Source organism: Hyperolius riggenbachi, chromosome 5 (assembly GCF_040937935.1).
Source record: "Hyperolius riggenbachi isolate aHypRig1 chromosome 5, aHypRig1.pri, whole genome shotgun sequence".
Taxonomy (NCBI): domain Eukaryota; kingdom Metazoa; phylum Chordata; class Amphibia; order Anura; family Hyperoliidae; genus Hyperolius; species Hyperolius riggenbachi.
The window spans coordinates 207919069-208207426 of record NC_090650.1 but is presented as its reverse complement, the minus strand read 5'-3'; the positions used below and the strand labels follow the sequence as shown (position 1 = coordinate 208207426).

The following is a 288358-nucleotide window of genomic DNA, read 5'->3' as shown; positions in this document are numbered from 1 at the left end:
CGTACAATAATGTACCAATCACTTAGGTCCGGTTAACACTTGTGTTGGAGTGGCAAACAGATCTGTGAAAGCGGATCTGATCACCGCTGCTTACATTCTGTTACCACACATATGTCCCAGACCCCCATCCCCAAAGTGCATTTTTCTATTTAGAACAGTCCGTTTCTTCACTAGTGTGAAGAAATGTTCCTTTTCCTCATTGCCCCCAATGCAGTGCTTCAGCTTCCGTTTCTGTTCCGCTGGGCTCAGTAGTCCAGAACAATTGATGCTGCAGGAAACTTGCTGTTCATTCAGCGGATCGTGCGGAATGGATCCGTTTGAACGGATGGATGTGAAAGGATCCATAGGGTAACATTGGATCAATTTGCATCCTTTAGGATCTGTTCCATTATGATCCAGGAACGGAATGTTTTTTAACGCCTGTGTGAACCGGGCCTTAAGATAGTCAGATATTCATAAGTTCAGTAAAACAGCCTTAACCTCCCGGGCGTTCAGTTTCCCCAGGATTTCTGTGCAAAATGCGATCCAATTAATTTTCATAATTGTTTTTTTTCCTGTAACTTGCCAAAATGTGTCAAGCAAAGGTCTAGTATACAGTGCAGGAGAGTATTGACGTGTATGCAAGTCAATACTGTTCACAGCATATTTTGTATTGATGTGTAACTGGCATTGCACTAGTTAACATTCACCACACCTAGCAAATAATATCTGCCTGATATCTATTGCAGATGATATTTACAAAGTTCAATTGTTGGGTTTAACTTCACTTTACAAAAATATCACAAATATCAGCAGCAGAAAGGACATACCACAGTGAAGGGTTAATGTTAGCGAAATTCTCTTGTCAGCAGTGGAATGTATTTTGTGATTATTTGCTCAGATTTTATTGCAGTTTCATACAGGTCTGTACCTTGCCCTGCGGGTGTGACAGGCAATCAAGAGGGACTGAGCCTAATGGCCCATACAAGCTGGCTACAACTGTCGCCGCAGACACGTGGCACGCGCACGTTGCGGCGACAGTTGCCCCGTGTGTATGAGGCGCGCACCCCAAACTGTCGCCGGAGACAGCAGTTGCCGTGCAATTGGAAAGTTTAATCGCACGGGAACTTCTGTCGCCGCAACTGTCGCTAGTCCGCCATGTGTATGCGGACTAGCGTCAGCTACCCACTCACTGCAGACGGAGTTTCTGGTGGGGGGCCGGACCTTCGGCGACAGCTTCCGCCGCGTCTCTGCCTTTGGGCAGAGACGTGTAGACAGCTGTCGCACAGGTGGAGCTGTCACCGAGCTGTCGCGCACACGTCCCCTGTGTGCTAGCGGCAGCTACAACGGTCCCCCGTGTGTACCCAGCATAACCCTAATTAGTTGTTTGCTCCAGCACAAAGGAGTGCTGTGAGCCTGAACTAAGTGTATTAAATGGTTTACAGCAAAATCTCCCTTTGTGAGCTTTACTTTGTTCTGTAATTTCTACGGCAGATTCTATCACTTTGCTTGACTGCCAGTCTGCCAGTGATCTATTGACATCAACATATACAGTAGACTTGCAATTGATATTAGAGTTTGTTGATTAAAAGGGTGATTGAAGACAGTGGTCATTTTTTGTTGTGTGATCAGGGGATTGGTAGTGAATGATAGCACTATAGTGCATTAAAGAGGAACTGAAGGGTAAATAACATAATTAATAAAACTGCTTATTTCTTTTACAGTATTCATTTATATGTAATTAGTGTTTTTCTCACCCCGATTTACATTCTGAAATGTATCATAGGTGGCAACATCTTTAGTCCTGTCAGTTGATCTCTGCAGAAAGTTAATTTAATGAGAGCGCTAAAGCCAGTAGAAAATAAACATGGTCTCACAGAATGATGGGGGGGGGGGGGCGCAAGGAAGAATTCAACATAGCTAAACAGCCTAGGCTAAGCATTACTGAAAGGGTTAAGTACCCATACATCAACATATAGATATAGGAAGTGTTTCTAATGTTGAAACCAGGAAAATTACCATAAAAGTGGGTACCCTGATTAATATTCTGCATTCTACTATATGTCACTACAGTGCCTCTTTAAAGGTAATTTTAACTAACCTAAAAAAATAGTTTCACTTATCTGGGGCTCCTACCAGCCTCCTGCAGCTGCACTGTGCCCACACCGTCCAGAAATGATCTTCTGGTGCCCCGCAATGGCTGAGTTTCGATCTATAACGTTATTACTACTTATCACAATGAAACCATCTAGATCTTTTTTTTTCCGCCACCAATTAGGCTTTCTTTGGGTGGTACATTTTGCTAAGAATTATTTTATTCTAAATGCATTTTTAACGGGAAAAATAAGAAAAATAATGTAAAAACTTCATTATTTCTCAGTTTTTCAACCATTATATTTTTAAACTAATACATGCTAATTATAAAATCACACATTTTATTTGCCCATTTATCCCACTTATTAAAACGTTTAAAATATTTCCCTAGTACAATGTATGGCGCCAATATTTTTTGAGAAATAAAGGTGCATTTTTTAAATTTTGCATCCATCACTAATTACAAGCCCATAATTTCATAAATGACAATAATATGCCCTTTTGACATATATATTAAAAAAGTTCAGTCCCTAAGGTAACTATTTATGTATTTTTTTTATATGCATGTTATTTATTTATATAACTGTGGGAGAGGGTGGGAGGTAAGGGGTTAATTTTAAATGTAATGGTGTGTCTTTTTATTAAAAAAAAAAAAATGAATGTAGGTGTAATTTTACTATTTGGCCACAAGATGTCCTCGCACATTATTTCCTATTAGTGTACTATAATTACGCTAACCAGGAAGTAATGTGTTCACATGTTACTCCGGAAGATACAATAACACAGGCATCTCATTCATTGATGCCGGCGACCATTCACACAGGGACTTAGACTAATGAATCTGAACTGTAACGGCCTTCGGCGAGTACCCGCGTGGGTACGTGCATGGGAGCGAGTGGCGGCAGTCCGAATGTCTACGCCCTTGTGCTGAAACTGAAGTCCTGCGGAGCGTAGATATACCTTCCTCGGTGCGCAAAGTGGTGAAGCAGTGCAGCACTACTGGGGTGGGAGCAATAGACTCCTGATCAATTTTTCTTAAAATCGTCTCATGCACTCAGATCTGAGTGGGCAGCAGCTGTTTGCTACACATGGCACAACGCATTTCACTGGAGAGTAACTGCACTGCATGTCAACTGCTGGCAGGCGGGTGGTTACAAATGCTTCCATTCAGTTGCATTATATTGTACCTGGAAGGTGCTCACTCTCACCAACTGGGGGGCTAATTGTTAAAAGCGTTGTTTTGTTGTCCCTCTGAAAGAGGCCTAAGTATATTGATTTCTAAGGCTCTCGTGTGCTGGTCTTGATCCAATGTCACATCTGTTTCCTGTGTAAGCTGAAGAAGTGATCACAGCAAATCAGAGTCTTACAAATCAATCACCTGATCAAAATGTTTAAACACTCTTCCATGAGTTCTGCTACATAAGCAACACTTTTTTTTTGCACTTTATAAATACATAGTAGGAGTTAAAGCGTACCTGAACTAGGAACTTTCTCTCTGCTCTAAAATAGAAGCAATGGTGTAATAACCTTTAAGGAAAATATATTTCTTTGTTACAGCCGATACAAATCCTGCAATAAATCTGCAGTGTGTCTACTTCCTGCTTTAATGGAAGCAGCCACAGGGTTAACATCCTGTGTTTACCAGTTAGCTGCTGTGATAAGGCAGCAAGCTGGCACAGCTGAGAGATCAAATTACACTCATGATTAGTCACAGATGAGGGAGAATTAGACAGGTTAAACTCTCTAAATACATACAGGGTAGTTTTCCTTCTGTCCTGTGCAAAAGCTCAGGTCCACTTTAAAGTTAACTTGGCTACTTAAAGCGTACCAAAGGCAAATAAACAAATGTAGATCTTTACCAAAGAAGAGGGAAGCCTCTGGATCATTGAGATGCTTTCCATATCCTCTTGGCCCGCACCGTTGCCATGTTCGGATCCCCGAAACATATTTGATGAGGGCTTGTCAGATATGTTCTCGCAGCTGCTTTCTACGCCGTGTACAAGTGCGGCTGTTCTGCTTCTGCAAGAGCAGGTCTGTGCTACTGTGCAGGCATAGCCATACTTTCACAGGCGCAGCATGGGCGCAGCATGGGCGTGCTCGTGTATGAAGAGGAGCGCAGTCGGGATCATAAAGGCAGCAGCAGTGGTGTCCAGGAGGATGTGGGAAACTTCTGGAGGATCCGTGCACCTCTGTGTAATAAACTACACCTCATGTGTGCCTGCATGTTGCTATGTGCACACATATACATTGAGCAGGGGAGATGAAAGGCATCATTGCTCAGGTGTGCCAATGGCTGGGATCTGCATCAAAATTTTGTTATGGGGCTCCTTGATTTGTAACTGAAACACTATACTGGCAGTCCCCTACTTACAATATAGGTTCTGTGAGATTGTTTGTAAGTTGAATGTGTTTGTAAGTGGAGCCTTATGTTATGCATAGTGAAACATGAATATATGATTTACAATCGGACAACTTTAAGTTTGGACATATAGTATAAATCCTGTTTTTTTGTTGTTTTCATTGTGCCTTTAAGTGTTTTAAAAGTATTATAACAGTTTACACAATATTATAAGATTTAACGAAATAATAATAAACAGTACTGTCTGCAGACAACTTTGTTTGTATCTCTGAAAAGTTGTAACACGAGTCGTTTCTAAGTAGGGGACTAAATGAACCACCTATGCGGCGTTTACAGTTGCGGTACAACGGAGTGCAGCATGGTAACATGGTTACAGTAATTGACTGTACGCTTCACTGTCCATGTCGTAATGCACTGGTAATGTGCAGTGCCATTTTCACAACGCAACGGTCACTGTGGAAGTGGCCTTAGAATTTAATGAGCAAGTATATTTTGAAGTATATTTTTTTCTGTATAATTAACTTCATCTTGTAGTTCATGTGTAACAACAATGTTCAACAAGTTCCTTTCAATGTTGCCAATCTGCAATAAGATATTTGGGGGTTAAAGAGAAACTCCAACCTAGAATTTAACTTTATCCCAATCAGTAGCTGATACCCCCTTTTACATGAGAAATATAATGCTTTTCACAAACAGACCATCAGGGGGCGCTGTATGACTGATTTTGTGCTGAAACCCCTCCCACAAGAAGCTCTGGGACCGCAGTACTCTGGGCAAACTGCCACAATGTAACAATGTTCACAGACAGGAAATAGCTGCTTACAGCTGTCTCTAACAGCCAAAACAGCTAGGAGCAGCTACATAACCTGCCCACAGTAAAAATGTCACCATGTAATAAATGTCAGAATGTAAATCAGGGAGAGGAAAGATTTTACAATGAGCAAACACTGACTAAATCATTTATACATAATTATGGTAAAAAATGAAGCACTTTTTTACTACATTATTTTCACTGGAGTTCCTCTTCAACATCTTCTCAACTGTCGAACAGTTATATATACATAATTATAAATATATTTTAGCAGATTTGTAGAAAGTCACTTCAGGAAAGGGGTAGGGTTGCTATCTTAAAAATGTTGGTGTTGCCCAAAATGTTGTTTTTGTTGTGGTGCATGCTGTTGACCCTTCCCAGTACGTTGTTCTCTGACTGTAATTGAATGTTTCAAAATTGTATCTAGGCAAGAACTAGAAAGAGAATTGCCTTTAATATTATCTCTGGGAGTAAAACACTGGGTGGTTTAGCGGCTCCAGGTATATTGAGATGCTATAAAAGGTGTGGGAGGGAAAAACAGTAGGGAAAGAGGCTTCAGCCAATCAGGCTGCATTAGGTGAGTCTGAAAGGAAGTAAAAAAGTAAAAAGAGGACAACCCAGCATGCACTGCAACTTCCTTTTTGTCATTTGTCAACAAGAAAAGTTATAGTGATTTTAACTTTTGGATTGCCTGGTTAGTATCTTTATTACTTGTTCACCAGATAAAAATAAAGAATTGATTTTTTTATTTTATGCCCAACAGTTACACTTTAAACTCCTAGTAGTACCTTTGAGGGGGTAATGACTTTTTTTTTTCTCTTTTTTCTCTTTGTTTTTTTTTGCTGTTTGTTATATAGTATTAGAATTGATAAATAAAGAAAGATATAATTAATGATTCGGTAAACCAACAGTGATGCAAAATACAATGGATAGCAATGATTTAAAAGCGCTCACACATACTGTATAGGGAACTGAATGTTAATAAATTGCTAATGCAAAGTCCCTGCAAATCCACATGCAGAACTCCCTCGCATATTCAGTCAACCTGCAAATGCAAAGGGGGCTCTCATCAATCTGTGGAGCACTCTCAGTCCTAATCACTATTCAGGATGCAACAAAAAATTTTAAAGAGTAGCGTTCAAATCTGGTTATCGATTCCACAGGCAGTATGATGTCATACACTTTTGGAAAGACAGCAGCCAACCACCTCTGGAATGCACAACACACTGTGCTCTCCCCTACGGGTAACGACTCACCAGATGCTGAGACCTCCACGGTCTAATTCTTGTCCAAAAATCTGGTCTAAATCAATATTGCGATGTCATCTAAATTCAAACAGATCCAACAATGATGCAAAATAACAACCTAACCTAAGAGGGTACCGGTGAAGCTTGTATCAGATGGTTGGGTACATATTACAAGAGCTGAGTTGGAAAAAAATAAAAACAAAAAAAAGTTATAAATACAAGTTATAAGTATTTATACAGCCTGCAACACTGAAAGCAGACTGTGAAATGATGCAAATATAATGTACTGTCATATATTCAGCAATGAACAGTATTTGGTGCCATCTGCTGGTGGAAAAGGTTCTCACCAGGCACTGGAAGTGTCATAATACCACAAAGATTCAGGATTTGGTAACTTCAGCAGTATAAATCTATTGAGCCCCAGAGGTTTATACCCCCCTAGTAGAGATGGCCCGAACCTCCGATTTTAGGTTCGCAAACCCGGTTCGCGAACCTCCGCAAACGTTTGCGAACTTGTGAACGTTCGCGAACCGCCATAGACTTCAATGGGGAGGCGAACTTTGAAAACTAGAAAAAATTATGCTGGCCACAAAAGTGATGGAAAAGATGTTTCAAGGGGTCTAATACCTGGAGGGGGGCATGGATGAGTGGGATAGACGCCTAAAGTCCCGGGGAAAAATCTGGATTTGACGCAAAGCAGCGTTTTAAGGGCAGAAATCACATTGAATGCTAAATTGCAGGCCTAAAGTGCTTTCAAACATCTTGCATGTGTATACATCAATCAGGGAGTGTAATTAGGGTACTGCTTCACACTGACACACCAAGCTCACTGTGTAACGCACCGCAAACAGCTGTTTGCGTAGTGACGGCCATGCTGGACTGGTGCGCACCATGGCGAGAGTGCAGGCCGTGGCGGTGTTCAAGCCCATATGGTCGCCGGGCTGTGGTAGCTCAATGATAGAACAACAGTGACTGTCCAGCTGATCAAATTTGGTCTGTCCACAATGAAGCAATGACCTTATTATCTTTGGTGTGCCACCCCCCAGAGACACTCATATAGCTGGCGGCCATTGCTTCATTTTGATACGCAAGCCCCTTCACCGCGGCAAGGTAACGATCACGAAGAGGTATGGGCACATGTATATGCCTTTTGTTTTGTTGTTGCAGCCGCAGTGCAGCCAGAAAAATTAGGCAGGCATGTACACGCACCAGAAAAATGAGCATAGCTGCCGCTGCTAGCAGCGGCCTTAAAAATTCAGGAATCCGCCTGGAGTCCTGGACCCTGTTGGTGGTGGCGGAGAAGGCAAGCGGCCTGCAGGCAGAGATGCTGTGTGTGGGGACTGACTTAGTCTTCAGGCGGGCAGTAGCCCTCCGGGATCCATGCCTCAATCATTTTGATAAAGGTGAGGTACTGCGCTGAAGGTCCTTTCTGACAGGACGCTTGAGGCAGGGCACGACAGACGTTGGATGGCAAATTGGGACAGCTCTGGCCACAGGTCAAGCCTGCGCACCCAGTAGTTCAAGGGTTCATCGCTGCTCACAGTGTCTACATCCACACTTATGGCCAGGTAGTCGGCTACCTGCCAGTCCAGGCGTTGGTGGAGGGTGGATCCGGAAGCGCTAAGACGAGGCGTTGGACTAAAGAATGTCCGCATGTCCGACATCACCATGAGATCGCTGGAGCGTCCTGTCCTTGGCTGCGTGGACACGGGAGATGGATTACTGGCAGTGGCACCTTTATGGCGTTGTGCTGTGACATCACCCTTATACGCATTGTAAAGCATACTTCCCAGCTTGTTCTGCATGTGCTGCATCCTTTCTGCCTTCAGGCGAGTTGGTAACATGTCTGCCACTTTGTGCCTATACCGAGGGTCTAGTAGCGTGGCCACCCAGTACAGCTCATTCCCCTTGAGTTTTTTTTATACGGGGGTCTCTCAACAGGCTGGACAGCATTAAATATGCCATCTGCACAAAGTTGGATCCAGACGTACTCTCCATCTCCTCTTGCTCTTCCTCAGTAACGTCAGGTAAGTCCTCTTCCTCCTCCCCCCAGCCACAAACAATGCCACAGGGACGTTGAACAGCACAAGCCCCCTGCGACGCCTGTGCAGTTGTTCTTCTCCCGCTGCCTCCTCCTCCTCCACAGAAACACATTCCTCATCATCCGAGTCTGACTCCTCTTCCCCACACGACTCTTAGTCCTCCTCCCCATTCTGGTTCTTATGCAAATTGTTTCCACAACTGTTCCTGCCGTAACTGTTCCTCTTCACGCTCCTCCACAGCTTGATCCACCACTCTATGCACGACACGCTCCAGGAAGTAATCGTAGGGGATCAAGTCGCTGATGGTGCCTTCACCAGGTTGGTCACCTCCTCAAACGGCTGCATGAGCCTGCATGCATTTCACATCAGTGTCCAGTTTGGGGGCCAGAACATCCCCATCTCCCCAGATTGTGTGCTTCTACTGTAATTGTACAGGTACTGGGTGACTGCTTTCTCCTGTTCTAGCAGGCGAGAAAACATCAACAGGGTCGAATTCCAGCGAGTCGGGCTATCACATATTAAGCATCTCACCGGCAAGTTGATTCTCCGCTGAATGTCCGCAAAGCGTGCCATGGCCGTGTAAGACCGCCTAAAATGCCCACACAACTTCCTGGCCTGCTTCAGGGCATCCTCTAAGCCTGGGTACTTTAACACAAATCTTTGAATGACTAGATTGAGCAGATGTGCCATGCAGGGTACATGTGTCAGCTTTCCCAAATTCAAAGCGGAAAGGAGATTGCTGCCGTTGTCACACACCATGTTGCCAATCTCCAGCTGGTGCGGGGTCAGCCACTGATCCACCTGTTTGTTAAGAGCAGCCAGGAGAGCTGCTCCAGTGTGACTCTCCGCTTTGAGGCAAGACATGTCTAAGATGGCGTGACACCATCGTACCTGGCATGCAGCATAGGCCCTGGGGAGATGAGGCTGTGTAGCTGAAGAGGAGACCGCGGCACTAGCCGAGGAGATGGATGACGACAGCGAAGAGGATGTAGCAGGCAGAGAGGAGGTGGCAGGAGGCCTGCCTGCAAGCCGTGGAGGTGTCACAAATTGGTCCGCTGCACAGCCGCGTACTCCCTGCTTGCCATCGTTCACCAGGTTGACCCAATGGGCTGTGTAAGTAATGTAGCGGCCCTGACCATGCTTGGCAGACCAGGCATCCGTGGTCAGGTGGACCCTTGACCCAAGGCTGTGTGCCAGAGATGACACCACTTGCCTCTCCACTTCACGGTGCAGTTTGGGTATCGCCTTTTTAGAGAAATAATTGCGGCCTGGCATCTTCCACTTCGGTGTCCCAATGGCCACAAATTTACGGAAGGCCTCAGAGTCCACCCGCTTGTATGGTAACAGCTGATGAGCTAACAGTTCCACCACACCAGCTGTCAGATGCAGGGCAAGGGGGTGACTGTCAGAAATTGGCTTCTTCCTCTCAAAAATTTCCTTCACGGACACCTGGCTGCTGTGGGCAGAGGAGCAGGAACCGCTCAAGGTCAGAGGCGGAGTGGAGGAGGGTGGCTGTGAAGGTGAAAGGGAGAAAGCGGCTGAAGATGCTGCACCTGAAGGAGGAAGAGGAGAAGGAGGGTGGCTTTTCTTTTGTGTGCTGCTTTTCCTCAGGTGCTCTTCCCATTGCAGTTTGTGCCTTTTCTCCAGGTGCCTTCGTAAGGCACTTGTCCCTACATGGGTGTTGGCCTTTCCACGGCTCAATTTTTGCTGGCAGAGAGTACACATGGCTTTGTACTGATCTGAGGCACACACACTAAAAAATTTCCAAAACCGCTGAGCCCCCCTGGGGTGATGGCACTATGGTGGCCTCAGCATCTGACGTTGAAGGGCATGTTGGCTGGCTGTCCATAGGTGGTGATACATGGCGCCGGACGCTGCCACCAGCTGTTTCTGATTTAGAGCTCCCCCTGCTTCTTTCAGCAACTCGTCTCCTCCTACTCCTCTCTGACTCCCCCTCTGAACTGTCCCCCTGTTCATCTCCTCTATTGGGAACATACGTGGGATCCGTAACATCGTCATCATCATAATCATCCTGCCCAGCTTCGCTTGCCTCAGACACCTCCAAAACTGCACCAACAACAGGTACTTCATAATACTCATCCTCACACGTTACGTCCATAGTGTCACCTAACTCACACTTATGAGGTGGTGTAACTTGCTTAGCGCCTTCATCTTGTTGTTGCAGTAGTGGCTGGGAATCAGTGATTTTACCACCAAATAACTCCTGCGAAGTGTCAAATGCAGCGGGTGTGGTGCTTGTAGTAGTGCTGGTGGCTGCGGGAGATGAGGTGTTCTGTGTTAAATAGTGAACCACGTCCTGACAATCTTGGGAATTGATGGCACGTGCCTTCTTCTGAGCACTGTACTTTGGGCCAGGGACGCACAAAATCGCATCAACACGACCTCCCACAGACCTGCCGGTGCCAGGTGGCCTTCCTCTGGGTCTGCTTCTACCTCTTCCTCTACCTGGTTTGTCCAATTTGTCCATCTCGGGGGGGGGGGGGGGGATGCTAGGTATATGCTGTGATAAGGTGGGTTCACTGAACACAACAGCTAGGTATATGCTGTGATGAGGTGAGTTCACTGAACACAACAGCTAGGTATATGCTGTGATGAGGTGGGTTCACTGAACACAACTGCTAGGTATATGCTGTGAGGTGGGTTCACTCAACACAAAAGGTAGGTATATGCAGTGAGGTGGATTCACTGAACACAACAGCTAGGTATATGCTGTGATGAGGTGGGTTCACTCAACACAAAAGGTAGGTACATGCAGTGAGGTGGGTTCACTGAACACAACAGCTAGGTATATGCTGTGATGAGGTGGGTTCACTGAACACAAAAGGTAGGTATATGCAGTGAGGTGGGTTCACTGAACACAAAAGGTAGGTATATGCAGTGAGGTGGGTTCACTGAACACAAAAGGTAGGTATATGCAGTGAGGTGGATTTACTCAACACAAAAGGTAGGTATATGCAGTGATGAGGTGGGTTCACTGAACACAAAAGGTAGGTATATGCAGTGAGGTGGGTTCACTGAACACAAAAGGTAGGTATATGCAGTGAGGCAGGTTCACTCAACACAATAGCTAGGTATATGCAGTGAGGGGGGGTTCATTCAGCACAAAAGGTATATGCAGTGAGGTGCGTTCACTCAATACAAAAGGTAGGTATATGCAGTGAGGTGGGTTCACTCAACACAAAAGGTGGGTGTATGCAGTGAGGTGGGTTCACTCAACACAAAAGGTAGGTATATGCAGTGATGAGGTGGGTTCACTCAAAACAAAAGGTAGGTATATGCAGTGAGGTGGGTTCACTCAACACAAAAGGTAGGTACTGTATATGCAGTGATGAGGTGGGTTCACTCAACACAAAAGGTAGGTATATGCAGTGATGAGGTGGGTTCACTCAACACAAAAGGTAGGTGTATGCAGTGAGGAGGGTTCACTGAACACAACAGCTAGGTATATGCAGTGAGGTGGGTTCACTCAACACAAAAGGTAGGTATATGCAGTGAGGTGGGTTCACTCAACACAAAAGGTAGGTATATGCAGTGATGAGGTGGGTTCACTCAACACAAAAGGTAGGTGTATGCAGTGAGGAGGGTTCACTGAACACAACAGCTAGGTATATGCAGTGAGGTGGGTTCACTCAATACAAAAGGTAGGTGTATGCAGTGAGGAGGGTTCACTGAACACAACAGCTAGGTATATGCAGTGAGGTGGGTTCACTCAATACAAAAGGTAGGTATATGCAGTGAGGTGGGTTCACTGAACACAAAAGGTAGGTATATGCAGTGAGGTGGATTTACTCAACACAAAAGGTAGGTATATGCAGTGATGAGGTGGGTTCACTCAACACAAAAGGTAGGTATATGCAGTGATGAGGTGGGTTCACTGAACACAAAAGGTAGGTACATGCAGTGATGAGGTGGGTTCACTCAACACAAAAGGTAGGTATATGCAGTGAGGTGGGTTCACTCAACACAAAAGGTAGGTATATGCAGTGATGAGGTGGGTTCACTGAACACAACAGCTAGGTATATGCTGTGATGAGGTGGGTTCACTCAACACAAAAGGTAGGTATATGCAGTGAGGTGGGTTCACTGAACACAAAAGGTAGGTATATGCAGTGAGGTGGGTTCACTGAACACAACAGCTAGGTATATGCAGTGAGATGGGTTCACTCAACACAAAAGGTAGGTATATGCAGTGAGGTGGGTTCACTGAACACAAAAGGTAGGTATATGCAGTGAGGCAGGTTCACTCAACACAATAGCTAGGTATATGCAGTGAGGGGGGTTCATTCAGCACAAAATGTATATGCAGTGAGGTGGGTTCGCTCAATACAAAAGGTAGGTATATGCAGTGAGGTGGGTTCACTGAACACAACAGCTAGGTATATTCTGTGATGAGGTGGGTTCACTCAACACAAAAGGTAGGTATATGCAGTGAGGTGGGTTCACTGAACACAAAAGGTAGGTATATGCAGTGAGGGTTCACTGAACACAACAGCTAGGTATATGCAGTGAGGTGGGTTCAGTCAACACAAAAGGTAGGTATATGCAGTGAGGTGGGTTCACTCAACACAAAAGGTAGGTATATGCAGTGAGGTGGGTTCACTCAACACAAAAGGTAGGTACTGTATATGCAGTGATGAGGTGGGTTCACTCAACACAAAAGGTAGGTATATGCAGTGATGAGGTGGGTTCACTCAACACAAAAGGGAGGTATATGCAGTAAGGTGGGTTCACTCAACACAAAAGGTAGGTATATGCAGTGATGAGGTGGGTTCACTGAACACAACAGCTAGGTATATGCTGTGATGAGGTGGGTTCACTGAACACAAAAGGTAGGTATATGCAGTGAGGTGGGTTCACTCAACACAAAAGGTAGGTATATGCAGTGAGGTGGGTTCACTGAACACAACAGCTAGGTATATACAGTGAGGTGGGTTCACTCAACACAAAAGGTAGGTATATGCAGTGAGGTGGGTTCACTCAACACAAAAGGTAGGTATATGCAGTGATGAGATGGGTTCACTCAACACAAAAGGTAGGTATATGCAGTGAGGTGGGTTCACTCAACACAAAAGGTAGGTACTGTATATGCAGTGATTAGGTGGGTTCACTCAACACAAAAGATAGGTATATGCAGTGATGAGGTGGGTTCACTCAACACAAAAGGTAGGTATATGCAGTGATGAGGTGGGTTCACTCAACACAAAAGGTAGGTACTGTATATGCAGTGATGAGGTGGGTTAACTCAACACAAAAGGTAGGTATATGCAGTGAGGTGGGTTCACTGAACACAACAGCTAGGTATATGCAGTGAGGTGGGTTCACTCAAGACAAAAGGTAGGTATATGCAGTGAGGTGGGTTCACTCAACACAAAAGGTAGGTATATGCAGTGATGAGGTGGGTTCACTAAACAAGTACTAGGTATATGCAGTACTGGGTATTACAATGTGCACCTGTCACACAGGTAGTCACTGAATGTGCTGGGCCTGGCTGGCAGTGGCACACACACAGTATGAATTAGCAAGGCTGTCTATGCAACACAAGTGTCAGTGGGACACACAGAAAAAAATAGATCACAAGAACAAGATTAGCTCTCAAAAAAACTGTTGTGGGGTGCTATTTTAGCAATAAGAATCAGCCAGGAGCAAGCTAACAAGCTTACAAGAGCCTAATTAATCTTTCCCTATGAGAGTCTGCTAGCAGATTTCCCTAATTACTGTCTGCAAGGACACGAGTGACTGTAATGGCTGGCGCTGCCTGCCTTATATAAGGGGGGAGTGGCTCCAGGAGATAGTGTAGCCTGATTGGCTACAATGGGCCTGCTGACTGTGATGTAGAAGGTCTAAGTTGACCCTAATGGTGCACTATAGGGGTGACTCAAACTTCCACAAAAGTTCGCCTTCGCTTGCGAACACGAACCACCGGAAGTTCGCCTGGAATCATTTGCCGGCGAACCGTTCGAGCCATCTCTACCCCCTAGTGACCAGGCGTTTTTTTTTACAATTCAGCACTTCACAGCTTTAACGGTTTATTGCTCAGTAGGGTCAGGTCAGGTAGGTATATGCAGTGATGAGGTGGGTTCACTCACTCACTCACAGGTGGGTTCACTCAACACAAAAGGTAGGTACTGTATATGCAGTGATGAGGTGGGTTCACTCAACACAAAAGGTAGGTATATGCAGTGATGAGGTGGGTTCACTGAACACAAAAGGTAGGTACATGCAGTGATGAGGTGGGTTCACTCAACACAAAAGGTAGGTATATGCAGTGAGGTGGGTTCACTCAACACAAAAGGTAGGTATATGCAGTGATGAGGTGGGTTCACTGAACACAACAGCTAGGTATATGCTGTGATGAGGTGGGTTCACTCAACACAAAAGGTAGGTATATGCAGTGAGGTGGGTTCACTGAACACAAAAGGTAGGTATATGCAGTGAGGTGGGTTCACTGAACACAACAGCTAGGTATATGCAGTGAGATGGGTTCACTCAACACAAAAGGTAGGTATATGCAGTGATGAGGTAGGTTCACTCAACACAAAAGGTAGGTATATGCAGTGAGGTGGGTTCACTCAACACAAAAGGTAGGTACTGTATATGCAGTGATGAGGTGGGTTCACTCAACACAAAAGGTAGGTATATGCAGTGATGAGGTGGGTTCACTCAACACAAAAGGTAGGTATATGCAGTGAGGTGGGTTCACTGAACAGAACAGCTAGGTATATGCAGTGAGGTGGGTTCACTCAACACAAAAGGTAGGTATATGCAGTGAGGTGGGTTCACTCAACACAAAAGGTAGGTATGTGCAGTGATGAGGTGGGTTCACTCAACACAAAAGGTAGGTATATGCAGTGATGAGGTGGGTTCACTGAACACAACAGCTAGGTATATGCTGTGATGAGGTGGGTTCACTGAACACAAAAGGTAGGTATATGCAGTGAGGTGGGTTCACTGAACACAAAAGGTAGGTATATGCAGTGAGGCAGGTTCACTCAACACAATAGCTAGGTATATGCAGTGAGGGGGGTTCATTCAGCACAAAATGTATATGCAGTGAGGTGGGTTCGCTCAATACAAAAGGTAGGTATATGCAGTGAGGTGGGTTCACTGAACACAAAAGGTAGGTATATGCAGTGAGGTGGGTTCACTGAACACAACAGCTAGGTATATGCAGTGAGGTGGGTTCACTCAACACAAAAGGTAGGTATATGCAGTGAGGTGGGTTCACTCAACACAAAAGGTAGGTATATGCAGTGAGGTGGGTTCACTCAACACAAAAGGTAGGTACTGTATATGCAGTGATGAGGTGGGTTCACTCAACACAAAAGGTAGGTATATGCAGTGATGAGGTGGGTTCACTCAACACAAAAGGGAGGTATATGCAGTAAGGTGGGTTCACTCAACACAAAAGGTAGGTATATGCAGTGATGAGGTGGGTTCACTGAACACAACAGCTAGGTATATGCTGTGATGAGGTGGGTTCACTGAACACAAAAGGTAGGTATATGCAGTGAGGTGGATTCACTGAACACAAAAGGTAGGTATATGCAGTGATGAGGTGGGTTCACTCAACACAAAAGGTAGGTATATGCAGTGAGGTGGGTTCACTGAACACAACAGCTAGGTATATGCAGTGAGGTGGGTTCACTCAACACAAAAGATAGGTATATGCAGTGAGGTGGGTTCACTCAACACAAAAGGTAGGTATATGCAGTGAGGTGGGTTCACTGAACACAACAGCTAGGTATATACAGTGAGGTGGGTTCACTCAACACAAAAGGTAGGTATATGCAGTGAGGTGGGTTCACTCAACACAAAAGGTAGGTATATGCAGTGATGAGGTGGGTTCACTCAACACAAAAGGTAGGTATATGCAGTGAGGTGGGTTCACTCAACACAAAAGGTAGGTACTGTATATGCAGTGATGAGGTGGGTTCACTCAACACAAAAGGTAGGTATATGCAGTGATGAGGTGGGTTCACTCAACACAAAAGGTAGGTATATGCAGTGAGGTGGGTTCACTGAACACAACAGCTAGGTATATGCAGTGAGGTGGGTTCACTCAAGACAAAAGGTAGGTGTATGCAGTGAGGTGGGTTCACTCAACACAAAAGGTAGGTATATGCAGTGATGAGATGGGTTCACTCAACACAAAAGGTAGGTATATGCAGTGAGGTGGGTTCACTCAACACAAAAGGTAGGTACTGTATATGCAGTGATGAGGTGGGTTCACTCAACACAAAAGATAGGTATATGCAGTGATGAGGTGGGTTCACTCAACACAAAAGGTAGGTATATGCAGTGATGAGGTGGGTTCACTCAACACAAAAGGTAGGTACTGTATATGCAGTGATGAGGTGGGTTAACTCAACACAAAAGGTAGGTATATGCAGTGAGGTGGGTTCACTGAACACAACAGCTAGGTATATGCAGTGAGGTGGGTTCACTCAAGACAAAAGGTAGGTATATGCAGTGAGGTGGGTTCACTCAACACAAAAGGTAGGTATATGCAGTGATGAGGTGGGTTCACTAAACAAGTACTAGGTATATGCAGTACTGGGTATTACAATGTGCACCTGTCACACAGGTAGTCACTGAATGTGCTGGGCCTGGCTGGCAGTGGCACACACACAGTATGAATTAGCAAGGCTGTCTATGCAACACAAGTGTCAGTGGGACACACAGAAAAAAATAGATCACAAGAACAAGATTAGCTCTCAAAAAAACTGTTGTGGGGTGCTATTTTAGCAATAAGAATCAGCCAGGAGCAAGCTAACAAGCTTACAAGAGCCTAATTAATCTTTCCCTATGAGAGTCTGCTAGCAGATTTCCCTAATTACTGTCTGCAAGGACACGAGTGACTGTAATGGCTGGCGCTGCCTGCCTTATATAAGGGGGGAGTGGCTCCAGGAGATAGTGTAGCCTGATTGGCTACAATGGGCCTGCTGACTGTGATGTAGAAGGTCTAAGTTGACCCTAATGGTGCACTATAGGGGTGACTCAAACTTCCACAAAAGTTCGCCTTCGCTTGCGAACACGAACCACCGGAAGTTCGCCTGGAATCATTTGCCGGCGAACCGTTCGAGCCATCTCTACCCCCTAGTGACCAGGCGTTTTTTTTACAATTCAGCACTTCACAGCTTTAACGGTTTATTGCTCAGTAGGGTCAGGTCAGGTAGGTATATGCAGTGATGAGGTGGGTTCACTCACTCACTCACAGGTGGGTTCACTCAACACAAAAGGTAGGTACTGTATATGCAGTGATGAGGTGGGTTCACTCAACACAAAAGGTAGGTATATGCAGTGATGAGGTGGGTTCACTCAACACAAAAGGTAGGTACATGCAGTGATGAGGTGGGTTCACTCAACACAAAAGGTAGGTATATGCAGTGAGGTGGGTTCACTCAACACAAAAGGTAGGTATATGCAGTGATGAGGTGGGTTCACTGAACACAACAGCTAGGTATATGCTGTGATGAGGTGGGTTCACTCAACACAAAAGGTAGGTATATGCAGTGAGGTGGGTTCACTGAACACAAAAGGTAGGTATATGCAGTGAGGTGGGTTCACTGAACACAACAGCTAGGTATATGCAGTGAGATGGGTTCACTCAACACAAAAGGTAGGTATATGCAGTGAGGTGGGTTCACTCAACACAAAAGGTAGGTATATGCAGTGATGAGGTAGGTTCACTCAACACAAAAGGTAGGTATATGCAGTGAGGTGGGTTCACTCAACACAAAAGGTAGGTACTGTATATGCAGTGATGAGGTGGGTTCACTCAACACAAAAGGTAGGTATATGCAGTGATGAGGTGGGTTCACTCAACACAAAAGGTAGGTATATGCAGTGAGGTGGGTTCACTGAACAGAACAGCTAGGTATATGCAGTGAGGTGGGTTCACTCAACACAAAAGGTAGGTATATGCAGTGAGGTGGGTTCACTCAACACAAAAGGTAGGTATGTGCAGTGATGAGGTGGGTTCACTCAACACAAAAGGTAGGTATATGCAGTGATGAGGTGGGTTCACTGAACACAACAGCTAGATATATGCTGTGATGAGGTGGGTTCACTGAACACAAAAGGTAGGTATATGCAGTGAGGTGGGTTCACTGAACACAAAAGGTAGGTATATGCAGTGAGGCAGGTTCACTCAACACAATAGCTAGGTATATGCAGTGAGGGGGGTTCATTCAGCACAAAATGTATATGCAGTGAGGTGGGTTCGCTCAATACAAAAGGTAGGTATATGCAGTGAGGTGTGTTCACTGAACACAACAGCTAGGTATATTCTGTGATGAGGTGGGTTCACTCAACACAAAAGGTAGGTATATGCAGTGAGGTGGGTTCACTGAACACAAAAGGTAGGTATATGCAGTGAGGTGGGTTCACTGAACACAACAGCTAGGTATATGCAGTGAGGTGGGTTCACTCAACACAAAAGGTAGGTATATGCAGTGAGGTGGGTTCACTCAACACAAAAGGTCGGTATATGCAGTGAGGTGGGTTCACTCAACACAAAAGGTAGGTACTGTATATGCAGTGATGAGGTGGGTTCACTCAACACAAAAGGTAGGTATATGCAGTGATGAGGTGGGTTCACTCAACACAAAAGGGAGGTATATGCAGTAAGGTGGGTTCACTCAACACAAAAGGTAGGTATATGCAGTGATGAGGTGGGTTCACTGAACACAACAGCTAGGTATATGCTGTGATGAGGTGGGTTCACTGAACACAAAAGGTAGGTATATGCATTGAGGTGGGTTCACTGAACACAAAAGGTAGGTATATGCAGTGATGAGGTGGGTTCACTCAACACAAAAGGTAGGTATATGCAGTGAGGTGGGTTCACTGAACACAACAGCTAGGTATATGCAGTGAGGTGGGTTCACTCAACACAAAAGATAGGTATATGCAGTGAGGTGGGTTCACTCAACACAAAAGGTAGGTATATGCAGTGATGAGGTGGGTTCACTCAACACAAAAGGTAGGTATATGCAGTGAGGTGGGTTCACTCAACACAAAAGGTAGGTACTGTATATGCAGTGATGAGGTGGGTTCACTCAACACAAAAGGTAGGTATATGCAGTGATGAGGTGGGTTCACTCAACACAAAAGGTAGGTATATGCAGTGAGGTGGGTTCACTGAACACAAAAGGTAGGTATATGCAGTGATGAGGTGGGTTCACTAAACAAGTACTAGGTATATGCAGTACTGGGTATTACAATGTGCACCTGTCACACAGGTAGTCACTGAATGTGCTGGGCCTGGCTGGCAGTGGCACACACACAGTATGAATTAGCAAGGCTGTCTATGCAACACAAGTGTCAGTGGGACACACAGAAAAAAAATAGATCACAAGAACAAGATTAGCTCTCAAAAAAACTTGTGTAAAACTAAAGGTGGCGCTGCAGTGATAGATATAAGAAAGGAACAGTTTAAAACAGGGTTTTGGTGTTCGCCCAAAAGTATTACCCTCTAAAGTAATCAGTTTCACTCTTCCCGCTGCTTCCTTAGTACTTAGGTGGGGGTACCCAACCCTGCACCTCAAAAGAAGTTTCCAAATAAAGTTTACAAAAAGGAGCGCTGGACATAAAAAATTTCAACTTCTATTACTGATATCAATTTTATTCTCAAAGCACCAATAGCACTAAAATACAAGAGTAATAAGCAACCCACTCACTCACTCTCACCTTTCATACTTATACAGGGACCACCTGATGCCAATAAAAAGTAAATTGCATAAAAACTAATAAAGGATAAAAAATCAAAAAAGCTGAGTCACTCTGTGAGGATTCCCTTGTAAAAATCGGGTTGATGATCCGTACGGGACCTACTAGTCAATCCAGTAACCACGCTGCCCACCAGAATAATTAACTCTCCACACAGCCGCACCGGCTCCTGCCGGCGCCGAGAGGGTTGTTCCGTGTCACAACTATATGTAGATTACCTCAATGGACATAGTCCCAGGATGTCACCAGTCACGGTATTCCTCTCCTCTCCACACAAACAGCGCCTCCGCGCTAGTTACCTCAGCCGAAAGTTCCACAGCCCGACAGTACCCGGATTTCCGAATGACGTCACTTCCTCCCTCTAGCCTCCTGCGCTCCAGTGACTGGAGCGGTGGTACTTCCCTGCGTTCCACCGCAGGATGGATAGGGTCGATACGGGGGATAAGCTTTGCCACTGGCTTCCAACTGTGGGGACCGTCACTGTACTTCCACTAGGGTCTTCTGGAGCGCCCCTCCTAGCTTTAAATCAACATGTTTCGACGATCCCTCGGTCGTCTTCATCAGGATCAGTGAAATGGTCCACGTTGGTAGCCATATTTATATCTCCTCTTATCCCCCTCCTCTATTTTCTTAAAGTGACCCAACACTCAGGCTTCTCCATTGCCAAGATTAATCACCGCTAGTTAAACGCTCAAGTTAAACGGGTACATCATCTGTTTTGATTCAATCTCAGGACAATAAATAAAAGAGATAGTCTATCCCTAAAAAAGATTCCAGGTAGGATTCTAGTAAAAAATATATATATATATATATATATATATATATATAAAATATATCAATATTGGTATCGTAAAAAACATATATATACATATATATAAACATATACCTGGACTCCGCATGAGTCTACTTTGCATCTCATATTTCGGTACATTTTACATATCACCCCCATATCATGTTGAATAATGGTGTATAAGGAGGTTACGTCTAGAGTCCCCAAGATCCACCCCTCCTCCCATACCAACCCCTCCAAGAGGTTGAGTACACTTCTGGAGTCCTCCAGGTAGGCCGGCGTTCCCTTGACATATCCTTGCAATAATATTAGAAAGGGATGGGAGGAGCACCCCCTTTCTAAACACTTCAAAAGATTCCATAATTGTGAGGTTTATAATGTAGTGTTTTTTGGAATAGAGGTTATCAATAGGGACCAACGGGGAGGGGACTTCATTGCAAAAATGTCCAGGGCCGAGAGCCGTTGGATATTTGATTTGAATACCATTTCCCCGAAAGGTTTAAATGAAGTAATGGAAATTTTTGGGTTTATGAAATAGGTACTATGGTGTGGTGTTATTGTTTATATCCTTCATTGTATGCTGTGGAGATGAGGACCACCTGATGCATATAGGGAGCTACCTGATGCCAGGTCATTTTATGTAAAATGTACCGAAATATGAGATGCAAAGTAGACTCATGCGGAGTACAGGTATATGTTTATATATATGTATATATATGTTTTTTACGATACCAATATTGATATATTTTATATATATATATATATTTTTTACTAGAATCCTACCTGGAATCTTTTTTAGGGATAGACTATCTCTTTTATTTATTGTCCTGAGATTGAATCAAAACAGATGATGTACCCGTTTAACTTGAGCGTTTAACTAGCGGTGATTAATCTTGGCAATGGAGAAGCCTGAGTGTTGGTTCACTTTAAGAAAATAGAGGAGGGGGATAAGAGGAGATATAAATATGGCTACCAACGTGGACCATTTCACTGATCCTGATGAAGACGACCGAGGGATCGTCGAAACATGTTGATTTAAAGCTAGGAGGGGTGCCCCAGAAGACCCTAGTGGAAGTACAGTGACGGTCCCCACAGTTGGAAGCCAGTGGCAAAGCTTATCCCCCGTATCGACCCTATCCATCCTGCGGTGGAACGCAGGGAAGTACCACCGCTCCAGTCACTGGAGCGCAGGAGGCTAGAGGGAGGAAGTGACGTCATTCGGAAATCCGGGTACTGTCGGGCTGTGGAACTTTCGGCTGAGGTAACTAGCGCGGAGGCGCTGTTTGTGTGGAGAGGAGAGGAATACCGTGACTGGTGACATCCTGGGACTATGTCCATTGAGGTAATCTACATATAGTTGTGACACGGAACAACCCTCTCGGCGCCGGCAGGAGCCGGTGCGGCTGTGTGGAGAGTTAATTATTCTGGTGGGCAGCGTGGTTACTGGATTGACTAGTAGGTCCCGTACGGATCATCAACCCGATTTTTACAAGGGAATCCTCACAGAGTGACTCAACTTTTTAGATTTTTTATCCTTTATTAGTTTTTATGCAATTTACTTTTTATTGGCATCAGGTGGTCCCTGTATAAGTATGAAAGGTGAGAGTGAGTGAGTGGGTTGCTTATTACTCTTGTATTTTAGTGCTATTGGTGCTTTGAGAATAAAATTGATATCAGCAATAGAAGTTGAAATTTTTTATGTCCAGCGCTCCTTTTTGTAAACTTTATTTGGAATCTTCTTTTGAGGTGTAGGGTTGGGTACCCCCACCTAAGTACTAAGGAAGCAGCGGGAAGAGTGAAACTGATTACTTTAGAGGGTAATACTTTTGGGCGAACACCAAAACCCTGTTTTAAACTGTTCCTTTCTTATATCTATCACTGCAGCGCCACCTTTAGTTTTACACGCTTTTTGTACAAGTACCCAATTAGGATGGCTGCAGCAGGCAATATATGGGAATATAGAAGTAAACAACAGAATCGTATTAATACATTTTTTAATTACCAGGAACATAATGAGTGTGAGGGGGTATACTGGGAAGATGTGGTATATAACCTGAGGAATTTGGAAAAACTTCTGATTAAGGAAACTAAGAACCAATGGGAGGTGGCCACACTAGACCAGTACCTGCTGTGGGAGGTGTCTCCAGTGGGGTTAACCATTACTAAACAGTTGGCGGCTGACCTGGTGACACCTGAGGTGCAGGAGGAATGGGATAAAATGTTTCATGACTTTTCATTACAGGTCATGACCTTTATCCGTGATATAAGGAGGAGCCAGTGTTTCCTACTGAATAATGAAATTACAAAAATGAAAAAAGAAATGGAACCCTTTAAAAAGGTGCCAGAATATCAAAATTTAGAGAAAAGCATACATAATAGATTAATCACCCTGGAAGATGAAATCATAAAGAAGAAACTGAGGAAATTTACTAGAGATTCTATTCCGGTACAAACATTGGCTCCTCTGGGAGATAACTCTGAGTCCCCTGATTGTGAGTGGAGTGTTCATGAAGACTCGCTGCAAACAGTGGATGTAACGGGGTTAGCTGAAGGTGTTCAGGAAACTGACCTTGAGGAAGAAAGCGAGGGAGATTGGGGGGAGATCGGGAGGGTAGCGAGAGGCCAGAATGCAACACTGGACCCAGGTGAGGAGAGCTCGTCTGAGGATGGCACCACAGACACAGTGGAAAGACCTAGCACCTCTACTGGGGGGAATGTATGGGGGTCCCCTTGGAGACCGTCCGGCACGAGTAAATCCCTCGCAAAAAAGAGGAATATGAATGGAAAAAAGAAAAAGAAAAAGAAAAAAACCCATCAAGTAGAAGTAGAGAGTGGCGGTAGGCAACATTCACCTAACCCTACAGGTGTAGGGGGTGTATATCCAACAAGGGGTAGTGGGGGGTTGGGAGGTTATTCTGTGGCACGTGAAAAAACTATAGAGAGTAACCACCGTATTGATGTGCCTGTTAGTAACAGGTATACTACTCTATCTACCCTCGAGGGGGATCCTGAGGAAAAGTACTCATGGTCTGGGGTACCCCGGATTATTCACAATAGGAGAACGATAAGCCCAAGGGAAATAGATCAGAGACACCCTCCCTCCAGAAATAATAGTAAATTGAAAGGGAAAAAGCGGAGGGGTGGTCCAAATGGGAGCACTAATTCCATCAGTAAATATTTTTTAGCCATGGACAGAGATTCAGGAAAAGGGGGGGGGGAAGAGGAAAAGGGGCACTAGGGGGGGTAGAAACACGCTCAGGAAAACGGTATTAGAACCAAATCCAAAGACAGATAGGGAAAGGGGTATCTTCAACCTTAGTGATGTTGTACTTAATGAAGCTGAGAAACAATTGCTAGAGAAAGGGTTAAAGTTTGCCCCGACTAGTAAACTAAATAAATTTGAAACCTATATAGATATAAAAAAGTACACCCGTAAGTTGTGTCTTAAGAAATATTTTCAAAAAAAACCCATTTCCCGGAAAGATACAGCGAGTCTTTACCAACATACCTCTCTTAGGAACCCATCCAAGTTCCACCCAATTTATGAGGTGAGTAAGGAAATGGAACTCTTTGAAAGAGGAGTAGAGAAGGATCTGAGAAAGATTAGACCACAACCCCTGTCATTGGGTAATCTAAACGCGAAAGAAACCCGGGCTCTACGTGATTTGCAACATAATAGATCTGTTGTTATACGTCCGGCAGATAAGGGGGGGGGGGGGGGATTGTGATACAAAATTCTGAGGATTACCAACGTGAGGCCAACAGATTACTTGGTGATAAGGACACATATACACATTTGAGGGGTGACCCCAGTATCCAGTTCGGAAAAGAACTGGATGAGTTTTTAAGGGCTGCCAAGCAGGAAGGGATTCTTTCAACTAAGGAATATGAGTTCATAAATATAGCCCATCCTAGGTTAGCAGTCTTTTACCATCTACCAAAGATCCATAAGGATCTGGTGAGTCCTCCAGGTAGGCCGATCATCTCAGGCATAGGTTCAATCACCTCAAATTTATCAAAGTATGTAGACACCTTTTTGCAAGGATATGTCAAGGGAACGCCGGCCTACCTGGAGGACTCCAGAAGTGTACTCAACCTCTTGGAGGGGTTGGTATGGGAGGAGGGGTGGATCTTGGGGACTTTAGACGTAACCTCCTTATACACCATTATTCAACATGATATGGGGGTGAAGGCTGTGAAACATTTTCTGGATTCTGACCTGAATCTGAGGGATGAACAAAAAGAGTTCATTTTGGTGGCAATAAGGTACATATTAACTCACAACTTTTTTGTATATGAGGGAAAGTATTACCTCCAGACGAGTGGGACGGCTATGGGGACCAGGTTCGCCCCGGGGTATGCTAATCTCTTCATGGCCCGTTGGGAGGAGTCTCATGTACACGGGCGTGGGGGCCCCGGGGCGGACCTGGTCCTGTGGAGGAGGTTCATTGATGACGTCCTATTCGTCTGGAGGGGCTCTGAGTTGGCATTGCAGGGGTTCCTGGATAAGATTAATTTGAATGATAGAGGTCTAAGGTTCACCTCAGAGGTGAGTCGTCAGAGGGTGAATTTCCTGGACCTTACCATCTATATAGAGGGGAACAAGCTTAAGACCTGTACATATAGTAAACCTACGGATGTCAATGGCTATATATTGGCCACCAGCTGCCATCTACCCTCCTGGTTGAACAATGTACCGAAGGGACAGTTCATAAGACTGAATAGAAACTGCACAGAGGATAGTGTATATAAAATGGAAAGAGAAACCTTAAGTAAGAAGTTTCTTGAGAAAGGATATGAGATGGATCTTATTGATAGGGCAAGAGATGAGGTGGATTGTCTTGATAGGAAAGATCTTTTGAATAAAAGGGTTCGGGATGACCTGATAGATCATTCCTTAAAAATTAATTTAAAATATAGTGCACAGGCAAATGCGGTAAAACATATTATACACAAGCATTGGTCTGTTTTGAGGGAAGATAAAATCCTCAACGAAATTTTACCCAACAAACCAACCTTTTTGTTTAGAAAACCAGGGAACGTGGGATTGAGGGTGGCGATGGCAGCTGGTGACTACTGTGGCATCCGTAGATCAGAAAAAGAAGGTGGGTTTGTTAGATGTGGGAGGTGTAAAAACTGTAGGAATACTAGGGGGTATGGGAAGGTTAGAACGGTTGCAGGACCACATGGGGTCCATGGAATTCACCAACTGATTACGTGCGATATGAGAGGAGTGATATACTGTATTGTTTGCCCTTGTGGCAAAAAATATATTGGCCGCACTAAGAGGGAGTTGCATAAGAGGATTGGTGAACATTTGAACAATATTAGAAAGGGATGGGAGGAGCACCCCCTTACTAAACACTTCAAAAGATTCCATAATTGTGAGGTTTATAATGTAGTGTTTTTTGGAATAGAGGTTATCAATAGGGACCAACGGGGAGGGGACTTCATTGCAAAAATGTCCAGGGCCGAGAGCCGTTGGATATTTGATTTGAATACCATTTCCCCGAAAGGTTTAAATGAAGGAATGGAAATTTTTGGGTTTATGAAATAGGTACTATGGTATGGTGTTATTGTTTATATCCTTCATTGTATGCTGTGGAGATGAGGACCACCTGATGCATATAGGGAGCTACCTGATGCCAGGTCATTTTATGTAAAATGTACCGAAATATGAGATGCAAAGTAGACTCATGCGGAGTACAGGTATATGTTTATATATATGTATATATATGTTTTTTACGATACCAATATTGATATATTTTATATATATATATATTTTTTTTACTAGAATCCTACCTGGAATCTTTTTTAGGGATAGACTATCTCTTTTATTTATTGTCCTGAGATTGAATCAAAACAGATGATGTACCCGTTTAACTTGAGCGTTTAACTAGCGGTGATTAATCTTGGCAATGGAGAAGCCTGAGTGTTGGGTCACTTTAAGAAAATAGAGGAGGGGGATAAGAGGAGATATAAATATGGCTACCAACGTGGACCATTTCACTGATCCTGATGAAGACGACCGAGGGATCGTCGAAACATGTTGATTTAAAGCTAGGAGGGGCGCCCCAGAAGACCCTAGTGGAAGTACAGTGACGGTCCCCACAGTTGGAAGCCAGTGGCAAAGCTTATCCCCCGTATCGACCCTATCCATCCTGCGGTGGAACGCAGGGAAGTACCACCGCTCCAGTCACTGGAGCGCAGGAGGCTAGAGGGAGGAAGTGACGTCATTCGGAAATCCGGGTTACTGTCGGGCTGTGGAACTTTCGGCTGAGGTAACTAGCGCGGAGGCGCTGTTTGTGTGGAGAGGAGAGGAATACCGTGACTGGTGACATCCTGGGACTATGTCCATTGAGGTAATCTACATATAGTTGTGACACGGAACAACCCTCTCGGCGCCGGCAGGAGCCGGTGCGGCTGTGTGGAGAGTTAATTATTCTGGTGGGCAGCGTGGTTACTGGATTGACTAGTAGGTCCCGTACGGATCATCAACCCGATTTTTACAAGGGAATCCTCACAGAGTGACTCAGCTTTTTTGATTTTTTATCCTTTATTAGTTTTTATGCAATTTACTTTTTATTGGCATCAGGTGGTCCCTGTATAAGTATGAAAGGTGAGAGTGAGTGAGTGGGTTGCTTATTACTCTTGTATTTTAGTGCTATTGGTGCTTTGAGAATAAAATTGATATCAGCAATAGAAGTTGAAATTTTTTATGTCCAGCGCTCCTTTTTGTAAACTTTATCTCAAAAAAACTGTTGTGGGGTGCTATTTTAGCAATAAGAATCAGCCAGGAGCAAGCTAACAAGCTTACAAGAGCCTAATTAATCTTTCCCTATGAGAGTCTGCTAGCAGATTTCCCTAATTACTGTCTGCAAGGACACGAGTGACTGTAATGGCTGGCGCTGCCTGCCTTATATAAGGGGGGAGTGGCTCCAGGAGATAGTGTAGCCTGATTGGCTACAATGGGCCTGCTGACTGTGATGTAGAAGGTCTAAGTTGACCCTAATGGTGCACTATAGGGGTGACTCAAACTTCCACAAAAGTTCGCCTTCGCTTGCGAACACGAACCACCGGAAGTTCGCCTGGAATCATTTGCCGGCGAACCGTTCGAGCCATCTCTACCCCCTAGTGACCAGGCGTTTTTTTTTTACAATTCAGCACTTCACAGCTTTAACGGTTTATTGCTCAGTAGGGTCAGGTCAGGTAGGTATATGCAGTGATGAGGTGGGTTCACTCACTCACTCACAGGTGGGTTCACTCAACACAAAAGGTAGGTACTGTATATGCAGTGATGAGGTGGGTTCACTCAACACAAAAGGTAGGTATATGCAGTGATGAGGTGGGTTCACTGAACACAAAAGGTAGGTACATGCAGTGATGAGGTGGGTTCACTCAACACAAAAGGTAGGTATATGCAGTGAGGTGGGTTCACTCAACACAAAAGGTAGGTATATGCAGTGATGAGGTGGGTTCACTGAACACAACAGCTAGGTATATGCTGTGATGAGGTGGGTTCACTCAACACAAAAGGTAGGTATATGCAGTGAGGTGGGTTCACTGAACACAAAAGGTAGGTATATGCAGTGAGGTGGGTTCACTGAACACAACAGCTAGGTATATGCAGTGAGATGGGTTCACTCAACACAAAAGGTAGGTATATGCAGTGAGGTGGGTTCACTCAACACAAAAGGTAGGTATATGCAGTGATGAGGTAGGTTCACTCAACACAAAAGGTAGGTATATGCAGTGAGGTGGGTTCACTCAACACAAAAGGTAGGTACTGTATATGCAGTGATGAGGTGGGTTCACTCAACACAAAAGGTAGGTATATGCAGTGATGAGGTGGGTTCACTCAACACAAAAGGTAGGTATATGCAGTGAGGTGGGTTCACTGAACAGAACAGCTAGGTATATGCAGTGAGGTGGGTTCACTCAACACAAAAGGTAGGTATATGCAGTGAGGTGGGTTCACTCAACACAAAAGGTAGGTATGTGCAGTGATGAGGTGGGTTCACTCAACACAAAAGGTAGGTATATGCAGTGATGAGGTGGGTTCACTGAACACAACAGCTAGGTATATGCTGTGATGAGGTGGGTTCACTGAACACAAAAGGTAGGTATATGCAGTGAGGTGGGTTCACTGAACACAAAAGGTAGGTATATGCAGTGAGGCAGGTTCACTCAACACAATAGCTAGGTATATGCAGTGAGGGGGGTTCATTCAGCACAAAATGTATATGCAGTGAGGTGGGTTCGCTCAATACAAAAGGTAGGTATATGCAGTGAGGTGGGTTCACTGAACACAACAGCTAGGTATATTCTGTGATGAGGTGGGTTCACTCAACACAAAAGGTAGGTATATGCAGTGAGGTGGGTTCACTGAACACAAAAGGTAGGTATATGCAGTGAGGTGGGTTCACTGAACACAACAGCTAGGTATATGCAGTGAGGTGGGTTCACTCAACACAAAAGGTAGGTATATGCAGTGAGGTGGGTTCACTCAACACAAAAGGTAGGTATATGCAGTGAGGTGGGTTCACTCAACACAAAAGGTAGGTACTGTATATGCAGTGATGAGGTGGGTTCACTCAACACAAAAGGTAGGTATATGCAGTGATGAGGTGGGTTCACTCAACACAAAAGGGAGGTATATGCAGTAAGGTGGGTTCACTCAACACAAAAGGTAGGTATATGCAGTGATGAGGTGGGTTCACTGAACACAACAGCTAGGTATATGCTGTGATGAGGTGGGTTCACTGAACACAAAAGGTAGGTATATGCAGTGAGGTGGGTTCACTGAACACAAAAGGTAGGTATATGCAGTGATGAGGTGGGTTCACTCAACACAAAAGGTAGGTATATGCAGTGAGGTGGGTTCACTCAACACAAAAGATAGGTATATGCAGTGAGGTGGGTTCACTCAACACAAAAGGTAGGTATATGCAGTGATGAGGTGGGTTCACTCAACACAAAAGGTAGGTATATGCAGTGAGGTGGGTTCACTCAACACAAAAGGTAGGTACTGTATATGCAGTGATGAGGTGGGTTCACTCAACACAAAAGGTAGGTATATGCAGTGATGAGGTGGGTTCACTCAACACAAAAGGTAGGTATATGCAGTGAGGTGGGTTCACTGAACACAAAAGGTAGGTATATGCAGTGATGAGGTGGGTTCACTAAACAAGTACTAGGTATATGCAGTACTGGGTATTACAATGTGCACCTGTCACACAGGTAGTCACTGAATGTGCTGGGCCTGGCTGGCAGTGGCACACACACAGTATGAATTAGCAAGGCTGTCTATGCAACACAAGTGTCAGTGGGACACACAGAAAAAAAATAGATCACAAGAACAAGATTAGCTCTCAAAAAAACTTGTGTAAAACTAAAGGTGGCGCTGCAGTGATAGATATAAGAAAGGAACAGTTTAAAACAGGGTTTTGGTGTTCGCCCAAAAGTATTACCCTCTAAAGTAATCAGTTTCACTCTTCCCGCTGCTTCCTTAGTACTTAGGTGGGGGTACCCAACCCTACACCTCAAAAGAAGATTCCAAATAAAGTTTACAAAAAGGAGCGCTGGACATAAAAAATTTCAACTTCTATTACTGATATCAATTTTATTCTCAAAGCACCAATAGCACTAAAATACAAGAGTAATAAGCAACCCACTCACTCACTCTCACCTTTCATACTTATACAGGGACCACCTGATGCCAATAAAAAGTAAATTGCATAAAAACTAATAAAGGATAAAAAATCAAAAAAGCTAAGTCACTCTGTGAGGATTCCCTTGTAAAAATCGGGTTGATGATCCGTACGGGACCTACTAGTCAATCCAGTAACCACGCTGCCCACCAGAATAATTAACTCTCCACACAGCCGCACCGGCTCCTGCCGGCGCCGAGAGGGTTGTTCCGTGTCACAACTATATGTAGATTACCTCAATGGACATAGTCCCAGGATGTCACCAGTCACGGTATTCCTCTCCTCTCCACACAAACAGCGCCTCCGCGCTAGTTACCTCAGCCGAAAGTTCCACAGCCCGACAGTACCCGGATTTCCGAATGACGTCACTTCCTCCCTCTAGCCTCCTGCGCTCCAGTGACTGGAGCGGTGGTACTTCCCTGCGTTCCACCGCAGGATGGATAGGGTCGATACGGGGGATAAGCTTTGCCACTGGCTTCCAACTGTGGGGACCGTCACTGTACTTCCACTAGGGTCTTCTGGGGCGCCCCTCCTAGCTTTAAATCAACATGTTTCGACGATCCCTCGGTCGTCTTCATCAGGATCAGTGAAATGGTCCACGTTGGTAGCCATATTTATATCTCCTCTTATCCCCCTCCTCTATTTTCTTAAAGTGACCCAACACTCAGGCTTCTCCATTGCCAAGATTAATCACCGCTAGTTAAACGCTCAAGTTAAACGGGTACATCATCTGTTTTGATTCAATCTCAGGACAATAAATAAAAGAGATAGTCTATCCCTAAAAAAGATTCCAGGTAGGATTCTAGTAAAAAATATATATATATATATAAAATATATCAATATTGGTATCGTAAAAAACATATATATACATATATATAAACATATACCTGTACTCCGCATGAGTCTACTTTGCATCTCATATTTCGGTACATTTTACATAAAATGACCTGGCATCAGGTAGCTCCCTATATGCATCAGGTGGTCCTCATCTCCACAGCATACAATGAAGGATATAAACAATAACACCACACCATAGTACCTATTTCATAAACCCAAAAATTTCCGTTCCTTCATTTAAACCTTTCGGGGAAATGGTATTCAAATCAAATATCCAACGGCTCTCGGCCCTGGACATTTTTGCAATGAAGTCCCCTCCCCGTTGGTCCCTATTGATAACCTCTATTCCAAAAAACACTACATTATAAACCTCACAATTATGGAATCTTTTGAAGTGTTTAGAAAGGGGGTGCTCCTCCCATCCCTTTCTAATATTGTTCAAATGTTCACCAATCCTCTTATGCAACTCCCTCTTAGTGCGGCCAATATATTTTTTGCCACAAGGGCAAACAATACAGTATATCACTCCTCTCATATCGCACGTAATCAGTTGGTGAATTCCATGGACCCCATGTGGTCCTGCAACCGTTCTAACCTTCCCATACCCCCTAGTATTCCTACAGTTTTTACACCTCCCACATCTAACAAACCCACCTTCTTTTTCTGATCTACGGATGCCACAGTAGTCACCAGCTGCCATCGCCACCCTCAATCCCACGTTCCCTGGTTTTCTAAACAAAAAGGTTGGTTTGTTGGGTAAAATTTCGTTGAGGATTTTATCTTCCCTCAAAACAGACCAATGCTTGTGTATAATATGTTTTACCGCATTTGCCTGTGCACTATATTTTAAATTAATTTTTAAGGAATGATCTATCAGGTCATCCCGAACCCTTTTATTCAAAAGATCTTTCCTATCAAGACAATCCACCTCATCTCTTGCCCTATCAATAAGATCCATCTCATATCCTTTCTCAAGAAACTTCTTACTTAAGGTTTCTCTTTCCATTTTATATACACTATCCTCTGTGCAGTTTCTATTCAGTCTTATGAACTGTCCCTTCGGTACATTGTTCAACCAGGAGGGTAGATGGCAGCTGGTGGCCAATATATAGCCATTGACATCCGTAGGTTTACTATATGTACAGGTCTTAAGCTTGTTCCCCTCTATATAGATGGTAAGGTCCAGGAAATTCACCCTCTGACGACTCACCTCTGAGGTGAACCTTAGACCTCTATCATTCAAATTAATCTTATCCAGGAACCCCTGCAATGCCAACTCAGAGCCCCTCCAGACGAATAGGACGTCATCAATGAACCTCCTCCACAGGACCAGGTCCGCCCCGGGGCCCCCACGCCCGTGTACATGAGACTCCTCCCAACGGGCCATGAAGAGATTAGCATACCCCGGGGCGAACCTGGTCCCCATAGCCGTCCCACTCGTCTGGAGGTAATACTTTCCCTCATATACAAAAAAGTTGTGAGTTAATATGTACCTTATTGCCACCAAAATGAACTCTTTTTGTTCATCCCTCAGATTCAGGTCAGAATCCAGAAAATGTTTCACAGCCTTCACCCCCATATCATGTTGAATAATGGTGTATAAGGAGGTTACGTCTAGAGTCCCCAAGATCCACCCCTCCTCCCATACCAACCCCTCCAAGAGGTTGAGTACACTTCTGGAGTCCTCCAGGTAGGCCGGCGTTCCCTTGACATATCCTTGCAAAAAGGTGTCTACATACTTTGATAAATTTGAGGTGATTGAACCTATGCCTGAGATGATCGGCCTACCTGGAGGACTCACCAGATCCTTATGGATCTTTGGTAGATGGTAAAAGACTGCTAACCTAGGATGGGCTATATTTATGAACTCATATTCCTTAGTTGAAAGAATCCCTTCCTGCTTGGCAGCCCTTAAAAACTCATCCAGTTCTTTTCCGAACTGGATACTGGGGTCACCCCTCAAATGTGTATATGTGTCCTTATCACCAAGTAATCTGTTGGCCTCACGTTGGTAATCCTCAGAATTTTGTATCACAATCCCCCCCCCCCCTTATCTGCCGGACGTATAACAACAGATCTATTATGTTGCAAATCACGTAGAGCCCGGGTTTCTTTCGCGTTTAGATTACCCAATGACAGGGGTTGTGGTCTAATCTTTCTCAGATCCTTCTCTACTCCTCTTTCAAAGAGTTCCATTTCCTTACTCACCTCATAAATTGGGTGGAACTTGGATGGGTTCCTAAGAGAGGTATGTTGGTAAAGACTCGCTGTATCTTTCCGGGAAATGGTTTTTTTTTGAAAATATTTCTTAAGACACAACTTACGGGTGTACTTTTTTATATCTATATAGGTTTCAAATTTATTTAGTTTACTAGTCGGGGCAAACTTTAACCCTTTCTCTAGCAATTGTTTCTCAGCTTCATTAAGTACAACATCACTAAGGTTGAAGATACCCCTTTCCCTATCTGTCTTTGGATTTGGTTCTAATACCGTTTTCCTGAGCGTGTTTCTACCCCCCCTAGTGCCCCTTTTCCTCTTCCCCCCCCTTTTCCTGAATCTCTGTCCATGGCTAAAAAATATTTACTGATGGAATTAGTGCTCCCATTTGGACCACCCCTCCGCTTTTTCCCTTTCAATTTACTATTATTTCTGGAGGGAGGGTGTCTCTGATCTATTTCCCTTGGGCTTATCGTTCTCCTATTGTGAATAATCCGGGGTACCCCAGACCATGAGTACTTTTCCTCAGGATCCCCCTCGAGGGTAGATAGAGTAGTATACCTGTTACTAACAGGCACATCAATACGGTGGTTACTCTCTATAGTTTTTTCACGTGCCACAGAATAACCTCCCAACCCCCCACTACCCCTTGTTGGATATACACCCCCTACACCTGTAGGGTTAGGTGAATGTTGCCTACCGCCACTCTCTACTTCTACTTGATGGGTTTTTTTCTTTTTCTTTTTATTTTTTCCATTCATATTCCTCTTTTTTGTGAGGGATTTACTCGTGCCGGACGGTCTCCAAGGTGACCCCCATACATTCCCCCCAGTAGAGGTGCTAGGTCTTTCCACTGTGTCTGTGGTGCCATCCTCAGACGAGCTCTCCTCACCTGGGTCCAGTGTTGCATTCTGGCCTCTCGCTACCCTCCCGATCTCCCCCCAATCTCCCTCGCTTTCTTCCTCAAGGTCAGTTTCCTGAACACCTTCAGCTAACCCCGTTACATCCACTGTTTGCAGCGAGTCTTCATGAACACTCCACTCACAATCAGGGGACTCAGAGTTATCTCCCAGAGGAGCCAATGTTTGTACCGGAATAGAATCTCTAGTAAATTTCCTCAGTTTCTTCTTTATGATTTCATCTTCCAGAGTGATTAATCTATTATGTATGCTTTTCTCTAAATTTTGATATTCTGGCACCTTTTTAAAGGGTTCCATTTCTTTTTTCATTTTTGTAATTTCATTATTCAGTAGGAAACACTGGCTCCTCCTTATATCACGGATAAAGGTCATGACCTGTAATGAAAAGTCATGAAACATTTTATCCCATTCCTCCTGCACCTCAGGTGTCACCAGGTCAGCCGCCAACTGTTTAGTAATGGTTAACCCCACTGGAGACACCTCCCACAGCAGGTACTGGTCTAGTGTGGCCACCTCCCATTGGTTCTTAGTTTCCTTAATCAGAAGTTTTTCCAAATTCCTCAGGTTATATACCACATCTTCCCAGTATACCCCCTCACACTCATTATGTTCCTGGTAATTAAAAAATGTATTAATACGATTCTGTTGTTTACTTCTATATTCCCATATATTGCCTGCTGCAGCCATCCTAATTGGGTACTTGTACAAAAAGCGTGTAAAACTAAAGGTGGCGCTGCAGTGATAGATATAAGAAAGGAACAGTTTAAAACAGGGTTTTGGTGTTCGCCCAAAAGTATTACCCTCTAAAGTAATCAGTTTCACTCTTCCCGCTGCTTCCTTAGTACTTAGGTGGGGGTACCCAACCCTACACCTCAAAAGAAGATTCCAAATAAAGTTTACAAAAAGGAGCGCTGGACATAAAAAATTTCAACTTCTATTGCTGATATCAATTTTATTCTCAAAGCACCAATAGCACTAAAATACAAGAGTAATAAGCAACCCACTCACTCACTCTCACCTTTCATACTTATACAGGGACCACCTGATGCCAATAAAAAGTAAATTGCATAAAAACTAATAAAGGATAAAAAATCAAAAAAGCTGAGTCACTCTGTGAGGATTCCCTTGTAAAAATCGGGTTGATGATCCGTACGGGACCTACTAGTCAATCCAGTAACCACGCTGCCCACCAGAATAATTAACTCTCCACACAGCCGCACCGGCTCCTGCCGGCGCCGAGAGGGTTGTTCCGTGTCACAACTATATGTAGATTACCTCAATGGACATAGTCCCAGGATGTCACCAGTCACGGTATTCCTCTCCTCTCCACACAAACAGCGCCTCCGCGCTAGTTACCTCAGCCGAAAGTTCCACAGCCCGACAGTACCCGGATTTCCGAATGACGTCACTTCCTCCCTCTAGCCTCCTGCGCTCCAGTGACTGGAGCGGTGGTACTTCCCTGCGTTCCACCGCAGGATGGATAGGGTCGATACGGGGGATAAGCTTTGCCACTGGCTTCCAACTGTGGGGACCGTCACTGTACTTCCACTAAGGTCTTCTGGGGCGCCCCTCCTAGCTTTAAATCAACATGTTTCGACGATCCCTCGGTCGTCTTCATCAGGATCAGTGAAATGGTCCACGTTGGTAGCCATATTTATATCTCCTCTTATCCCCCTCCTCTATTTTCTTAAAGTGAACCAACACTCAGGCTTCTCCATTGCCAAGATTAATCACCGCTAGTTAAACGCTCAAGTTAAACGGGTACATCATCTGTTTTGATTCAATCTCAGGACAATAAATAAAAGAGATAGTCTATCCCTAAAAAAGATTCCAGGTAGGATTCTAGTAAAAAAAAAATATATATATATATATATAAAATATATCAATATTGGTATCGTAAAAAACATATATATACATATATATAAACATATACCTGGACTCCGCATGAGTCTACTTTGCATCTCATATTTCGGTACATTTTACATATCACCCCCATATCATGTTGAATAATGGTGTATAAGGAGGTTACGTCTAGAGTCCCCAAGATCCACCCCTCCTCCCATACCAACCCCTCCAAGAGGTTGAGTACACTTCTGGAGTCCTCCAGGTAGGCCGGCGTTCCCTTGACATATCCTTGCAATAATATTAGGTGGGCAGCGTGGTTACTGGATTGACTAGTAGGTCCCGTACGGATCATCAACCCGATTTTTACAAGGGAATCCTCACAGAGTGACTCAGCTTTTTTGATTTTTTATCCTTTATTAGTTTTTATGCAATTTACTTTTTATTGGCATCAGGTGGTCCCTGTATAAGTATGAAAGGTGAGAGTGAGTGAGTGGGTTGCTTATTACTCTTGTATTTTAGTGCTATTGGTGCTTTGAGAATAAAATTGATATCAGCAATAGAAGTTGAAATTTTTTATGTCCAGCGCTCCTTTTTGTAAACTTTATCTCAAAAAAACTGTTGTGGGGTGCTATTTTAGCAATAAGAATCAGCCAGGAGCAAGCTAACAAGCTTACAAGAGCCTAATTAATCTTTCCCTATGAGAGTCTGCTAGCAGATTTCCCTAATTACTGTCTGCAAGGACACGAGTGACTGTAATGGCTGGCGCTGCCTGCCTTATATAAGGGGGGAGTGGCTCCAGGAGATAGTGTAGCCTGATTGGCTACAATGGGCCTGCTGACTGTGATGTAGAAGGTCTAAGTTGACCCTAATGGTGCACTATAGGGGTGACTCAAACTTCCACAAAAGTTCGCCTTCGCTTGCGAACACGAACCACCGGAAGTTCGCCTGGAATCATTTGCCGGCGAACCGTTCGAGCCATCTCTACCCCCTAGTGACCAGGCGTTTTTTTTACAATTCAGCACTTCACAGCTTTAACGGTTTATTGCTCAGTCATACAACGTAGCAAGCAAATTAATTTTACCTCCTTTTCTTATTCTTTACTAATAGAGCATCCTTTTGGTGGGCCTTGATTGCTGATGCGATTTAAAAATTCTTTTTATTAATTCAAAAGATCTTTTTTTTAAATAAAAAACCCTATTTTTTTATTCCCCCCTTCCCCCGCTAAATTAGCCTTAGAAAAGATCTCGTTTTATGTACTACACTACACATACAGTGCATAGGCATGAGCCTATGATAGGGATTAGATTGTGAGCCCTTCTGTGGGACAGTTAAGTGACAAGGATATCCTCTGTACAGCGCTGCATTAGATCGCAGCGCTATATACATATATATTATCTTTTTTTTTTTTTTTTGTTAAAATCAGCCTGCCAGTTCCGATCGCTGGCTGCCAGGCTGATCGCAGTGGCCCCCTTTGTTCAATGCAGGGAATTCTAGTTATCTGCAAATTTCGCCTCTTGTGAGATTATGCCAGTTGGCGTGATTGAGGAACTAGGAAGCCACTCTGCGGCCATTGATAAACAGAAGATGAAACATTATCTCCTAGGGGAAAACTTAAAGTGTACCAGAGCTGACTAATAATAAAAGTTTTATACATACCTGGGGCTTCCTCCAGCCCCATCCACACGGACCGATCCCACACTGCCATCCTCAGCCTTCTCCTGCTCCGGTACAGGGTCCCGTAACTTCAGCCTGTTGCAGCCAGCCTGCGCCAGTGAAGGGGACTGCTGGAGAGATAAGTAAAGAGCGCACTTCTCTTGCGTACCGGAGCAGATGGCTGAGGACAGCGGCGTGGGAGCGATCCATGCGCATCGGGCTGGAGGAAGCCTTAGGTATGTATAAAACTTTTATTATTAGTCAGCTCTGGTACACTTTAAGAGAAGAAGTGAATTGGATCAGTTTCATTGTTTGATATTAGGAGGCAAAAGTTTGCTACCTTTACCCGAGTCATACGAGATCAACGTCCTTCATCAAAATCCTTTTGGTTGTCTAAAATGAAATCATATGAGACCTCCCAGTTTTAGCATGTGATGGAATCAGACAAGGTCGTGTGGTGTTACCATTATTATCAGTTTTATGCCAAAGAATTATCCCTGATACATGCTAAATTGTGCAATCATGTGACTGTAGTCATGAAAATCAGTGAAGAATTTGGAATATGCTCAGACTTAAAAGTTAAATATATGTAAATCAGGGGCAATTATTTATCGTGCCACTGAAGCAAACTACTCCCATTTTGAAAGAATCCTTCCATCTAAGCTGGAGAGATGGTTATATTAACTGTTTAGGAATCAGTTTGTTCAGTACACTGACCTAAACTTATTGGGACCTATTAATAAAACAAAAATAATATATATATATATATATATATATATATATATATATATATATATATATACTGTATATATATAGTGTTATTTATGCTAAAATTGTGCCATTTTTTACATTTGTTCATATTCAAAAAAACAAAAAAAAACAAAAGCGGTGATTAGATGATTGTCACTTTTATAAAGAATCACCACTTATTTGAAAAACAATGATCTTTTCAATGATCATTACCAGATAATATTGATGATCACTACACTGAGGGAGCATAAGCAAGTTTCTACTTTATAGACCACTGCAAAACACACTCCATTTTGAAAGTTGAGAATAACATACTGTCTGGCAATGGTATCATCCTGATTCAAAACTTCTTCCAGACAACAATGGTGTTTGTTTAATTCATCCTATTCTCTAGTTTTGCACTAATCACCAGTGGCAGTCCATAGTTATCTGTTGCCATCTGCTATTTGGAATGATCCTTGGCCTCTGCAGCCTTGCTAGGATCTTGCATAGTTTTGATGCCTAATTTGTGGTTCACACCATGCAATTTTCCATCAGATCCACAGGTCAAATCGATCATTTCCATCATGTCCAATCTGCTCCTGATCGAGAGCGGGATCGATTTTGTGCAGTAATAATCTGAAAATCTATTCCGTTCTTGACGAGGAGAAGATCAGACAAGACAGAAAATATGGATTTGACCTTTTCCATCTGACGGGAAATTGCATGGTGTGTACCACTGCAGACATAAAATTAATACAGTACATGGAAAAACATGGAATATTTCACTTTCAAAATTATAGCAATTGATTTTGTCAGTTTCCAAGTGTGTGTGGGATGTTGCTTAAACAGAAAGTTGATCCAACACAGTGAAAAACATGCCCCCAACCCAACTTTTTGGAACCAAAATTCAAAACAAACATTTTAAAAAATAGCACTCAGTTTTAACAATGAATGAAATATAGGGTTAACCTTGATTGCGGGTCGTTTTTATCTCCATTTTACACAGCATCACAACTTTTTTGGAAATGGGGTTGACAATACCTCTATATTGCTCCTATCCACTTTGACATTTGTTACAGTGCAACCCCATTTAGTATATCTGAATGTGGCTGCATATCCACTCAAACTGCTGCTGGCCAGATTCCCTTAATGGACCTTGAGCAGACAGCATGTGTAAATCGCATGAAATGCAGAGGCCCCTAGAGGACTTTACGAGTATAGCGGCTGAAGATGTCCTGCTCTGCCCGGATCACGCTGACGCACAGCGGATGCAGGCACAAAAAGCCAATGAGAAGAGGAGACCAGCATTGCAGATCTTACAGTGGCTGCTGCTATGCCGATTGGGGACAGGGAGTTGTTGTGACCACCATGGACGCACTTAGATTTAGTTTTTTTCCCCCTGGTTTTTGTTCTCTAAATCTAGGTGTGTCTTATTGTCCGGAGCGTGTTATAGTACGAAAAATATGGTAGATTTGGGTAAGACATTTAACAAACACAATTCAAAGATAGCACTGGTGTGTAGCTTTTTTAAAAACAGCTGGCAGTCTAAAGGGGCCCACACTCTGGTCGATTTCAGCCATCGATCGATGGCTAATTCGACCGCTCTGATCGAATTGGCTAGAAATCAATGCAGCAGGAAACATGATTGATCAGCCAATCGATTTGCTTGATCGGTCCGGAAGGAAAATACAGACCAATTGGCTGCTTGCAGCAGATCGATGGCCCATAGAGTTGCATTGGATCGAATGGTGCAATAATGCATTTCAATCGATTTTCAATAGATTTCATTCTGAAATCTGGTTCCTAGTTTGTAGCATACATCAGATAGATTGTCCAAAAAGTCAGCGATATTTGTCCTGAGTAAGTGATTTTAAAACATAAATATAAGCATTACAGCCAGGAAATAAGTTTTTTTTAGGAAGGCAGTAATTACAACTTCTAGAACTCTGTTGTGAGATGAGGTACACTTTAAATAACCAGGTTACTGCCTGTTTTGCACAGGAAGTGTTTTTAAACCCTCTAACTTCGCTCACCACCGTAGTGGGTAAAATGAATTGCAGCAAAACATGACTGAGGAAAAATTCAATAATAATATTTATTGAGCTACAATCCTGTTATAATAATCATCTAGGCTTGCAGGGTTAGTAATTATTAGTAAGCATGCATAAACATTTCTTTACCAAGTGTAGCAATATCACCCAAGGAAGAGGGGACTCCGTCAATCCTCCGTAGGGGAAAACACCTGGAAAATAATCCATCACGTCTGTTGGTCTAAGCAAAAAGTCCCTGAGTCCAGGCGTTTTCCCAACCTAGTTATACTCCCTAAACCATAACACACGCAAGCGCATATTCGGTTGCTGTCGTAGGCGCGTGATCACAGTACAAATCTATGATATCCGCTTTTGCGCAATACAACACAGCCGATTGTGGACACTTCGTGCTCACTGTATGGGAAAACAATGGCTTACTTAGTACGCCTGCATATTTCATGCACCATTATCCCACGACTACCTGCTCAAACTGGCTGTAGCAGGATTCAGGAATGCATCAACATTCTTCACTGAACCCAAATAGCATCCAGGACATCTGGAATTGACCTCAGATAATACCCAGGTACTGAACTCCAGTATCCAGAAGCAAAGACATATGAGAGTGAACACCAAACATACATACATACACACTGTACGACATTCATGTCACTTGTGTATCTCACTGGCAAAGACAATGTTTACCTCTGGGTTTACTAAGGGCAGGTCCTGTTTGACTAACATGCTCAATTTTTATGACAGAGTAAATGCTAATGTAGATGCAGTATTGGGAATGCTGTAGATGTGATATACTCGGACTTTGCAAAGGCCTTTAACACTGTTCCCTACAAAAGTCTGGTGCAAAAGTTGAGGATGCAAGGACTGGGAAAGGGTCTGTGTGCATGTATAGGGAAATGGACAGAAAACAGAGTTGTGGTCAATAGATATTATGCAAAATGGGTGACTTTTAGCAGTGGGGTCTCACAGGGGTCTGTACTGAGTCCAGTGCTCTTCAATGTATTTATTAATGACCTAATAGATGCAGTAGAAAGCAATGTTGCTATTTTTGCAGATGATACAAAATTGTGCAGAATCATCAAGTCTCAGGAGGATAGTGACATATTGCAACAGGATCTGGATAGGATGGCTATATGGGCACATAAATGGCAGATGAAATTCAAAGTCGTGCATTTTTGTCGTACCAATGGTCTAGCACCATACACAATAAATGGGATACAGTTGGGGACATCAAACTTGGAGAAGGACTTAGGAGCACTAATCGACAACAAGTTAAATAATTTTATTCAATGCCAAGCCGCTGTAGCTAAAGCAAATAAAATTTTGGGATGCATAAAAAAAGGGAAATAAAAACTTGAGATGCTAGCAGTCAAGCCCTGCCTCTGCTGGTGACATCGCTGTAAATACGATTCATGAACTTCCTCTCTTCACCAGCAGATGTCAATATGAACTCATTGTGAATTATGTTGTTTCTCTGTCTGCCAGCAGAGGGCTCACTCTTCCAGAACGTGTTCTCCTCTACAGACTATTGTGGGGGGGGGGGGGGGGGGGGAGATTTGGATGATCACCTGATGTCTCTGCACAAGGATAAAAGCCAAGCATGAGCACTACTCCAGTGCTAGCTCATTGTATCTTTGTTCTGGTCCTCCTAGCCTGAGTTACTGGCCCTTGTATCCTGTTAACCTGTGTTCTTGCTATTCTGTGTATGACCTCTAGCCTTGCTCTCGACGATTCTTTGCCTAGCGACTACATTGTATGGTTTGATATCCTGGTTCATGTTGTGCCTGTATGACTGCCTGTTAGCTTGCTCCTTCTGTACTGCAAATTATCTCTTGTATATATATGTAAATATCTCCTGTGTATATATAAACCAGGTTCCGGAGCCTGTGTGCACACAATATATATATATATATATATATATATATATATATATATATATATATATATATATATTATTTATATATATATATATATATATATATATATATATATATATATATATATATATATATATATATGTACACACACTGGGTTGCTCTGCATTACTCCTTATGCAGGGAGATCTATTTGTATATACTCCGGATTGCATGTGTATGTCTCAATACATTTGCCAGCAGAGTTATTCTTGTGTTTGTGTGAGCTTATCATTGCATATTATTACCATTGCTGTGCATGAGATTATCATTGCATATTATTACAATTGCTGTGCATGAGATTATCATTGCATATTATTACAATTGCTGTGCATGAGATTATCATTGCATATTATTGCCATTGCTGTGCATGAGATTAATGTACATTGCTGACCAAGTTCCTTTTTGTTCTTGATTAATAAACTCTCATTATTCATTTACGGCTTGTCTCAGTATTTCAGTCATTTCCTGAACAGTGACACTTTCAATTGGTTGCAGCATTCATGCATTGCTCATAAAGTGTCTCATGCTGGATGTGCAATGCATGATTTTGTATGCAACCCTTACACTAGCATAATATTGATCCTGTTCAACTCTCTAGTAAGGCCACATCTGGACTATGGAATCCAGTTCTGGGCACCACATTACAGGAAAGGTATTGCAGTTTTAGAGCAGGTGCAGAGACGAGCTACAAAATTGATATGAGGGATGGAAGGTCTCACTTACCAAGAAAGGTTAGATAAACTGGGTTTATTTAGTCTGGAGAAAAGACGCCTTAGAGGAGATCTAATTAACATGTATAAATACATCAGAGGGCAATATAATAGTTTGGCGGATGAGCTTTTTGTCCCTAGGCCTTCTCAAAGGACTAGAGGACATGATCTGCGCATGGAGGAAAAACGTTTTAGCCATTTATTTAGGAAAGGGTTCTTTACAGTAAAAGTGATCAAAATGTGGACTGCATTGCCACAGGAAGTAGTTATGGCAAATTCTATATCTGCGTTTAAAGGGGGCTTAGATTCTTTCCTTGCGTTAAAAGACATCCATGGCTATGATAACTAGGTAATGCCTGGTGGTGTTGAACCAGAGATTTTATCTGATTGCCATCTGGAGTTGGGAAGGAATTTTTTCCCTTTTTAGGGCTAATTGGACCATACCATGTAAGGGGTTTTTGCCTTCCTCTGGATCAAAAGGGATATGTAAGGGTACAGGCTGGTGTTGTACTTTAGTTTCTGGTTTAACTCAATGGACGAATGGCTTTTTTCAACACAAATTACTATGTAACTATGTGCTTCCTATAAATAAGCAATAAAACTGTTTCAACTCTGAATGACGCACTACTATCTAAAGGAAAATTACATTTTACTGAAGAAAAAAAACCTTAATGCTTAAAGTTTAGTTCTGTATAAGTTCTGTATAATGCAAGACTCAATGGCAAACCCCAATATACATTGATTTAGGTTTCATATAAAACAAACTTATTTTACAGTACTTATAAGAGAAACTGGAAGATAACTGCATCAGCGTTGCTGCCATTCAGTCAATTTGTGCAAGTCAAAATACTCTTGAAGTTAGTTTGGCGTTTCTCAGCAGTATCCTTGCAAAAGCACTCCAGACAGAGCACTGTTGCCAAAGCTGCAAAGAGGAGCCACATGAACTTGCTATCAACTATCAGGTATGAAAATTCTTAGCAGCCTTCAGATTGAAATGGAAAGATATTATTTAACAATCAATTGTAAAAAGATTTCTACAGCAACCATCTATTTTTATGGCAAATTTATACCGAAAGTGGGATTGCCTTTTAACAGCAATTCCACAGCAGCACGTGATAACCTTCAGGGTGCTAACCTTCAGCTATGACTAATAAGTGCGCCCATTTTATGGAGACATTACAAGTCATGCAGGAATTGTTTATACCAAGTGAATGCAAATAGCCCACAGAGATGTGATGCTTACTGGCAGCTACAGGCTAGTCTGAGGTTAGCTCCAATCAGAGCACTGATTTCTTCCATCCGTTTCTGCTCACCATGGTCCCTGTTTGTCTAACTTTTCTCTTGGGTTTTCTCACAGGAGATGTTTTCAGACCTTCTCAATAAAATACATTTTAAGCCTTTTTTAATTGAAAAGGGTTCAAAAGTTACTGTACTGTTGTAGAGAAAATGAAAAATGATCTCTAGGAGAAAACTCAGGAGAAAAGTTAATTTAATATGAGCCCTGGTCTTTTGCAAAATACTGTATATCATGACCTTGTGGGGTCAAAAAGACTTCACAAAAGTATAAGATTCAACAAGATCCTTCATACAGTTTGGATAAGCACAGGTAAAACCAAAAGGCACAAATGCCTAAAAACACATTTCTGATTTAACCAGTAACTAATGCCTGCAACAGTTTAAAAAAATACTAGGAGACATTTTCAATAGTTCCTGAAGAATGTAAAATGGTTATTGTTGTCATATTATACACTTAATACTGCAATATAAAAATAAATTAATATAATGAATATGCTAGAATGTATAGCAGTTTATATATGAACATACATTATAGTATTCTACTGTGCATGCATTTTTAGAGATGTTTTCATTCTTAACCAGGGTGTTTGCTAGAAAGGATTGTCATCCTGAAATTCTGTAGGTTCTTGTGATTAACTGCAGTACCAGTTTGCAAGTTGTCACAAGTACAACGGCAATGACAGTCACCAACACAATGGCTCTGATGACAGCAAACTGGGTCTTTTCATCAGAAGGAGCAGCTGTTACTCTAGTTTCTACAGTGTTCTGCTTTGAAATAGTTTCAGAAGTCCAGCCATGCCTTGTGGTCATCTCTGGAGTCATTAAAGTTGATACCATTTCATCCACATCCTTTCTGAAGACTTCTTCAGCTTTGCGACAAGCTGCCTGAAAAGAAACCCTTAATATGGAGTCCAGTTCTTTTACAAGATCTTTACAGGTACAGTCTTCTTCCACTGTGCTGCCTCCGGAATACCCAATAGCTGGAGCCATTCTTGTTCTATGTGAATACAACACAGGCTTTGTTAAGTTATCCAAAGGCTTGGGTGAATCAAAGAAATCTATACTGGATTTGTATTTTTGCTAGGAGCGGATTATTGATTGCGATTCTTTTATGATAGACTTGTAAAATATTTGTATAAGAGAGAAAGTAGCCAGATGACAACCAGCATGTACACTCACCAGTAAAGAGACTGTTATATTGGGAGATGAACTCTACCAAGAGAAAGGAATCACGTTAGTACTAAGCTAATCAAAGCAACCCCTTTTATATTCAAACCTGCCAACCAGAAATATGATACCAAGTTGTTACCAATGCAAACTGTTCGCTCATCAGTGAGCTTCCAGCACCCTTGAATCAGTAAGCCATGCATTGCATAGGCATATATCTATTTACTTATGCAAGGCAATGCAGTTAATGAGTCTGATCTGTACACCTTATCCTTTAACTCTGTGTAATTAAATGTGAAATGGTTAAGGTGATATAGAGTTTCAATAAGATATATATTGACACTTTCCGACTTTCATAAATGAAATTAGAAACATAAGAAGACTCACCTCATTAATAAATGAAATAACTTTTTGTCTTGTATAGGGTGATAAGATAAAGATTCAGCTCTAAATAGAATGTCATTAATCTGGAGTGGAAAAAGCACTACCCTGAATTAATTACACCAAAGAGAGATTCTTTACATTAAAGTCCAGTTCCCAAAAAATAAAACTCACTCTTTTCACAAAAAGTATATTTTGTGATATGGCTCCTTCCTGTTGCATTTTATGCTGTTCCTCTTTACTTGCAGCATGTACTTGTCTGTTGTTATTTTACTGCTATGTTGTATAAAATGCTTTTGTTTCAATAAAAAGAAAGTTGGAAAAAAAGAAAATGTTCAATATTTACTATAATATAGCTACTGTTTCTGCTCATTCATTATAGTCAGTTCAAGTATTTAAAAGTTAATTTTTAATATCAATGACCAGAATATACAACAAATGCTGACATTCTTACATTAAGTATCCATTCATAGGAAATTATATCATTAAATCTTTGGTTTTTGTCATCATGCACCTGAAATGTTTTTGTAACAATACATATTTTAGTATGGCTGTGGCCAAAAGATAGATCCCTCTCAGATTATAATTTGATCAGAGAGGGATCTATATGATCTGACCTAATTCTTCCACATACACTGCTCATAGGGTTTAAATAGGTTTTAGCATTAAATTATAAAAAAATCTATACAACCACAGTGTTGAACTGTTTGATGTGGTGCAACACTACAGGCCGTCGACCTGCCGCTGCCAATTATATCTTCCATCCAGTACAATCTACTGACTCAACTCTGCCGGATATTGATGGTAAAAATCTACCAGAGTAAGGCTAGCTTTAGTTTTCTATTTTCACTGAGAATGAGTATAACTTATTCTCTTTCTTAAAAATGTTAGATAAGGGGATTTGTACACCTGAAGTGTAACAAAAAAAGCTACATAATCCAGTAGTGGTAAGCCTCTTGATGGTCCACATCCTATTGCAGCCCACCATTCCATTGCAGGGTTGCTGTATACCTATGTAAACTCAAGCCCATTGAATAGGTTTCTTCCAGGGCCATGGACTAGTGCATCCTGACTGAGCATGTGTGAGTAAACAAAAACAAAAAGATGGGTTCAAGCCACAAAAAGTTACAAACATGTTCTTATTAAAGCAGCAGGGACAGCCATACTATTCCAGGAAAGAAAACACATACTGTACAGTATATAAGTAGATAAATACTTAGTGGATGGGGTGTCAGGACACCCTTGAAAGAAGAGGCAAAACAAAAATCGGGAGCCCAAATGGTGTAGTATTTCAGGAACACTGAAAACAACATGATGATAAAAGGGCTACTCACAAAGGTGGGTTGCTGGGGGCAACCGAACACAGGAATCAGGTGGAGATAATGAACATGTCTGATGTCTCCACTTGGTGTGTCCCAGACTGGGACTGGTGGCGGTCGCTTCTTCTTTAAAAGACAATAATGGCTTCAATTGAGGTCTGTTTTTGAATCCCGCCCACAGCAGATTTGGGAAGGGGGTGACTAAGCACAATGAGGGTAAATAAGCGCCCAAGGGTTTATAAAACAGAGTTAAAAACAACAATAAAAGCGATAAATGAGGTGGCTATCCTCAATAAGGACATTTTCATAGGAAAAAAGAGAATTTTATTTTTGAACAGGCAACACGTTTCACAGGTCTAAGCCCACTTCCTCAGGCCAATAAGAGTGCGTATATCTGCATGCGTACTTAGATCCTGCGTTGCATGTGTATTCCTTGTTTCCAATGAGGACATTGAGAAGCTAGGGACATAATTTTGAAACTTTCACAACCTGCTAGCTGAGGCAACTCACCTCGAATAATGCTAGGGAACCCCTGCAAAATCCTGAGGGAACCCTGGTTGAGAAAGGTTTCTTTACGTTAAATTGTTGAATTACATTGTAACACCCCACTGTGAATGTAGCCTCAGGCATATACTATTGGATAAGTATTAGATCAGGCAATTTATATCTTCCACATATCAGTGCTGCTCTTAATTAATGACCCCTTTCCAGCCAACAACAATCAGCCAAAGAACAAACATACAGTCTACAAATACATTGTAAATGCCTTTGTTTTAATAGAAGTTTTGTTAGAATTGATGTTTATTTGTGTCTAACATTTATTTTATGACAAAAATGTGTAGCCTATGCCGACATGGAACTATGGCAGGGATTAGATGACAAGTGTCACAAGGCCCACGGGCCATATGCGGTCCTCTATGCAATCTTATGCGGCTCTCAAGAGTTTCAAATCTGCATCATTGTAAGCAGTAAAAGAACAACAGTAAACTGCCTTCCCATCTAGGGGAGTACGCCAGGGACAGTATTTCTAAATGAAACATTGTCAGCTTGAGCCAGGGCACAGAGATAACCGACCAGACTCAAACCCCCCACATCCCCTCCCACCCCTTCATGGAGCCCGCTCCTGGGATCCAAACCTTTCAACCCCCATGTGGCTTGTAAAAGTCATAGACACCCAACACCATCTCCCGCACATAGCAGATTATGTCCTGTCGCCTTTCCAATGTTTACTATACACCAGGGCCGTGCAGAGGGTCCTTAAGTGGGGGGTGCTCAAATTTAAAAAAAGGGGCCTGGCAATGCCTTCCCACGCATGCTCCTCCCCCCTTCCTCGTTTCTGGCTAGGGGGGTATTGATTGTCATGCTACTGAATGCAGATGATGGGTGCCATGTGGGTTCTGGGTGCTGGCACAGGGTGTCATGTGGATTCTGGCTGTATGGGTGTGTATCAACCATCATGTAGGTGTTGATTGCAGGTACTCAGTCCCTTGTGAATTCTGGGTACAAGTACTGGATGTCATATGTGAGTGCTTGGTGTGGGTGCTGGGCACCAAGTGGAGGCTTAGTGCAACTGGAACTACTGCAGATGAAACATGTGGCTGTTGGGTGCAGGTACTGGGTATCACATAGGTGCAAATACTTGGTGCCATGCCTGCACTGGGTGCTAGCTATGGGTGGGCATTGTGTGTTATGTGGGTTCTGAGTGCAGGTACTTCGGGTGCTAGTACTGGTTATGTGAGTGGGTGCAATGTGGAGGCTGTGTGCAGGTGTGAGTAGTGGGTGACATGTCAGGGCTGGGTGCAAGTACTGTGCCATGTAGGTGTGAGTACTGGGTGCCAGCTATAGGGTGAAGGGGTGCAGGTATTGGGTGTCATGTGGCTGTTTGATGCAAGTACTTAGTGCCATATTGAGGCCGGGTGTGAGTATTGGGTGCAGGGTGCTTGGTGCAAGTACTGGGTGCTTGCTATAGTGGGGGTTACTGGTTGAGTGTAATGTGGGTGCTGAATATTGGTGGGGTTGCTGTGGGTGCAGGGGGTGGGAGGTCACTGTGGGTACTGCTATGAATGGCATAGTTGCTGCTAGGGGAGGTCGAGGTCAGTGTGGTTGATGGGGGAAGGGCAGGTCACTGTTGGTGCTGGGGGGAGAAGTGACTGTGGGTGCTGTGGAAAGTAGAGGTCAGTATAGGTGCTAGAGGAAGGGGAGGTCACTGTGGGTACTTTGGGGGAGATCACTGTGGGTCTCGGGAGGTAGAGGTCATTGTGGGTGCAGGGGGTGGGAGGTCACTATGGGTGCTGCTATGAATGGCATAGTTGCTGCTAAGGGAGGTAGAGGTCAGTGTGGGTGCTGGGGGAAGGGTAGGCCACTGTGGGTGCTGGGAGAAGTCAGTGTGATTACTGGAGGAGGGAGTGGATGCTGGGAGTTGGGAGAAGCCACAGTGGGCGCTGGCAATGGGAGAGGTCACTGTAGGTGCTGCTTTTGGGATGGGAGGTCCCTGTGGGTGCTGCAGGGGACAGGAGGGTAGCCACTGGGGGAGGAAAAAATCACTGTGGGTGCTGGGGGAGGGATAGGTCAGTGTGGGTGCTGGGGTAGGCAGGATCACTGCTAGAGCTGGGGAGGGAGAGGTCACTGTGGGTGCTAGATGGAGGGAGAGGTAATTGTGGGTGCTGATGGAGGGATAGGTCACTATGGGTCCTAGGTGGAGGGAGAGATCACTGTTCACTGTGGGTGCTAGGTGGAGGGAGAGGTCACTGTGGGTGCTGGGGGAGGGAGAGGTCACTGTGGGTGCTGGGAGGGAGAGGTCATTATGGGTCCCAGGTGGAGGGAGAGGTCACTGTGGGTGCTAGGTGGAGGGAGAGGTCACTGTGGGTGCTAGATGGAGAGAGAGGTCACTGTGGGTGCTGGGTAAGAGAGAGGTCACTGTGGGTGCTAGGTGGAGGGAGAGGTTACTGTGGGTGCTAGGTGGAGGGAGAGGTCACTGTGGGTGCTGGGCAGAGCAGGGACAAGGTCCTCCGGCACCCAAGGCTGAGACACCAAAGTGCGCCCCTCCATCCCTCCCACCCCAGCCGTCACACACTGATTGCTATTAGACTAAGAGGGCCACAGGGCCCACAACCTCCCCAACACCTTAATATCTAGTTATCTGGCTTGCAGTCACTGCTATGTATCCCCTTTTCTTATTTATTTCTGCTTAATACACAATTAGGAATGACAACTGAATGAATTGTGCGCCCCCTCCTACACCGCGCCCTGAGGCTGGAGCCTCTCCAGCCTATGCCTCGGCCCGGCCCTGGTGCTGGGGGAAGGAGAGGTCACTGTGAGTGCTGGGGAGGGAGAGGTCACTATGGGTCCCAGGTGGAGGAAGAGGTCACTGTGGGTGCTAGGTGGAGGGAGAGGTCACGGTGGGTGCTGGGGAGGGAGAGGTCACTATGGGTCCCAGGTGGAGGAAGAGGTCACTGTGGGTCCCAGGTGGAGGGAGAGGTCACTGTGGGTGCTAGGAGGAGGAAGAGGTCACTGTGGGTGCTAGGTGAAGGGAGAGGTCACTGTGAGTACTGGGTTGAAGTTTTTAAAAAGGGGAGTGCCTGGGCACCCAGAGCACCCGCCTGGGCACCCAGAGCACCCCCCTGTGCACGTGCCTGCTATACACCAACCTATGCACCTCATAGAATGACTATGTCAAGGGGATTAAGCTCGCAGATAAAACCACTATCATAGGCCTCCTGGACAAGAGCGGTGAACATGCCTACCAGTAGGAGATTAAGAGGATCTGCAACTGGCGATAAGAACAACAAGCTTGCCCTCAACTCAGCAAAAACCAATGAAGTCCCCAGCGCCCATCTCCTGGGCACCACCATCTCCGTTGACCTAGGGTGGAAAGAAAACATCACCAAAACACAGAAAAAGGCCCAACAACAGCTGTTCTTCCTGCGCCAGCTGAAAAAGTTTGGCATGCCCCGCACCCTCCTGACCCACTTCTACTCCAGTCGATTCTCTGCTCCCCCATCATTGAGTGGTACGCGGGTGCATCGGCTAAAGACAAACTCAAGCTACAGAGTCATCAAAACCACAGAAAATATTATCAGAACCCCATCCCATTTCTAGACCTCCTGTACTCCTCTAGACTGGAATCCAGGGCAGTGAGGATTGCAAACAACCCCTCCCACTCCGGTAACTGATACCTTAATTTACTCCCATCGGGGCGCCGCTTCTGAACTATCTCTACCAGGACATCCAGGCACAGGAACTCTTAATTTCCCCAAGCTGTCCTTGCCCTCAACTGTGTAATGTAAAGTTACTAGCAACTCACACTACGTAATGTTAATCTGCAATGTGTACATATCCCACCTCCTCCACCTGTGTTAAAGTACACCTGAAGTGAGAGGGATATGGAGGCTGCCATATTTATTTCCTTTTAAAGAATACCAGTTGCCTGGCAGCCCTGTTGGTCTATTTGTCTGCAGTCGTGTCTGAATCACACCAGAAACAAGCATGCAGCTAGTCTTGTCAGATCTGACAGTAATCTCTGAAACAATACAATCTTTGGGACTTATCCCTAAAGCCTCATCTACACGGGTAGATGAGGCTCCGATCCGGCGGCTCGATTAGCCGCCGGATCGCCTCTTCCGAATCTTTCTTGCTGCAATTTGATTACATGGATATACGGCTCTGCCGACTTAATAAGCCCATAAATAAATGCATATAATTGTATGCACCCCATATAAAATTGAATCTTAAATAATGTCAGAAACACCTGATCTGCTGCATGCTTGTTCACAATCTATGTCTAAACGTATTAGAGGCAGAGGATATGCAGGCCAGCAGGGCAATCTGCATTGTTTAAAAGGAAATAAATTTGGCAGGGTCGGACGGGTCCATATTCCTCTGGTTACAGTTGTCCTTTAAGTATGTGTATGTGTCTTGTGTTTCTGCCCATGAAGATCTGCTGTGCTGTCTGTGGCAAAAATAATTCCATGTACGATTCACAGTACACGGCGAATAAAAATCAATTCTGATTCTGAATAGCGCAGCGGAGCAGTATAACATTTACCTGCTCCAGCGTTGCATTGTCTCTTCTGCTCTTCCTAGAAGTCACACACCCTATGCGGCATACCTCCTTTTCCAGATCACGTGACATCCCTCAGGAGCCAGAAGTAAGCAGAATACAGCGTGACTGTCAGAGGAGACCTGAAGCAGGTAAATATTAAACTGCTTCACTGCACTACTCTGCAGAAGGCTGAGGATCAGGCCCAACGTTCGCCACACCACTTAGGCCCGGTTCACATTAGCGGTGGCTATCCGGAATAGCCGTGCCGCAGCCGCACCGGAGCCGCACCGCTAGCTGGCCGGACGAAACGGACGCACGGCATAGCAATGTAAGGCTATGCCAGGGTTCACATGCGTCCGTTTCGTCCGGACCGGAGCCGGACCGGATCCGGACTCCGGTGTCCGTTCCAACATGCGCTATTTTTGGGTCCGGCTCCTCCGGCAGCCGTATCCGGGGCGGAGCCGGACTGCACCATCCGGCCAATGGAAACCAATGAGAACCGGAGAGCGCACAACACACTGGCAAAAAATCCGGATGTTCTACCCCACTTCCTATGCGGATTTTTGCGGCGATATTGGCTGGGGACACATGGGCAAGCATTTTGGAGTGGAGCAGCACAGCTGGATCCGGATCCGGAGATGTTGGCAGCATGTCGGAGGTGGAGGTGAGTGCTAAACAGCAGAGGGCCTGATTCCACAGGTCCCCCTTCTGCTGACCTCCCAGACCCCAACATTTTTTTTTGTTTTTATACAGGTTGTTACTATCCGGATCCGGACCGCAACCGTGTTCATACCGCACGGAAACCGTATGCAACCGGACCGGATCCGGACAGGAACCGTACGGTTCAGGTCCGATCCGGCTCCGGTGCGGTCCGGACATCCGGTGCGGTTTTTGCAAAACCGCAAGTGTGAACCGGCCCTTAGTTGGAGACTGTTCAATAAATGTTATATCCTGATAAAAAAAATTGGCCCGCGATTTAAACTATTTTTGATTTTGGTCCCTTTCGTGATTGAGTTTGACACCCCTGGATAAGATAGTGAGCTCTTTTGAGAGACAGTTACATAGGCAAACGCGGGGGTAGGGGGGGGGGGATTACAGCTGCCCAGAATCCCCCCTCAGATCAGGGCCGGTGCAGGGTCTGGAGACAGGCGAAAGTTGAGACACCAGAATATCTGCAGGCATCCTGCAGCTCACAGCACTGCCCCCTTTCTTTCCCTGCTACAGTTGACTTTGGATGTAGAAGCAGCGTTTGTACAAAGCATGTAGCAGCTCTGGGGAACTTAACAGAGTCAGGTATGAGCACAGCCCTGTGCCCTGCTGTGTAAATGCTTCACTTTCACCTTCATCACCAATGTTGGCTGTCCTCATTATTATCTGTATCCAAACTGCTCCTGATCGATAATGTTGTCGATTGGGAGCAGATCGGACATTTAGGAAATAATTTTCAGATCCTGTCAGTCGGATGGGAAATTGCATTATGGGTACCCAGCATGATGTCTTACCATATTATTATACTGTATTGTGTGTGGCTCAGCGAGACCTTTTAGGAATCCCCCCCTTGAAAGTCCTGGGTTTGCCAATGAGTTAGGCCCAGTTCACACTGGCACGGATGGAAAACTGATCCGTGTAAAAGGCATCAGTTTTCCATCTGTGACCCTCCGTTAGCGCGCAGTCAAAGCGACGCATCTGTCGATCCGGAAAAATCGCGGCAGACCAAAACGTATCCATTTGAATGCAGCAATGTGAATGGATCCTTTTGTTTAATATAAGATTCGTTCACCTCCAGTAGGCTGCGTTCCGTTATGGGCCACTAAACTGTCCAATGTGAGCCAGGCCAAAGTGAGACAACAACTGACTCCACAAAGCTCTGTGGAATGTCAGCACTATATAAATATATAATAATAATATACAATAATACTCTACCAATATATTTTTGAATTGTGAATAGTCCACCTAGGAAGCACATACAAATACCAGATGATGATATTATACAATGTAGGATTTCCTACAAAATTGTGTCCTTAATTGAAACATTTTGGAGATAAAGTTGCAGAACATCTTTGCTCTTGAGTATTATGCATTCCAAGCAGGCTCCGGTGTTGTCACCCGCTGAAATACATCACTGAAATGTACAAAAACAGCACCAGATTGTTGCAGAGATGAAACAGAATGCAAAAGTTAGGTGGTAACCATGGCAACCTACACTGTCGCCAGCTTGTTCGCCACGTGTGGCTTCACTACCTCTCTACAATGATAATGTTGCACTGACACACTTTCTGCGGCTGCTGGTCACGTAATGTGGCTACATTGTAGCAGTGACATCATGAAGGAACTGACTGGCGTAGAGTGAAGAAAGATTTTTGCAAGCTGTGCATTCCCTTGAAGAAAATAGAAGTCCAGAGTGTGCCCCGCACATGCGCAGCTCGGCCAAAACTTTTCAACTTAGTGATTTGTGAAGTGGGAATGTCCGAGTCCTCCCGGCCGGGCCCTGCAGAGAATGTCCCCGTCCTCCAGCCCGGGACCGCTATAACGTAGCGCCGCCTGCAGAGTCAGAGAGGAGGGGTAAGGTGCCCTCCTGTGCCCGGCTATCCTCGTAACACACACAGCGTACGGCTCCAGGAGGACATCGCACAGCTCGCCCCGGTACAGAACAGGGCACAGCATGCCTGTCATGGAGGGCACCATCCCGGTACAGTGCCAGCTGCTTTTCCGGGCCTGTGAGGATGGGGATCTGGATGGAGCCCGCAGGTTGCTGGAGCCGGAGAATTCCAGCGGCGCCTCCAGTGTGGGGGGCCGAGGAGGAGATGGGGCCGCCGTCTCCGAGCAGCCTGTACAGGGCTCCCAGGCTGGGGGCTGTGCCGGGGCCGCCCTGGTGCCGGTGGACAGCACAGACGAGGACGGTAACACAGCGCTACAGCTGGCAGCGGGGGGAGGGCATGAACCGCTAGTCCGCTTCCTGCTGAGGAAGGGGGCAGCTGTGGACTACAGGAACCACTATGGCTGGACACCTCTCATGCAGGCTGCCAGGTACACATCAGCAACCATCCCACCCACAACTCTTCTGTATGGGCTGCACTGCATGCATTGTTGTTTTCTTTATCATAATCACTAAATTCATGGATTACTACAGTAAATGGAATATATTTGATACACATTATTCTAGTTGCCATGGCCATACAGATGATATGATTACAGCAGTTCTTATGCTAGGGTTACACTTGCACCTGTCAGGAATACATCAGGGACCACTTATATGATAGATCTTACCTTCCAGATGTCAGTGTCCTTAGCTGCTCTGTGCTCTTCCTGTTCTAGACCACTCTCCAATGTTCCTGCACCTGTTTGCTGGTCCATCACCTCTAGCCAATGACCAGCAGCTGAGTATCCAGAACTGTCCATGGTGATTGACTTTGAGGGGAACTGGGAGTCCAATAAGCTTTTAAACAATTACACGTGTCCCTTTCTAGTCACAAATCCACTTACCCCCCACACACACACACAAGATCTTTCAGAAGTCACATCTGCCCTACCTTGACACATCTGTCAGCAGTTAAAAGTGCTCGTCTTACCCACACCTGACAGAGACATAGCATGTACATTTGTCAGCATTTACAGGTATCCTCCCTCACATCTGTTATCAGTCACAATTAGCTCTTCTCACATCTCTCAACAACCACAAGTATGTATCCTCTTATCTCCTCTGCATCTGTCAGCAGCCACAACTGTTGCTGTCCACATCTTGCATCAGTCTGAAGTGCACCCCCTCTTCCCAATTTTGTTAACAGCCACAAGTGTGTTCCTTACCTTACCTGTCAGCAGCCACAACTGTCCCCGAGAACAGTCGTTTGTGCACTCTTCCCACAAATCCATCAGTAGTTGCTTGTGCCCTTCTCCCCTTTATCTGTCAGCATCCAAATGCATCTCTTCCCACATCTGTGTTCCAACCCGCATCTGTCAGTCAGGTGTCAACAGTATGGCTCCTCACATTTGCCAGTAGTAACATAAAGTCAGGTCCATAAATATTGGGACATCAACACAATTCTAACATTTTTGGCTCTATACACAGTCACAATGGATTTGAAATGAAACAAACATGATGTGCTTTAACTGCAGACTGTCAGCTTTAATTTAAGGGTATTTACATCTAAATCAGGTGAACGGTGTAGGAATTACAACAGTTTGCATATGTGCAACTTCAACGGCACTTAACAGTGCAGATGGACAATGACCCAAAGCATACTTCAAAAGCAACCATAGCGTTTTTGAAGGGAAAGAAGTGGAATGTTATGCAATGGCAGGGGCGTCGCTAGGGTCATATAACCGTGGCCCGTGCCACGGATATGCCTTTGGGGTGCCCCTAATCCTGTCTCTGGGGTGCCCAGCGTGAGTGCCCCTAATATATTGGCCAGCGCGGCCGCCGTTCGCTCGACACGGCGGCCGCCATGTTGTGGGCGGAACTTGTGGCCAGCGTGCACTCACAGGCTTCACGCTGTCCAATCAGGACTCTGCAAGCGTGTGTGAGAGGCAGGAGGCTGGAGTGAGCATGTCAGCGCGAGTAACTCCACCCCCTGCATGTGTAGAGTGGAGACGGAATTCCGGCACTCGCTGACCCCTGCATGCCGCCAGGCGCCAGCTCGTCTTGCCATCCAGCCACAGCCCGCCTCGCCATCCAGCCACAGCCCGCCTCACACTGCAGGTGCCATTGCCACTTCTCCAGCTCAATATGGCGACCTCCCTCAGCCTGGCTCCCTGCCTCCCGAGTGGCCAGTATAGCGCCATTCCCTGTCACTCCGTCTCTCAGCAACTTTTGAATGCAGCGCGGTTAGGTATTGCTGGAGCTGATGGGGAGCAGGAGCGTGCAGCCAACACTAATTCACTTAGAGGAGGGCTGCGGGCACCATGGCACGTTATGGATCGATGGAGCAGTCTGTGTGGAGGTGGGGAGGATGCATCTCTGCAGCTACATTGTGCCCAGGAGCGCTGACTGACTGGCCGGTGGTTGTGCCTGTTCTGCAAGGAGCCCAGCAAGGATGGAGCAAGAGCTGCAGACTGAAGAGGGGGAGAACAGGGGGGAGAACACAGACTACAGCCAGAGCCAGCCAGGAGGATGCAGCGGCAGCTAGTAAGCAGCGTCTTGAAGACTGCATGGAGAAGGAGGAGGTAGTGCACTCCCTCTGGCTTTCAGTCCATCTTGCTTTCCTTCTGATGTTCTCCCCTTCTCTTTCTCTCTCCCTCCCCCGGGTCCCCCTTTCTCCCCCCTCCCTCTGGTGTATGCTGTGCTGTGAACAGTGTCCGGTGTTCTCCTCTCTCTCTCCCCCCCCCCCCGTGTCCCCCTTTCTCCCCCCTCCCTCTGGTGTATGCTGTGCTGTGAACAGTGTGAGTGGGGGCAGAGAAGAGTGATATATAGTGTGTGTGTGTGTGTGTGTGTGTGTGTGTGTGTGTGTGTGTGTGTGTGTGTGTGTGTGTGTGTGTGTGTGTGTGTGTGTGTGTGTGTGTGTGTGTGTGTGTGTGTGTGTAAATTGGGGTAGTATGGAAACTGGGTATGTGTTGTGTCCCTCTATCTGTGCCTGTGTGTGTATGCCTCTGTGTCCCATCCTGTGTTTGTTCTCTCTCTGTGCCCTAGTGTGTGTGTGCCCCCCCATCCTGTGTGCGTGCGTGTGTCTGTCTGTGCCCTGTCCTCTGTGTGTGTCTGATCTCTGCTACCTTCTGTATGTACAGTATAAGCTGTTACTCTGTGCCTGTACTGATAGTTAACTAGCTGCAGTGTGTACTCATCTCTGCTGCCTCCAGTATGTACAGTATAGGCTGTTACTCTGTGCCTGTACTGATAGTAAACCAGCTGCAGTGTGTACTGATCTCTGCTGCCTCCAGTATGTACAGTATAAGCTGTTACTCTGTGCCTGTACTGCTAGTAATCTAGCTGCAATGTGTGCTGATCTCTGATGCCTCCAGTATGTACAGTATAAGTTGTTACTCTGTGCCTGTACGGATCGTAATCTAGCTGCAGTGTGTGCTGATCTCTGCTACCTCCAGTATGTACAGTATAAGCTGTTACTCTGTGCCTGTACTGATAGTAAACTAGCTGCAGTGTGTACTGATCTCTGCTACCTCCAGTATGTACAGTATAAGCTTTTACTCTGTGCCTGTACTGATAGTAAACTAGCTGCAGTGTGTGCTGATCTCTGCTGCCTCCAGTATGTACAGTATAAGCTGTTACTCTGTGCCTGTACTGATAGTAAACTAGCTGCAGTGTGTACTGATCCCTGCTACCTCCAGTATGTACAGTATAAGCTGTTACTCTGTGCCTGTACTGATAGTAAACTAGCTGCAGTGTGTGCTGATCCCTGCTACTTTCAGTATGTACAGTATTAGCTGTAAAGCCTGGTACACACATACAATTTTGATTAGCCAATTTTAGCTCTATTCATCAAATTCATTGTCTGTTGGCCCCCTTACTGCACGGGGGTGGTAAAATTGGTCAGTGGTTGACCAATCAAAATTGTATATGCGTATACATCTTTGATCTATGCCTATACTGATTGTAAATTATCTAAATAAAGGACATGGGGCTCCATCCAATATTTTGATGGGCAGGCCCGTTATCTGTAGCTAACACCGCTGCTGAGTTCATGTAAATGTGGCCCCACCCATGGCCACGCCCACTCACCGTATGGCCACGCCCATTTTTTGCCGTACCTCCCCGCCTGGTGCCCACAGGTGCCACTGATCTCCAAGGACCCTAGAAACGCCCCTGTGCAATGGCCAAGTCAATCACCTGACCTGAATCCGATTGAGCACGCATTTCACTTGGTGAAGACAAAACTGAAGGGAAAATGCCCCAAGGACAAGCAGGAACTGAAGACAGTTGCAGTAGTAGTCTGACAGAGCATCACCATGGATGAAACCCAGCATCTGGAGGTGTCTATGCATTGCAAACTTAAGGCTGTAATTGACTGCAAAGGATTTGCAACCAAGTATTCAAAAGTGAAAGTTTGATTTATGATTATTCTGTCCCATTTCTTTTTGTCCCTTAACAAGTGGGAGGCACATATGCAAACTTTTGTAATTCCTACAGCGTTCACCTGATTTGGATGTAAATACTCTCAAATTAAAGCTGACAGTCTGCAGTTAACGCACATTGTGTGTGTTTAATTTTAAATCCATTGTGGTTGTGTAAAGACCCAAAAATGTTAGAATTGTGTCGAAGTCCCAATATTCAGATATATTCTCTTGTGGGGTAGGAGCCCTGGACCCTATAGGTGCAAGCTCTAATACTAGTGTGTGAATGTGGCCGATAGCCAATGTCAGACTTCTGTCCGTTGTCTGAAAAAATTTGAGCAGGTCGGGTCACTCTAAAGGTGGCCACACAATATACAATAAAATGATCCGATTTTACGGTAATTCGATACAAACGATCGGATCTCCCGAAAAAATCGAAAGCTTTTTTTCATTCGACTTAAAAATCCGATCGGATTTCCCATTTTCTTCGATTTTCATCGATCCGGAATGCCAGATATTTTTCTTCAATCTTCCTAAAGATTGTATGGTGTGTGTTAGATTGCCAATTTATTAATATACACACCCTAGCAATTTTCTCAGAGTTTCCAATCATTTTTATCATAATTGGAGAAAAAATTAAACATACGTGTGTGGTACATTGGTCATATTTTTGAAATGTTACAATCAGTTAGAAAAATTGATTGCAATTCTTATAATTGAACAGATATTTAAAAAATTGTATGGTGTGTGGCCACCTTTACAGATACAACAGAACATGTCTTAACAGAGGATGCGTTGACATTTGTTCCTTCACTGTGGTCTGTTCCCCTGAATCGGACTGGTTTAGGCTGTAATGTGAACCCCAGCCCATTTGTTTAAAAATGTTTTCTGCCGTTCTATTAAGACTAAATTTATTGCGTTACCTTTTCAGGTCAGGACATCTAAATGTTGCACTGATATTGCTGGAGAATGGTGCTGATGTGAATGCTCAGAATCGGCTTGGTGCAAGTGTTCTTACGGTAGCTTCAAGAGGGGGTCATGCTGGTGTGGTCAAGCTGCTCCTTGAAAGTGGTGCCTTTGTGGACAATTATGATCATTTTGATGTCAATATGATTAGCATCAAAGGGCACAGAGAGGATATGCCGGAGATAACAGCCCTAATGACAGCTGTACAGCATGCTCATGAAGCAGTAGTACGCCTGTTACTGGACTGGGGAGCTGATGTGAATTATCGTGTGAAGACAGGCTGGAGTCCATTGATGCTTGCTGCTCTGAATGGCCGTGTGAGCATAGCCCAGCAATTAGTAGACAGGGGAGCGGATCCTGACCAAGTAAACAGTTTGGAGAAAACACCTTTTGAAATTGCTTTAAACTTCAAGCACAAAGATATGAAAGATTATTTGGATTCTATCACAACAATCAGGCCTAAAACAGGTAGGTATTATTGACTGTTTCTCTTAAGTCGATTTCAGAGCTGTTTTGCATGTGTTCTGTAACAATCTTGCAAGTGGCTTTGCTAGATCAGTAGTAGGGGTGTGGTGTGTTTACTATGACTGTGCTGGTGGAGCATACACATTACACATCTGCTATTCTAAAATTAATAATGTTATTTCAAAGGATATCATTTGTTTTGTAGGAACTTGTCCAAAAGAATACTACTGTAGCTATTTTCAGGGATGGCAATGCTTGTTTATACTGTATCCTAAGGGCCCGTTTCCACTATCTCGAATCTGCATGCGTTTTCTACACGCAGATTCGCACAACCAATACAACTTAATTAGCCTGTTCCCACTTGTCAGGAAAATCTGCACAGCAGAGCCATCAGAATTCACACACCGCAAGACGGTGTGTAATTCGCATACAATGTAATTAATAGGAAATTTGAATGCGGTTTCACGATGCAAATTTTTCATGCAAATTCGCATAAGTTTTCGCTAAAAATCAATGTAAAAGCACACAAACACTGACATGATTAAATTCGCATACTTACAAAAATGTAAAAACGTACGCGAATTCACGGTAAAATTCGTTTTCGCATTTTCCGCAACGACTTTGCACCGCACAAGTGGAAACGAGCCCTAAGACATCTGCCATTACAGCAATGTACTGAGCATGTGTGAGTATTGTGACATACTATATGAGCTTAGCCATATATTTGTGCATGGATGAGTGTAGCAGTAACTGCATATGCACTGGCAGCAGAATAGCAGGTTTGGGCTCAGGTTGTGGGTCGCACTGGAGATGCATGGGCATGAACAGGTGACACTACACAAACACATGAAGACCATGAAACAGAATATGCCACTAGTACTGACAGGATGAATCATACTAGCATCAGTGGATGCTTCTGCAAGGCAGCTAGCCAGCATTATAACCTAGGACTCATACTGCCTGCACATACCGAGTACATACGGATAGCACTTTATGATGCAGCTGCAGGGGCATAACAGATCAGGGAGGCCCCCATGCAGAAACTTTCATGGGCTTCCCACCCTCCTATGTTGCTGCAACCCCCACCCCCCGATCATCTGGTCCCCAACAGGGTGGGGGCCCAAGATTACTTCCTTCCAACCTCCATCAGGGCCCCTGTCTCATGCTCCCTTGGCTGTCGCCTCCCTTTAATAGACCCATAGGTCAGTGCTGCACTAGTAATGGGGCTTACCTCTTCCAGCATCGGCTCCTTGATGCGCTCCCGCTGCAGCCATTAGGTATCCTCTGCCAGAAGGCCAAGATGGATGCTGAGGACACCTAGTGGCTGCAGCTGGAGCACATCAGGAATCTGACCCTGGAAGAGGTAAGCCCCATTTCTACTGCTGCGCTGATCTGTGGGTCTGTTAAGGGGAGGTGACAGACAGGGGATTATGGGACAGGAGGAGAAAAGCGGCTGCTTCCCCATACTTAGGCCACTGGTGTGTGGTCAAAATAGAAGATAAATGACAGAAGTGTGGAAGCAGTACATTTTTCAGCGCTTATAAGGATGCCAAACATAGGATCTTGAAGCTGATTCTGAAGTGAATTGGAAGCCAATGAAGGGATTTGCGTAGGGGAGTTGTGGAGACAGAGCGGTGGGAGGAGTAGATGAGTCTGGCTGCTGGGTTCATGATGGATTTTAGGGAGGCGATGCGGTTTTGAGAAAAGCCTGACAAGAGGGAGTTGCAGTAGTCCAGGCGGGAGATGATGAGGGCATGGACAAGGAGTTTGGTAGTGTCTGGGGTCAGGAAAGGCCGGATCTTGGAGATGTTGCGTAAGTGGAAATAGCAGGCTCTAGCTACGGTTTGGATGTGGGAGGTGAAGGAGAGGGCCGAGTCTAGGGTGACACCCAGGCAGCGGGCTTGTGTGGTTGGATGAATGATTGTGCCATTGACAGTGACATAGAGGTCAGTGGGGGGTGAAGCAGCACGGGGCGGGAAGATTAGGAGTTCAGTCTTATCCAGGTTTAATTTTAGGAACCTGGCAGACATCCACGATGAAATAGCTGAGAGACCAGAGGATACCTTCTCCAGGGTGGTGGTGGAGAGGTTAGTGGTATGGAGGTAAATCTGGGTGTCATCTGCATATAGGTGATAGTTGAAACCCAGAGAGGAGATGAGTTTTCCGATGGAGGCGGTGTAAATGGAGAACAGCAGGGGACCAAGAACAGAGCCTTGGGGGACCCCAACTGAAAGTGGGAAGGAGGTTGAAGAGGAACCATTGAAGGAGGTCTTGAAGGAGCGATTTGAGAGGTAGGAGGAAAACCATGCTAGGGCACGGTCTTGGATACCCACAGATTGCAGGGACTGGAGTAGCAGGGAGTGATCAACAGTGTCGAATGCTGATGAGAGGTCTAGGAGGAGAAGGATAGTGTATTCTCCTTCCACCTTGGCAAGCGTGAGGTCATTGACGACCTTGGTGAGGGCAGTCTCGGTGGAGTGGCCTGGCCGAAATCCTGATTGTAGGGAGTCAAACAGGGAGTTGGAGTCAAGGTAATGGGTCATGCGTTGGTGGACTAAACGCTCCAGGAGTTTAGATGCAAAAGGGAGTAAGGAGATGGGACGGTAGCTGGATGGAAGTGAGGGGTCTAGTGAGGGTTTTTTAAGTAGGGGAAGTACAGTGGCCTGTTTGAAGTCAGAGGGGAAGGTACTCGTGGAGAGGGAGAGGTTAAACAGAGTGGTGAGGACAGGAGCCAGAACAGGGAAGTGAGGACGGAGGCATTTGGATGGCACGGGGTCTAGGGGGCTGGAGGTGGCAGGAGAAGTGGCTAGGAGACGGCTGACTTGGTCCTCTGTGATAGGAGTAAAGGCAGTGAGTGGTGGGTGGGGTGGGGAATAGGTATTGGTGGGGGAGGAAGAGGTGGTGGAGTGGAGGCATGAGATTTCCCGTCGGATGCTGGCTATTTTGTCGGTAAAGTGGGTGGACAGATCAGTGGCTGAGAGGGCGGAGGTGGGGGGAGGAGTGGTGGGGTTAAGGAGGGAGTTGAAGGTGGCGAAGAGGCGCCGAGGGTTGGAGGCTTGGGATCCGATCAAGGCAGCAAAGTATTTTTGTTTAGCATCAGTTAATGCGGTATAGAACAGCTGCAGGTTGGCCTTGTACGCCAAGAAGTCGGAGTTGCTGCGGGATTTCCTCCATTTGCGTTCATAGGTGCGTGTCTGTTTTTGGAGGTTGCGAGTGTATGCATTGTGCCAGGGCTGGGGGTTGATGGGACGGCTGGGGCGGAATGTGGGGGGTGCAGCAATGTCTAGGGCTGCTGAAAGGGCCTGGTTGTATTTGGCCACGGCTTGGTTTGGGCAGGTAACGTTTGGGAGGGTGGATGTGAGGGAGTGGAGGGGGTTGGCTAGTGCAGTTGGGTCTAGGTTATGCAAATCTCTCTGCCAACGACCTGAGGGTGGTGGAGGGTTGGGGGAGCATGATGGGGAGATGGAGAAAGTGAGAAGGTGATGGTCGGAGAGGGGGAAGGGTGTGATGTCCAGGTTGGGAAGGGTGGCGGATTTTGAGAGAATCAGGTCGAGAGTGTGGCCAGCGCGGTGGGTGGGGGAATTGGTGTGTTGGGAGAGGCCAAGGGAAGTAGTGAGGGAGAACAGTTGAGAGGCTTCAGGGGAGTAAGGACTGTCCATGGGGATGTTGAAGTCCCCAAGTATGATTGTGGGGAGGTCAGAGGAGAGGATGTGTGGGAGCCAAGAGGCCAGGTTGTCCAGGAATTGTTTAATGGAGGTGAATGGGGGGCGGTAAAGGACTGCGATGACTGCTGGAAGGGGATGGTAGAGGCGGATAACATGTGTCTCAAATGATGTAAAGTTTAAGGAAGGGGGTGGCGTGAGGACACGGAAAGTGCAGGACGGGGAGAGGAGCAGACCTACCCCTCCCCCAGACCGGTTTTCTGGTCTGGGGGTGTGACTGAGGTGGAGCCCCCCATAGGAGAGGGCCGCTGCTGCAGCAGAGTCAGAGGGGGTGAGCCATGTCTCTGTGAGGGCAAGGAGGGTGAGGGAGCTGGAGAGGAAAAGGTCATGGATTTCAGTTAGTTTATTACGGACTGATCTAGCATTCCAGAGGGCGCAGGGGAGGTCTGGATGGGAATGAGGGAGTGAGTGTGGGTGCGGGAAGGAACTGTGAGGGGGGTGGAGACATGTTTAGAGTGGGGTGTGCATGGAGTCAGTGATGGAGTGGTATGGGAGTTGCGTGAGGTTGGAGGGCAAAATGGGAGGCTAGAGTTACATAAGGTGACCTTAGTGAGGACTAGGTGGTGAAGGAGCAGGTGGAGGAAGAGCATATTGTGATATGTAGATAGAGGAGGAAGGGGAGGAAGAGGTGTGCAGAAAGGAGGAGGAGTCATGGAGTTTGAGAGTAGGGAGAGATGGTTTGTGCAGGCCGAGATGTTTGGCAGTGTTTAAAGTTGTAAATAATGCAAATACCTTAGTGACTGCTTAATGCTGCTGTATTGCTGGTGAATTGTGGTAAATTCAATTAGTAAGATCCTTAAAGCGATCCTTAACCACTTCCGGATTCCGGGTGGTTTGGCTGATCTGTGCTGCGGGGGCTCTTCAGCCCGCAGCACAGATCAGAAATCAGGCAGGGCGATCAGACCTCCCCCCTTTTTTCCCCACTAGGGGGATGTCCTGCTGGGGGGGTCTGATCGCCGCCGCGCTGCTGTGCCTAGCGGGGGGGGGGCTCCTCAAAGCCCCCCTCCGCAGCACTAGTCCTCCCTCTGCCTCCTTCCCTCCCTCTCCCGTCCCCTGTGTGTGGCGCAGGATGGAAAGCCGTCCTGCGCCGGATAGGATAGGCTTTAGCCTATCAAATGCCGGCGATCCCCGGCCAATCAGAGGCCGGTGATCGCCGATCTCCTCTACGGCGCTGCTGCGCAGCAGCGCCGTATATATGTAAACACCGGGGAAGATCTTCCCCGCGTGTTTACATTTACCCTGCGAGCCGCAATCGGCGGCTCGCAGGGTGTTCACGGAGACACCCTCCGTGAACTGACATGGAACGGCTGCTCTTACGAGCGGCCGTTTCCATGGAAACCACTTCAGGATTCAGGGGCGTAGTTAAGCGTACGCAGAATCCTGAAGTGGTTAAAATGCGAGCCGACAATCGTCAAAGCCGATTACACAGCATCCTTATGAACATCCACACAGCCCTAGTGTTTGAATAAGATTGGTCTAGAGACCATTAGCCTGCACTACAATCAGCTGTGAGCTGGACAGGAAGTTGACCAGCATGGGGGTGGACTATGCAAATACTTAGGGCTGGGTGGATGAAGAGGTGTGAATCAAGCAGACAGTAAGATAACAATAGCTGGGCGGAGGGGAGGGGGGGTACAGGTAAATGCAAGCAATTTAGATATTAGAGTAAGGGCAGATCAGAAAAAATAATTAAGTCACATACACAGGCAGATGCAATTTGAGAATCGTGTGCAGATGGAGAAAGTCACATACACAGGCAGATGCAATTTGAGAATCGTGTGCAGATGGAGAAAGTCACATACACAGGCAGATGCAATTTGAGAATCGTGTGCAGATGGAGAAAGTCACATACATTGTCATTGTTTTTGCAGCTTTTCTGTCGCTCTGAACCCTCCTTTTTATCAAACTTTCTGTGCCATCCTGGCTATTTCTCTTTACCAAACCTGTGCCACCCTGTATTTTTCTGCACTAACCATCTTCTCTAGTACCTCTGTTTTTGTGCTACCTCTTTATGTCTCTGTGTGCCATCCTTCTTCGTTTCTTCCTCTCTGCTACCTCGGAATGTGTCTCTGTGGTACCTCTGTCAGTCGATATGTTTCTGTGCCATTCCTTTCCATCTCTTTGCTGCATGGTAGTGATAGCCAGGACTTGTTTCACATGGGTGATTCAGACACTACTAATGCATGAGGAGACTAGACAACTGGTATTGTTTAAAAGGGAATAAATATAACGCTAGTGGATAAACTAGTGGCAGGATATCGGTGTAGCGTTATAGTGGCTATTTTATCCACTCTAGAACTGTAGTCGTGTGATAGCGGTGGAGCATTATAGCAGCTATTTTATCCATGACAGATCTGAAGTATATAAAATAGTGAGCAAGGAGGATCAGTGTTCTGTCAGCAAGGGAGGAGTCATGCTGGTAACTATGTTTTTTTAGCAGGAACCAGGAGCAGTCAACAAAAAATGTTTCAGGGCTGGAGCACACTACACCGTTTTTTTCTTTTTTTTTGAGCATTTAGGGAGCGATTCAAAACGCTAGCGATTTCCCTAAACGCTCAGCTAATGTTAATGGATGATCCAAATTCCACTGGAGCGATTGCGATAACCAAAATCGCAAACGTAGGACATGCAGAATTTTTGAGTGTTAGTGTTCGCGTTAGCGTTTCTGCAATGTAAAGTATATAAACGCTGGTGTAATTGCTCATGGATCGCTGTACAGAGCGATTTGCTAGCGTTTTTAAATTACTGCACACTGTAAAAAATGTTTAAATTAATTGAAAGGACCAATCAGAATTAAAAAGGCTAATCGCAAATTGCTACACAATCGCTGGCAAAAAGCTTACACTTTTAAAATTGCTACCAAAATCACCAGAAAACACTCATAAAATCGCGTACAAAATGCTCATTAAAAAACATTTGCGATAGCGATTTGTAGTGGGTTCCAGGCTTCAATTTGCTAGTTTGGCCCCTAGCCTTGTCAAGAATGGTGATATGGCCCTCTGGCTAAAACGTTTGGACACCTCTCCTATATGACTTCTTAATTACTGTTGTTTTTTTTCTCTCCAAATACATAAACACAGATGAAGAAAAGAGACGACCTGACATATTTCATGCTGTGAAAACAGGTATGTTTATGTACAATACAATACAATAACATTTGTAAAGCGCTTTTCTCCCATAGGACTCAAAGCGCATAGTTGTGTCTCAGATGAATAAAGGTTGCAGGCTGGACTGTGGTACAGAGGAGATAGGTGTTCATAAATGCCAGACTGCAAAGGTGGGTTTTCAGTTTAGACTTAAATGCTTCCAGTGCTATCCTGATTGCGTGTGGCAGGGAGTTCCAAAGTCTAGGGGCAGCATGACAGAAGGCTCTGTCTCTAAAGGTTTTGAGGTGGACTCTGGGGGCGACCAAGGTGTTACATCCTTTTGATCTAAGATTGTGGGGGGTGTGATGCAGTTGCAACAAGTCCTTCACTTATGCAGGGCCCAGATTGTGCAAGGATTTGAATGTCAGTAAGCCAATCTTAAACAAAATTGTCCATTTTATCGGTAGCCGGTGGAGTGAACACAGGGTTGGTGTTATGTGGCAATGGCGGGGTTGGCTCGTTAACAGCCTTGCGGCTGCATTCTATACTAATCGCAGGCGGCGTAGTTCTTTCTTATGAAGGCCTGTGTAGAGAACATTGCAGAAGTCCAACCTTGATGTGATGAAGGCATGGACGGTCCTCTGAAGGAATGAGGTGTTTTTTTTTTTAAACCAACAAGTTTATTGAGGCATATAAAGTAGGTACAGGCGACAGTGCAATAGCTACAGCATATAAGTTGAAAAACATACAGGGATATAGCCATACAGAGTGATTGCAGTTAGTGATACAATCCAGTGTAGTATTAACATTTTGCAAATTAACATTCTGGCATGGTGCAATTTATTACAGGTAAGGGGAATTTGTCATACAACAAAAGATCCGCACCGCATGACTTATTGCAGCAGGTACTGTTATTTTACTGCATTTCAGAATATTGAATGTCATGCGGTGTTGTATATTTCTGAGGTAGGCACATAGTAGTAGCAATTGAGGTTATTTCCTGCTCACCCATTGATCCCATATAAGATGAAATTGGGGAACACGGCCTCTGTGTGTGTAGACTAGTTTTTTGTAGGCTAGACCATTATCCAATCTCTTTATCCAGTTAGAAAGAAGCGGGGAGGCAGGGGACAGCCAGTACAAGGCTATCTCCTGTCGAGCCGCGAATAGAGTTTCGCGAATAAAGGATTTAGTACATGGTTGTATAGCTTCATCTTGAATAACTCCTAGAATGCATAATATTGGGTCCAGCGTTACTGGGGAGCCCATCTTATCATGTAAAAATTTTATTACTTGTTTCCAGAAGGAAGAGATATGGGGGCAGCTCCAAATTAGGTGGTAGAAGGAGGGGGAATCAAAACCACATTTTGGGCACAACTTACTAGCGTTGGGGTTATATTTGACCACACGTGAGGGAATCAGATAGGCTTGGTGCAGGATATAAAGCTGGGTAGCTCGGTCCTTAACGCACAGAGATACCCTCCTTACAGCCTCCAGGGCATCATCCCAGTCATCTTCCTCCAGCCCCAGCCCCTCTGCAATCCATTTCCCTTTGGACCCAAGGGTGCGATCACATGCTTCTTTTGTTATCAATTCCTTATAAATATCGCCTATTTGATGTTTAGTCGGACCCTTTTCGATCAATTGCAATATATTATGGGGTTCAGTGTGGACTGGTGCATTTTTAAATTGAGTAATGTAAGCGTGCTTCAATTGTAGGTATCTAAAAAATTGGGATGTAATTTCGGGGTGGCGGTTTTGGAGGGAAGCAAAGGGAGTAAGGGCATGGCCTGTAATTATGTTTCCTAAGAATGCAACACCAATCCCTTCCCAAAAAATTGGGTCTGGGATGGAGCCGAATTCAGGAAAGTGCGGGTTGCGCCAGAGAGGGGTGTGGTAGTCATAGGTGGAGGAGCTATATAAACCACCTACCCGCTTCCATACTTTAAGGGCCTGGTCTAGAATTGTGTTACTTAATTTGCTGGGTGAAATGTGTTCGCGTAGAAGGTCAAGGGCTATGCTTTCTTTTGATAAGTTGTTGCTATAGCCTAGGGCTTCAGGGTTATAGAGGCCCTCTGTGGAAAACCAGGTGGCTATGTGTTGGAGTTGCGCCGCCAGGTAGTAGTGCTGCACTGAGGGAAGAGCCAGGCCCCCAAGGCCATTTGGGTTTATTAGAAGGGAGTACTTGACACGAGGCCTCTTGTGGTTCCAGATAAAGGAGAGGAAAGAGCCCCTGAATTTTTTAAAGACTGATTGAGGGATATAGATCGGGGAGTGGTGTAGGACGTAAAGCAATTTAGGTAACAGGACCATTTTAATTAAATTTATTCTACCCACAACGGTTAGATATAGTTTAGACCAAGCCTTACACTTCGCTTGTACAAGGGAAATAAGAGGTATAATTTCTGCTTCCATGTATTGAGCAGGATTTGAGTGAATCAATACCCCAAGGTACTTAAAGGATTGCACCGACTGCAGCAGCTCAGATGACTGGGACCATGTTGGAGGGGGGGCATCCAAATGCATCTGGACCGATTTGGTTACGTTTAATTTAAGGCCAGAGTAATATCCGGACTCTTTTATTGTGTCCAGGGCTGTCTTCAAGGAGGAGTCTGGGTCCTCCAGGAATAGGATCGTGTCATCGGCATAGAGGCTGATCTTTTCTTCTGTGTGGTTAGTGCGTAACCCACGTATCAGGGGATTAGTTCTTATACGACAAGCAAGGGGTTCCACTGCTAGGGCGTAGAGCAGGGGAGAGAGCGGGCATCCCTGTCTGGTTCCGCGACCCAGCGAAAAGGGGGCCGAGATCCACCCGTTAGTACCTACCCTTGCCCTGGGGGCCTGGTAGAGTAGCTTCACCCAGTTACAAAAGGCCACCCCGAAGCCAAACCTGGCAAGGACCGCCTGCAGGTACGGCCATTCAACAGTATCGAAAGCTTTGGCCATGTCTAGGGAAGCGATGACTCTATGGCCCGAGTTCAAGTGATTGGCTTGTAAGTTTGTCATTAATCTGCGAATATTTATTGCAGTGTTTTTGCCAGGCATGAAGCCGGTTTGATCAGGGTGTATTAAAGATAAAATTACTGAATTTAGCCTAATGGCCAGTACCTTTGCTAGGATTTTAATGTCAGATGTGAGGAGTGAGATTGGGCGGTAAGAGTCACATAAAAGAAGGTCCTTGCCAGGTTTGGGCAACACTATAATGAGAGCCTCCGTCATAGAGGAGGGAAGTCGGCCTGCCAGGTAGGCCGCTTCATAGGTCTGAAGAAGTATTGGTGTTATGGAATCAGAGTATCTTTTGTAAATTTCTATGGGGAGCCCATCAAGACCAGGGGCCTTTTTATTGGGGAAGCTAGCAATTGCTGTATTTAATTCGTCTTGGGTAATGGGGGCATCAAGTAGTAAGACCTGTTCTGGGTTTAATCTAGGAAGGTTAATCTCAGAGAGAAAGATTTCAGAGTCAGTTTGTGTAGCAGGGGTTTAGGAATGAGGTGTTTAATCCTTGCAATATTCCTTAGGCGAAAGAAGAGCTGAGATTTGATTCCTGAAGCTTAATTTCTCATCAATCAGTAACCCCATGTGGTTATGTAGCAGTAATTGAAATACTACACTAATAAACTCTCTAAGATGAGTTTTTAATATGGATACAGTATGTTATGGTCCTTTATAACTAATATTAAATAATAAATGCTACAAGATTTCATTTCAATTTGCAGATATTTCCCCACTGTTTATATTTTATGTGTGCCCTATTACAGCAATTCCATTCAATGTATAGTTACCAAGTGGGGGGCTTTTAGTTTTTAACTTTGATTTTATTTGATATGAGTGCAGCACTGGAGTTACTCTGATCATGGACTATGGTCTAGGAGTAATCTTTTTATGTAATTTTTCATTAAAGTCTTTTAAACAAATTTCATACATATATCCTATAATCCTAATACCTGCTGTTGTTGGATTACATGTGGCTGTATGCCTTGGGCTGGTAGAGGGCAGATGGACAGGTGTTCGTCTGCAGCCTGCCATTCCGGGGATATATAGCCAGCATAGTTGAAGGATGGCACTTCAGTTTATGGCGACGCACTAATCCCCATAGCAACATGGGAGGCGGTATGTTTATCCATGAGGGAGCGTTGATTGGCTGCGGTCTGTGCCGCATACGCCACGCTCTCAGGGTTTCAACTAATGCCGATGGGCGGGTACCCCCATTGGCTTAGTACGCGTGACATAGATTTATGCGGATATAGTTCCGCATACGTCACGAAGGGGCATCTTGCCACTGATTGGTCGGCGGCTTTGGAGCAGTTACGTGCTGTTCCCGTACGTATACTACGTAGCGGAGAGGCGGAACTTTAGGAGGTATTGCCTGCTGATTGGCTGAATCTCTTCTTTTGGCTTTTTGCTGGCCACGAGTGATGCATTTGACAATGGCATTAACATGAGTAGAGGTATGATTAGCGCTATTGATCCTCATAAGTGGGATATATATGGGATGTACGTATATGGTGTATTGATGTTTTTAATACCAAAAGGGGAGTTTTTTTCCTCTCTATTCAGTCTTCCATCAGGTCCACCTCTGACATGGCGGTCTCTGGTTGGAGGGCTCTGGTGCTGCACTCTCATTGGTCCATAGATACTATATAAGTGTATGTGATGTTTGATGAGTTTATGCAGTGTTTTGACAACTTGATAAAGAGCTAGATTGCTCGAAAAAGCGGTCTGTCGTTGTATCCTCTGCCTTATCTGATGTGATCAATAAAAGAAGCTTTATCTATGTTACGGCCAGAACCCGAAGTGTGGCCACTTCTAGTTCTGGCCGGCCACTTCGGGTTCTGGCCGGCCAATGCGCGAAGTGGCCGCAGCGCAGCGGCCAATGTTAGAAATGGAATGTTTCCTTTTAATATGAATGTAGTTTTCCTGGCCGTATGTAGCAAAAAAAAACCAGTTCGTTCATTGAATGAAATGAAGCCGCCCGGCTTCTGCTCCGCCTCCTCTCCTCCGCCCCTGCCTCTCTCTCTCTCTCTATCTACTTCGGGCAGCCGGCGGGGACACGCGTGTCCCCGAGAGTCGTTCGTGGCGCCAGGAAAGCAGAGCGGGGAGGCTGCAGACATTGCTTCTGCCAGCCCCCGCTCTGCAGGGACGAACGACAGGATTGCCTGCCGCTACGAACGACTCTGGAGGGGACACGCATGTCCCCCGCTGCCAGTGTCGGGGAGAAGAGAGAGAGAGCGAGAGAGGCAGGGGCGGAGGAGAGGAGGCGGAGCAGAAGCCGGGCGGCTTCATTTCATTCAATGAACGAACTGTTTTTTTGCTACATTTGGCCAGAGACGGCCAGGAAAACTACATTCATATTAAAAGGAAACATTCCATTTCTAACATTGGCCGCTGCGCTGCGGCCACTTCGCGCATTGGCCGGCCAGAACCCGAAGTGGCCGGCCAGAACTAGAAGTGGCCACACTTCGGGTTCTGGCCGTAACATCTACATCGGTGGTGCCTGCACGACTTGTTTTCAGCAATTCCATTCTGTAACATTGCCAGCTGACAGCATGTATATTTTGTAAGGCACTTCATATAAAGAAAATGACTACATAAATATTGATATGCACTTCTTGTGTTTGCAACTGACCGTGTATTTGTCCTGTGATGAGCAAAGTTCCCATTTGTACTCCTACCATAATAAATGGTGACGCACCAACTCAGACTATTGTATTTGCTGGTCATAGAAGCATGGCTTTCCTTTAAAGCAGTAGGATCAGCCATACTATGCCAGGGAAAAAAACACATATATAAGTAGATAAATACTTGATCTACTTACATAACACATGTATTATACTGTCCACGTTTTGATTTCAGTGAATGTTATATAGTAAATTATGGGAATTCTGTTCCTGGTGGGGGCCATGTCTTTTGCCCACAGTTAAAGGGAAGGTTCAGGGACTATCTAAAAAAAATAAAAATCCATTTCCACTTACCTGGGGCTTCCTCCAGCCCGTGGCAGGCAGGAGGTGCCCTCGGCGCCGCTCCGCAGGCTCCCGGTGGTCTCCGGTGGCCGACCCGACCTGGCCAGGCCGGCGGCCAGGTCGGGCCTCTTCTGCGCTCCATGGTGCGTTCCACGCCGGCGCGCTGACGTCATCGGACGTCCTCCGGGCTGTACTGCGCAGGCTCAGTAGTTCTGCTTTTTTTATTTTTTTTACACACAATTGTCCATTTACAGAGAGATTTCTCTCACCCAGCATGGGTATGTGTAAAAATACACCCCAAAACACATTATACTACTTCTTCTGAGTACGGCAATACCACATGTGTGACACATTTTTGCAGCCTAGGTGCGCTAAGGGGCCCAACGTCCTATTCACAGGTCATTTTGAGGCATTTGGTTTCTAGACTATTCCCCACGGTTTAGGGCCCCTAAAATGCCAGGGCAGTATAGGAACCCCACAAGTGACCCCATTTTAGAAAGAAGACACCCCAAGGTATTCCGTTAAGAGTATGGTGAGTTCATAGAAGATTTTTTTTTGTCACAAGTTAGCGGAAATTGACACTTTGTGAAAAAAAAAAAACAATAAAAATCAATTTCTGCTAACTTGTGACAAAAAATTAAATCTTCTATGAACTCGTCATACACCTAACGGAATACCTTGGGGTGTCTTCTTTCTAAAATGGGGTCACTTGTGGGGTTCCTATATTGCCCTGGCATTTTAGGGGCCCAAAACCGTGAGTAGTCTGGAAACCAAATGTCTCAAAATGACTGTTCAGGGGTATAAGCATCTGCAAATTTTGATGACAGGTGGTCTATGAGGGGGCGAATTTTGAGGAACCGGTCATAAGCAGGGTGGCCTCTTAGATGACAGGTTGTATTGGCACTGAATTGCAGGAAGCGCAGGATGTTCTCAAATCGTGACCTGGACATGGCAGCAGAGAACATGGGCATGTGATTGATGGGTGTCTCCTGGGGTGGTTAGAGGGGAAAATAGATGCAATCAATGCACTGGGGAGGTGATCGGAAGGGGGTCTGAGGAGTATCTGAGGGTTTGGCCGAGTGATCAGGAGCCCACACGGGGCAAATTAGGGCCTGATCTGATGGGTAGGTGTGCTAGGGGGTGACAGGTGGTGACAGGAGGTGATAGATGGGTGTCTCAAGGTGTGATTAGAAGGGGGAATAGATGCAAGCAATGCACTGGCGAGGTGATCAGGGCTGGGATCTGAGGGCGTTCTGAGGGTGTGGGCGGGTGATTGGGTGCCCAAGGGGCAGATTAGGGTCTGATCTGATGGGTAGCAGTGACAGGTGGTGACAGGGGGTGATTGATGGGTGATCAGTGGGTGATTAGATGATTAGAAGGCAGAATAGATGTAAACAATGCACTTTGGAGGTGATCTGAGGGTAGGTCTGCGGGCGATCTGATGGTGTGGGAGGGTGATCAGATGCCCATAAGAGGCAGGTTACAGGTGGTGACGGGATGATTGATGGGTGATTGACGGGTGATTGACAGGTGATTACAGGGGAGAATAGATGTATACAGTACACAGGGGGGGAGGTCTGGGGGGGTCTGAGGTCGTTCTGAGGGTGTGGGCGGCTGACTGGGTGCCCTAGGGACAGATAGGGGTCTGATCTGATGGGTAGCAGTGACAGGTGGTGACGGGGTGATTGATGGGTGATTGATGGGTGATCAGTGGGTGATTAGATGGCAGAACAGATGTAAACAATGCACTTTGGCGGTGATCTGAGGGTAGGTCTGCGGGCGATCTGATGGTGTGGGAGGGTGATCAGATGCCCGTAAGAGGCAGGTTAGGGTCTGATCTGATGGGAGGCAGTGACAGGTGGTGACGGGGTGATTGATGGGTGATTACAGAGGGGAATAGATGTATACAGTACACAGGGGGGGGAGGTCTGGGGGGTCTGAGGTCGTTCTGAGGGTGTGGGCGGGTGATTGGGTGCCCTAGGGGCAGATAGGGTTCTGATCTGATGGGTAGCAGTGACAGGTGGTGACAGGGGGTGATTGATGGGTGATCAGTGTGAGATTAGATGGCAGAACAGATGTAAACAATGCACTTTGGTGGTGATCTGAGTGTAGGTCTGCGGGCGATCTGATGGTGTGGGAGGGTGATCAGATGCCCGTAAGAGGCAGGTTAGGGTCTGATTTGATAGGTGGCAGTGACAGGTGGTGATTGACGGGTGATTACAGGGGAGGATAGATGTATACAGTACACAGGTGGGGGGTCTGGGGAGGATCTGAGTGTGTGGGGGGTGATCAGGAGCCCCCAGGGGGCAGTTTAGGGACCAATCTAAAAAATAGTGTTGACAGATAGTGACAGGGAGTGATTGATGGGTGATTAGGGGGGTGATTGGGTGCAAATAGGGGTCTGAGGGGTGGGCGGGGGGGGGGGGGGGGGTCTGAGGGGTGCTGTGGGCGATCAGAGGGAAGGGGGGGGGCAGATCAGTGTGCCTGGGTGCTTACCTGCGTGGATGCAGCCTGCCCTAGTGGTCCCTCGATCACTGGGACCACCAGGGCAGGAGGCAGCCTGTATAATACGCTTTGTATACATTACAAAGCGTATTATACACTTTACTTGCGGCGATCCGGTAGCTAGTAACCCGCTGGCAATTCCGAACGCCTGGCGGGTTACTGCGCGAGGGGGTCAGAGCATGTCGCCGGCGGCTGATCGCGTCACGAATGACGCGATCGCCGCATAACCACACCCGCCGCCACCGATGGGCATATTGCGGTCATTTGGGCCCAGCCGTTGCCCAAATCGGCTGTGGGCGGTTGGCAAGTGCTTAATAACAAGTTATGTTACCAGATCTCTGCATACTTCTGCATTAAGTTTTAAAATGCCAGGTTTCCTTAATTGATATCTGCCAGTAAAACTTTAGTGAGTCAAAAGGAGTCTACACAGGTTTTTGACTAAAAGAGGAACTATTAGCCATACTATGTCAGGAAAATAAGTCACATAAGTAAGTAGATAATTACATGCTCTACTTACATAACAGATGTATTGCATATCCACGTTTTGAATTCAGTGAATTTTATATAGCAAAATTAAAGAAAATTCTGTTCTTGGCATGGACCATGTTGGCTCCCACAAACATAAAGCCAATCCTGATGTCATTTCCTCCCTTACTGCCCCCTCCCCCCCCCCCCCCCCCGGCCCCCCAGCATCCTCTCTTCTACCCGTAGCATTACAGAGTCTAGCAGGAAGGAATAAAGGCAGCACACACCGACTTACGGTACCTCCTTATGGTTCCAGGCGCTGGAGCTATCCTCTATACTCTGCACTACCGCCAGCAGTAGTGCAGAGAGTATAAACGGAAACTCCAGCGCCTGGAACCATGATGAGGTGAGTCTGCCTTTATTCCTGAGGGAGGAGGGGGTGCCGTGGGAGTAAGGGAGGAAATTATATCAGGATTGGCTTCAACCTGTGGGAGCCTGCAGGGAGGGGGGGGGGATCCCCATGGATGTGGCAAATCAGAGAGGAACAGAGGGAGAGAAACAAACCCCTGGCATGTACTGCAACTTCTCTTTGCAGCTGATGTACCAAGTAAGAGCTAGGGGACATGGGGATTGATATTGATATAGAATAGAAATGTCAGATTGGTTATGAACTTTTGCATTGCATGTTTAGCATCCTTTTTAGTTATTTAACAGATGGAAATAGAGAATTGGTATTAAAGAGAATCTGTATTGTTAAAATCGCACAAAAGTAAACATACCAGTGCGTTAGGGGACATCTCCTATTACCCTCTGTCACAATTTCACCGCTCCCCGCCGCATTAAAAGTAGTCAAAAACTGTTTTAAAAAGTTTGTTTATAAACAAACAAAATGGCCACCAAAACAGGAAGTAGGTTGATGTACAGCATGTCCACACATAGAAAATACATCCATACACAAGCAGGCTGTATACAGCCTTACTTCTGAATCTCAAGAGATCACTTGTGTGTGTTTACCTTCTGTCCCCAGCTTCTCTCATGCACTGAACATTACAGGCTTCCTGCAGACAGCTCTGCCTATGTCGTTAATTCCTTAGTATGTGACAGACCAGCTCCTTTCACAGCCTCCAGAGGAGGATTTTTATCCAGCTCTCTTCTATCACTGATAAGATAGCAGAGAAGCTGCTGGCTTATGTAAATAAAGCACACACTGGAGTGTGCATAGAGGAACAGTTCAACACTGCAGCCTTCCAGACACAGGCCGACAAGTCTGACAGGGGAAAGATACATTGATTTATTACAGAGATGGTTATAGTAGAAAGAGCTGCAGCAAGCCAGATCACATTAGAATAGGTTTAGGAACTTGTAGGATGGTAGAAAAAACGTTGTAATTTTTGTTACAGAGTCACTTTAATGAGTCATTACCATACTTACTGTATATACTAGGGCACGGCTTTTCAACCTGTGGTACCACTGGTGGTACTTTGCTGTTGGTCAGGTGGTACACACCAGGGTTGCCTGCGACTTTTTTGTAATTAAGCGGGAGGATGGGTGTTTTCGTTCCTAGAGCAACTTGTAAGGCTACCTATAATGGCAATCTACCTCCAGATTGCCAATAAAGGTAGTCCCCGGTTAACGACCGAGATAGGGACTGTGGGTTCGTTCTTAACCTAAATCCATTCTTAAAGGGGAACTGAAGAGAGAGGTATATGGAGGCTGTCCTGTTTATTTCCTTTTAATCAATACCAGTTGCCTGGCAGCCCTGCTGGTCTATTTCTCTGCAGTAGTATATGATTAAAACCAGAAACAAGCATGCAGCTAGTCTTGTCAGATCAGACTTATAAGTCTGAACCACTGAAACACCTGATCTGCTGCATGCTTGTTCAGGGGCTATGGCTAATAGTATTAGAGGCAGAGGATCAGCAGGGCTGCCAGGCAACTGGTATTGTCTAAAAGGAAATAAACATGACAGCCTCCATATACCTCTCTCTTCAGTTCCCCTTTAAGTCGGAACGCTGTTCCACCCATGTCCCCTGTACCTCCTCAGTGCCCCTTATGCCTCCTCTGCACTCTCCTTTGCCTCCAGTGTCCCCCCCCCCCCTGTGTCCCTCTATTTGCCTCCTTCTATCCCCATTTGTACCTCTTTGTTTTCCCCTTTGTGCCTCTGTTGTGTCCCCCTATACATTATGCCCCCCTGTGCCTCCTTCATGTCCCCCCTGTGCCTCTTTTGTGTTCCCCTTTACATAATAATGCCCCCTGTGACTGCTTCAAGTCCCCTGTGCCTCCTGCAAGTCCCCCTGTGCCACCTACATTGGCCCCTGTGTCTGCTTTGTGCACCCTGTGCCAACTTCATGTCCCTCTGTGCCTGATTTGTGCCCCACTGTGCCTGCTTTGTGCCCCATACCTCCTTCATGCCCCCCGTGCCTCTTTCATGTCCCCCTGTGCCAGATTTATACCCTACTGTGCCTAATTTGTGCCCTCATGCCTTCTTCACTTGCCCCTGAATGGCCTTTGAGCTGCCTCCATTTCTCCTCCCTTCTGATCCCAGTCCTGCGCTCACTGTGTGTAAGAGATAGAATCTATTCACCCGCACGCTGGAGTCCCCTCTGAAGTCCATCGCCGTGCTACATTCCTCTCTTCTTGCAGCTCACTCTAGCTTCCGGGCATTTCCTTTTGCATGATGCGTAATTACATGCGTCATGCACTACGTGATGCTGGCTGCTAGAGCAAGCTGTAATAAGAGAGCAATGTCTTACAGCGATGGACTCCAGCCGGGAGGTGAGTAGATTGCATCCACATATTTTCGGGCTTGCAGAGCACAGGACGGGGCCGAAGGGAGGCACAAGGGTAGTACCCGACATCACGTGACTGGTCAACGGCTCGTTCGTATTGGCGGGTCGTTTGTATGTCGGAGGTTCGTAAGTCGGGGACTACCTGTACTGACAATCTGTAGGCTAGCAATCTAATTGTAGTCTTTTTCCCCACCAATGCCTCCTACTTTTCCCCTCTCGTATGCCCTTTTTTTCTTAAAGTGCACCTGTAAGAAAAAAGTGCCCTGGGAGGTACTTACCTTAGGGAGGGGGAGGCCTTTGTATCCTAAAGAGGTTTCCCCCTTCCTCTTCAGTAGAAGGGATCCAGCGCTGGGAGCCCCAAAGTTCTCCTCGTCGGTGTGTGCGCATGCGCAGTAGCTGCTCTCCGTTCAGGCTCCAGCACAAACAGCCAAGCCCGATCATGTCCAGTCTACTGTGCAGCACACTGGTGGTAATTTTTAGATGATAAAAGTGGTAGAATGAGTGGAAAGGTTAAAAAGTCCTGCTCTAGACACAAAACACACACACACACACACACACGTGACCCGCACCGTGGAGCGCACATAAAGCCGACCCGGCTTCTTCACTGCTGGACGCCAGGAGGGAGAGGAGCTGCGGCGAGAGCACCGATCGACTGCCAGGAGCTGGAAGAAGCCCCAGGTAAGTGCAGTTTGTTTTTTATAACATGCACGGATCTTCCCTTTAAAGGGCAACTGATATGAGAAGAATGCGGAGGCTGCCATATATATTTCCTTTTAAACTATACGAGTTGGCTGGCAGCCCTGCTGATCTATGTCTCTGCAGAAGTGTCTGAATCACACCAGAAACAAGCATGCAGCTAATCTTGTCAGATCTGACAATAATGTCAGAAACACCTGATCTGCATGTGCTTGTTCAGGGGCTGTGGCTAATGCTGGGTACACACGGTAAGATTTTCCGTGTGATTTTCCGACACGATCGTTTTTTTCCACATGATTCTGCGCTCGATTCATTTTTCTTATCTTTTTCCATTCACTGCTATGAGAAATCGAGCGCAGAAACGATCAGCAGCAATATCAGACATGACGGATTTTATCAATCGGATCCATCTATCGCACGGAAAATCGTACCGTTTGCATTAGGCATTAAAGTATTAGAGGCAGAGGATCAGAATGATAGCCAGGTAACTGCAATCCTTTTAAGCAATTTAAAAGGAAATAAATATGGCAGCCTCCATCTCCCTCTCACTTCAATTCTCCTTTGACAGCTCACTTTTTTCACTGTAGTGGTCCTTTAAACAGTTGAAACTGGACAGTTGGAAATCGACAGTTCAAAGAAGACAGAAAATGTCAGTTAAAATTGTGCAGGTTAAAAATGGCAGTTGAAAAATTACAGTTGAAAAATGGTAGAGGAAAAACAACAGTTGAACTGTCATTTTCCAACTGCCAAATTTCAACTGTTGTTTTCCAACTGTCATTTTCCATCTGCCATTTTACAACTGCCAAATTTCAACTGTCATTTTTCAACTGCCACTTTCCAACTGCCATTTTTCAACTGCCACTTTCCAACTGCCATTTTTCAACTGTCATTTCCAACTGTCATTTTTAAACTGCCAAATTTCAACTGCCATTTTCCAACTGTCATTTTCAACTGCCATTTTCCAACTGTCATTTTTCAACTGTCAAATTTCAACTGCCATTTTCCAACTGTCATTTTCAACTGCCATTTTCCAACTGTCATTTTCAACTGCCATTTTCCAACTGTCATTTTTAAACTGCCAAATTTTCAACTGTTTTTTTAACTGTCATTCTCCAACTGCCATTTTCCAACTGTAATTTTCCAACTGTCATTTTCAACTGCCATTTTTCAACTGCCATTTTCCAACTGTCATTTTTCAACTGACATTTTCCAACTGTCATTTTTCAACTGCCAAATTTTCAACTGCCATTTTCCAACTGCCATTTCCAACTGTCATTTTCCATCTGCCAAATTTCAATCGTTGTTTTTACTGGCATTCTCCAACTGTCATTTTTCAATTGCCATTTTTAAACTGTCATTTTCCAACTGCCACATTTCAACTGTTGTTTTTCAACTGTCATTTTTAAACTGCCATTTCTCAGCTTTCATTTTCTAACAGCCAAATTTCAACTGTTGTTTTTCAACTGCCATTTTCCAACTGTCATTTTTCAACTTCCATCCTTTTCCAACTGTTTCTTTCTTCCTTTCATATTTTATTTATTTTGCAAACACAAGCCTTGAAGTCCTTAAAGGAATACTTAAGTCAAAATAAAAAAATGATTTTTACTTCTCACCTGGGGCATCCCTCAGCCCCCTGAAGCTGTATGGTGCCCTCGCAGCCTGGCTCCGATCCTCCTGTCCCCGCCGGCGGCTACATCCGGGTTCAGCGACAGCCGCCGACAGGCTGGGAACGCGAGTGATTCTCCGCGTTCCCAGCCGCTATAGCACCCTCTGCTGCTACAGCGTATATGTTATACCCAGCCGCTATATCACCCTCTATGCTGCTATAGCGTATAACATGTACGCTATAGCAGCATAGAGGGTGATATAGCGGCTGGGAACGCGGAGAATCACTCGCGTTCCCAGCCTGTCGGCGGCTGTCGCCGAACCTGGAAATAGCCGCCGGCGGGGACAGGAGGATCGGAGCCAGGCTGCGAGGGCACCATACAGCTTCAGGGGGCTGAGGGATGCCCCAGGTGAGTAAAAATCATTTTTTTTATTTTGACTTAGGTATTCCTTTAAAGTATTGACTTAAGTATTCCTTTAATGTTGAATGTTGATTTTCCACTACATTTTATGTTTTGGGGGCTAGATTTGCATCACGATTTGCACAATTTAAAACTGTCAATCTCTAATAACTCCATAACCAGATGAAGCAGTCACAGGTGTCAGATATGCATAACTGTGAAACTTATGTTGGCTTTTTATCTTCCTATCTTGCTTCCAGTCTAATGACCCATTTATTGTCTTCAGCTTTCATAGTGGTTCTCTTTCCTGGCTAGCACTTTTAGCCACCTTTGAAACTTGTCCACACATTCTCTTACCTCAGTGTTTGGTACTGGTGTTCCTCCACGATGGTGACCCTCTTTTTTCTTGGGCTACTTCAAATGTATTTATTTATTATGCATTGTGGTCGATTTATTGTTGCTGAGTTATAAAAGAAACAGAGGCGCCAAAAGAGTAAAATTGTATAAAAGGTGTAAAAGTATTTGGGTGGCGGTGGTGGCCAGGCAGCACCCAAAAACAGACATTATGCTGTTGATTGTAGAGACGATAATTTATTCACATACTCCTATAAATCTCCTGTTAATAGGAGTATGTGAATAAATTATCGTCTCTACAATCAACAGCATCATGTCTGTTTTTGGGTGCTGCCTGGCCACCACCGCCACCCAAATACTTTTAAACCTTTTATACAATTTTACTCTTTTGGCGCCTCTGTTTCTTTTGTAAATCAAGTCATCCACCCTTGGTGGAAGGGTGAAATACCCTCTTTTCTTTCTACAGAGAGTGACATCTTAGCCCTGAGTGGGGACAGGCGTAATCTCCCCACCTGCTTATCCAGTGGTTGCCTAAAGGGCAAACCAGGTTTGTAAGTATAATACTTACGTCTCATTATTACCTCAATTTCCAAAACATACTACACTATATTGGGCTCTCGGTCTCCATTTGTTTATTGTTGCTGAGTTGTTTTTCAGATGAACTTGCACTTTTTTCTTGATAAAGAGGTACTGTGTTGTTTTGAAATGTTGGATTATATTAATTAATTAGTGTACTGCTTCACATTGACAGACCAAACTCACTGCAGTGTTCTCACCAGGCTCTTTTAGCCAAGTGCTCCACCCGGCTAGTTTTGGTGAGCACCCGGCTGTCATCGGCTCAACTCCTCCTATGTTATAAGCAGTTGCGCACAGAAGCACCGGCCCTGCATTCTCTCATATTCCCCCACCCGGCTACTTTTTCATGCCACCCGGCTACTATTTCATGCCACCCGGCTGGAAAAAAATTCTGGGGAGAACACTGCACTGTGTAACGCACCGCAAACAGATGGCCGTGCTGGTGCGCACGTTGGCGAGAGTGCAGGTGATGGCGGCTTTCCAGCCCATGTGGTCGGGCTGAGGTAGCTCAATGACAGAACAACAGTGATTGAGTGTCCAGCTGATCGAATTTGGTCTGTCCACAATGAAGCAACAACCTTATTATCTTGGGTGTGCTCCCCCAACACACTTATATAGGTCATTGCTTCATTGTGATACGCAAACCCCTTCACCGCGGCAGGGTAACGATCATGAAGGGGAATTGACACATGTACATGCTTTTTGTTTTGTTGTTGCAGCCGCAGTGCAGCCAGAAAAATTAGGCAGGCATGTACACGCACCAGAAAAATTACTATAGCGGCCGCTGCTAGCAGCAGCCTTAAAAATTCAGGAATCCACCTGGAGTCCTGGACCCTATTGGTGGTGGCAGAGAAGGCAGTCAAGCAGCCTGCAGGCAGAGATGCTGTGTGGGGACCGACTTAGTCTTGGGGCAGGCAGTCACACGGCGTGCAGGCGGAGATGCTGTATGTGGGCACTGTCTTCGGGCAGGCCTGACCATGCTTTGTAGACCAGGCATCCGTGGTCAGATGGACCCTTGACCCATCGCTGTCTTTCAACATCATGGTACAGTTTGGGTATCGCCTTTTTTGAGAAATAATTGCGGCCTGGTATCTTCCACTGCGGTGTGTGGATTTGCTTTTGGGTGCTGCTTTTCCTTAGGTGGCCATCCCATTGCAGTTTGTGCTTTGTAATCATGTGCCTTCATAAGGTAGACCCTACGCGGGTCTTTTTCTTTCCACGGCTCAATTTTTGGTGGCAGAGAGTACAGATGGCATTGCTCTCATCTGAGACAGACACACAAAAAATTTCCACACCGCTGAGCCCTGGGATGATGGCACTTTGGTGATTGCTGCCGACGGAGTGTTAAGTGGGGTGCCAGAATCGGAGCAGGAGGAGGAAGATATGTCACGCTTCCGTGAGGAAGATGAGGTGTTCTGCTAAATAGTCAACTACGTCCTGACAATACTGGGGGTTGATGGCACGTGCCTTCTTCTGAACGCTGTACTTTGGTCAAGGGCCGCACAAAATCACGACAGCACGACCTCGAACAGACCTGCCGGGTGGCCTGCCTCTGGCTCTGCCTGTTGTTTTGTCCATATTGGGGGGGGGAGGGGAATGATGTGAAAAGGTATGCACGGACTGGTATATAAAACAGCGTGTGGTCACACACAGGTGCAGTAAAAGGTATACAATAACTGGTATTACAATACAACGTGCAGCTGTCACACAGGTGCAGTTACCAAGTATGCATGGACTGGTATATAAAACAGCGTGCGGTCACACAGAGGTGCAGTGAACAGGTATGCAGTGACTGGTATATAAAACTGTGTGCTGTCACACACAGGTGCAGTGAAAGGTATACAGTGACTGGTATTACAATACAATGTGCAGCTGTCACACACACAGGTGCAGTGAAAAAAGGTAGGCACTGAATGTGCTGGGCCTGGCACAGTATAGCAATTAGCAAGAACCAGCTGTGACAGACAGGGCTGTATATGCAGTGTCAGTTTGCGACACAAAAAAACCCCCAACACATCACAAGAACATTAGCTCTCAAAAGAGCTGTTTTGGTGGTGCTTCTCAGCAACAAATATCAGCAAGGAGCAAGCTAACAGACCTCCTAACTATCACTTTACCTATCTCTCCAATGTCTCTCCCTTCTCTCACTGAAACAGGAGGGAGCGCAGCCTGTTTGGCTGTAGAGGGTCAAAGTTTAGCCCAATGATGTAGCATAGGGGGCGGGTCGAACTGCCATAAAGTTTGCATTTCGTCGCAAATGCAAATCCATGATGTTCGTGTGAATAAGTTTGCATGCGAACGGTTCGGGACAACTATATGCACCAGTGCATCCTGACCTTTACGGTTGTTATCAAACTACCATTTTTAAAGGATCACATAGTGAAAAAGTAAGCAGTTAAAATCTTTCAGAACCGACATTTTTTGGACTAGTCTACCTCCTCATTGGGGATTCTAAGGGTTTTCTTTGTTTTTAACCTCCTTGCCGGTTATCCCGAGCTCAGCTCGGGGTAACCTGCGCAGGAGGATATCTCAGGCCCCGCTGGGCCGATTTGCATATTTTTTTTTTTGTTACAAGCAGCTAGCACTTTGCTAGCTGCTTGTAACTTCCGATCGCCGCCGCTCGCCGCCGATCCGCCGCGATCCGCCGCGCTGAGTCGCTCCCCCCCGCCGCAGAGCCCTGCGCTGCCTGGCCAATCAGTGCCAGGCAGCGTTGAGGGGCGGATCGGGATTCCCTATGACGTCCCGACGTCCATGACGTCGGTGACGTCATCCCGCCCCGTCGCCATGGCGACCGGGGAAGCCCTGCAGGAAATCCCGTTCTCAACGGGATTCCCTGCATACTCGGGTGGGGGGATGCCGCCGCTTAGCGGCTATCATGTAGCAAGCCCTTGGCTCGCTACATGATTTAAAAAAAAAAAAAAAAAAAAATGTGCGGCGCTGCCTCCTTGCCGGATTTTTTAGACCGGCAAGGAGGTTAAAAGAATTTCCTAAATGGCAGTTTGCCCAAATAGTAAGATGCCAGCCAGCCTCCCTGCTCGCTTGCACACTATTTTGGCAGTTAGACGTAACAATGCAAATGCTTTTGAAAACAAAAGAAACCCTGAGACTCCATCATGAGGAGATGGACTAGTCCAAAACCTGTTGGTTCTGTCAGATTTTAAAGCGGACCTAAACTCAGAGCTTCCTCTCTGCTCTAAGGAGATAAGCAACAGCATAATAACCTTAAAGAAATTGAAAACATTTATTTGTTACAACTTACAGAAATCTTACAAAAACTTTGCAGTGTTTACTTTTTAGTGTCCTAGGAGCACAAAAGGGTTAACCTCCTGTGTTTACATTTTAGCCCAAACGATGGCACAGAGTGGCACACCTGACAGCCCTAATTTACACTTGCTTTTTACCTGCTGATAAGCCTACTTAGACAGGCTAATCTCTCTAGACCAGGGCTTTGCACCTTTGGTATGCGCACCACCGGTGGTACTTTGCTGATGGCCAGGTGGTACACACCAGGTTTGCCTGCCACTTTTTTGTCCACCTGCCACTTGTCCTGGTCCTTTCCTGCCTCCTCAAAGTTTGGCTCCCCCTCCCTCGCTCCTTGCTGTGCTGCTCTGCGGCATACTTCAGACCTCAGATCAGTGGGGAAGAGACAGCCAGATGGCCAGTGCACAGTGCTGGTGCAGATACAGAAAGTGACATCACTGCTCACTTCCTGTATTTGAAGTATACACGCTGTCACCGTGCACTGTGTGCCTGGCTGTCTCTTCACTGCGGCTGGCTTACCGATGATCCGAGGTGTGAACTATTTCTCAAGGCAGCACAGCAAGGATTGAGCATGGGGGGAGCCAAACTTTGTGGTGAGTCACTGCCCAGCTCTCAGCTCTCTGGTTGTGGAACTAGGCTACCGATAATTGGGGGGGGTTGAGGAACTTGCAAGGCTACCTACATTGGCAATCTACCTACAGATTGCCAATACTGACATTCTATAGTCTAGCAATCTAATTGTAGTTTTTTTCCCCACCAATGCCTCCTACTTTTCCCCTCCCATATTCCATTTTTTTCATAAAGTGTACCTGGAAGAAAAGAGGGCCCCAGGGGGTACTTACCTCAGGGAGGTGGAGGCCTTTGTATCATATAGGGGTTCCCCCTTCCTCTTTATTAGAGGGGATCCAGCGCTGGGAGCCCCAAAGTTCTCCTTGTCGGTGTGTGCGCATGCGCAGTAGCTTCTCTCCGTTCAGGCTCCAGCACAAACAGCTAAGCCCGATCGTGACCAATCTACTATGCAGGCACACTGGTGGTACTTGAACCTTTTCAGGTCAATAAAAGTGGTACAATTAGTGAAAAGGTTGAAAAGCCCTGTACTAGGGTGAAGGTCAGGACTGGCCTAGCTCCTTCATTTTGCTTATTTGTATATAATATTATTAATGCACTTTTTGAATGAAATGAGCACTTGTAAGACAATAACACATAAATTAAAGCACAGGATTGCTCTTAGTTTAGGTACAGTTAAGTGATTCTAAACTACATTGGTATATTTTATAAAATGTTAACTTAAAGAGTAACTGTCAGGCTGCAGAAGCTAATTTAAACCTCTATTCTCCTGTGTTAAACAGTTTAGACAGAAGCCAAAAAGACATTACTAAAGATAAAGATCTCTCTTACATTTAATGTGTGCTTATCAGCACATCTAACCTCCTAAGGAGGACGCAAGCCGCATTCCATACTGCAAAGCATTCTGGGGCCCTCCCCTCGGCTGCTAAGGAGAAGACGGGATCAAGTTTCAGCAGCTTCTAACGCAGTCCAGCCACAGCACAGATAAATCTCCGGGAAGATTACTCTGCAGCAGTCCGCTATTGTTCCTAGCCACATGGCTCATTAATATTCACTGCACACTGTGTTATTCTGTACTAGCTCCTCTGTGATCAGAAGCAGGCAGGACATGACGACACATTTGGCTTCACAAACATGGAACCTGCCATGGGCTGTCAGGAGCATCATTCTCTGCATATACTATATAAAAATTCTGTGAAATCCAAACGTGGACAGTGAAATGCATATGTAATGTAAGTACAGCCAATCTTTAGCTACTGATATATGTGTTTATTTTCTCTGAGACCTTATACCTAACAGCTCCTCTTTAAAAATGTGTAATTTTTACTTTAACCACTAGATGTCACGATTGTATTAGATTTTTTTCATTGGCACTGTGAGACGGTAAACATTCACTACAATACTGTATATACTAGTTGTGTCCATTTTACTTGTCACTCATATAGCAATTATTGATATGGTAGATATGTTTTCAGTGTATGTTATCCTAACAAGTTTTTTTAATTTGGCTATATGTGTGTGTTACTGCACCAATGAAACCTCTCCTGTATGTTAAAGAAAACCTGAACTGAAAATTAAAAGTCAAAATAAGCATACACAAGTCATGCTATGCTTACCTTCCATGTAGTCTACTCCTCAGTGTCTTTCTCCTCTCCCGCGTCCTGTTTGTTCACTGTGATCAAGGGAATTTTCCGTCCTCCATTTTGAAAATGGCCATTACCCATAACCGCTTTCTGGTCAGCACACAGTTAAACTGTAACATCACCCACTTGAGCCATACATGGACATAACCTGGTACATCAGTTTTCCTCTCAGCTGTAACTGACAGCAACTGATATTTTACTGACAGCAACTGATATATTTCAGATCTGACAAAATATTGTCAGAACTGGAAGGGATTATTGTCAGAAGAAAATGGTGAGCTTCTGAAAGGAACTGATGGCAAGGTAACTATGTAATGTTCATTTGAACTTACCTCATGTGTTTATTTTAAATATTTTTACTCAGTACAGGTTCTCTTTAAGTCTCACGTATGGATGTTACTGGGTCTGTCTTGGCCCCATCCTACATATAATACTGCCAGTAGCCAAGTCTGTTCCCTAAGAATGGGAATGAGAATTTCTTAATTAATTGAATGATTCAGGTTTAAATTACATTTTTAATTTTCCATGAATCGTAACCACTTCAGTCCTTCATTGTTTTTTACTTTATGCATTCAAGCATTTTTAACATTTAAGCACTCCTCCCATTCATTGGCCAATAACTTTATCACTACTCATCAAATCTTATATATTTTGCTTTTTTTCACCACATATTAGGCTTTTTTTTTTTTTTAGTAATTATTTTATTCTCTAAACATTTTAAAGGGTAAAACAAATGAAAAAAATACACTTTCTCAATGTCCACACACTATAGTTTTAAAATAAACAATGCTACTACAGGTAAAACCCACACATTTTATTTGCCCTGCTTATTCCAATGTGTCTTTAGTGCAATGTATGAGGATAATATAATATTTGGACATAATGGTGTTTTTTTTTTAATATAGTGCTTTTTGTTTTCTTGTTCTACTTACATAACAGATGTATTGTACTGTCCACGTTTTGGTTTCAGTTAATTTTATATAGTAAATTAAGAAAATTCTGTTCCTGGCAGTCTCCATGTCTTTTCCCCCCAGATTGAAGCTAATCCTGATGTATTTTCCTTCCTTCCTTTTCTCCTCCAATTTGCAGTGTCTTCTCTGGCTTGCTTGTAAACACGTGTGAGCAAAGCATCAGATTACAGCCTCAGCCTGTCACAATGCAGTGTGCTCAGCCCAATCAGAGAGGAGCAGGAATGTGGGAGATGAGTTGACAAGCTTCCCTCTCTCTCTGTCTTTGGCATCTGCGAAACAATAGAGGCTTGGTATACTGAGAAAAGATAATTACAGCAGAGACATTTCTCAATAGATTGGAGAGCTTGTATTGCAGGTTGAGATTGCAGGTGGCATTTTAAATACAGTGCAGTGTTTAAATTCAATTTTGTGGCTGAGAATCCCGTTTTAAATTCTTTCACTTTTTTCAGGCTTTTTATCTTGGTACAGAATATTTTAAAATAAAAGTTTGATTGCTTTGAATCAGTTTGTCACTTAAAAGAATTTAGAAGACATAGGCTCAAACCCTAAAATCTATTCCACTGTTAAAATAATACCACACATCTTTCAGTTTATAGCCAGTTGGGCATCTAGCAGGCCATTAACGCCGAACTGTGCATGTGGCTTTGTACAGGCCAATTTTTTTCCACAAACTATTTTAACACCATACTTTGTTTGCATAGTGCCAGAAGATTCTGGAAAGCAGAAAAAGGCCACAATGTCACCGTTATGGGAAGCTAACAACCAGGGCTATTCAAAAGTGGGTGTTTTGTAAACTACCAACTTGTGTAGTTTTGCTGACATTTTTCCAAGTTTGATCGTAGCTTTAAAAATGAAATTTTTCTCAATGATGATTTGAGTTTGTCCCTACCTATTTTATATGTGACAGGGGTCCAAGCTGCAAGACACATCAAAATGTATTCTACAACTCATTATAATTTAGGTCACATATACATAATTTGATAACAAACTGGTTGCAAAGTAACCCATTACTCTCAAGTTTTTTTTGGAGTTCGTTTAGATAAGGCAGGGGTCTCAAACTCAATTTACCTGGGGGCCGCAGGAGGCAAAGTCAGGATGAGGCCGGGCCGCATAAAGGATTTCACAATCGCGGCGCATCGCAGCCTCTGCCTGCCCCTCTCACTCTTCCTTCACAGAGAGGGGCGGAAGATGCGGCGATCCGTGCGGCGATTGACGTCAGAAGGGGCAGAGCTGAAGCTGAAAGCTCTGCCCCTTCCAGGAAATGCCGGACAGATTGTAGCCCTGGTTTAGCAGCGGGGATGCGGCGGATTACTTGGCAGCACTGAAGCGAACTATAAGGAAGCTTTTGCCGGCGAGGGCCACAAAATATTGTATCGAGGGCCGCAAATGGCCCGCGGGCCGCGAGTTTGAGACCCCTGAGATAAGGGATATTAGGAGTGGGTGGTTAGGGTTAGCAGTAGTTGAGCGGTGGTTAGGATTAGGCAAAGTTAGCGGAAGGGTCAGGTGAGAATTGGGGTACAATGGGTGATGGTAGAATATTGGTTAAATTACCCATATTCTACTATACTGGATAATAGAATATCGGTAAAATGACCAATATTCTATTACCGTTATTTTGTGCCTATTAGTTATTTTTGCGCCCATTTTTCCTTGCGAAGCTTTTCTAGATGAACCCTATCTATGCCTAAGACTCCACCACAGACTCCTAACACTAATCCACCATAATCTATGCCTAACACTAATGGGCACCGCCATAGGCGCCTATGTAAAATGCAGCTAATAGCGGCTATAACAGTAAATTTGGGCACCGAGTTGCCTGGTAAAATAATTAGCACTGAATTCACCCACTATAGAAATTTATAGCAGGGGGGGCATATGGGAATCAGCGATTTGTTGCTTAGCGATCCATCATGATAGTGTCAATCTCCATACATCGCCAAACATCTTTTTACTAACTTTTGTTAAACAATGTTATTCAGTATCTTGAAAACGATAGTTGGTCATGAGAAAAAATCGCAGCAAGATCACATCGTGGGTATGGACATTCAGGCACACTGAATAGTTCAGGGACCTCATGGTCCCTTTTCAGCATTTCCTGAACAGTAGTTGCAAAGTGTAACTGACAAAATAGTGTGCAAGTGATTGGGAGGCTGGCTGGTATCTTACGATTTTGGTAATTAAACTGCCTGCCGGAAATGCTGTTGAAAACAAAGAAAACCCTGTGAATCCCCTATGAGGAGATGGACTGGGCCAAAACCTGTTCTGTCAGATTTTAACTGCCTATTTTTTTTGCGATAGTGGTCCTTTAATGTTGTCTTTGCACCACCCTTCTTATTCTATTCCTTCCCTTCTTCCTTTTGGTGTGTGAGTATGTGTATGTGTGTCTTCTTTCCTCCCCATTTCTTTACATTATCTCCTGTTAGTCATCCTATATAATAATCTGCCTGTCCCTGCGTCCTCCTTTGTTCCTGTGTCCGTGCATCAGGGTTTCCCACCGCGCATGCACGTCTGTGGGCGGGCTTCGGTAGTGGGTGTGATGGGTGCCGTGTGCGTGTGCCACACAGCTGTGGACAGCGCGTTGCCTAGCGCCGGTTATAAAAGGGTCAGGCTTTTTACTATATATTCAGGTGCTTGCGCTCTTGATTCAGCAACTATAATCATGCATCCATCTTGCCCCATTCAGGAAATCGCTCACCGGATGTTGGGGTCTCAATAGAACAGTCAGCGCTTTCGGGGTGTATGGCCCCCCGTCGCCTCCCAGGCTCACACCTCCTTTCTCTGTGCCACGTCAGATGAGGGGTTCTGTGTGTGTCTGTATCATCCTGGGGCTGGTTGCAATGGTGGGGAGAAAAACACATGGAAGGCCAGCTTCCAATAGTGTAATTCTGCGTTTCTTTACTCATAAAAAGTTAAAATTGTAAAAGAACTTGCGCAATAGGGTGTACATGTAGGTATTCCGTCATATGCTAAACCTCCTAATGTATCTCCGCCGTGCGCTCTGTTCAAAAACCACCGCTGGTGCACTAAGCTGATCTCCCCAGCCTGCGTCTAGCGTCTTACGTCACTCCGCTTTTTGCTAGCTTGCTATAATACATCATCTCAATCCTCTGCCTTTGCCTTCTGCTGTGCATTTTGCCCTATTCCTTGGATTGCTACGTTCTGGAAAGTATCACCTTACGGTATTTTACACTGCAACTTGTTTTATGGTTATTGTAGTTTATTGCTAGATTATAATGCATTTATTATTGTACCTAACAACTCTGTGTACCCATAAATGATGTATTTCATTTTTTATTTCAGTTTAAATATTACCATGTTTATGGTCTTTTTCACCCCTGTTGAACAAACAAAACAATATTATACAATTCAGTAGAAGATAGCAAACACATTATAAAAAAATCCCTTCATCAGCGTTTCGGTTGTACTGGGAAGTGAGTCTTTGTTATGACAAAACGTTTTAGTCATTTATGTATCACTAGTGACCTTAGCCCATTTAAAAACGGGCTAGGTCTGTCAGTAATCCGCCGCGCGCCTCGCGCACGCCTGCCGCGCGCGCACACATGACCGCCCCTTTTGGCTCCGTCCTCCTCCGGCTCTCGGCAGTGTCTCTGCGCGTCGTCCCTGCACATGCACAGTGCTAAAAAGCACTGACACACGGACAGACATAGGGACGCTTGCCTATTATTAGGTAGGATGACTGTGGCCATATTATATACATTGAGTGAGGTATAATCTATATACTTTACAGCTAGGCATATATAGTGAATGTCCAGCTAGACTATGGTACTCTACAGAGTCAACCTCTCTCCTTGAGTATCATACTTGATTGTACACTAAACCCAAAATAATGTGAACTTGTTACTGGAACTTCCACTCCAGTGTATGATCTGGGTTTGTATTGTTACCTGTTTGTGTTGTCGGTCACCTCTGTTATCACTGTCTGTAATCTTATTTATTGTACAGTGCTGCGCAATATGTTGGCGCTATATAAATCCAATAAATAGTAATAACCATCTGAGTCAAAGATTTTCTAGTGTGTGTACAAGGCTTTAATGTTACTTTTGGTACTATTGGGAATACTGCAATTAAAGAATATTATGCAGTATGGGCTAGCTGCAATTTTCAGACATCTGGAAAAACTCTCAGACTCTTTCTGCTTAGTATTACGCCATAAGTGCAGTTATATTTAGGAGCTTTTCATGCAGTTATCCAGAAAATGCCATAGGGTTTACCAGCTATCTCACAACATCAGATCACGTTACCAAAGTTGCACTTACCTTTTGTAAATGTTTGTGTGCTAAAAATTGAATTAATTAAAACTTGAATTTTATAAATATACGCCATCTTTACATTTCCAGGAAATTTGGCACTAATTAAGGACATTGTGGATGAGGACCCCAATCAAGTTAATGCTGTAAACGCAGATGGTGCATCTCCACTGATGATTGCCGCAGTTACTGGAAAGTTGGAACTACTGCAACTGCTTGTTGATAGGAATGCAGATATCAACAAGCAAGATAGTGTACATGGCTGGACTGCCCTAATGCAGGCCACATACCATGGGTTAGTATAGTGTTTCTTTGCTTGATTACAGCATATACTGTACCCTTTGATGTAATGTATCTAGTATCTCCTGTTGAGGTTACATTTTCTTAAGTACCGGTACCACTTATAGATTTGTTATGCTTTCCATACATGATACACTTGACCTGTTTCCACTACACGCAGATTGGATGCAGAATGGATGCAGAAAAATGGACTCCAATGAATGCCTATGGGAAAATCTGCATCAGAATCGCGTTTAGTGGAAACAGGCCCATAGGCATTCATTGGAGTCAATTTTTCTGCATCCATTCTGCATCCAATCTGCGTGTAGTGGAAACAGGCCCTATACTATATCAGAAACCAAAGATACAACAACTTGCACCAATACAAACAATATTTTATTTATTCTAGCTCTCCAATCAGCATTGTAGTGAATTATCTAGTACACTGTGAAAATTAGCTTTTACTTAACTTCACTGACATACAGTAGTACAGGCATGCAGAACATATAGGACATAACATTAGAACACATAATAGTATAATCAATTTATTCTCATGTCTTATTATAATTTTAGGTGTACTTAACCACTTCAGCTCCAAGGGGTTTTCCCCCTTAAACACCAGAGCAATTTTCACATTTCAGTGCTGCGTTCATTCATCTGCCAATAACTATCAATACGTATCACACTGAAATGACATTGTTTTCTTTTCGCCACATAGTAGTAACTGCATTTTAAAGAGAATAATAAGAAAAAAGATGGAAAAAAATGCCTTATTTCTCAGTTTTCGGCCATTATAGTTTGCCCTCTTGACATACATATTAAAATACATTGCATTTATTGCATTTTTTATGCAACATTGTATTTGGTAACTATTGGAGAGTGTGGGAGGTAAGGGACTCATTTTAAATTAATGTGTAGGATTTTTTATTAAAAAAATGTGTGTAGGCGTAATTTTAGTATTTGGCCACAAAATGTCCTCGGGCATTATTTCCTGTTAGCATACTATAGTACTGCTAACTGCGTTCCCATTCATTCATATCCCTTCTAATGATAAGCAGCGTGGGAGCGAGCACAGGAGAGAGCGGGAGTGCACAAGGGCAAGGGAGGAGTATCTACGTCCCTGCGAGGTTTAGAGAGATTTTGCAGGGAGAAAAATACTCGTCCCGGGGAGGGTAAGTGGTTAAAGATGATTTTAAAGCGGACCCGAACTCTTGCACAGCACACAGTGTAAAATCTTTATTCCACATAAAGCTGCTGAAGAAACTCATTTATCTGTGTTCTCTGTTTAGGCTGTTTGTTTAGGCTGATCAAAATGACTGCAGGCGGGCTCTGCCTAGGCAGCTCCCCATAGAGTAAACACTGAGGCTTAACCCTTTCAGTACTATATGTCCCCTTCCCCATATGTCCCCTCTGCTGCCCCTTGTGTCCCCTCCGCTTCCCCTCCCCTTCACGTGTATCGTTACATGCAGTGGCAGCACTGGCTCACCTGATCCATCAGCCCCAGCGGCGATCACAGAACTCTCCTCTGCCACACTGCTCCACTAGTGCCAGCTTCTGCTGATCTGTGCTTAGGTTCTGTGCTAATATGTACACAAAGGAGGTTAACCCTTTCTGTGCTCCCAGGAAATCAGGAAGTAAATACTGCAGGATCTCTGTTGGAGTTCTATAAGATGTAAATGTTTTTCTTTTTAAAAATGTTTTTTCTTTAAAGGTTATTATGCTGTTGATAATCTTTTAGAGCAGAGAGAAAGTTCTGAGTTTAGGTCTGATTTAATATTATATTTTTTTTGTCTTTTTTCCTACCTCTAACTATTGCTTTAGGAAAACAAATCCTTCCCTTGTAAACCAAAATGCTACATTGGTAGAGTTCATCCCCTACCAGGTGAAATGGATTGTAGTTTTTTTTCTTTAGTACTTTTCTGTTTGAGCTTGTAAAACTGGCCATTGCAGTCGGCACCAGATTAGGTAAGGTTTCTGAAACAGAAATCTGACATTTAGATGTTTGTCTAGATGTGTACACTACATGAAAACAAGAATGCTTGCACTCACAGGCATTTGGGCGGAGGTTAGACCATACTACCTTACAACAAATTAACCCTCTGCATTCTGATATTGGTTAGCAAGCAGTTGCCTCTACATATTATTGGATAATTCCTTTTGTTTAGAATAAATATCGAAATGGCATGTTCAGTGCTCTAACAACATAGCTAGCATTGCTGGTCCTACAAAAAAAACAAGGAACTTCTCTTTAACAACAGGGATTCTTAGTTACATTTACTGCAGTAACTGTATAAACTGACCAGCTTTTGCCAAAGCTTCCTTCCTCTGTTCAAACCTGCTCTATGCTGGAAAAAGCCTACCTTTTAGTTGTGCAATATACCATTCTCAAAGATGACATCTAATTTCTGTATGGGGTATGACAAAAGCTTTTGTGGAGCTACAAGCTCAGTTCTAGCTAGGTCATGGTATCTAAACTATAGCAGAGTGTGAAAGTCTAATTTGAAATATTCCTTGCATATAAATTAAACACTCATGGCAGAATATGTAAGGATTAGCTAAGGATGCAAACATATACCTTTCTGATTTGAGCACTAGCAGAGAACTGATTATGTGAAGCTATTTAAAGGACAACTGAAGTGAGTGCCATGTTTATTTCCTTTTAAACAATACCAGTTGCCTGGCATTCTGCTAATCTGGCTGCAGTAGTGTCTGAATCACACACCCGTAACAAACAGTTTTTTGTCAAAAACATCTGATCCGCATGCTTGTTCTGGGTCTATGGCTAAAAGTATTAAGGTAGCCATACATCTAGCGATGTATGGGCAGATTCGACCAAGAAACAAATCTCTCTCTAATCGAATCTGATAAGGGACTGTTTGAAGTAGTTCATTCCTACATATTGCTCTTTCACTTAGCACTCAATTACTCCATAATATCCTTCCTTTCTTATACCTAAGCATTGCTATAAGGTGTGGATATATATCTATATATACCTACTTGATTAATGGAATTATGAGAATTAACTGACTCTTACTTTATTTGCTAGAAGATAGTGACAATTGATAGTCCTTGAGGTGTATAAAATGTTGATACAAATCTGGTGAAGCAAAGTGATTTGTATTCCCAGATATATATTCTTGCACCTATAGGCTGTTCTAATATTGTTATAAGAATTTTGAAGGCTATATGGCCCCTTGTTATAAATATCGAGGTTAATAATCCACTCTTAAATTGTATGTTACACTATCTTAATATAGGCTTTTTATAAAATGAACCAATAGGTATTAAAGGCGCTAGGTATATGTGAATAATATCTTAAGTTATCTGCAATAATGTAGAGGGATTAATAAAAATTATATATACAGATGAGGAGTTTGTGTGTGAATAGTAAATAATGCTATGTTTCCATGGTAGCAGTAAACAGTACACGCTGTGGAGAGACGTACCCCGCAGACGTGCATTAGAGAAAGCGGAGGAGACGGCGTTTGATAGGTTGCCATGGAGACAAGTAAACAGTACGCGCTGCGGAGAGACGTACTCCGCAGACGTGTATTAAGTGAATGCGGAAGAGCCGGCGTTTGCCGTCACTATGGCAATAGTGACACGCTCTGTGATCACGCCCCTATACATCGGAGGCAATGTGGAATGGACTATGAGGCAGGCTTCCTCCTGACGTAGCGGGAGGGGAGGTGCGGATGACGCTAGGTTACATGCTCTGCTTCTGACCAATAGGGGAGTCCCAATGCAATCCTATGGAGATCCTCGCCGAGGACGGCGTTTCAAGAGATTTATGCTTTTTTAGGTACTTCCTTTGATCTACTATTATTAGAAGAAGGTATACTAGTCATAGTGAACTTTGTGGATGTACAGGGTTCACAGTAATAAGGGATTTTGTTCATAAGAGGAAGATAGAGTACCAAATACGATTTAAGGGATTATGATTGATGACCATTTGGACGAATAGGGATCCCAATGGTCGATGGGAGGCACCAAAAGATATGGCTCCACCCACTCCCATGGATATATAAGGGAGATGAGCAACACTGCTCATTTGATAGCTGACTTTGCTTGAGAGAACATCTCTCATTTGTTATTTTCCTTGACAATGTTGTTGTAAATAGCTGTGTGTTTCTACTATAATGCACTTTGCACCCTAGCACTTTATCTATATATACCCTGACGACGGCTCTATTTTTTATGAGCCGAAACATGTCGGTTTTGGTGCGGGGTTTTTTCTTTATTTAGGTGGGAATTACTCAGCAAAATTATTGTTTGGCTGAAGGCAGCAACCCTAGGTGGCTGGTTAATACTAATGCCCTCTGGGGTAAAGATTAATAATACTGCCCAGCGAAACAGTTGAAAAATTGGTAAAAGGAAAATTAGAAATTAATGGAAATATTATATATTGAACGATTTTAATAAACACGAAGTAAAAGTTATGTTTTATTAGGTTTCTAATAAGGTCAAATATTGTTGTTTGTAGTAAAAATCAGATGCGTGTAGTTTGAAGAGAGAGATCTGTCAGCTGCCCATACACCAAAGGCTGATTCCAGATCAATTTCATGCTGCCGCTGTGCCCCCCTGATGAAAAATGTCCCCTCGATGCCCCGTGTAAAGTATACATTACCTGTCCGCTGCCTGCGTTTGTCCCCCGCTGCCTCCAGGATATCTCTGCTGGTGCCTTTTAACAACCCAAGTGTTATAATAAAGGAAATTAAGGCCGGCACTGCAAGCGATTTGATTTATTCATAAAATTGTAATGCATCAGCATATAATACTACAGTGCGAGGCTATGCAGCAATACAAAATAGGTGCACATACTGGTCCTGGTGGGCAATTAGTGGGGCGGTGGTTGCAGGGCACCAGTAGCCTGACAGTCGTTTCACGCAGATAGTGCTTCTATGGAGGTTTAGCAAGCACTATCCACGCGAAACGGCCGTCAGGCTACTTGTGCCCTGGCCAGCACCCACTGCCCCACTGACTGCCCACCAGGACCAGTATGTTCCCCTATTCTTGTATTGCTGCACAGCCTCGCACTGTTTTATGAATAAATCAAGTCACTTGCAGTGCTGGCCTTAATTTCCTTTCTCCACTGCTGTCATTATTATAACACTTGAGTTGTTAAAAAGCACCAGCAGAGACATACAACAACCAGCCATCTTTCTGGAGCCTATATTGTTAAGAGCAGTTATTTGACTCCCGTGATCTAGGATAAAAAGTTTGCATTTAAAAAGAATAATGTCTGCAAAACACTGACAGCTTTCTAAGCACATACTTTTAATTCTAGCTCTAGTAATGATATACTCAATTATATAAAAGTACATATAAGTTTTATACGTTTTAACATGTTACATAGAGGCATTTTCATATCAGAATCAGAATTTATTTCGCCAAGTACAACGGTGGATTGTACCCGGAATGAATAAATCAAGTCGCTTGCAGTGCCAACCTTCATTTCCTTTCTCCATTGCCAACATTTAATCCTCTTGGTCAGAGCAAGCAAAGTATGGACCCTTAGGCCCCATTCACACTTGCAAAATGCAAAACACTAGCGATTTTGCTAGCGCTTTGCTCTGGCGATTTTTGGCGATTAATGCCAAAAATCGCCATTCACACTCGCAGGCGATTAACGCAAATCGCCCAAGTGAAAACGGGCCCATAGGTTTCTATTGCACTAGCGCTTTCAAAAGCGCAAGCGCTTGAGCGTTTTGCCGAATTCGTCGGCAAAACGCTCAGGTATGAACAGGGCCTTAGTGAGCCTGCTGATCCTGGTAGGTCCAGTTGCAGCCCTGCTACGCTGCAGTGCCAATGCTTTGTTATATCTTCTTCCACATTAGAAATAACGAATCCTGCTAAACTAAATTCATTTTTTTTGTTTTTAAATTAGGAATAAAGAAATTGTGGTTTACCTCCTAAACCAAGGTGCTGACGTCAACCTGCGAGCGAAAAATGGCTACACGGCTTTTGACTTGGTCATGCTGCTTAATGATCCGGGTATTATTATTTTCCTTCGCCATTTTCCTTCAGATTCTTACAACTATACCTTATACAACAACTCTGTGTGTTATTTAACAGATCTCTGCACTTTCAACACATTTTGTCTGCAAAAGCTAATGTTAGAATGAGTGGTTCTGTAGTATCCTGAATCTGCATAAAGATTGACTACAGACGTTTAGTTTTTCCAGACAGTGTTCTTGGATGGATTCATGACCAAGTTTACTTTGCTTTTCTAATCTGGAGCAGATTGGCAGATATGTGATCCTACAGACCTCTACTGGATGTATTAAGGTGGCTACTAATGATACAATTTGCTGAACAATCGTTTTGAGCATTTATTAATATGAACAATCAGAAATGAATATTCGGGACCACTACTTTACAAAATTCTCCTAGCCAATTCAGTTAGATTGACGGGATCGATCTGAAATCGGATTGATTTCATTAATCCGATCAGATTGGTTAGGACATTTATGTCCTTTAATGGTCCCAAACAGTAATTTCTGATCATTTGTACGAATAATCATTTGTAAATTATTGTTTGCCAAATTATATTGTTAGTGGCCACCTTTAGAAACTGTCTACTATTAGGTGGCAGGAGTTTGGACCATGGTGGTGGTTGCTGGAATGCTAGTGAATGAAGCAGTTTGCCGCAATTGCATCCTTGCATACACAGACATACTGCTATCATCTTTTACATTTGCACAACCACTGTTTATATACAATGGCCTCAGTTCACCAAGCATTACTGCACTCGGCAATGCAGAAAAAAGCTGATTTACTGCACAGTTTGAAAAATGTTAATTCACTAAACGTATTACCGCATTAAACCGCATTCAAAAGTAAAATTACAGACTAGTGAGGTAAATTACCAACTTGTGGTAAATACCTCAATAAATGTCAAGAAATGGCAATTTACATACGCTGCAGTATATCAAGTGAGAGTGTTCAGTTTTTAAGGACAGCGTGTAGCTGGCGGTAACTTACAATCAGATAAGTGGACAGACCTAGCAGAGAGCCAATAGGAAGAGCCTCCCCATTCCTGCTTTTCACCCCATTTTCCTGGACCAAACATGGCGGCATACCTATGGGTATTGGCTCCGCCCCCGAATCCTGATAGGACAGATCACCTATAAGTTTTCCAGAACCACCCCCCTCCAGCCATTCTTTTTTCTTTCCTCGAATGGACAGTTTCACCTGTATTTGTTTTCTAAAGTTTGTTTTTTTCTTTTGTTCGTTTATTTTCCCTTTAGGTTCTTTATCCTACCTGTGCAGCGGGTTCAGCCTCTCCCGCTTTAGAGGGTTGTCCTGTACCCTTAAACAGGGTTTAATGGCGTCCTCTGTGTGTACCAGCATATCGGCTGGTGGTGCGGCTTGCCCTGTTTTGTGATGGCGCCGCCTGACCCCTCTGTGCGCGCATAGTGACGTAGGGTCTCGCGAGAGGCGAGAGTTGGTGTCACTGCGCGCTGATTGGCCGAACGCCCGCATATGGGCGTTCAGGAAGCGCAGGCCGATGGCTGCACGCTGTTCCTGGCGTCTCTGCACGGAGGAGCTGCGGTGAGCTGCAGGGAGCATTACTGAAGCCTTGGCTACAAATTCTCCTGCGGGGAGATACTTCTGGCACTCGGCCTGTGGATTGAGCTATTGCTGGTCTTCGGGACAAAGGTAAAGAGCAGATGACATTGCTGTGATGGATTTTATGTGCCCTGATTTGTGTCAGCTTCATTGTAATGTGCCTTATCCTTTCTCTTAAACAGAGAGATGGATACTGTTGGGCAGGCAGAGGAGGTGGTCATTAACAGGTATAGACTGCTAAATGCAGTCTTTCTGTTTTACACACAAGGGTGTTAAGCTTTAATGTCCTGGCACAGGGTTCCTCTGGAAAGTATTTTAAAAAAAGAGTGCAGTTTCCCCTTGATTATTGATTTATGGGAAGGAAATTGGAACATACATATATGTTTTGTTCATGTTTATGCAGCCCGGGGGAAGGAGGAAGTCACCAAGCGGTGCCCAAGAACCGTTCCCCATCTAAGACCCGACGGTCAAGATCACGATCGAGGGATAGAAGCAGGAGCCATCGGTCCCGCAACAAATCAGCTAAAAGAAAGAAGTCTTCTAGAGATCGAAGGAGCAGGTCCCGGAGCAGGAGCCGGAGAAGCAGAAGGCAGTACAGAGATTCTTCAAGGAGAAGGGATTACCACTCCAGGTCGAAATCTAGGCACAGACGTTCCAGGGACTCTAGAAGAAGGCGGTCTCCTGAACGGAGCCGTTATTCTCCATACAGGGAGAAGGGACGTTATGACTACATGTCCCCGAAAAGGGCCCGTAAAGATTGGAACATTTCTCCAGAGTCAGATGCCCTTGAGCCATTTCAGAGGCCAACTCAGAACCAGTGCTGGTCATGTACCCAGCCGGCTATGCCGGATAAGAGGGTCTGTGAATCCTGTTTTACAGAATTAGGGAGAGATAGAGACACTGATAATCAGCAGGTCCTAGACTTTATTCAACAGGCAGTCCAAGAGACCTTTCAGAGAATGATGCCTCCACAACCGGCGGCAGCTGCAGTACCTCAGGCTGTAGTAGAGGACCCCCTCTCTCAGGAGGAAGGGTTGTAAGGGGGTTTTAACTTCACCCTAGTGCCAGCTTTCTTGAACGCTATTAAATCAGCCATTGACTGGCAGGAAGAGAAGAGTTCAGCTCAGGAACCGGATAGATATTATCCACACCTGGAACAGCAGCCGAAAGCTTTCCCTTTTATGAAGATCATTAAGGAGGTGATCATGAAAGAATGGAGCAAGGTGGAGCAGAAGGCATCACTTAATAACAGATTCTCGAAACTGTACCCATTAAGACAAGAGGATACAAAGATTCTGGATTCTGCACCAGTGGTAGACGCCTCAATCATCAGATTGGCTAAGCATGTTACGCTGCCTATGGAAGATGCAATAGCCTTCAAAGAACCATCAGATAGGAAGATTGACACAGATGTCAAGAAAGCTTTCTTAGGGGCGGGAGCCGCATGCAAGCCAGCTGTCGCTTTAACCTCTTTGGCTAAGGCTACCCGTGTTTGGGTGGACAACATTGAGTTGGCTTTGGATTCAGGTGCAGACAAGCAGGAAATAATTAAAGCACTAGAGGAACTGAAGTTGACTGGAGACTTTATGGGTGAGGCAGCATTTGATGTCATCAGATCTGCGGCAAGGTCGATGTTATACAGTGTGACGGCCAGAAGGGCTCTCTGGCTGAAACCATGGTCCGCGGATTCAGCTTCCAAAGCAAACTGGTGCAAGATTCCTTTCGATGGGGCATACCTGTTCGGCCCTCAGATGGATAATGCAATCTCGAAGGTGACAGGTGGGAAGTCAGGTCTGATTCCACAAGACCGGAAACAGAGACCATTCAGGCAGCAGGTTCCTAAAAGGATTCCGGGCAACAGATTTCAACAATCAAGGTCGTACAGGCCAAATAAGCAGTTTAACAGAAACTGGAAGGGCACTCAGGCCACCTTTGCGAGGAATCTGAAAAATAAGACCTCGTCCGATGCCCATCAAGGTCAAAAGCGTTTTTGATGGGACGTCCACTCAAGATTTCCAAGTGGGAGCCAGGCTACACCTTTACTGGAAGTCTTAGGTGGGATTAATCGAAGACCCATGGGTAGTGAACACCCTAAAAGAAGGACACGCCTGGAAGTTCAGCAGAAGGCCTCCTCACTTCAGGTTCACATCCACAAGGATTCCTCAGGACAAAGAGCGGTATCTCGTCCTGATGGAGTTCGTACAGACATTATTAAGGGAGGAAGCTATTGTTCCCATTTCATCCAAGGAAAGTCAGGAGGGAATCTTTTCTCCACTATTCTTGGTAAAAAAGTCATCAGGAGGCTGGAGGCCAGTTCTCGATCTAAAGTTCCTGAACAAGCACATAAGGGTGAAGCACTTCAAAATGGAGTCCTTACAGTCAATAACTTCGATGATAACCGTAGGAGACTGGATGTCAACGGTGGATTTATCGGATGCCTATCTGCACATCCCCATCAGGAAAGAATTCCAGAGGTTTCTCAGATTTTCAGTGGAAGGGAGATGCTACCAGTTTCGGTGCCTACCCTTTGGCCTGTCCACAGCTCCGAGAACCTTCACCAAGATACTGCTGCCGGTGATTGCGTATCTGAGGGTCCAGGGATTGAGAGTTTATCACTACCTGGACGATATCCTTTTGCTCCATCAGGACTACCAAACCTTGTTACAACATCAAGAGACCTTACTCCATTTACTCCGGCATCTGGGTTGGCTGGTCAACATCAAGAAGAGCCAACTTGTGCCTTCCCAGGACTTAGTGTTTCTAGGAGCAAGGTTCCGGACAGTTCAGAACCAAATTTGCTTACCAGACCAGAAGGTATGTGCGATCCAGAACAAAGTTCGGAAGATTCTACAGGTCTCAAGTGTATCAGCAAGGTGCTGTCTAAGTCTGTTGGGGACTATGTCATCTGTAATACCAATGGTGAAGTGGGCCCACTGGTTTTTCAGGAGGTTCCAGAACTTCTTCCTAAATCACTGGAACAAGAAGAACCTGAGTCAGAGGTTTTTCCTGCCTCTAGAGGTAAAGAAGTCCCTCCTCTGGTGGACCAAGGAGCAGAATTTGAGAAATTACCTTCAAATTCAGATGGATCCTCCAGTAGTGATTACTACGGATGCCAGTATCAGGGGCTGGGGAGCCCATTGCAACGGGATCCATGTACAAGACAGATGGAGGTCTGTACAGGAGGGGGTACCGTCCAATCTCCTGGAATTAAGAGCGGCATTCATGGCGTTGAAGGCCTTTCAGCACCTGGTCTATGGGAAGTCAGTAATGCTGAAGATAGACAATGTAACTGCAGTGGCCTATATCAGACGGCAGGGGGGGACAAGAAGTCGGTCCTTCCTCCAGGAGACTGTCCATCTCATGACCTGGGCGATAAGAAACGTGTCAGACCTGTCAGCAACCTATTTGCCGGGGGAGCAGAATACTTTGGCGGATCATCTGAGCAGGAAGTTTGCGGATCCCCACGAGTGGTCCTTGGACAAGAAGATCTTTGTCAAGATAACCAAGAGGTGGGGTCAGCCACAGATAGATTTATGGGCTTCGCCGCAGAACAAGAAGGTCCAGAAGTTCTTCCGTTTTCATCATCCCGCTGCAGCGGGAGTGGACTGTCTGGTTCAGCCATGGGACTTCACACTAGGATATGCCTTCCCTCCGTTTCCTCTCATTCCGAGATTCCTTCAGAGGCTGTGCAGAGAGTCATGCACGATCATCGCTATCCTTCCCTTCTGGCTCTGGAGGCCATGGTTCACCCTGGCAACATTTCTCAGCATGGAAGATCCAATCAGGTTACCAGCAAATTACAACCTTCTGTCTCAAGGGAATCTCCTGCATCCGAGAGTCAAAGAGCTGAATTTAGCGGCCTGGAGGTTGAGAGGAAGAGGTATGCAGACATCGGTTGTTCCAGCCAAGTGATAGAAACCCTGCTGAAGGCAAGAAAACCTTCCACAAACTCCACCTACTACCGTATTTGGGAAAGGTTTGTGGGTTACGCACTAGGAGTTGGAGTGGATAGCATGAATCCGGAAGTCCAACACATCCTTGATTTTCTTCAGACAGGAGTGGAAAAAGGCCTCAGTGTGGTGGCAATAAAAGTTCAAATTTCTGCCCTGTCAGCATTAACAGGTCATCGATGGGCCACTCACCCTATAGTGATGCAATTTATCCAGGCAATTCTTAAAATGCGTCCTCCCAGGAAGCCCTTCTTTCCAAAGTGGGACCTGTCCTTGGTACTGGAGGTCTTGTCCTCGCCTCCATTCTTTCCTCTGCAGTCCTTGTCATTAGAAGATCTAACGCTGAGAACAGTCTTCCTAACAGCGATGGCCTCGGGAAAAAGAGTGTCAGATCTCCAAGCTCTGGGCTGCTCTGGCAACCTCTTGGAATTCTTCCCAGACAGGGTCGTTATTAGGCCAGTGCTGCAGTTTGTTCCGAAAGTAGCCTCAACGTTCCACATAAATCAGGAGCTTTCTTTACCTACTCTTCTGGTGGAGGAAAGTTATCATCCTTTAGACGTAGGGCAGTCCATAAGACTGTATCTGGAAGCTACAGCTTTGTTCAGAACCTCAGAATATCTGTTCATCAACTTCAGAGGCCCCAGGAAGGGAATGCCAGTAACCTCTAGAACTATAGCTTCGTGGCTGGTAAAGACCATACAGAGGGCCTATATTCTTAAGAAATTACCTGTACCTACGGAAATTCGGGCTCATTCTACCAGGGGCATGGCCGCTTCCTGGGCTTGTTTTTCTAAGGTCTCTGTAGAGTCTATTTGTAGAGCAGCAGGATGGTCTTCCGTTAATACTTTTTTAAGGCATTACCATGTTGACCCTGCTTCTTTGTCATCTGTGGATTTTGGGAGAGCTGTCTTGTCTGTATGAATAAAGTGTTAATTTTTGCAACAGTTCCCTCCCTCAAGCGTGATTTGTTATGTCCCATAGGTATGCCGCCATGTTTGGTCCAGGAAATCGGAAAATTGATACTTACCTTCCGTAATTTTCCTTTCCTGGATCAAACGATGGCGGCATACGAATCCCTCCCTCTTGTCCATTCGAGGCCTGATTTTCACCAGAATGGCTGGAGGGGGGTGGTTCTGGAAAACTTATAGGTGATCTGTCCAATCAGGATTCGGGGGCGGAGCCAATACCCATAGGTATGCTGCCATCGTTTGATCCAGGAAAGGAAAATTACGGAAGGTAAGTATCAATTTTCCGATTTATCTGATGCACTGACTTGCGGGACATGAGAACAGCAGTGCAAGAGAAATAGACATTCAAAGAGGCTTTTCTGTATTCCTTTAGATGTGCAGATTTATATACTGATACACAGAGACCTTTAGTGGCATTTATGCACATCTAAAGGGATGTCAGGGATGCACAGGGCCGCATATGGAACGGCTCACACAGACACTACAAGAAGAATCACAGCTTGCAGCCAGACCTCCTCCACAGCTGGTGAGAGATTACTGAGCAGGGCTTAGTGAATTATAGCATAATTTGTTGGTAAATTACTGAACTTAAAAAACAGCATGTGAGGAAATCTTAGTAAATATGGAAAATAAATGTAAAATACAGAATGTGGTATTTTACTGACCTGATTTATTTTACTGAACAGTGAATTGAGGCCTATATATACGTGCTGTTTAGTACCTCTTATAACAGTAACAATATTATCGATTCTACATGAAGTAATGGTATAATATATCAGGTATGTTATTATCTGTGTTGAGCAGGGAAATCACATAACGGAAGGTTAAACGGTGGATACATTAAACCCACCATCTGTTATTAGGCACCTGTATTTACTTATAAGTTGCCAAGTGATTGATTGTCAGCTCTTGCGTTTGATTTGCCCACTACTGCTTCCATTTCTTTGGTACTGGAGATTTGTATGTAATGCAAATTCGCTCTTCAAAACGGTGTATCATATTGTAGTTACCGTGACGAACCTAGTGCCATTTGTTTGAATTCCTTGCAGACACGGAGCTTGTGCGACTGTTGGCATCTGTCTGCCTGCAGGTAGACAAGGAGAAGTCAAAGCAGAAGAGTAAATTTCACAATTCCAAAAGCAGAGAGTCTTATAACATCCCACTTCCAGTTGAAGACAAAGCTGGCTTAAAGGTAGTGTATAACTTGCCAGTTAATGTATTGTTGTGAATAAATTGTATTTGTGGTACTTGAAATCTGTGAAATGGTAGTATATTTATGACTAAAGATAGATAGGCTAACACTACATGATTTTTTTAATAGGTTAGACATAAGATAAAATACTGAATGTAACAAAAATTCCGAAAAATGAGGGCCTACTCATATTTTTATTGAAATATCAAACAAGTATTGATTGAACATGCCCTTTGTTTCCCAGTTGATGCTGGGGGTGGGTGGAGCATAACCAGGGCTGTGGCGTCAGAGTCGAGGAGTCGGGGCAATTTTGGGCACCCGGAGTCGTAATTGGAGTCGGAGTCATTGATTTCATAAACTGAGGAGTCGGAGTCAGATGATTTTGGTACAAAATCCACAGCCCTGTTAAGTATTAGACTATGGAGTCGGAGCAATTTTGGGTACCTTGAGTCGGAGTCGTGGTTTCATAAACTGAGGAGTCGGAGTTGGAAGATTTTTGCACCGACTCCACAGCCCTGAGCATAACGCAAGCTGCAGCTGCATTACTTGTGCTGCACAGGAGGTACAGAGCTAGTATTTGTGGTAATTTAATCAATATTAGACAAGATTACTGTTGAAATATTGTCTGATTTTTTTAAAATTTTTTTTTTTGCTACTTGGATGGAATAAATATTTAAGCAATTTCTGCATAAATCCAGGTGGAGACCCGGTTATTCTTTTCTTTGAAATATTGTCCGATACCTACTGGTGCAAGATGAGGACGTGGTGGTGGTGAGGGGCTTACCTTTATTATTCTATATTATCCATCCACCGTAGGTACAGCCATTTGGTTTTTTACTAGTCTTAGAGGACAGAAGTATAGGTGAATTATGTTTATAAATTCACTTACCCTTTCATTAAAGAGAATCTGTATTGTTAAAATCGCACAAAAGTAAATGTACCAGTGTGTTAGGGGACATCTCCTATTACACTCTGTCACAATTTCGCCGCTCCCCGCCGCATTAAAAGTGGTTAAAAACAGTTTTAAAAAGTTTGTTTATAAACAAACAAAATGGCCACCAAAACAGGAAGTAGGTTGATGTACAGTATGTCCACACATAGAAAATACATCCATACACAATCAGGCTGTATACAGCCTTCCTTTTGAATCTCAAGAGATCATTTGTGTGTTTCTTTCCCCCTGCAGCTATCTTCCACTGAAGTGTCAGGCTGTTTCTTACTGCAGAGTGCAGACAGCTCTGCCTGTATGTAATTCATCAGTATGTGAAAGCCCAGCCAGCTCAAATGACGATTTATCCAGCTTGTAAAAGATAATAGAGCAGAGAGAAGCTGCCCTAATCTAAATAACACACAGGCAGTGTGCAGAAAGGGGCCTGGAGGGGGGAGATGCATCACAGAACCACAACACTGAAGAACTTGGCAGCCTTCCAGACACAGACTGACAAGTCTGACAAGAGAGAGATAAGTTGATTTATTACAGAGATGGTGATAGTAGAACGTGCTGCAGTAAGCCAGAACACATTAGAATAGCTTTTGGAACTTGTAGGATGATACGCAATTTTTGTTACGGAGTCTCTTTAAGGCCTCTTTCACACTATCGCGTCCCATTGCGGTACTCACCCACTCTGCTCCCATGTCACAGTGGCCATTAGTCTTTGTGAGACTGGCCACACTGCCCGTGGTTCAATGCAATGCGATTGAAGCGCTTCCAACTATGCAGAGGCAACACACTCTCTGCAGTGTGTTGGCGAGCAGTACAAACAGTACCACTCGGCACGTAATTGCATTGGAGTCAATGGCACTGCAATAATCTATTTAGATTGTTGCGGTAGCAGTGCAGCGTGCATGTGACCTAAGACTTAAAGCCTTGTCCACTTTCATAGCTATCTAATCTGAAAACAAATGTCCATTAACGTGCATACTAGCTGACATGTCAAATGAGGAGGTAAGCATGTGTATGGAAAGTACCAAGCATACAAATAACTAAGCTATGTTCCATTTTGTCTTTTTCTACCTGAAAGAGTTAAACATTCATGTATGCTAGTGACAGATTTTCTCTAGTCAGAGCCCAATTGGACTATAATGTAACCCTCACTGGTAGGGAATTACTCTTTCCGGGAAGAGAACAGCTTCTGAGATCAGGGCGATGGATAAAAAAGGTCAACAGTTCATAGATTTTAGCTCTGGGAAACTGATACATGCCTCACCAGGAAAGCTCCTGCTGGTCTCCTGACCTTTTATTTACTGTTTAGAACCTTCTCTTCTTATATGGATCTGAAGTCTTGTCTTTCTTTCTGTTCCTCCTGTCCTCCTGTCTGTTTGTTCTGCTGCTTCTGGGAATGACAATAGTAATTGAGTATTAGCCATATTGCTACCCTTACCTTCTTCTAGTATCTGTAAGCAGAAGGTTTGGGACATGGTGAGAGGATCTTCACCACTGTGCCAGGCAAGAAAACACCTTAAAGGAACACTTTCAAAACAAGTGTTCTAAAATGACAATGTACAAATAATAAAGTAGCTGTGTAAACATTTTCCTACTTTTCATGTTAAAATATCAGAGGCAAAAGCTTTAATTAATTGTGTGTTAGTTATGTTTGGAATGTCTCATTTGCATAGGTGAATCTCTGCAGTCTGACATGCTAAGAACAGTGCAATATTGAAGCAGAATTACATGCAATGGCTCTGGTGTCGGATTTTCCATACTACAGTATTACAAATGTTTATGTTGCACATAAGATACATTTCCTCTGCTTTTTTCAGAGAGCTCTCAGAGACAGGCAGCTGCCGAGAGCTTTCTCTCACACACAGGTCTCTCTCACACACAGGGTGAACAGATGTAGTGTGAGGGAATTTCCCCCTTCCCCTCATGATGTAGTCCGTCAGATTTGTCCTTCACTGAAGTGTAAGGACTTTGATAACAGTAAACAAAGAGATAAGCATTCAAATGTATACACCTGTACTTAACAGCACTTCCCAAACAATTTCTATCTCAATTGGAAAAAGCATGTTAAAGAGACTCTGTAACAAAATTTTCCTTTACCTGTTCTAATGTGGTCTGTCTTACTGCAGCCTTTCCTAGTTGCACAGTGGCTGTATTATCTCTGTTGTATAATCTAATCTTCTTTCCTCTGATGGCTTTGTCGGGCTCAGGCACGCAGGCAGGAATGTGCTGTTCTGCTTGTGATAGGATAGAAGCTATACACACCCTCTCCACGCCCCCTGCAGGTTCTGTGTGAGTCACAGACTGAGCTCCTCTCAGCCTATCACACTCTGGTTAGCAGCCATGTCTTTTGTTTGTAAACACTGCCTAAAACTGGCAATTACAAGCCAGGATTGCAGCATGGAGTGGCAAAAACAGCACAGAGGGGCCCAGGAGAACATAATGAATAAAATGGTATGCTTTTTATTGTAAGAATTTTAGAGTACAGATTCTCTTTAATCGATAGTGTTCCTTTAAAAGTAAAGGAAAGCAATGGAGCCTTTCTCTGGTGGTGGGAATCTGCCTTTCTCTACTACTACGGATGCCTAGAGTTCCACCGTAATTTTAACTATGGTTACCTTTTGCATATACTGTATGAATGTATGTATGCATGTTATTATTTCTTTTCCAGTCATGGTGGAATAGGATGTCAAATCGTTTTCGTAAGCTGAAGCTCACTCAGACCCTGAGACATGGCTTCTCTACCAACCGTCTTGTACCTTTGACGGAAAATGCCAGTGCATCTCTTGATTCCATGATAAGAACACCTTCTCAAACGGATACAAGCAACCCTCGGAGATCTGATTCTACTACAGCTTGGGCAGCTTCTACTACTGACAGTGGTAAGTTTGTGCCAACAACAAAGTAGTTCACAAAGTAGTTGATTATACCTGTTTATAGTCAGTATTATATAGTCAACAAAGGAAAGAGTTGGTCATCTGTTAAAACATAGAGGGAGTCTCCAACCATCTAATTACAGTCTACCATACATCCCCCCCCCCCCAAAAGGGATACGAGATTTGGACGCCACCATAGGCCGCAATGTGATTTACGGCAATAACGGCACTCAGTGAGTAGTTTGGTTGCCGGCAAAAGATTGAGCCCAAACTATGATAAAAACTGCATCATTTCTTGGGCAGCAAAAGCTGGAGGCCGAATTATGTCTTACCCCACTGAACTACGGTTGGGAGGGGGAATAGTAATTAACGTCACTGGGAAATTTTCCACAGCAGAGTGAGCCATTTTTCAGCATCACCCTGCGCCCAAATTTCCTGGTGCCTTCATTTCATATATACATTACAGTGTTGTGAAATCTCACCATAAAAGTAGTACTCAACAGTCTTTTGAGACAGACACCAGCAGTTAAGATAACTATCTTAAGGGATACTGTACATCCAGCAATTAAAAAAAAGTTTAACTCGCCTGGGACTTCTTCCAGTCCCTAGAAGTCGTTGAGTCCCATGGCGTCGTTCCCCTCTGAGCCAGGCCCCGTCTCTCCCCTCCATAAGATTGGCGGGTCGGGATCTTCTGTGTGGGCTCACTGTTCACCTTTCGTGATTGCTCTCCCATCGCCGGGAGTGCTCTGCGCTTGTGCAGTTCAGGGAGAAAGGAACTGTGCAAGCGCACAGCACTCCCAGCGACAGGAGCGTGATCACAAGAGGCGCACGGCGAGTGGGTTGCGATCTTACGGAGGGGAAAGCGGAGACCTTGCCCAGAGTGGAACAGTGTGTGGGACCTAACAACTTCTAGGGACTGGGAGAAGCCACTGGTAATTGAAACATTTTTTTATTTTTAATGCCAGATGTATCCTTCAGGGCCTGAGCCCCTTAACGCAGTTGTGTTCGATTTTTAGTTACACATCAATGTTACAGATGATTAAAAGTGCACAGAACCTAACAAAACTGCGTTAGTGTGCTCAGGTCCTTAGGCCCTGAGCCCACTGATGCAGCTGTATCCACTTCTGTCCGCTTTTCAGCATCTGTAATATTGATGTATAACTGAAAAGCAGACACAACTGCATCAGTGGGCTCAGACCCTGAATCTTTATTGAAAACAATAAAAATTATAAATCCAAAATGCTAGCTTGTGACATAATTAGTTGGGAATTGTCAGTATACATACAGTATAACTTTATGTTGAACACCCTCACTAATGCAATGTTGATTATATCCTTAAAGTTAATAACAGTTAATGAAGTGGTGACATCGCATAATAAAGTTGTAATAATAGCCACACCCAGCTAAGTGGGGGATCCAGTTGAAGTAATTAGATCCTGACAAAAATGATGGTGTAGGTACCAGCAACCCAGTATCAAGGTCATTCAATAATAGCATCACTGGACTCCTCCCTGTGGTGTCTTGTTTATAAATGAGAAATCTGATCAAATTCTACACCAATGATGGGATTAACCATGCAAAGAATAGAGGAACCAGTAGTTGTATAAGATTATTAAACCAGGCTCAGGTTGAGCTTGCCACAAACACTGTATAGTCCAAGCCAGGTGGGAACCACTTTTCCACATTTGATACAAGCAGTCTCATAATATCATGTCCATCAGTAAATAAAAGATGCATATAATTTGGAGTCTTGCCAGAATCTGTAAATGGTGGGGGCAGGTAAATCACATGTTACACTGCAAGGGTATATACCTTTCACAGTATGCTAATATCACAAACCAAACAGAACCTGTTATTTTATATGAGACAATTTGCATAACATCCAGTTCATCATTATAGGGGATATACATGGGGAAAGGAGTCCTTCCGAGTTGAGACAATAACAAACATTAATGTCTAATTGACATGCCCTATAGGTACATTTGGACAAGTTATATCAACTTCATTATCATAAATATAGTTATTAAAAAGAGAGCCGCCACAAATATTAGTCGGTCCCCAGTGAAATAGGGACTGTAACCCCGAATAATGAGGGTCCTAGCTGATCCCCCTCCACCCGACACTGCGAATGGGGTGTAGCTATCTCATACACGGGTTACCAAACAAACACTGGTTCAGTGAGTGGGACCAAGGTGTACAGACATGAGATACGATCACATATCAGGCTGCTGACACCTCAAAATATATAGGTACCTACGTCACTGCAAAAGAGAGGCATTAAGACACAGACAGTGATTAAGTGGTGTGCATGGTGCTGTACATAATCCCTTAATGAAATCTCATTTCACCTAGACATGGCTTACTCAGAAGGTGCTATACATATATACAAGTGCTATACAACATATACATCCCCCAGTGCAAATTTACAAAATGCCCCCCATAGTAATAGCCCCAGTCCGAGCTGAATGCGCCACGTTTGGCTGTCTCAATTTATACTAAAGAGGCAGGAAGAGGCTGCCCTTACACATGCCTGGACACGCCCATCAATCCACAGGGGTGTAAGTCCAGATATAATATCCACAAATATATCAGGCGCACCCGCATGTCACCAAAATGATCCCCCATTCACCTTGATTCCTGGAAAGGAAGGCGAAGACCATTAGATTCGCCCACAGATTGATGCAGCTACGAGGGACGCTCTCTGCGTTCCACAGAGACTCAATAGGGCAGGCCGTGCGTTCCGCCGGCGTCACTTCCGCCGGCAGTTCACCAATGGCAGGCGCATATCAGCTATTACGCCTGCCAATGCGACCCGGTGGTCGCGTCCGTTCGTCATGCGGGAACCACCCCTTAGGGCGTGTACATTCATCCCACATGCGTCTCACTCTCAGTTCATGCACGCCCACCGTTGCCATGGTAATTAAGGTATGCGCTCCACGCAGCATAGAGCGAGCTAATGTACAATTATACTGTATAGGGGGATAGTCAATAAATACAGAACAGGAAATAAACCTCCAACATAGAAAGCGGTGGTCTGTATATATATTAGATCTGTCCATATAAATGTGGGTATACATTCCACATTATTCATTACATAGATCTATCCATATAAATGTGGGTATATATTCCACATTATTCATTATATAAACACCAAAATGGGTGCATCTGGAGGTCGGTACCACCAATTAAAGGAAAACACCATATATTAATGTTACTCTATGTGGTGAGGAAAGACAAAGTACCCCATCACACATATTGTAGTAATAACCCTAAAGGAAACATGCAAGATTAAAGTCTTCGTTTAATCCCCTGGGGGCGATGGTATCCAAACGGAAAATCCACTGGGATTCGATTTGGGTGAGCTTTCGATCAAAATTACCCCCTCTGAAATCCCTTCTCCATGATTGGATTCCCCAGAAGCTAATATCAAATCATTTGGTTCCGTGAACTTCATTCATGTGACGGGCAATAGGGGTGTTTCTTTTATGTTTGATATCCCCCCTATGTTCCAATATCCTGTCCTTCAACTGACGTGTGGTTTTATCCACATACCACAAATTACAAGGGCATCTGGCTCCATACACCACTCCTTTAGTCTCACAGTTAATAAATGACTTACCGTATATACTCGAAAGCAAGCCGAATTTTTGACCCCTAAAAAGTGGGCCAAAAGTTGGGGGGTCGGCTTGCTTGCGAGTCTCGTCGGTTGTAGGCCTCCCCCCCGCGCGGCCGCCGCTGCTATTAGCTTACCCTGCGGCTTCCAACAGTCCCCTCTCCCTCTCCCGGGGCATGTAAATAATTCACAGCAGCTCGCTCCACGGCGGCTGCTGCGTGATGACAGGAAGCTGTAGGCAGAGCGGTTTCCATAGTAACGGCGATACACATCGCCATTACAGGAAGCCACTCTGCCTACAGCGTCCTGTCATCACGCAGCAGCCGCCGTGGAGCGAGCTGCTGTGAATTACTTACATGCCCCGGGAGAGGGAGAGGGGACTATTGGAAGCCGCAGGGTAAGCTAATAGCAGCGGCGGCCGCGCAGGGGGTTGGGTGAGGCGGGGGGCACTGTCTACCTATACCAAGCACTATACTAGCTATACCGGGCACTATACTAACTATACTTGGGCACTGTACTAGCTATACTGGGCACTATACTAGCTATACTGGGCACTATACTAGCTATACCGGGCACTATACTAGCTATACTGGGGCACTATACTGGCTATACTGGGGCACTATACTGGCTATACTGGGGCACTATACTAGCTATACTGGGCACTATACTAGCTATACTGGGCACTATACTAGCTATACTGAGCACTATACTAGCTATACTGGGGCACTATACTAGCTATACCGAGCACTATACTACCTATGCTGTGCACTATACTAGCTATACTGGGCACTTCACTAGCTATACTGGGCACTACCTACCCATACTGGGCACTATACTGGGACACACTGGGGGGGATCACACGGCCAGCATTTCCTACCCCCGGCTTATATGAGGGTCAATCATTTTTCCCTGGTTTTTCAGGAAAAATTTGGGGGGTCGGCTTATATGCGGGTTGGCTTGCTTGCGAGTATTTACGGTAATATTAAAGGTCCTGCTGCTGTTTGGAAAGGTGACATTTTTTGTTGTGGGCATGTGACTACACGCCTTACACCTTCCGCACTTAAAAGACCCCATTGGTTTAGGAGGAAGCCAAGTGGCATTAGAGCTCGTGAGTGGAGAAAAGGTGCTATGGACCAATATGTCCCTCAAATTGGGGGACCGTCGATATGTAATTGCTGGGTTTTGGGGAAGGTGTTTAGATAAATCTTTGTCTTTTTGAAGAAGGGGCCAATAGTGCCTTATGATTTCAAAAATCTTTTGTGAATCTTCAGTAAAGGTACCTATGAGTCGAGGTATCCTAGCAGTATTCCCCCCTGTTTCGTCAGTCCCCCTAGTACTTCTCTTAGGTTTATCAGCAAGGGTGGCTTCGCGTGGTGTCTCCCTTGCTCGCTTATATGCTCGTTCTATAATGTGTTCCAGAAAACCTCTCTGTCTAAAACGATCTAACAAAAAACTGCATTCCTTTGTAAATGCTTCTGTGGTGGAGCAGTTCCTCCTAGCCCAGAGGAACTGCTCCACCACAGAAGCATTTACAAAGGAATGCAGTCCCTCAACCTAAACCTAAACCTAAGAGAAGTACTAGGGGAACTGACGAAACAGGGGGGAATACTGCTAGGATACCTCGACTCATAGGTACCTTTACTGAAGATTCACACAAGATTTTTGAAATCATAAGGCACTATTGGCCCCTTCTTCAAAAAGACAAAGATTTATCTAAACACCTTCCCCAAAACCCAGCAATTACATATCGACGGTCCCCCAATCTGAGGGACATATAGGTCCATAGCACCTTTTCTCCACTCACGAGCTCTAATGCCACTTGGCTTTCTCCTAAACCAATGGGGTCTTTTAAGTGCGGAAGGTGTAAGGCGTGTAGTCACATGCCCACAACAAAAAATTTCACCTCACCAAACAACGGCAGGACCTTTAATATTAAGTCATTTATTAACTGTGAGACTAAAGGAGTGGTGTATGGAGCCAGATGCCCTTGTAATTTGTGGTATGTGGATAAAACCACACGTCAGTTGAAGGACAGGATATTGGAACATAGGGGGGATATCAAACATAAAAGAAACACCCCTGTTGCCCGTCACATGAATGAAGTTCACGGAACCAAATGATTTGATATTAGCTTCTGGGGAATCCAATCATGGAGAAGGGATTTCAGAGGGGGTAATTTTGATCGAAAGCTCACCCAAATCGAATCCCAGTGCATTTTCCGTTTGAATACCATCGTCCCTAGGGGATTAAACGAAGACTTTAATCTTGCATGTTTCCTTTAGGGTTATTACTACAATATGTGTGATGGGGTACTTTGTCTTTCCTCACCACATAGAGTAACATTAATATATGGTATTTTCCTTTAATTGGTGGTACCGACCTCCAGATGCACCCATTTTGGTGTTTACATAATGAATAATGTGGAATATATACCCACATTTATATGGATAGATCTATGTAATGAATAATGTGGAATGTATACCCACATATATATGGACAGATCTAATATATATACAGACCACCGCTTTCTATGTTGGAGGTTTATTTCCTGTTCTGTATTTATTGACTATCCCCCTATACAGCATAATTGTACATTAGCTCGCTCTATGCTGCGTGGAGCGCATACCTTAATTACCATGACAACGGTGGGCGTGCACAAACTGAGAGTGAGACGCATGTGGGATGAATGTACACGCCCTAAGGGGTGGTTCCCGCATGACGAACGGACGCGACCGCCGGGTCGCATTGGCAGGCGTAATAGCTGATATGCGCCTGCCATTGGTGAACTGCCGGCGGAAGTGACGCCGGCGGAACACACGGCCTGCCCTATTGAGTCTCTGTGGAACGCAGAGAGCGTCCCTCGTAGCTGCATCAATCTGTGGGCGAATCTAATGGTCTTCACCTTCCTTTCCAGGAATCAAGGTGAAGGTTGGATCATTTTGGTGACATGCGGGTGCGCCTGATATATTTGTGGATATTATATCTGGACTTACACCCCTGTGGATTGATGGGCGTGTCCAGGCATGTGTAAGGGCAGCCTCTTCCTGCCTCTTTAGTATAAATTGAGACAGCCAAGCATTCAGCTCGGACTGGGGCTATTACTATGGGGGGCATTTTGTAAATTTGCACTGGGGGATGTATATGTTGTATAGCACTTGTATATATGTATAGCACCTTCTGAGTAAGCCATGTCTAGGTGAAATGAGATTTCATTAAGGGATTATGTACAGCACCATGCACACCCCTTAATCACTGTCTGTGTCTTAATGCCTCTCTTTTGCAGTGACGTAGGTACCTATATATTTTGAGGTGTCAGCAGCCTGATATGTGATCGTATCTCATGTCTGTACACCTTGGTCCCACTCACTGAACCAGTGTTTGTTTGGTAACCCGTTTATGAGATAGCTACACCCCATTCGCAGTGTCGGGTGGAGGGGGATCAGCTAGGACCATCATTACTCGCAGTTACAGTCCCTATTTGAGGGCTTCACTGGGGACCGACTAATATTTGTGGCGGCCCACTTTTTAATAACTATATTTATGATAATAAAGTTGATATAACTTGTCCAAATGTACCTATAGGGCATGTCAATTAGACATTAATGTTTGTAGAATTCTTTCCCTGGTACCCCTTTTTCAGTTAGTGTTTGAGCCGATAACAGTCAAATCTCACGATAAGTTATTGAGATGTAGACAGATGTCCAAAGAAGCCAGCAGTTGCCTGTGGTTGGCGATGGTAGATTGAAGTTGGCTCAATGTATTGCACTGTGCAAACAAAACAAGAGTTATTTGCTGCAAATGGCTCACTGCTGAAGTATTGAAAGGTGAAATGATTGGTTTCATGTAAAACGATCGCGATGTTTGCCCATTATTTACGGTATTTTCCATCTTGGATTTGAGAATGGAACAATCAAAGTATTTTAAGTTCCAGATGTAAAAAGGTGGTAGAGAAAAAATATTCTGTTGTAGCCAAAGCTTGGTTTAGCAAGTGCTGACTGAAATTAACACATATGCAAGCAACAACTTTTATGTCACAAAAAAATATTTTGGTCCTTCAAATTAATATTTTAAAATTAAATGGGGTTATAGCACTGTAACCGTCCTAAAGTGATAGTGGGCAATGTTAAATACTTTTGCAAGGTGCTGTCTATGCATTTCTGTGTATCACACTTGCACACGGAACAATGGTCTGACTGGCAAATCAATTCAGCTGAGCGACGGACGATTGCTTTGTTTTGTTTTCCCAATTCACCCCACTCGCTGCGTAACGTTGCAATTGCACTGCTCTGCCCCCTCCCCGCCCTGCGTTGCAGCAGAACAGGTCGTTACCCTGAAGGCGAACTACTTGTCTATACAGCCTGGGCCCCACATTGTTGCTCGCGGGATCAGGCCCAATTCCCTGTTGGGTGACATCAACCTAGCGTGTGTACGGGGCTTAACACCATTCAGTAGAGCAGCCACCAAAACATTGGAGGGGAGGTTGGGGCAAAGCTTTATCTGAACACACAATTGTCATTTTACCAAGCAGATTACTTGACTGCACATATTTAGACAGTGGCTACAGCACTTCTATGTAATATAGTAAGTATACTTTGTAGTTCAGAGCCTTTGTTTATTGTTGTGAAGGAAGTGGCCGGTTTGCTTTTATGTAATGCTTCAAGGTTAAAGTGGACCTGTACTCAGAACTCCTCTCTGCTCTAAAAGATACACAACAGCATAATAACCTTTAAACACAAAAATGTATTTATTACAGCTGATACAAATCCTAAAATAAATCTGCACAGTTTCTAATTCCTGATTCATGGAAGCAGACATATTGTTTACAGCCTGTACTTTCAAATGTGCTTATCTGCTTATTGGCCATAGGCAGTCATGTGACACATGGGAGGATCAAATTACAACTTCTGATGAGACACAAATGAGGGGGAATTATACAGGCTAAACTCTCTAAGTACATACAGGGGGCATTTCTCTACCTTTTCCTTCTGTCCTATACAAGAGTTCAGGTCCACTTTAACATGGGGTTACTGTTAGGCTAGCACTAGTGCTATTAGTGTAGTGCACTAGTGAACTATTAGATCAGGTATACAATCGGTATATCCACCTGATGTCAATCATCTGCCTGCTCAATAAGATCTCAGCAGAGACCATAGCTGCTGCAAGTACTGCCTGGTCCAATACAAAGCTTATGCAGCCGTCACTCATGTTATAAATCACCTTTTTTTGTTTTTTAAACTCGTTTTATTGAACAAATATCACTGAATACATAAAATAATATCAAATACAGGATATAGCAACAATTATCCAGAAAAGTATTGCAAATGAAAATAGTAGTGTATATTAATGGAGAGGAGAAGACTCCCAATTGACACCATACATACTAGTATGGAGACTCTATCATTCAGTGATATCTAGAACATTAAACAACAGTAAACAGAGGAACATCATCAAGAAAAAAGAACACAAAACATCCACCTGTGACCTATGTATAGATAACAGAAGTATGAACTTATAGTCTGATGACCAATAGAATATATAAATTGACAGATTATACACTCTGGTAAATTCAATCATGAGATACAGTTAAGGGACTATCCATCCATGGACTCTAGATTCTATGGAATTTAGTAAGAGAGCCCCTATTTTTATATGTAATACTTTCCAATTTAAGATTGTGATTCATTAAGGACTTCCAGCAGGCTATAGTGGGGAGAGAAGGATTAAGCCAGTTAAGGACAATTGTTTTATTGGCAAAGAAACAAGCCTTTCTAATAACTGATCTATGATCTTTAGACCACACCTCTTCATCTAAAATACCTAGGAGAGCAATACTAGGATAAGGAGAAATGCTCTGCTCTAGAACCATCTCCAGAATCATGAATATATCATTCCAAAATATACAGAGTTTAGGGCACTGCCATATCATGTGCCAGAAAACAGCAGCATAGGCCAGGCATCTAGGGCATGAATCATTACTAGTCCTACTAATTTTAAGAAGTCTCGCAGGTGTTAGATAGGCCTGATGGAGAAGGTATAGTTGTATTGTTCTATCATTGGCCGCAACAGATATTTGCCGAGGGAGTTCCCAGACCTCGTCCCATATCTGTTCATCCAGTGTTGGGATAAACCTGATCCATTTGTCTATCCCATATGGAGAGGACGTGGAATTTTTATAACCTTGAATAAATGGGTGTAGTGCTGAGATTAAGCCAGAGGGGCCTTGTGTTTTAAAGATCCCAATTAAACGGTATTTAGAAATACGCCAGTTATCCATACCAAATTGAGCATGAAGTGCGTGTCTAAGCTCTAGATATCTATAGAATCCAGTTCTAGGGGCATTAAACCGTTGGGAGATTTCTTCAAAAGTGATTAGATTGTTGGAAATGATAATATCTTGCAGAGCATTTACTCCTAGACCGGTCCACCAACAAGGGTCTTGGAATGATAGCAACTCAGGAAGCGCTGGGTTATTCCAGAGTGGCATTTCCATCATTACACCAGTAAATCTAGTTATAGCTTTGGTTTGTGTCCAAATATTATGAGATCATTTATGAACTGGGGTCTTGCCAATAAAGAAAAAGGTTTTTGCTTCAAGAAATCCCAATAATGGATACTTGCCCAGGGAGGTTTGAATGTGGTGTTCAGATTTAGGTAAAGGGAGACCTGTGAACCATGTTGCAATATATCTGAGCTGCCCAGCAAGATAATAAAGACAAAAATCTGGTAGTGCCAGTCCACCTTCAGACTTTGGTCTTTGTAGTATACTGAGTTTGAGCTTGGGTCTTGTGTTACCCCAAATAAAAGGGGACATAAGAGAGTTAAGCTGTCTGAAAAACTTACTAGGAATGGTCACTGCAACATGTTCAATAACAAATAAGATTTTGGGAAGAAGAATCATTTTAATAAGGTTAATTCGGCCTGCTACAGAAAGAGGCAGTATAGACCATGCTCTAAACTTAGCCTTAACCAAATCTATTAAGGGGTATAGATTCCTAGGAAGCATGTCACCAGTTTTTTTTGTAATGTATAGTCCCAAATATTTAAATTCATCCGCTATAATAGCTGGACAGCCCAGATTAGAAGAAGGAGGTGGGTCTGACGAGAAAGAGGTCACTACCGACTTCGGCCAGTTAATTAGAAGACCTGAGTACAATCCAAACTCATTTATGATTGACATTGCTCTAGGCATGGATATCTCAGGGGTATCCAAGAAAAGTATCATGTCATCTGCATAAAGGCCTATGCGTTTCTCCAGCCCCCCAATCCTAATCCCCTTGTAAATAATATCAGCACGTAAAGTCAATGCCAGGGGTTCGATAGCCAGGGCGAACAGCATAGGGGACAAAGGGCATCCCTGACGTGTCCCCCTGGCCAGCGAGAAAAAGGGGGTAAGTGATCCGTTTATCATAAGATTTGCCACTGGTACCCTATACATCATTTGTACCCAGCTTATAAAAGCATCAGGAAAACCATACCGCCGGAGACATCCGATCAAGAAAGGCACCTCTATGGAATCTAATGCCTTTGCCGCATCCAATGCGGCAAAGGCCCAATCCCGTTGTTTGTCATACCCTAATTGCGCGATGACCTGTACCCATCTGAGATTGATGGATGTAGATCTACCAGGTATGAAACCGGTCTGGTTTTCATTAATAAGGGAGAGTATCACTTTTTTCAGCCGATTAGCAAGGACTTTGGTGAGTAATTTATAATCAGAATTTAATAATGAAATAGGTCTGTATGATTATAAATCACCTTTTTGCTTCGACACCAGCAACTTCTTAGAGTTGCACCTCACAGACTGTGAGATAACTTGACTCACAACACAGCAAGCATTATAGGAGATAGACTGTTCTCAGGCATCTTCAAATTCCAAGTTGTTTATTCAAGTAAACAGATATACAGATACTCATCTCTACATGTCGTTATGTCTTAGCGAAGCAGATTCTTGCGTTGCGTTACAGCTTCATGATTACCTTCCTGCTGAAGGTAATCAGGTCCTCTTATGTCTACACTAAGTTACGTCATCTAGACTACCTATGTACAGCATACATCATATCAGAATAGAAATGGATTATATAAAGGTTTAAGCCAGCAGGGACAGGTAGCAAGACAGAAAGTGCTACTCCATACTCCGGCTGTGGGTTTTATATGAACCAGAAAGAGTTAAATGTGACCTCATCTGAGCCATCTATGATTGGTTCAGATCCCTTGTGATGTCAGGACACACACCTACTCGATTAATATTCTATAAGATATTTTGCCCTAGAAACAAAGAATTTCCATGTTGAATAAACATGGCTTTGTTTACTGTTCTTGGGGTCTCCATGTTGAGGTCAGTGAGACCTGTGGCCTTGCCCACAGAACAGCTTCTTGGTATGTCCTAGTTCTGCTGACAGAACTGTAGATTTTCTCTCTAAGAGAAAATGCCCTTAAAGGGCAGGTCTGAACCCCAAGCCTTTTTGACTAACTCAGTCCAAATAACTGAGGCCTACTTAAATTATAACTCACACACTGCTCCTGCCCACTAATCTCCCATCAAACTCTTCCCAACTCAATTAGATAAAGAGCAGCCCATCTTCATCAGCGATTGATTGATTAAATGATCAGTCTTTGTGCAAAAGGCCATTTATTGTTAATACATTTTCATCAAACACAATGTTTTTATTGAATCTACTGACTAATATATTTAAAGGTTTCCGGTCATTGTGGTCATTTCAGAGCAACATTATGATAGAAGATGGACAATATCATCGTGTGTGTGGCCAGTATTAGTGCTAACATAGAAATTTTCTGTTCTTTATTGCGCCAAAATCTTTGAAGCGACGTTCACAATAGGACGTTGTGGTGCTGCGTTATAAAGTCTTATAACGCAGCTTACCACACTGCAATAAGAAGTCTATGCGACGTTCACTGTGTGATATTAGCATCACATTGTAATGTGTTGCATTATGGTAACGCACTGCAACAGTATATTACCAGGTACAGGAAAGCATACTTTTCATTGCCTGTATGATTCACTGCACCTACTTAATGCGACGGTAACGCACCGTTAATACTTTTGTTGCGTTGTAATGTTGCGTTGCAACATGGTTTAAAACAAAATGGAATGGTTTAAAACAAAACATATCCATGTGTTAGAATGGCCCAGTCAAAGTCTAGATCTAAATCCAATCAGGAATCTGTGGCAAGATCTGAAAACTGCTATTCACAAATGCTGTCCATCTAATCTGACTGAGCTGGAGCCGTTTTGCAAAGAAGAATGGGCAAGGATTTCAGTCTCTAGATGTGCAAAGCTGGTAGATACATACCCTAAAAGACTGGCAGCTGTAATTGCAGCAAAAGGTGGTTCTACAAAGTATTGACTCAGGGGGCTGAATAATTACGCACACCCCACTTTGCAGTTATTTTTTTTTTTTTGTTTGGGATCATGTATGATTTTCGTTCTACTTCTCACGTGTACACCACTTTGTATTGGTTTTTCATGTGGAATTCCAATAAAATTGATTCATGTTTGTGGCAGTAATATGACGAAATGTGGAAAACTTCAAGGGGGCCGAATACTTTTGCAAACCACTGTAGTGTGCAAGTTAGTAGGGAGGCTGGCTGGTATCTTACTATTTTGGCGGTTAAACTGTTGTTCAGGAAATGGTGTTGAAAACAAAGAAAACCCTGAGAATCCCCCATGAGGATATGGACTGGCTCAAAACCTGTCGGTTCTGTCAGATTTTAACTGCCTACTTCTTTTGCGATAATGGTCCTTTAAATGTGGAATAAACAATAATGGGTACCAATTACTTATGACAGTTTGAGGTTATTTTAGAGACAGTTGTTTTTTCTTTTATCTTTGAGGATTACCAACAAATGTGTTATTGTAATGCTGGGTTTAACGTACACACAGAAAATACAATAAATCAAGGTCAGGTCGAAGCTCGGGCCATACACGAAAAGTCAGAAATGCGCGGTACAGAATGACTAATGTAGAGCTAGGTCAAAAACGGGCTAAGATCGTTACACAGGTAATCAGATGACTACAGTACAAGGGATAGAGACAGGTGCTAGGTCAATATTCAGAAATACAATAATTACTATATATATATATATATATATATATATATATATATATATATATATATATATATATATATATATATATATAGTGGAGGAAATAATTATTTGACCCCTCACTGATTTTGTAAGTTTGTCCAATGACAAAGAAATGAAAAGTCTCAGAACAGTATCATTTCAATGGTAGGTTTATTTTAACAGTGGCAGATAGCACATCAAAAGGAAAATCGAAAAAATAACCTTAAATAAAAGATAGCAACTGATTTGCATTTCATTGAGTGTAACACATTACACTGCAATGGATTAAAATCCTTTTTTTTTTTCATCAATAACATTTTTTTTTATTGATCATATTCATGTACAGAACATAGAATGATTTTACATCTGAAGCGTTAACAAGTATTAACAGTATGTGATGTGAGACAGGAAAGTTCTCTCAAACCTGAGTAAAGTCCATTGGAATTTACATGACCTTATCGGTTTCCAATGGCTGTTTCTCTTCCATATGTCCAGGCTGTGGTGTCTTCAGTCGGCCAAAGCCGACACCAGAGCGCACGGCTTTAAACCTGTCCTCTTCCTGGCTTAATTTATCTGATCCCTCTGTTACTTGTTGTTGACAGCTAGATCGATCAGAACTCAAAATCATTTAAGCAAATGAACATAGATAAAACCTAATAACCATCAACCAACAACGTAGGTCTAACTCAGACCTTTTTTAACTATTTGTGTCCATAACTGCGACTTATATTATAATATATACTATGCCCTTTAATGTGGGTGATGAGGTGTTAATTTTTGTATCTAGTGGGTACCTGGTCGTGGGGAGGCGGGGGGGGGGTGAGTATCGGGTGGATTTTAACCTGGGGTTAACTCTCTTATTCTATGGGGTAGGTACTGGGACATAATCCTTCGTCTGTCACCATGTATCTGGGATAGAAAAGCTCTCTCTGTCAGTATTTAGTCTGCCTCTGATCTTATATTCCATATTCAGATTTAGTTTAGTGTTATTTAAGAGAAGGGCTGTAGGAAGCTCCTCATCGGACTTCCAGTTTAAGAGGATCAAATGTTGAGCACTGAAAATGATGTGGCAGATGAGGGATCTGTATCTATTAGGCACTTCATTAGCACCCACACATAGTAATGCTAATTCCGGTGTGAGTCTAAAGCTAGGCCAGAGGGTATTTCTTATAATAGATTCAACGTTCTCCCAAAGGCGGGAAACTGTAGGGCATTCCCATAGCATATGTACTAGAGTGCCAATGTGTGGGGTGAAAAAGTAGCCGCTTGTCTGGGCGTTATATGCCATCTGAATAAAATTTTCCTTGAGGTTTCCCAATGGGTATTACATTTAGATACGGACATCATGGTTTTATTAGCTAACTTAAGATGTTCAATTGTTATACTACTGTGGAGGTCTGTGGTCCATATGTCAGAGTATCGTTTAATGGGGGACGGGTAGGTTGTATTCATTGTTCTATACCACACCGCTGTCCCACCTTTGAAATGACCCTTGTAGTTTATCATGGTAGCGACATTAGCTTGTATAGAGGGAATAGTAAGGCCTTTTGTTCTGGTCCTATGTGCTATTCTGTGGTAGGTGAATAATTGGGATTGGGGCAGAGAGAATTGTTCAGTGAGTGTTGCGAAGGATTTAAGTTGGGCGTTGTCTAATAAATTGTGAAGATGGGTTATCCCAGCAGCTTTCCAACCCATCAGGTTTAAGTCTGGTATAAGGTGTTCGAGGACTGTAATAGAGGCATTAATTGGGATTGTTTCACCTGGAGGGGGAGGATGTTTTATGAAAGCTTCCCAAGCTTTGAGAGTGGCTTGAATAGTCGGGAAAGTAGATGGAGGGGTTTTTGCTCCCATTAGAATGCTAGTTAAGAGAGGTCTGAGTTCTGTTTTTAAGATATCAGATTCAATTATCACCCATGGTTTCACTGGAGTCTGGGTCCACCAATGACTTATTGTTTCCAACAACGTGGCTTTATGATATAGGTCTAGGTTGGGGAGGCCCATTCCCCCCATTCCTTTATGTAGGGTCATTATCTGGTACGCAGTGCGGATTTTTTTCCCTTTCCATATAAAAAGGTTAATGCACTTTCTCAAGTCAGTGAACCAGGATTTGGGGATTGGCATATGTACAGTTCTGAAAACATAAAGGATCTTGGGTAGAAGGAACTGCTTAAAGGCCGCAATTCGTCCTGACCAAGATAACCACGCCTTGGACATATCGGAGCATTCTTTCCGTATTTTTTCCAGTAGCGGTAAGTAGTTTAGCTGAAATAACTTGGAAGATTGGCCTGGTAGCTGTATGCCCAGGTATGTCACCGCCCCATCTGCCCAAGGAAACGGGTATAGCTGTGATAAAGTAGATTTTAACTGAGGGGCGATGTTTAATCCTAGTATGTAAGATTTTGTTTGGTTTAATTTATAAAGTGAGGCCAAAGAGAAACTTTGCAGTTCTTGTAGTAATGCTGGGAGGGAGGTAGAAGGGTTGGATATAATTAGGGCCACATCGTCCGCAAACATACTAATTACGTGTTTAGCGCCTCCCAGTTCAATGCCTGATATATCTGAATTGGCTCTGATTTTTTGGGCAATCGTTTCCATCAGCAAAACAAATAGTATCGGGGATAGAGGACAACCTTGGCGGGTGCCATTAGTTATTGAGAACGGTTTTGAGATGAAGCCTGCTGCGTTGACTCTGGCAGATGGGGCGGCGTACAAAGCCATTATGGCTGACAATACAATTCCCGAGAACCCAAATTTCTCTAAAGTAGCTTTGAGAAATCCCCAGTGAACTCTGTCGAACGCCTTCTCCGCGTCCAAAGTGAGGAGCAGAGAAGGCGCCCGACAGAGCTCAATGTGTCTCAAGATGTTTAGCATACGTCTGGTGGCGTCAGCTGCTTGTCGACCTCTAGTGAAGCCCACCTGATCCTGCGCCAACAGTAAGGGAGTGACTTCCATTAATCTGTTTGCTAACAATTTTGCGTACAATTTAACGTCTGAATTCAGTAAAGAAATAGGCCTGTAATTGGAAGTGTTAGTAGGGTCTTTCCCTTGTTTTGGTATTACTATAATCGTAGCTTCCAAATACTCCGCTGGAATGCAACCTAACTGGGCAAACTCCTGGAAGAGGTCTACCAACAAGGGGGAGATAGACTGGTTCAGAGCCAGGTAGAACTCTCCACTATATCCGTCCGGGCCTGGGGCCTTATTTCGCTTCAAGGTCTTGATTGTTTTAATAATTTCCTCCTCTGAGAAGGGTCGGTTTAGCTGGTCTAGTTGAGAATTAGTCAGGGAAGGAAGCTGAATTGAGCTTAGAAAAGAGGATATGATTTCCTCATTGGGTTGGGCTATGCTCTTATCGTCTTTAATATTATATAATGTAGCGTAGTAGTCGCAAAAGAGATCTGCTATCTGCTTTGGATTATATACTGTCTGTCCTGTTGAAGAGTCTGATAGTGATTGGATTTTTGCTTTAACCCGTTTTTGTTTTATGAATTTAGCTAGGTGGGCAATGGATTAAAATCCTGCAGGGCTCACAAGGTCCCCCTGCTGAAGAAGGCACATGTGCAGGCCCGTCTGAAGTTTGCCAATGAACACCTGAATGATTCTGGGGGTGACTGGGAGAAGGTGCTGTGGTCTGATGAGACCAAAATAGAGCTCTTTGGCATTAACTCAACTCGCTGTGTTTGGAGGAAGAAAAATGCTGCCTATGACCCCCAAAACACCATCCCCACCATCAAGCATGGGGGTGGAAACATTTTGCTTTGGGGGTGTTTTTCTGCTAAGGGCACAGGACAACTTAATCGCATTAACGGGAAAATGGACGGAGCCATGTATCGTGAAATCCTTAACGACAACCTCCTTCCCTCTGCCAGGAAACTGAAAATGAGTCGTGGATGGGTGTTCCAGCACGACAATGATCCAAAACATACAGCAAAGGCAACAAAGGAGTGGCTGAAGAAGAAGCACATTAAGGTCATGGAGTGGCCTAGTCAGTCTTCGGACCTTAATCCAATAGAAAACCTATGGAGGGAGCTCAAGCTCAGAGTTGCACAGAGACAGCCTCGAAACCTTAGGGATTTAGAGATGATCTGCAAAGAGGAGTGGACCAACATTCCTCCTAAAATGTGTGCAAACTTGGTTATCAATTGCAAGAAACGTTTGACCTCTGTGCTTGCAAACAAGGGTTTTTCCACTTAGTATTAAGTCTTTTATTGTTAGAGGGTTCAAAAACTTATTTCACTCAATGAAATGCAAATCAGTTGCTATCTTTTATTTAAGGTTATTTTTTTCGATTTTTCTTTTGATGTGCAAAATGTTTCCACCCCCATGCTTGACGGTGGGGACGGTGTTTTGGAGGTCATAGGCAGCATTTTTCTTCCTCCAAACACAGCGAGTTGAGTTAATGCCAAAGAGCTCTATTTTGGTCTCATCAGACCACAGCACGTTCTCCCAGTCACTCACAGAATCATTCAGGTGTTCATTGGCAAACTTCAGACGGGCCTGCACATGTGCCTTCTTGAGCAGGGGGACCTTGCGAGCCCTGCAGGATTTTAATCTATTGCGGTGTAATGTGTTTCCAATGGTTTTCTTGGTGACCGTGGTTCCTGCTAATTTGAGGTCATTCACTAACTCCTCCCGTGTAGTTCTAGGATGCTTTTTCACCTTTCTCAGAACCATTGACACCCCACGAGGTGAGATCTTGTGTGGAGCCCCAGAGCGAGGTCGATTGATGGTCATTTTGTGCTCCTTCCATTTTCGAACAATCGCACCAACAGTTTTCACCTTCTCTCCCAGCTTCTTGCTAATGGTTTTGTAGCCCATTCCAGCCTTGTGCAGGTCTACAATTTTGTCTCTGACATCCATGGACAGCTCTTTGGTCTTTCCCATGTTGGAGAGTTTGGAGTCTGCTTGATTGATTGATTCTGTGGACAGGTGTCTTTTATACAGGTGACTAGTTAAGACAGGTGTCCTTAATGAGGGTGACTAATTGAGTAGAAGTGTCTAACCACTCTGTGGGAGCCAGAACTCTTAATGGTTGGTAGGGGTTCAAAAACTTATTTCCCTCAATGAAATGCAAATCAGTTGCTATCTTTTATTTAAGGTTATTTTTTCGATTTTCCTTTTGATGTGCTACCTGCCACTGTTAAAATAAACCTACCATTGAAATGATACTGTTCTGAGACTTTTCATTTCTTTGTCATTGGACAAACTTACAAAATCAGTGAGGGGTCAAATAATTATTTCCTCCACTGTATATATATATATATATATATATATATATATATATATATATATATATATATATATATATATATATATATATATATATATATATATATATTACACAGTTCTAAACTGACTGGAGTACATATATATTGGGCTGATGCGCAATATATGAAATGTAGCTCTCAAACAACTATATCACTAGGATAAGGACCAAGAACCAGCGTACTGATTAGTATCAAGGCCAACGAGCAAGTGAATACTCTGGCCTTAAATACCAAAGAGGCAGAGCAAAAGCCCAGCCCCCAGAATTGACAGCACCTCCTGCAATAAGGGGTCAGCTGATGACATCACAGATGACATCAGACACACCTCCTCGGCCTATAAAGGCAGCTCTGAGCTGCGCGCATCCTGCCAGAAACAACACCCCGACCCACTTCTACAGGAAGCCGGGGATGCGAACATTCCGATTCACGTCTACAGGGGAGCCGGGGATGCCATTGATCAAAGAGGAAGCTTCCTCCAGCTGCTCCACACTATCAGAACAACCTCCAGAGACCACACCAGATAGTTTGTTACATTACCTCCCCCCCCCGGCTTACCAGGATGTTGACAATGGAATTCCTGAATTAATTCATCGGCATGAATTTGCCGTGCAGGAACCCAACTCCTCTCCTCTGGACCATAACTCTTCCAATCCACTAAGTATTGTAAGGAATTACGTATCTTCCGGGAGTCGAGAATTCTCTCCACCTCAACAGGAGGTGGAGGAGCTGAAGATGAAATTATGCTAGCAGCAGGTTTCGAGAGAGAAACATGAAAGGAATTGACTCCTTTGATGGACTGAGGTAATGTCACCTGATATACTACATCGTTCATTTTTTTCTGAATAGGATAGGGACCAATAAACCTAGAGCCCAATTTCACAGAAGGTTGACGTAAGGGAATGTTACGGGTGGAAACCCACAGAAGATCTAAAGGAGAAAACTTAAACTCATGTGAGCGTCGGGCATCAGCGTAGAACTTTTGGCGGGAAACAACATTCTGTACGTTTTGCTGAACTTGAGGCCAAATTTGCTGAATGTGAGTACTCCATTCCTCCAAAGCTGGAGAGGAAGGCGAGGATGGAATAAAGGTGAATTTTGGATTCTGACCAGTGAAGATCCAGAAAGGAGACAGCTTAGTAGAAGAACTAGGGAGATTGTTGAAGGCAAATTCAGCAAAAGGCAAGAAGTCTAACCATGACTCTTGACAATCTGATACAAAACAACGGTGGTACTGCTCCAATGATTGATTAGTGCTTTCTGTTTGTACCATTGGTCTCAGGATGAAATCCTGAAGAAAAGGACAAGGTAATACCCAAGAGGGTACTGAAAGCATGCCAAAAGCAAGAAACAAACTGGACCCCCCGGTCTGACACTATATTCTATGGAATCCCATGTAACCAGAACACATGGATCACAAACAATTTGGCCAGTTCTTGAGCTGAGGGCAGATTAGAGAGGGGTACAAAGTGTGCCATTTTACTGAAACGGTCAATAACAACCCAAATAACTCTTCTGCCCCCAGAGGAAGGAAGATCCACCACTAAATCCATAGATATATGAGACCATGGTCTAGATGGAAAGGCATAAGGTGCCCTCGGGGAGAGACCAGTGATACCTTGTTTCTGGCACAAGTGGCACAGGCTTCCACAAATGCTTTGCAGTCTCTCTTTATAGAGGGCCACCATACATGACGGGACAGAAGTTCCAAGGTCTTGGTCTCCCCAGGATGCCCTGCCAGTTTAGACTCATGAAACAATTGAAGTATCTGAAGATGCAGATGTAAAGGAACATAGTCTACATTGGGTGGTTTTTCAGGAGGACTGTCTTGTTGAAAAGACTGTAAAGAACCATACAAATCAGGAAATTCTGTAGTATGAACTGCAGCAAGAACTCGATTCGAGGGCAAGATTTTCTCTGGAATAGTAGGTGAAGTGATTTCAGTTTCAAAGCTTCTAGACAAGGTGTCAGCCTTCATATTCTTGGAACCTGGTTTATACGTAATTATAAAATTAAATGGAGCAAAAAAACATTGCCCAACCTGCCTGTCTAGGATTAAGCCTTTTAGCCCCTCCTATATATTCTAGATTCTTGTGATCGGTGTAAACTGTAACTGGATGAACTGCCCCCTCCAACCAATGCCTCCACTCTTCAAAAGCCATCTTTACAGCCAAAAGTTCTCTGTTGCCTTTGTCATAGTTACGTTCGGCTGATGACATTTTTTTTTTTGAAAAAAATGCACAGGGATGCATACGGTTGGGATGACCGGAAAATTGGGAGAGAACTGCTCCCACTCCGACCTCAGAGGCATTAACCTCAGCAAAGAACAACAAAGTATCATCTGGATGGGTAAGGATGGGGCAGTACAAAAAGCGGACAGCTATACAGTTACTGTATTTGATAGTATGTAGCCATCTCCTCTGGAAGGTCTGGCCGTACTTATCAGTGCTCTCACAGCTAGTGCCCACCAGCAGCTCTGGAGAGGCCTAGCCTTATTGGTGCTGAGGCTCATCAGCTCCACTGATGAGCACTCGTTATTTATTCGTCAGTAGTCCCTAGCCAGCTCCTCTGGTAAGGACTAGTTAGCCTATTTCCTGTATCATCTTCCTCTGACCTTTCCAGCCGATCTGGAATAGGTCTGCAGCGTTCTCCCCAGGCTCTTTTAGCCGGGTGCTCCACCCGGCTAGTTTTGGTGACCACCCGGCTGTCATCGGCTCTCCTCTTCCTATGCTGTAAGCAGAGTTGCTCACAGAAGCACTGGCCCTGCATTCTCATCTCGCCCCACCCGGCTACTTTTTCATGCCACCCGGCTGGAAGAAATTTCTGGGGAGAACACTGGTCTGTTAGTTGTCTGAAGTTATCTTTGGTCTCTCACCAGCTCCCCTGGCATAGACCAGCATACTATTTCCTGTACTCTCACTGTTAGTACCTTTCCGGTCCCTCTGGAAAGGTTTAGCCAAACTATACAGTCAGTGTACTGATAGTACCTTACCAGCTCCTCTGGTAAGGTCTCGCAAAACTATTAAGTTACGGATGCACCAAGCACTACACTCATAGCATCCTTGTAGCTATACTGGTATTATTGGTGATTCTGCAGATCACCACATAATCAAGTATAGCGTCTGCATTATTGGTGATTCTGCAGATCACCATATAATCAGACATCTGAGTTGCTACACCCAACCGTTACACTGAGTATGAGGTTGAGCAGATCTTGGATTCTCGATTGATACGTAACTCGGTACAGTACCTGGTCCATTGGAAGGGGTATGGCCTTGAGGAGAGAACTTGGGTGCCGGATTGCCGCATGCATGCCGAGGAACTTAAGAAAAGGTTTCATGAGCTACACCCTGAGAAACCGTGTAGGAAGTGTCCGGGATCCACTCCTCAGGGGAGGGGTACTGTAATAGGCAGCGGAGAGGCCGCCGCGGCGGAGAGCGGCGTGGCGGCCGTCTCCGCGTCTCAACCAGCGGACTCGGCCGCATGGTTGTGTGTTGCCTGGTCCTTCAGTAGCACATAGAGTAAGAGCTACGCGCGCCCGGCGGCAGGTCCTTTATGCCAATAGAAGGGGAGTCCGCTGATCGGCCGGTCTGCTGACTCCAGCAGCACTTCTGATTGGCCAGGCACTTGGGTAACTTTTACAGCATAAAAGGAGCTGGCCGTCAGTTGCTCTTTGTCTGCTGTTGCGATTGCTACGTGTTAACACTCAGACCCTAGTCAGATCACAAGTGTGTTAGAACCGGCAGGAGCTGGGAATTCACACTTAGTCAGATTCTGTTGATAGCTTAAAGTACTAATTGAATTGTATCATTTGTTATGACCTTCTGCTGGTCTTGACTATTCTTCTGCTTGTTGATTCTGTGCTTCTGCCTTTCTGATCTTGTTGCCGACTCTGCCTGGAAACCACTCTGATCTTGCCTTCTGTCTTTGTACCGCATCTGCCTGTCTGTTGCCGAATCTGCTTGTCTGACTCTCCTACTCTCACCAGTGGGCCTAGTCACTGGTGAAGGGTTCTCAGTACAATCTGTATCACCCGCTCCTCGGGTGATCAGTATCCTCAGTACAGTCTGAATCACCCACTCCTCGGGTGATCCATTTACTCAGTACAGTCTGAATCACCCGCTCCTCGGGTGATCAGCATATTCAGTACAGCCTTATCACCCACTTCTCGGGTGAACTGCATACTCAGAACAGTATTATCACCCGCTCCTCGGGTGGTCGGCATATTCCGTATTATCTGTATCACCAGCTTCCCAGGTGAACAGCGTTTCTGTACCGTCTGCATTACCTGCCCACTGGTGTGCAGCCTCCTGTGATAAATAGAGATATCCTTCCCTACCAGCTCCTCTGGGGAGTAGGTATCTCTATCTGAATTACTGTTGCACCAATCACTCACCTGTACATCAGCTTATACATTGTGTCTCGCTATACTAGCATTATTGGTGATTCTGCAGATCACCATATAATCAGGTATAGCATCTGTATTATTGGTGATACTGCAGATCACCACATAATCAGAAATCTGTTCTTGCTGACACCAATCATTACAGGAACCTTTTTAGAACAAGACTGAGCAAAATGACCCTTTTTCCCACAATACATACAAAGACCTTCTTGTCTCCTCCTAAGCTTCTCCGCGGGAGAGAGCTTAGAGTGTCCTAACTGCATTGGTTCTTCAGCAGTTAAGGAAGGAGCACTGCTCTGTCTAGCAGAATTACTTAGAGAGGAATATATTTTACCCTGTCGACGGTATCTGATCCGCCTGTCTACCCGTATAGCTAAGGAAATAGCATCCTCCAAGGTTTTGGGTTCTGGATGGCTAACTAGCATATCATTTACTAAATCAGACAAACCAAAAAGAAATTGATCAAAGAGTGCTGCCCCACCCCATTTAACAGAAACGGACTACTTCCTCAACTCGGCAGCGTACTCCTCCGCAGTATGTCGACCTTGACGGAGGTCTCTTAACTTGCGAGTAGCAGTAGCTGTAATGTCAGGATCAGCATAAACTGTGGCCATGGCTTTAAAGAAATTCTCCACCGAAGTGAGAGCTTCATCATCTGGGTTTAAGCCATAGGCCCAAGTTTGAGAGTCACCCTGGAGTAAAGTTTTAATCAGGGTAATCTTCTGTGATTCTGTTCCAGAAGATCTAGCCCTAACTTCAAAATACGATAAACAACGATTCTGGAAATTACTGAAATCAGACCGTGACCCTGAGAATTTCTCAGGTAAAGGCATTTTAGGCTCTGCGATAGGTAAATTCGGTGTACTAGGCAAAGGCTGCTGGTTATTAGCCCTAGCGGAAACATTTCATTAAGCAAGCGAGTTTGATAGCTGAGTTAACTGAGTCTGCTGCGTAGAAACCTGCTCAGTAAGCTGAATAACAGCTCCTGCTAGCGCCAGGATCTGATTTCACAGTTCATCCATGTTTTTTTGGGCCCTGATAATGTAATGCTGGGTCTAATGTACACACAGAAAATACATTAAATCAAGGTCAGGTCGAAGCTCGGGCCAGACACGAAAAGTCAGAAATGCGCGGTACAGAAAGACTAATGTAGAGCTAGGTCAAAAGCGGGCTAAGATTGTTACACAGGTAATCAGATGACTACAGTACAAGGGATAGAGACAGGTGCTAGGTCAATATTCAGACAGACGTCATACACATAGGATCAGATATACGAGGCACAGACAAGGATGAGACAGAGACAAAGTCGTTAAGCTAGCCGAGGTCTATAACGGGTATCAGATGACTGAGGTACAAAGGGATGAGACTTTAATCAGAGTGGTGGACTTGCCGGATCATACACAGAAATACAATAATTACTATAATTACAATATATATATATTACACAGTTCTAAACTGACTGGAGTACATATATATTGGGCTGATGCGCAATATATGAAATGTAGCTCTCAAACAACTATCTCACTAGGATAAGGACCAAGAACCAGTGTACTGATTAGTATCAAGGCCAACAAGCAAGTGAATACTCTGGCCTTAAATACCCAAGAGGCAGAGCAAAAGCCCTGCCCCCAGAATTGACAGCACCTCCTGCAATAAGGTGTCAGCTGATGACATCACAGCTGACACCCCATCAGACACGCCTCCTCGGCCTATAAAGGCAGCTCTGAACTGTGCGCGTCCTGCCAGAAACAACATGCCGACCCACATCTACAGGAACGCCGGGGATGCGAACATTCTGATTCACGTCTACAGGGGATTCCAAAGAGGAATAGGAAGCTTCCTCCAATGCTCCACACTATCAGAACAGCCTCCAGAGACCACACCAGATAAGTTTGTTACAGTTATATAGACACAAGCATTTTGCAAACCAAGCTAAAAAATCAAGCAAAATGAGCCAAGCAAAATAAAAGTTAACTCTTAATGTAGAGGCAGAAACATTCATATATTGCAGAGCTGGACCAAGACACAACAGAGCCCTAGACAAGATTACAAGTTAAGGCTACCAAAACCTGTCATTGGTAAGCCAGTCAATGGTATAGTGGTTTCTAAAGCCTGGTTCACACAGTCAATTTTGATTGGCCAATGACTGGCCAGCTTTATCACCTCCATCAAGACCAACATATTTTGCATACTATGAACAGATTGTGAAGCTAAGCTCTCATAATACATTGAGGTGGTAAAATTGGCCAATCAAAATTGGATGTGTGTGCCAAGTGAAAGTGTAAAATATGATGTATACAGCACGGCTGCAGTTCTATGAGTGACAGTGATAAGGTCTTCTCAATGAATATCTGATTACAGCACTGAAGCACTTTTAATACTGAGAGCATTTTAAAGTGGCACAGAGACAAATTAAATGCTGGAGTAAAGGATGGCATAAGTATCGAGTGGTGGCAGAGGCGGACATTAAAGAGGGAGGGAGGCAAAGACACATGGAGAGGGACAGAGGCAAATTTGGGTGGTAAAAGGCAAAGGCACATGGATGGAGGGGCAGGGCAGAGACACATGAAAAGGGATAGAGACACATGTAGGACAAGGGAGGGGAAAAAAAGCATGTGAGGTCCAGGGGCACATGGTAAGGGCATTGTACAGGCACATGGCCAGAGGGGCAGGTCAGGGGGGCTTGGAGGTAAAATGAAGCACATGTGAGCATATGAAGTCATATGGATTTGGAGGTCGGGGGATAGAGGCACATGAAAGGGGAGGGAGGAGGACCGAGATACATGATTGGAAGGGAGGAGGACACAGAAAAATATGGCGGGAGAAGCAGAGAGGCACATAGAGGAGGATAGAAATACATGTAGAGGGGCTGGAAGCAAAACAAACTAAGGTAAATTGAAAGGAAATGAGTTGGAGGGTCTGACACAGAACCACTCCAGCAGCAGTCCTTGATTGTGGTGACTGGGTCAACATGGCAGCATGGAATGAAATCGCCTACACCTACTCTCAGTTATATGTTGCAGTAATGTGAAGGTAGCTGATAATTCACTCATTTCCTTGTAATGACTGTGTACTGTTTTCTGACAGATTTACTGCCAGATTTTTTTTCCAACATGTCTGATCTGATTTCTGATCGATTTTTCGAATGATTTTTCATGGAAGTGAACGGAAAATCGATCGTAAATCAGATCGGACATGTTGGAAGTAATCAATCTGACAATAAATCTTTCAGAAAATTGCATTGTGTGTAACTAGCATTAGGCTAGCAACAAGGCCCCCTAGACAACTCCTAAAGTGGTCTCAACCTAAAGCATATGCCTTGGTTAGCTGGAGAGCAATCCAACCCTGATTTATTAAAACTGTTTTATTCTTTATAATTGCTTGATGTACCAAGACCGTAGGGCATTTTGCACTTGCGCTGGTTCTCCAGCTTTCATGGTGTGCTTTTGTTCTGTAAAGCTGCGTACACACACCAGAAGGCAGCCGATAACTACCGCCTTTGTAAAGGATCATGTGTACATCTAGAGTGTGTACAACATCCACCTGAGGTCACCTAAAGATCCCCTTCAAGCTACTCACTGAATACCTTGTATGGGTTTTGATGGGATAGGGTTCATTAGGGCTTTAAAAGTTATTTCTGGCTGTAGAGTTTAAATATGCTTTAATTACTTTGAAGTACAAGTGAGTGACTTTATTGATTTACTGTATTAATGCTTTATTGCTAAAATATAAGCTTCATCAGTGAAAATGTTTGGTTTTCAGGTTTGGGAAGCACAAAAACTGATAGTGATGACTTATTGTTAACTACAATGGTAAGTTACAACTTTTTTTAACAGTTCAAGTAAATTAATACTTTGCTAAGTATTTTGTGAATCAAGCCCTGTCTGTCCTGATATGTGACGGTCATATTGTGCACAGGATATTAACCATAAATGGTGTCAGAGTGTGTGTGTGTGTGTGTGTGTGTGTGTGTGTGTGTGTGTGTGTGTGTGTGTGTGTGTAAGGGGGTTGGGGGGGGGGGGTCTACAGACAGAACTACGGTAATTATCTGTATTTGCTAGTGTAGAGGATTAAAATATGACAGCGACTTGTTGTGGACACTATATTTCAGTGCCCCAGGGACAAACAGAGTTTAGAAACATTTGTGGTATATTTTGTGGTAGAGTACCTTCACCAGTGCTTTAACCTCTATATCTGAACGCAGGATGCATTCAGGTGTTTATAAATATTCACTTTTCCATACTGATGAAGAATCTAGGAACAACATCTCCAGCTATTAGGAAGGAACAGTGGTTGGGCTAGTTAATATAGAAAACTGCAAAATAAGTATTATAATACACAACATTTAGATTTTTCTTTCATTTGACTTATTGCCTTTCCATAAATGACACTGTATTACCTAAACTGAAAATATTTATATTACAATCTTATTATATTAGATGCTTAGGTTAAGATAAGACACAACATTTATATCACACTTTTCTCCTGGTGGACTCAAAGTGCCAAGATCATTAGGGGGCCTTGCCCAAAGACTCCTTGCTATTTTACATAGTGGTTTGAGCCGGGATTCAAACCCTACATAAAAAACACCCTTAACCAGTACGCTATCTCACTGACCCTAAAGGGGTATGTGCAGAAGGAAACAAGCTCAATGTACTGGCATAAGGAAGGGTCTAAGTGCCTATCGTAGTCTGCATTCCCATTCCTTACTTTGTGTGGAAAAGTGGCCACTGTAATGTGCTGCGAGTGGCAGCTGGAAAACTACATTCCCTGTCATCCTCAGCAGCCCTCACAATAGTGTTGGAAAAGTTAGATTGGCAGTGGGCATTTATGGGTGGGAACACTTTGACTTTAATAAAAGCTGCTATGTGTGTGAAATGTGTGGGTTTATGGACAGATTGTGGTGACTTCTAGGAAGCCTTGCAGTCTTTTCAGCAGTGAGCCCTATCAGGCAGACAGGGCATAACTTTGAAAGTGCTGAATAGGAAATATATTAAGGATACTAGTCCAAAGACTGTCTCTACCAGAAGTCTGGCAGAAACTCTATAATTCTGTGATAAAGGATGCTTTGTTTTGATGCTGCTACTTAATATTCCCCTTAGCAGATTTCCACTGTTGCACTTTTTCTACTCCTTTTTTTTTTCATCCTCCTTTTAACTTAAAGGGCACCTGAACTGAGAGGGATATGGAGGCTGCCAGATTTATTTCCTTTAAAACAATACTAGTTGCCTGGCATCCTGCTGATCATTTTGGCAGCAGACATGTCTGAATCTCACACCTGAATCAAGCATGCAGGATATCCAGACTTCAGTCAGACCCAGAAAAGAGCATGCTCCTGTTCTGCATGCTCCTATTCTGCATGCTCATTCTTCATCTATTGCCTAAAAGGATTAGAAGCAAAGGATCAGCAGGACAGCCAGGCAATCTGGATTGTTTAAAAATCATAATGTCAGCTGCCATATCCCTCTCACTTTAGGTGTGTTATAACTTCCCATGTTATTATCTTTTTTTCTTTATGTTTTCACTCATTTCTTTCCCTTTCTGTTGTCTTTTTTTCTCTGTGTTTCTTATTCTGCTACATTGATTAAGGTGTGGTGCTTACATGGTGGTTTTCCACAATCTGGCCCCCACAGTCAGGGACATTGGTACCCACCAGGGATACATTTGTACAGGTGAGCCACCTCTCCCATACATATGCTTTTTTTGTGCCGCATATATTGTTGATCTTTGATTTATTCATGCATAAATTTCACCAACATGTCATAGGTAGCTTGATTGGATGACCTGATCTCTGTCTATCTCTCTTTCTGTTTGTTGTTGGTTTTATGGTTGTTATTTGTTCATACTTTGCTCTGATATGACTTCATATCCATTGTGGGCCTGAAACATTGTGGGCCTGAAACATTACTGTATTATGTAAAGAATAAAGGTTTATCATTATCATTTAGTACCGGATGAATTTTACAGGCCTGTTTATAAAGAATTACAGATTATCACTTCTTTTCTCACTTATTTTAAAAATCAGATTGTCTCTTATTGCCATAGTTATAAAGGTGTGATCTAATTAGTCACAATGGTTACCAGCGCTTTGATTGCCTATTGTAGTTACCCCAAAGTCTGTAGCTTTGTTCACTACAATGGGGTTTCAGATTATGTTTGATGAAACCAAAAATACTTGCCCACCATTGGCTTCTGTTACTGAAAAGAAACATCCTGCTTTCTACTCTGCTAAACAGAAGGCAGTACCGTTCACTACTTTTGCAAATTCTGTGTGGTGGTCTGTTACCGTAAGAGGCATTCAGACTGATTACCCCTTCATAAATATTGCAATCGTCACTTTATTATTAATAATTAACTGCGGTAGTGAAAAATCATAGGCAATTGTGATGCTGGCCTAGCATTTAAAGCTCACCTCAAATCTAAACTGAAGTTGTTCATTTCAGAAAGCAAAAAATAAATATCACTTTTTGCACTGCAGTTTCAAATAAAACAAATAAAAAAGCCTTTTAGCTGGCCTTGCCTGCAGCTGTACATCTATCCATACATATACAAGACAGCTATACTGTCTGGCTTTCCTAATTATGAAGTAAGGTCTTGATATTCCACTTCCTGTGAAGTATGACACCGCAGGCTGTGACAGCACAGTAACTGACACAAGCTCCGGCCTACTCTTGTTCATAGAACTGAATATGGATGAGGTGAGGGATAAAATGTGCACTTTAAGAAACAAATGTGCAAACTGTTCCCATATCCCACTGCCTCTGCCATGGCCATTTGCCACCACCTCAAGTCAATATTTTTTTATTTTTATAGTTCTTCCTACTTTATGAATCAGTGTGGGAATTCAATTCATTTTTTGGCTTTAGTTTATTACCACTTTTATAAATGCATGGTGATCTTAAAAAAATTGCCACTCATGCATAAAAAACTATGGTAATCTAAACACCTTTATGACTAGGCCCTTTAAATTTTGGATAAAGAAATAATTGTTTTCTGGTAATCTGCAAACCGCTACTTTTATGAGTAAGCCCTTTAAATTGTTGAAAAAACAATAATTGTTTCTCCAGTAGCTCTCTGCAGAAGCTATTTGCTTCTGTTGCTATTACTTCTTAGGAAAGTCAGTTTTTATTTAATCTTCCTGAAATTGCAAGTAATGAACGACAATTGCACTGCGTGATAGTTTTAGGGACAACGTGACAAACTATAACACTTGATAATTTTTTTTTTATTTTTCATAGCTAAAGAATGGTGCACCCTTTTCTAAACTCCCCAATGAAAAGCTAAAGGCTGTGATTCCACCATTCCTGCCTCCCTCAAACTTTGAGCTGTGGAATTCTGATAGATCCCGGATCAGTAGAGATGGGAAACTGGACCAGACCCGAACATCTCTGCCTCCACGATTGTCAAAGCCCAGTTTTAACAGCAGTGGGAATTCTGACATTGTAAGTATAATAAATATATGACACATGCAGTCATGATAGGGAAGAATCACAGAAATGTATTTTAACTGGTATATGTTTGTATTAAAGACTAAAGTCAACTAAAATAGAAGCTTCTGCTTATGGCTGGTGCCTGTTATATAGTTTTGGCCCCTGAAGAGTGATATCAGTTTCACCAGAGTTCCCAAAACAGCCTGTAGCCCAGTAATGACTATACAGTGCTTTATTGCTAGTATTTTGTATATGTCCCCTTCTGGATTCCTTCTGATATTGCACACGAGAGAATGACACTATTTTTCATTTGAGGACTACAGCTTTTTTCCATTCCTGGATGTCAAATGTTTCAACTGCTTGTTAGTTATGAAGTTGTTTATGCAACCTATCCAGCTGAGTATTCATAACCTTACAGACGGAAATGTACTTGACCTATCAGCAGGGCTAAAGTTTCTACAAAAAAATGCACTTTTGTCACATCTTATCTTATCTTATTTCAACTATATTTCTTGTTATTTTTCGATAAATCCTTTTTTAAGGTGCGTATATACCTTTGACTTGTGTCGTCCGTCAGGGATCAGTACCTGATCCCCTTAGGCGACATTGCTGGGCCAGCCAGTACAGTCGCGTGTCAGCTGGCGATGCATATTGTTGGTATGCGGGGCGGACGGAGCGGTGCATGCATAACATCAAGCGGTGGAGCGGCGGGTTTATTCCCTGAAAGCTTATTTGGTGATTGCAGGGATCTGCAACCCATCCTTGTGAGTATAAAACGATATACTTACAATCACTCCTATAACTAATGATGCTGCACTATTAGGCTCCTGGTCTCTCTAGGTGTTCCTGGAATCTACCACATGAAACACCATGGGTAGGAAACACAGGGGGTAGGAGGGATGGAATCACTGGCCATACAGCACAAGTTGGGGGGATTCAGAATGAATGGGTCACTATGCATGGGAGGAAGGGGGGGGGGGCATATGGTTGGGCATGGTCCCAGGATTTTATAGTGGTGTCGTTATAACCTATTCCGTATTAATACACTTTAGTCATTTTCTTTCTCAGGTCTACCAGAATATTATTTGATTCAAGTATGATGAACTGCCTGTTAAAACAGTTAAAGGGACTCCGAGCAGTACAGAAACTATGGAAAGATGCATATCATTTTAAAGCTCTCTTTCTCCTCTTCCCAATGATATATAAACCACCGCCCTACGCCTTTTAGTTTTTGTTATTTTCACGATCGAAATTGCCGCGGCCGCGATTTTGATCGTGAAAATAGAAAAAACTAAAAGGCGTAGGGTGACGATTTAGGTGTCGTCAGAAAGAGGAGAAAGAGAGCTTTAAAATGATATCCATCTTTCCATAGTTACATTGTATTACACATCATTTTAAAGCTCTCTTTCTCCTCTTTCTGACGACACATAAACCGCTGCCCTACGCCTTTTAGTTTTCTTTATTTTCGCGATCGAAATCGCGGCCGTGGCAATTTCGATCGCGAAAATAGCGAAAACTAAAAGGCGTAGGGAGGCGGTTTATATATCATTGGAAAGAGGAGAAAGAGAGCTTTAAAATGATCCATAGTTTCTGCACTGCTCGGAGTCCCTTTAACTAGGGTTGATAGCAACCAAGTTTGGGCATGTCTATTATTATGGTGTATTGTCTTACATTGCCTTTCATATTCTGCTAAAGGCCTGGGCACACTGCCACATTGGTGTGATGATGTCAGTAAGGAGTGTGCAATATGCAGTTATACTGTGGTAGCAAAATAAGAAAAATAATACCTTACCTCCTCACTTTCATTTTTATTTTTTCTAAAATAAATACACTTTTAATTGTTCAATGTGATGTACAAAATTACTGTAACATATGAAATTGGGGTTAGGAGAGGAAAGAAGAATATTATGATTAGGAATGTCCTTCCTGCCCACTCTGCACAGGTTGGGATTATTTGCACAGGCAGTTGGTTACACTCTGTAAACTTGATAAAGAACAACTGACCACCTGTAAACTCCCCAGATAGTTGTCCTTTGAGGAGCTAGTGTAGAAATTCTTGAATATTATGCGAATTTCATAAGGCACCGTATGTGCACAGATTTAGGCTTCTAACTTTGTTATAAATTCCTCCAGACTTCAGTCAGCAGAACACAAAGAACAGTTAAATTTCCATCCTTGCCAAGAAGCCCAGCATCCCCTTCCAATTCAGGAAATTTCAATCACTCACCACATTCTTCTGGAGGTGCCAGCAGTGTCGCAGGTACTCCTTTCACCTTCATTTTACTGTACCTCTTTTTAAGCATGCCTAGCAGTGTCTCATGTACTCTTTGATTTTGCCTTGATTTTATCTGCATTTAACTGTACCTCTACTTTAAAGGAATACTTAAGTAAAAAAAAAAATATTTTTACTCACCTGGGGCATCCCTCAGCCCCCTGAAGCTGTATGGTGCCCTCGCAGCCTCGCTCCGATCCTCCTGTCCCCGCCGGCGGCTACTTCCGGGTTCGGCGACAGCCGCCGACAGGCTGGGAACGCGAGTGATTCTCCGCGTTCCCAGCCGCTATATCACCCTCTATGCTGCTATAGCGTATATGTCAGATTTCTACTAACTACTGTAAGTGACAGCAAAATAGGAGAAAAGTATTTGTTTATCTTTGCACATATTTTACAATTTTTCGCCATAGTGCCCCTTTAAAGAGAATCTGTACTCTAAAATTCTTATAATAAAAAGCATACCATTCTATTTATTATGTTCTCCTGGGCCCCTCTGTGCTGTTTCTGCCTCTCCCTGCTGCAATCCTCAGAATCAGAATCAGAATCATATTTATTTCGCCAAGTGCGGTGGTTGCCGCACCCGGAATTGTTTGTGGTACACATCGGCATGTAGTATAGTACAAGTGCATAGTGCAGGGAGAAAATAAAGAGAGAAGAAATTTACAAAGAGAAAGTCATTGACCATAGTAGTGCAAAAAACAAAACAAAAACAGCAAACATGCAATGAGCAAACATAAAATAAGACTATACAAGCTATTTTGGCCTAGGTGACAGTCATCCTAGGGGGCTACGCTGTGTGCTGGCTTGTAATTGCCAGTTTTAGGCAGTGTTTACAAACAAAACATGGCTGCTAACCAGAGTGTGATAGGCTGGGAGGAGCTCAGTCTGTGACTCACACAGAGCCTGCAGGGTGCATGGAGAGGGTGTGTATAGCTTGTATCCTATCACAAGCAGACCAGCACATTTCTGCCTGAGTGCCTGAGCCTAACAAAGCCGTCAGAGGAAAGAAGATTATATTATATAACAGAGATAATACAGCCAATAAAGCTGAGAATTTTGTTACAGAGTCTCTTTAAGATTGTAAATTAGGTGTGGTTAAAACTAATCATACACTTTTGCTCACGGTGGCTGCAATACTTTAGTTAAATCTGGTTTCTTTAAAGTGAGAGGGATATGGAGACTGCCATATTTATTTTCTTTTAAACAATATCAGTTGCTTGGCATACACCTCTGATACAAGCATGCAGCTAATCCAGTCAGACTTGAGACAGAAACATCTGATCTGCATGCTTGTCTATGGCTTTAAGTATCAAGAGACAGAGGCTCAGCAGGATGCCAGACAATCTGCATTGTTTAACCCCCTTGGCATTATGATTACAGATTTTAGGGCCTAAAAGCGGTGCAATTTTTTTTGCATGATTTTAGACCTTAAAACTGGGAAAAAAATCATGCTGCTAGGGAGATCCGAAGCAGCCCAGCTCTCACTCAGCTCCCTGGGATCCAGCGATGCAGTTTTCCCTCCGTCCTTTGGGTGGTGCTGTAACCCTGTAGTGAGAGCGCAGTCTGTCGTCGTCATGACAGCCGGCGATCTCACTAGGGGGATTCAGAGCCTCCATGGAGAGGAATAAGAATGGCAGCCCACATTGGGATCCTCCAGGAGGTGAGTTAAAACGCCCGCTGTGGGCATTGCTCTTTATAGACTTCCCGGCGGCTACCACGAGTCCAGCTTGGGATAACCACTCCTGGCTTGTTTTTTCCACCTTAATCTGGATTTGTGATTACTGCTAAGAAGGTTAAAATGAAATAAATATGTCAGCCTCCATATCCCTCTCTGGCCTGGAACCCACTAGAAAGTGCAAAACGATATCGCAATTGCTAGTGATAGCATTTTGCAATCGATTTTGGGAGCGCTTTCTCTGCTCCTGTACAACTCATTTGAATGGAAACGCTCCCAAAATGCTGCATGTCCTGCAATTGCGATTTCCCTAAACGCAATCGCTCTAGTGGAATCTGTCCTAACCATTTACATTGGCAGAGCGTTTAGGGAAATCGTTAGCAATTTAAAGCGCTTCCTAAACGCTCAAAAAAACGCTCTAGTGGTTTCCAAGCCTCAGGTGTGCTTTAAGGATGTAGCCTTAAAACCAGATTATTATCTTTATTTTATCTATTATCTTCAGTTACCTTATTGATTTTATGAGAGTACCATTCTTAACCACTTGAGGACCTAGCCTTTACCCCCCCTTAACCACTTGAGGACCTAGGGCTTTCTACCCCTTAAGGACCGGCCACTTTTTTTCCATTCAGACCACTGCAGCTTTCACGGTTTATTGCTCGCTCATACAACCTACCACCTAAATGAATTTTGGCTCCTTTTCTTGTCACTAATAAAGCTTTCTTTTGGTGTGATTTGATTGCTCCTGCGATTTTTACTTTTTATTATATTCAGCAAAAAAGACATGAATTTTGGCAAAAAAATGATTTTTTTAACTTTCTGTGCTGACAGTTTTCAAATAAAGTAAAATTTCTGTATACATGCAGCGCGAAAAATGTGGACAAACATGTTTTTGATTAAAAAAAAACCATTCAGCGTATATTTATTGGTTTGGGTAAAAGTTATAGCGTTTACAAACTATGGTGCAAAAAGTGAATTTTCCCATTTTCAAGCATCTATGACTTTTCTGACCCCCTGTCATGTTTCATGAGGGACTAGAATTCCAGGATAGTATAAATACCCCCCAAATGACCCCATTTTGGAAAGAAGACATCCCAAAGTATTCACTGAGAGGCATAGTGAGTTCATAGAAGATATTATTTTTTGTCACAAGTAAGCGGAAAATGACACTTTGTGACAAAAAAAAGAAAAAAAAAAAGTTTCCATTTCTTCTAACTTGCGACAAAAAAAAATGAAATCTGCCACGGACTCACCATGCCCCTCTCTGAATACCTTGAAGGGTCTACTTTCCAAAATGGGGTCATTTGTGGGGTGTGTTTACTGTCCTGACATTTTGGGGGGTGCTAAATTGTAAGCACCCCTGTAAAGCCTAAAGGTGCTCATTGGACTTTGGACCCCTTAGCGCAGTTAGGCTGCAAAAAAGTGCCACACATGTGGTATTGCCGTACTCAGGAGAAGTAGTATAATGTGTTTTGGGGTGTATTTTTACACATACCCATGCTGGGTGGGAGAAATATCTCTGTAAATGACAATTTTTTAATTTTTTTTACACACAATTGTCCATTTACAGAGTTATTTCTCCCACCCAGCATGGGTATGTGTAAAAATACACCCCAAAACACATTATACTACTTCTCCCGAGTACGGCGGTACCACATGTGTGGCACTTTTTTACACCCCAAGTACGCTAAGGGGCCCAAAGTCCAATGAGTACCTTTAGGATTTCACAGGTCATTTTGCGACATTTGATTTCCAGACTCCTCCTCACGGTTTAGGGCCCCTAAAATGCCAGGGCAGTATAGGAACCCCACAAATGACCCCATTTTAGAAAGAAGACACCCCAAGGTATTCCGTTAGGAGTATGGTGAGTTCATAGAAGATTTTATTTTTTGTCACAAGTTAGTGGAAAATGACACTTTGTGAAAAAAACAATAAAAATCAATTTGAACTCACCATACTCCTAACGGAATACCTTGGGGTGTCTTCTTTCTAAAATGGGGTCATTTGTGGGGTTCCTTTACACATACCCATGCTGGGTGGGAGAAATAACTCTGTAAATGGACAATTGTGTGTAAAAAAAATCAAAAGATTGTCATTTACAGAGGTATTTCTCCCACCCAGCATGGGTATGTGTAAAAATACACCCCAAAACACATTGTACTACTTCTCCCGAGTACGGCGATACCACATGTGTGGCACTTTTTTGCACCCTAACTGCTCTAAGGGGCCCAGAGTCCAATGAGTACCTTTAGGCTTTACAGGGGTGCTCACAATTTAGCACCCCGCCCACTTGCCAGGACAGTTAACAAACCCCACAAATGACCCCATTTTGGAAAGAATACACAACAAGGTATTCCATGAGGGTAATGGTGAGGTCATTGAAAATTTTATTTTTTGTCACAAGTAAACGGAAAATGACACTTTGTTAAAAAAAAAATTCTGCTAACTTGTGACAAAAACTAAAATCTTTTATGAACTCACCGTGCACCTCACATAATACTTTAGGGTGTCCTCTTTCCAAAATGGGGTCATTTGTGGAGTCTGTCCTGGCATTTTAGGGTCTCTGCAATCATTACATGTATGGCCAGTATTAGGAGTTTCTGCTATACTCCTTATATTGGGTATACAAGTAATGCACTCTGGGCTGAAAGGAAAAATGAACGGCAAGCATACCTTGCTCCACATCAATGGCAGATCTTCCTCCACATCAATGGCAGTGATAACCTCAGGAGAGAGACACCCCGTGCCACCCTGCACTCAGGGTGAGCCACCAACTTATGTGACTGGGCCTCAGAACTTTAGTATACAGCATTATGCCTGTAGGATACAGCAATATGCCTGCCAATAGAGATGACTCTGTGTGGCATTAAAGCATCATCATAGGCCCAAATCACATATAAACCGGGGGTGTCCACACTCAAGGGAAATTCAAACATGCCGTCTTATATCGCCAACCCAGGACAGATCAGCAATATCAAGCATGGAAACCGATCCTTCTTCCCACTTTTATGCTTACCCGTTTGGTCTTCAAGCTTACCTCTCCTCTCCCTGCGACAATGTGCAAAAGACCACTGAGTGTGTGCCTACTCCTGTGTCTGGAGTTCCCTAGGTTCTAATAGTGTACCTGCTCGTGGTACCTTTCAAAACACGGCCCTATGCATAGGCCAGGCTGGTCAGGACAGCGGGGACAATAAAAACTGGTGTCATTCCTTCTTCCAGTCCTGCTGCAGACACGACAACGTTTTCTTCGGATGCGTTGACCTGGGGCACACGGAATCTGATAGGCGTAATGCCTACCATGCAGTCGGCTAGTTGCATCTGGGGAGGGGGCCTGGCACCTCCTGGATACAGGATGTCCAGAATGATCTGTTCCTGAAATTGGAGGAAAGATCCAGTTCTCCCAGCCTTACTGTAGAGAACAAAGCTGTTGTAAACTGCCAATTGAATCAGATAAAAAGACACTTTCTTATACCAGCGTCTTGTTTTCCGGGTCATTAAATAGGGCGCTAACCTCTGGTCATTGAAGTCCACCCCTCCCATGTTGACATTATATTCGTGGACGACAAGGGGCTTTTCAATGACCTTAGTTGCCCGTTGAATTTGGACTGTCGTGTCTGTGTGAATGGTGGACAGAAAGTAAACGTCCCTCTTGTCCCTCCATTTCACCGCGAGCAGGTCTTCAGTACGCAAGGCGGCCCTCTGCCCCCGTTCAAGTCTGGTGGTAATGAGCCGTTGGGGGAAGCCCTGGCGACTAGGCCGCGCAGTGCCACAGCATCGGATTCCTTCTAACTTTAAGTGCTGAAAGAGGGCCACACTTGTGTAATAATTGTCCACAAAAAGATGGTACCCCTTCTGGAACAAGGGTGACACCAAGTCCCACACAACCTTTCCACTGCTCCCCAGGTAGTCAGGGCATCCGACCGGCTCCAATCCTAAAACGACATGTATAGCCTGTGGCCCTTTCACAGAGCTTATACAGTTTCACCCAAACCGGGCGCGCTTGCTTGGGATGTACTGTTTGATGCCAAGGCGCCCGGTAAAGCGTAAGAGGGACTCGTCTACGCAGATGTTCTGTTCAGGGATATAAGCATCTGCAAATGTTGAGGACAGGTGGTCTATGAGGGGCCGAATTTTGTGGAGCCGGTCATAAGCAGGGTCTCCCTTTTCATGACAGGTTTCGTCGTCGTTAAAGTGCAGGAAGCGCAGGATGGACTCAAATCGTGTCCTGGACATGGCAGCAGGGTACAAGGGAACATGATGTACTGGGTTCGTAGACCAATACGACCGCAATACATTTTGTTTCATTAGTCCCAAGTGAAGGATAAGGGTCAAAAAGATTTTAATGTCGGAAACTTGGACTGGTTTCCACCCGAAAGGCTGGGCATACATGCTCTCCGGGTGCTCGGTGATGAATTGTGTGGCTTTACGGTTGGTCTCAACCACAATTAAGTCCAAGAGAACCTGGGTGATGAACAGCTGCAAAAATTCTAGGGCCGTTCCTAGATGAGCTGTCGCCACCTGGACTCCAGACTGGGCGGTGAAAGGGGGCACTACGGGTGCGGCGGAATCAGGGGATTGCCAATCTGGTTGTGCCAGCACCTCTGGGAGTCTATGGGTACTACGGGCCCGTCTTCTTCTTGGTGGCTGCGACAGGGGTACTACTGCACTTGCCACCGTACCAGTTTCAACTTCCATACTGACGCTCACCACTTCGCCAGGGTCTACGGAAGCACTGGCACTAAGTCCAGGAGATGCTGCGCTGCTGGTGCCTGCCTCACCAAGAAAACTATCAACAGCGCTAGCACCACCCTGCTGCCCTTGAGTCGGATCCTGCGCCACCTGCGGTCTAACGACTTGGGGTCTGGTACGCCTGGCTCTAGCCGGGACCATAGCCTCGTCATCACTATCGGTCAGGGAACCACTGCTTTCTACAGGTTCAAATTCGGACCCGGAAGATTCGACGGATGATTCTTCCCAAAAGAACTCATCCGACTGGTCCATGTACCTGTATACCTCGTCATCGGAAAGCCCCCTTCTTGCCATTTTGGATTGCTAAATTTATGGGGTTTTCCTCCGAGACTACCCAGAAAAAAAGAGCACCTACCTAGCAAAAAGGGAGTATTTGAGAGGTATTGGGGTTGGTGGGAAGTGGGGTCTCAGAGGCAATCAAACAATCACGGGACAATCAAATACAATTACAGCACAATCGACTCCAATCACAGCACAATCAAATCTGATGCACTCGGAAGGTGATGGGGGGAGGGTGGGATTGGGTGTGGCGGGAAGTGGGGTCTCAGGCAATCAAACAATCACGGGGCAATCGAAGCCGATCACGGGACAATCAAATACAATTACAGCACAATCGACTCCAATCACAGCACAATCAAATCTGATGCACTCGGAAGGTGATGGGGGGAGGGTGGGATTGGGTGTGGCGGGAAGTGGGGTCTCAGGCAATCAAACAATCACGGGGCAATCGAAGCCGATCACGGGACAACGGGACAATCAAATACAATTACCGCACAATCGACTCCAATCACAGCACAAGCAAATCTGATGCACTCGGAAGGTGGTGGTTGGAGGTGGTGGGGGGGAGGGTGGGGTTAGGTGTGGTGGGGGGGGGAGGGTGGGGTTGGGTGTGGTGGGAAGTGGGGTCTCAGGCAATCAAACAATCACGGGACAATCGAAGCAGATCACGGGACAATCAAATACAATCGCAGCACAATCAAATACAAGCGCAGCACAATCGAATACAAGCGCAGCACGGTCAAATACAATGCACTTGGACGGTGATTAGGGGGGGGGGGGGGGGGGTCTGAGGGCGATTTGAGGGGATGGGGGGTTGATCAGGAGCCTGCACGGGGCAGACTGAGTCCTGATCTGATGAGAGGCAGACACAGGGGGTTACTGATCAAAGATCAGTTAGTGATTGCTGGGGAGGACAGATGTAAACAAAGAGCAGGGGATGTAATCAGAAGGGGGGTATGAGGGCAATCGAGGGCCTGGGCAGGTGATCGGTTACCCCCGCGGGGCAGTTAGGGTCTGCTCTGATGGGTGGGGGTGCTGAGGGGTGATGGACAGGTGATAGACAGGTGATCAGAGGGGGATCAGAGGGGGATCAGAGGGTAAGGTAGCTGTATACAGATGTATACAGTATACAGGGGGGTAGTCTGGGATGGGGTCTGGGGGTGATCTAAAGGTAGGGGGGGGATCAGGGGTGACTAGGAGGCAGTTAGGGACCTAAACTAAGAAACAGTGTCGCTAGTTAGTGGTAGGTGGGGGGGGTGGGGGTTTTATAGGGGTGCAAGGGTGCTGGGCAGGGGTCTGCTGGGGTGATCAGGGGGGCTATGAGGCCTGGGGTGGGTGATCAGGGGGCTGCTGTGGCAAAAAACGCTGTTTGGCAAGTACTTACTAAATGCTTCCTCCTCGCTAGTGGTCTCTGCAACAATGAGACCACGAGGCGAGGAGGAAGCATGTATAAGGCACTTTGTTTACTTAACAAAGTGCCTTATACTTTCTGATTGGTGGATCCCCGAGATCCCTCCGCTCGCCGGCGCTGCTAAGTGGCCGGCGAGCAGAGGCAAAATGCCGGGCTTCCGAATCCCGGCGGAGGATCGCGTCACGGATGACGCGATCGCTCCGCCCATGCCCATACAAGGACCGCCGCATTTTGTCAATACGGCGGTCCTTGCGGCTTCTACTTCCCGGCCGCCATTTGTCTATACGGCGGTCGGGAAGTAGTTAAGGACCAGCGCTGTTTTTTCAGATCTGTGCTGGGTGGGCTCTACAGCCCCCAGCACAGATCAAGTGACAGGCAGAGCGACCAGATCGCCCCCCTTTTTTCCCCACTAGGGGGATGACATGCTGGGGGGGTCTGATCGCTCCTGCATGCTGTGGATGGCGGGAGGGGGGGGGCACCTCAAAGCCCCCTCCACCGCAAGATTCCCCCTCTCCCTCTCCTCCCTCCCTGCCCAAGAGATCGGAGGCTGCACAGGAACGGATCTGTCCTGTGCAGCCTCTAACAGGCTCCCCGCTGTCATGCGACAGCGATCCCCGGCCGCTGATTGGCCGGGGATCGCTGATCTACTACAACGCTGCTACTGCAGCAGCGTTGTAAAAATGTAAACAAAGCGGATTATTTCCGCTTGTGTTTACATTTAGCCTGCGAGCCGCGATCGGCGGCCCGCAGGCTATTCACGGAGCCCCCCGCCGTGAAATGACAGGAAACAGCCGCTCGTGCGAGTGGCTGCTTCCTGATTAATTAGACTGCAGCCGGCGACGCAGATCTGCGTCGCTGGTCCTGCAGCTGCCACTTTGCCGACGCGCGTTATGAGTGCGCGGTCGGCAAGTGGTTAAAGCTGATGTCAGCAAGTCCGTCTCTACACTGATTAAAAAAACGGCTTTGTCTTGTTAATAACTAACATTTTCAATATCATCAGGTGGCTTATAACATTTCTTTTAGTGTAGAATGTAGTCATACAGTTAAGTGTATGGTGAATTAAAGTTTTGTCATCTGCCTGTTATGCAGAGAGTATTGTTAAGAATTTACTACAGCATTGGTACTCTGACAAAGTCCATTCAGTTCATGGTTAAAAATTAAACCATTTATGAGCGCACATTTAGAAATGTGTAAATTCCATGCATAGATACATGTTCTTCCAAAAGCATCTTATAAGTAGGAGAAATACTGTAATTTACAATCCCCTAACGTGCCATCACATTACTTTCACTTTGTAAGTGGTTATAAAACAGAATAGTTAGAGCAGTAATTTACTGCTGTGATTCATGGTGTTATCCCTGCAGTTCTCCAAGCATTTATTTTTGCACTTATAAAACCACAATGAATAATAGAGCAGCAGTTCATTGCAATGATCAGTGAAGCTGTTGAGTTGCATTAGTGAATGACTTTCAGGCCCCTTTTATACTTGCATTGCAAGTGTGGGCTACGTTACCTTGTATTACTGCAGGTGAATGCATACTTACTTAACCCATCTTGCCGGAAGTGTTCATCCTGCCACAATCCCAATGCACAGCCTGCAGCGTGTTACTGCAAGCACCGTGCTTAACGCACAATGTTTGGAGTAATAGAAGTCAGTGGGTGATGCATTGAGAACGACGGAGTGCGTTGTGCATGTGTGGACCAACCGTAATCCCGACGACATACTTCCTGTCTAGCGGAGTACGTCACTGAGTCGAAGGCGGTGCTATGCTTATGATCCTGTTGGCGCGCTCTAACATAATGCATTGCCCTTCAGACTAACAGAAGTGCGCGCCCACCGGGACAGGTGAGTTGTTAATCTGCCAAAGACTCTGCAGGGGCTCCAGGAAGCAACAGTTAAGTTGTGGGGAGACACACTGGGGGGAACCTACAAGCTCTGGGGTCCTGGGGCAATTGTCCCCTTTGCCTCTGTGGTAGCGCCGGCTCAGTCCTCGGTGTATAGCTTATTGCAAGAAAGGATCAGAGAGGAGCATTCTCATAGAGTAAAATAACCTCAGTTTATTGGAAAACCTGCTAAAATTGCACTTACAATGTATTAATGAAAACAAGCTTACAAAAGCCTGCACAGACACGGACTGAATCCAAAAAGCCGTCCAGCCGTGGCCAGCCATAGGATCAGCAATACTTGATGTTTAGGCAGTATTATTTTATATGTGCTTTATTGTCTATTGTTGACCGTTGTTGCCTCAGTAACATATCGTCAGTGTAAATTAAGTGAGAAGTCCCAGTGGGATTCCCTCATGCTGCTTTGATAATCTCAAAAAGGGATGTCTTACAAGCCATCATTTTTTGAGAGATTTTTGTCATGTAATGTCAGCCATATATGGATTTTAGGAAATATTTGTATATCTCAGTGATACTAATATATATGTATTTTCTGCCTGTTGTCCTAAGGTGGGAGTGCAGACAATGTCTTGTCTCAAATTGCTGCACAAAGAAAAAAAGCAGCCAGCTTGTGTGAACAGAAGAAATCACCCATAAATAGTTCTGTGACTATGCCCTGCGGTCCCACGGCGACTGAGCAGCAGAGTGTCCTTCCTGCTAGCAATGGACATATACCAAAGGTGACCTGCTTGCTTATTCCATAATACCTTCTCCACCTATAGATTCATTCTTAGCATTATTTTAGTCTAAGTGCATTTCCTTATATGTCATTTAGATCACTTGTGTGTGTTTAAAGCAATGTACCTTTTAGAGCTGTAATTAAGTGCCAGGAATGGAAAGGAATGTCAGGCTTGGCAGAGAAGGCCACTGTTCATCTTGTGTTCAGGTTTAGTGTGGAGAAAAGCCATGCCATTTATGTATATTCCTGTAGCTGTACACAGCAGTCTATGTGCGCGGCACAGTAACAAATGCAGGATTTGTACCCCTGTCAGTTAAAAACCACTTAATGACCAGCTAACGCCGATAGGCGGTGGCTGGTCGTTTGTGCTTTTACATGGCGTTCCATGTCAGTTCACGGAGGGTGTCTCAGTGAATAACCTGCGAGCCTCCGATCGCGGCTTGCAAGCTAATTGTAGCCCCTGTTTACATCAATACGGCGCTGCTGCGCAGCAGTGCCGTAAAGGAGATCGGCGATCCTCGGCCTCTGATTGGCCATGGATCGCCGCCGTGTGATAGGCTGAAGCCTATCAGAGGCGGCGCAGGACGAATCTCCGTCCTGCGCCGCCCAAGAAGGGAGAGGTAGGGAGGGAAGGGGAGGGATGGAGGAATCGCGCTGCGGAGGGGGACTTTCAGGAGCCCCCCGCTCGGCCACACGGAGCGGCGGCGATCAGAGCCCCCCAGCAGGTCATCCCCCTAGTGGGGAAAAAAGGGGGGAAGTCTGATCGCCCTGCCTTTAACACGATCTGTGCTGCGGGCTGGAGAGCCCACGCAGCACAGATCACAGTGAACAGCCCCGGTCCTTAAGTGGATCAGGTGCCAGGTTGAAAAATAAATTCATATTGCCAAAACCATATTTCTACACAAAATATGTAATCAACTCTTTCTTAATAAAGTCCAACTCCAAGCACAGATGTAAATATACCGTCTGCCATCTTAGTAACCAGAGAATGGAAGATGGCTTCTGCATCTTATAATCTGCTAGGGAAAATGCAGTGTGTAAGGAATGGTGCACAGGCTGGTCTCTATGAGAACCCTGCGGCTTACACAGTGGGTGCAAGTCTGTGTGTTGTATAGAGTGGAGACTGAGGGGGCTCCTGAACAAGTACTTAACATGCATCTTCACTTTTCCTCCTTGTCACATTAGCTATAACTCTGAAATATACAATTCCCCAGAAAAATTCATGGATGTCCATAATCCCTGCCTGTCATTGCACTAAAACTAGACACACTGTAGCAGTATAAAATGGATATTTGAAGTATAACTTTCTACGTTGTGCAGATGTGTGAATTCATGACACAGAAAAAGAGATAAGAATTCAGGGAAGTCTTTTACATGAAACCACATAGTGTTGTCATGGTTTCCAGGACGTTTTCTAGAAAGTTACAGCTGTTTGTTGTAAACTGAAAGAGGATATTTCATTATGTTCAGTTGCAAAATAGTTTGTGTAGTGATGACTTATATAAATATTTGTCCTGAAGTGAAATTGCCTTTAAAACTTTATTTGACCTCAGCTAATTAAAACTTTTACTGTTCAGTGATAAAACCAAGTTGTGCCTCGGGATTAGGAAATCCTTTGGCTTCTGGAGTTTTGTGTGTTTTTTAAAATCAGGATAGCACTTTTACCAGATTGATTGTTCCACGTTTTTACCTAATACAGTATATCAATGATGTGAAGAACAAAGTATGGTAAATAATACAAATAAAACCTAAATAAACTGCTATGTCATATTCATGTGAGGAACTGAAGAAAATTATAATTAGTTTAGACAAATAATAAGTAATAGGGATGATATGTAATAGGGGATCAATGAGATGCAAATAATTTTGCCAACATGTAAAATGGGCGCCTGGAAAAAAGGACACCAGATGTAACCGATATACATGATTTTGGTGATAAAAGGGTGACGGATATAGCCGATAAACGTTATTTCGGTTATAAAGGGGCATCGGATGTTGCCGCTAAATGTGGTTTTGTTTATAAAAGGTGCCAGATGTAGGCTATAAATGTGATTTTGTTTGTAAAGGGTACCAGATGTAGGTGATAGACATAATTTTGTTTATAAAAGGGTGCCTGTTTGTAGCCAGTGATTGTTATTCCGTTTACAAAAGGCACTGGATGTAGCTGCTATTAGAATATAACCCTAAATCTAACCTTAATCCCACCCCCCGCCCAACCTGAACCCTCCCATGATGGTACCTAACCTAAACCCACTTCACCCCCCCCCCCCAGCAACTCACCTTAACCCCCCATGGTGGTGTCTAGCCTTAAACCCTCCCCCCATTGTGGTGCCTAACCTTAAAGGAAACATCCGAGCTAATAAAAAAAATCCACTTACCTGGGGCTTTCTCCAGCCCGTGGCAGCCGGCCTGTGCCCTCGCCGCAGCTCTGGTGGCTTGCGGTCTTCTCCGCTGGCACACCCAGGTCGGGTTCCGGGTCAGCTTCTTGCGCCTGCGCAGTACCATCCTGATGACGTCGGAGAGACCACGTGACCCGCACGGTGGAGTGCAGAAGACGCCGACCTGGTGAGGTCGGCTGCGCCAGCGGAGGAGGCCGGGAGCCACCGGAGCTATGGTGAGGGCACATGCCGGCTGCCACGGGCTGGAGGAAGCCCCAGGTAAGTGGATCTTTTTTATTTTTTAGCTCGGACCATTCCTTTAACCTCCCCCCTGATGCCTAATGCCGACCACCCATCGTGGTGCCTAACCTTAAAGAGACACTGGAGCGAAAAAAAAATGATGATATTATGATTTGTATGTGTAGCACAGCTAAGAAATAAAACATTAAGATCAGATACATCAGTCTAATTGTTTCCAGTACAGGAAGAGTTGAGAAACTCCAGTTGTTATCTCTATGCAAACAAGCCATTAAGCTCTCCGACTAAGTTTAGTCATGGAGAGGGCTGTTTTCTGACTTTTATTATCTCAACTGTAAGTGAACTGTTTGCTTTTTCTCTGCTAGAGGAGAGGTCATTACTTCACAGACTGCTCTGAAAGACTCATTTTGAATGCTGAGTGTTGTGTAATCTGCACATATTATAGAATAATGCAATGTTAGAAAAAACACTATATACCTGAAAATAAAAGTATGAGAATATTTTCTTTGCTGCTAATCTTCTAGTAATTATTCATAGTACACAACCAATTCACTATATCATATTTTTTTTTTCCGCTTCAGTGTCTCTTTAAAGGACAACTAAACCGAGAGGAGTATGGAGATTGCCATATTTATATTTCCTTTTAAGTAATACCAGTTCCCTGGCTATTCTGCTGGTCCTCTGCCTCTAATACTTTTAGCCATAGACCCTGGACAAGAATATGCAGATCAGGTGTTTCTGACATTATTGTCAGATCTAACAAGATTAGCTGCATGTTTGTTTCTGGTGATTCAAACACTACTTCAGCCAAATAGATCAGCCGAAAAAATATAATCATTACCATTGCAGATATAAATTAGTAACCAACCTTAACTTCATATAGAGCAGATTGCCATCCTAACAAACGTGAATATACATGAGGCATGGGTTTTTGGCAAAACAACCTGATAGGTAAGTTACTTTAATAATTAAATAACAACTGTACATTGTGGCTTGATTGCATGCAAAAATCAGCACTATAAAAACAGTTAAAAACTCTTGGAGTCGGAGCAATTTTGGGTACTCCAAGTCGGTGGCTTCATAAACTGAAGGAGTCAGAGTTGGGAGTCAGATGATTTTTGTAACAAATCCACAGCCCTGGTACGTACTAGACTAAGGAGTCAGAGCCATTTTGGGTACCTGCAGTCAGAGTCGGTGGTTTCATAAACTGAGGAGTCGGATGAGTTTTGTACCCTGGGTGCACATGCTGTTCATCTTTTCTCAAGATCTACTGCCCTTTTTTACGCAGACGGCTCTGGCGCCCCTTTCAACTGATACCATCATTTCAAATTGAATTCAATTTTCAGTAATACAGCTTGAAGTTGAACCAAAAATAATTGACAGGAAGTTGTTCTGATTGGTCCAGTTTCAAGCTGCATATAATTTACATGAAGTTTGAATGCATGAAAAAATGATTTGCGTCTCATTTATCATCCCTAATAAGTAACAACTATTCCTAAGAAGATATACTGTATGTGTAATATACAAGAATTTAAAGGCTTGACTCTTCCATTAAAGTATTTGCATAGTGTTAGGGTGGTTAAGACATGAGAGAATAGCAACATATCAGTATACAGCACAATCAAATTATTACAGCCTTGAAATCACTGGGGGTATCTGCCTGTATAGCTGTTTTAGCATACAAAAATAAAGAACCTAACAATATTTTTAGATGTTGAATTTTTCTCCCAATCCTCCATTAACCCCAATGAACAACACTTCAGAGGTAAGATATTGCGAAAATCAAACGACTTGTCGAAAATGATCTTCTTCCAAAATTGTTGTATTACTAACCAAGACCCAATCATTTGAATAGAGTTTCCAATTTCAGCCTTAGTTCGCACTACAAGAGCTTTTTAAGCGCTAGTGACTTTGAAAAACTCTTGCTAATGTAATGCTATGGTTGCTTGCTAATGTAATGCTATGGTTACGATGCTATGATTACAAAATCACATTGCTCCAGTGTGAACACACATAGGCTAACATTAGCAAGAGCTTTTAAAATCGCAAAGCGCTCAGAAAAGCTCTTGTAGTGTGAACAAGCCCTTATTTTTTGTTGTAACCTCACAGTGAATTCAGCACATACACAGTATACTATGACGGACAATATAATGTGCAAAACATGCGTACAGTATTTTGAATATGAATGAAAATTATAAATTACTGTAATGTTGGAAGGTTTGATTGTAAAGTACCTCATAGTTTATCATATATTTGATCTACATATTTTTATTCCTAAATGCTGTCTGCATTTTCTACATGTGAATTGTCCCTTGTATCCATTATGTTTACTTCCTGTGGATGTTTTTAAAATGAGTAATATGCTTTTCAATAGAAAGTTGAAAGTGTTAAGCGGCCTCCATCAGGGACATCATCTACTTCTAAGAGCACCTCTCCTACCTTAACGCCATCTCCATCCCCTACGCCAAAAGGCCGCCTAGCAGAGTCTTCTGTATCTTCCTCTTCTTCACACAAACACTCCAAGAGTAGCGGAGGCTCCAGCAGCGGAACCATTACTGATGAAGGTAGGTGCTAATTCTTTGATTTTATATTTACTTATTACATGATATTTCTTGTGAAAGTCAGTCACATTGGGTGTTTTAGCCTATTGTAATTTGCCGTAGTGGTAAACAACCTGCTTGTGTTTCCAGAGTACACATGGTGCTCAGCTGAGCTGACTATGATTGGCTGTACAAGGGCATTTTAAAGAATAATCAGATTGTGCTTTAAACACAGTTAAAATAATCTATTAATTGTGCCCATTAACATTATTAGCTTGTATGTGTAAAGAAAAATATCATTTTGATTCAGCACAGCTGCATGAATACATACAAGACTGAACAGACCCTCAACATTAGCAAGAGGAACTGGGAAGATTATGTTAAATATTAAAGCAGAACTAAAAATTGTTTAAAAAATTAGTGAGTTTCACTTTCCTGGGGCTTCTGCCAGCCCCCTGCAGCCGACCTGTGCCCTCGCAGTCCTGGACTGATCCTCCGTTCCCCCGCCACGGCTCACTTTCTTCCCCGTAATGGAGGTCGACACCTGGCCACGCGTATCCTAGTATGCGTTCCTGTAGGCAGGAGCGCCCTGAAGGACGATAAAATCTCTACAGTACACGTCCGACTATGGGAGCATGAACGAGGAGGCAGTGCACTCAAACTGTGCGGAATGATAGTGAGCCATGGCGTGGACCAGAGCATCGGTGAGTGGCTGCGTGGGAACATGTCGGCTGCAGAGGGCTGCCAGAAGCCCCAGGTAAGTGAAACTTAGTTTCAGTTCCGCTTTAAAAAAATCAAGTGTATGGCATTTTGATAGCCAGGCTTTATGGTGTTAGGTTTTTTGTTCCTATTGGCTACTCAGGTGTAGATATAGCCTATTAGAAGCAGCTGGATAGCATACTGGTTAAGTAGGATTTGAGCCTTTGACCAGGGTTCAAATCCCAGATCAAGCCAGCATATAAAACAGTAAGGGGTCTTTGGGCAAGGCTCCCTAATGATCCTGATTGCCCGTGGAGCGCGTCCTAAGTGGCTGCAGCCCTGCAGTGCTTTGAGTCCACCACAAAAGCGTGGAATGCTTGTTTTCTCTATTACTGACAGCATAAGTACAAGCTGCATAAATGCCAGTTAAATCAGTAATGTGTGAGATAGGCACAATATAAATCTTATTTTAAAAATGAGTTGCTTAAATATTTATTTTGCAGATGAGCTTTCTGCCATTCTGAGGAAGCTATCACTGGAGAAGTACCAGCCCATCTTTGAAGAGCAGGAAGTGAGTTATTGTGAAAAATGGCATGTATTTAATATACAGTGGGATGCGAAAGTTTGGGCAACCTTGTTAATCGTCATGATTTTCTTGTATAAATCTTTGGTTGTTACGATAGCAAATGTCCGTTAAATATATCATATAGGAGACACACACAGTGATATTTGAGAAGTGAAATTAAGTTTTTGGGATTTACGCAATATATGTTTAAATAAAATTAGACAGGTGCAGAAAAAGGTTGCCTAAACTTTTGCATCCAACTGTATGTAGGAATATGGCTACTATAAATGTGACTACTATATAAATGCAATTTTAGTATCTTTTATTTATACAATAAAATGCAAGTGTCCCTGCATCATCAACTGAATGGCTGTGTTTCCCTGGCTTTTTGTACTGAGCATGTGCACAGCCAGGGCAGTTAGGACACAGGGCCGGATCTGACAGTTTGCTGTGTCCGGTTCAGAGGTTCTCATTGCATTGTGGGAAATAACAGCTTTTTCCAACTGCCAAGCAAGCAGCTCCCTGTGTGCAAATACTTCAGACAGTGGTGGGGAACTAACAAGCGGGACGCAGATGTGCGTGCATTGCGTGGGGTAGCGGCTGTGACCTAGCACCCGTTTTTTAACGGGCGAGCCTTTTTACTAGTTTTTAAATAAAACAGTTTATAGAGTTTAAACAATATCAAAAAAAAAAAAGAACAGGAGACGGAAAGAGAGAAATGTAGGAAGAAAGTGAAGGAATTCATTAGAGGCAGAGTATAAAGTAATAGAGCATAAAGTAGACATCACAAATAGTGTGTACAGTATATTTTAGCAAAACTTGCTGCTGTGAAACTAAGAAGAGTGGTAGAGATACTTAAAATATATTTGAAGTCCCTGTGCAGAATTCTTGAAAAACCAGACAGCCAAGTACGTGAACAAGGCTATTTAAATTCTTAAGCCTTGTACACGGGGCCCTACCATTAAGCAGAGTGAATCACGTGATTCAGGGCAGCAGACTGTAGGGGGCAGCATCAGCTCTACACTCACCTGATCTTTTTCAGTCTCTCCCTCTGCTCTGCTGCCTGACTCATGGAGCACAGAGCTTGACTGCTGTTAGTCTGTGTGTTCTGGCATGCCCCTTACGTAAATATGCACTGCTCTCTGCTAGCCCCACCTCCTCTCCATGTGCTGTTCTGCCCTCTGGTTTCCCTGCCCCCAGCCACCCACCTACACATCCGCACTCAGCGGAACATCTATCGGCACCCATTTACTCACCCATCAGAATCCAGGGTGAAACAGGTAAAAATGGCTCCACCGTAGAGATTAAGTAAATTGCTTTAATATATATATATATATATATATATATATATATATATATATATATATATATATATATATGTATGTATGTATGTATGTATGTATGTATGTATGTATGTATGTATGTATGTATGTATGTATGTATGTATGTATGTATAGATAGATAGATAGATAGATAGATAGATAGATAGATAGATAGATAGATAGATAGATATAGAGATAGATAGATATAGAGAGAGAGAGAGATAGAGATAGATATATAGATATAGATATAGATATAGATAGATAGATAGATAGATAGATAGATAGATAGATAGATAGATAGATAGATATAGAGATAGATAGATATAGAGAGAGAGAGAGATAGAGATAGATATATAGATATAGATATAGATAGATAGATAGATAGATAGATACATAGATAGATCTATAGATATAGATAGATAGATAGATAGATAGATCTATAGATATATATAGATATAGATAGATATATATATATATATATATATATATATATATAGATATATAGATAGATATATAGATAGATATAGATATAGATATATATATCTAGATATAGATATAGATATATATATCTAGATATAGATATAGATCTATATCTATATCTATCTATCTATCTATCTATCTATATATATATATATATATGATTTGACTATTAGAAAATTGTAGTTGACCGCAGACTGAAAATGAAAGGTTGTTTTAGTAACATTCCATTACAAAAAAGCTCATAGGGCAGTTTAACAGCCTATAGTATATTTTAATGACTGGTGCCGAGGCAGATTTTACTCATTAAATGGGACACAGAGGCATGTACCCTTGACAAGCACATACTTCTGTGTCCCTTTAGCACCGCTCTTTGCCCTTCAGGTGTCTGCAGTACCCCCTCCACCTGAAAATTCTGAAAGCAGCTTGTTGGTGTTCTCAAACAGGAAAGGGGCACTCCTGCATGATGCCTACTCCAGTTTTAGGAACATCCCTTACCTGCTTTACTCAGCACAGGAGGACCCAGTGAACATGCCCGGAGTGAACTGGGTCCTCTCGTAAACTTCTCTCATGGACGTACTGTGACTACTGTGAAGTACTTACAGGTTCCTAACCATTTTGGATTCAGAAACCACAATTTCTATCTGACTCGAGTAACTACGGTGCTACAGAGACTTGTATAATGTGTGTATAATGTTAATCCAGGAGGTGACCTGGTGGCGGTAGTATGTTTTTGTAACGTTCCATAGGTAGTATAATCTACTTTCCCGTTCCTATGGCTAAGATCGTTCTGCGCAGTTTGTATTTACAAACTGTGCATGTGCAGAATGCTCCCGACCGAGGGGAAGTGGAATGAGGAGGCATGTGGCCGAGGCCGTGCATGCACATCTTAGTGCAACTTGCATATCTTTTGGAGGGAGCAGTGGCATGCTCGTATGAATCGGAACCACAGCAAGGGAACTGTAGGGGCTGCAAGAAGACCCAGGTAAGTGAGTCCTCATCTCGGGTATCCTTTAAAGCTGCAGGATCCAGAGGTTTCCCTCTTCTTAGGTAAGGATCTTATTATTATTTTATTTTACTAAGCCTCGGGTACACTTTCAATTCATAATTAAATACAAGATTCTTTGCAAAACTAGGCAATTTCCCAGTGTGCCGAAAGTTTTCTTGTCAGTTCAATCCTAAAAATTGATTGCTAAATAAAAAGTGGCAAAACACAAATAATTTGTCGTAGATGCAGATAGATGTAAAAAGGATAAGATAGGACAGCTAGTTAACAACATGTGGACACTTTTAGTCTTTACTACTTGGAAACCAACTTTGGCTTTTTCCCTTTGGTTTTGAAGTCACCAAACAAGTAAACCCCGGCTAAATGTAAATGTTTAGCACGGAGGACTATGAAAGAATGTCTTGTATATTGTGGAGATGTTATTCAGTGGTAACCACACTCTGTCCATCCACAGGTTGACATGGAGGCCTTTCTCACACTCACTGATGGTGATTTAAAGGAGTTGGGTATAAAGACAGATGGATCCAGGCAGCAGATCCTGGCAGCTATATCTGAACTCAATGCTGGAAAGGTAGGTAGTTCTGGAAACCTTCAGTGGTTTCCAGTCTAAAGATGTATCCAAATGCTTCTTCTATCTCTTAACCACTCTGCAACCACTTCACCCAGAATTGCGGCCGCAGAGTGGCTCTCCTGGGACCGCCTAACCCAGGATTGCGACACATAGCGAAGTGCGAGATTTGCAGGGAACGAGCGTTCGCTCGTTCTGCGCCCCGTTCCCTGCAGGAGGAGAGAGGCGGCCGCAGCGATCAGTCTGCTAGCCCGCGATCGCCGCTAGCAGGCTCTTACAAAACAATCTACTGCTCTACTACTCTGTCACTGAGCTGTCCCCAGGAGAGTCAGGGAAATGGAGGCTGATGCCTATGAGAGGTGATCTGTATGATTGGATCTTGGGAGGGGGAGGCATACATTTAAATAAAATAGTGATTTTTATTTAAATAAAAAAGACAAATTAATTATAAAAAAAGTTGCAGCAGCAATCAGATGCCACCAACAGAAAACTCTGTTGGTGGCAAGAAAAGGGAACAAGATTCATTTGTGAGCTCAGTTGTATGGCTGTGCAGTGAGCTGTTAAAGCTGCAGTGTCCTGACATGTAAAAAATCGCCTGGTCACTAGGGGGGTGGAAGCCTGTGGTCCTCAAGAGGATAAAGAGGAACTAAAACCTTGTTGCAGTCATTGTTACTTTTAAAGGTAGGTTATAATAACTGCTTGTTGTTTGTTATATGCATAATGAAAAAAGAGGCACTGCAAAAACATATAGTAGAATGTAATACATTGTTCAGAATAACCAATTTTACACTATTTATCCTGGTGTAAGCATCAGAATCACTTCCTATATGTACTGTATATGTTGATGTATATTTGTATGTAAACCCACCCTTCCAGTGATGTTTTGCCTGGGCTATTTAGTTATGCAGCCTTTTTCTCCCAGTGCACTCTGGTAGACCAGGCGTTTCTACTGACTTCAAAACACAAAGTAAACAAACACTCCACAGTGATGCAAGCAGTAAAGATGTCACTACCTGTGATACATTTGAGAATGTCAATCAGAGAGGGGAACGATTTTATAATGGTCAAAGGCTAAATCATTTATAAATAAACTTTGTAAAATATAAGCAATTTGGATCATTAACCACTTGCCCACTTGCCGACGGCTACACGCCGGTAGGCCCCCTCTCCTCCGTGTTACGTGACGTCACGCGTAATACGTCACGTAACACGGAGGAGAGGGGGCGTTTCCATCCAGCGCTGTTCCGGAACGCTGATACAGCTACGCTCTTCATCTCCGCTTCAACGGGAGGACGCTCCCCGCACATCAAGGGAGCCGGGCACGCTGCCCAACACTGCGCTTGTAGCAGTAAGTCTGAGACTCTCTCATCCAGCCGCCGGCCGGGGCGAATGAGATTGAGCGGCTCCCCGCATCACCACAACAAGAACAGCCTCTTCTAGCAGGAGCGTGAGTACTATATCTCACTGATAGCCATGCATGTGCTGAAACTTGCTTGCTACCAATTTTCTCTGTAACAGATGAAAGTGCACTTTTAACACCTGAAAACCACCTCAGGAGCAGTATCACATTTTATTTCTGCAGTATATGAACTGGAGGAACAGTGCAATAATAGTAAAGACACCATCCACGATTTAAAACAACAATGTCATCATCTTTAATTAGCAGCTGAAGTCCTTAGCTACATACAGCAGCAAGCGAACAACCGGGTATTTCAGCTCAATAACACTGCCAAAAATTACATCTAGATTGAATCAACCAATTTTATCCCTCATCTTATGAATTTACAAAAGTGATAAAATATATTTTATACAGATTTGTTTGGATCTATCATTATAGATCCTTTGCCTTTTACTTGTATTTTAATCATTGTTAGATTGTATCCTTTCAACAGAGACCAATAGTAGGTCACTATTAAAATCGAAAATAGAAACCAATCATTAAGCGCAGTCGGTCTATTACATTACTTTTTTCACTTTACCTAGGGAACTGGGACCTCCCCTGACTAGACTCAGCAGCTATATATTTTGGCGCATCGCTTATTTTTTATCTTGAAGCCTTCAAACAAAATTAGCCGCGTGCATACACCAAACAGTCCTAAATGTAATGGTAACACCTGGAAAAAATGTTATCTGATAAACATATACACAAAAGTCTCTTGTTAAATTCCCATCTCAGGGCAAGATAGATAGTTCCATAAAATGTTCCTTCTTAAAATCTTCATACTCGACTTATTCAATTATAATTCCATAAAACTATATACGCTCACCAGATCCTGTAGCCAACCAATTTAGATCGGCAGATGCGTTTTGTGTCACTAGTCAGTAAGATCCGCATAGAGTTTTAGCTTACCTTCATATTGATGTTACAAAACAAGCTATTTTATTATTGCAATAACAAACAGCATGTTTTGTGAGTTACACCCACTTCATCAGACCGTGTAGGTGTCGTGATATGATGCAAGTTCAGTAAGGTTTATTGAGTTATGACAAACCCATGCAGTAAATCTTTAAACAGAGTAATAGCCATGGGGCAACCTCACATGAATATAGTTAATTAGTACCTGTAGTTCAAAAGTAACCCAGTAATTTCTGCACAAAGTATATCCAATCATAATAGCACTCCTTTGAAAATATTTCCCATAAATAGTATGCTGCAACTCTGCATCTGGATTTTAAACTAGACCTTACCTTCTAAATACGCCTTCTGGCCATATCCGTATGTCCTATAAAGGTCAACACAATAACCCCAAGGTTGGCAACATTTTTTTGTAAGTTGTGAGTGGCACGGTGAATAAAAAACCAGAGCAAGGAAACAGTCTGTATGTATCTCTTCTGCGCATGTGCGGCTTGGCCACGCGCACCCATCATACTCTTGCAGCTGGGAGCGTTCTGCACGTGAATACCCCCGGGTATGCAGAATGCTCTCGGGGACAGGAGCATAGTGGGGGGCGTGCGCATATGCAGGAGCATGTGATTGGCCAGATTACCGTGGGAGATTAGAAGACAAATGAGCGACCAGAAAAGATGGTGAGGGAGCCTACGAGGAAGCCCCAGGTAAGTATAAATATACCCTTTAATCCTGTCTCAGATACACTTTAAAGTTTCTTCTTCAGGCACGATACAGAAATGGGTTTAGAACCATAGCTGGATTTGTATCATGCCAGAAGAAGAAACGTTGTTTGGAAAGCTTGCGAAAACTACATATACTTAGTCATTAAAGGTATTACCTGAATCAACATGCGTTGGTTTGCTGTCAGCAGAGTTGGCTATTGTTCTTAAAAGTTCAACATATTGTCACTATCAAGGTGTAAAGAAATGCAAACATGACTATAACATACAAACTCTGTAGAGTAGTGTTTGTTTCTTTGCTCTGCTTTGTAGTGTTCTTTGCTCTGTTTTTTTATCCACAGTGCCACTCAAAAAGCACAGAAAATGTATGCTTACATTTCAGTAGAAAGATGCACTGTCCTTGTCACGACTTCCGAGTTGAGGCTGGAGTATAGTGGCAGGGCAAGAGCCATGGCTACAGTCTTTGTAGTTGGACTTCTACCTAGCAGGGTTCTCTGCAGCTTTTTTTTTAATTAGCACTGCAGAGAGGGTAGTAAGACTTGTATCTTCTTTCTGTATCATTGCATCAATTACAATGATTTGGTACTAGCTTTAATAATGAGACTGAGATGAAAGTTAAAGAGGAACTCCAGCCTAAACAAACATACTGTCATTAAGTTACATTAGTTATGTTAATTAAAATAGATAGGTAATATAATCTCTTACCCACACTGTTTTAAAAGAACAGGCAAATGTTTGATTTCATGATGGCAGCCATCTTTTTGGTTGAAAAGAGGTGACAGGGAGCATGAGACACAGTTCCAACTGTCCTGTGTCCTGAGCACCTCTCCCAGTTGCTAGGCAACGTGAATAACATAGGAAATCCCCTCATGCTCTGCACAGCATCAGGGAAAAAAAAATCTGGGCTTTTTTTCTTTGATGGGTGGAGCTCAGCTAAAAATGCAGCTAAAAATGATACTTTGGTAAGAAAAACAAAGTTCTGATGCTGTGAAACTGTTAAAGAAACACCAAGCCTTTTCAGTTCTGCTGAGTAGATTTTTAGTCCGGAGGTTCACTTTAAATTCTTTAACAGACCAAAGCAATTCCACTGACCCAACTCCAGTGCTGTTGCAGTGCAAAACAATGTGGAATCGGCCTGAGAGCTGCTTGTTTGCACTATGTTACACATGCTCTCCCTGTACAGCACCTGCCGTCGCGTGTGCGCATGGTGGGGGGCGGAGTCACAGCACTAGCGTGTTGTTTTGTCAGGTAAACAGCTGTAGCATGTTGCCATGCCATTCTGACAGCTTTGCCTGTCACTCCACCAGTCAGTTCTATTGTCAATCTCCTGTCAGTAACAGTCAGTCCTGTTATGTCGGTACACACCATGCAATTTCCCATCAGATAGAAGGGTCGAATCGATTATTTCTAACAGGTACAATCTTACTTTCAATCATTTTTATGATCAGTTTTCTATAGAAGTGATCAGAAAACTGATCGGAAATTAGATTGGACCTCTCAGAAATAATCGTTTCGACCCATCTATCTGACCAGACATTGCATGGTGTGTACCGGGCATAAGTCACACTCTGGTCAGCCAGTCCTGCTAGCTTGTCTGTCAGGCTTTCCCTCCAGTGCTTCCCACCAGTCCACCCTGCCAGTCTTTACCTACAGTCCACTCGGCTAGTCTTTCCCTTCAGTTCAGCCATGCAGTCCTTCACTCTTGCCTATCCCACTAGTCCTTCCTTCCAGTCTGTCCTGCCAGTCCTTGTCTCCAGTCCATCCTGCCAGTTCTTCCCTTCAGTCCGCCCAGCCAGTCCACCCTGCCAGTCCATCCAGCCCTTTCTTCCAGTACATTTGTGTCTTCAATCTTATTAGTCTTGCTCTCCAGTCCGTGCTGCTAGTCCTTGTCTCTCATCGCCAGTGGGCTCAGGGGTGGCTACTGGGCAACAAAGTTATTAGTCACCCATTAGGGGTGACAGCCCATCATACGTTGCAAGGTGCTCTGGTGAAGACCCGTAAACCATTATCCAGGTAATCCAGGAGTAATAACATTAAGGTGTACCTGTTGGATGGCTGCAAACTGAGCATTGTTGGCTGCAGAAGTTGAGTACTTTACTGGTATCAGATTATCACCTGAATCTATCAGGAATGATTGTTGTGGTTATCTGTCTTATGCTAGGTACACACTGAGATTTTCTGGCAGATTTACTGTCAGATCGATTATTTCCAACATGTCCGATCTGTTTTCTGATCGATTTCTGATCGTTTTCCGTTCACTTCAATAGGAAATCGATCTGGAAATGCTGGGAAATCGATCAGAAATCAGATCAAACATGTAGGAAAAAAATTGATCTGACAGTAAATCTGCTGGAAAATCTCATAATGTGTACCTAGCATTATGTTTGCACAAGTTTAGGACCAAGATGTGTGCTGAGCCCTACTGCTGCAACATGTCACCAATGACTTGACTCTGGAGCCTGCAATGTGTAGCTAGGAACAGAATCACATCCTGAGCCATTTATTAGCAGTGATTGTATTGTTTCTTAAAGGACTTACGAGGCCAGGAAATCAGAAAAAAAAAAAAGTTAGCTACCTGCTTCAGCTTGTCAGCTCCGTGCCGTTCCGCCGGGTCCCCGCCGCTCACTAGCCCCCCTAACGGTCCCCGACCGCGCGGCCCGGGTCGGGCTCTCCAGCCTGTACAAACATGGCGGCCGGAGCTGGCCGCGGCTGCGCAGTACGCATAGCCGCGAGAGCGGCTTCGCAGCTCTAAGGCCAGCCCCCGATCCACGCTACTGTTACGTGGATCGGGGGTTTGGCCTTAGAGCTGCGCAGCCGCTCTCGCGGCTATGCGTACTGCGCAGCCGCGGCCAGCACCGGTGTCATGTCAGAAATTGCAGCCCGAATGCAGCCCTGCACGCTGAAGGATAAACGTCATCGCGTACTAGAGCATCGGGCTACACGTCTTCAGTACGCGACAATTAAAAGCGCATGCCCGGTTTTATGCAGCTGAATTGTGTTGAACGTTGCGGCCGCCTCCGCCCACCACCGCTGTCATTAGCATACTAACCTCCTACAGCCCTCCCTGATATCCTCCGTATCATCCTATAGAAGGTAGATATGCTTGTATTGCCTTCGAGTTAAATGATAGAGGATGGGTGGATGTGGTGTTGCTGCGCACGACTATCTATTTCAATTGTTTTTTTTAGAAATCAAAGTAAACCTAAAAATATACAGATTCTTCACACTACTTTGTAAGAGAATTGAACTGCAGCGTTGGAGGATGACGTAGCACGCACGTCCCACAGCCGCATGCGCAGAACCAACAGAGCTGCAAAATCTGAGAGGCTGCAATAGCTGACATGACACCAGCCGCCATGTTTGTACAGGCTGGAGAGTCTGACCCAGGCCGCGCGGTCGGGGACCGTTAGGGGGGCTAGTGAGCGGCGGGGACCCGGCGGAACGGCACGGTGGGCGTGGACGGCGTCCTCCGTGCCTGACAAGCTGAAGCAGGTAGCTAACTTTTTTTTTTCTGAATTCCTGGCCTCGTAAGTCCTTTAAAGTACTGTATATCTGAACTCTTGCACAGAACAGAAGCAAAACATAGAGCAATGCACCCTGTATGTATTTAGTAGGTTTAGCCTGTCTAATTCCCCCTCATTTGTGTATAATGTCAAATAGTCATTTGATATCTTCCTTTGTCACATGGCTGCCAATATGTCTGCTTCCATGAATCAGGAAGTAGAAACAGTGCAGATTTATTTTAGGATTTGTATCAGCTGTAACAAATAAATATTTTTTCTTTGAAGATTATTATGCTGTGTATATTTTAGAGCAGAGAAGACGTTCTGAGTTAAAAACCCTAAGAACTTTCTTTACCAAAATATACAGATATGCTAACAAGAGACCTGTTGCAACAACAGAACTAAGGGCATGGAATGTCCCTTAGGGCTGTTTCACACAAGAGACTTGAGATGTTGCTACAAACTGCAGCTACCAAAATACTAGACAGCTGCTAGAAATGCTATCCTATGCATTTTCATAACAACTGGGATATGACAGTAGCTTGTTACTGCTGCTCTAGGTGTTTCAAGGTCTTAGCAAATGCATTGGATAACATGCACGCTAGTCTCATGTGACATGGCCCTATCTTTAGTTGTCGTATCATACTGATGTTTGTTGAACACATTACTATGTTCTTTCATTGTAGTGAATGGAATCACATTGCAGAAAAATTGCATCGGAATGGAAGTGCTTTGCATTGTGTAAAGGCATTAGGGTACGCAGCGCCCCTTTTGGCTCCACAATCTATTCTGTCCAGGTGTCTCCATGTCCATGACTAGAGGGTGTTCTAATCATAGAGACGGTTATTACTGGACAAGATAGATGGTCTGTGGAGTGGAGAGGTGAGTTACTTATCTATGCCTCGCACGCTGCAGCTATTCTGCACTTTAGGGGAGGGGGTCCTTCTGCCCACCTGCACTGGGTGCCCTCTGGCTGTCTATACTGAGGGTGCTACCCATAGAGGGGTCGTTCTGGCCGAAAAAGAGCATAATGGCATCGGGAAATTTGGTTGCACCATGCGTCACCATAGGCCATAATGTGAATTAAGGTTATAGTGGCACTCAGACAGTAACTTGCGCGGCGTCAAAAGTCAGAGCCCAAATTACTCTAAAAACAGCATAATTCGGCCACCAGCAACAGCTGGCAGCCGAATTACGTCTTTCCCCGAGTCCATGGTGGCCTGGAAGGGGAATAACAATTAACGCCTCCGGTACTTTTGCAGGAGCGGGGTGAGCCTTTTTTTTTTGGCTACACCTTGCGCCCAAATTTCCTGATGCTGTTTTTGCATGTATGTCATTCTGGCTACCTATACTGAGGGGATACCTATTCGTGGGGTCATTCTGGATACCTATCCTGGGAGCCCTCTGGCTTCCTATCTTGGGAGCCCAATAACTACTTATACTGAGGGGGCTACCTATATGGAGGTCATTCTCACTACCTAATATGGGGGGGGGGGGGGGGTCAAAGGAATAGATTCTTCATATGGTAATATATACACTGCTGGTTATTAGTTTTGTATTATGTATAGCCATTCACCTGTGGCAGTTTCAATTTTATTTTCCTTTCTCTTTTATAAGGGTCGTGAGAGACAAATTCTTCAAGAAACAATACATAATTTCCATTCTTCATTTGAAAGTAGTGCTAGCAATACTCAGCCTCCAGCAGCACATCAGTGTAAGTATAATGGAAGTCTACAGCCTTGTTTTTACCTTCTGAAGCCTTTCGTGGGCTCATAATTCGGGCATCCTGAAAAAATCATGCCAGGTAGTTCGAGCCTGGGACCCACTGCAGCACTTTTCTAAGCACCTGTGATTTGTACAGCTCTGGCTAATGTAATGCTATGGAGGATGTAAAAAAAAATCACATCAAGTCAAGTGGGATAACACACACTGCATTAAATTAGCAAGAGTTTGTCAAACTACCACTGCTTAAAAAAAACACTGCTAGTGGGTCCCAGACCTTACTGAGTGTGCTGTAAGTGGCTACATGTTCCTTTGAATGCCACAGAAAGAAAGTTTTACAAATCCTAGCTTATAATTTATATTAAGGAAGCCGTGATAAAGGTGCAAAGCGTAAAAAAATGAAAACAAAATTAGTGACGTATGGTGTAGGCTGTAATTCACCAGTATTGTTTCATAGTTTACATGAGGTCAGAAGACAAATATGACACATCTGATTGTATGTTAATATAGCTCCTTCTGGGTGTGCAAGACCAAAATCCACTAACAAGAGGTAGCACTGCAAGTGGATAGCTACTGGAGCTGAAACCAAGGTGAATGGAAAGCAGTGGCGGCCGGCTTGTTGATTCCAGCGTCTTATCCTGAATGGTGTACAGGCACTGAAGAATGCTTCTACTGAACAATGACAAGTCTGGGGGACCAAGGTGCACACAGTGAGTGACCAAACACAAGAAAGAAAAAAGAGAGCAAATATTTGCTGGTCTAATGTGGACAAATGGATATCGTATACAGAACATTTATTTCTGAGTTGTAATGATTTGTCTCTATGGCCTCACACTACATGCGATTCCGATTTTTTTTTTTTTTTATAAGATCTAATTTTTGATTTGGATTGAAAAAAAAAAATACTGCATGCTGCTACATTTTTTAATCGGAATAAAAAAAAAATCTATACACCTATATGTGTATATTGGTATGTAACTCTGCCCTTTCTTTGATGTTTTAGCCTAGGCAATGGTGTCACAGCATTATGCCCCAGAGGACTCTGGGTGACCAGCCGATGTTTCTGCTAATTTCATGATTTTGCCAGCAGCAAAGATGTCACCATCTGTGATAAATTTTAAGAATGTAAATCACAGTGAAGAAAGATTTTACTATGAGCAAACTGCAAACATTGACTATAATTTATACAGTAATAATAATAAAATAAGCTATTGTATTAAGTTATATTCAGTAAAGTTTCTCCTTTAAGAAAAAGTATAGATCTAGGTCATTACATCACTTCACCTACTGCTGAACTGACTGCATCAGTAGAGTGGGGTCTGTCTCCTGCTGGGTTGACACTGTACTGGTTGGTGCAGACGCATCCAGTCTATGTTTACTGAACTTGCCTCTTGAGAAGTCTGTTTCCGCAGTAGTATTAATCATCTCTAGTATGCTTAAAACCTGTGGACAGTGTTCACAAATACACATGTTGCTGCTGCCAAACTGAAGTTGTTTTCTCTATGCTGCAAGGATTGTTTGGATTGCTGGTTTCCAGATAAACTATGATGCCCTGTCCAGCCACCTGATTCTGGCATTCCAGACCATCAGTGAGTGTTGACCTTCATGGTGTACCTGTACCTAATGGACACTAACCTACAGTGGAGCAGATGGTTTTCCTTCCTGCAGAAAGAATTCTGAAGCAGCAAGTCAATGATATGCTAATAATTATCGCTTGCATGCAAATTGTATGCAGCTTGGGTTCAGTCGGATCAAATGCCTGTTGATTTTGATTAACCACTTCAGGACCATAGGCTTTACTCCCCCAAAGACCAGGCCATTTTTTGGCAAATGGGCCAATGCAGCTTTAGGCCTCGTTCACATCAGGGCCGTTTCTTTGCGCTTTTCACAGCGCACTGCCCTGTGTTATCAGCAAGGTATTGATCTTCCCCTGTAACTAAATGTAGCTGGTTCACATCTATGCGCTGCGCTGAGCAGCGTTACAAAAACGTAGTGTTGCATGCATTTCTGTGCGCTGAGCTGTAAAGTGCACATCAATGCAAGTGTATGGGTGTGCTTTTTTAGCTCATAGAAGCGCATCGAAGCACATGCGTTTTTTACCCCTAATTGAAGAAAAAAACACATTTACATACAAAAATAAAGTTTTATTGACAACTGCTGCTGCTACAGTAAGCAAAACGTGTTTTAAAGAAGTGCAACGCAATGAACAGAAACGCGCACTAGCGCATGCGTTTTTTACCAAGCGCTTTCACACGTTTTTCAGCGCAGCAGATGTGAACGAGGCCTTAAGGCCAAGCTGCAGGGCCACACAACACAGCACACAAGTGATCCCTTCCCTTTTCTCCCCACCAACAGAGCTTCCTGTTGGTGGGGTCTGATCCCCCTGTGTTTTTTTTTCCCCTAAACCCGCCCTTCCTTCCCCTTTTGGCCAATCACTGTGATCGGCTATGACAGCAGATCACCGCCGAGTCTCTGGAGCAGCTGTCCCCAGTACAGCGCTCCACCAACGAAGCAGGAGATGTGTGCGCAAGCTGCGCACGATCTCCTGCAAACTGCAGCCCCAGGACTTTACGCCGATCGGAGCTAGGCAGTCCTGGAGTGGCCACGCCCATCAGTGTGACGCGGTTGTGGAGTAATACAATTCTGAGCTGCATACAAGCCAGAATGATTAGCATCAAATTGCCTAAATATTTATAACTTCTTCCCTACCAGTAGCAATTTGAATTCTCATCAGCCGCCAATCACGTCAGACACCTCGCCATATCCTCCCCTCCTCCTTGATTCGGTTCTGTGGTTAGAGAACTCCTCTTGGCAGAGGTTCTGGCATCCAGAGTTGCAGTATGGAATCACAGCATTGTCTAGGGATAGATGTCTGGTTCAGGGGTGCTGGGAGGACAAAATAATGCAGACCTCTTCCAACCTGAAAGAACTGGTGGTAGCAAGCTACATTCTGGTGGTTCACAGGTGGCCCATGTCCAAAACCTTCTGCATAACATCAACTGTCATGGTAGAGCAGGAGTTGTTTTTTGGGCAATCAAGCATTCTAGACTCATTCTAGCCAAGGAGCCCTTACTTTCCCTTGCAGCAGTTTTCCTGAGGGAGGTGGAACAAGTCCTGGCTGCATTACCTTGTAAACAGTAATTTGTTGGGTAAAGTGTTACATGCAATTCTGAAAGATATGGACTTCATCATGGGATGAGTAAAAATCCCTAATAATGAAGGCTAGAGGCAGCATTTTGTGGAGAAAAACCTCAATCTGTGGATCTGACCTTGACAAATCACTCAGGCAGGGAACACACTTGCAGGGCCGTTTTCCCCTGCGTTTCCCAGGTTTCCGTCGGGTTTTGCGGTCGCGTCTAACGCGTGCGTTTTTCCGCGTGCGTTTCTGCGTTTCTGCGTTTGCATGGCATGTAGTGTCATGCAATGTGCGGAAAAAAGCAGAAAACTGTGCGGCTACAAAACGCGGAAAAAAAACGCGAACGCAAACGCGCACAAACGCATGCGGCGCAGCGTTTCCCGAGCTAGGCTATTATTTTCAATAGCCTCTAAAATCGTGCGCGTTTTGCCGTTCGCGGCAAAACGCGCAAAAACGCATGTAGTGTGTTCCCTGCCTAAAGGAACACTAATGATTACCAACATCAACTTTTCAGTTAGTAATCAAGGTGTACACTTTTTTTTTTGCTGTTTTCCGTCTATCCCAGCCAGCTGAAAATAATCTGAGGAGGAACTTTAAAATCTCTCCACAATCTTAAACAGAACCCGAGACAGCTTTATGAAATCTTAATAGGACACAGAGGCATGTCCTGTGCACAAGGACATGCCTCTGTGTCTTTCTGCACCGGCCCCAGTCCACCCCCCCCCCCCCCTCCTAAAAAATACCAGCAGGCTAGCAACAATCAGCTTGTCGCTGACCTGCTATTTATCTGCACTAGTCAATCAGCTTCTCCTTTATAGCATGGCTCTCCCTGCCTCTGCTAGCTTCCTCCAATCGGAAGCTAGTAGGAGAGGAGCCACTCTATGGAGGAGAATCTGATTGACAAGTGCAGGTAAATAGCAGGCTAGTGATAAGTAGTTTGTCGCTACCCTGGTGGCAGTGGCGTTGCTTAGGAGCTGTGGGCCCTGATGCAAGTTTTACATGGGGCCCCCCTAGCACTCTATACATAATTGATATGGCGCACCAAAACCTGCCAATGCCAACTACAGTGTCAGAGGTGCAAGAAAAGGATGGGGAGCAGTGTTTTAGGCCTGGTGCACACCAAAACCCGCTAGCAGATTTTGAAACGCTTTTTCTTATTTTTCTGTAGCGTTTCAGCTAGCGTTTTGCGGTTTTGGTCTAGTAGATTTCATATATTGTTACAGTAAAGCTGTTACTGAACAGCTTCTGTAACAAAAATGCCGGCAAAACCGCTCTGAACAGGCGTTTTTCAGAGCGCTTTGCGTTTTTCCTATACTTAACATTGAGGCAGAAATGCATCCGCAATCCAAAAAAATGCCTCACCCCGGGAGTATGCGTTTCAGCAAAACGCCTCCCGCTCTGGTGTGAACCTCCCCATTGAGATACATTGACCAAGCGTATCCGCAGCCGCAAGCAGCTGCAGAAACGCTGAAAAAGCCGCTCGGTGTGCACCAGCCCTTAACCACTTGAGGACCGTGGGCTTTAACCCCCTTAAGGACCAGGCACTTTTTTTCCATTCAGGCCACTGCAGCTTTCACGGTTTATTGCTCGCTCATACAACCTACCACCTGAATGAATTTTGGCTCCTTTTCTTGTCACTAATAAAGCTTTCTTTTGGTGCTATTTGATTGCTGCTGCGATTTTTACTTTTTATTATATTCATCAAAAAGACGTGAATTTTGGCAAAAAAATGATTTTTTTAACTTTCTGTGCTGACATTTTTCAAATAAAGTAAAATTTCTGTATACATGCAGCGCGAAAAATGTGGACAAACTTGTTTTTGATTAAAAAAAACCCCATTCAGTGTATATTTATTGGTTTGGGTAAAAGTTATAGCGTTTACAAACTATGGTGCAAAAAGTGAATTTTCCCATTTTCAAGCATCTATGACTTTTCTGACCCCCTGTCATGTTTTATGAGGGGCTAGAATTCCACAATAGTATAAATACCCCCCAAATGACCCCATTTTGGAAAGAAGACATCCCAAAGTATTCACGGAATACCTTGAAGTGTCTACTTTCCAAAATAGGGTCATTTGTGGGGTGTGTTTACTGTCCTCGCATTTTGGGGGGTGCTAATTTGTAAGCACCCCTGTAAAGCCTAAAGGTGCTCATTGGACTTTGGGCCCCTTAGCGCAGTTAGACTGCAAAAAAGTGCCACACATGTGGTATTGCCGTACTCAGTAGAAGTAGTATAATGTGTTTTGGGGTGTATTTTTACACATACCGATGCTGGGTGGGAGAAATATCTCTGTAAATGACAATTTTTAAATTTTTTTACACACAATTGTCCATTTACAGAGGTCTTTCTCCCACTCAGCATGGGTATGTGTAAAAATACACCCCAAAACAAATTATAATACTTGCTGGGTACAGGTAGGAGGCGCCCGGGAAAGGATGTTTAATATAATACTCTATATGGCAGTATCCAACTACTACAAAATAGGTTGTCCTACCTTATAGGTGTCCCTTTAGGAAATAGAGACAATCAGAAGTAAAAACGGAATAATTTTAATGGTGCACTAGATGACAACGCGTTTCACGGTCGCGTTTCATGTGTTTTCTCTCTACTATCCTACAGTATACACACGTGTTTTTTCTCTCTACTATCCTAAATTATAATACTTCTCCTGAGTATGGCGATACCACATGTGTGGCACTTTTTTGCACCCTAACTGCGCTAAGGGGCCCAAAGTCCAATGAGTACCTTGAGGATTTCACAGGTCATTTTGAGAAATTTCGTTTCAAGACTACTCCTCACGGTTTAGGGCCCCTAAAATGCCAGGACAGTATAGGAACCCCACAAATGACCCCATTTTAGAAAGAAGACACCCCAAGGTATTCCGTTAGTAGTACGGTGAGTTCATAGAAGATTTTATTTTTTGTCACAAGTTAACGGAAAATGACACTGTGAAAAAAACCAATAAAAATCAATTTCCGCTAACTTGTGACAAAAAATAAAATCTTCTATGAACTCACCGTACTACTAACAGAATACCTTGGGGTGTCTTCTTTCTAAAATGGGGTCATTTGTGGGGTTCCTATACTGTCCTGGCATTTTAGGGGCCCTAAACCGTGAGGAGTAGTCTTGAAACAAAATTTCTCAAAATGACCTGTGAAATCCTAAAGGTGCTCATTGGACTTTGGGCCCCTTAGCGCAGTTAGGGTGCAAAAAAGTGCCACACGTGGTATCGCCGTACTCAGGAGAAGTAGTATAATGTGTTTTGGGGTGTATTTTTACACATACCCATGCTGGGTGGGAGAAATAACTCTGTAAATGGACAATTGTGTGTAAAAAAATCAAAAGATTGTCATTTACAGAGGTATTTCAAGTTAGCGGAAATTGATTTCAATCGTTTTTTTTTCACAAAGTGTCATTTTCCGCTAACTTGTGACAAAAAATAAAATCTTCTATGAACTCACCATACTCCTAACAGAATACCTTTGGGTGTCTTCTTTCTAGAATGGGGTCATTTGTGGGGTTCCTATACTGCCCTGGCATTTTAGGGGCCCTAAACCGTGAGGAGTAGTCTTGAAACCAAATGTCGCAAAATGACCTGTGAAATCCTAAAGGTCCTCAATGGACTTTAGGCCCCTTAGCGCAGTTAGGGTGCAAAAAAGTGCCACACGTGGTATCGCCGTACTCAGGAGAAGTAGTATAATGTGTTTTGGGGTGTATTTTTACACATACCCATGCTGGGTGGGAGAAATAACTCTGTAAATGGACAATTGTGTGTAAAAAAATCAAAAGATTGTCATTTACAGAGGTATTTCAAGTTAGCGGAAATTGATTTCAATCGTTTTTTTTCACAAAGTGTCATTTTCCGCTAACTTGTGACAAAAAAATAAAATCTTCTATGAACTCACCATACTCCTAACGGAATACCTTTGGGTGTCTTCTTTCTAGAATGGGGTCATTTGTGGGGTTCCTATACTGCCCTGGCATTTTAGGGGCCCTAAACCGTGAGGAGTAGTCTTGAAACCAAATGTCGCAAAATGACCTGTGAAATCCTAAAGGTACTCATTGGACTTTGGGCCCCTTAGCACACTTGGGGTGTAAAAAAGTGCCACACATGTGGTACCGCCGTACTCAGGAGAAGTAGTATAATGTGTTTTGGGGTGTATTTTTACACATACCCATGCTGGGTGGGAGAAATATCTCTGTAAATGACAATTGTTTGATTTTTTTTACACACAATTGTCCATTTACAGAGATATTTCTCCCACCCAGCATGGGTATGTGTAAAAATACACCCCAAAACACATTATACTACTTCTCCTGAGTACGGCGATACCACATGTGTGACACTTTTTTTGCAGCCTAGGTGCGCTAAGGGGCCCAACGTCCTATTCACAGGTCATTTTGAGGCATTTGTTTTCTAGACTACTCCTCACGGTTTAGGGCACCTAAAATGCCAGGGCAGTATAGGAACCCCGCAAGTGACCCCATTTTAGAAAGAAGACACCCCAAGGCATTCCGTTAGGTGTATGACGAGTTCATAGAAGATTTTATTTTTTGTCACAAGTTAGTGAAAAATGACACTTTGTGAAAAAAAAACAATAAAAATCCATTTCCGCTAACTTTTGACAAAAAATAAAATCTTCTATGAACTCGTCATACACCTAACAGAATACATTGGGGTGTCTTTTTTCTAAAATGGGGTCACTTGTGGGGTTCCTATACCGCCCTGACATTTTATGGGCCCAAAACCGTGAGTAGTCTGGAAACCAAATGTCTCAAAATAACTGTTCAGGGATATAAGCATCTGCAAAGTTTGATGACAGGTGGTGTATGAGGGGGCGAATTTTGTGGAACCGGTCATAAGCAGGTTGGCCTTTTTAGATGACAGGTTGTATTGGGCCTGATCTGATGGATAGGAGTGCTTAGGGGGTGACAGGAGGTGATTGATGGGTGTCTCAGGGGGTGGTTAGAGGGGAAAATAGATGCAATCAATGCACTGGGGAGGTGATCGGAAGGGGGTCTGAGGGGTATCTGAGGGTTTGGCCGAGTGATCAGGAGCCCACACGGGGCAAATTAGGGCCTGATCTGATGGGTAGGTGTGCTAGGGGGTGACAGGAGGTGATTGATGGGTGTCTCAAGGTGTGATTAGAGGGGGGAATAGATGCAAGCGATGCACTGGCGAGGTGATCAGGGCTGGGGTCTGAGGGCGTTCTGAGGGTGTGGGCGGGTGATTGAGTGCCCTAGGGGTCTAATCTGATGGATAGCAGTGACAGGGGGTGATTGATGGGTAATTATTGGGTGTTTAGAGGAGAGAATAGATTTAAACACTGCACTTGGGAGGTGATCTGATGTCGGATCTGCGGGCGATCTATTGGTGTGGGTGGGTGATCAGATTGCCCGCAAGGGGCAGGTTAGGGGCTGATTGATGGGTGGCAGTGACTGATTGATGGGTGGCAGTGACAGGGGGTGATTGATGGGTGATTGACAGGTGATCAGGGGGGATAGATGCATATAGTACACAGGGGTCTGGGGAGAATCTGAGGGGTGGGGGGGGGGGGTGATCAGGAGGGAGCAGGGGGCAGTTTAGGGAATAAAAAAAAAAATAGCGTTGACAGATAGTGACAGGGAGTGATTGATGGGTTATTAAGGGGGTGATTGAGTGTAAACAGAGGTCTGGGGGGGGGGGGGGCTGAGGGGTGCTGTGGGCGATCAGGGGGTGGGGGGGAAATCAGTGTGCTTGGGTGCAGACTAGGGTGGCTGCAGCCTGCCCTGGTGGTCCCTCGGACACTGGGACCACTAGGGCAGGAGGCAGCCTGTATAATACACTTTGTAAACATTACAAAGTGTATTATACACTTTGTATGCGGCGATCGTCGGGTTAACATCCCGCCGGCGCTTCCGTATGGCCGGCGGAATGTTGCGGCGAGTGAGCGGAGCAAGGCGGCGGCGGCGGATCGCGTCACAGATGATGCGATCGCTCCGCCCATGCCCCTACAAGGACCGCCGCCATTTGTCAATACGGCGGTCCTTGCGGGGTCCACTTCCCGGCCGCCAATTGTCAATACGGCGGTCGGGAAGTGGTTAATGATTACCACTATTCAAAGTATCTATAGAAGTGATTATTATGAGCACAGGATCAATAGAGCACTAATGCTGTAGTTCAAAGAGGGCCCTATGGGCCCCCCTCTGGCCCAAGGGGCCCTGATGCGGTTGCTACCTCTGCACCCCCTATTGCTACGCCCCTGCCTGGTGGTATTTTTCAGGGGGGAGACAGCAGTGCCTGGCGGAGGTATGAGACCGGTGCAGAAAGTCATAGAGGCGTGTCATTGTGCACAGGACATGCCTCTGTGTCCTATTAAGATTTCATAAATCCACCTCGGGTTCTCTTTAACCACTTGCCGACCGCACGCTTATACCGTGCGTCGGCAAAGTGGCAGCTGCAGGACCAGCGACGCAGTACTGCGTCGCCAGCTGCAGGCTGATTAATCAGGAAGCAGCCGCTCGTGCGAGCGGCTGCTTCCTGTCAAATCACGGCGGGGGGCTCCGTGAATAGCCTGCGGGCCGCCGATGGCGGCTCGCAAGCTAAATGTAAACACAAGCGGAAATAATCCGCTTTGTTTACATTTGTACGGCGCTGCTGCGCAGCAGCGCCGTAAGGCAGATCGGCGATCCCCGGCCAATCAGCGGCCGGGGATCGCCGCCATGTGACAGGGGACGTCCTGTCACTGGCTGCACAGGACGGATAGCGTCCTGTGCAGCCCAGATCTCCCGGGGGAGAAGGTAGGAGAGGGAGGGGGGAGAATGTCGCCGCGGAGGGGGGCTTTGAGGTGCCCCCCCCGCAAAATGCCTGCAAGTAGGAGCGATCAGACCCCCCCTGCACATCATCCCCATAGGGGGGAAAAAAGGGGGGCGATCTGATCGCTCTGTGTGGCCGCGGATCTGTGCTGGGGGCTGCAGAGCCCACCCAGCACAGATCCAAACAAACAGCGCTGGTCCTTAAGGGGGGGTAAAGGGTGGGTCCTCAAGTGGTTAAGCAAGTTCTATCCAAGATGTGGTCCAGGAGGTACTTTTCATCCAGGTCTATGACAGGTAGTTGGATCAGATTTAATTTTGAAAGCTTACAATATAAAAGCCTTCTCTAGTTCTCAAAGGACAACTGAAGTGAGAGACATATAAAGGCTGCCTTATTTCCTTTTAACCACTTGCCGACCGCGCACTCATACTGCGCGTCGGCAAAGTGGCAGCTACAGGACCGCCAGCTGCAGGCTGATTAATCAGGAAGCAGCCGCTCACGCGAGCGGCTGCTTCCTGTCAATTCACGGCGGGGGGCTCCGTGAATAGCCTGCGGGCCGCCGATCGCGGCTCGCAGGCTAAATGTAAACACAAGCGGAAATAATCCGCTTTGTTTACATTGTACGCCGCTGCCGCGCAGCAGCGCCGTAAGGCAGATCGGTGATCCCCGGCCAATCAGCGGCCGGGGATCGCCGCCATGTGACAGCCTGTCACTGGCTGCACAGGACGGATAGCGTCCTGTGCAGCCCCGATCACCGGGGATGAGTAGATAGGAGAGGGAGGGGGGAATTTCGCCGTGGAGGGGGGCTTTGAGGTGCCCCCCCTGCAACATGCCAGACAGGAGGAGCGATCAGACCCCCCTGCACATCATCCCCATAGGGGGGAAAAAAGGGGGGCAATCTGATCGCTCTGTGTGCTACCTGATCTGTGCTGGGGGCTGCAGAGCCTGCAACTAATCCAGTCTGACTTCAGTCAGGGCACCTGTTCTGCATGCTTGTTGAGGGGCTGTGGCTAAAAGTATTAAGCCCAATCTACACAATATGATTCTGTGCGATTCGATTAAGATTCGATTTATGATCTGATTAAATCCAACATGTCCAATCGGGATTCGATTCAATGCAACTCAGCACACAAATGAACTTTACCTCCTTTTAGGGTCCTTAATAGGTATCTGATGGCTGCTGCAATATTTTTTTTTTTTTTTTTTTTTTTTTTTTTTTTAATTAGAAAGGGGAGGCTTTTCCCTCCCTCCTTTCTCTCAGTCCCACCCTTCCCCCTGTGCTGTCCTAATCGCCATAGGGAGGCAATCAGCACTTATCCCCACCTCTAGGCATCAGCCTATGAGAGGGCTCCATCTACCAGCCAATCCGGGGGACAGTCGTGTGTCAGACGTACAGCGCTGCAGGAGATCGCAGAGCTGTACAGAGGTAAATAAAGAAATATCCACTCCTCCCAAATTGGCCTAACATTTTTGTCATGATAGCATCAAATAGTAAGTCATCAAAGGAGTAAAGTAAATTATATGTACATACAGATAATGCCCTAACCAATGTAGTCCATCAAACATTCAGCAAACAGTAGTAAAATTGTGGCTTCTTTATTTGCAACGGTTTATTACTTTGCATAAATAAATTATTTGGCTTTTGAAGATCACAGTATAGATAAGAGCAAGTTGTGGTCATGTACAAACAGGCAGAAAACATGCTGCTTACAAGCATATTTAACCTGAATACATTTATGCAGGTTTAGTATCCAATGAAATATCTTTAAAAAAAAAATGTAATAGTTAACTGTTTAATACATGCATTTTTCCCAGTACCAAGCGTCCTCATGCACTGCACCACAATACTTATAACTGCACTTAGAAGGAAAAAAGTGCTCAACTTGCTGCTCGAGTCTCAACCAAACACAAAATCATGATTTCTAATTCCTTTTGCATACAAACTGAAATTTCATCAACCCTTCTTTATGCTTTTGCTGTCTCCTGAAAAGGCCACACTCTCCTGTCTTTATACAGGACTAATACTGTCAAAAATGACTCACTAAGATTTGACTCAGACTCTCCCCTGGCTCATGGAGTGTCATGTAGGTCACAGTGAGGGAGTGCTGCACAATGCCTGCATTGGAGAGAAGGAGTTTTCACCTCCGCCCATGCTCTCTGTGGTTAACCCCAGAACTGAAATGTTCCCTTTAGAAAGTTGAATATGTTTAAAAATGGTTTTGAAAGGTGCTTACTGTGCCAATGAGGAATTATAATATGCAGGGACTATAGATGTCTGCATTAGTGTTAGAATTGCTTCCTTAAAGCGGATCCGAGATGAAAAACTAACTATAACAAGTAACTTGTCTATATATCTCATCTAAAGTTTAGATAGTTTACACAGCAAATCTAGCTGCAAACAGCTTTAATAGAATATGACAATTTCTTCCTGTGATACAATGACAGCGGCCATGTTGTTTGTAAACATTACACAGAGGCAAGCCTATCTGCATCTTGAGCAAAAAAACGAATCCCTCCTCCTCTGAAACCTCTGGCTAGTAATACCTCCCCCTCCTCCTGCGCAGACTGAGCTCCCATGAGCCCTTGCTACTGTCTGAAAGTGCCTTGGCTCTCTGAAAACCTGTGGGCGTGGCTTGGTTAGTTTATAGGGAATTACAGTATTCAAACAAAAAAGTATTTGGCTTGAGGAATGCCCTATAAACAATAGGAAAGGAACACAATTATGCAATGTGTAAAAGTTCATCTCAGATGCACTTCAACAGTAGGGATTTGCAAAGAATTCTGAATTCACGTCAGATTTTGCAAATTTTGTATGCAAATGTATACAGATTGAAAATGGATCAATTGAATCTCACCAAGGTGGAATTCAATTGTTCAATTTTCAAGCTGCAGCAATTTGCATACAAATCTGCATAACCCTGCAGTAGCTTAGAAAAATACTTGCATCTCATTAAGGGCCCTTTTCCACTAGCAATTGGCAGCGTTTGCTCTAAACGCTAGCGATTGCGATTCAGCAAAGTCCTAATTTTTCCCGGCGATGCAATGCACAGCAAAAATCGCTCCGTGGCGCGATCTCGCTTTAGTAAAAAAATGAATCGCGGTAGTGGAAATTACCTACCGTGACTCCTATGTTGTGTAGCAAACCCTAGTGATTTTAAAATCGCTAGCAATTTGCGATTTGCTATTCAGCATCGCAATCGCCTCTAGGGGAAAGGGGCCCTAACCATCCCAAATCAACAGTAGATCTAAAGTTTGACTTGCAATCCCTTCACTTAGACTTTAAACTGAATTCTGTTTCCCAGAATCAGTTGATATGACCTACCTTTTTTTTTTTCTTCCTTTTCTTATTAAAAAGGCATGAGTTTTTTTTCTATTTTGTTGATTTTGAAACAAGGAGTTAAAACTAAAGTTGTGTAAAAGAAAATCACAAATTGTGTTCAGCTATTCATACCGTTTTTCACACTTAAATTATGTTGCTGGCACAATGTATGTTGACATTTGAAATAAAGGTATTTTTCTATTGTGTGTGCTTTCTCTCCTTGTGCTGTAAGAATAATAAAACACTATGGCTGTAATTCACATTACGGCCTATGGCAGCACCCAAATGTGTTTAGCCATGTGGCACTTTTTACTTGTCTCGATTTTATATTGTACCTGTATATCCCCACTTCTGCTTAAGGTCTAATGCTAGGTACACACCATACAATTTTCTGGCCGATTTATCTGCCAGATTGATTATTTACAACATGTCCGACCTGAATTCCGATTGATTTTTACAGAACTGAACAAAAATCGATCGAACGATTAGATCAGACATGTTGGAAATAATCGATCTGGCAGGTAAAATGGGCCAGAGTACCTAGCATAAGAAGTAAACACTGGCATTTGTTAGCATGTGCCTTTGTTGTTTAGAGATAACCAATTGTGTAGTATGTAGTGAAATCCCAGACCATATGACTAGATTTTAATGTTACCATTAGTGATTAACTACCTGCCAAGCTTGATTGATTAATTAATCAGTGTGTTATAATTAATAAAGTTCTGAATCTGTCCAGAGCAAAGTTTTGGTTACACCCCTTCTAACTGTAGTATCTGTAGAAAAATGAATTTACATAACATTGAACTACCTTTTAACCCTACATCTGTACAACCCCAAAACTGCAGGAATGGTGTCATCACTGACTCAAACAGTATTTCTGCCCCATCTTCTTCAAAGAGACCAGCAGCAAGTGGGCCATCTGCAAGAGGAGCTGCAAATAACACTGGGAAAATCAGGCAGCGTTTAAAAAAAAAAAAAAAAAAATGATAGCAGCAGAAAAAGTAAACAATTGTTAACTGGAATTATCTCATTTATAACCCTTGTTTAATGCTAACATGCAGCTGTCTTAATCAAAAGTAGAAGGCTGACTTGAAACAAACCATCAAAAATATGACAGGCCAGTTAGCCTTGAAGGACCACTAGTGCAAAACACTGTCCAATCCATGTGTACACATACATATAAAATGTACATTTGTCTAAACAAAATGCAGTATAAATTTCCTATCCAACTGTCACTTACAGGAGGCAGAATGAGGCTATGTTCAGTGGTGTGATGTTGTGCGGCATAACAGCTGCATTGTGACACAGCTTGCCACACAGCAATGTTTACAGTGCTGTTTAAAGGTGAGCGACATCCAGGGCTGTGGAGTCAGTCCAAAAATCCACCGACTCCGACGTTTAGGATTCCACCGACTCCGACTCCTCTAATTTGCATATTACAATTTTGTTGATTAACAGTATGTAACGTGAAATTCGTCTCTTGACTGCCAACGCTTATGCATTTTACAAGACAACTGAAGTGAGGAGGATATGTAGACTACTATATTTATTCCCTTTAGACTAAAACTGGTGCTTGGGAAGAGAACTTGTAAAAGGTACAAACCGGAACAAAGAACATCTATCAGGACCTAGGCAATATAACTGTGGGTACATGTAAGAATGATGTGCAGGTACGCTGCAGGGGAATGAGGAGATCCTTCCTCTATTACACATTCTTCATGCACAATCTGAACCAGGTTTATGGGTGACAGACAATACCTCTCTGTTCAATGTGCACAACATTCTCAGTGGATTCCCTACAGCTCTGTGGAGAGTGCATATGTAGAGTATAGTACTACTGTGTAACAAAGTAAACCTGAGACAGATGAAATTAAAGTTTAATACATACCTGGGGCTTCCTCCAGCCCCCTTCAGGCTAATTAGTCCCTCGCTGTCCTCCTCCGCCACCTGGATCTTCTGCTATGGGTCCAGGTACTTGAGCCAGTCTGGTGTAGTGTGCATGCACAAACTCCGCCGCCGGGAGCGTACTACACCTGCGCAGCACTATTGCGCAGATGCAGAATGCTCCTGGCTGTGGAATTGGCACATAGCCAGACTGCTCTGACTGGCTGAATTACCAGGACTCATAGAAGAAGTTCCAGGTGGTGAAGGAGGAAAGCGAGGGACTGATTAGCCTGAAGGGGGCTGGAAGAAGCCCCAGGTATGTATAAAACTTTTCTTTTCGTCCGTCTCAGGTACCCATTAATTTGTAGTCACCAAACCAACTTTTAACAACATATCAAATTATTTGATTTCATGAGCAATGTCAGTACATTTGCATAAACCAGCATCAATGCAGAATTATTTCCATCTCATTGACCATCTCTATTAGTGACACGGCTACACATCAGGCTTTATACTTACAGCACAGATGTTATTTAGTATATATATATATATATATATATATATATATATATATATATATATATATATATATATAAGATTCCTGTGTACACATCATATATACAGTCACAATCAAATATGTATATCTGACTTTAAAAATACGGGGACTGCTTTATTGAAGCAGCACAAGTAACTAATTTTGATTGGTTTATTTCATTTTTGTGGACTGAGCACAGCTATTACTGTATATATACATTACTTTTAATGACTATTATCTGTGAAATAGAACATTTTATCATATTTTCTATTTTAATTACAGTTACAAATTTATTAGGAGTCGGAGTCAGTACATTTTTTCCCGACTCCAACTCCAGGCACCCAAAATTGCTCCGACGCCACAGCCCTGGCGACATCCCAATGCACTGTATGGTGCCTGTTACTGCAAAATGTGCATTTACAGTGACAGTAAAGCATACTTTCAATTGACTGTATGCAACGCAACATGTGGATAATGTGCAATTCTACGTTCCCATTCCTGCTTTACAAGGAATACAACACAGCACCCCACTGTGAACCTAGCCTTAATCTGACAGGTCTGAAGCCTTTATCAGCAAGCCTTGGACAAGTCCAACTCCCTTAGGGAATTTTCATTTGTTTTGGACATCAGTGGCACAATCCAACTACCAGAATAGTGTGCACACAAGTAAGCAGGTCAGTCACTATGTTTGGAAAGTTCCTGGCAGGGAACAGTTATGGGGGGGGGGGGGGATGGAGGGGGAAACCTTTAAATCTCCCCATCAGCAGATGGACTAGTCAAAACCTGTTAAGAAGATCAGAGCTGCTAGATTAACTCCTGTTGTAACAGTGACATAGGAAAGCGTTATTTACAGTACGTGTGTGTGCGTGCTTTGAAATGTACACTTTCACGAGAGTAAGCCTAGAAGAGCTGCACTTGTCCATAACACTCGCATTGCTTTAGAAGCCTTGTTCTTTTTCTTGCATATGTTAGATTTAAATTCTAATAAAATGCTTCAGGATGAAAATTCAGTGTGGACAGCAGGTCTTCCACTGAGATTACTGTGGTGCAACTAGACTCAGAATCATGAATCACAATTTCCTTTGCAATAACTACTCTGGGAAGCACCATATAGAGTACAATTAAAGGAAGACTCCAGGCACTGTAAAGAGGATGTGATAATCTGCCATCTGCCTGCTTGTGATACAGCCTAACCCATCAGAAAACCACAACAGAGGCATTATTGGAAGCTCCATAAGCAATTAAGATGTTTGAAACTTATTTTTAACAGATCTAACATGTTTTAATATATTCCAAATTAGGCTTTTGGGGTCAAATGTTAAACCTAACTATAAGATTTGGAATACACACTTGTCTGCACAAAGGAAATAAGATGGACACCCATACACAAAGATACAATAGAAGCTATGTGTAGGAAGTGTTTTGCTGTGAATTTCCCGTTTGGACTAAATGTAATTATCAAAAGCACTTTATTAGTCATTTGTTGACACAGAATTCCTTAGGAAAGGTCATGCAGAATTCCACAGCTTTATAAAATATGGATTAGGATATCCAAATACCACCCCACCGTATCAAAGGGGGTGGTTCTGAGAGATGACAATTTATAAAACTTCTATAACTTTATAAAACTTGGCTTTATGTTACTGTTCAAAGTGAATGAACAGTGCTTGACAAGCATTACCACTAGAGGGTGCTGTACATGCAATCTGCAATACCAACATGAAGAAAGGAAGTGTATATAGATCAAGCAAATGTATACAGCTGCATCGGGAGTACGACATTCTCAATTTCTTTTATCTCAACAAGATTCCTCAATTCACAATTCAGTGCTGCAGAACGTTCTTCCAGTATGCAGACATAAGAGTTGCCATATCACAGCATATGCAACAGATTTGCGTATCTTCTGCTATGGCCATTTCCTCATCAGTCCTTTCCGTTTAGTCGGGATCCTAACGCTAAAAACAATTAGTAACTAACTGGTATGTAAAGAGGACCACATTTAAATTGCTTATCCCACGGAGATATCTGCTAGAAACCTCATTAGTGTGCTTCCAATGAGAGGACTGTAGCTGCCTGTGCAGAAAGTGTCAACTAGTATCAAGCAACCAGCTGAAAAAACAAAACAAAAAAAAAATAACTATATTCCGTTCTGGATAAGAATGTGCAAAATATGTCAAAGTTAGTTCCTTTCCCCAGAATGATCAATAGAATCCAAGATCTACTTGTAATGGTAAAATGTCATAAGAGCCTCACCCTTCCAGATGACAGACTTGGGGGGGATGGGGGGGCTGTGCAGGATTCTCTACATGAGAAGGGCAATTCAAAGGAATTTAAGCAACAGAAAAGATATCTGGTGCAATAGTAAGGTGTAAACTGGATTTTTCCATGGAGGGAATAAGACAGCAATCAGCGTAATTCTTGTTAAAAGCCACATAGTTTCTATCACTGCCTTGCAATAATGAGTATTATAAGTGAACATGCGGAATATATGATATCGGAAGGCTTGGCAGAAAGCAGAACTTTGTACCACTGAGATCAGCATTTGACAGTAAATGGTCAGCTCAATATAAATCCCACCTGTACCTATATGATGCACTTTTTTGCATTTTAAGATCTAATACAGTATTTACATCTGACAGGTGTCATTTAGCACATTATCAGGCATTGCAAAAGTGTGAAATTTTAATTATACTACTGTACTACTAAACATACCATTTCAACAAAATTGCTATATTAGACTATGTATGGCACAAGGTAGCTAAAGTAATCAACCCAATCATGCTGAATACAAATAAAACTACACTTTTAGTCATGTAACCTTAATACATTTTAAATTCCTACCTTGCACTATGAATAAAAATATGGCTAGATTTGTAGTAAGAAATATAAATGCTTTTTATATACAACTAAGAATTCCTTGATGATATAGTCTATACAAAAATGTAGAAGCCATCAAAATGCGTAGCACCGCAGTGGTACTAAATATTCCAGTAAGTTAAAAAGTGTAGGTTTGGCAATTCAGTCTCTGTTGGTCCAGACCGAGTTTGCTTGTGGCATCATACTACAGAGAAGACCATGGAAAGATACTGTTCATACGACACTTGTATCCACCCATCTTGATCTGTGTCATGGCGTCGGAAAGAATCGGTTAGTCTCTAAAGATAAAGAAACAGCAGAAAAAAAAAGGCAATTGAGTACAGACACATTTTGTCGCATATCCATCAAAGCTTGTGCATCTTGCCTGAGATTCTCAATATTTTAATTTCGGGCTCGTTTCCACTATAGCAAATCCGCGTGCGTTGTCCACATGCGGATTCGCATACCCAATACAAGTGGATGGGCCTGTTTCCACTTGTGCGTAGCGTTTTTCTGTGCGGGAAAAATCTGCATGGCAGAGCCGTCAGAATTCGCTCCCTGCACACCGCTAAGCGAATCGCATACAATGTATCTAATAGGGAAATCTCATGCGGTTTTGGCATGCGTTTTTACCCACGATTTCGCATAGGAGGTAATGTTAATTTACACAGGCAGTGACATGGTTAAAATCGCGCACCTACTACCCTATGCGAAATCGCGGAAAAACGCATGCAAAATCGCACCCGCATGCGATTTCGTCTTTCGTCAAGTGGAAATGCAGCCTAAGCAGTTTCAGTTGAATTTTAAACATCCCTAATTAAAAGACCAAAGAAAGTGAACACCCACTGTCATGTTTGAGGCCTGAGGGCCCCACTCAATCTAAAAAAACAATTCTTGCTTTCAGTTTCACTTGAAGGCTTCTCACCTGTAAGACAATACAACACTGAATGAAATCATCAAAGGCAACTTGACTTCTTCTCTGTCTATCGAATTTCCGAATGAGAATATCATAAAACTGATCTGTTAAGCGATAACCTGATCAAGAGAAAAGACAAAAGGTTAAAAATCAAAAAACACACAAATCGTTAACAGCTACAACTCAGTTTTACAAGTTTTCAGACAATAACCAAACATTTGCTATAAACTATTCACAAGCCACATTTGCAAGCAAATAATTACTATGTATTTACATAGTCCTAACATCTTCTGCAGTACTTAGCAGGGATTACATTGCGAGCTCCTCCAGTTAGTGACTGCAATTTCAGCATAATAGCTCTACCACAAAGGCTAATATTTGGAGGAAAGCAATAAACTGGTGTTTTTGGAATAGCTGTGTTGCCTTGCAGAAGCCTTGAAAAAAGCCCAGGAATGCGGGTCTCTATATGGTAAGGAGGATACTTGGGAGAGCTCCCCTGGCTTGCCATCTCTACAAGCTATGTTTGCGCATGGAAAAGCAGCAATGATCCTGCATAGGATTCAGCTGATTGAACTGACAGCAGACCAAGCTTGGCTTTAGTGGGCGAGATTGAAAACTGCATGTTTTGGTGTGGGCCATTCAAAGACTTATGGTTCATACACACTTGAGATAAAAGTCTTTGGAAAAGGCAAGATCACAGACCAATTTTACCCCATTCCATGTAGTATGAGAGCCATACTCTACACAGTCTATTCTATGGAGCTGCACTCCCCATCAGATAAAATCTTTGCAAGATGCTGCACACAAAGATGCCCGTACACACTCAAAATATTATTATCTGCAAAAGATCTGTTCCTGCAAAAGATCCATTCCTGCAAAATGCATTCATAGTCTATGATATCTGCAGATCCTCATACACACTTGGTTTAACCAGCTGAGCGGTCTGGACGAGCTCAGCTCGTCCAACACCGCCAGCGGCTGCCGCTCAGGCCCTGCTGGGCCGATTTGAATGAAATAAAAAGCAGCACACGCAGCCGGCACTTTGCCAGCCGCGTGTGCTGCCTGATCGCCGCCGCTCTGCGGCGATTCGCCGCGAGCAGCGGCGAAAGAGGGTCCCCCCAGCCGCCTGAGCCCAGCGTAGCCGGAACAAAAAGTTCCGGCCAGCGCTAAGGGCTGGATCGGAGGCGGCTGACGTCAGGACGTCGGCTGACGTCGATGACGTCACTCCGCTCGTCGCTATGGCGACGATATAAGCAAAACAAGGAAGGCCGCTCATTGCGGCCTTCCTTGTTTATTCTGGGCGCCGGAGGCGATCGGAAGATCGCCTCCGGAGCGCCCTCTAGTGGGCTTTCATGCAGCCAACTTTCAGTTGGCTGCATGAAATAGTTTTTTTTTTATTTAAAAAAAACCCTCCCGCAGCCACCCTGGCGATTTAATCAGAACGCCAGGGTGGTTAACAGACAATCATCTGCAGATCAGATCCACCAGGATGGATTTTCAGATCTGATGATGATTGCCAGATATGCAGATGAAGTCTGTTAAACAAGGTGTGTATGATGATCTGCAGATCTCATAGACTATGAAAACAAACAAAAAAAACATAGCATTATATTGGGAAGAGCTTTTGAAACCTCTAGTGTTTGGGGAGCTTTTCTGGTGTGTCTCAGCCCATACATATTAAAAGTTCCTAAAGTAACTGTTTTTTTTTTTTTAATGGTTTCATTTTATTTTACAAGTGCTTTGGTAACTAAAGGATAGGGGTTTAAGGGTTAAAAAATACAAATGCATGTATGTACATTTATTTTATGAATGTAATGGTGTGTTAGGCTGCATTTTACTTTTTGACCACAAGATAGCACTACACTGAACTGTGTTCTATTAATAGAACACAGAAATAGTGTTTACCATTTGGGTTTTGTGAATGACAGGCTGCGGTCTCACTGCCGCAGCGTCTCATTCATTACAGACACTGATAAGGTTTGAGAACATTCCCCGATCACGGAAAAGCGAGACTGCGGCAGAACGCCGGGTCTGTGACGTGTTGATTGTAAGAAGTCAGAACTCCTCTCTGCTCTAAAAGATACACAACAGCATAATAACCTTTAAACAAAAAACATTTCTATGTAACAGCGGATAAAAATCTTATAATAAACCAGCACTTTTTCTACTTTCTAATTCATGGAAGCAGACATATTAACATCCAGTGCTTTCAAATGGGCTTATCTGCCATAGGCAGTCAGGTGACAGGGGAGAGATCAGATTACAATTTGTGATTAGACACAAATGAGGGGGAATTAGACAGGCTAAACTCTCAAAATACATAGAGGGTGCATTTCTCTCGGTTTTCCTTCTGTCCTGTGCAAGAGTTCAGATCCACTTTAAGTGAAGTTTCCAGCGGCGTAGATACACGCAGTGCAGAACTGGTTAAGTCTTTTTCTTTCAAGTGTAGGACTGTGTTGTAAACACCATTTAGATTATAGTCAGCTATGTCAGTATGTTGTGTGTGTTTCTAGGAATAAAGAACAATATGTATACTGTACGGACTGTAGGAGGAAGAACATGCAAACGCCATGTAGATAGTGTCTTTGCTGTGATTTGAACTTTGGATTTTAGTGCTGCAAGGCAAAAGTACAACAAAATGTAAAGAAGGACTCATGCCAGAAACAGATGGAGATGAACCAGGGCTGTGGAGTCGGTACAAAAATCATCCGACTTGTCAGTTTATGAATCCACCAACTCCAGGTACCCAAAATTGCACCAACTTCACAGCCCTGACATGAACTATAATCCAAATGCAAGGACAAGTAAAACACTGGGTGGGAACAAAAGGAAAAGCATTGTTCTAAAACTAGAGTAAAAAGCAAACATATTTAAAGCAGATACCGGTCCTCAAATACTTCAATAAATAAAATTACCAAAACTTGATAACGCTTGCTTTAATTCATTCTTGTCAATGAAACCAGAATTATCTCTGTCATAGGTACGAAATATGTTCTGCCAATCGGTGATATACTTCCACACCCCGGTGAATTCAGCGAAGTTTACACCGCCTTTGCAGTCACGATCAAACATAGCTGAAATACAGGGTGAAAAGGCATTAAAAAAACTCACACAGACCTTAACCACCCTGATCCCCAGCCTCCCCTGCCTACAATTTCCAGGCTTGTGTCCTACCCCTACAAAATATAGTCAGGCAGAGAAAAATACTCTTCTCACTGCAATCCAGGGCTAAACTTAAAGCCCTTTCAGTCCGGTCCTAGTCATCTTAATTGCCAGCAGCCTTCTGAATCGCACTGACCTGATACTCATGTGATGCAACAATTACATGACCATTAAGGTATGGTGACTCAGTAGACTCAGTTCAGTGCAGCTGGGAAAGGACTGCGACTGAGCATGGACAAATGAGAAGCACCAATCTGCATGGGAGAATGGGTAATATAATATAGGGCGCACTATGGAAGAGCCACTATAAAAAAGGCAGCATTTACAGGGGAATTATAATAAAGGAAACACTATGGGAGGCACTATAATTACCAGCTGTTGACAGAGAATTGAGATAATCTGAGACAAACTATAATGAGCACTTACGGTAAATCTCAATTTAAAAATAGGCGTTCTGCGGTTCATCTGTGCTTACAGCAGGGTTTCCCAACCTGTGTGCTGCGATACATGTACAGTACTGCCTATAAATATTCATACCCCTGGCAAATTTGGACTTAAAGTTACTTTTATTTAACCAGCAAGTATTTTTTGACAGGAAATTACTTCGGTGTCTCACAAAAGATAAGTCGTTGTACAAGAGGCATTATTGTGGGGGGAAAAAAAAACAAAAACAAAAAAAAAACATTCCTCAGCTTTTATTTACATTTGAGTAAAAAAAAGTGTCCAGTCCAAAATTATTCATACCCTTCTCAATAAATAATAGAAAAGCCTTTATTGGCTATTACAGCAATCAAACGCTTCCTATAATTGCAGACCAGAGGGAGACAGAGCGGGTGCTGAAGAGAGAGGTCAGCGCTGGAACATACGGAGCTGTTGAGTGATCTGCGGCTGCCACCTGCACATTCTACTGGGGGCTCCTACACCTTACTTCCTATACTGGGGGCTCCTACACCTCACTTTCTATACTGGGGGCACCTATGCTTGGCTACCAATACTGATGGCACCTACACACCTAATACTGAGTAGGGCTGAACGATGTTTGGTTTTTAAACTGAAACTGATCAGGGGCAAGATTATCTTGAGATGGTCAGAGCTGCGGTTCTCCCGCGCCCCCGCTGGTACCTGCTCTGCTCTGGCTCCAGACCCCCTCCTCCAGTGAGACTTGAACCCCTCTCTGGATTGCTGTGGGCCGCTATGAAGTGGCAGTAAGCATTGCCCAGTAACCAAAGCCGTGATGTGATGTCACTTCCTGTTACAGGCCCCGCTGTTACTGAGCGAACGCTCGTTGCCTCCTCGCAGTGGCTCGCCACACGCGAGAGCAATGAGGGGGATCGGGTCTCACTGGAGGAGGGGGCCTGGAGCCAGAGCAGGTACCAGCGGGGGCATGGTCTACCCTAAAGGGGGCGATATCCCTATATACACTAAAGGTGGATCTCACTAAGCCCTAAGGGGGGGGGGGGGGGGAGGGGTTGGGGAGATCTGCCTATATACACTGAAGGGGAGGGGTGAAATCTGCCTATATACACTAAAGGTTCGATCTGGCTCTATACACTATGGGGGGGGGGGGGCTAGGGTGAGCTACCTATATCCACTAAAGAGGGGGACGAGGGGATCTGCCTATATACACTAAAGGGGATGAGGATGGCTAACCTGTACTGTAACACCTATACTGGCTAACCTGTACTGTGACACCTATAGCTATATCGGTGTGCTGATTCATCGTTGTGTATATAAAAAAAAAAAAAATAGTGAATCGAATCAAAAATGCAATTTCTGGCAGAAATCGTGCAATTCAATCTTTTTCTAAAATAGTTTAGCCTAATACCGAGGGCACCTAAATACCTATACTGAGAGCCGCTACACTTGACTACCAATACTGGGGGCACCTACCGCTGGCTACCTATACTAAGGGCACCTACACCTGACTTCCCTTACTGGGGCACCTATACCTGGCTGAGCAACTCACTATACTGAATCTGGGTGAAGTCACACCACGGCTAAGACACGCAGTGCAAATTGTCAGTGCTGTGCGATCATTCCAAATCAGGCAGGGGGGGGGGGGCTAACTGCCCCACCAATTGTTTTTACTAATATTCCTAAAAGGTTCTAGTCTTCATTTTTAAGTATATTTCCATCCATTTTGTGGTTATTAGTATTAATCTATTATATATCTATTACACATATGTGATGTATCACAGAGAACTAAGCATTTGGCATGATGTGTCACGACTTCAAAAAGGTTGGGAACCACTGTATTACAGAGTACAATACATAAAATTAATTTTCTGACAATAAAGGTCTAGTTAACACATGACAGGAAATTGTACTGTCTCCCATAATAGACCACAACTGACATGTTGATAGATGCTATGATAAGTATATGATCCATTTAGACATGCTCTGACACCTGTTGCAGTGACAGAATGCAAAGTCCTGTCTGGCATGATGCTTGTGGACACCGGGCGGTAGTCAGACAAGCCGTAGATGATACGCCATCTTTAATTCATGCTCATGTTCTAGAGCAGGGGTGCCCAAACTTTTTAGGCCAAGGGCCGTATTGCTTTTCTTCAGAGTACCCAGGGGGCTGAACTGGCAAAGTTCTAGCAAAGCATAAGCTAACACTTTTTGCTGACTGCTGTTAGGTACACTATGCCGGTGTAATTTTGTCAAATAAAATGTTTCCACAGGAAATAACCCATATACTGTGTGTAGTTAGCACAGTAGCAGCTGCTAATGCTGCTAGCATAGTGGTGGCTGCTTTCCAACAGATGAGCAAAGGGGGAGGCAGAGTGGCAACATAAGGGCCCCAGCATGTGGCATCTCGGCAACAGCCTGCATAGAATTAGCTGTAGAGAGCTTTGGAGGCAACCAGAAAAAAGGCTTGGAGAGCTGCATTTGGCCCCTGTGCCTGGCTTTGGGCATGCCTGTTCTAGAGAGATAGTAGGGAAGGAATTATATCACAGATACAGATAGAGTTTGCTGCTGGAGTACAGAACTAAGCAACTTACATATAATGGATCTGACAGTAACTGGGTTGAAAGGAGTCCATGTTCCTGGAAAAAGAAATAAGAAGTCATCAGTAATATTCTAATAGATGTCATTTCAACTTTGCTCTAAAACATTATTTACAGCATATTATATGCAACCAGCATTTTTTTTTTTACTAGACCAGCATTGAAAGGGTTAAACAGAGGTTTAAAGAGGAACTCCAGTGAAAATAATGTAGTAAAAAAAGTGCTTCATTTTTTACCATAATTATGTATAAATGATTTAGTCAATGTTTGCTCATTGTAAAATCTTTCCTCTCCCAGATTCACATTCTGACATGTATTACATGGTGACATTTTTACTGTGGGCAGGTTATGTAGCTGCTCCTAGCTGTTTTGGCTGTTAGAGACAGCTGTAAACAGCTAATTCCTGTCTGTGAACCTTGTTACATTGTGTCAGTTTGCCCAGAGTACCGCAGTACTCATAGCTTCTTGTGGGAGGGGTTTCAGCACAAAATCAGTCATACAGCGCCCCCTGATGGTCTGTTTGTGAAAATCATATTTCTCATGTAAAAGGGGGTATCAGCTACTGTTTGGGATAAAGTTCAATTCTAGGTTGGAGTTTCTTTTTAAAGTTCCGTGGAGAGATATGCAGAAGTTCAGATAGATACATTTAACTAAATAGAATGTAACAAGTGATAAATGTTACACACTCTTTGGATGTCCTCCAGCTCCTTCTCAGTGAGAGAGAGTGAGTAACATTCAACACTTAGATACATTTATGTAAACAAAATGTATCTATGTTAGCTTCGGATGCGTCTGCAGTTCTCTCCAGGAACTTTAAAGCTCTGTGTAACCCTTCCAATGCTGGTCTAGTAAAAAAAAAAAAAAAAAAAAAAAAAAAAAAAAAAAAAAAAAATGCTGGTTGCATATAATATACTGTAAATAATGTTTTAGAGCAAAGTTGAAATGCAGGGTTATATTCCGCTTTAAGAAGATAAACATGGGTACATATAGGACCAATCTTTGTAAAAAAAAAAATTGCCAATTGCTTTGTAGGTTTTTTTTTTTTCATAGCAAGGGATAACAAAAATCAATATTTTATACTGTATAATCTCATTATAGCAAACTAATATAGTAAAACTGTGGGTAAAGTAAACCAACAGTCTAGGTCCCAGCTAAGAGCCATTCTAAGTGTATGAAAGCAATACCTAGTATAGTAAAACTCAGATATAACCAAACTTATTAAACCTGCTTTTTGGCCCCTGCAGTATTCTGTACTATAGCGTAAAGTGGGAGTGTGCATACGTTATACATCAGTCGGAGAGCCATGAGCTGTGGTCGGTGGGCAGGCTGGCAGCCACTTGTAGCCTGGCCTCATCTTCACGCTTCTCTGAGCCCATGAAGATTACCTCAAAAGCACCAGTCGGTGAGACCTATGCTGCCTGATTACTGAGGGAACTGCCTGTCATCTGTGAATTACTTGTGCATAGCTGCAATGCTACAGTATAATCCGTGCTGCACAGAATTGTGGACAGAGGAGGACACCATCAGTACTATACCTCCTCTGGTGAGACCTCAGCTTCCTGTGCAAGCTGCTGCATGATTATTGCATGCAAATCCCTGCATATTAAGCACTGAACATTTTGCTCTAACTTGAGACATGTCTGTACTCGCTTGCGGAAGGATTGAAAAGAAAAAACGTAATTATTGACCAAATTAAGATACAGTACTATAGTATACTTTACTATATTACAAGTCTACTAAATTAGATATTGTCATATTCAAGCACAAACTACTTTGCCTGGTCCCTTGGAGCTTACTATAAATGGATTCTACTGTACATGTAAATACGGCAAATTTCAGTAAAATGCAGCTAGCTCTCCTGAAAAGTAAATGGAAAACAAAACTTATGCTAAAGAGAGTCTGAGGCATGGGTCACACTTGTCTTTCAGTTTCTACACTTTACAGAAAACTGAAAGACAAGTGTGACCTCTACCTTACAACAGCTAATGTAATTTATAGAGAAAACTGACAAATTGCGCAAGATGTCAGTTTTTTTTCTGCGCGCGAAATCTACATACAAGTGTGACCTAGCCCATTGATTAACATGAGTTCTCAGTTGAAAACAGTTTTTCTGTGCAGAAAACGCGCACGAAAGCCAACAAGTGTGACCCCTGCCTGAAGCCATTTCGATTACCGGTTATCGCGCAGTTATCTTAAGCATTAGATCGAAGCTGATTCGCTGCATTCCCGTGGTAGAACGAGGTATTTATCCCCCCAAAATCCAGAGGCAAAATTCCACAAGTTAGGCCGTAGATTTTGCTGCCAAGGGGAGGCAGAGCTTTGCGCAGTAGCTCTGCCTCCAGTCCAGTCAATCTCCGCCTCTCTCAGTAAAAGAAGACAGAGGGGCGGGGAGAGGCAGAGATCAGCAGAAATTGACTGGAGCAGAGGCAGGGCTACTGCACACAGCTCTGCCTCTTCCAGGAAACAAAATTCTGCGATCGCAGAATTTTGTGCATGGGAATTCGGGGGGGATGAATACCTAGTTCTACTGCGGTAATGCAGTGAATCAGCTTTGATCTTAATGCTTAACCACTTAATGACAAGCAGACTTATAAAAACGTCCTGCTAGAGCCTCTTAATGGCTCCAGGACGTTTTTATAACTCAAACAGTGCTGCTGCCGCTGTGCGCACGAGCTCCTGTGCGCCTTCCCGTGTGTGCATGTGAGATTAGTGGGAAATAAAAAAAAAAAAATACACCTTATTTCCAAATAATGTATTGTCACCATACTTCATACTAGGGACAGAATTACAATCTTGTGAGAACCAGGACAAATAGGCAGATAAAATGTGTGGGTTTTATGTACAGTAGCAGTGTTTATGTTAAAACTATAGGGAATGAAATTGGAGAAAGTGTATTTTCTCATTTTTTTTCTTGTTTTTCCCTTTAAAATGCATAGAAAATAAAGTAATTACTGAAAACAAATATCAACCCCAAAAAGCCAAATTGGTGGTGAAATAAGCAAGGTATAGATCTCATTGTGATTAGTAGCGATTAACCTATTGGCAAATGAAAGGGATGAGCACTGAAAGGTGAAAATTGCTTGTCCGTTAGGGTAAAAACTGCTTTGGTGTGAAGTGGTTAAGATAACTAAAGCCATTTCAATTCTCTCTTTTTATTACAAAGACTCTCTTTGAAAGGAACACTATCAATTAAAACAACTTTTTTTTTCTTTTAATACCCTATATTAGGATACACATTACCACTAGTGCTAGGGGCACTTTATTTATTCACAAAGTTCTCTCTCCCTGCTTAAAAATCATCCTTCATTCATCACACAGCTCACAAATCTATTGCACGGTGTCACAGTAGGCAGGAGATAGGAGGAGGAGGAGGCTGATCTGAGGAGGTAGCATGTAGCTAGATGTGCTGTAATGTAACTAGCAGGGAGATGCGTATACACTATTCCTGACTGACTTGCGACTTTTCACTCCAGACTGCATCTACTTTGTAGGCTGCTATGTGGTGCTGAGAGGGAGAGATGCTGTTTACAAAGGCATCATTAAAATCTATCAGTCAGAGAGGCAAAGATAACAAACACACATTGCTGGAATCTTTAACCCCTTACCACCACCTGCATAAGATTCTTTCAGCAAGGTGATCATCAAACTATACACTGAGGAGTTGATAGCACCTCCCCCCCCCACCACCACCGATGCAGGAACATGGTCTAGCCCTCTAAGGCCTTGTTTCCACTAGCCGCTGCGCGAGACTGTGAGATACACGGTGGCGCTTGAATTCCAGAAGTAGTGCCACGAAAAATGCTGTCATGTCGTCCGAATTGCTAAGGCAAGCGATTCGGACGGCGGAAGCATCATCCCCTATGGCAGTTTCCCCACACTATTTGCTTGCGGGGAAACTATACAGGTTCGGCCCGATTTCCGCTGCAGTGCAATGTTCTTCCCAGGCTCTTTTAGCCGGGTGCTTAACCCGGCTACTTTTTGTGAGCACCCAGCTGTCATCAGCTCACCTCCTCCTGCGGTGCACGTCCTTGATCGCGCGCCTGTTGCCGGGCACTTGCTGCTCATGTGCGTGACGTCACGCTCATGCGCAGAGAGTGCCCGGCAACAGGCGTGCGATCAAAGACGCGCACCGCCGGCCCAGCGCAGCCGTACTACTACGGGTCATAACGACCCGGAAGTAGTACAGCCACAGAGATTCAAGGGCGAACTGTTCGCTCACATCTCTAGTGAGAGGTCAATGGAGGCTGCCATATTTATTTCCTTTTAAAACAATACCAGTTACCTGGCAGCCCTGCTGATCTATTTCAGAATCAGAATCAGAATTTATTTCTGCCAAGTACAACCGGTGGGTTGTACCCGGAATTGGTTTTGGCGCATACAGGGTCGTTGATGAAAAACAAGAAAAATAGCACGATTAAGCATATACATACATAGACATGGGACAAGCACACATAGGACAACATTACAGCTTGTGCGTACAATTAAGCAGAGCGTCGTGTACAGGTAAGCATGGTACAAACGTATAAACAATAAAGCAAAAATAGAAAGCAAAAACAGAGAACATTACAGCATACACGTACAGATTAACGTAATACAAACAGAGCAAAATGTACACTGATAGCAGGGACAGAAAAGAGTGGGACTGGAGAAGCAGCCTGAGAGCTGATCTGAGCGCTGCCATTTCCGGCACTGGACGCTACACAGCGACACGCTCCAACAAGACAGGTGCTCCGAATGTCCACGAAAAAGTAGAGGAAAGTGATGGAGGCGGACAGCAGAGTGTCCTGGTAGAGAGTGGATAGAGAAGGAGAGAGATAGAGAGAGAAGGGACAGCTAAGAGAAAAAGCGGAACCAGAGAGAGAGAGAGCCCAAAGCGAGAGGAGAGAGGCAGAGGCAGGGACCTTTTTGTGCTGCAGATTGAACACCCCTGGTACAGTCTGTTATTCAGTCCCAAGATGTCCATATGCTGGTGGTTGCAGGCAGAGCACCACCAGAAACAAGGATGCAGCTAATCTTGTCAGATCTGACAATTATGTTAGAAAAACCTGATCTGTTGCATGCTTGTTCAGGGTCTATGGCTAAAATTATAGCCAGGCAACTGATATTGCTTAAAAGGAAATAAATATGGCAGCCTCCACATTCCTCTTGCTACAGTTGTAAAGAACGCGAACCAGTTAATAAAGTATACCTGACCTGAAGCAAAACTAGCTAAGCTAAGTAGGTGTATGTTTCATGCTGGATTAATATATCTATGTGCACACAGCACAAGCACTAGCTAAATATACTTGTTATGAGAGAATGTTGGGATAAAGTCACCAATGATTTTGCTCTCAAACATTTCAAGTTGGGAGGGGGAAGGGTTGGCCATTTCTTTGGGCTCTCTATTACAGAGGCCTGTAGAAGAGATAAAGTAGAAGCTGGCTTTAAAACACTCAAAGCTCAGCTTCAATGTTTAACCCTCCTGGCGGTCTATTAAAAACCGCCAGGGGGCAGCGCAGCAGGTTTTTTAAAAAGGTTTTTTTTTTTTTTTTTTGAAATCATGTAGCGAGCCCAGGGCTCGCTACATGATAGCTGCTGTGCATCGGCATCCCCCTCACCCGCTTCGAAAGCACGTGATTTCCTGGAGGGCTTCCCCTGTCGCCATGGTGACGGGCGGGATGACCGGTCGGGACGTCACTGGGAGTCCCGATCCACCCCTCAGCGCTGCCTGGCACTGATTGGCCAGGCAGCGCACGTGGTCTGGGGGGGGGGGGGGGCGGTGCGGCGAGCGCCGGCTAATCGGCCCGGCAGGGCCTGAGAAAACCTCCTGCACGGCTTCGCCAGGAAAGTTAAGAGACTGTATGGAAAGTTCTGCAGGTAATGCAATTGCACTGGATGATAGTGAAGGAGAATGGCTGCAGGCACAGTAAGACTGAGCACCTCTCATGGGTTTGCCTTTAAAAAAAAGACTCCAACAAGTACTGCAAAGTACTTAACCACCCTGGCGTTCTATTAACATCGCCAGGGCAGCTGCATGAGGGTTTTTTTTAAATAAAAAAAAAACTATTTCATGCAGCCAACTGAAAGTTGGCTGCATGAAAGCCCACTAGATGGCGCTCCGGAGGCGTTCTTCTGATCGCCTCCGGCGGCCAAAAGTAACACGGAAGGCCGCAATGAGCGGCCTTCCGTGTTTTGTTTACTTCGTCGCCATGGCGACGAGCGGAGTGACGTCATGGACGTCAGCCGACGTCCTGACGTCTGCCGCCTCCGATCCAGCCCTTAGCGCTGGCCGGAACTATTTGTTCCGGCTGCGCAGGGCTCAGGCGGCTGGGGGGACCCTCTTTCGCCGCTGCTCGCGGCGGATCGCCGCAGAGCGGCGGCGATCGGGCAGCACACGCGGCTGGCAAAGTGCCGGCTGCGTGTGCTGCTCTTTATTTGATCAAAATCGGCCCAGCAGGGCCTGAGCGGCACCCTCTGGCGGTAATGGACGAGCTGAGCTCGTCCATACCGCTAAGGTGGTTAAAGATGCATACCTTTCTGTAGCTTGTGCTCTCCTCTCATTTGTTGCTTGAATCGCTGTTCTTCACCAAATAGTTTTCGTTCAATTTCAATTTAAAAATTGTGGCTGCCATCTTGGCTATGTTATAACTTCCGGGTCACCCCTGTCTTCTCTGTTAGAGAAGTACATCACAGAATGAAGCAGGAAGAGGAAGTGACATGCATGGCCATTGAAATAGGCTCCTCCAGAGGGGTCATAGCATGACTTTGTTGGAAGTAGTCTGGCTTAAAGGCATACCCATGAGAGGTGATCAGAGTCCCTTTAACACTAATGTTTTTAAAAGATGGCCTAGTACCTTATTCCACCTAAAAAGAGGTTTGAAATTATTTTCCTGTGAGTAGCAGGTAACTGAAAGTTAAGTTAATATGATGAATCCCTGGCAACCTATACGAGAGAATTAAAATTTCTTGATTCCTCATGCTATTCCAAAACAAATCTTGGTTTGTGGATATTTTCCCCAGTAATCTATACATTTTAACTGCCACAAGTCTAGCCTTTCATAGAAACTAAGAATAGGTTTTCAAAAGGAAATTTGGGGTGTATTCACTAAAATGCGGTAGTCAGAATAACGTGCATAAAGTCTTACGTACTATGAGTAGAGCGTACTGCATTGCATGTAATGTATACACTATGCGGTAAGACTGTATGCATGCTCGTTCTATGGTGCTATGCATTTGAGACATTTTTTTCAAGCTGCATTCAACCAAGGGGTATCAGCAGCTGAATGGAATGCCTTTAGGTCTAAAATACGTCCAATAATTAAGTTAGTGCTTTACTAAGGCTGCATTTCCACTTGTGCGGTGCGAATCGCCGCGGTAAAAATTCGCATGCGGATGCGAATTTCGCATGCGGGTCTATACGAATTTTCATGCGAGATGACGATGTATGCGAATTTAACCATGGCAGTGCTGGTGTGCTTTTCCATTGTTTCTATGCGAATTCGCATGTAAATTCGCATGAAAATTCGCATGCCCAAACCTCATGTGAATTTCCTATTAAATACATTGTATGCGATTCGCATAGCGGTATGCGGTATGCGAATTCTGATGGCTCTGCCATGCAAATTTTTTCTGCACAGAAAATCGCAAAGGAATCCTGACAAGTAGAAACAGTCCCATTCACTTGTATTTCTATGCGAATTTTCATGCGAAAAACGCATGCAAATTCGCTATAGTGGAAATGAGTCCAAAGAGTTTGCCAGAAAAATCCACCAGCAGGTAGCTTATGAAGTAGCTATGAAGTACAGTAGTTTAAAACTGGATTTTTAACCTTGCATGTGTTCAGCTGCTATTATGAAAATGAAACCCTCAACTTATATTTCTGAGTCTGGCCATATCTGGATTTTTTTTAAACCCAGCTAACACTTTCCAATCCAACCCTTGGTGTTGCCTCCAGAAGGAAGGAACTGGAAATTCTGGTGGAGAATGGTGGCTATTTGATCCCTTGAAACAGCATGGGCTGGTTCCTCTCTGCCTTACAAGCAAGTAGAAATTTTCCCACTGTCATGGTTTTTACTTACCAGTCCCTGCTTTGCCCATTTTGCTAACATTTTATGTGGTTTTGCTGACTGCGAATGTGGGTCACAAGGCTGATAAGATACTCTCTGTGAAAGACTGTCTGGGACCCTTCACCACCGCTGCGTGAGCTACCATGCAGACAGGAGAGACGTGATGCCGGCCTCAGCTGCTCCAGAGCAACCCGGTCCCTGCTGGTGCTGCTCCAGCACGCCACCACCGCTACCTGGGGACATCGAGGAATCGCGCTCACCACCGCTGCCCAGTCTGCCGCACCAGTCCAGGGGGAACGCGGTCGCTTTCTCTCTCTGCCGGCGGGAGAGTCCCATGCCGCCGCTCCTTCACAAGGCTAGCCAACCAGGCCGGAGCAAGCATCAGCAGCAGAGCCCTGGCTCCATTCACCAGTGCAGCCCCCTCCCGGGAACAGGTACAATCACACCGCTAACCTGGCTGCAAGATAATCTAGCGGGTCCAATCCAGGGCTGCTGCTTCAGCCGTTGCTGTAGTGATTCCAACTCGCCACTGCTGCCGCAGCTGTTGTAGCTGTCCCGGCTTCATTCACCAGGGGACCAGCTCCAGGACAAGGCTAGTGTGTGGCCCGCTGCCAGATCCTCACAGACCTGGGCCACTGCAGCCTGGATCCCCCACCATAGTCAGCATGGCCTCCCAGTGGTCAGTGGTCTCCTCCGCCAAAATTGCAGTTTTGGACCAGTCACCTAGGCCCTGGACTGTCCTGTACTAGGTCAAAACGCAAACAGGCAGTTTACGTGGATTTCTGGCCAGACCAGCCAACCAGATTACCAATCGGCCAGGTTCCACCCCAACCCCAAGGGGCCTCTCACTTTCTCTCTTTTTCTTCCCAAGGACGGACTGCGGGGCATCTGATTCAAGCATCACTGCAAAGGGATTGATTCCATGGATGGCAGCAGATTACACCCCTGGCCCTCCTCCTTGGTCCATCTTTTTGTATCGCTTATCTATGGCTAACCTTGTATTATCTACTGTATGTGTAAAGTACTGTGCTTACTGTATAACTACATACTGTACCACTGTGTTTCTTGTGGACACTGTACCACACAGTATGTTCACCTGATGGTACAGGAGAAGCAGTGTCTGCTAAGGAGAAACAGAAGGATAGTTGGTCGAAATTTTTTGAGCTCACACATGAGCAGTAGAATTGATCAACATTTTAGAGATGCTCTGGGTAGAACAGGTCGGGCCCAAGAGGATCAAACAGAAATGCATCTGTTTCACATGATGCCGATACCGGATGCGCAGACGTGACATGCTGATGTTTAATTACCGGGTGATGGAGATTCGGGGTCGCCGCATATGCTGGGGGAGCTCCTCGCTCATGCTGCAAGGTCTGGGAAGCCCGGGGTATGGAAGAAAGATTGTGCTGTGCCCATAAAACATGCCTTTTCCACCCTATCCTGTTACTGCATGTGCGAGATCTGAGAGGCAGAGAAGGAGGTAAATAGGATACAAAGGCGGGCCAGACAGGTGAAAGAGGCATGTTATGGGCACAGCATAATCTATTCTTCCATACTGCTCTAAAAGACAGGGAGAGCTGACCAATCCGCTTAGGGGAGGGAGAGTTGACCAATCCAACCAGTCAATCGCCTATATACTGTTATATACTGGGTACCACATACAGTACAACACTAGCATCTGTTCATACATAGCACCAGTATATGATGTTTTTTCAATTTTTATTTGGTGTACGTTGGAAGAGAGGTAGACTTATACAGCGAATAATATATCCCAAACCATTTAACTGGAAAAGTTGGGGTGTTGTCCTATATGCCCAGTCGTCTTAAATGCCGGAATATACAGTAATAATGGAGATTGGCCTGGAACTGGAGAGGTAGTTTACTATACCCAAGTTTACTATAACAAGATTATAAATCCAAGAGAAGAGACCCAGCACCGTCTTCAAGTGTATTTCAAGCTCTCTCTTTATTTAAAGCATCAGAGATATTACAAAGGGCAAGTCTGTGCAACGTTTCGAGAGGAGCAGCCTCTTTCTCAAGCTAACAAGCCCTCTAACATACAAACACAATCGGCTTTAAATAGTACATGCTCCTGACAGGAGACAATCAGAATGGTCTGGATGCCCTGTCGTCTACCAATCAGGTTAAGTTCCTGCAACAAGACCTCCCATCTAGTGGAGGACCTGATGGGGAACTGCATCTGTATTTATCCTCCAATCACTTTAAAATGGCCGACGGAACACAGACCTATAAGAAGAGAGCATGTCCTACCTTCAAAAACGTCATAAAAACCGCCGTACGTGAAAATCCGTATGCGGTAACGTTATAGCGTACCCGAAAAAACGTTAGCATAAGAAACCCGGAAGCGAAAATCATCTAAGATATAGACACTCATGTCATACAGACGGGCTCCCACAATTGGTGACAGTTTGGTGAGGGCGGCCATTGGCTCTCGGACTGCCAATTTATCTACCTTTAGAAAAGGGACTTTTCCCTGTTTATCTTGCCACATGTGTAATTCCGTTGTGAAAGGGGACACTTTTGCACACCCCACAACAGGAAAACGTTTTTACATCAATGGTTATTACACCTGTGACTCTATATTTGTTGTGTATTTACTTTGTTGCCCTTGGGAACTGATTTATGTGGGAATGACCACGCAGAATTTCAGCGCATAAATCAGCTATCCGCTCTGGCACATCTGAACAAGCAGTCGCTAGCCATTTCGCTGCCTGTCGCCACAATGTCAGCCAATTGAGGGTCCAAGTGATCGACTCTTTCCCCCCACCGCGGAGGGGGTGACAGGGTCAAACTATTATTAAGACGGGAACCATTTTGGATCAGGAAGCTAGATGCCCTTGGCCCTGGGGGCCTGAACCGGGAGTGCGAGTTGGGTCCATGTGTTTAAGGATAGAGGTCTTGTTGATATTACTTGGTCTGGACGCCAGGAGTCTTCATTGGGGTTGGTTCGGATTTTTTATTATTTTCTGCTTATATTTTTTTTAATCTTTTCTGGGCCATCCCGTACTGGCCGCCACTGATATGTGGCCGCCGGTCCGGACGGGCCTTCAAATATTATTGTTTATGGCAGCCAGTCGGGAGAGGACCAGGCACATTTTGTGGACGCCAGTTGGGAGGGAATTGGTGCCGTGATGTTCTCACCAGCCCAAAGTGGCCGCCGTTGTGAGCGGACGCCAGTCAGGGAAGGTGGGATCTTATTTTACGTTTTGAAACGTCTGGTGTCGGGCCGCCGCTATATGTGGCCGCCTGACACCGAGCGGATGATTTTTGAACCTTATGGTTCTTTTTCATTCATTTTTATTCTATTTTTATATTATAGTTGTCCTTTTCTGCATTATTGACACCAGTCTCATGAGCGAGGAGCATGTCCACCTTCTGCTAACGTTTTTTTTCGCGTACGCTATAATGACCATTCTGATTGGCTCCTGTCAGGAGCATGTACTATTTAAAGCCGATTGTGTTTGTATGTTAGAGGGCGTGTCAGCTTGAGAAAGAGAGGATGCTCCTCTTGAAAGGTTGCACAGACTTGCCCTTTGTAATATCTCTGATGCTTTAAATAAAGAGCGAGCTTGAAATACACTTGAAGACGATGCTGGGTCTCTTCTCTTGGATTTACTGCTTGTTATTCCGAGACAGAGGGACATCGACCACAAGCACGTCGCACTTTGATGGTTGGGTGCTGCCTACCACTACTTTTCCACTGTAACGAGATTATACTGTACTGAGTGGGATGCTATATATTATGTTTGTTTAACATACAATTGCATATACAATGTAGTTATAAAATAAGAAAATGTGTTTGTTACATTGCACATTTTTTTATGTGCAACATGTACAATGTCTTGACTGGTCTGCCTAAGCCATTAAATAGCTGAGGAGGTCTGTGGATAAAAAGGAAATGTACCTCCCAAGTTCAGTGGAAAAAACACAGGTCCATGGAAAGATCTCCACCTAGACATAGTACACTTCTGTGTAAAAAAGGGCACAGTCTTGTTTTTGTACCAACAAGGCGCAAGTCACAGATTCCTTAGCAACCCATACAAATATTGTAGCTAAGTAACAACGAACCAACTTAGAGGCACAGGAAAGAGTTTCAGATCCAAAATACTATTAGCCTTATACTGTAAAGCTATGTACAAAACAGCCTCACTGTTTTCAGACAGTGATGCCTGCATGTAATAGTTTCACATTCTAGCCTCTGTAGCCTCTCTTTCACATTTCTAGACCGTCTCTTCTGTATTCTATAGGACAGTCTGGTTCCAGGAACCACTATTCTGTCCCATGTTTAGTGGCCCAGACAGATATGTCAGTGTCCAACTACCTTTTGAAATTTGTACCAGGATTAAGGCACTTTGCAGAGGGATGCTCCCATGCACTGACCAGGTGCTTCTTAGTGCTCAGAACAGGCAGTGAAGAGGCAGCCACCACATCAAGTCACATCTGAGTGCAGCTGTGACCGTGCTCGCAAGCGGCTTGATGCTTTCCCCACTGCCCCCCCCCCCCCCATTTTAGTAAAAAGGGGGTTTACATATATATTTGGGGCACAAAATATTTTGAGGCAATTTTTGGATGTTACAACCCCCTTTAAAGGGAACCTAAACTGAGAAGGATATGGATTTTTCCTTTTAAAATAATACCAGTTGCCTGACTCTCCTGCCGATCCTGTGTCTCTAATACTCTCAGCCACAGCCCCTCAACAAGCATGCAGATCAGGAGCTCTGACATAAGTCAGACCGGATTAGCTGCATGCTTGTTTCAGGTGTGTTATTCAGCCACTACTGCAGCCAAACAGATCAGCAGGACTGCCAGGCAACTGGTATTTTTTAAAAGAAAACATCCATATCTCTCTCAGTTTAGGTTCTCTTTAAAATGCCTATTGATAGGACAGTGTAGGTCAACAGCTGAATGATCTATTTTTTCTCCTCTCTTGCCAAGTAAACAAATGCACACTGTTAATCTTATGCTGGGTACACACAATACGTTTTTCTGCTCGATCTTCCATCCAATCGTTTTTTCCACTTGATTCTCTTAACTTCCACTCGTTTTTCTTATCTTTTTTCATTCACTTCTATAAGAAGATCGACCCAAAAAATAATCAGAAGGAATATCGGACATGTCAGAAATTATCAAACCAGGCCCGTTTCTAGGGCCGTGCGGCCGCCCTGAGCGCTATTGGGAGGGGGCGCTGTAATGGAGGGGGGAGCCGCAGGGAGGCCAGCCCTCCCTCTCTTCGGGCCGCCCTCCGTGCTCCCCCCTCCAGATTACAGAGTTAGCGCACACTGTAAATAGTAACTCACCTCCCTGGTTCCAATCGCCGATCACTCACTCCCGCCGGTTTCCTGCTCTGCATAGACGCTGATACACACGCGGCTTCCTGTTTAACAGGAAGTAGCGTGTGCATCAGTGTCTATGCAGGAGACCTGCGGCGAGTGAGTGATCGGCGATTGGAACCTGGGTGCATTTTAGCATAGAAACTGCCCTGTATTAAACCCATCTATCGAGCGGAAAAAACGTATGGTATATTCCCAGCATAATGCTAGGTACACACTATTCAATTTTCTGGCAATTTTTCAATTATTTCAACATGCCCAATCTGAATTTTGATTGATTTGTTTGATTTTTCTGATCTTGTTGTCATTGGTTTTTTTTTTTTTTTTTTTCATCTTTTTTCGATCGATTTTCATAGAACTGCATGAAAATCGATTTGAAAAAAAAAAAAAAAAAAAAAAAAACAACCATCGGAAAGAAAAAATAAAAATATATCGAAATTCAGATCAGACGTTGGAAATAATCGATCTGGCAGGTAAATCTGCCAGAAAATTGTATGGCGTGTACCTAACATTACAGTGACAGCACATCAATACAATTCAGTACATTTCTGCATTAAATAGCGAGCATCCACATTTGCTCAGAGTGTAGCTTACTGAGAAAATATTACTTCCAGAAAGAGACCAAGAAACAGGTTTTTTTTTTTTTTTTAAACTAGAATAAAATTCCAAATCGCAAGCCCTGTGTTGACAAATACGTTTTAACCCTAGAGCCCTTCTACCCCTCCCAATAAAGGTGTAAGCTATGTATCAACCTCCTTAAAGTGTACCAGAGGACAATGTGCCAAGGTTTGTAGACCCTTGCTTCACACATTTTGGTAAGTTACAGGCAAAATTCTCATGAAAACTACTTGAACCACTTTTTGCGCAGAAATTTAAGGAAACCAGAGCTCTGTTAAATAAAAGGATTTATACATACCTGGAGCTTCCTCCAGCCCCATCCGCTCCTCATCGCTCCCACGCCGCCATCCTCTGATGCCCGCAGCCTCAGGAAGCGAGTCCCTGCACTTCCGTCAGTCGGAGCCAGTCTAACGTAAGAGACGTGTACTGTTTGTGTATCTCTCTAGCAGCTGCTGGAGAGATACATAGAGGGCGCACTTCTCCTGCTTAGCTGGCCACAACTGTGAGTGACAGGACCCGGTTCCCGAAGCTGGGGGCATCAGAGGACGGCTTCGTGGGAGCGATTGGAGCAGATGGGGCTGGAGGAAGCCCCAGAGATGTATACAGTGGTTTGCAAAAGTATTCGGCCCCCTTGAAGTTTTCCACATTTTGTCATATTACTGCCACAAACATGAATCAATCTTATTGGAATTCCACGTGAAAGACCAATACAAAGTGGTGTACACGTGAGAAGTGGAACGAAAATCATACATGATTCCAAACATTTAAAAAAAAAAAAAAAAAAAATAACTGCAAAGTGGGGTGTGCATAATTATTCACCCCCTGAGTCAATACTTTGTAAAACCACCTTTTGCTGCAATTACAGCTGCCAGTCTTTTAGGGTATGTCTCAACCAGCTTTGCACATATTGAGACCTTGCCCATTCTTCTTTGCAAAATAGCTCCAGCTTAGTCAGATTAGATGGACAGCGTTTGTGAGCAGCAGTTTTCAGATCTTGCCACAAATCGATTGTATTTAGATCTAGACTTTGATTGGGCCATTCTAACACATGGATATGTGTTTTAAACCATTCCATTGTGGCCTTGGCTTTATGTTTAGGGTCGTTGTCCTGCTGGAAGGTGAACCTTCGCCCCATCCTCAAGTCTTTTGCAGACTCCAAGAGGTTTTCTTCCAAGATTGCCCTGTATTTGGCTTTATCCATCTTCCCATCAACTCTGACCAGCTTCCCTGTCCCTGCTGAAGAGAAGCACCCCCAGAGCATGATGCTGCCACCACCATATTTGACAGTGGGGATGGTGTGTTTAGAGTGATGTGCAGTGTTGAGAAAACCCCGCCAGAACCACAACTTCCTGGAGTACAGAGCTGAGTTGCAGACAAACCATACTGCCCTCACTGAAAGCAAAAACAAATACCTCACTTGTCTGATTGCTGCCCAAGCCTCCAACCCACATGGTCCTTTTTGCCACCATCGATGTCCTACTCATCTCCTGGGATTCAACTACCAGCTGTATGCCGATGCCACTCAGATATACCTCAAACCCCCCCTCCTCCTCCGCCATGGATGAAGTCTTCACCTGCCTCACATCCATCTCCTCCTGGATGGCTGCCAGTTTCCTGAATCTTAAGCTGGACAAGACTGAGATAATGTTCCCACTCCACAAAGCTGCACCCCTCCCAGGTTTGCATATCATGACAGACAACACTACCGTCCACCCTAACCCCAACCCCCCAAAAGGCCGCTTCCTAGATATCACCCTGGACTCTGCTCTCTCCTTTGCACCCTACATTCCAAAGTACTACTCAATCCTGCTACCTCCACCTTTGCAACATCTCCACTCCTACCTGTCCCCTGACACCACCAAACTCCTCACCCATGCCCTTATCTCCCATCTGGACTATTGCAATCCTCTTTTATTATGCCTCTGCCTCAAACCATATTGAACCCCCCTTCAAATCAGATTAACTCATCTCATTGCAGCGCCTCTATAACCCCCCACTGGCTTCACATCCACTTCAAAAAAAAATTATCGGCTTGGCCTACAAATCGTTGCACATGACCTGCCCAACCTACATCTCTGATCTTGTCCACCCCTCAGAATCAGATCCTCCAACATGCGCCTTTTTGCACCCCGCATCTCTCACTTCCACCCGCGATCGCAGGACTTCACTTTCTGGAACACGCTCCAACCAGCCATCAGACTCGCCTCCACCTTTAATACCTTCAAACAAGCCCTCAAGACACCTTTTCATGCTCTCCTACCCACCCACATCAGTACCACAATACCTTCTGGCACCCTCTCAGATGCACTAATTGTCTCTACCACCACTCTTTAGATTGTAAGCATCTGGCAAGGGCCTTCTTCCATAGGGTTTCTAGATTGACTATGCAATCTCACCATCGGAAACCCCTCTTGCAGACTAGAACAGACTATATATTTTTACCAAAGACATTGAACTACTGTTATCAAAGACATTTGCATGGTCTTGTTTTGTTGAAAACTCCTGGTATGTCCTACCTTGTATGTTAGCCCATCTATCTTTTGTGCAGCACTGTGTAATATGTTGGCACTTTATAAATACATTATAATAGTATACATTGAGTATAATAAAAGTTTCAAACACAAAATCATGTAAACAAATACATTTTCCCTTTCTGCCAGGCCTCAATTTCCCCATTCTTCAACTTTTTGGCAGAAAACATGCAGTTTTTCGTATTAAAATTCACATTTGTATGCATATTTTTGCATGCAGGTTTCCAGAGTATGCAAAAATGTGCATACAAATGCGAATTTTAACCATTTCACCCCAAAAGGGGTTTTTACCCTAACGGACAAGAGCGATTTTCACCTTTCAGTGCTCATCCCTTTCATTTGCCAATAGCTTAATCACTACTAATCACAATGAAATGATCTATATCTTGTTTTTTTTTCACCACCAATTAGGCTTTTTGGGGTTGATATTTATTTTATTTTCTATGCATTTTAAAGGGAAAAACAAGGAAAAAGTACACAATTTCTCCAATTTCATCCCCTATAGTTTTAATATAAGCACTGTACATAAAACCAACACATTTTATCAGCCGATTTGTGGTTATCACAAGATTTTAATTATGTCCCTAGTGCAAAGTATGGTGACAATATAGTATTTGGAAATAAAGGTGTATTTTTTTTCTATGGTGGGGTTTTTTCTTCTTCACTATTTTTCACGTGCACGCGCATGGGAATGCACGTGCACAGCGGCAGCAGCACTGTCTGACTTATAAAAATGTCCTAGGGCTATTAACGAGACTAACAACATTTTCAGCCTTATTTCTTCTATCCTATAAGTTCCTATACCTGTTCTAATGTTGTCTGTCTTACTGCAGCCTTTCCTATTTGCACAGTCGCTATAATATCGGTTATCTAATCTAATCTTCTTTCCTTTGTCAGCTTTGTTGGCTCAGGCAAGAATGTGCTGCTCTGCTTGTGATAGGGAGTTGCTACACACACCCTCTCCACACCCCCTGCAGGCTCTGTATAAGTCACAGACTGAGCTTCTCTGAGCCTATCACAAGCTAGTTAGCAGCCATGTCTTTTGTTTGTTAACACTGCCTAAAACTGGCAATTACAAGCCAGGATTGCAGCAGGGAGTGGCAGAAACAGCACAGAGGGGCCCAGGAGAACATAATGAATAGAATGGTATGCTTTTTATTGTAAGAATTGTAAGATTCTCTTTAAGAGGCTCTAGCAGGACGTTTTTATAAGTCAGCTTGTCATTAAGTGGTTAATTAAAAAAAAATGGAACCCTGCCTTAGAACTGCTGGACGAGCCAGACTTATCCATACCATTTTCAGCTATTTTTCACAGGATGAGTCAGGCTCGTCCATATCGCCAGGTAGGCTATAAATTGTGCTCCTTCCTTCCTACAATAACTGGTGCCTACTAGTCCTGTCTCTAATATCATAGACGTTAAGTTAGAAAGTGGGAGCAGCTTCGTGAGGAAGGAATGGTGGGCAAAATTGTATGACTCAGGCCTCACTTCATACACTGCTATTCACATGTCCACTTTAAATAGATTGTGTACAAAAAGCTGATTTTAGACAAAATAGGACCATAGGTAAACTAAAGGGGCCTCCACTACATATCCAGTTATGTAGGCATGCACCTCAAATATAATTAGGTAGGCCTGTCCCACAAACAAAAAGATGGCACACTTGCGCAACTTAAAGAGACACTGAAGCAAAAAAAATAAAATAAAAAATATGATATAATGAACTGGTTGTGTAGTACGGATAATTACTAGAACATTGGTAGCAAAGAAAATATTCTCAATTTTTTTTCAGTTATATAGCTTTTTATATAACATTGCATCATTCTCTAATATTTGCAGTTTACACACTACTCAGAATTCTAAATGATTTTACGGAGCAGGGTTGTGAACTTTTGAACTGTCCTCTGCAAGAAAAAAAAAAAAAAAAAAAACAGCGACAGACACTTGAGATAATAAGCTTCAGAAGACAGAATTGCATTAAGTTGCAGAGATCAGTGGCTCTTTTGCATAGATAATGACTGGAGTTTAACTCTTCTTGTACTGGAAATAATATTAGACTACGGTAATTTCTCTGTTCCTAATGTTTTATTTCTTAGCTGTACTACACAAACAAACCACCATAAGTTTATTTTCACTTCAGATTTCCTTTAACAATTGGGCAGCACCCTGCCTCCCCAAAATAGAATTAAACAGCCTGAGCTTTAAACAAATTTTGGCAACATGTCCCAAACCAAACCGCATCTGTGTGTCTGAGGGGATGTTTTCACAATACCTCTCCTCTCAACCTTCTCCTACTGCCACTTGTGCTTGAAGTGAAGTATCAGCAAGAAATAAGATTTGAGGAAAGCTGCCTGGTTAGCAAACCAGCCAGGTGCAGGGAGACTGATCATTCCATGTGACAGGTACTCTGCAAGGGGAGACCCATAACACCTTAATTAAGACAGGTGGGAAGGAAACACTAAAGTATCTGGGGCCATTGTCCCTTTTGTCACCTAAAACACATTGGAACTATGTGTATACTTATCACAAATGGCAATATCACAATGCAGATTAAATATCTCAACAATAAAAAAAAGAAAAAGCAGATGTACACATAGGGCATAAAAGACCATTCACTCACCGTTGGACAGCGCTTGCTGCAGTTCTGTGTCAGATATAGCACCACTTCTGTCTGTGTCCACCCTGCAGGTTTGAAATACACAGAGATGTAAACTACAATAATCAATTACTGTTTCAAGAATGTGCACAAAAATGTTCAGTTAACACGGTAGTAAGATTCAGGGCTGAAAAGTCGGTACAAAAATCGGACTCCTCAGTTTATTGAAACCACCACCTCCGACTCAGACTTTAGGTACCCAAAATTGCTTAGACTCAGACGCCACAGCCCTGGTAAGATTAAAGTTAACATGAGATGAGGGAGTAAAGAAATCATACTTACCCCATGACCACAGTTGCCTCCCTCGCCATCCTCCCGGGTGCCTCCATTCACCCGCGTTCAGCCCCACTAATCCGCCTTCAGCTGGGCTCTTCTACGCATGTCTGTGCCTGCCACTTTCACGTCGCTGGGAGTGTTCTGGGCCTACGCAGGTACTTCATAGATGCAGAACGCTCTCAACGACGTGAACGTGGCGGGCACCAGCGGTTGGGAATGTGAACAAAGAGCAAAATACTTAATACTGTGTGTAGTTAAACTTTCCTAGAAAAAGTAAACAATTTCCCTGCAGTTATCTATATGCACTGTAAACTTTACAAAAAAATGTATTTACATAGAACTGGACTGGCTGTCTTTGCACATGGACATGGATGTAAACATACTTCTGGCAATCTTATTAGGGACAGTAAATTATGCAAATTTTTATTTTCTGCAAATGTTTGCAGCATGAAAAATCGGACCAGAAGAGCATTTCATAGATCTGTTTTCAAGCGGGGCCCCAGTTCATAAGGGATTCAAACACTGACTGATTGCTTAGTAAGCCCACCCAAAGTCTACTACACTCAGGGCCCATTCACACTTGAAAGAGCAATACGCCAGCGATTTTTGCGGAAGTGATTTTTCCGCGATTTCGGGTGAAAAAAAAAAAATCACTGGACAGTGCAGTGATTTCTCCGTGATCGCGTTTAGCGCTTCTATAGCACTGAAACCCGATCGCCGGGAAATCGCCTGAAAATGGTGCAGGCTACGCGGTTTCGTTTTGCGCTTTTGGGAGATTTGCGGCAATTACCACAAATCGCTCAAGTAAGAACAGGCCCAAAGGGTTTTATTACACTAGTGCTTTCAAACGCGCTAGTGTTTGAGCGTTTTGCCGACATCGCCGGAAAAACACTCAAGTGTGAATGGGCCCTAAAGGTGGCCACACACACACGCCATACATTTTTTAAATATATCTTTTCAATTCAAGAATTGCATCAGTTTTTCTGACCTATTGTAACATTTCAAAAAATCTGACCAATGTAAAATTGCTTGGTCTGTACATCAAGTCATTGACAATTTACCCTATATCATTCCATTTTCATTTTAAAAAAAAATATTGATCTGAAAAATCCATCTTCTTTTATCAAATAAAAACAGGAAATTTAGATTTCAAACAGATTTCTCAAACATATAAAAAAATACATAAAAAGCTTTTGATTTTTGGGACAACCAAACGTTTTTATCGACCTGCAAGAAATCCAGATCATTTTATTGTATAGTGTTTGGCCCCCTTTAGAATTTCCATCCTGCCACTTAACTGGCTAGGGAGTATGCCAAGCACTGTGATGTGGTTTGATGGAAAGAACTATTATTTATTGTATTGATAAAGAACCAACATATTACGCAAAGGTGGACATTAGTTATTGGCATAGAGCAAGAAGACAATACAGGAATACATGCAAACAGATCACGCAGCACAGTATGAGTACAAGCTAATGCTTAGTCACTAGATGGGAGCATGGAGATTAAGCCAGTCGAGTTCACTCAGATCCATAGGATGGTTGTGCGGTAATGGAGGTGCGTGAAGAGGTAGGAGACACAAGGAGGAGGACCCTGCCAAAGTCTTACAATATAGAAGGAGAGGTAGGGACATGAGAGGTAGGGACATGAGAGGTAGGGACATGAGAGGTAGGGGACCAGAGTTCAGCTGCGGGTTTAGAGCACCAGTGAGAAAGCAGGCCAAAGTGAAAAGGTGCGTGCCTGCGCAGTACAGCCCGGCGGACGTCCGATGACATCAGCGCGCCGGCGTGGGACGCAGAAGTGCCGGGCCTTGGAGCACAGAAGAGCCCGGTCGGGTCGGCCACCGGAGACCACCGGGAGCCTGCGGAGCGGCGGCGAGGGCACCTCCTGCCTGCCACGGGCTGGAGGAAGCCCCAGGTAAGTGGAAATTGATTTTTATTTTTTAGCCACCCTCACTGAACCTTCCCTTTAAGATATTCTAGTACAAAAGGTCAGAGCCTAGCCTGTCAATTTATGGGAGCGGGGGTCCGCGATTCCCCACTCAGTGGCACCTTGCATGACGTTCCCCACCCGGCTACCTTTACATACCACCCGGCTGGAAAAAATTTCTGGGGAGAACACTGTTATTACTGTTTATTAAAAGAGGAACTGTTGCAAAAATCTTAAAATTTAAAGAGACTCCGTAACAAAAATTGCATCCTGTTTTTTATCATCCTACAAGTTCCAAAAGCTATTCTAATGTGCTCTGGCTTACTGCAGCACTTTCTACTATCACTATCTCTGTAATAAATCAACTTATCTCTCTCTTGTCAAACTTGTCAGCCTGTGTCTGGAAGGATGCCAAGTTCTTCAGTGTTGTGGTTCTGCTATTAACTCCCCCTTCCAGGCCCCTCTATGCACATTGCCTGTGTGTTATTTAGATTAGAGCAGCTTCTCTCTTCTCTCTTATCTTTTACAAGCTGGATAAATCGTCCTCTGAGCTGACTGGGCTTTCAGATCGTGAGGAATTACAGACAAGGGCAAAGCTGTTTGCAGGAAGAAAAGAGCAGCCTGAAACTTCAGTGCATGAGAACAGGGGGGAATAAACACACAAATGATCTCTTGAGATTCAAAAGGAAGGCTGTATACAGCTGATACACCTGATGAAGGGCTCCGCCCGAAACATGTAGTGTACTGCCTGCTTCAATACAGCTTGTTGCTGCATACAGCTCCTGAGTGCCGTGTCTTCCTTTCGAGTTTTGCCTGTTTGCTTGCAGGTGTGGTGGACCTGCATGACATTGAGCACCGGCTGGCCGACTTATTGTTGGTTCTTACCCGAGGAGAGGTGATTTTTTCCTTTATACTGTACATCAACCTACTTTCTGTTTTGGTGGCCATTTTGTTTGTTTATAAACAAACTTTTTAAAACTGTTTTTAACCACTTTTAATGCGGCGGGGAGCGGCGAAATTGTGACAGAGGGTAATAGGAGATGTCCCCTAACGCACTGGTATGTTTACTTTTGTGTGATTTTAACAATACAGATTCTCTTTAAAGCATACAAATAAGAAGTACATTTCTTCCAGAGTAAAATTAGCCATACATTACTTTTCTCCTATGTTGCTGTCGCAGTAAGTAGAAGAAATCTGACATTACTGACAGGTTTTGGGTTAGTCCATCTCTTCATGTGGGATTTTCAGCATGTATAAAAAAATAGCCTTTATTTTTTTTTTTTATAAAGACATTCCCTGAAAAAGACAAACAAACAAAGATGCTAGCCACCCTCCCTGCTCACTTTTTTGGCAGTTGGACGGAGCAACTGCCATTCACTAAGTGCTTTTAAAAATAAAGAAAACCCTGAGCACCCCCCATGAGAAGATGGGCTAGTCCAAAATCTGTCGGTAATGTCAGAGTTCTACTACTTACTGTAAGTGACAGCTTCATAGGAGAAAAGTAATTTATGGATCATTTTATTTTGGAAGAAACGTACTTCTTATTTGTGTATGTTTTCATGCATTTTAAAATTTTAAGATTTTTGCGACTGGAGGTCCTTTAACTTAAACTTTTCAATGGAGAAGGTTAAACTACTTGTTAATGAACATTCATCTTTACTGGACATAACTCCACAACACTATCTACATGCCTGTATATTGTGTTACACTGATAAAAATATGAAAGAGTATATGATCATCATACACACACACACACACACGAATTGGTTTTTAGATAAGATATTGGCTATATTCACTAAATATGCAGTATCTTTAGCTCACTCTTCACATGACATCCCGGCCCTAAACATTCACAATACAGAAATGAACTTCACCCCTACACTAAAACACACGTTACCAATGTTAAGGGCAAAAGGGCATCACAGAAGATCTGAAGATTTTCTTGAAGAGCAGGAAAAGTAAACACCATGCTTTAGTGCAATATCGTTATCCTGGCTCTACTGTAAAGCATAAATTAGCAGGGCTTTATTTTTTTGCTAAATTTAAAAAAAAAAAACCCTCCCTGCTATGTTAGTTTGTAGCTACTGTCATTGACAGATATTATGTAGCACTGCCCTACTCTGGCAATGTGGATTGATGTGTTTTTTTCCTGGAACTAGCCTCAAACACCACAATTACTTTAGATATGCTGTTTATTGAATTAGTTATGCATTATACACAAATTCAGGATTTACCTTTTCAATAGTAAAACCTTGGATTGCCAGTACAGTAACTTAGAGCGCTTTGCAAGAGAAGCAAAAAATGGTATGCAATTTAGACTTGATAAGCAGGCCACATCTTGATGTACAAGCAGTTGATGATGTGACATGTGTATACGTTCTATAGACGTGTGGCAAGACATCACAACTGACCCAATGGTTATTTTCCTTTGATGCTGCAGTATTGTACTTAACCTGAGTGCAGGGACAGTACAATATTTTCATGAAATCTGCAAAAGCAAATTTTATTGGATAAGTCCCTTAAAGCCACTCAAAAAAAAAAAAAAAAAAAAAGGTTGTGGTGAGCCAACAGATTGCAATTATTCTGTAAATTCTAGTGAAAGTTATTTTTAATCTATACAGTACTTTGTATTACTTTTTTTTCTATAAATGTTTTCGGATTGTGGAACAAATAGTCTAAGTTTCCATTAATCCTTATGGGGAAACATGCTTTGATATAATAGTGCTTTGGATTACAAGCATTTTTCAGGAAAAAAAATCATGCTCACAAACCCAGGTTCCACTGTATTTATAAGAAAAACCCAGCTGTCGCCATTTTATGCTATGGGTTCCATCCATGTATATTACTTAGGAAATAGGATACAGCATACGTTCATGTGGTAACGATTGGTCAAAACTACTCACTAGCAGACATGCTTGCAGCTGTGTGACAGGGACTGTCCAGTTACTTGCACATCAGCTGCACTTTGTGTTTTAAAGGAAACCTGAGACCAAAGAGGTCTCAGGTTTTATTCTTACCTGGGCCTTCCTCCAGCCCCCTTGAGGTCACTTGGTCCCCTCAGAGGCTCCCCGGACCGCTCCTGTCTCCCGCTGGACGGCTGTGACGCGCATGCATGGCGCGGCCACGCGCTCCACTGGCGGGAGGGTTCTGCGCAGTAGTTAAGCATAACACTCCCGGCCACGCATGTACAGCCAGAATAGCGGGCTGTACAACGGGAGATGGCGAGGGACCGACCTGCCTCAAGGGGGTTGGAGGAAGCCCCAGGTAAGTATAAAACCTGTGACCTCTTTGCTCTCAGCTATACTTTAACTCTAGCTGTAGGGAGAAGGAGAAACAAGGAGAGCTGTGTTTGACTGTTTCCTAGGGACAGAGTACAGTAGAATCTCAGTATTTATTTATTGTATTTATTAAGCGCCAAGATATTACGCAGCGCTGGACATTAATTTAGGTTAGACAATATTTAGGGGTGACATACAGCAATAGGACAATACAGGAATACATACAAACCAGATCACGCAGCACAGTATGAGTACAAGGTAATGCTTAGTCACTGGATGGGAGCATGGAGATTAGGCAAGTTAGGTTCACTCAAATGCATAGCATGGGGGCACAGTAATGGAGGTGCATGATCAGGTAGGACACAAAAGGAGGAGGACCCTGCCCAAAGGCTTACAATCTAGTAAACTGATATAGTAAACCCAATCTTCATGTCCCAGCACATGCGTCAGTATAAATATACAATGTATGACCAGTTCTGATATAGTAAAACTGAGTTTACTATAAAGTGATTCTACTGTAGTAGTGAATAGTTTGTAGACACAAACGCACGCGCGCGCATACACACAGAATAAAGCAGTCAGTCACTGCTATTGCTGATACATCAATATGTGGATTTGATTTTTCTTTTTTGTTACACTAATATGCATTAGTGCGGTTACCTAACACTATGCACATTTATACCATTGCTGTAAACTACTACCGTGCACATTTTTCATGCGATTGAGGGTTATTCCAGTTACCGTAAAGTGTAATACAGTAATGTGAATATTACATTAATATTGTGTACATTTATAAAAAAAAAAAGCAAAAGTTGATTGGGAAATCACCTACAAATTTGCAAAACTTTGCGAACATATAGTAGTTTTGTGAGTCTAACAGATTCCCTCATTTCTACTCATCAGCACTTTGGCTCTCCTGCAACGGACCTAAAAACAGGTTATGGACTGGGTATCAAATTCAGGTATATGCCTGCAAGTGAGTATTGGGCCTCAGAATGTAGGTTGGCCCAGAAAAAGTAGCTTGTGCAGGTCTGTAGCTTCATCATCCCTTCTGTGCCAACAACTTATGGCTGCCTCCATTCTTTCTCCCACTCTGTGCCCTTTGTCCCTTTCCTAACTTCAACTCTGTCATTTCACTTTTTCTGAAAACAACTTTCCCTTCTTAAAACAGAAGGCATTTGCAATAATTCATCTTTAAAGGGAACCTTAACTGCTGCGGAAAAATAAATTCACTTACCTGGGGGCTTTCCCAAGCCTCCTGCAGCCGTCCTGTGCCCGCGCCGGTCCTTCGGTGCCCTCCGGTCTCCCTCCGCCGCTGAGTTTCGATTTCGGACGACTGCCAGTCGTCCTGGGGCCTCTTCCGCATTCCTTGTCGTAAACTGCAGTAAAGCGCGTCCGCATGACGCGTTTGACGTCATGCGATGACGCGTTTGGCGTCATGCGGACGCGCTTTACTGCAGTTTACGACAAGGAATGCGGAAGAGGCCCCAGGACGACTGGCAGTCGTCCGAAATCGAAACTCAGCGGCGGAGGGAGACCGGAGGGCACCGAAGGACCGGCGCGGGCACAGGACGGCTGCAGGAGGCTTGGGAAAGCCCCCAGGTAAGTGAATTTATTTTTCCGCAGCAGTTAAGGTTCCCTTTAAGCGGGCAACTGGATTCACAAAATTGCTGGTTAAATTGATGAAGCTCTAAACACTTGGACTTCCTCTGTTCATAAAGAGGTTAAAATGATCATATGATGATGATGATGTTATCCATTCAGTCGTGTCTGACTCTTGGCGATTCTATGGGTTAGCTCTCTCCATGTTGTCCGATCTTGTACCATTTCTGCCAGTTGCCTTAAGCTCAATCCTGTGTCAGCTTTGATGGTATCAAGCCAACGTGTTCTCTGGCGGCCTTGTCACCTTTTGCCACTGATCAGTCCTAGCATTAGGTCTTTCTCTAAGGAATTTGATCGCATCACGTGGCCGAAATATGTGAGTCTGAGTCTGGTGATCTTGCCTTCCAGTGACATGTCTGGTCTTATACTTTTCCAATACTTCTTTGTTCGTCATTCTTGCTGTCCATGGAATGCGAAGCAACCGTCGCCAGCACCACAACTCGAAAGAGTCGATTTTTCTTCTGCTTTTCTTAGGGGCCAACTTTCGCAGCCATGCATGGTTATGGGGAAAAACAATGGCATGAACCAGTCTACATTTGGTCGTAATGCTAATGTCTTTGCTGTTCCATACTTTGTTCATGCTTACCATCGTGTTTCTGCCGAGGGTTATCCGACGTTTTATTTCATGACTACAATCACTATTTTGATCGATCTGAGGAAGGTGAATTCTTGCACACACTCAATATTTTCATTGTCAACTGCTATCTTGATATTGCCGTCGTCTACTGTTGTCATGATCTTGGTCTTTTTGATATTCAGGTGGAGGCCGAACTTTGCACTTTCATCTTTGATTCGATTAATCAGATGCTGCAGACCATCCGCCGTTTCTGAGAAAAGAGTAGTGTCATCAGCATACCAAAGGTTACTGATGTTCCGTCCACCAATTTTCAACCCAATTTCTTTTTCCTCAAGATCCAATTTTCTCACGATCACTTCGGCGTAAAGATTAAACAGGAAGGGGGATAGGATACAACCTTGCCTCACACCTTTACCAATTTTCAACCAATCTGTGTCTCCATGGGGTGTTCGCACTGAGGCTTCTTGGCCGTCATATAGTGATCTTATCAGTTTAACTAGATGAGTTGGCATGCCCAGTTCACCTAAGGCTTTCCACAGCTTATTGTGTTCGACACAATCAAAGGCTTTTTTATAGACTATAAAGCACACATAAACATTCTTCTGATATTCGTGGGATTTCTACAAGAAAATCTTGGCCCTCGCCCAGCCACGTACTCGCTGTCAGTGTCCTCCTAGTGTGACAGCGGGCACGCTTACAGCGAGGGCGGAGAGCTGCGCAGCCACACTCTCCACCATGCGTAGTGCGCAGCCGTGGATCTTTGCGGCGGCCATCTTGAATGTGGCATAGGAGACGACCCGTGCTGTGGGGTCGGGTCGCAGCCTGGTGGCAATAAAAAGGATACTTTTGAGGCGGATTAGAACGGAGGGCGTGGTGGAACTCCCCTATGGAATCAAATATTAAACAGGTAAGGATCAAAATTTCGATTTTTGACTTCGTAAGTCCTTTAAAGCGGAATATAACCCAGCATTTCAACTTTGCTCTAAAACATTATTTACAGCATATTATATGCAACCAGCATTTTTTTTTTTTTTTTTTTTTTTTTTTTTTTTTTTTAGTAGACCAGCATTGGAAGGGTTACACACAAAGCTTTAAAGTTCCGTGGAGAGAAATGCTGCCGCAGCCGAAGTTTAGATAGATACATTTAAGTAAACACAATGTAACAAGTGAGGAATGTGACTCACTCTCTCTCTGTGTCAGGGAGCTCCTGCACAGTCAGTGTGTGTCACATTCCACACAAGTTGTTACATTGTGTTTACTTAAATGTATCTATCTAAACTTCGGCTGCGGCAGCATTTCACTCCACGGAACTTTAAAGCTCTGTGTGTAACCCTTCCAATGCTGGTCTAGTAAAAAAAAAAAAAAATGCTGGTTGCATATAATATGCTGTAAATAATGTTTTAGAGCAAAGTTGAAATGCAGGGTTATATTCCACTTTAATTGCATGCAAAAATCAGCAGAAAATCTTTAAAAAAAAATTGCAGAAGTAACTGTGTGTCACCAGTGATATGCCTCAACACTAACCTAGCATTTATGTCTAATCTAAGCTGGCAAACACGCATACAACACATGCAAACTGACATGGTGCCCATGCATACTTGATCTGACTGTCAGATGATAACTCATCTTGGATGTAATTTTAATTGCTTAGGCTCCCCATAGGGGCATATAGTCCACCTGCACACCAGCGCAGCGATAGCACTTCTCAGACCCAGAGTAAAGAGTTCAAGAGTTCATCTTGCTGATGCAGGCTTTCATTCACCACAGGCACTGTGACTGGGTTGGGAACAAGTTGTTCCCACTCACCGATCACGGAACGGAAGTGGCGATTGGTGAGGCAAATAAAGGAGTATGCATATCTACACCTCTGGTTTTTAAGTGAAGTTTCCAGGGGCGTAAATACCAGCGTTTAAAATGTGACAAGTTGAGACCCTGGTACATTTTTACACTTGTGCAGAAAGTACATCTGTTTAGGTTTAATTTTTATTCATAAGCAGGAACCGAGCATAAGGCTACGTTAGAGTGATACCTTGCAATACATATCCTGTAAAAGCGGAATTGCAAGGGAGGGGAAAAGTTGCATCGTGCCTTACACATGCAGTGCGACGCAGAAAGTATACAAAGAGCATGCAAAGTATTCTATACTTCAACTGTTAACATGCTCATTATGCAGTAAAGCACTGCATGCACTGCATCATAGCAAAGCGTTCCCCCTCACACACACTTCTAACATGCCAATGTGAATGCACCATTACAATACAATTGCATTGCGATAGCTAACGCAATGCAATTATATTGTCCAATATAATTATATTGTCCAATGCAACACACCACTGTGAGGGCTTGTTCACATTACAAAAGCTTTTTAAGCGCTAGTGATTTTGAAAAGCTCTTGAAAATGCAATTCTATGGGGGATTTTTTTTTTAAATCACATCACTCTAGTGTGAATACACACATAGGATATAATTTATATTAGTATGAGCTTTTAAAATCACAAAGCGCTCAGAAAAGCTCTTGTGAACAAGCCCTGAACGTAGCAAATCTCATGCAGCTTTGGTGTAGTGGAGCGCACACGCAGCCCAGAGGAGACAGAGGGATCAGCGTGCTTCTGAGCCGCTCGCTATGCGCCGGCCAGAAGTGAAGAGGGGAGGACATACTGCGCACACAGGGCGCAGTATGTCCGGGTGAAAGGTCAAGCAAGTCACCGGCATGTATATTAGACTAACGGCGGCAGACGGAGGGGGGCAGGAGGAGCGGATGGTATGTACTTTTAACCCCCCACACACTGCAGCTATAATTTTTTCGGTTCTGGTACCCTTTAAATATTCCCAGACTGGAACAATGATCTGGCTAATAAAACACCAGAGATGTCTCTCCTCACGCACATATTCACAGGAACAGCCTCTTCACTGCAAGCATTCAAGAAAACCCAGTACCCTGGTTGACTGCATTTTGAAACTGCAGTTCAGATTTACAAAACAGAATAAGGCTCCGTTCACATCTAAGCGGGAATCGCGTGATCCCTGCAAACCGCTAGTGGTTTTTAAAACCCCTAGTTCTATAAAAAAATAAAAATAAACTCTATGGCGGTGTTCTCAATGCTGCGATTGCGGGCGTTTATGATTATCGCAAACGCATTACCTGCAGCGTTTTGGCGGCGATTCTGGAGCGATTGCAATTAGCATGTATAGAACCGCTAATCACGATCGCTCCCAAAACGCTACTTTGTCCAGTGATTTTTCTGTGTTAAATCGCAGAAAAATCACTCCCTCAAAACGCTAGCAGTAATCGCTAGCGTTTTGCGATTTTAGATGTGAATGGGGCCTAAGAAAATCCTGTATTACTGCTGCCTATAAAGACTTTAATTTTTGTTTTATATACAATAGCATTCCATTCTCATGAGTGGAGAGACCATTGATATTTTTTCTCCTGGGTCCCATTTACCACTGTGATCAATGGAATTCTCTGTCCTCCATTTTAAAAATAGCCATTACCCTATAACAGCTTCCTGTTCAGCACACTTTTAAACTGTAATATCACCCACTTGAGCCATAGGGAAACATGGACATTACCTTGCACATTCAGTTGTAACTGACAGCTGCTGATATATAACTGACAGCAACTGGTATATTTCAGTGCTGACAAAATATTGTCAGAACTGGAAGGGATCGCTATAAGAAGAAACTGGTGAACTTCTGAGAAGAACTGATGGTGAGGTTAGTATGTAATATTGGTACTTTTCCAATAGCCGGGCGCATCCTCTAGGTGGCGATAAAACTTCAGCGTTAAACAGTGCTGGGGGAGTTTCGGGCGCAACTGAGCTAAGTGAAGTAGAATGTAATCTCCCTCGGCCTGCAAAATCCCTGCCGCGTTAATTACTATTCCCCCTCCAGGCCGCCATGGATAGTAGGGAAAGATGTAACTCTGCTGCCAGCGAGTGAGATTACATTCTACATTACTTAGCTCAGTTTTATCGCCACCTAGTGGATGCGCCCAGCTAACGGAAAAGAACCATAATATTTATTTGCAGCTACGTTGTGTTTATTTTAAATTTTATTTGCTTCAGGTTCCCTTTCACACGCGCTTATTAATTCTGAGTTATTTGATGCAAAACAAAAAAGCGGGTATGTAAAGACAAATATGCAAATGCGATCGCAGAGTGATACCACTGGGGACAAGTGCATTACATTTTCTCTCAAAAACTATGGAAAGTCTCCCTCTAAGGCCTCTTTTCCACGGAATGTTGAGCTGTGTGTAAAGCAAGCAGTTACCAGGCAGCAGTGAGCAGTTGTAAGAGTTTTAGAGGCATTTCACTGCCTATCAACAGTCCGTGGAAAAGAGGCCTAAATGGTTTGCAATGCCTACTACTGACTATGGATGGTTAATGAGATTCAAATAATTCTGAGTTGATGCAGAATTATGCAAATTTATGAAGCTTGAAAATTAAAGTAGTCAAATCCTGCCAAGGTAGAATTCGGTTGGTCCTTTTTTCAAGCTGCACAAATTTGCATAATCCTGTATCTAACTAACCTTCCCTACTGCTCACCACCCCATCCCGATAATATAATTTTCTGAGGAGAACAGTATTTCAGCTGTTTGTTTTGTGGATTCTTGTAGCTAGTAACATAATAGCATCCCAACTTAAAATGAACCTCCAGACTAAAAATCGACTCAGCAGCACTGGAAAGGCCTGGTGTTTAACAGTTTCACAGCATTAGAACTTTTTTTCTCTTATACAAGCCTCAATTTTAGCTAAACAGAAAAAAAACTGCCCGGGCATTTTTCCCCTAATGCTGTGCAAAGCATGATGGGATTTCTGATTTTGTTGTTCTCGTTCTGCTGTTTTGGTGCAATTTTTTCTTACATTTTGAATTTGACATTTGAAGCCTAACGTGTGCAGCTGGGAGGGGTAATCAGGACACAGGACAGTTGGAACGGTGTCTCCTGCTCCCTGTCACCTCCTTTCAACCAAAAAGATGGCTGCCACCATGACAAAGATGGCAGCCCCCATGAATCACAAACATTTGCCTGTTCTTTTAAAACGGGGTGGGTAAGAGATTATATTACCTATCTATTCTAATTAACTAATGTAACTTAATGACAGTATGTTTGTTTAGGCTGAAGTTCCCCTTTAAACCTACCCAGCGTTCAATTTCCCCAGGATTTCTGTGCAAACAGTGATAAAATTTATTTTTAAAACTTTTTTTTTCCTGTAACTTGCCAAAATGTGTCAAGCAAGGGTCTAGTATACAGTGCAGGAGAGTATTGATGTGTATGCATGTTTATACTGTTCACAGCATGTTTTTTTGAACGGACATTTCTGTCCATACCGCTAGGGAGGTTAAGGCCTATTTCCACTAGCCGCAATTTTGGATGCAGAATTGAAATCAATAAGCTGCATCCTAATCTCCTGCAGCGAACAAACAAAATAAAATGTGTGGGTAGTAGTTTATTGCATCCGAATCCTACTGCACAGGTGCCACGTCTGTTTTAGAAGTGGACATTGCAACCGGTGGAAAAAGACCCTTACACCAAGGGTGATACCAGACAGTTGACAGCAAGCAAAAAAACGCATATTCAGATCTATGATGGAAGAAGAATATTCTAACTGTGCTTGTACTTTCGTCCTCACAACTGTTAGACAGCATAATGAGGATTTATACAGTGATAAGAGACTAAATATGCAAAAGAAGCTGAGAATGAGCGCAATTTCATAATATCTTTGCTCCTGGAGTGGAAAGCCTAATCTAAAAAACTCTGAACAAGTGACCTGAAGAAACCCTGTTAGTGCCCATTTCCACTACATGCGCATTCTGGCAGGGCTGTGGAGTCGGAGTCGGGGCAATTTTGGGTGCCTGGAGTCGGGAAAAAATGTTCCGACTCCTAATGAATTTAAACTGTAATTAATATAGAAAATATGATAAAATGTTCTATTTCTCAGATAATAGTCATCATAAATAATAAATACATACAGTAATAGTTGTGCTTAGTCCACAAAAATGAAATAAACCAATCAAAATTAGTTACTTGTGCTGCTTCAATAAAGCAGTTCCCGTATTTTTAAAGTCAAATATACACATCTGATTGTGACTGTATATATGATGTGTACACAGGAATCTCTTATATATGTTACGGCCAGAACCCGAAGTGTGGCCACTTCTAGTTCTGGCCGGCCACTTCGGGTTCTGGCCGGCCAATGCGCGAAGTGGCCGCAGCGCAGCGGCCAATGTTAGAAATGGAATGTTTCCTTTTAATATGAATGAAGTTTTCCTGGCCGTCTCTGGCCAAATGTAGCAAAAAACAGTTCGTTCATTGAATGAAATGAAGCCGCCCGGCTTCTGCTCCGCCTCCTCTCCTCCGCCCCTGCCTCTCTCTCTCTCTCTCTCTTCTCCCCGACACTGGCAGCGGGGGACATGCGTGTCCCCTCCAGAGTCGTTCGTAGCGGCAGGCAATCCTGTCGTTCGTCCCTGCAGAGCGGGGGCTGGCAGAAGCAATGTCTGCAGCCTCCCCGCTCTGCTTTCCTGGCGCCACGAACGACTCTCGGGGACACGCGTGTCCCCGCCGGCTGCCCGAAGAAGAGAGAGAGAGAGAGAGAGAGAGAGAGAGAGAGAGAGAGAGAGAGAGAGATAGAGATAGAGAGAGAGAGAGAGAGAGAGAGAGAGAGGCAGGGGCGGAGGAGAGGAGGCGGAGCAGAAGCCGGGCGGCTTCATTTCATTCAATGAACAAACTGTTTTTTTTTTTGCTACATACGGCCAGGAAAACTACATTCATATTAAAAGGAAACATTCCATTTCTAACATTGGCCGCTGCGCTGCGGCCACTTCGCGCATTGGCCGGCCAGAACCCGAAGTGGCCGGCCAGAACTAGAAGTGGCCACACTTCGGGTTCTGGCCGTAACATATACACTAAATAACATGCTGTAAGTATAAAGCCTGATGTGTAGCCGTGTCACTAATAGAGATGGTCAATGGGATGGAAATAATTCTGCGTTGATTCTGATTTATGCAAATGTACACACTCTCTTTGCTCATGAAATCAAATAATTTGATATGTTGTTAAAATTTGGTTTGGTGACTACGAATTAAATGGTACCCGAGAAGGATGAAAAGAAAAGTTTTATACATACCTGGGGCTTCTTCCAGCCCCCTTCAGGCTAATCAGTCCCTCACTGTCCACCTCCACCACCTGGATCTTCTGCTACGAGTCCTGGTAATTCAGCCAGTCAGCGCAGTCCGGCCGCATGCCGCTTCCACAGCCAGGAGCGTTCTGCACCTGCGCAATAGTGCTGCGCAGGTGTAGTACGCTCCCGGCAGCGGAGTGTGTGCATGCGCACTACACCAGACTGGCTCAAGTACCTGGACTCATAGCAGAAGATCCAGGTGGCGGAGGAGAACAGTGAGCGACTGATTAGCCTGAAGGGGGCTGGAGGAAGCCCCAGGTATGTATAAAACTTTAATTTCATCTGTCTCAGGTTTACTTTGTTACACAGTAGTACTATACTCTACATTTGCACTCTCCACAGAGCTTCAGGGAATCCACTGAGAATGTTGTGCACATTGAACACAGAGGTGTAGTCTATCACCCATAAACCTGGTTCAGAGTGTGCATGAAGAATGTGTAATAGAGGAAGAATCCCCTTAGTCCCCTGCAGAGTACCTGCACATCACTCTTACATGTACCCACAGTTACATTGCCTAGGCCCTGATAGATGTTCTTTGTTCAGGTCTGTACCTTTTACAAGTACTCTTACCAAGGACTAGTTTTAGTCTATGAATAAAGGGAATAAATATGGCAGTCTCCATAGCGTTCTCACTTCAGTTGTCTTTTAAAATTCCTAAGCGTTGGCAGTTAAGAGACGAATTTCATGTTAGATACTTTCAATCAACAAGATTGTAATATGCAAATTAGAGGAGTCTGAGTCGAGGAGTCGCTGGAATCCTAAACTGAGGAGTCGGAGGATTTTTGTACCGACTCCACAGCTCTGCATTCTGGATGCAGAAGTGACCTGAAGAAACCCTGCTAAAGACTATAACAGGCTACTGCAATGGACTGCTGCAGTTTTGTTTGGCATGATCAGGGCTGTGGAGTCAGAGTAATGTTTGGGTACCTGGAGTCAGAGGTTTCATAAACTGAGAAGTCACGTGATTTTTGTACCTCCTTTATAGCCCTGCAAGGTGCTATTGCAGAGTGCTTTTGCTATTGCAGGGCCTCCAGAGTGGAGGCGTCGGAGCAATTTTGGGAACGTGCAGTTGGAGGTTTCATAAACTGAGAAGTTGGTGTCGGATGATTTGTTTTTATTCACTGTGCAGCCCTGGGCATGATCGAGCTATTCTGGTTGCCATTCGCTTTCTTCTAAGATTAGAGATCGGGTTATGTTTGTAGCAAAAATGTAGGGGCTCCTTACCAGGTACTTGAATGAAATATTTTTTGTCAAGAAATCGAATGGTGGATTGGTGCAAGAGGTATTTTACAGAAGCTTTATTTTGTACAAAATGGTTTATGCATCATAAAATGATAATGATCTATTAAATGCATAAAAAAAAGCTGCAGGGTTTTTATTTTGTTCTTGGCACTAACTGGGACAATTCCACCTAATTCCTGTCTCATGTACAGCTGTCACTAAAGATGCTAATAATTCATGATTATATGCCAGGGGGGTTAAAACCTGATGAGGGTCGGTTCACAACATGGCAGACAAATCAGAGATGGTAGCTCACTCAATTCGCTGTATTCCCACTGGAGAGTCTCCCACTCTAAGGCCTCCTTTCCACAAACTGTTGATATGCAGTGAAATGCCTCTCAAACTCTCTCAACTGCTGATGCATGATAACTGCTTACTTCTGCCTGGTAACTGCTTGCTGAGCACACAGCTCAACAGTCCGTGGAAAGGAGGCCTAAAGCATCCACTAAGGCCTCTTTCACATCTATCAACGCGTGCAGGAGCCGTTTCCTGCACACGTTATATGCCCTGCAGTGTGTCGTCGGGAATATGCGATGCAACGCAATCAGTGGCGGTAGCTATTAATTAAACCCGACGGAAACCGCCTGCTCCCGGCGGATCGACGCTCCCGGGTGCGTCGAACTGCAACGCACCGGAACGTAGCGTCGGGTGTGAAAGGTGAAATGAGAGTCTATGGACTTTCATTTTACCTTGGTTAAAGGGAAGGTTCAGGGACTGTTTAAAAAAAATAAAAATCCGCATCCACTTACCTGGGGCTTCCTCCAGCCCGTGGCAGGCAGGAGGTGCCCTCGGCGCCGCTCCGCAGGCTGCCGGTGGTCTCCGGTGGTGGCGACCCGACCTGGCCAGGCCGGCGGCCAGGTCGGGCTCCTTCCGCGTTCCAAAATGCGCCTCACGGCGGCGCGCTGACGTCATCGGACGTCCTTCGGGCTTTACTGCGCAGGCCCGGAGGACGTCCGATGACGTCAGCGCCAGGGAGGCTGCGGGAGGGTTTTTTTTAAATAAAAAAAAAAAACTGTTTCATGCAGCCAACTGAAAGTTGGCTGCATGAAAGCCCACTAGAGGGCGCTCCGGAGGCGTTCTTCCGATCGCCTCCGGTGCCCAGAATAAACAAGGAAGGCCGCAATGAGCAGCCTTCCTTGTTTTGCTTACATCGTCGCCATAGCGACGAGCGGAGTGACGTCATGGACGTCAGCCGCCTCCGATCCAGCCCTTAGCGCTGGCCGGAACTTTTGTTCCGGCTGCGCAGGGCTCGGGCGGCTGGGGGGGACCCTCTTTCGCCGCAGAGCGGCGGCGATCAGGCAGCACACGCGGCTGGCAAAGTGCCGGCTGCGTGTGCTGCTTTTTATTTCACAGAAATCGGCCCAGCAGGGCCTGAGCGGCGACCTCCGGCGGTGATGGACGTATATAGTCGTCCATACCGCCAAGGAGGTTAATTGGCCAATTTTACCACTCCCATGTAGTATGAAGGCCAATAGATTTTTAAAATACTTCTACAGATTAAAATCTGTTACATGGAAGTGGAAACATTTGGAAGTCAAGATTAGATGGGTGCATGCACTTTAATGCAGCAGTGCACATTTTTCTGGATGGGCAGAATGCGTACAAGTGAAAGGTAAAGGCCTGAGGACACTAGAATGCTGCTGGGCAGATTTCAACAGTTCGTCTCAGGGCCCTTTCACACCAAGTCCGTTACATAGCAATGGACAATATCATCAGATCATGATGCAATACAATTCCTATGGGGCTTTCACATCAAGTGCAGCACAGCAGGTTTCAGCACAGCAACGCATGTTTACAGTGAGGCACCGTTTACACTTAGGCCCGGTTCATATTAGCGTTTTTTTCTGGATCGGAACGTATACTGTACAAACGGAACGCATGTGAAAGGATCCAATGTTAACCTATGGATCCATTCACATGCGTTCGTTGGTACCGATATGTTCTGTACATTTCGGTACCCGGACCTAAAAATTGCTGCCCCAAAATTTTCCAGACCGCTCTACTTAGCGGAACGGATCTGGCGGACAAAAAAAATGCAGCAGCATTGGGGCAATGTAAAACGGAACGTTTCTTCACCCTAGTGAAGAAACGGACCGTTCCACAGGGGAAGGGGGCATGGGCAGACGCGAACCTGAGCAACGGGAGGGTGAGGGAGGGTTTATACATACCTAATCTTCCATAGCAGCTGGCGATAGAGGCTTCCGTCTTCTTCGACGTCATGAGACTACTTAGAAGTCATGTGACGAGTCACATGACGTGCTGTGTAGTCACAGCGGAAGAAGAGGAAGCCTCTACCGTCGGCTGCTACGGAAGATTAGGTATGTATTGCTGAGTGAAAACGTATCTGATCAATCATTAATCAGATCCATTTTCACTATGTGAACCGGGCCGCGGACAGAACCATCCGGATCCGGTGAAGCGGAGACCAGATCCGCTCAACGGATCCTTTTGGCTCAAAAATGCAATGTGAACCGGGCCTTAACCACCTGAGCGGTCTGGACGAGCTCAGCTCGTCCAACACCGCCGGAGGTCGCCGCTCAGGCCCTGCTGGGCCGATTTTCATCAAATAAAAAGCAGCACACGCAGCCGGCACTTTGCCAGCCGCGTGTGCTGCCTGATCGCCGCCGCTCTGCGGCGATCCGCCGCGAGCAGCGGCGAAAGAGGGTCCCCCCAGCCGCCTGAGCCCAGTGTAGCCGGAACAAAAAGTTCCGGCCAGCGCTAAGGGCTGGATCGGAGGCGGCTGACGTCAGGACGTCGGCTGACGTCGATGACGTCACTCCGCTCGTCGCTATGGCGACGATATAAGCAAAACAAGGAAGGCCGCTCATTGCGGCCTTCCTTGTTTATTCTGGGCGCCGGAGGCGATCGGAAGATCGCCTCCGGAGCGCCCTCTAGTGGGCTTTCATGCAGCCAACTTTCAGTTGGCTGCATGAAATAGTTTTTTTTTTATTTAAAAAAAACCCTCCCGCAGCCACCCTGGCGATTTAATCAGAACGCCAGGGTGGTTAATCAGTTGCTCTCAATTATAAATGAAAGGACAAATGATTTTCTAAGTAATGCCCATGTTTTCCTACGTCACAGTTCACACTATATGCATTTTAACTGAAAGATTTTTCCTATTGCACTACTATGTAGAAGAAGGAAAAAATACGTGTACCATCTGATTAACAATTTCTGCCTCCCGGACGTGAAGCTCACGTCCGGGCGGCTGCTCTGCTGCGGTGCCGCGCTTTGGCACGCTCACGCGCCCCCGTGCTGTCCCCCGGTAGCCCTGGAATCAGTGAACGGGAACATGGTTCCCGATCATCGATCCATGTCCCCAGCAGAAAAACCGAAGCGCTCTTACAAGAGGCTTCAGTCTTTTTGCACGTAAAATTTTCCGCGTCCCCCTTGTGCTTCCAGTTAGCGAGAAGCACAAGGCGGGAAAAAAAAAAAACTCAAGGTGGCCATCTTGTGGTCAAATAGTAAAACTACATCTACATATTTTTTACATTTTAATTTACACATATAACAACATTAAAAATTAACTGTTTATTTCCCACACCAACATATTACCCAAATAAAATTTTTAATGGAATAAAAAAAAAAAAAAGACAAATAGTTACCTAAGGGTCTGAACTTTTTAAATACGCATCTGAAGGGGGTATACTACAAACATTTTTTTTTAATTATAAGCTTGTAAATAGTGATGGACGCAAAACGGAAAAAATGCACCTTTATTTCCAAATAAAATATTGGCGCCATACATTGTGATTGGGACAAAATTTAAATGGTGTCATAACCGAGACAAACGGGCAAATAAAATACCTAGGTTTTAATTATGGTAGCGTGGAGTATTTTACAGCTATAATGGTCAAAAATTGAGAAATAATGAATTTTTTTCCATTTTTTCTTATTAATCCTGTTAAAATGCATTTATAAAAAAAAATAGTTCTTAGAAAAATGTACCACCCAAAGAAAACCTAATTAGTGGCAGAAAAAAAAGATATAGATCAATAAATTGTGATAAGTAGTGATAAAGTTATTAGCGAATTAATGGGAGGTGAAAATTGCTCTGATGCATAAGGTGAAAAATCCCATGGGCTGAAATGGTTAAAGTGTAAAAAGACCCTGACAGCAAAGCATACTTTCATTGTACTGCATGCCTCACTGTGGTAAAGCGTGGCACAACTTTTCAGCTATGCTGCATTTCGCTCTCATCAGTGTGAAAAGGCCCCAAGCCAACCGATACTGAAGGCAGGTGCAAATGGCTTACAGTTAACAACCTGATTATTAGAAAACCTTTTCATAAACACAGGGGCTAATAATGAAAAATTATTTCTTTTAAGACCAAAAAACTGTTCTTGTTCCTTATGGCAATTTAGTCACATTCACCATCATACATCAAACTGATATGAATGCGATAGGTTGCTATGAGCAACTGAGGCATTCCACACAACGCAGCAGTGACACCTCACAGTGTGTCGCCTCCTAGTAACCCCGGCGGGCTCCTCCTCAGGGCGGCTGGCGGTGTGTAACCAGCAGCAGTGCAGATACCGCAGGACAGCCGCAGAGCGACGCTCACCTTTGGAAGACGTTGAGGAGGAAGTTCTGGTCGGGAAATCCCCCGGGACGGGTCTGGTAATAGGCCATGGCTGCTGCTGCTGCTGCTGCTGCTGCTGCTGCTGCTGCTGCTAGATAGTCGCTCTGCTCAGTCTAGGTAGTCGCCACACAGGAGGAACACACTGCTACCCACTGACTGACTGTACCTTCGTCACCCCGGAAGATGTCAGAGCCGCTCCCCTCTAACAGGCGCTCCTCCCCTTCTGTGACACAGCAGAGCCGTCCCGATCCTCGCCGCCTTCCCTCTACTTCCGTATGACGCCACCTTGTGTAAGTATGTTCACATTATTATGGATGGATGAATGGAGGGGAAACCCGCAGTGTCACCACAGCGCTGATCATCATGCGTGATGCGTTTACGTCCTGAGGCGCCACCAATCCGTCCACTGTGCCGATAGCCTGATGGCATGGCAGCGCTACTCACTGATTCCAGACAGGCGCTGGATTGTGCCACCACAATGACAAAGTACTTAATTATGTATGCACAGATATGAATCCATTTTACTTAGGAGCTAACCATTCTCCATTCTTTCTGTTTTTTCTTTTTTCAACACCAAAGGAAACGAGCAAGCATCATAGGGTAATTAATGTACCTCTGATTGCCATTTGCCATAATCGGGGGGGGGGGGGGGGGGGGGGGGGTGTTGGTAATAGGTCACCGACCCAAAACAATATACTACAACAAAAGCAAGAAAACTAGAAATCCCCCTTAATATGATATTATATACTACAAAATACAAACACGATGTCAGGAAAATACAAAAAAACTTAATTATGAAGCCAACTACAAGATTAAGAACAATTAAAAGCAAGGCAGCCAGACCTGGGCCATAAGCCCCTAATAATATGATAATGTATATAAACCCTGTATGTGAAAAAATATTATTGATGCATATGGCTCACTCAGGAGTCTCTGCGAAAAATTATATGAACCAGTGCCACCAAGGGTGCTAAATATATAAAAGTGGAACTGTATCGCAGAGAGAATCCCTAGAGGGCCACATTATATATATTCTCAATTAGTAGCTGCCACTAATAAATATAAGGTGCAAGTGCAAATAAGCAACTATACAAATGGATAACAATATAAATAGATAGTAAGAGGAATCAATAGTCCAATGGAGGTGAGGTAGAAAAAGCTGAGATAGATCAGTGAGAAGTACAAACAACTGTAGATGAGAAGAGGGAATATATCCCAAAAGGTGCACGCAGTGAGGGCCCATTTCCACTATCTCAAATTCGCATAGCAATACAAGTGAATGGGACTGTTTCCACTTTGTCAGGATTCCTTTGCGTTTTTCTGTGCAGAAAAAATTCGCATGGCAGAGCCATCAGAATTCGCATATCACACAATGTATGTAATAGGAAATTCGCATGAGGTTTAAGTATGCAAATTTTCGCATACTCAAACAATGGAAAAGGTTTGAGTATGCGAATTTTCGCATAGAAACAATGGAAAAGCACACCAGCACTGCTATGGTTAAATTCGCTTACATCGTCATCCATGCGAAATTCGCATCCGCATGCGAATTTTTACCGCGGCGATTCGCACCGCACAAGTGGAAATGCAGCCTCAATGATGTGCAAAAGAATGATAGCAGCAAGAAAAGGAGAATAGCAGCGCAGGGCTCACCTAATGTAATCAAATAGAAGGTCACAGGGCTGGCTGCTCGGGCGCTGCCTACGCCCTCCTTCTATTTGATTACATTAGGTGAGCCCTGCGCTGCTATTCTCCTTTTCTTGCTGCTATCATTCTTTTGCACATCATTCACTGCGTGCACCTTTTGGGATATATTCCCTCTTCTCATCTACAGTTGTTTGTACTTCTCACTGATCTATCTCAGCTTTTTCTACCTCACCTCCATTGGACTATTGATTCCTCTTACTATCTATTTATATTGTTATCCAATTGTATTGTTGCTTATTTGCACTTGCCCCTTATATTTATTAGTGGCAGCTGCTAATTGAGAATATATATAATATATATTATATATGTGTATGTATGTGGCCCTCTGGGGATTCTTTCTGCGATACAGTTCCACGTTTATATATTTAGCACCCTTGGTGGCACTGGTTCATATAATTTTTCGCAGAGACTCCTGAGTGAGCCATATGCATCAATAATATTTTTTCACATGCAGGGTTTATATACATTATCATATTATTAGGGGCTTATGGCCCAGGTCTGGCTGCCTTGCTTTTAATTGTTCTTAATCTTGTAGTTGGCTTCATAATAAAGATTTTTTGTATTTTCTTGACATCGTGTTTGTATTTTGCTCATTTGCTAGTATGTAATATCATATTAAGGGGGATTTCTAGTTCTCTTGCTTTTGTTGTACTTTCTTTTTTTCTGACTTGTTTTATAATCATTTATAATTTAGGGCCCTTTTCCACTGCACAGCTAAATCGCAAATAACTAGTGATTTTTAAATCGCTAGGGTTGCTATTTTATCATAGAAATCATGAGAAGTTTTTTTCCACTATAGTGATTCGATTTGTAAATCGCAATCGCTTTCTGGAGCGATTTTAATAGGGATAATACTATGCAAATGAAAAATCGCAATCACATAACAAAATTAATGAATAATCACTGGCATTTGTGAATGCGATTGCAAGTGAAAAAGGGCCGTTCACACTTGCTCAGCATTTGGTACTTTGCTGATCACCGATGCTATGACACATGTAATCCTATGACAACACTGCAGTTTGCAGTGCGATTTCAATTTTCACAGAACGCAGACATGCTGCATGTAGCATTTTCCCAGCTATTGCGATGCCGTTTTCATTTACTGAAATGAGAATAAATATGCTAGGCGATTGCATTTTTTGTGATTCTGTAGAACAGGGACACAGGATGCTCTAGGGGGAAGATGGTGCTGTGACGTGTCACAGCACCACAAATAAAGCAGTATAAAATGTATATTGTTCACAACCCGGTTCAAGGGTACTTTTCCGTTCCATGCTTTTGTCCTTCTCCCTGTATGTAGGAGCTAATTCACACTGGGGGGTTTTCAGTGCTTTGCTGATCGCTGGTGAGCAGCAAACCTCCGTGTAAATGTATTTCAATGCAAGTATTCACATTGCAGCATTGCGATAAATGTGCTGCATGCAGTGTTTTTTGAGCAATTGGGATGCATTTCTCGTAGTCCAAACAAAATTGCAAAGTGCAATCGCTAAGAAATCGCATTGCAAAATTTCAGTTGTAAAGTCTGAACTGGAAATGATTGGGTCCATTAATGGCCAAATTCCTGCTAGCCAATTCAATCAGGTGAATTATATGAATTCATCAAAATACAATGTATACAGTGGCTTGCAAAAGTATTCGGCCACCTTGAAGTTTTCCACATTTTGTCACATTACTGCCACAAACCTGCATCAATTTAATTGGAATTCCACGTGAAAGACCAATACAAAGTGGTGTACATGTGAGAAGTGGATCGAAAATCATACATCATTCCAAACATTTTTTACAAATAAATAACTGCAAAGGGAGGTGTGCGTAATTATTCGGCCCCCTGAGTCAATACTTTGTAGAACCACCTTTTGCTGCAATTACAGCTGCCAGTCTTTTAGGGTATGTCTCTACCAGCTTTGCACATCTAGAGACTGAAATCCTTGCCCATTCTTCTTTGCAAAACAGCTCCAGCTCAGTCAGATTAGATGGACAGCGTTTGTGAACAGCAGTTTTCGGATCTTGCCACATATTCTCGATTGGATTTAGATCTGGACTTTGTCTGGGCTATTCTAACACATAGATATGTTTTGTTTTAAACCATTCCATTGTTGCCCTGGCTTTATGTTTAGGGTCATTGTCCTGCTGGAAGGTGAACCTCCACCCCAGTCTCAAGTCTTTTGCAGTCTCCAAGAGGTTTTCTTCCAAGTTTGCCCTGTATTTGGCTCCATCCATCTTCCCATCAACTCAGACCAGCCTCCCTGTCCCTGCTGAAGAGATGCACCCTACGAACATGATGCTGCCACCACCATATTTGACAGTGGGGATGGTGTGTTCAGAGTGATGTGCAGTGTTAGTTTTCCTTCACACATAGCGTTTTGCATTTTGGCCAAAAAGTTCCATTTTAGTCTCATCTGACCAGAGCACCTTCTTCCACATGGTTGCCGTGTCCCCCACATGGCTTGTGGCAAACTGCAAACGGGACTTCTTATGCTTTCTGTTAACAATGCCTTTCTTCTTGCCACTCTTCCATAAAGGCCAACTTTGTACAGTGCATGACTAATAGTTGTCCCATGGACAGAGTCTCCCACCTGAGCTGTAGATCTCTGCAGCTCGTCCAGAGTCACCATGGGCCTCTTGACTGCATTTCTGATCAGCGCTCTCCTCGTTCGGCCTGTGAGTTTAGGTGGATGGCCTTGTCTTGGTAGGTTTACAGTTGTGCCATACTCCTTCCATTTCTGAATGATCGCTTGAACAGTGCTCCATGGGATGTTCAAGGCTTTGGAAATCTTTTTGTAGCCTAAAGGTCTGTACACCCGCCGGACTGGAGGCAACGACGGGTCCGTCGTCACCTCCCGCTGGGTGGGCGTTCCAAGGACAGTCCGGCGTGTGTACGCACTGTCGGCGGACTGATACGGCTGTTTCAGCCGTATCAGTCCGCCGGCAGTGCGTACACACGCCGGACTGTCCTTGGAACGCCCACCCAGCGGCAGGTGACGATGGACCCGTCGTTGCCTCCAGTCCGGCGTGTGTACGGACCTTTAGCCTGCTTTAAATTTCTCAAAACCTTGATCCCTGACCTGTCTTGTGTGTTCTTTGGACTTCACGGTGTTGTTGCTCCCAATATTCTCTTAGACAACCTCCGAGGCCCTCAGAGAGCAGCTGTATTTGTACTGACATTAGATTACACACAGGTGCACTCTATTTAGTCATTAGCACTCATCAGGCAATGTCTATAGGCAACTGACTGCACTCAGATCAAAGGGGGCCGAATAAGTATGCACAAATCACTTTGCAGTTATTTATTTGTAAAAAAAAAATTGAAATCATGTATGATTTTCGTTTCACTTCTCATGTGTACACCACTTTCTGTTGGTCTTTCATGTGGAATTCCAATAAAATTGATTCATGTTTGTGGCAGTAATATGACAAAATGTGGAAAACTTCAAGGGGGCCGAATACTTTTCCAACCCACTGTATGTGCGCTCACACACTTAGTGCCCCAAAAGGCCACCCCCACAGTACCTCAAAGAAATCCAAACGACCCCTGCGCTTCAATCCTGGTTTCAAACAGTCGTTCAAAACAACCTCTGCAGTCTTTATGTTCACAATGCCTGGCTCAGCTCCAAACAGCTCTGGGGTATGTGCAACTTTAAAACAAAAACAGGGAGCGCTCCATGGTACATTAACATAAAAACTTGTTTATTTCGCATTAAAAGTTATACTTACAATGTGCTAATGTAAAATTCGCCTATCAGCGGTAAGCCCTTACGCTTAAATCCCCGGCAGCTATGGCGCTCACGCTGTTGCCAGCAGCGCGGTCCTGATGTGATCTGTAGCTCGTCTCTCGGGGGTGGGCGTGGCTTAGTCCGAACATGCTTGCTGCGTCATTACGCGTTTCGGCGCTCTGCGCCTTCGTCAGATGACGCTGCAAGCTAAAGCACGTCCTTTATTTGGCTGCCTCTCACCGTAGTCATAGCAACGGTTACTGCGGCGATAGGGAGACTCGCCATAACGCAGATAGCAGTTGCAGCGGTGATAGGAGGATTTGTCTGGGGCGGATAGGGGGTGGGTGGTCTATTGTAATTAAGCAACCCACTGTGCATTACCTGTGATCAAAATCAGAACCGCTCTATTGGCCCCTATCAGCGCGTCAGAAGTTGTTAGCCATCATTTCCACAGCAAACAAAAAATACATAATAAATAACAATTATAATATTCATGGTGATTGAAACACAAGAATAATATCACAAGTATGTGAATATATAAATATCAGGTTGTACATTTGTAACAACAATTCACCAGTTTTACTTCACATCTCTCGATGCTAGTATAAATATTCTTAATAAAGATAATGTTATAAAAAGGGCTTAAAAACTTAATTACTTATGCTAAACATTAAATGGAGATGCAATGAAAAAATTGAATAAAAACGAAATTAGATACAAAGAAATAAAATGAATAATTGAATGTATCACTTCTCTCTCCTATACATTGTTAAGAAGGTAAATTTGTTCCCCCATTTTATTGGGACTATAGACTTTTTTTACTATGGACTATTTTTGGTCACATCAGACCTTACTGCAGCACAAATAGTTGGTGTATGGAAAAAAAAAGGAATTAAAACGGGGTAGGAAAAATGTGGGGAGGAAAGGCCGGGTGGGGAGGGGAGGGGGGGGGGGGGGAAGGTAAACGGGGGAGGATTCAAGTTGTTAATGGGAAAGGGTGGGGGGGAGGTTAATCTGGAAAAAAGGAGATAGTTTTAGCAATGGTTAATGTATTACGGCAATTATGGCTACAGTTATGCTGATATAAATTAAACAGCAGGAAAGCCATGCACAAGCTTGCTATATTTCTATCTAAAATGTACTCACCACCCTCACGTGCTAAATACGACTATTATTAGACAATTTGGGAGCTGTGTAGGAAAAAAGGAGGATAAAACACAAGGCAGTTAATTGTATATTCAGACTATATGCCTAAAATTATAAATACGTAGAGATCTCTAGTGCTTCATTGAGACCTTTGGGAGTCAAGGTATCCATCCTAAAGATCCAATATGTTTCTCTTTCACAAAGTTTCCTATACCTTTCTCCCTGATGCAGTTTTTTGGACATAGTTTCTAGGCCCATAATAGTAAGGGTGTCGGTTTCACTATCATGGTATCCTTTAAAATGTCTCGGGACACTGTGTTTCTCAATCCCATCTAAAATATTTCGCTTGTGCTCGCCAAACCTTTGGCGAAGCGGCCTAGTAGTTCTGCCAACATAGTATTTTGGACAATCGCAGGAGAGGAGGTAAACTACATGAACGCTCCCGCAATTTATAAAATCCTTAATCTTTACGGTTTGCTGATTCCCATCTATTATTTCCTTTGTTCTATGTCTTATAAAGGGACAACAACCACACCTCTTGATGTTACATCTAAAATTGCCAACAACAGAAGGAAACATGTTTTTTATTTGTGCAGCGTTATCTTTAATATTGCTGGGAGCAATGCAATTCTTAATTGATTTGGCCTTTCTAAAAATGACTCCAGGTTGCTCAGGCAGAACGCTTTTGAGCAAGGGATCCTGTTTCAAGATTGGCCAGCTCTGTAAAATAATATTCCTTACTCTTCTGGATTCTTCAGTGTATGGGGTAATGAAAGAGATTTCTGGTTTATTGTTTCTGAGGATATGTTGTTCTTTATTTTCTAGGGATCTCACTTTAAATTCATCAAACACATTCTGAACAAGATTTTTCTGATATCCCTTCTCTACAAATTTCTTGGATAATATTTCCCCCTGCTCTACATAATCTTTGTCAGAGGTGCAATTGCGCCTCAATCTACAATATTGGCTCCTAGGAATATTCTGGATCCATTTACGGTTATGACAACTCGATGCATGGAGGTAGGAGTTGCCGGATGTGGGTTTAAAGTGTGTCCTGGAGCAAATTACTCCTTTATCATCAGGAAACAACTCAAGATCTAAGAAAACCAAACTTTCATCTGAAACAACATGTGTGAAACTTAAACCAAAATTGTTGTTATTACAGTATTCAACAAAATTAGCAAGTAAACCAGGACCCCCTTCCCAGATGATTAAAATGTCATCTATGAACCGAGTATAACATACGAGGTTTCTGGAAAAGGGGTTTGAGGCCCATATCTGTTGGCTCTCCCAGTACGCCATATATAAGTTGGCAAAACTGGGAGCAAACCCAGCTCCCATGGACGTACCGCAAGTCTGTAGATATAATTTATCCATAAAGCTGAAATAATTATGTGTAAGAGCAAACTCCAGTAAATCTAAAATAAATTAGGCTTGAGTTATGGGTACGGAACCGTCTTGTACTAGAAAATATTGGACTGCTTCTAGTCCCTTTTCATGGGGTATACATGTATAAAGTGAGGCAACGTCGAGTGAAACCCAAAGATACCCTTTATCCCACCTATATTTTTGCAGTATATCTAATACATGCAACGAGTCACGGGTATACGCCTCTGTTTGCAATACAATGGGTTGCAGAAAGTGGTCAATATAAGATGATATGTTGGCAACCAGCCCCTCCATCCCTGCAACAATTGGTCTCCCCGGTGGGGTCACTGGGTCTTTATGGATCTTTGGAATTTGATAAAAGTAAGGGATGGAGGGGTGGGTGGGTACCAAAAACCGCTTTTCTGGTTCATCCACTATTCCATTATAAAAGGCCTTATCAACCAAAACACGCAGCTCTTTTATGAAGTCTGGAGTGGGATCGATTTTCAGAACCTGATAAGTGTCTCTATCAGACAACATTCTTAGGCCTTCTTCTTTATAATTTGCATGATCCATTAATACAATACCCCCCCCCCCCCTTTGTCTGCCTGTCGGATGACCACTTGCTTGTTATCCATGACATTTTTTAGAACCTCTCATTTTTATTCAAATTGTGATAGTTCTTAGATGGTTCTTTACATAATTGTTTGAACTGTTCCAGTACAATTTGATAATATGTGTTTATATATTGCCCTTTGGAATGTGTGGGGTAAAATTTGGGTCTAAAATTTGTGTGTTGTATGTTGGAGTCCGGAATATATTGTAACCAGTCGGTCTCCCCATCCTCCATAATATCAAATGCTCTTGCACCGAGTGTTTGCTCCCAGTTTTGCCAACTTATATATGGCGTACTGGGAGAGCCAACAGATATGGGCCTCAAACCCCTTTTCCAGAAACCTCGTATGTTATATTCGGTTCATAGATGACATTTTAATCATCTGGGAAGGGGGTCCTGGTCCACTTGCTAATTTTGTTGAATACTGTAATAACAACAATTTTGGTTTAAGTTTCACACATGTTGTTTCAGATGAAAGTTTGGTTTTCTTAGATCTTGAGTTGTTTCCTGATGATAAAGGAGTAATTTGCTCCAGGACACACTTTAAACCCACATCCGGCAACTCCTACCTCCATGCATCAAGTTGTCATAACCGTAAATGGATCCAGAATATTCCTAGGAGCCAATATTGTAGATTGAGGCGCAATTGCACCTCTGACAAAGATTATGTAGAGCAGGGGGAAATATTATCCAAGAAATTTGTAGAGAAGGGATATCAGAAAAATCTTGTTCAGAATGTGTTTGATGAATTTAAAGTGAGATCCCTAGAAAATAAAGAACAACATATCCTCAGAAACAATAAACCAGAAATCTCTTTCATTACCCCATACACTGAAGAATCCAGAAGAGTAAGGAATATTATTTTACAGAGCTGGCCAATCTTGAAACAGGATCCCTTGCTCAAAAGGGTTCTGCCTGAGCAACCTGGAGTCATTTTTAGAAAGGCCAAATCAATTAAGAATTGCATTGCTCCCAGCAATATTAAAGATAACGCTGCACAAATAAAAAACATGTTTCCTTCTGTTGTTGGCAATTTTAGATGTAACATCAAGAGGTGTGGTTGTTGTCCATTTATAAGACATAGAACAAAGGAAATAATAGATGGGAATCAGCAAACCGTAAAGATTAAGGATTTTATAAATTGCGGGAGCGTTCATGTAGTTTACCTCCTCTCCTGCGATTGTCCAAAATACTATGTTGGCAGAACTACTAGGCCGCTTCGCCAAAGGTTTGGCGAGCACAAGCGAAATATTTTAGATGGGATTGAGAAACACAGTGTCCCGAGACATTTTAAAGGATACCATGATAGTGAAACCGACACCCTTACTATTATGGGCCTAGAAACTATGTCCAAAAAACTGCATCAGGGAGAAAGGTATAAGAAACTTTGTGAAAGAGAAACATATTGGATCTTTAGGATGGATACCTTGACTCCCAAAGGTCTCAATGAAGCACTAGAGATCTCTACGTATTTATAATTTTAGGCATATAGTCTGAATATACAATTAACTGCCTTGTGTTTTATCCTCCTTTTTTCCTACACAGCTCCCAAATTGTCTAATAATAGTCGTATTTAGCACGTGAGGGTGGTGAGTACATTTTAGATAGAAATATAGCAAGCTTGTGCATGGCTTTCCTGCTGTTTAATTTATATCAGCATAACTGTAGCCATAATTGCCGTAATATATTAACCATTGCTAAAACTATCTCCTTTTTTTCCAAATTAACCTCCCCCCCCCCACCCTTTCCCATTAACAACTTGAATCCTCCCCTGTTTCCCTTTCCCACCCCCCCCCCCTCCCCTCTCCTCCCCACCCAGGCTTTCCTCCCCACATTTTTCCTTCCCCGTTTTAATTCTTTTTTTTTTTCCATACACCAACTATTTGTGCTGCAGTAAGGTCTGATGTGACCAAAAATAGTCCATAGTGAAAAAAGTCTATAGTCCCAATAAAATGGGGGAATAAATTTACCTTCTTAACAATGTATAGGAGAGAGAAGTGATACATTCAATTATTCATTTTATTTCTTTGTATCTAATTTCGTTTTTATTCATTTTTTTCATTGCATCCCCATTTAATGTTTAGCATAAGTAATTAAGTTTTTAAGCCCTTTTTATAACATTATCTTTATTAAGAATATTTATACTAGCATCGAGAGATGTGAAGTAAAACTGGTGAATTGTTGTTACAAATGTACAACCTGATATTTATATATTCACATACTTGTGATATTATTCTTGTGTTTCAATCACCATGAATATTATAATGGTTATTTATTATGTATTTTTTGTTTGCTGTGGAAATGATGGCTAACAACTTCTGACGCGCTGATAGGGCCCAGTAGAGCGGTTTTGATTTTGATCACAGGTAATGCACAGTGGGTTGCTTAATTACAATAGACCACCCACCCCCTATCCGCCCCAGACAAATCCTTCTATCACCGCTGCAACTGCTATCTGCGTTATGGCGAGTCTCCCTATCGCCGCAGTAACCGTTGCTATGACTACGGTGAGAGGCAGCCAAATAAAGGACGTGCTTTAGCTTGCAGCGTCATCTGACGAAGGCGCAGAGCGCCGAAACGCGTAATGACGCAGCAAGCACGTTCGGACTAAGCCATGCCCACCCCCGAGAGACGAGCTACGGATCACATCAGGACCGCGCTGCTGGCCACAGCGTGAGCGCCATAGCTGCCGGGGATTTAAGCGGAAGAGCTTACCGCTAATAGGCGAATTTTACATTAGTACATTGTAAGTATAACTTTTAATGCGAAATAAACAAGTTTTTATGTTAATGCACCATGGAGAGCTCCCTGTTTTTGTTTTAAAGTCCCACAGTACCTCAGCTTCAGTTCTTTTTACTTTGCTATATGTCCTTTGGATCGCAACATCAATCACCAAGCATATGATGTAAATTCTTAAATCACTCCAAGATGCTGCGCTCACAAACACGGATGGAATCTTCCTCAAGCAATGTCACTCGGGAAAAAATAAACAATAGACCATAGCGTGATACTGTATTGATATATTGCCTCCTTCCAAACACCCAGTGCAACCAGCAATATTCCTGTGTATATCCACCACATACAGGGTCTTACAGGTTATCACCATATGGCGTGGCTGCCAAGGTCACAGACAGCAATAAAAGCCTCCCAACTGCACCAATGTGTACACCTTCCTCAGTGCATCCATAGGTCGGAGCTACGGGCATGGAGAGTCGATGTTTAGGAACTTGATGTTATGCTATGCTTGTTTTAAGTTGGAATATGTGAATGCACTACTTTTTAATATTTTAAATAAATGTACATTTTTACGCTATGAGAGGTTCTTCAGTTGCTAGGTTGATATGAAAATGCTGCTCGTATGATGATCCATCTGCTGAAGTTATGCTGTTGATCGGTATTTGGAATTAAATAAGCGCATTTGTTGTCTTATAACATGGACGGTATATTAATAAGGTGAGAGTTCACTTATGGTGTTGTGGGATATTTGGAAGCACTGAGGAAGGTGTACACATTGGTGCAGTTGGAGGCTTTTATTGCTGTCTGCTCAAAGTCAGCAGCTCCATTCAGCAGAATGGAGCTGCTGACTTTAGGAAAAAGTCGCCCTGTGTAATACAATGTAACTATGGAAAGATGGATATCATTTTAAAGCTCTCTTTCTCCTCTTTCTGACGACCCCTAAATTGTCGCCCTACGCCTTTTAGTTTTCTCTATTTTCGCGATCGAAATAAATCGCAGCCGCGGCAATTTCAATCGCGAAAATAGCGAAAACTAAAAGGCGTAAGGCGATTTATATATCATTGGAAAGAAGAGAAAGAGAGCTTTAAAATGATCCATAGTTTCTGCACTGCTCGGAGTCTCTTTAAAGTTATTTGTTGATGAAAATCAACAGAATTGTATCTACTATATGGGGGGAGGTAAGTCCACCACTACCCCTCTTTTTAAACGGTTTTAACATTTTATACTTTTATCGGCGCCTCTGATCAAACTATCAGCTCATAGTTTAGTCCACCCTTAGTGGAGGGACGTTGCCCCTAATTTTTCCTGTCTACAGAGAGCGACTTTTTAACCTGAGTGGGGTCAAGTCTAATCTTCCCACCTGCCTAGACAGTGGTTGCCTGAATGGTGACCCTTTTTTGTGAGTATACATTATTCACTAATTACATTTTACACTTGAATCCTAACATACTACACTATTGTGGGCTCTTGGTTTCCCTTTTGTGTTTCTCTGGGAGGTTTGGTCTGCTTCCAGCTAGCTAAAATTCCACTGAAGGTGGTTTTCTCCCTTGAAGTAAGGGTAATTACTATGGACAGAATGAGAACTTTATTCAGGGATGATATTCAGAGACTATTAACTACCTGATAGTTGATTTATTTGTCAAGGTATCACTTATTAGCCTTACAAATCTGGTTAGATTTGTGCAGTGTTCCTGTTCAGCCCAAGGGAGTTCACACTCCTTGAGCCAGAGAAACTCCCTACTCTAAATTCACATCACATCTTTACTTCCAGCAGTCATTTTTACAGTGCTGGTTTGCAAATCAATGGTTGGAATGGGCAGAAAAATAAATATCCTCCACTAACGAAGCTCCTATTTTATAGGTTTGTTTGAGGCAGGGAACACACTTGACAGTTTTCGTACGCGTTTTTTGCACAGAAAAACTGAGAACTCCTGTTAATCAATGGGCTAGTGCACACTGACTGTGTTGTTCGCACGCAGAAAAAAAACTGACATTCTGCATGATGACTGCACATTTTGGCAGTTTCCTCTATCATTTACATCAGCTGCTGTGAAAAAACGCGCACGCTTTCCTGCATGGAAACACACTTGGTGTGCAGAAAAACGTGTGCGGAAAACTGAAAGTCAAGTGTGTTCCCTGCCTCACTCACTAGAAGATTTCCACTGGCCTAGCTGAAAACTGATGCCCAATTATCCTGTGCAACCATGTCCAATTTTCCTGTGTGAACCAAGAATTTGGTGACTCTGGTCTCCTGTGTTAGAGGCAGATCCTTAAAGGGGCAGTATGGCGAAATGACTTATTATACAATCATTCAATATAACCTTTTACTAAGTGGAGCAATGTATTGAGCTTGTATTGTTGTAGAATAAAAGTCAATTACAATAGTGCATTAGCCACAATCAGTGAAGGAGTCGCGTCGGGAGAGAAACCTTACTGACGCACAGTTAGCATATACCATTGTGGAGTAGGAGGCAGCCCTGTCAGCTGTTTGTATTTTCGTTAGTCTTCCCCCCTTTGATCATCCCGGAGAGGATTGCTCCTACTTGTAACGGCACACTCGGCACACTCAGTGCAGTTTTACAGCTCATTAGAGCCGCTGTTTGTCCCAGGACAGTGATTTACGGCTCTGATGAAAAAAAAGCTGCCCGCTGAAACTCCCTTCAGAGAAGCTGGCAAAACCACGCCGTGGAGACCAGCTCTCTGCTCCTGCATTCTTTACATTCCTTCTAAAACAGAAGCACACCGTTTTTTTTTCTTTGTCAATTCTTTACTTTCGGAGGAAGGTGGTAAGAGCCGTAAATCACTGTCATGTGGCTGCTCTGATGAGCTGTAAAACTGCACGAGCAAGTGTGCCGTTACAAACAGGAGGAATCCTCTCTGGGATGATCAAAGGGGGGAAGAAAAACAAAAATACAAACAGCTGACAGGGCTGCCTCCTACTCCACAATGGTATATGCTAACTGTGCGTCAGTAAGGTTTCTCTCCCGACGCGACTCCTTCACTGATTGTGGCTAATGCACTACTGTAATTAACTTTTACTCTACAACAATACAAGCTCAATACATTGCTCCACTTAGTAAAATGTTATATTGAATGATTGTATAATAAGTAATTTCACCATACTGCCCCTTTAAAGGGAAGGTCCAAGCAACATAAAAAAATGAGTTTCACTTACCTGGGGCTTCTACCAGCCCCATGCAGCCATCCTGTGCCCTCGTAGTCACTCACTGCTGCTCCAGTCACCCGCTGGCAGCTTGCCGACCTCGGAGGTCGGCGGGCCGCATTGCGTACATTTTTACGCATTCCCGCTAGTGCAGGAACATTAACACATACATTTTTACGCGTTACTGGTTCGATTCGTACATTTTTACGCAATGAACCAGTAACGCGTAAAAATGTATGTGTTCATGTTCCTGCACTAGCGGGAATGCGTAAAAATGTACGCAATGCGGCCCGCCGACCTCCGAGGTCGGCAAGCTGCCAACGGGGGACTGGAGCAGCAGTGAGTGACTACGAGGGCACAGGATGGCTGCATGGGGCTGGTAGAAGCCCCAGGTAAGTGAAACTCATTTTTTTATTTTGCTTGGACCTTCCCTTTAACCAGTACACTATCCAGCCACTGCCATTAGAAGCAGAGGATTATTATTATTATTTATTTATAAAGCGCCAACATATTCCGTAGCGCTGTACAATGTAAAAAAAACAAACAAGGGATACATAATGATACAGACAATGATATACATCAAATATGAACACTGATACACAATACAGCACTGCTGATTACAATTTGATTTAACATGATGACTAAAATGTATAAATGTCTAACAGAGTGCAAGCAATTAAATTAATAACATTCCATGACACAAAAGGGTGAGATCCCTGCCCTTCCGAGCTTACAATCTAAAGGAATGGGGTGGAAAAAAGAGGTGGGGAAGTATACAGTATATGTACAGGCAGTGCGTAATTAGGTTATTTAGTGGGACTATGGCCTAAGCTAGAGAATATGCTTGTCGGAAAAGGTGGGTTTTGAGGGAGCGTTTAAAGATTTCAAAGGTGGGAGAGTGGCGGATGTGCTGTGGAATGGCATTCCAGAGGAGAGGTGAGGCACGTGAGAAGTCTTGTATACAGTGGTGTGAAAAACTATTTGCCCCCTTCCTGATTTTTTATTCTTTTGCATGTTTGTCACACTTAAATGTTTCTGCTCATCAAAAACCGTTAACTATTAGTCAAAGATAACATAATTGAACACAAAATGCAGTTTTAAATGATGGTTTTTTATTAATTAGTGAGAAAAAAAACTCCAAATCTACATGGCCCTGTGTGAAAAAGTGATTGCCCCCCTTGTTAAAAAATAACTTAACTGTGGTTTATCACACCTGAGTTCAATCTCTGTAGTCACCTTCAGGCCTGATTACTGCCACACCTGTTTCAATCAAGAAATCACTTAAATAGGAGCTATCTGACAAAGAGAAGTAGACCAAAAGCACCTCAAAAGCTAGACATCATGCCAAGATCCAAAGAAATCCAGGAACAAATGAGAACAAAAGTACTGTAATTGAGATCTATCAGTCTGGTAAAGGTTATAAAGCCATTTCTAAAGCTTTGGGACTCCAGCGAACCACAGAGCCATTATCCACAAATGGCAAAAACATGGAACAGTGATGAACCTTCCCAGGAGTGGCCGGCCGACCAATATTACCCCAAGAGCGCAGAGAAAACTCATCTGAGAGGCCACAAAAGACCCCAGGACAGCATCTAAAGAACTGCAGGCCTCACTTGCCTCAATTAAGGTCAGCGTTTACGACTCCACCATAAGAAAGAGACTGGGCCAAAGCGGCCTGCATGGCAGATATCCAAGGCGCAAATCACTTTTAAGCAAAAAGAACATTAAAGCTCATCTCAATTTTGCAAAAAAACATCTCAATGATTGCCAAGACTTTTGGGAAAATACCTTATGGACCGACGAGACAAAAGTTGAACTTTTTGGAAGGTGCGTGTCCCGTTACATCTGGCGTAGAAGTAACACAGCATTTCAGCAAAAGAACATCATACCAACAGTAAAATATGGTGGTGGTAGTGTGATGGTCTGGGGTTGTTTTGCTGCTTCAGGACCTGGAAGGCTTGCTGTGATAGATGGAACCATGAATTCTACTGTCTACCAAAAAATCCTGAAGGAGAATGTCCGGCCATCTGTTCGTCAACTCAAGCTGTAGCGATCTTGGGTGCTGCAGCAGGACAATGACCCAAAACACACCAGCAAATCCACCTCTGAATGGCTGAAGAAAAACAAAATGAAGACTTTGGAGTGGCCTAGTCAAAGTCCTGACCTGAATCCTATTGAGATGTTGTGGCATGACCTTAAAAAGGCAGTTCATGCTAGAAAACCCTCAAATAAAGCTGAATTACAACAATTCTGCAAAGATGAGTGGGCCAAAATTCCTCCAGAGCGCTTGTCACGATCTGTTCCTGCTGGTGACGTTTGTGAACTGTATGGACTTCCTCTGTTCACCAGCAGATGTCCCCTCATTTCAAGAACATTTTACATTCCTCCTGAAGTTCCCTCTGCCCACCAGCAGAGGTCTCTGTATTCAAGAACTGTGTCTCTGCAGCCTTGGAAGAGGTCACATGACCATCCTGCAGAGTATATAAGTCCAGCTACAACAGAACACTGTTGCTAGTTCATTGATGTGGATAGCCCTAGAGCCTGTGTTCTGGTCATTGCTCCTGTTACCTGCTTCCTGATACCTGTTTCCTGTTACCTGTCTGCCTGTTACCTGATTGCTTGATTCCCTGGTTTATGATATTGGCTTTGTCTGACTATTCTTCTGCTCACTGATTGTATTGCTTGATGTCCTGGTATCTGATCTCGGCTTGTTGACTAACCTATTGCCTGCTGCATATGTCCTGCGCTTGGTTGTATATTATCCTGTGTATATATTAGTTAGTTAGCTTAGTTAGACAGGGTTCGGGGTTCACTGTGTGCACACTGTATATATTATTATTGGTTTGTGTATGTCTGATCGCAAGACAATTGCCTGCAATCATATTGCTAGTTGTACAATTCATTTGTATTTATGTTCATGCACCAATTGCAGCATCACTTGTGTATATATCCTGTCCTTGTAAATAAATCATTACTTTATTTCACATTTACCCTGGTTTTGGTCTTCAGTATTTCCACATTAAGTGACATTCTGCATTCAGTGCAAATCTGCATGCACTGCTCGTTACAGAATGAACTAGCCAAAACAGTCACTAGGAAATACTGAAGGTTCATTTGTTCCAGCCATGGGGTTAAACTGGACTCCGCAGGACATAGATTACTTTGCCATATTTGCAGAGGAGGATAGAAAACACTGTTATAAAGAGTTTTTAGATTACTCTTATGATGAATTGCAGCAATTAATTTCACAAATTAATTATTTTGTGCAGCAAAATATTTTTTCAGTGTCTGATGTACAAGCCCTGCTGCAAATTCTGCAAAGTCTCTTGGTAGCTAAAAATCCAGCTACAACAACCTATTATCAGCCTAATCAACAGATTAAGCCAATTAACCCTTTAAGCTATGTTCAGAGTAATCTATCTGCTCCCATTAAAAGTGACTGGGACCCTCCGTTTGGAAAATGGGAAATTGAGTGTCTGTTTAATGATTTGAATGATGATTGGAGGTCTTTTATTAGCTATTATGCTCAAAAAGATGAACAATTTGTTTCCGCATGTATAAAATCTGCAAAAACTTTGGTTGATTTGGGTGTGTGCATGCAAAGGTCTGTTTCTCCTTTAATTGATGCATGGGAGAGAGTTCTGTCCACTTACTTTCCTTCTGCTAATATTTCTAATGACCAGCTCACACAGTGCTCAGTGGCTAAACCTGCTTCTAATCACAAGTCAGTTCCCCTTCAGACTGCAAAAAGATCTACACCTTGGTTAAAGCAGTATCCAGTTACATACCAAGAGCCTGTTCTCGCTTTGAGAACTGTCAAGAAAGCAAAGCATAAACGGAAATACTTCCCAACTTCATCTATTCACCATTCACTACCTGTTGCACCAGATCCAGGTGGAATCACCTTACAAACTTTGACACCAAAGCCTGCAGAACCTTGCTTCCAGCCTCCTGCAGACTCTTGCATCCAGCCTCCTGCAGACTCTTGCTTCCAGCCGCCTGCAGACTCTTGCTTCCAGCCGCCTGCAGACTCTTGCTTCCAGCCGCCTGCAGACTCTTGCTTCCAGCCGCCTGCAGACTCTTGCTTCCAGCCGCCTGCAGACTCTTGCTTCCAGCCGCCTGCAGACTCTTGCTTCCAGCCGCCTGCAGACTCTTGCTTCCAGCCGCCTGCAGACTCTTGCTTCCAGCCGCCTGCAGACTCTTGCTTCCAGCCGCCTGCAGACTCTTGCTTCCAGCCGCCTGCAGACTCTTGCTTCCAGCCGCCTGCAGACTCTTGCTTCCAGCCGCCTGCAGACTCTTGCTTCCAGCCGCCTGCAGACTCTTGCTTCCAGCCGCCTGCAGACTCTTGCTTCCAGCCGCCTGCAGACTCTTGCTTCCAGCCGCCTGCAGACTCTTGCTTCCAGCCTGCTGCAGAACCTCTCGTCCAGCCTGCTGCAGAACCTCTCGTCCAGCCTGCTGCAGAACCTCTCGTCCAGCCTGCTGCAGAACCTCTCGTCCAGCCTGCTGCAGAACCTCTCGTCCAGCCTGCTGCAGAACCTCTCGTCCAGCCTGCTGCAGAACCTCTCGTCCAGCCTGCTGCAGAACCTCTCGTCCAGCCTGCTGCAGAACCTCTCGTCCAGCCTGCTGCAGAACCTCTCGTCCAGCCTGCTGCAGAACCTCTCGTCCAGCCTGCTGCAGAACCTCTCGTCCAGCCTGCTGCAGAACCTCTCGTCCAGCCTGCTGCAGAACCTCTCGTCCAGCCTGCTGCAGAACCTCTCGTCCAGCCTGCTGCAGAACCTCTCGTCCAGCCTGCTGCAGAACCTCTCGTCCAGCCTGCTGCAGAACCTCTCGTCCAGCCTCCTGCAGACTCTTGCACCCAGCCGCCTGCAGACTCTTGCACCCAGCCGCCTGCAGACTCTTGCACCCAGCCGCCTGCAGACTCTTGCACCCAGCCGCCTGCAGACTCTTGCACCCAGCCGCCTGCAGACTCTTGCACCCAGCCGCCTGCAGACTCTTGCACCCAGCCGCCTGCAGACTCTTGCACCCAGCCGCCTGCAGACTCTTGCACCCAGCCGCCTGCAGACTCTTGCACCCAGCCGCCTGCAGACTCTTGCACCCAGCCGCCTGCAGACTCTTGCACCCAGCCGCCTGCAGAACCTTTCATCCAGCCACCTGCAGAACCTTTCATCCAGCCTCCTGCAGACTGTTGCACCCAGCCTCCTGATGAACTTTGCATACAGCCATCTGCAGAACCTTGTCTCCAGCTTCCTGCAGACTCTTGCTTCCAGCCGCCTGCAGACTCTTGCACCAAGCCACCTGCAGAACCTTTCATCCAGCCACCTGCAGAACCTCTCATCCAGCCTCCTGCAGACTGTTGCACCCAGCCTCCTGATGAACTTTGCATACAGCCATCTGCAGAACCTTGTCTCCAGCCGCCTGCAGACTCTTGCTTCCAGCCGCCTGCAGACTCTTGCTTCCAGCCGCCTGCAGAAACTCTCATCCAGCCGCCTGCAGAAACTCTCATCCAGCCGCCTGCAGAAACTCTCATCCAGCCGCCTGCAGAAACTCTCATCCAGCCGCCTGCAGAAACTCTCATCCAGCCGCTTGCAGAACCTCTCATCCAGCCTCCTGCAGACTGTTGCACCCAGCCGCCTGATGAACTTTGCATACAGCCATCTGCAGAACCTTGTCTCCAGCTGCCTGCAGACTCTTGCATCCTGCCAGCAGAACTTTGCATCCAGCTTGCAGAAACCTGTATTCAGCTCACAGTCTTCTTACTTTCGGTACAGCAGTGGTTAACTTCATCTCTTCCTGCCAGATCTTTGCAAACTACAATTTCTGACATGTCTACACAGCCTACAGCTCCTGCCAAGTCTGCAAGGGACAGCACTTCGCTCCAGCCACTGCCAACCAGTTTACCAGCCTGTCCAGGTGCATCTTTGCCAACCAGTCCAGCTGCATCTCTGTCACCAGGTCCAGCAGAAAGTTTGCTATCCTGCCCAGCTACATCTTTTCCATCTTGTGCAGCTGCATCTTTGCCAACCAGTCCAGCAGTAAGTTTGCCAGCCCGTCCAGCTGCATCTCTGCCCTCCTGTCCAGCTGCATCTCTGCCCTCCTGTCCAGCTGCATCTCTGCCCTCCTGTCCAGCTGCATCTCAGCCATCCTGTCCAGCTGCATCTCTGCCAACAGGTACAGCGGAAGTTTTGCTTCAGCCCGCACAGGCTTTGCGTCAGCCCGCACAGACTTTGCGTCAGCCCGCACAGACTTTGCGTCAGCCCGCACAGACTTTGCTTCAGCCCGCACAGACTTTGCTTCAGCCCGCACAGACTTTGCTTCAGCCCGCACAGACTTTGCTTCAGCCCGCACAGACTTTGCTTCAGCCCGCACAGACTTTGCTTCAGCCCGCACAGACTTTGCTTCAGCCCGCACAGACTTTGCTTCAGCCCGCACAGACTTTGCTTCAGCCCGCACAGACTTTGCTTCAGCCCGCACAGACTTTGCTTCAGCCCGCACAGACTTTGCTTCAGCCCGCACAGACTTTGCTTCAGCCCGCACAGACTTTGCTCCAGCCCGCACAGGATATGTTTCAGCTTGCACAGACTGTATTGGGGTGTCTACCAACGGTCCAGCCAGGTGCTCAGCCAACGGCCCAGCAAGGTGCTCAGCCAACGGCCCAGCCAAGCGCTCAGCTAATGGTCCAGACCCCTGAAGCCAGCCAGCCTGTTGCCACCCTGCCTGAAGCTTTCCAGCCTGTTGCCACCCTGCCTGAAGCTAGCCAGCCTGTTGCCACCCTGCCTGAAGCTAGCCAGCCTGTTGCTACCTTGTTTGATGCCCACCCTCTAAAGACTTTTGTTGATGCCCACCCTCAGACTTTTGTTGTTCCTCAGCTCCTACAGACTTCTGACAACAAAGCCCAGTTTTGCAGACCTCTGCTAAAGCCAAATCGGTTGTCCTGGTGGAGGTATACTATTGAACTGTTTGGCTGGAGACTTGTTTACATGCTGTCCTTCCTGCTGGTGTCTAGTCCACTGCCCTGCTTGATGACATCTGCTACCTGGTTCTGCCTGCTGCCTTTCCTGATATCTGGTTCCTGGTCCTGCCTGCTTCCGTTTCTGATGACATCTGGTTCCTGGTTCTGCTTGCTGCCTTTCCTGATGACATCCAGTTCCTGGTTCTGCCTGCTGCCCTGCTTGATGACATCTGCTTCCTGGTTCTGCCTGCTGCCTTTCCTGATATCTGGTTCCTGGTTCTGCCTGCTGACGTTCCTGATGACATCTGATTCCTGGTCCTTCCTGATGTTCTTCAGACTGCTGTGCATCTTGCCTTGTTGCCTGACGGTCTCCAGTCTGCTGTCTGCCTTTTCGCCCAATGTTTCTTGGGATCCAGGTGGATGTAAATTGGTAGTCTGGTGGAGCGTCCTGAGGCCGCTCCTCAAGGGGGGGGTACTGTCACGATCTGTTCCTGCTGGTGACGTTTGTGAACTGTATGGACTTCCTCTGTTCACCAGCAGATGTCCCCTCATTTCAAGAACATTTTACATTCCTCCTGAAGTTCCCTCTGCCCACCAGCAGAGGTCTCTGTATTCAAGAACTGTCTCTGCAGCCTTGGAAGAGGTCACATGACCATCCTGCAGAGTATATAAGTCCAGCTACAACAGAACACTGTTGCTAGTTCATTGATGTGGATAGCCCTAGAGCCTGTGTTCTGGTCATTGCTCCTGTTACCTGCTTCCTGATACCTGTTTCCTGTTACCTGTCTGCCTGTTACCTGATTGCTTGATTCCCTGGTTTATGATATTGGCTTTGTCTGACTATTCTTCTGCTCACTGATTGTATTGCTTGATGTCCTGGTATCTGATCTCGGCTTGTTGACTAACCTATTGCCTGCTGCATATGTCCTGCGCTTGGTTGTATATTATCCTGTGTATATATTAGTTAGTTAGCTTAGTTAGACAGGGTTCGGGGTTCACTGTGTGCACACTGTATATATTATTATTGGTTTGTGTATGTCTGATCGCAAGACAATTGCCTGCAATCATATTGCTAGTTGTACAATTCATTTGTATTTATGTTCATGCACCAATTGCAGCATCACTTGTGTATATATCCTGTCCTTGTAAATAAATCATTACTTTATTTCACATTCACCCTGGTTTTGGTCTTCAGTATTTCCACATTAAGTGACATTCTGCATTCAGTGCAAATCTGCATGCACTGCTCGTTACAGCGCTGTAAAAGACTTGTTGCAAGTTATTGCAAACGCTTGATTGCAGTTATTGCTGCTAAGGGTGGCCCAACCAGTTATTAGGTTCAGGGGGCAATTTCTTTTTCACACAGCTCCATGTAGGTTTTGAGTTTTTTTTCTCACTAAATAATAAAAACCATCATTTAAAACTGCATTTTGTGTTCAATAATGTTATCTTTGACTAATAGTTAACGGTTTTTGATGAGCAGAAACATTTAAGTGTGACAAACATGCAAAAGAATAAGAAATCAGGAGGGGGGCAAATAGTTTTTCACACCACTGTACGTGAATGTGAGGAGGTAATTGTAGAAGAGGATAAAAGAAGTTCGTGTGCAGATCTGAGATTGCGGTTGGGTTGGTATCTGGAGACAAGTGAGGAGATGTACAGGGGAGAGAGATTGTGGAGAGCTTTGTAGGTTAGGGTTAAGAGTTTCAACTGAATCCTCTCGTTAATTGGTAGCCAGTGAAGAGCTTGACATAGAGGAGCAGCAGAGGAAGAGCGAGAGGAGAGATGAATAAGTCGAGCAGCAGAGTTCAGTACAGAATTGAGCGGTGCTAGTCTGTTAGTTGGAAGTCCACCAAGCAATATATTGCAATAGTCCAATCGAGATATAATAAGAGCAGGTACTAACATTTTGGTTGTGTCATGGGAGAGCTAAGGTCGGATACGTGCTATGTTTTTGAGTTGGAGATGTCAGAGCTGGTTTGGGAGTTAATGTGAGGAGTAAATGAGAGAGAAGAATCAAATATTACCCCTAAGCACGGTGCTTTGGGAACTGAAGTTATAGACGTGTTGTTAACATTTATTGTAATATCAGGCAAAGAGGTGGACAGGGATGGTGGAAAGACTATTAGTTCTGTTTTATTAATATTAAGTTTTAAGACGCGAGAGGACATGAAAGAGGAAATAGTGAACAGGCAGTCGGGAACCCGTGTGAGGAGGGATTTAAGGTCTGGGGCCGAGAGGTACAGTTGTGTATCATCTGCATATAGGTGGTATTGAAAACCAAATGAGTTGATTAAGTTACCAAGACCGTGCATGTAGATGGAGAAGAGAAGGGGACCGAGGACAGAGCCTTGAGGTACCCCTACAGACAAAGGATGTGAAGAGGAGGCCTGATCTGAATAAGAAACAGTGAAAGACCTTCCAGCAGGGCCGGATTTACAGCTCAGGAGCCTATAGGCACAGAAGTTGTGGCGCCCCTAAACTCCGCCCCTCAGCAAAGGCCCCACCCCAAGTCACGCCCCCTATTTTTATGAAATAAAACCAGACAAGGAAATGCAGATATTCCCAAAGAAAAATACAGAACAATATGCAAATATTACCAATGATATACAGAATTTACAAAATATAGGACAATATTACCAGCAACAAGCCAAATACAAATCACAAGGAAATAATACGAACAACACAAAAGTTGTATATGGTCTCGCGGGCGGGCCCATGGCTCAGTCATTAGGCCAATCACTACACTGCTACTCAGCGAGTGCAATGATTGGCCTGATGATGGAGCAATGGACTTGTCCATGAGACCATTGGCTACAGTGATAACATAAATTACCAGGGCTGTGGAGTCGGTCCAAAAATCCACCGACTCCGACTCCTCAGTTTAGGATTCCACCGACTCCGACTCCACGACTCCGACTCCTCTAATTTGCATATTACAATTTTGTTGATTAAAAGTATGTAACATGAAATTCGTCTCTTAACTGCCAACGCTTAGGAATTTTACAAGACAACTGAAGTGAGAAGGATATGTAACTGCTATATTTATTCCCTTTAGACTAAAACTAGTCCTTGGTAAGAGTACTTGTAAAAGGTACAAACCGGAACAAAGAACATCTATCAGGCCCTAGGCAATGTAAGTGTGGGTACATGTAAGAATGATGTGCAGGTACTCTGCAGGGGAATGAGGAGATTGTAAACAGACAACACCTCTGTGTTCAATGTGCACAGCATTCTCAGTAGATCCCCTGCAGCTCTGTGGAGAGTGCATATGTAGAGTATAGTACTACTGCGTAACAAAGTAAACCTGAGACAGATGAAATTAAAGTTTTATACATACCTGGGGCTTCCTCCAAGGCTCCAGCCGCCTTCAGGATAATCAGTCAATCGTTGTCCTCCTCCACCACCTGGATCTTCTGCTATGAGTCCAGGTACTTGAGCCAGTCAGGCGTAGTGCGCATGCACACACTCCGCCGCCAGGAGCATACTACACCTGTGCAGCACTATTGCGCAGGTGCAGAATGTTCCTGGCTGTGGGAGCGGCATGCGGCCGGAGAGCGCTGACTGGCTGATTTACCAGGACTCATAGCAGAAGATCCGGGTGGTGGAGGACAGTGAGGGACTGATTAGCCTGAAGGGGGCTGGAGGAAGCCCCAGGTATGTATAAAACTTTACTTTTCATCCGTCTCCGTTACCCTTTAATTTGTAGTCACCAAACCAAATTTTAATAACATATCAAATTATTTGATTTCATGAGCAAAGAGAGTGCATACATTTGCATAAATCAGCATCAATGCAGAATTATTTCCATCTCGTTGACCATCTCTATTAGTGACACGGCTACACATCAGGCTTTATTCTTACAGCATAGATGTTATTAAGTATATATAAGAGATTCCTGTGTACACATCATATATACAGTCACAATCAGATATGTATATCTGACCTTAAAAATACGGGGACTGCTTTATTGAAGCAGCACAAGTAACTCATTTTGATTGGTTTATTTCATTTTTGTGGACTAAGCACAGCTATTACTGTATATATACATTATTTTTAATGACTATTATCTGAGAAATAGAACATTTTATCATATTTTCTATTTTAATTACAGTTACAAATTCATTAGGAGTCGGAGTCGGTGCATTTTTTCCCGACTCCGACTCCAGGCACCCAACATTGCCCGATTCCACGACTCCGACTCCACGACTCCGACTCCACAGCCCTGTAAATTACTGTACATCATCTTTGGCTGAAGCTACACTCGGGACACAGTGTGGCATGGAGCTGGGGGAATGCAGAGGATTCAGGAAGACAGAGGGGGACACATTGGGACATCGGCGCACAGGGGGTACAGAGTAAGACACGAGGACAGCAAAGGGGGACACCAGGAGGACACGGGGACAGCACAGCACAGGCATGGGGGACAGCGGATGACACTGGAACAGTAGAGGACACAGGGACAGCAGTTAACTTACCCTTGTCGCTGCCTATAGCCAATGTTCTCGACACTGTTTCATGTCCCTCCAATACCTCCACCCTCTGGGTTTGAAGAATTGGAAAGATGGAATGCTATGGAAAGCAACGTGGAGCACATTGGCTATAGGTGGCGGCTAGGATAGGTTAACTGCTTCCCTGCCATGGTCCGCACATTGAAATCATACTTTGGAAAAACACCAAAGCTCATCCCCAATTAGAAGATGTCCTTTCTATATAAATAGTATATAATTAATATCAATATAGCTAGAATATAATGCTAGCTATGATAGGAATTACAGGGGTACGTATAGAGGGTGGGCACAAGAGGAATGCACAGAGAGTGGGCATGGAGGTATTGCACAGAGAGTGGGCACAGGCAGAAGATGCCTAGAGAATGGGTAAGAGGGGGAAGCACAAAGGGTGGGTGCAGGGGGGCACACAGGGGGGGCATGGGTGGGGTATGCACAAAGGGTGATCATGTGGGGGAAGCACAGGTGGGCACGGGTGGGAGAAGCATAAAGGGTGGGCAGAAGGGGAATGCACAGAAGGTGGGCACTGGTGGGGTACACACGGAGGGTGGGCATGGGGGGAGCACAGAGGGTTAGCATAGAGAGGGTGCGCATGGGATGGGTACACAGAGGGTGGGCATGAGGGGAAAGGACATAGGGTGGGAATAGAGGGTGCACATGGGCTGGGTACACACATAGGGTGTGCATAGAGAGGGTGCGCATGGCCTTGGTACACACAGAGGGTGGGCATGAGGGGGAAGGACAGAGGGTGGGCATAGAGAGGGTGAGCATGGTCTGAGTACACACAGAGGGTGGGCATGAGGGGAAAGGACAGAGGGTGGACATAGAGAGGGTGCGCATGGGCTGGGTACACACAGAGGGTGGGTATAGAGAGGGTGCGCATGGGCTGGGTACACACAGAGGGTGGGTATAGAGAGGGTGCGCATGGGCTGGGTACACACAGAGGGTGGGTATAGAGAGGGTGCGCATGGGCTGGGTACACACAGAGGGTGGGTATAGAGAGGGTGCGCATGGGCTGGGTACACACAGAGGGTGGGTATAAAGAGGGTGCACATGGGCTGGGTACACACAGAGGGTGGGCATAGAGAGGGTGCGCATGGGCTGGGTACACACAGAGGGTGGGCATAGAGAGGGTGAGCATGGGCTGGGTACACACAGAGGGTGGGCATAGAGAGGGTGAGCATGGGCTGGGTACACACAGAGGGTGGGCATGAGGGGAAAGGACAGAGGGTGGACATAGAGAGGGTGCGCATGGGCTGGGTACACACAGAGGGTGGGCATAGAGAGGGTGAGCATGGGCTGGGTACACACAGAGGGTGGGCATGAGGGGAAGGGACAGAGGGTGGACATAGAGAGGGTGAGCATGGGCTGGGTACACACAGAGGGTGGGCATGAGGGGAAAGGACAGAGGGTGGACATAGTGAGGGTGCGCATGGGCTGGGTACACACAGAGGGTGGGCATAGAGAGGGTGAGCATGGGCTGGGTACACACAGAGGGTGGGCATGAGGGGAAGGGACAGAGGGTGGGCATAGAAAGGGTGAGCATGGGCTGGGTACACACAGAGGGTGGGCACGAGCAGGGTACACACAGAGGATGCACAGGGTGGGCGCACAAAGGGTGGACTGGGCATGAGGGGGAAGCACAGAGAGGCACAGAGGGTTGTAAAAAGAGTGAGTTAAAACAAAGTGAACAAGCCAGTCAGAGTAGATTACCTTCTGTCACTGACTTTGACTGTCACTGTCCTCCTCTGTATGTCCCCATCTTTGAAGCAGGCAGGGCAGGCTGATCTCTGGCTGTTTTTCCTGGTCTTCCGTGTGCTAGCTGACAGCTACCACAAAGCTCTTTTGATGGTCTCTCTGCTGTCCCCCTCCTCCTCCTTCTGTGTGGCTCAAAGTGCTCTGAAGTCCAGACACGCTCCAGTGCTCCTTCACTCTTCTTAAATTTCGCGGTACAGCTATAGCTGTCCATGTGTGACACGGCAGACACGCAGCCTCCGCAGTCACCAATACTAGAGGAGGAAACAGGGAGGCGGTGCTCTGCAAATCTTATGCTGTCACACAGCTCTTGCCGGGACTGCTGCAAACTAATCCGCTCCATAGCAATAGCTGCCCGCTTGTCTGCACGCTGAGTATACGGTACAGACAAGTGGGCAGCTATTGCTATGGAGCGGATTGGTTTGCAGCAGTCCCGGCAAAGGCGGCAAGAGCCCAGCCCCATCTCTCCCCCACTGCCATCAGCCTTTCCAAAGCAGCCGCTAGGAGTGGAGAGCCGAGCCAGGAGCAGAGCGGTGAGTGACATCACACTTCCGCTCTGCTCAGAGAAGGGGACAGACAGTCGGGGAATTTCCGCCTCTATCAGATAAGGCGCCTGTAGGCACGTGCCTACAGTGCCTTATGGTAAATCCGGCCCTGCCTTCCAGAGAGGTAGGAAGATATCCAGGAGAGAGCGAGGTCCTTTATTCCTATAGGTGAAAGGATCTGTAGGAGTAGAGTGTGGTCGACAGTGTCGAATGCTGATGACAGATCTAGAAGGATGAGTATGGAATAATAGCCTTTGGATTTAGCTGTGAGGAGATCATTAGCTACTTTGGTGAGGGCTGTTTCTGTGGAGTGGTTTGGCCGGAAGCCAGACTGGAACTGATCAAGCAAGGAATTTGCAGATAAATACTGACTTAGTTCAGCATGAATGTGGCGTTCAAGTAATTTAGATGCAAATGGGAGAAGTGACACTGGGCGGTAGTTAGCAAGTTCGGTGGGGATCAGCAGAACAGCCAGGCAATGTGCATTATTTAAAAGAAAATAAATATGTCAGCCTCCATTTGTCCTTCACTTCGTGTTCCCATTAAAGCAAACCTTTGATCTTCCAAAACAAAAAAAAAAGAGCAAGAGCGGCTTCTTCGATCCTTACTGACCCCCCCCCCCCCCCCCCGCTGGTCCGAGATCATCTTCTTCTTTGAGGCTGCGCTCCCATCAGTATATGAGTGAAGGCTAAATGCAGAAGCCTGGAGATGCTTGAGTGATTCCATACTACTGCACCAGCCATCTTGCTCCACTGCGGCCCGAGCGCCACCAAGTGAACATATTCAACAAGTCCTTGTCGAATACGTTCAGATGGTCCCAACACTGGAATGGCAAGTTCGTGTGGGATGGGGGAAGCCTGGGTTTGTACTTTGTACCTATTTTGTTACATTCCAAGCTGTAGGCCTAATGGTTTTTTATCTTATTTTATGTGATGGATTTATACAAAATAGTCTAAGTTGGAAACTTGAAATGAGAAAAATATATATAAAAATGAATTTTAAGAAAATAATAAACTGAAAATTGGCAGGTGCATATGTATTCACCCCCTTTGCCAAGAAGCCCCTAAAAAGTCCCACTATAACCAGTTGCCTTCAAAGGTCACATAATTATTGAAATTAAGTCTACCTGTGTGCAATCTAAATGTCACATGATCTCCCCAGTATAAACACACCTTCAAAAAGGTCCCAGTGGCTTTTATGCTGGGTCTACACGCTGCGATGTTACTTATCAATTGATAAGATCCAACAGGTCCAATCTCGCTGCCGCTCGATTCCCCGCGAGCGGACAATAGCGGGGAATCGAGCAGAAGATAAGCGGGTATCGAATCCGACACGTGCAGGGACACGGCGGGTACGTGCGGGGATGCGGAAAAGGCGATCCGGCGGCTAAACGAGCCACCGGATCGCTCCGTGTAGATGGAGCATAACACCGCTAAACAAGAGGCATCACACTATGGACACCAAGGAGCTCTCCAAACAAGTCAGGGATAACGATAAAGTACAAGTGAGGGACAAAGTTGTTGAGAAGTACAAGTCAGTTGGGTTATAAAAAAAAAAAAAAAAAATCTAAGGTCCTGCTTAATTTTTTCTGATATTTTACATGTATCTGCAGTGATTCGCGTATAATGCTTTGCAATGGCATCGGATAGCACCGCAAATGGTTACAGGAAGTTGTCTGCAGTCATGTCTAAGCTGTTACTTACTAGGCAGATTGTGTTAGATTTGACTAATGCAAATTTTCACGTATGAAAATTTGCATAAAACTCATACAAATTTACATACGAATTTTTGCCAATCAGAAAAATCGCATACAATTTTTTGGACGCGAAAATTTTACACTACAGTGGAAACGTAGCCTAAATATAGCACGGAGTACCATTAAATCGATCACCTTCAAATGGAAAGAACATGGTACCACATCACCTGCCAAGGAGGGCCACCCACCAAAACTCACAGCAGGGGCAAGGAGGACATTATTCAGAGAGACAGCACAGAGAACAAAGGCAACCCTGCATGCAGGAGTTGCAGAGATGGGGGTATCTGTCTATAAGACCACAATAAGCTAAGCAAGAACAATCCAACTTGAAGGAGCTGGAACAGTTTTATCTTGAGCAATGGGCAAAAAACCTAGTGGCAAGGGGATTGCTCTACTCATGTAACTCACAGTATTGCGTAACTAATGGAAGTAAAGGTAATATTGCCATGCGCTGTCTGAGTACAGCAGTGTTAAAAATGTTTAGTGCATTAACTCCAAAATTTGGCAAGCTCATAGAGACTTATCCAAATCTCTGGGTCATGTGACTGGCTATCTCTGAAACTGCTGCATCAAGATATGAAAATTACATAAGTAATGGAGTAGCCCCTTATTTAATTATTCTAACAATGACAAGTCTGGGAAGGTGAACTAGGACTTAAATGCATTTGGCAGTAATTTTGTAGTTTGTCTTACTAGGTACTCATTTTATTGAACTGTGAAAAACATACCTTTTCTTATTTTTAAATCCGGTATTTAGATGACAATTGGATCTTTCAAGATTATGACCCATTTTCATGCTGAGGCAGCTGAAGATGGAGAAGATTGCAATGCTAGCTCACAGTTTGCTACTCAAGCAGAAATGGATGTGGTCAATTGCATTTACTGCAAGAATTATCCTTGTGCTGTATGGAGTCTACCAAGACCACCTGATGTTGGTGAAGTACACGGATATTGATTACCATGTTTTCACAGATGCTGCTCAATACGTCACTCAGGTAATTGCATTTATTTTATGTTTACTATTTGCGGAAGAGGGTGGGCTGAGCAGAAAGACTGAGAAACTGATCCATGGTTTTCAGCATTGTTGTGAGATGACAGTGCAAACTGATCCACTGTGCCAGCTGCTGATGTGCTTGTGCCAAGCATAGGATCAATTGACACATGTCTGTTGCCAGTGAATCCGATGCTTTAGTTCCCATGAGCTGACCTCAGGCCTGTGTGGTTCACAATAATTCTGGACACCGCAGATGCTGTGAATGCCAATCGAATGAATGAAAGCTGATGAGAGTAGACATTGTCCATTCTCACTAGGCTGTTTTCTGTACATGTTCCTGCACATCTTCTGTCTTCTTCTACCTTCATCTGTCACCTTCATCTTCAGCTTTCCTCTGCCACCTTTTGTCCATTGATAATTTTCCCTGGTGCCAGAGGATCCCTATTGGTTTGTTTCAGCCCAACAGAGAGTCACAGCAGTATTCTTCTGCCGGGACTCCCATTGGTGTTGCAGTAGCAGAAGTGTCAGCAGCCAATTCTGAGCGGCGTGTGACAACATTGTCAGTGTGACCGGCTGTGACGGATGGATAAGCTGGAACCGCAGTGTTGTGCGTCTGTCAGAAGGTGAACTCTGCTTTGGTGTTTTCTGTTAAGATTTAGCTTGATGGGGAAAGAGAACTATACAGACGTGTCACTCTGGTATAGCGAAGCAACGTGCACTGTCTTTATGTTGGTGGGAGGAGGGATGATGGCATGGCACATAGTGGAGAAGGTTGTTGTGAGCAGGTTAAGGGGGAGAAAATGTGCTCACACAAGGTGATCCAACACTCTGGATCTTTTTGTACACATGCCTCAGCTGAGTTCCATCTAGCATGTGTATAAGACTAAGTCCCAGGGCCATCCAATAGGCTTAGGCATCTAGCACCTTGGTGTGTGAAAGGAGAAAATGCAGCATAAACTGTACTTTGTTTATTTGAAAGCAATATTGGGTTCTTATGTTTAATGTTCTCTCTATATCAGGGGTCGTCACCTTATCAGAGGGCAACATACCGTTACACCCCACTGCTTGCCTGGATACTAACACCAAACATTTACGTCTCAGAACTCTTTGGCAAGGTATTGTTTGTGTGCTGTGATGTAGTTGCTGCTTACCAAATTCACAGAATCCTGACAATAGAAGGACATGACGAATACACTGCCAGCAAGTATAGTGCATTCTGGCTTTTCAACCCATTACCAATGGCTGTGTCCAGCAGAGGAAATGCAGAATCTCTTCTGGCTGTGCTAGTGCTGGAAGCACTCTATTGTGTGCAGAAACGGAAGCTTATAAAAGCTGCAATCATCTATGGCCTATCTGTGCACATGAAGATTTACCCAATCACTTACCTTCTGCCAATTATCCTTTCCCTGCAAACACAAAGGACAAGTGAAGGAAAAGCACAGAAAGGACTGTTTTCATTGCTAAAATACTTCAGAATAGCATGGGAGTTGTTCCTTAGACTGCTCAACAAGGAGGTTCTCTGTTTTGGATTTTTTACCGTTCTCACCTTTTTCATTCTAAACTATTTTTTCTATTATAAGTAAGTATTACATTTTCTTATTTCATTGAAATTTTGCTTTTAAAGGATATAGTAAAGTTGTGAAGAATTTATCAGGATTTTGAGTGGTAGGCTAAAGCTGCCCATTAATGGTGCAATATTTTCCTCAGATTCGATCATCCAATCAGATTAGGAGACCATAGGTAATCAAAAGGTAGTTATTCATGGTTTCCATAAATGGGTCATTTTTGTTTCATGTCGATTTTCTTCACATTCTGGGTGGTTTTGCTGTGCATTTGATCGTAAAAATCTGATCAAACAATCACATCTGGGGAAAATATTAAACTGTTAATGGGCACCTTAAGAGAAGCATTAAAGGATAAATGTACATTATTATCTCTCTAATGGACTTATACAGTACTGACGTGTTCTGCAGCACTTTACAGAGTACATAAAACAATTCAAGAGTACCTATAGTCAGAATGACAGAGCCTGACATGACAGGCTCTGTCTAAATGGTGGAGGACTTGGGGGGCCACGGGGTTAAATACTTACCAGTCCTGGGGTAATCCCTCCAGGCGGGTGACTGCTCTGCCTCCCCTCCGAGTGGGGATTTGGCAGTTTTTTTTCAAGGTGCCCACCAAGGTTTTGGCCACGCCCACCTGTGTCTTCACAACCCATTCTCAGCCACGAGCTAATTTGTGGCTGCAGGGCTGGAGCGGGCCGTGGCAACACACAGACGGAGGTTTATGAACAGCTTCGGCAGTCTTTGGAAATATGCCCACCACTGCACTGTATTTATCCCTGTAACCCCACCATTCATCCTCATTAAGACAGTAATTCTGACCATAGGTACTCTTTCATGTCATTAACTGTCCCTAAGCAGTTTGCAGTCTAATCCCCACCATAGTCAAAGGACAATTTTGGAGAAACAAATTAACTTACCAGTAAGTTTGGGATACGAGAGCAAACTAGATTGCCAGGAGGAAATCTTTTCAAATCACTTCACTGCTCAATGTGGCAATGGCAGCCACAAACCAACCCCTCTGCAATATATCTAGCAGGGGTAGGTGTGCTTTTGGCACTTAGCAGAATTCTGTTGTTATGTGTTTATGCAAGGATTCCTGGAATACAGCACTGGAGTTTATGATAATGAGTAGAGTGTTTATTGGAGATGAAGCAGCTTCAAGTTCTTCAACTTTGTTCTGGTTGCATAACGGGGTCACATCACACTGAAGTTGAAGAGTCTTAAAGATGGGTATAGAAGGACTTTTGCTGAGTGGGGAGTAAGGTTAGTTACAGGAAGGAAAGAAAGCTTGTCTACAGCCCCGGTCTCTTGCATGTCCACCACCCACTGCTGTTTCTTCACTCTGTAGCCTACTCTAGCCTCACTCTGGATCCTGCGCTGCATTTCCAGTACTGAGAAAGGTTGGTGTACATCTACAGGGAGAAGACTCAGCAAATACATGTGGAGCTGCTGGAGCCTGGCAACTTGGAATGGAAGCTGTTCACTACCTGTCCAGCATGCTCTGCTGCTTGTACTCTACATTGGGGTAACACCATGCAGGCTCACTGGCAGTAGCAGAGGGAGGTACAAAGTCACAAGGCACTCCAGTGCGCTTCATGCAAGTGGGGACACTACTTGCAGTGGACAGTGAGATAGCGGGTCAGTGCCTCATCACACTCTATGCATTTAACCGGCGCAGTGCCAAAGGATAGAGTGGGTAAAGCTTCCACAGAGAGTTTAATGTGTGCATTAAACACCAAGTGAAAACCTGACATACAGTGGTGTGAAAAACTATTTGCCCCCCTCCTGATTTCTTATTCTTTTGCATGTTTGTCACACTTAAATGTTTCTGCTCATCAAAAACCGTTAACTATTAGTCAAAGATAACATTATTGAACACAAAATGCAGTTTTAAATGATGTTTTTTATTATTTAGTGAGAAAAAAAACTCAAAACCTACATGGAGCTGTGTGAAAAAGAAATTGCCCCCTGAACCTAATAACTGGTTGGGCCACCCTTAGCAGCAATAACTGCAATCAAGCATTTGCAATAACTTGCAACAAGTCTTTTACAGCGCTCTGGAGGAATTTTGGCCCACTCATCTTTGCAGAATTGTTGTAATTCAGCTTTATTTGAGGGTTTTCTAGCATGAACTGCCTTTTTAAGGTCATGCCACAACATCTCAATAGGATTCAGGTCAGGACTTTGACTAGGCCACTCCAAAGTCTTCATTTTGTTTTTCTTCAGCCATTCAGAGGTGGATTTGCTGGTGTGTTTTGGGCCATTGTCCTGCTGCAGCACCCAAGATCGCTACAGCTTGAGTTGACGAACAGATGGCCGGACATTCTCCTTCAGGATTTTTTGGTAGATAGTAGAATTCATGGTTCCATCTATCACAGCAAGCCTTCCAGGTCCTGAAGCAGCAAAACAACCCCAGACCATCACACTACCACCACCATATTTTACTGTTGGTATGATGTTCTTTTGCTGAAATGCTGTGTTACTTCTACGCCAGATGTAACACGCACCTTCCAAAAAGTTCAACTTTTGTCTCGTCGGTCCATAAGGTATTTTCCCAAAAGTCTTGGCAATCATTGAGATGTTTTTTAGCAAAATTGAGATGAGCTTTAATGTTCTTTTTGCTTAAAAGTGGTTTGCGCCTTGGATATCTGCCATGCAGGCCGCTTTGGCCCAGTCTCTTTCTTATGGTGGAGTCGTAAACACTGACCTTAATTGAGGCAAGTGAGGCCTGCAGTTCTTTAGATGCTGTCCTGGGGTCTTTTGTGGCATCTCAGATGAGTTTTCTCTGCGCTCTTGGGGTAATATTGGTCGGCCGGCCACTCCTGGGAAGGTTCATCACTGTTCCATGTTTTTGCCATTTGTGGATAATGGCTCTCACTGTGGTTCGCTGGAGTCCCAAAGCTTTAGAAATGGCTTTATAACCTTTACCAGACCGATAGATCTCAATTACAGTACTTTTGTTCTCATTTGTTCCTGAATTTCTTTGGATCTTGGCATGATGTCTAGCTTTTGAGGTGCTTTTGGTCTACTTCTCTTTGTCAGATAGCTCCTATTTAAGTGATTTCTTGATTGAAACAGGTGTGGCAGTAATCAGGCCTGGGGGTGACTACAGAGATTGAACTCAGGTGTGATAAACCACAGTTAAGTTATTTTTTAACAAGGGGGGCAATCACTTTTTCACACAGGGCCATGTAGATTTGGAGTTTTTTCTCACTAATTAATAAAAAACCATCATTTAAAACTGCATTTTGTGTTCAATTATGTTATCTTTGACTAATAGTTAACGGTTTTTGATGAGCAGAAACATTTAAGTGTGACAAACATGCAAAAGACGAAAAAATCAGGAAGGGGGCAAATAGTTTTTCACACCACTGTATCTGGCTAGCAAATTTGGCTTTATTGGCTATTCATGAGGCAATGCTCATGCAAATATGCATTTGCTTTTGCATGCCAAATCATGCAGAATCAAAAAACAATGCCGCAAAGCGGTTGCCCTGCGAGAATTAGTTCATGCTACATTAGCACTATCCAGGGGCGCCACGGGGAGCCTTCCCAAGGCCCCCTTGGTTTGTTTATAGTATAGTCAACCATTTTTACATGTTCTCTTAAGTTAAAATGGGTGGCTCAGTTTATACTCCAATCTGTTTATTGTTCAGTATACAGTATCTCACAAAAGTGAGTATACTTCTCACATTTTTGTAAATATTTTATTACATGCCACAGAGTAGAGAGCGCACTTCTCTTGCACAGACTGGCTGCGACTGCCAGAACTTACAGGACCACGGTACTGCAGCTGGAGAAGACTGAGGACGGCGGCGTGGGAGTGATCCGTCCGTGCGTATGGGCCTGGAGGAAGCCCCAGGTATGTATAAAACTTTTATTACAGCTCGTCTCTGGTACACTTTAAGGCTGTGCTGGAAAATAATGCTGGGCACACAAAATAAAGAGGCAATGGGGAAATATTGATATTCAATAATGCAGCTTAATCGCTTTATTTATCATCGAAATGAACTGCTGCTCTGTCATTCATTGTGGGTTTTATAATAACCAAAATAAATGCTCGGAGCAGATTCCATGGATTACAGCAATACATTACCTAACTATTCTGATTTTATAGCCACTTACAGAGTGAAAGTAATGTGATGGCAGGTTATGCTATTGTAAATTGTAGTCTTTCTGGTTCTTACACGTTGCTTTGAAAGAATACGTTTACGCATGTAATTTACATATTTCTAAGTCCACGCTCATAAAAGGTTTAATTTTCAACCATTATTGTATGGACTTTGTCTGAGTACTAATGCTGTAGTAAATTCTTATCAATGATCTCATAAATCTGAGAAAATATTGACAAATTCTAGAGGTGCACTCACATTTGTTATGATAATGCTTTATTGTACACTATTTTTGAAATGTGAGTTCTTGTATTTTTCTCTTGCCAGGTACGGTTGGGATTTCCTTGAACACACTTACCTATATCACTTGACTCGAAGAGACATACGGCACAATTTCTCTCCGTACTTTTATATGCTGTACCTCAGTGCGGAGAGTGACTGGAGTTTCAGCCTGGGCTTGATGGCCTTCCTGCCTCAGATGCTTTTGCTTTGTGTTGTTTCTGCAGCCTATTATAAAGACCTGACCTTCTGCTGCTTCCTTAACACTGCTATTTTTGTGAGCTTTAACAAAGTTTGTACATCCCAGGTAACTCATCCATCTCATATACATCTAGCATCTAATATTTCACTGAACAAATACATTTAAACACGTATTCACAGGGTTGTTGACCACTGCAGTGACCTTTCATTTATTGGGTACTGTAGTTAGCTTACTCTGGGTAGCCCGAGGGAACATAGAAAAAGGGAAGAAAAAGTATGGGGTCTCATTTCAAAAGTATTTTTAGCCCCACTTTCCCCAAGCAGTACCATCTATGTCGGAGCAACAAATCTATTTCTTAAAGGATACCCAAAGTGACATGTGACATGATGAGATAGACATGTGTGTATATACAGTGCCTAGCACACAAATAACTATGCTGTGTTCCTTTTTTTTCCTTTCTCTGCCTGAAAGAGTTAAATATCAGGTATGTAAGTGGCTGACTGAGTCTGACTCAGACAGGAAGTGACTACAGTGTGACCTTAACTGATAAGAAATTCCAACTATACAGTGGGTTGCAAAAGTATTCGGCCCCCTTGAAGTTTTCCACATTTTGTCACATTACTGCCACAAACATGCATCAATTTTATTGGAATACCACGTGAAAGACCAATACAAAGTGGTGCACACATGAAAAGTGGAACGAAACTCATACATGATTCCAAACATTTTTTACAAATCAATAGCTGCAAAGTGGGGTGTGCGTAATTATTCGGCCCCCTGAGTCAATACTTTGTAGAACCACCATTTTGCTGCAATTACAGCTGCCAGGCTTTTAGGGTATGTCTCTACCAGCTTTGCACATCTAGAGACTGAAATCCTTGCCCACTTTTCTTTGCAAAACAGCTCCAGCTCAGTCAGATTAGATGGACAGCGTTTGTGAACAGCAGTTTTCAGATTTTGCCACAGATTCTCGATTGGATTTAGATCTGGACTTCGACTGGGTCATTCTAACACATAGATATGTTTTGTTTTAAACCATTCCATTGTTGCCCTGGCTTTATGTTTAGGGTCATTGTCCTGCTGGAAGGTAAACCTCCGCCCCAGTCTTAAGTCTTTTGCAGTCTCCAAGAGGTTTTCTTCCAAGTTTGCCCTGTATTTAGCTCCATCCATCTTCCCATCAACTCTGACCAGCTTCCCTGTCCCTGCTGAGCATGATGCTGCCACCACCATATTTGACAGTGGGGATGGTGTATTCAGAGTGATGTGCAGTGTTAGTTTTCCACCACACATAGGGCTTGATTCACAAAGCGGTGCTAACCTACTTAGCACGTCTAAAGTCTTTAGGCGCGCTAACCAGGGTGCTAAGTAGGTTAGCATCGGTTTTCTCAATCAGATCGCGCGCTAAGTACCGCGCGCAAAGTCCTATGTGCGCGCTAAGTCCCATAGGCCTTAATGGGCACTGCGCTCTGTGCAGTGCGCGCGTAAAGTTTTACACGCGAAAAGCTCGTTTAGACGTGCTAAGGGGGTTTTCACAGGCGTGCTAACAGTTAGCACCGCTTTGTGAATGAAGCCCATAGCGTTTTGAATTTTGGCCAAAAAGTTCCATTTTGGTCTCATCTGACCAGAGCACCTTCTTCCACATGTTTGCTGTGTCCCCCACATGGCTTGTGGCAAACTGCAAACGGGACTTCTTATGCTTTCTGTTAACAATGCCTTTCTTCTTGCCACTCTTCCATAAAGGCCAACTTTGTACAGTGCATGACTAATAGTTGTCCTATGGACAGAGTCTCCCACCTGAGCTATAGATCTCTGCAGCTTGTCCAGAGTCACCATGGGCCTCTTGACTGCATTTCTGATCAGCGCTCTCCTTGTTCAACCTATGAGTTTAGGTGGATGGCCTTGTCTTGGTAGGTTTACAGTGCTGCCATACTCCTTCCATTTCTAAATGATCACTTGAATAGTGCTCCGTGGGATGTTCAAGGCTTTGGAAATCTTTTTGTAGCCTAAGCCTGCTTTAAATGTCTCAATAACTTGATCCCTGACCTGTCTTGTGTGTTCTTTGGACTTTACGGTGTTGTTGCTCCCAATATTCTCTTAGACAACCTCTGAGGCCCTCACAGAGCAGCTGTATTTGTACTGACATTAGATTACACACAGGTGCACTCTATTTAGTCATTAGCACTCATCAGGCAATGTCTATAGGCAACTGACTGCACTCAGATCAAAGGGGGCCGAATAATTATGCACACACCACTTTGCAGTTATTTATTTGTAAAAAATGTTTGGAATCATGTATGATTTTCGTTCCACTTCTCATGTGTACACCACTTTGTGTTTGTCTTTCATGTGGAATTCCAATAAAATTGATTCATGTTTGTGGCAGTAATGTGACAAAATGTGGAAAACTTCAAGGGGGCTGAATACTTTTGCAAAGCACTGTAAAACATTTTCCTAGCCGAAAATGGCTTCAGAGAGCAAGAAAGAGATAATAAGGGGAATCTCTTATCGGTGAGGGTCACACTGTAGTCACTTCCTGTTTGAGTCAGGACTGAGTCAGCCACTCACATACCTGATATTTAACTCTTTCAGGCAGAGAAAGAAAAAAAGGAACACAGCATAGTAATGTGTGTGCTAGGCACTGTACATACACATGTCACTTCGGGTATCCTTTAAGAGTACTTAGGAACGTAATACAAAACATGCATCACTGGACTGATATGGGGCTCTAACCCACAGATTGCACATTTAGCCTTGGCATTGCGCTTTGTGTTTCATCACTTTGTATTAATGGTTAAGAGCCTTCCAGTCATGCTTCACAGAGCAGCAGAAATTCAAACTCCCATATTTGACATGGCCGTGGTATCAAGCTTACAAATCTTTAATTTTGCTAATATGTGATTTTATCTTCTAGTATTTCCTTTGGTATCTCTGCCTGCTACCGCTCATCATGCCTGGTCTGCAGATGTCATGGAAGGAAGGAGCCTTTTTGATTATACTGTGGTTTTTTGGACAGGTAATACTTATTTTAATGAATTTTCATTTCTTAATCACAATATAATCCCTAAAAGTGAATTACAATGTAATCCCGAAACATGAGGTACTTACAAACATAACATGTCAAATAAAGATATTGTTTTTAAAGGGAACTCAATGTGAGAGGCATATGGAGGCTGCCATATTGATTTCCTTTTCAACAATACCAGCTGCCTGGCTGTCCTCCTGATCCTGTGCCTCATAGACCTTGAACAAGCATCCAGCAGATCAGGTACTCTGAGGCCTTGTTAACATCTAAAATCACAAATGCAAGCATTTTGCAAGCAATTTTTTTAAGCGCCTCCCGGCGCTCCACTGTGCGCTGCGTTGTTTTTTTAAAGCGCTTTTCAGAGCGATTTTTTTTTTTATTCACTCCCTGATGCAAGTCAGGAAGTGAACTCTTTGACCTTGAAACGAATAAATACAACGTATTTATTCTTAAAAACGCGAATGCAGTCGCTGCACAAAGCGATTTTGTGAGCGTTTGGTGGTTTTCCTATACCTTTCATTGAGGCAAAATCGCCTCACAAATGGTACAGGCACGGTTTTGCTGAGCGGATTGGAAATGAACCGCTCAGATGTGAACCCTCTCATAAGGAATCTTTGCACAAGCATTTTTAGGGCGATTTTGAAAATTACCTGCGCTTGAAAAAAAATGGCGAAAACTCCTTAGATGTGAACAAGCCCTGACTCTGCTGACTCAGTTTTACTGGATCAGCCATATGTTTGTTCCAGACTTGTGAGGCTGGATTCACAGTGGTCAGTGCATAAAGCACATGTTAAAATGTGTGTGAACTGCAACTGAGACTGGACATAGACTGTAATGCAAAACCTGCATGCAGCAAGTTGGAATCATGCAATCCGTTACTGTGAACAGGCCCATAGAATTGTAGGGGCAGTAAGTTGACATGCAAAATTTTTCTGCAACGCAACTGAGCACTGTGAACCTAGCCTTACTCAGACACTCAGAAGTTCAACAGAGCTACCAGGCAACTGGCATTGGCAGCCTTCATATCACTCTCACCTCGGGTTCCCTTTAAAGCACGGGTCCCCAACATTTTCCGGCCTGGGGACCACTTTCTGACCAAATTTTTACCCGGGAGGGGGGGGGGGGGGGGCTGGGCTGGGGTGCGGCTGCATAGCTGGCATAGTTTAGGGAGTTTAGTTGCCCAGTATAGTGCTCAGTATATAGCTAGTATAGTGCCCAATATATAGCTAGTATAGTGCCCAGTATATAGCCAGTATAGTGCCCAGTATAGCTAGTATAGTGCTCAGTATATAGCTAGTATAGTGCCCAGTATAGCACCCAGTATATAGCTAGTATACTGCCCAGTATAGAGCTAGTATAGTGCCCAGTATTTAGCTAGTATAGTTGCCAGTATAGTGCCCAGTATAGCGCTCAGTATATAGCTAGTATAGTGCCAAGTAATACGCCCTTGTATGGGTAGGTAGTGCCCACCCACCACTAGCGGCCGCCGCTCCAGTTACCTTATGGGCTAGCGGCCACTTGTCCGTATCCACTCTCCTCTTAGCCACATCTCCTGTTACAGCAGCGCGTCACAAGGCTGCTGCAAGGAGGAGGGAAGCAGGGTAGCGGCGATATGCATCACCGTTACCATGGGAACCGCTGCCGTTTCCTTCCTCCTTTCAGCAGCCGTGTGACGCAAAATGCTGTTGAAGCTGCTGCAAAAGGAGAGCGGCTATGGGGAATATAAGGAAGCGGCCGCCCGCTCATAAGGTAACAGGAGCGGCGCCCCCCCAGAAAACTGGCCACGGACCACCAGGGGGCCGCGGACCCCAGGTTGGGGACCGCTGCTTTAAAGGACACCTGAAGTGAGAGGGCTATGGAGGCTGCCATATTTATTTCCTTTTAAGCAATACAAATTGCCTGGCAGCCCTGCTGATCCTCTGCCTGTAATACTTTTTGCCATAGCCCCTGAACAAACATGCAGCAGATTAGGTGTTTGACATTATTGTCAGATCTGACAAGATTAGCTGCATGCTTGTTTCTGGTGTTATCCAGACACTACTGCAGCTAAACAGGGCTGCAAGGTAACTGATACTGTTTAAAAGGAAATAAATATGGCAGCCTCCATATACCTCTCACTTCAGTTGGCCTTTAAGGCCTCAGCCTTCCCACAGCCAAAAAACTAGGAAAATTAGATTGTAAGCTCTTCTAGGGATAAAGGGTATTAGGAATAGTGTGTATTGATTATGATTAATGATTTTCTTATGATTGATGGGTTAGAAAAGTAAAAGCACCATACCCGCATGTATGATGGCTTTTCTGGCTGATCGTTTGGTCTTAGTTCTTAGTTCCTGTATAGACTGATTGGTCAGCCACACATATAACATATTTTTGGAAATATAATAGGCACTTTTTCTCCCCCAAGACTTGAGGAAAAAAGTGAGTGTGTCTTATATTCCAAAGATACAGAATCAACCATGCAGATTGCATAGAGAAGCTACCGGTATACTATACCAGCTCCTGCAGACACAATCCTCTCCCCCTGGCTCTGGGTCCTGCTCCCTATGTGGTCCTCTTCTGCATCCTCTGCGATCCTCTCTCCATGGCTCCTGGCAGCATGTTCCCCTTCTGTGGCAGCAGTAGGCAGGGCAACCAGCCACCTACCGCTATGCAGAACCGCCGGATACTCCATATTGGCAGCTTCATGAATGCTGTCCCTGTATACTAGCAGCGCACGTGTGCTGGGGGTCATGCATGACAACATGCGTTAGTGAACAGGGATAGTGTGCATTGAGCTGTCAGTATGGAGGACCCAGTGGTTCTACATAGCGGTAGGTGGTCCCTGCCTACCACTGCCACAGAAGAGAAGGGCACTGCCAGGACCCATGGGGAGAGGATTGGGGAGGCTGCAGAAGAGAACCACACAGGAAGCAGGACCTGGAGCCAGGTGGAGAGGATCGTGGTGGCAGGATCAGGTATAGTGTGAAAGTGTAGTGTTTTGCGCTGTGTAGCACAGTTGGTAGGGCAGCAGGGATCAATATAGTATAGTGTAACTGGTGGGGGCAACAGGGATTAGTGTAGTGTAACTGGGCAGTCTAGTGTAGATGGAGTAGCTTAGAGATTTTTGCCCTCTAAACCGAGGTGTGTCTTATATGCAGGAGCATCTTATATTCAGAAAAATACGGTACTAGGTGTTACATGCAGCACATCTAATTACAAAATGAGCAGGAGAACTATTGTTTATCTATTTTGATTGGTCTGCAGCCAAACTCACTTCTGATCAGACTGTTTAATCATTTTGATCAGATCTTTTGGCAATTAAGCCATTCCTGTACCATAGTTTTCTTTTTTTTAGCCATTCGTTGGTCAGTTGACCTGTTGTGTGTTTAGGATATGACTAAGTTTGTGTTGAACTGAAGTACATGGATGCGTACATCTGTCAGCTAAAGGATTGGCAACTGTCTTAACACATCTGCCAATAAATTGCTTAGCTGCTGGTGGTCTTCATTTGCTAGAATGGCTTTCACTTCCTTTGTCAGTGTGCATTTGCATATGGGGAAGATTTGCTGCTCATCTCTACTGCTAAGCCCAGTTACATACTGCTGAATTTCCAACTGTTCTTTAACCCCCTTGGCGGTATGAAAAATACCGCCAGGGGGCAGCGCAGCAGTTTTTTTAATTTTTTTTTTTTTTTAAAATCATGTAGCGAGCCGAGGGCTCGCTACATGATAGCCGCTGCTCAGCGGCATCCCCCCGCCCGCTTCGATCGCCTTCGGCGATCTCCGATCAGGAAATCCCGTTCAAAGAACGGGATTTCCTGGAGGGCTTCCCCCGTCGCCATGGCGACGGGGCGGGATGACGTCACCACATCATTGGGAGTCCAGCTCCAACCCTCGGCGCTGCCTGGCACTGATTGGCCAGGCAGCGCACGGGGTCTGGGGGGGGGCGCGCGCCGCACCGGATAGCGGCGATCGGGCGCGCGACGGCGATCGGGGTGCTGGCGCAGCTAGCAAAGTGCTAGCTGCGTCCAGCAAAAAAAAAATTATTTAAATCGGCCCAGCAGGGCCTGAGCGGCATCCTCCGGCGGCTTACCCCGTGTCACACACGGGGTTACCGCTAAGGAGGTTAAAGAGACTCTGAAGCGAGAATAAATCTCGCTTCAGAGTTCATATTTAGCAGGGGCATGTGTGCCCCTGCTAAAACGCCGCTATCCCGCGGCTAAACGGGGGTCCCTTCACCCCCAAACCCACCCCCGCAAAACTTGGTTGTAAACTTGGCCGTAAAATTTTCTCTTCCTGGAGGCAGGGCTAACGGCTGCAGCCCTGCCTCTAGTCGCGTCTATCAGACGCGCATTGCCGCCTCTCCCCCGCCCCTCTCAGTGAAGGAAGACTGAGAGGGGAGGGGGAGAGGCGGAGATACGCGTCTGATAGACGCGCATGAGGCAGGGCTGCGGCGGTTAGCCCTGCCCCAATGCGGAAGCGCTCCCCGGCTGCACAGAGGGGATTTGGGGGTGAAGAGACCCCCCGTTAAGCCGCGGGATAGCGGCGTTTTAGCAGGGGCACACATGCCCCTGCTATCTATGAGGTCTGAAGTGAGATTTAGTCTCGCTTCAGACTCTCTTTAAAGGGGCACTACAACTGTAAAATTTAAAATATGTGCAAACATATACAAATAAGAAGTACAATTTTTCTAGAGTAAAATGAGCCATAAATGACTTTTCTCCTATAATGCTATCACTTACAGTATGCAGTAGAAATCTGACAGAAGTGACAGGCTTTGGACTAGTCCATCTCTTCATAGGGGATTTTATGCAAGGCTTTTATTCTTTATAAAGATTTTCCCAAAAAAGGATTTAAACAATAATGCTGGCCAGCTTCCCTTCTCGCTACACAGTTTTTTGGCAGGTAGACAGAGTAACTGCCATTCACTAAGTGCTTTTGAAAATAAATATATCCCTGAGAATCCTCTATAAAGAGATGGACTAGTCCAAAACCTGTCACTTCTGTCAGATTTCTACTACCTACTGTAAGTGACAGCAACATAGGAGAAAAGTAATTTATGGCTCATTTTACTCTGGAAAAAAATGTACTTCTTATTTGTATATGTTTGCACATATTTTAAATTTTACAGTTTTTCACTGCAGTGCACCTTTAAGTATCTGTGCTACAAATAGCTGTCACTTCATCAATATTTATGTATTGACAGCTTTTCTCTATTGAGATTGTTGGCTGCATGGCAGGGTCATAATATCTATTAGTTCCTCATTGGCACTGTGCTAAAATGATGTCTTGTATTTTGCAGGCTGTGTGGCTGGCCCCAGCTTATCTTCTGGAGTTTGAAGGACAAAACACATTCTTACCATTGTGGATATCTGGACTGCTCTTTCTTATTATAAACTGTTATGTTCTTGCTCAGATCATAACTAGGTACAAACTTAAGAGAAAACACACTATAAAACATAAAGGTCATTAAATGAGGTATATGTACAATAAAGACTTCTGAATGCTGATAACCTAATAAATTACAGGCAGGATAAACCATTTATTTTTTTCCTTATCCACATACAAATGAGGATAATCCAGGAAACATTCACTTCACAAATCATGTCTTGCCTGCAGTGCTGTGTAGAAATGCTATTAAAACTTCTTAATCATTTTTTTTTAAATGCTGTATGTTAGAGCAGAAATTACCACAAGTACTAGAAGCAATTTCCTTCCTCACATAGCTCTGGCTCTCTGCTGCAAAATCCTCCCTAAGTTTTATGCCTGGCATACACGGTGAGTTTCTTCCTTATCAATCAAGCCGCTGATGGCTCGATTAATAATATCCGACAGGTCCGATGACCCGCCGTATGGATTCCCCGCTCTATCCCCGCGGGCGGACAATAGCAGGGGATCGAGCGGCTGATAAGGGATGCCCGCGGGGACGAGCGGGAATCGATCCGCGCGGAGGAGCAGTGACCCGCTGGCTCGATCCGGCGCATAAAACTCATTGTGTATTCCCAGCATTAGATACAAAAGTGTCGGGCTCTTATGCTGGGTACACACGATACGTTTTTCCACCTGATCATTTTTTTCCGCTCGATTCTACACTTAATTCTCTTATCTTCTGCTTGTTTTTCTTATCTTTTTCCATTCACTTCTATGAGAAATCGAGCACTGAATCGATCGGAAGGAATATCGGACATGACGGGAATTATCTATCGGATCCTTCTATCGAGCAGAAAAACTTATAGTGTGTACCCAGCATTAAAGGGCTAGACCATGTTCCAGCACAAGGGGGTTGCCATCAACTCCTCAGTGTATAGTTTAATAATCACCTTGCTGAAAGTATCTTATTCAGATGGTGGTAAGGGGTTAAAGATTCCAGCAATGTGTGGTCCTTGTCTTCTGTTCTTTCACTGATAAAAATCCTAATGATGCTTTTGTAAACAGCTTCTCTCCCTCTCATAGGTACTTGGTGAACCAGAACTTCTAGGAGTGTGTAAGGGGCTACAATGTACCTAAAAGCCCTCTTACTAAAATACTATGGAAAACAAAACTTTTGCTTTCTTAAAACAGAAAGTATTTGCGATAGTTCAAGGTTGGCGTGAGTTCCGAGATGTCTCCCAGTGCATCACTGCTTTTAAGAAAACAAACTTTTGTTCTCCTTAGCATTTTAGTAAGAGGGCTTTTAGGACCATTGTAGTCCCTTACACACTCCTAGGAGTTCTGGTTCACCATGAACTTGCTAGCTACTCTGTACCCCTGGGTGTTTCAAGTCCTACCCCATAGAGCCACATTAATCCATGCCATGCACTGATGAGGATCAATAAATCCGAAACGTCTGTATGCATTTTTGTTTATTGTGGCTCTGTAATAACAAGCTGACACATCATTGCATTCCAGTGGATCTGGAGGTGTGGCTAGCTTTCAGGGAAAACAATGGATAATTTGCCTATTTCAGCATTGATACACTGGGAGACATCTCGGAGCTCACTCCAACCTGAATTATCATAAATACTTAGTTTTAAGAAAGCAAACTTTTGTTTTCCCTCTCATTGCAGCGTATGAAGTAGCTGCAGCCTGGAGTATATTCATCACAAGCAAGCCGGTCAATCACTCAGGAATAGTGTATACACATCTCCCTGCTAATTATATTACAACACATCTAGTTACCTGTTATCTCCTCAGATCAGCCTTCTTCGTCCTCATGTCTCTTGCATGCTGTGACACAATGAAGTATATTTGTGAACTGTGTGAGGAATGAAGGATGATTTTTAAGCAGGGAGAGAGAACTGGGTGAATAAATAAAGTGCCCCTAGCACTAATGGTAATGTGTACCCTAATAGAGTATTTAACAAAAAAAATAATTTTAATTAATAGTGTTCCTTTAACTGTAAAGCAGTTCTAGAAATTCACACTGAACTGTTGCTATTAAGTAGGATGGAATTTTCTTACAATCATGCAGAACAGTTCCCCCTGCTGGTTAGAACCGTATAAGAAGAAAAAACTGTTGGTAATGCTTTGATAAATCTGGCCCAATGTGTTAGAGGGCCCGTTTCCACTTGTGCGGTGCGGTATTGCCGCCGATTCCCCGCTGACGAAATCGCATGCGGGTGCGATTTCGCATAGGTTAGTATTGATGCGATTTTAACCATGTCACTGCCTGTGTGATTTAACATTAATTTTTAGGTGAAATCGCGGTAAAGTACGCATGCCAAAACCACATGCGATTTCCCTATTAAATACATTAGCGGCGATTCGCATAGCGGTGTGCGGTATGCGAATTCTGCAGGGTCTACCGTGCAGATTTTTTCTGCACAGAAAACCGCTCAGAAATCCTGACAAGTGGAAATAGGCCCATCCACTTGTATTGTCTATGCGAATCTGCATGCAGGAAACGCATGCAGATTCGCTCTAGTGGAAACCAGCCCCAAAGAAACATATGCCACCATTCTCCATTGTAGTGTTTGAGGGAGAGGTCACATTTGTTTGAATGCTTTACTATGGGGCCTACTGTGTTCTCAGGAGCCATCTACGATTCTGTATGGCGTTTAAAAAAAAAAAACACAGCACAACTTTTCCGCACAACGCATGTGATTCCTCATTCTGATCCACTGGCTACTGTAAAGAAAGAAAAACCTGTATTCTATTGCAGACAAAAACATATATGGAAAACTTTGCAAGAAATCTGCTGCATTTCCCGCAGACACAAGTGTGTGGCAAACACTATTCCGTAATCAGGCTGGCCATCACTGAAGCCGCTGATGTCTGGTAAAAATTGTTATCACTACTCATAACAGGAGTTGTGAGTATTTGGCCGTATTGAAACGCTATGCTTTACATTACCAAGAGGATTATTTGAAACATATACTACTGCCATTGATCCAGAGAATTGTTTTTAGTAAGAATTTTTTTATTGAAATTGTTATTGGATTCTTAATCTGCCATTGAAGTGTTTGCTCACATATTTTTGCATCCTCAACTGCCGCTCTGAACCATCGGACTTATTAGCAGGATTCTGCAGGACCTTACAGTGTGTGAGGTCTCTGCATACCTGCAGATATGTCTGGATGTGAGTGACTGTGTGGTGCGAATCTAGTTTGCTCACACTTTTGTATCTTCAACTGCCACTCTGAGGCAGGGAACACACTTGTCTTTCAGTTTTCTGCGCGCGTTTTTCTGCATACTTCTCCTGCACACCAAGTGTGTTTCTATGCAGGAAAACTTGCGCATTTTTTCACAGCAGCTAATGTAATTGATAGAGAAAATTTACAGAATGTGTTTAGTCATCATGCAGAATGTCATTTTTTTTTTTGCGCATGAAAAACAT

The 288358-nt window shown here is 44.1% G+C and overlaps 3 protein-coding genes and 1 long non-coding RNA gene across 5 annotated transcripts; 2 read left to right on the top strand and 2 right to left on the bottom strand.

Annotated features, from left to right (window-relative positions):
• Positions 1-45450: 45450 nt before the first annotated feature.
• On the bottom strand, positions 45451-55802 carry LOC137518587 (uncharacterized). The gene is made up of 3 exons (XR_011020850.1): positions 54786-55802; positions 46134-46166; positions 45451-45951 (listed from the first exon to the last, which is right to left on the bottom strand). It is a non-coding gene; the product is annotated as an uncharacterized lncRNA (long non-coding RNA).
• ANKS6 (ankyrin repeat and sterile alpha motif domain containing 6) lies at positions 55085-175048 on the top strand. Its single transcript, XM_068236656.1, has 16 exons — positions 55085-55889; positions 60793-61295; positions 68095-68139; positions 94252-94456; positions 100328-100434; positions 107980-108122; positions 111734-111944; positions 139069-139118; positions 142545-142748; positions 144870-144996; positions 155574-155743; positions 160753-160942; positions 162121-162188; positions 165442-165558; positions 173745-173841; positions 174360-175048. Exons 1-16 carry the CDS (start codon positions 55525-55527, stop codon positions 174401-174403), a joined length of 2646 nt encoding a protein of 881 aa, XP_068092757.1. The 5' UTR covers positions 55085-55524; the 3' UTR covers positions 174404-175048.
• Positions 175049-189673: 14625 nt separating this feature from the next.
• Positions 189674-239774, bottom strand: PDCD6 (programmed cell death 6). The gene is made up of 7 exons (XM_068236655.1): positions 239523-239774; positions 239412-239489; positions 218628-218689; positions 199459-199503; positions 196204-196362; positions 193298-193407; positions 189674-192671 (listed from the first exon to the last, which is right to left on the bottom strand). The coding sequence occupies exons 2-7, from the start codon at positions 239477-239479 to the stop codon at positions 192573-192575; spliced, it is 543 nt and encodes a 180-aa protein (XP_068092756.1). The 5' UTR covers positions 239480-239489; positions 239523-239774; the 3' UTR covers positions 189674-192572.
• Positions 239287-285056, top strand: PIGM (phosphatidylinositol glycan anchor biosynthesis class M). Of its 2 annotated transcripts, none has more exons than XM_068236653.1 (6): positions 239287-239719; positions 270149-270386; positions 271405-271964; positions 276390-276648; positions 279455-279556; positions 284846-285056. In XM_068236653.1, exons 2-6 carry the CDS (start codon positions 270186-270188, stop codon positions 285014-285016), a joined length of 1293 nt encoding a protein of 430 aa, XP_068092754.1. In that variant the 5' UTR covers positions 239287-239719; positions 270149-270185; the 3' UTR covers positions 285017-285056. The 2 variants fall into 2 exon arrangements, with proteins under 2 accessions (XP_068092754.1, XP_068092755.1); XM_068236654.1 differs by lacking the exon at positions 239287-239719 and adding an exon at positions 239748-239927.
• Positions 285057-288358: the final 3302 nt, after the last annotated feature.

Excerpts from the sequence above, each read along its gene's own strand:
- PDCD6 (XM_068236655.1), bottom strand. The coding sequence starts at position 239,479 with ATGGCCTATTACCAGACCCGTCCCGGGGGATTTCCCGACCAGAACTTC. Across the intron at positions 218,690-239,411 it reads CTCCTCAACGTCTTCCAAAG|GGTGGACACAGACAGAAGTG; the intron begins GTGAGCGTCGCT and ends TCAAACCTGCAG. Across the intron at positions 192,672-193,297 it reads AGTGTTGTATTGTCTTACAG|AGACTAACCGATTCTTTCCG; the intron begins GTGAGAAGCCTT and ends CTTTATCTTTAG.
- PIGM (XM_068236653.1), top strand. The coding sequence starts at position 270,186 with ATGCTGAGGCAGCTGAAGATGGAGAAGATTGCAATGCTAGCTCACAGT. Across the intron at positions 276,649-279,454 it reads ACAAAGTTTGTACATCCCAG|TATTTCCTTTGGTATCTCTG; the intron begins GTAACTCATCCA and ends TTTATCTTCTAG. Across the intron at positions 279,557-284,845 it reads TACTGTGGTTTTTTGGACAG|GCTGTGTGGCTGGCCCCAGC; the intron begins GTAATACTTATT and ends TGTATTTTGCAG.
- ANKS6 (XM_068236656.1), top strand. The coding sequence starts at position 55,525 with ATGCCTGTCATGGAGGGCACCATCCCGGTACAGTGCCAGCTGCTTTTC. Across the intron at positions 55,890-60,792 it reads CCTCTCATGCAGGCTGCCAG|GTCAGGACATCTAAATGTTG; the intron begins GTACACATCAGC and ends TTACCTTTTCAG. Across the intron at positions 61,296-68,094 it reads AACAATCAGGCCTAAAACAG|ATGAAGAAAAGAGACGACCT; the intron begins GTAGGTATTATT and ends ACATAAACACAG.